This window comes from Bos taurus, chromosome 11 (assembly GCF_002263795.3).
Source record: "Bos taurus isolate L1 Dominette 01449 registration number 42190680 breed Hereford chromosome 11, ARS-UCD2.0, whole genome shotgun sequence".
Taxonomy (NCBI): domain Eukaryota; kingdom Metazoa; phylum Chordata; class Mammalia; order Artiodactyla; family Bovidae; genus Bos; species Bos taurus.
The window spans coordinates 13,557,397-13,845,754 of NC_037338.1; the positions used below are offsets into that span (position 1 = coordinate 13,557,397).

At 44.9% G+C, this 288,358-nt stretch overlaps 4 protein-coding genes and 1 long non-coding RNA gene across 8 annotated transcripts; all 5 read left to right on the forward strand.

The window, feature by feature from the left end:
- The first annotated feature begins 2,206 nt into the window (after positions 1–2,206).
- Positions 2,207–8,212, forward strand: CD207 (CD207 molecule). Its single transcript, XM_015473414.3, has 6 exons — positions 2,207–2,344; positions 2,442–2,558; positions 3,930–4,304; positions 4,860–5,011; positions 5,639–5,757; positions 6,200–8,212. Exons 1-6 carry the CDS (start codon positions 2,269–2,271, stop codon positions 6,348–6,350), a joined length of 990 nt encoding a protein of 329 aa, XP_015328900.2. The 5' UTR covers positions 2,207–2,268; the 3' UTR covers positions 6,351–8,212.
- Positions 8,213–15,017: 6,805 nt separating this feature from the next.
- CLEC4F (C-type lectin domain family 4 member F) lies at positions 15,018–27,060 on the forward strand. Of its 2 annotated transcripts, XM_002691231.6 has the most exons (7): positions 15,021–15,177; positions 15,994–16,110; positions 16,414–16,509; positions 18,283–19,401; positions 24,481–24,632; positions 25,924–26,042; positions 26,651–27,060. In XM_002691231.6, the coding sequence occupies exons 1-7, from the start codon at positions 15,102–15,104 to the stop codon at positions 26,793–26,795; spliced, it is 1,824 nt and encodes a 607-aa protein (XP_002691277.2). In that variant the 5' UTR covers positions 15,021–15,101; the 3' UTR covers positions 26,796–27,060. The 2 variants fall into 2 exon arrangements, with proteins under 2 accessions (XP_005212595.1, XP_002691277.2); XM_005212538.5 differs by lacking the exon at positions 16,414–16,509 and having other exon boundaries at positions 15,018–15,177.
- A 15,767-nt stretch (positions 27,061–42,827) lies between these two features.
- Positions 42,828–57,929, forward strand: FIGLA (folliculogenesis specific bHLH transcription factor). Of its 2 annotated transcripts, NM_001281920.1 has the most exons (5): positions 43,049–43,324; positions 47,336–47,488; positions 49,080–49,230; positions 57,590–57,618; positions 57,852–57,929. In NM_001281920.1, the coding sequence occupies exons 1-4, from the start codon at positions 43,049–43,051 to the stop codon at positions 57,592–57,594; spliced, it is 585 nt and encodes a 194-aa protein (NP_001268849.1). In that variant the 3' UTR covers positions 57,595–57,618; positions 57,852–57,929. The 2 variants fall into 2 exon arrangements, with proteins under 2 accessions (XP_010808184.1, NP_001268849.1); XM_010809882.3 differs by lacking the exon at positions 57,590–57,618 and having other exon boundaries at positions 42,828–43,324.
- An 8,265-nt stretch (positions 57,930–66,194) lies between these two features.
- Positions 66,195–191,912, forward strand: ADD2 (adducin 2). 2 transcript variants are annotated; one of them, XM_005212528.5, is made up of 16 exons: positions 66,195–66,598; positions 129,831–129,948; positions 136,058–136,274; positions 137,998–138,136; positions 147,658–147,809; positions 148,243–148,323; positions 151,520–151,669; positions 152,825–152,968; positions 154,835–154,933; positions 161,377–161,553; positions 169,993–170,250; positions 171,154–171,273; positions 172,321–172,410; positions 174,319–174,466; positions 176,404–176,529; positions 185,460–191,912. In XM_005212528.5, exons 3-16 carry the CDS (start codon positions 136,092–136,094, stop codon positions 185,765–185,767), a joined length of 2,175 nt encoding a protein of 724 aa, XP_005212585.1. In that variant the 5' UTR covers positions 66,195–66,598; positions 129,831–129,948; positions 136,058–136,091; the 3' UTR covers positions 185,768–191,912.
- A 37,347-nt stretch (positions 191,913–229,259) lies between these two features.
- LOC112448755 (uncharacterized) lies at positions 229,260–236,466 on the forward strand. Its single transcript, XR_003037114.2, has 3 exons — positions 229,260–229,359; positions 235,276–235,413; positions 236,259–236,466. It is a non-coding gene; the product is annotated as an uncharacterized lncRNA (long non-coding RNA).
- Positions 236,467–288,358: the final 51,892 nt, after the last annotated feature.

The following is a 288,358-nucleotide window of genomic DNA, read 5'->3' on the forward strand; positions in this document are numbered from 1 at the left end:
GCTCAGAGTCAGCGGGGCCAGGTCAGCTTTCTAGTCCTGTGGCTGGAGTTGTTAGGCATATTTGGATAAGATTTAAAATCACTCTTGACTCATGCTTTTACAATTGGAGGCTGTAGAAAAATGTAGTGGCTCCCAAGAGACAGATTCCAGTCCACAGGCTGGAATTTCAGAGTTGAGTCATGATTAGCCATCACCATTTCCATTCATTTCTCTTTCATGCATCCATCCATCTTCTACCCATCCATCCACCCATCCACCCATCCTTTCATACACCCATTTTCTATCCATCCATCCAACCATCCATCCATCCAATTATCTGAACTCCCTTCCTTTTCTCTTTCCCTTCCTCGCTTCCCTCCTCTCTTTTCTATCTTCCAGGAAATATTTGTTTAGAATATGTTTTATACCAGGTTCCTCAGATTTGGCAGACCTCTTCAAAGCATGAGAGGCTTCCCAGAAGAAAACTTAATCCCTCGGAGAGGGACACCAAATCAGCTGCTCTCTGCCCTGAGCATCTCCCATGAATGAAAGAACAGCTCCTGGTCTGATGTTGCTGATCCTCCCCACTTTGTCTGAGGCCCTCACGAGTGCAGGAAGCAGAGAGGAGAACCCAACTCTTACATGTACATTTGAATCTCAAGCCCCATTTTATAAAGGGATACTGGCTTCCCAGGTGGAGCTAGTGGTAAAGAACCTGCCCGCCAACGCAGGAGGCTTAAGAGAGGCTGGTTCAGTCCCTAGATCAAGAAGATCCCCTGGAGGAGGACATAGCAACCCACTCCAGTATTCTTGCCTGGAGAATCCTATGGACAAAGGAGCCCGGCAGGCTATAGTCCATAGGGTTGCACAGAGTTGGACATGACTGAAGCGACTTGACACGTATCACCTAAGATGCCTTAACAACAGAAAGTTGAACATTTTATTGCAGTGGTCTCCTTACTGGTCTCCCTGCTTCCAGACCCCCCACACCCTGGTCTCTGCTTCTAACCGTGATAAGAGTGATCTTTCTTCAATGTTCCTGTCCTTGTCTCTCTACTGCCTAAAGTCCTTCACTGGCTCCACATCACCCAGAAGCCAGAGTTAAAGCTCCTTAACATGACCCAAAAGGGTCTTTATGATCTGACTCCAAGTGCTCCCTTAGCGCATGCCCTCCCCACTCTAGTCATATACTTTACACTCTAACAGTGCCAAACCACTTACAACTCACCAGGCACACCATACTTCCGAATATGCTAATCTCTCTACTTGGAACTTCTTACCATGACTCCAGTCTCTGTACTCCCTTTGACTTGTGCACATTCTTCTATCATTAAATTAATCACCCTGTGTGTGCATGCATGTTCATTTGTGTCCGACTCTTTGTGATGCAATGGACCACAGCCCTCCAGGCTCCTCTGTCCATGGGATTCTCCAGGCAAGAACATTGGAGTGAGTTGCCACGCCCTCCTCCTGGGGATCTCCCTGACCCAGTGATCAACCCACATCCCTGGTGTCTCTTGCATTGCAGGCAGATTCTTTACCACTGAGCTCAGGGGACGTATTGTCATTTATTTGCTCAGGTCTTTCTTTTCTGGCTTCCCTGGTGGCAGAGACAGTAAAGAATCTGCCTGCAGTGCAGGAGACCGGGGTTTGATCTCTGCATCAGGAAGATCCCTGGAGCAGGGAATGGCAATCCACTCCAGTGTTCTTGCCTGGAGAATTCCGTGGACAGAGGAGCCCGGCAGCCTACAGTCCGTGGGGTCCCAAAGAGTTGGACGTGACTGAGTAACTGACACTTTCACTTTTTTTTCTACTAGGCAGAATCAGAGGGAAACAGAACTCAGAGGGGAAGGAGGAAAATGACACAGGATGAAGATGGGTGAACTGTTTGAGTGTAAGGGCCATGAGTTATTCAGCTCCGTGGCTCAGTCCTGGTACAGTGCCTGATACACCGAAGGCACTCAACATGTATTTATGAGGTGAAAGGTGGCTGGATGGATGATGGATGAGGGCCGTCTTATAAGAGAGAAAGCTTAGCCTGAGGACAAGATGGTTAAAATGTCCATGTAACAGATTCCCAGAGAAAATGATGGTCTCTTCTTGAAAAGTCAGACTTCTGAGGAGCGGACCAAGCTGCAGCCTAGGACAGGCAAGGCACCTAAGCCAGGAATGGGGAACTTTGGGATGACACAATGAACTCCGGGGGTCATTTCCCTTTTCGTCTAGATAAAAGGTCTTTGGAGAGACAGCTGGCTGGGAGCACCTGTGCCACCAGGGTGAGCCCGCAGGATGAAGACTGCCGACAGCGAGGTCCTCGATGCGCACTTCACGGTGGACAAGCAGAACGTCTCCCTCTGGCCCCCAGGCAAGTGTCAGCCTCTGCTCAGAGCCTGCTTAGGGCTCTGTGGCCAAGCTTGCAGTTGGCTGCTCCTTCACCAAACGCTCTCCTCTGCTTCCTGCAGACCCTCCTCCCAAGACATGTCCGTCCCAGGTTCTGGGGAGACTCCTCACGGTCCGCGCTGTGGTCATCTTCCTGATGCTGGTCACGATCACCTCTGTCCTGCTGCAGGCCATTCTCTGTAAGTCCCCAGCTTTGATCTGGGCTCGGTCTTTCCCCAAGGCCAGGGATCCTTCCCTTCTCTGGTGGGCTCTCCTCCCTCTGGCTTTTCCATGTGTCTTGCCTTCCCCCTCTTTCCATGTGCAGTCAGAGAGTCCGCAGTAAGACCAGCTGCTTCTCCTTCCTTTCCAGTTCTGGGGAGATGTTCCTGACTGGGGTCAGCATGCCTGTGCTCAAGGGTGTGCTCTTTCCTCCCAGGAAGTGCTCATCCCATCTTCATCCTGGGTCAGTTTTCTCCTTCCTCTCCGAGCTCTGTGTCCCTTTGATTCAGAGCCTTGTGGGGAACCCCCAACAGTGAGTATAATGATTGCTGACCCCATGAGGGGTGGGGTCCAAACTGTACCTTCATCCCCAACTGACTAGGCCAGTTTAGGGTTAGGGAACAGCTCCCCCCACCTCACAGGGCCCTTTCATGCTCTCTTCACTCTCCCGCTCCCACAAAGATCATGCCAAGGGAGATGCCCTACTTCTTCACTGGATGTGTGATTTATCTCTCTTCTTCTTCCTGCTTTGCCAAGCCCGATTGGCCTCTGCTGCTGGTAGAAGCTTCTTCCTCTCATTAGGTCTCCAGATAGCAGACAGAGGGAACATCTGTCTTCTCCTTTCAAGGCCCCAGGACACATTTGGACTTGGACTCAGAGGCTCTGAGTAGAATGCCCCCTGCTTTGAGTCCACTGGTATACATTTGGTGTCTTCTGTGGCCTGAGCCTGTAGCCTGAGCAGACAGTGACAGCGCGTAGGACAAGGGAAGGGGAGAAGTGGTTTCATAATTCTCCCTTCTCGTTTTCTCTGGAGAAGAAATCACTTCCAGACAAGAAGTCTGCATGGCTGGCCCCTCTGATGGCCATGAGGGACCTATGGGCAGTCATGGCGGGGACGGTGCTTCTCTAGCGGATGGGCACTGTGGGGGTCTCTGGAAAGAGAGGGCTGGGAGTCAAGTGATGGGGCCCAGAGTGATGTGAGAAGGATGACAAGGGGGTGACTGAAGGCATCTCTTTACCAAATGTGCCCTGAACATGCAAAGGAAATATAGGACTGGATTCTAATCCCCTCTTCTGCTTACCTATGAAAGCCTCAAACAGAGATCCCATGATTTACCAATCTTTGCATGATCTGCATCTATCAGAGTCCCTGGCACATGGAAGGTGTCCATTCTATGTTTGTTGAATAAATACATTATGACCGAATAGAGGGTAGGTAACTGCTCCTTGGGCTGGGTCCTTCGGAAGCTTGAGCCCATACCTTGCCTCCCCTTCCTTTCATCACCCTGGCAACACCCCACTCTAGTCTCTGAGGGTCCCTGCAGCTGACCTCTTGACTTCCTCAAATTCAGATCCCTGGTTTATGGGCACAATATCAGATGTCAAGACCAACGCCCAGTTGCTGAAAGGTCGTGTGGACAACATCAGCTCCCTGAGTTCTGAGATCAAGAGGAACAGAGGTGGCCTGGTGGCAGTTGGCATTCAGGTCCGGATGGTGAACGCCAGCTTGGATCGCATAAGTTCTCAGATCCGGAGGTTGGAAACAGGCTTGAAGGAAGCCAGTGCACAGCTGCAGGTGCTAACAAGTAGTTGGAAAGCAGTTGATGAGTTAAATGCCCAAATCCCAGAGCTAAAACAAGATTTGGATAAAGCCAGTGCTTTAAATGCAAAGGTCCGGGAACTCCAGAGTGGTTTGGAGAGTATCAGCAAATTGCTTCAACAGCAAAGTAAGTGACTCAGAAAAGAGTGTTGCAAGTTGGTCAGTGGCCTGTGGGACCTTATTAGCCTCAGGCATGATGCCATTGGGCTGGTGTGTGTGGAGGAAAGCATGGGCATGGCTGGAAAGTTAAGAAGAGAGGGCTCAGCACTGGAGTTGGGGAGGACTTGGGGGCTGTTCAGGAGAGACGGGACCAGGGACCAGCCAGGGCTCCCACACCAAGCCACAGAATATGAAGACATTAGGGAGTTTCTCTGGGTCCAAACCTCACCACTTTCCAGCAGTTCCTGCTTAGAGCTCAGGGGCTCAGATACTTGTGATGGTCAATGGAGAGACAGTTTCTTGATTCATCCTCTCTCACTCTCCCCTCTCTGAGCCCAGAGACTCTACCAATCTCAGACTTTCAGGATCTGAGGGAGTGTCCCCAAGCTCCTACCCAAGGACCAAAGGACCCCAGAGCCCAGCCCCATTCACTCTGTTTCTGGGATCCTGCTCATATACTCCCACCCAGCCAGCACCAGAGAAAGCAGGAACACCAGCATTCACATTTCACCCTTGTTCCCAGAGGACATTCTCCAGGTGGTTTCCCAAGGCTGGAAGTACTTCGGGGGGCACTTCTATTACTTTTCTAAAATCTCGAAGACCTGGTACAGTGCCCAGCAGATCTGTATATCGAGGGACTCCCACCTGACCTCAGTGACCTCAGAGCGTGAACAGGTGAGTGCTCTCCCGCGGGCACTAGGAAGGGGGTGTATTGGTAGCTGTATCAGGCAGGATGGGCAATATGATGCTTCAGTGACAAATATTCCCAAAATCAGTAATTCTTCATGATTACCTCTCACTTACACACTACATGTCCAACAAGGGCCAGCAAGGAGTTTTGCTCATTGTGGCTACTTAAGGGCTTAGGCCAGAGGAGATTTCATATCAACATACGTTTCCACAATTGCTGAGGTAAGAAAAGGGAACGTGGTACATTGTATGTTGGCTCTTAAAGCCTGGAAACGACACATTTCGTTGGCCAAACAAAGGATGCAGTATTTGTAGCTTCAAAGAGGGCAGGATAGTGCCACCTTTCCATGTGCCCAGAAAAATAGAAATATTTGTGAATAGCGTTAATGACACCATCTAACCCAAGAAGTCCTCTTCCTGAATATTAAAGAGACAGAATATTAAACAAGCTCCTTTCATCTTAAGTGGGCCAGCAGAGCGGGTCAGAGTCAGAGTCAGGATGGAGTCCCAACCCTGTGTCTGTGGGTTCAGGGGCTGTGGCTGAGGATGGGTGAAGATGCCCAGAGAGACAGATGCTCTGACGCCTCATCTCTGCCTACTGTCTTCCTGTAGGAGTTCCTCTACAGGACAGCAGGCGGACTTCCCTACTGGATCGGCCTGACCAAAGCAGGGAGCGAGGGGGACTGGCACTGGGTGGATGGCACTCCGTACAACAAGGTCCAGAGTGAGAAGTAAGTCCTGAGAACCCGCTGTCCCAGGCTGCTTTCTTGGGCTGGGTCCAGGGCACGAAGAGTCGGGGGAGAGTCCCACTGACCGCAAAGTTTGCCATCCTTCCTGTCCTTGATCAGCAGGAACATTGACCAGAGATCTAGCTGATCTCTGCCACGGATTGGCTGGGGTTTGGCAGCATGGCCATCCACTCAGCTTTGGCAGGGACCTCATTCTAAATCTAGGTCTTTGCACCGTGGGTTCCTATAGGGCCTTGAGAGTGGGTGGGCTGGGTGTGGCCCTAAGTTGGGGGGAGATTATAGGCTCAGAGGTTGACGGATAACCAGTCCCTTTCCTCTCAGGCATGGAAAAATTTGCAACCCTACCACCCCAGACCGAAACTGGGGTTGAAGTCTCTCATTCACTCACTGGCAATGCATTTTGCTTTGTTTTTCCCTTCGGTAGGTTCTGGATTCCAGGAGAACCCAACAACGTTGGGAACAACGAACACTGTGTCACCCTAAAGACGTCCTTACTGCGGTCATGGAACGATGCCTCCTGTGACAATACATTTCTTTTTATCTGTAAGCGGTCCTATAAACCATCAGAACCATGACCGGACTGGCCCCTATGCCAGCACTTTAAGCTCCAAAGCTCATTGAATTCAAGGAAATGCTCCTCTCTCCTTTGTCCTCCAAGGTGATTTTGAACCTTAATTTTTCATACTTTAAAGTTGTCCTGAAGGCATCCCAGAGTCCATCTACCTTGGCTGGGAATTCTCTGGCCCCAGAGTGGATATCCTTTCCACTTCAGCTTCAAAGGCAGATGAAGTGGAAAGGATATCTTGGGTTGAAATGCAGAGGTGAGGGTGGAGAGAATAAGTTTGCACTGCTCCAGTGAGATGGACTAGGATACAGCATCTGGGGCAGCACCCTGGAGGGGTCCGTCCCTTTGGAGAAGCCTTAGCTTTACTGTGTGAAATTTGTGTACGACCACCCCAGAGATTCTCCGGAGACCGAGACTCAGGGTGTTTCCAGTTGATACCCCAGAATTCCCAGTTGCCTTCCTAAGTGTTCTCAGTGGGAGAGCTCTGCTTTTGGTAGGCCCTATTCATGCCATCTACCCATGGTCCCCTTCATCCTTATCCTCTGAGACCTGAGCCCCTTCTTCCCTGGGATAGGCTTGACTGGTTCAGGTCAGAGGCTGGATGGAAACGTGTCTCTGCAGACCTAGACCAGTATCCACGTGCTTCTCCCTACCCATCACTTGCTGGGTGCTCCTCCCCAGGTCCCAGTCTGTTTGCCCAGCTCCTCTGCCTTGTTTCCTGGGCCTCCTCTTCTGCGTCTCCTCTCTTCCCAGGGGTCAGGGGAAGCGGCCTTCAGTAGAGAGGGCACCCCAGCTTCATTAGAATAAAATGCTGCCTGGGAACAGGCCACTCTCATTTTCTTCCTGGGGGTACAGGTGGATGTGTGGGGTGGAGGGAACATCTGCTCCACTGGATATGAAATTCCTGGGGTGTCCTCAGGAAACAGGGGTTCAAATAACAGAAAGTCCCAGCCCTGGAAATGCCATAAAATATGAGCAGTACTTATCTTTGATTTTTACTGAAATGCAGCCGAATAGGACTGCAGGGTCTGGCGTGTCACCACCTTCTGGGTGGTCTTCTTAGACATTCGTGGACCAGCTTCTGTTCTCTGGCTTTGCCCTGGATGGGGAGATGCGTCAGGTCTCCCATTCTTCACAGAGACCCTGATCACAGCCATCAGGTCCAAATCTGCCATCCAGGGGCTGAAGCAGGAATCCAGGCTGCACAGACAGAGTGGAGCCGAGAGGAAGCAGAAAGGGGTGCTCTGTGAACGCATGGCAGGCTCAGCAGAGCGGCCCTCCCCTCCTCGGGGTCCTTGTTAGGTGCCCTCTTTAGGGTCCTGGGGGAGGATGTTTTTCTTCAATGACTGTGACCAGCAGAGTGGTGTTCTGGTTGTGAAGAGGTTGAACTGGAGGGATATTAGGAGGAAGCTTGAAGGAACACGGGGCAAATGGCCTTTTTAAAAATATGGTGATGATGAGGAATGAACAGTCAGTGATGGGGTTCATGTGAGAGCATTTGCCCAAAGCTCCAGGGGCATCTGAAGTCTGGGGGTGGGGGCACATCAGGGGAGTGCAGACCGGCGAGCACGCAGGGTAGGCTGTGTGGGCACGGAAGGCATCTGCATCTTCTCCAAGAAATACTTGGCTGTTCTTACTCTTCATAATTTGAAGTAGCAAATTACGGGAGAATATTATTTCTTCCCAGTGTCAACTACCTGCTCAGAGCACGAGCTGATGGAGACATGAAATACAAGTTGTAGGATCAGAGCTGCCTCTAGGGAACTTTCCCATTGCGCTCCCAAACCTGACTCTGCTTTCCATTGTACTGTCGTGCCTGGCCTGTTAGTCACCGCGTCTGGGCTGCAGTGTGTTCTTTTTAATTAAAAAAATTTAAAAAAATTTCCTGGATGATTACATTTTATTCACTTTTTGATGTGGTTTTATTCCATTTTTTAATTAATTTATTTTAATTGGAGGGTAATTACTTTACAACATTGTGATGGCTTTGGCCATACATCGACATGAGTCAGCCATGGGTACACATGTGTCCCCCATCCTGAACGCCCCTCCCACACCTCGCCCCACCCCATCCCTCTTGGTTGTCCCAGAGTGCTAGTTTTGAGTGCCTTGCTACATGCATCGAACCTGCGCTGGTCATCTATTTTACAAACGGTAATACACCATTAAATAAATGTTTAATTTATTTCTTTGCTTTTGGCAGTGCTGGGTCTTTGTTGCTGCACACAGGCTTTCTCTAGTTGAGCGGGGCCTACCCTCTAGCTGTGGCGAGTGGGCTTCTCATTCAGCGGCTTCTCTTTTTGCGGAGCATGGGTTCTAGGCACACTGTGCTGAGCTGTGCTTAGTCGCTCAGTCATAGACTGTGTGACCCCATGGACTGTGTAACCTGCCAGGCTCCTCTGTCCATGGGGATTCTCCAGGCAAGAACACTGGGGTGGGTTGCCATGCCCTCCTCCAGGGGATCTTCCCAACCCAGGGATCGAACCCAGGTCTTCTGCATTGCAGTCAGATTCTACCATCTGAGCCACCAGGGAAACCCAAGAATACTAGAGTGGGTAGTCTATCCCTTCTCCAGGGGATCTTCCCAACCCAGGAATTGAACTGGGGTCTCCTGCACTGCAGGCGGATTCTTTACAGCTGAGCTACCAGGGAAGCCCTCCGCTTCAGTATTTGCGGAGTACAGGCTTAGTTGCTCTGCAGCATGTGGAATCTTCCCAGACCAGGGATCCGACCCGTGTCCCCTGTGTTGGCAGACAGATTCTCAAGCACTGGATGGCCAAGAAGTTCCTGTGCTGCTGTGCTGAGCAGCATGTGACCCCGCCCCACACTCCAGCTTCCTCCCCGAGGTAGGCACTTGTCACTAGGGCAGCGGATTCAAAGGCTTGCATTGTAAGACCTAAAATTTCACTTATTGCCGGGACAATTTTTGGGTCTTACAGGGCCCCCAAAGCCTAACTATGGGTTCCCCCACGCTCACCAGATATATTCCCTGACCTGGCCCGTTCCCCTTGACTGGATCAGCTGACCTCCACCCATTTTCAACCTACTGGGTTCCTCTAACCTGCCAGTACAGAAACTTCAAACCAGTCAGTCAGATCCTCTTGCAGGAACTGGGGGCACTGTATCCTCTTGTTGCTGCAAAGCCTGTCTCCCACAGCCCTTGCTGGTTCCCTCTGGTTTCAGGTGTAACCCCCATGTGGCCTGGCATGGTATCTGGTGTCCTCCTCCAGACTATGACTATGTGTGACTAATAAGATGCTGTGGGTCTTATCTGTCCAGTGTAAGATGCCATGCATTTGGCCATCTTGTACTATCTGGAACAAGAAATGCCTCCCTCACTGCTATGGGCTGATTGAACCCACCCCCTCATAATTCTTATGTTAAAATCCTAATCCCAATGGGATAATGTTAGGCGATGGAGCCTTTTGGAAGTAATTAAGTTACCAGAGTGAAGTCCTCACGATGTGATTAGTGCCCTTATAAGAAGAGACTGATGATGCATAGAACAGTCTTATGGACTCTGTGGGAGAGGGAGAGGGTGGGAAGATTTGGGAGAATGGCATTGAAGCATGTATAATATCATGTATGAAATGAGTCGCCAGTCCAGATTTGATGCACGATACTGGATGCTTGGGGCTGGTGCACTGGGATGACCCAGAGGGATGGTATGGGGAGGGAGGAGGGAGGAGGGTTCAGGATGGGGAACACATGTATACCTGTGGCGGATTCATTTCGATATTTGGCAAAACTAACACAATATTGTAAAGTTTAAAAATAAAATAAAATTAAAAAAAAATAAAATGTAAAAAAAAAAATAAATAAAGCCAAACAAGCAGTCAAAAAAAAAAAAAAAAGGAGACTGAGAGCTTGCTTCTCTCTGCTTTCTGCGTTTACAACAAGAAGGCTCTCTACAAAACAGAAAAGAGAGCCTCCCCAGGAACTGAGTCCACAGCATCCTGACCTTGGATTTCCCAGCCTCCAGAACTGGGAGAAAGAAATTTCTCTTGTGTGAGCCTCTTAGTTCATGATGTTTTTGTTATAGCAGCCTGAATTTACTGAGACCCTCACCACTGCGGTAAATAAGAAGCAATCAGAACAAGGCTGGAGAAGGCAATGGCAACCCACTCCAGTACTCTTGCCTGGGAAATCCCATGGATGGAGGAGCCTGGTAGGCTGCAGTCCATGGGGTCGTGAAGAGTCAGACGTGACTGAGCGACTTCACTTTCACTTTTCACTTTCAGGCACTGGAGGAGGAAATGGCAATCCACTCCAGTGTTCTTGCCTGGAGAATCCCAGGGACGGCAGAGCCTGGTGGGCTGCCGTCTGTGGGGTCACACAGAGTCGGACACGACTGAAGCGACTTAGCAGCAGCAGCAGCAGAACAAGGCTGGCGAGGAATCTCTGGTTAGTTCTGATGTGAAGGGAGGTTTGGGACTATCTGACCACTTTTCTAGGAAAGAATTTGAACCTGGAAACACCTGGGGACTGAAGCAGTTAACAGAGAGAAGTCAAGCTGGAAGGCCTTGAGTTAGAGAAAGGCTGGCGGGGTCACCATGGGGCACCTGCAGAAACTTGAAATATGCAGCAGCTGTGAGGCAGAGAGGCGGAGCACACAAGGAATACATCTTGCAGAGAAAAGAGAATGGTGCAGAGGTGAGGGTAGGCGAGACACAGACAGTTGAGCAGCAGAGTGAAGGCCCAAGAGCCTGGCTGCTGAGGTTCCTGGTGCCACCTTAGCTGCAGCCAGCCCTCCTGACACTTCTAGGAGGGGCCCGCCAATCCCAGCTGATGACCCTGTGCTGTCAGGGGTTGATATGGAGGACCGAAAGCTTCTGGGGCGTCTGAAGCTAAGGAACTGCATCTCTAGGAAGACAGCCCTGTACCATTCGGCAGAGACAGGGAAAACCAGTGTGAGAGGTCCCCGCCGATGAGTGGCTCTGGTGTTAAGGTATCAGATATCCATTTGACTTTTTCTGGCCAGAAAGAGAGAAATACTCAGCAAGGATGTAGTAACTTCTTGGTGTTTCTTTCCTGCTGGCAGATGATGCTCTTGTAGGAGAAATGAAAGCTGGGAGCCTGGAGTGGGAAGGGCTTGGGCGCAGGGGAGGGGGTCAGAGGAGGAGTCCTGCTGACCAGGCCTGGAGGACTATGACCCTTCCCCACCCCAGTCTCCATCCTTACAGCTGAGCAAGGGTTCTCTAAAGTTCTGCTTTGAAAGCTCTGTCAGCTTCTCAGTCCCAGGAAACAGGTCCTGAGTTAGCTGATATGGGCCCTTCCTGTATGTGGGGAAACAGAAACCAAGGCAGGTCCTCTCTTTCTGCTGCCACCCTGGACGCCTGACAAGCCTCTTGAGGGTTCCTCTAGCAGCCCCCCACCCACGTGGACACTCCTGGGGTCTCAGGCAGAGCTGTTGACTGACTACATTTTCCTGTGTCTTCTCCTCTCTCCTCAGCTTTCAATTGCCAGGAGGTAGCAGGCTGGTCGGAGAAGGCAATGGCACCCCACTCCAGTACTCTTGCTTGGAAAATCCCATGGATGGAGGAGCCTGGTGGGCTGCAGTCCATGGGGTTGCTGAGGGTCAGACACGACTGAATGACTTCACTTTCACTTTTCACTTTCATGCATTGGAGAAGGAAATGGCAACCCACTCCAATGTTCTTGCCTGGAGAATCCCAGGGACGGGCGAGCCGGGTCGGCTGCCGTCTAGGCGGTCTCACAGAATCGGACACGACTGAAGTGACTTAGCAGCAGGCTGGTGGATGGTGGATCTGCATTCTTCACTCACACATACACCACCCAAAAACATACACGCATATACATACATATGCACACACTGCACACATATACACACATATACACACACATCACATACACATATTCACATGCAATATACACATGTGCTCCGTCACTTCAGTCACGTCTGACTATTTGTGACCCCATGAGTATCCTGCCAGGCTCCTCGGTCCATGGGATTATCCTGGCAAGACTACTGGCGTGGGTTCCCATGGCCTACTCCAGGGGATCTTCCTGACCCAGGAGTGGAACCTGGGTCTCCAGTGGCTCCTGCACTGGCAGGTGGATTCTTTACAATGAAGTCACTTGAGAAGTCCATATGCACATAGACACACAGCGGTATGGACACATACACACATCCATATAAACACACAAATATACACATACACATATATTGCACACAACACACATATCATACACACACACACACACACATCCCCACATTACTGTGGCATCATGAGCTGGGCATAGGCAAGCCCTCCTCTCCTCACCCTGCAGACGAGCTGTGCCCCTGGCTGGCGGGGGCTGTGTTGACACTGGCCATTCATGACCCAGGCGGGACCCAAGTTGCTCTCCTGGCCTGGCCACAGGAAGAGGCACATTCGGCCTGGCTTCTCTACAATGGAAGCTGGGCAGTGGGCTTCTTGGATGGTGCTTGGGGCCCTGTGGGAGGCTGACTCCAGCATTTGGGAAAATGCTGTGGGAATAGGATGTAAGGGCTGAAGGTGAAAATGGGAAAAAGCAACACAATTTGGATGGAACAATCCATTTACAAGGTAACTGACATCTCGTAAATGGCCCACTGGTGAGATAGGAGACAAACACATAATTAGTTTTTTATGTATTAAAGAAAGTGTGATCCATTTCAGTAAGACGGTAACCCTTTGAAGTGATGGGGGAGCGAGCAGTGAGAATCTACTGTCCTCCTCAGAGCTGACTTCAGGAGGACTGTCTTGACCAGCCAGGGTGGGTATTGATTCTGCCTAATTGGTCACCCCACGAGGGTAGGGACTTGGGGCTGCACGGCTCCCCTGGGACACCTCACTCCTAGGTCTTGGCCCACAAGCACAGGAACCCCCTGACACAGTGTTTGTTTCTCCTGGGAGTTACAGGTCTCATGGTAAAGCGGCACATTGGTTTATACAGTAGTTTTGGCGGAGTCAGTCCTGAACCTGATCAGCTCAGGGAGCACAAATCCAATCACCTAGGGGTGAGATCTTGGATCAAGCTGGGTCCTATTTGGTATTTTCTGACATAACTTTTGACACCAGATGTGTGGTGTTTTCTGCTGCTGCTGCTAAGTTGCTTCAGTTGTGTCCAACTCTGTGCGACCCCATAGATGGCAGCCCACCAGGCTCCTCCATCCCTGGGATTCTCCAGGCACAAACACTGGAGTGGGTTGCCATTTCCTTCTCCAATGCATGAAAGTGAAAAGTGAAAGTGAAGTCACTCAGTTGTGTCTGACTCTTCGCAACCCCATGGACTGCAGCCCACCAGGCTCCTCCATTCAAGGGATTTCCCAGGCAAGAGTACTGGAGTGAGGTGCCATTGCCTTCTCCAGGTGTTTTCTGAGACCAACCAGTTCTCTGACATCAGCTGAGTGTCTACAATTCAATTCAATCCTGACACTCAACCATGGAGTGAGTTAGAGGCTCAGTCCCACAAGACAGCCCAGCTTCAGATACCTTGTGCAAGCAGGGTCTCCAAGCGACCACACTTCTGCCCAGCAGACTGCAAATCCGGGGGACCCCATGACCCTTCCCAGCTTGATAATTCACTAGAATGACTCACAGAACTCATGAAAACACTATACTTACCATCACAGGTTATGATGGAGGATAAAAACAAAGAGCCAGATGAAGAGGAACAGAGGGCAAGGTGCAGAAGGACCCGGAGCCGGGCGGGTCTCTGTCCCCATAGAGTATGGGTGCAATACCCTTTTGGGTAGGTGGGTTTGTTCACCAGCCAGGAAACTTCTTGAAGCTCTCTTGTCGTTTATGAGCTCTTATAACCCAATGAGAGAGGTGAGGGATTAGTCTTTCTAAGACTGTCTCCATCTAGAAGCTATCTGGAGAGGGCAATGGCACCCCACTCCAGTACTCTTGCCTGGCAAATCCCATGGATGGAGGAGCCTGGTGGGCTGCAGTCCATGGGGTCTCGAAGAGTCGGACACGACTGAGTGACTTCACTTTCACTTTTCACTTTCATGCATTGGAGAAGGAAATGGCAACCCACTCCAGTGTTCTTGCCTGGAGAATCCCAGGGACGGGGGAGCCTGGTGGGCTGCCATCTCTGGGGTCGCACAGAGTTGGACACGACTGAAGTGACTTAGCAGCAGCAGCAGCAGCAGAAGCTATCTAGTGGTCTGAGTCCCCTCATCAGCATGAATGCAAATGTGGTTTAAAAAGGTTAGTTTTGGATAACAAAAGACACACTTGTCACTCAGAAAACTCCAAGTGTTTTATTCTGCTATAATCCTTTTCCCATCACGGCCACTGTGAGGTCCTGAGTGGGCAGAGAGTCACCTCAGCCCTTCCCGTGACCTGCAAGCACCTGCTGCGCTGAGCCAGCCTCCTCCTGACTAGCCTCCTGTTACTTAGGAGAGTCTGAGGCTGGAATTAAGACTCAGCCATGGTCACGAGGATGTTTTTCTATGCAAAGTTGAGAAGGAATCCCTAACTCCCTTCTAAGTGGCTGGTGAAAGGTGTCTGTGACTTTGGGGCCAAGGCTAGTGTTTGAGGCTACCGTGGATCGCAGGGGTGGGAGGTTGGGGCTGAGGGAAGGAGGATGGGGGTGCCGACTGGCACTTGGGAGCTTTGAGGGGAAGGGCCCAGATGGGGCACTTCTGCAGAGTCAGCAGCGGGGGAAGGCAGAGTTTGTAAGGACTGACTCGGGAGCATATAAACCCGTATTGCAGCTCCACTTCCCCACTGCTGGTTCACAGCGTGGCAGGGAGCTGTTCTGGAGAATGAAGGAAGCAGAGACGAGAGCTGACCAGGTCCACTTCTGCACAGAAAACCAGAATGTCTCCCTGTCCTCCCAAGGTGAGAAAACTGAGGCCCCAGCCTGTGTTCAGCATGGAGGGTCCAGCCTGCTGGGCCCTGGCCCCCCACCATCTTCCTCAGCCCTTGCCTGGCAGGCTCAGCACTGGCTCGGCTTCCAGAATAAACAGGTGGGGCTGAAGGTGGGTCAGGCAAGGGCAGAGTGCCTGTGGCCTGCACTGAGGCTTTGCGTGAAATCTCCCCTGACCCTTTTCCCTGGGGGGTGGCAACCTGGCAAGAGAAGGAGAGTGAACAATGAATTCAGGGGGACCTGGTTTGAAACCCCATCTCTGCACTCTGGGCTGGCCCCATGAGGCCTCAGGGACTCCAGGCTGTGGTCTCTCCGTTCTCTGTATATTCAGCCAGCAGACTCCCAGGAACAGCCCTTCTTAGGACACCGATGTCAGCCTGTGGCAGCAGCAGCCCCGAGGGCTGTGAGTGTCGCTGCGGTCATGATTCACGCAGCAAAGCTGGCCCTGAGCCGCTGAGGTCGGGTTCCTGCTGTGTGCCTCCCTCCCCAACTCCCTCCCTCCTTTCTGCTTTCATTCAAACAGTACCTTTGTTGTCTTCCACTGTGCCAGGTCTGTGCCCTGTGCGCGCCCTCCAGGCTCAGGCTGGTGGTCTTTTCTGAGCCTTCTGTTGCTACCACAGCTTCCACGAGCCCTGGTGCACATTCCCAAGCGCCCATTGCCTTTCTCCAGGGTGAGCGGGACAAGCATTCTCAGTCCCATGGGACAGGCCAGGAGAGTAAGCCTGAGGGGCTGCAACTGTCCAGCCCACACGGCAGTCTCCTCCTGGATCCTGGCTTCTTCCCTGCAGGACTGGACCCCGTGGCAGTGGTTCCTGCAGCCCCCAGGATGCCCCGGCGTTTGCAGGCCACCCTGGCCTCTTTGGGTGTGTTTTTGGTCTCCTGTCTGGTGGTTCTCTTCATTGTGGGTAAGCTCCTAGGTGACCTGAGCCCCACTGACTTTCTCTCCTTCCTGCACACAGGCCCTAAAGAGCCCTAGACACCTCCCTTCTACTCCCAGGGGGGTCACTCCACTTCCAGTCCCAGGCCCAAACCAGGGCTTTCCTGGGACCCAACCAAGGTCGTTGTCCAAAGGGAGGTTCCCAAGAGATGAGGCGGGTGAGGAGAACTCTGAGGGGGTCATGGTGCCATCTCCTCCACCTCCTTCTGGAACCTTGACTGAGGGTGGGGCAGCCTGGGGATTGTGCTGAGGTGGGAATGGGGTGTCTCAGCTCTGCAGCACCCAAGACCTGCACTGGACACATCTGCTTACTTCCAAGAGTTCCTGGGAGACAACCATACTGGGCAGTTTCTCAAGGAACGCGACTGTGAGTAGCTGCAGCGGGGGAGGGGAGGGGGCCGGGGCCTTGGATGCTCAGACCCCAGGACACATTTCTTCCTCCTCAATGTCCTCAGGCCCCTAAATGGTTTCTATTCTCCTCACAGAAAGCCAGTATCTTTCTTTTAAATGGCTTTATTTTTTGAGGTACAATTGACGCATAATAAAGTATACATATTTAAAGCATACAACCTAAGTTTTGCCAAATACAGAGATGCATGAAACATCACAACCAAGATAATGGACATACTCAGCCTTCTGCCCCCAAAGTTCACTCCTGCCCTTGGCCATCCTGCCTCTCTCCTCTTCCCTTTGTTCCCAGGCAACCACTGATCTACTTGCTGGGATACGGATGGCTTGACTTTTTCTAGAGTTTTATACAAAGGGATCTAGAGTATGTCCTCTTTTTTTGACCTTTATCAGTCATGTGATTTACCAACATTTTTTTTAGTCTATGGCTTCTCTCTCCATTCTCTTAACAAGATTTAAGTTTTGGTAAAGTCTGATTTATCCATCTTATCTCGTTTATGGATTGTCCTTTTGGTCTGGTATCTAAGAAATCTGCCTGTACCAAGATCACAAAGACATGCCTTCAAATTTGCTTCTGGAAATTTTATAATTTGGGGGTTTTACATTTAGGTCTATGATTAATTTTGAGTTAATGTTTTGAATAATGAATAATGCAAGATATGGACTGAAGTTCATTTTTTCTTTTTGCAAATGGGTGTACAGTTGTTCCAGCACCATCAGTCGAAAAAGTTATCCTTTCTCCTTTGTATCTTTGTTGGAAACCAATTGTCCGTATTTGTGTACATTCTGTCTTCTGTCCCATTGATTTAAGGCCCTCCTGGTCTTACCTCAGCACAGTGGCTCAGGTCTCACATACCTACCTAGGCAGAGCTTTAGAAGCAGGGCAGGAATCCTCCAGAAAGGGTCTCTGCTTATTCGGGTCCTTCTCCCTGTTTCTGAAAGGAGGCTGGAATGGGCGCCTCACGCTGTGAATGTCTGAACTCACATTCTAGCTCATGGGTGCACAGAGGGTGCAACTGCAGGGGGGTTGGTGGGATGCTGCAGAGTTTCCTTGAATGACGCAGGGACCACAGCCTCTCACTAGGGTCTCCCATGTCCTCAAATGGTTCGCCAGGGACCCTTGCACTACGTGGCCCTGGAGGTGCCATTGCAGTTCAGGGTTCAGTGTCGGAGGACTTCCACATAGCCCTGTACATTGAGAAGAAAATTTCCTCCATGGGTACCTATTTTATTTTGTTTCTGTTTTCTTCCCCCCACGAATTTGTGATCAGAAAAGGCCTATGTTTGTGGCCTACATAGTTTTTAGGAAGTCATAATTGTGAATCAAGAGGTTTCATGCTTGGTGTACAAATATAGCGTAGGAATAAACATGGGTTTGACTCATACCTGTTGTCTTTCCATAATGACCCATTAATATCTAATGGTGAAACTTCAGCTGAATTAAATATCAACAGCTCTCAGTGATTTAATCAGTTATTTTCAAGTTCAATTACGATGGCAGAATAATCCAGTAGGCAAGTATTTCAATCCTTCTGCTTCCTGGTTCACTAAACAGACCTTTATTTTGTTTTTGGCTTTACATTCTCAGGTGGTCCATCCCCAGGGCCTGGGTGGTTATAGGCTGCTTGAGGAGAGCTCAGGGTTGTGCTGCAGACATTTACCTTGGAGATTTTAAGAATGCTTTCCTACATGATGGGCCTGTTTGGCTGCTTTCTCCATTTCCTCCCTCCAGATCCCTACCACTCGGTCAGGGTGGCGGAGTTCCAAGAGGCTGTCCAGTTGTTTAAAGGACATATGGAGAACTCCAGTACCTGGAGCGTGGAGATCCAGCTATTGACGTGCAGAGTGGACAATGTCAGTTCTCAGATCCAGATGCTCGGCGGTGATCTGGAAAGTGCCAGTGCTGACATCCAGATGCTAAAAGGCCTCCTGAAGGACGCCAGTGCCTTGAGTTTCCAGACCCAGCTGTTAAGGAGTTCCTTGGAGGAGACCACTTCTAAGATTCAGAAGCTACAGGGAGATCTAGAAGAGGCAAATGGTTCAAATTCCCAGATCCAGGGTTCCTTTAAAAGCAGTTTAGAAAACACTAGCATCGAGCTCCTTGTGTTAAGCAGAGGCTTAGAAAATGCCAACACGGAGATCCAGGTGTTGAAGGCAGGGTTAGAAACGGCAAACGCTGAGGTCCGATTGGCAAACAGTAGCTTAAAGAATGTTAATGCCCAGATCCATGTTTTAAGAGGTGATCTGGATAGTGTTAGTGATTTAAGGGCCCACCATCAGGTTTTAAGGAGTAGTTTGGAAAGCACCACTGCTGAGATGCAGAGGTTAAAGGGAAGTCTGCAAAATGCAAATGCGTTAAACTCTCAGACCCAGACCTTTGTAAGAGGCAGTTTAGACAACACCAGTGCTCAGATCCAGGTGTTAAGAAGTCATTTGGAAAGGGCTGGAGGTGAGATTCACTTGTTAAAAAGAGATTTGGAAAATGTCACTGCCCAGACCCAAACAGCAAGCAGTCACCTGGAGCAGACAGATGCTGAGATGAGAGTATTAAAAACAGAGCTGGAAAGTGCCATTGCCTTAAGTTCCAAGATTCAGGTGTTAAATGGTCTTTTGAGAAATGCCAGCCAAGAGATACAGACCTTAAAACAAGGAATGAAGGATGCCGCAGCCTTACAGTCCCAGACCCAAATGTTAGAGAGAAGTCTGCAGGAGGCCAGAACTGAGATCCAGACATTAAGAAAGGATTTGGGGAACACCAAAACACTGAGGACAACAATCCAGGAGCAGCAGAGAAGCCTGGAGTCCTTCCGCACAGCCTTGGCTTCACAGGAGCAGCTCCAGAGGAACCACAGTAAGTACAGGGAGGGGGCTGGGGAGGGCAGAGTCTTCTGTCCCTTCGGCCTTTTGCTTATTTCAACATGCATCCCCGGGGAAGGAGTGTGGGTGCTCGAGAGGTGCTAGATCCAACCAAAGATGATGTAATCCCTGCTTACTCTCTGACCAGAGTGACAAAACCTACATCTGGGAAACAAACGCGGTCTGTCCCTATGGTGTATAATAGGGACAGAGTGTGCTAGCAGGGCCAGCCAGCCTTATTTCCAACTTTTGACTAGCCCAGATGCTGTGGTTTTTCTCAAGTTGTTCACCTTCTCTGAGCTTCCCTTTTCTCACCTGCAAAGTGGGGAAAATAATACTTGCTCCCCAGTGAGGATCAAATGACTTAACACACATAAAGCATTTAACAAAGTACAGCATTCCTGTATACATCTGACAAAAATTTCCTGAGGCCCTAGGATGTGTCAGGATCATAAAGATTAAGAAAATGTGATGCCTGCCCTTGGAGAAGGCAATGGCACCCCACTCCAGTACTTTTGCCTGGAAAATCCCATGGACAGAGGAGCCTGGTAGGCTGCAGTCCATGGGGTCACTAGAGTCGGACACGACTGAGTGACTTCACTTTCACTTTTCACTTTCCTCCATTGGAGAAGGAAATGGCAACCCACTCCAGTGTTCTTGCCTGGAGAATCCCAGGGACGGGGAAGCCTGGTGGGCTGCTGTCTATGGGGTCGCACAGAGTTGGACATGACTGAAGCGACTTAGCAGCAGCAGCAGCCCTTGAAGCTTATAGGCGGGTGGAGCAGCCTTGCACAAAAGGCCTGAGAGGTGCAATGTTGGGAGTAGGTCTAGAAACTGGGGGGTGGGGAGGAACAAAAGAAAGGACAAGAAGGTGTCTTCTCAGGGCTGATGTCCTCTGGTGCAGACAAGGATCTTCCAAGGAGGGAGGCAATTTTCTGGAGGATAAAAGATCAAAGATGCTTCAGTGGGAATTTGGCTTTTGAACTGAGGCCTGAGAGATGAGTAGGTGTTTTCCAAGCAGATAAGATAAGGGAACAGCAGGTCACAGGCATGGAGATGTGAACCATGAGGTTTAAGAAACTTCTGGTAGTTCTATCTGACTGGACCATGGCCAAGAGGGCAGTTGAGGAGACACAGGCCGAAAAGACAGTAGGTAAGGGTCAGAGCAGTGGCTTTCAAACATGTAATCACAGCATAAAATTCATTTTACATCATGTTGTTTGTTGTTCAGTTGCTCAGTCATGTCCGACTCTTTACGATCCCATGGACTGCAGCATGCTAGGCTTCCCTGTCCCTAACCATCTCCCAGAGTTTGCTCAGACTCATATCCATTGAGTCAATGATGCCATCCAACCATCTCTAGTTATAATTATGTGTCTCTCTCACACACATACACATTTCAAAAAGCAAAGCTTTTACCACATGAATGCACTCATATTTTATTGTCTAGTCTCCAAACTCCTTCTCCCCGCAATAACTTCAACAAAATCCACCAGTGGGTTGATGACGGCAGTTGAAAAAACACTGTGAGAGAAAGGGAGGCAGCTCTGCAGAGACACCAGCTAGATGCGGAATGGCTCTGAGTTTGGGTTTCATCCTTTTGGAAATGAGTATTTGTCAAAGAATTTCAAGGAGGCTGACTGGATGGGTCTATAGACTGAGACAGGGAATAAAAGGAGAAGACAAGCTGTGAGGTTTGAGCGTGTTGAATCTGAGATACCATGGGGGTATTCACGCGGCCATCACCTGTGGGCTGTCGGGGGGGTAGGAAAGCAGTCCTGCTGCAGAAAGAGATGCGGGAGCCCTGGGTACGCTGGTTCTGGTTGTGGCAGTGGGAATGCAGGAGTTTGCATGAGATGAGATGCTTCGTGAGAAGGAAGCTGAGGGTGGAAACAGGAAGTCAACTTTTAGGTGGCAAGAAGGGAAAGAAGTGTTTTTGAAGGAGACTGGAGAGGGCAGTCTCAGAGGCAGGAGGAGAATTAGGAAGTGTGCAGTTGGGGAAGTCAAGGAAGGAGAGCATCTCATGAACAGCGTGGCTGGTTCTGGCAAATGTCTAAGAGCCCCAGGTAAAGAAGCCAATAAGCACCCACTAACTCCGGGCAGTTCGCAGGTCATTGGAATAAAGTTTCAGTGGAGAGTTGTATGTGGCCTGGAGACCAGACCACAGTCAGTAGCAAGTGAGTGAGAGACGAAGGTGCCCCAGTCCTTCAAGGGCCTTGGCTGAGAACAGAAGATGAGGCTGAGGTGAGGGATATGGGAGGGTAGAAGCAGGGGTTATAAAACCAGCTGTGCCATCCATACTTATACCTCAAAACCTACATAATTAATTGTAGACGTGGCAAATATTGAAAAAGAGAAAGATGAGAATATGATAACTTGTGTTTCTGTAAAAATGTCTCTTGAAAAAATAACCACTGCTAATATTTTGGTGAAATTCCTTGAGAGGGCTGGTCTAGATTAGGCTAGGCTTGATCTGAGGGTGAGACAAAGGCACCAGCAAACAGGGAGAAGATTGAAGGAGAGAGAAAAAGAGAGTGGGGGAGGAGTTGGGGAGACAATGTTGGAACCTGGGAGACAGAGAGAGAGGAGAGAATGAGAAGCAGAGTGGAGTGATTGGCCATGAAGGAGCAGAGGAGCTGTGGGAGCAGATGTTCACCCAGTTTGCAGATGCAGGTACAAGACAATGAGGGAGCAGATACTTAGTGATGTCTTTGTAGAGTAAGAGGTCCCTGGTCCAAGGCGACAGAAGAGGGAGAGATCTGTAAGGGATGGGGCCATTTGGAGCAACTGCTGGAATATGCGGCTGACAAATGAGGGGCTTGGGAGACAGCACTGAGCGCCTGCTCTGCTGTTTTGCTCTGTCCCTGTCTGTCTGTTGGAAGCCTGGAAGTCTTCCCTTCTTGACATGGCTCCCACACCCCCCTGCTGTCCTCCCCACTCCCTCTGCCTTGCTCCTGCTTTGGTAGGGACGAATGTTTCTCCACCTTGGGGACACGCTGGAATCACCCGATGAGTTTTTATAAAACTGAAGCCTGGACCCACCTCCAGAACTCTAACTTTTCTTTGGGAGGGCAGGCGCTTGTTCTGCGATGCAGCCTAGCATCAGAATTTTCTTTTAAAAATTCCCTAGGTGGTTCTAATGGTCAGTCAGGGCTAAGAACCATTAGTTTAATTTTTTTTCTTAAAGGGCCAAACAGTTGATGTTTTGAGCTTCTGGCTAAACAGTCTCTGTTGCAACATCTCTGCTGTTGTAATGATTAAGCATCTGAAGACCATCTGTCAACTGAAGGGCATGGCTGTGTTCCATAGGTATACAAATTCTATAAAGTAACTATCCTTCAATTAAAAAATAAATAAATTTAAAATTAAAAAAAAAAAGACTTCATTTGCAAAAAGAAGCTGCTGGCAGGCTGTAGTCTGCCAATTCTTGGTTTGGACTGCTGTTTCTCAGACTTTGGAGTGTATCAGAATCACCTGGAGAGTTTGTTAAATGCAGATTGTCAAAAAACAATTCTGAATTCAGCTAGGCTGGGGTGAGTCTGAGAACTGGCATTTCTACCAAGCCCCAGGTACTAATGCTGGGCACCTAGGACCACACTTTGAAAAACCCTGGTTTACACACTCACCATCTATCATTCAAACATTTGTAATTGCACTGTAACTGGTGTCTCTCCCATTAAGATTGCCTTCTTCCTGTTCAGCAACCGCACCATCTCGAGGCAAATCTGAGCATGTTACAATCTTTCTTCAAACCCTCCAGGGTTTCCCACTGTTGCCAGGAAAAAAACCCAAACTCCTTCACACAGGACGTATGATTTAGCACTGGTGACCCTGTCCACGTTCATCTCCCATCCTTTGTGCTTTGACTGTGTCTGCGTGTGTGCTCAGCTGCTTCACGTGTGTTCAAGTCTCTGTGACCCTACGGGCTGTAACCCTTCAGGCTCCTCTGTCCATGGGATTCTTCAGGCAAGAATACTGGAGTGGATTGCCATGCCCTCCTCAGGGGATCTTCCCGACCCAGGGACTGAACGTGCATCTCCTACGTCTCCTGCTTTGGCAGACAAGTGCCTTATCACTAGTGCCATCTGGGAAGCCTGTGCGTTGGCCATAAAGTCCTTGAACAGATCAGGCTGCACCGTGCTGTTTCACACCTTTGTGCTTTTGCAGTGACTCTCTCCCCCGCCTGGGATTCTCTCCTTGCCCATCTGGCAAACTCTTCCTCGGTCTTTGAAGACTCAGCTCAAGTGAATCCTCACCTAGGGTCCTTCCTAAGCTCTGTTTCCAGCTCAGCTGAAGGACACCACACCCTCTTTAATGCCTCTAACATGCCATGGTTTCCAATCAATGCATCTTCAATACCGGTTTTGTGTCTGTCTCATTTGCTGGACAGTAATTCCCTTGAGGGCATGAATCATGTCTAATTGATCTTTGTATAAAGGCTCCTGATTCATAGAAGTTAAGGTATATTGAATAAAAGAATACATGAATGAATGAGTCTGTTTTGGCACCATTTCAAGGAGCTGTGATTAGGAGGCTGTTAACAGAGTGTCAGGACAGAAGGGAATGAAATAGCTGAGGGAATCGGGGCTTGTGCTGATAGGATGAGCCATTAGGGTCTGAAATTGTGAGGTCAGGCAGGCGATGACAAGGTCCCAAGTGTGGTTCTTGGTGTGGACAGCTGAAGTAGATGGAGATGAAGTCAAGGGAATGAGTGAAGATACAGGATGGCTGTGAACGCTCGCAGGGAAATGAAGGGGACCAAGATGCAGGGGATAAGCAGGTGGTAGCAATGAGTTGGGAAAGTGAGTAGTATAGCTAGAAAACAAGAGCCTTGAAAGAAAATGGCCAGGTAGCAGAGCTGTCTGAATACCCCTGGAGTGATGGAGCCAGATGTCCTGAGCTGCTCCTCTGCTCTGTCAGGTCGTGGGCTGGGGGTGCAGCCTCCCAGACTGTGGCCCTGTAGCCAAGGGCATCAAGCGTTGCAGGGGCTTGTGACCCTCAGTGGTTAGTCTCTGGAGGGAGCAGGATCTGCAGCCAGCTCCCTGTTCTCTCTCCTTCCCCACCTTTGCTCCAGATCAACTTTTCCAGCTGTTCCTGCAAGGCTGGAAGTTCTACAGTGGGAGCTTGTATTACTTTTCTTCTGCCAAGAAGACGTGGCAGGAGGCCGAGCAGTTCTGTGTGTCCCATGGAGCCCACCTGGCCTCGGTGACCTCGGAGGAGGAGAAGGTCAGAGCTGTGAGCTTGGGGTGCTGCTTCTGGGAGTGATGTGGGGTCAGGGGCTTTGTGCTTTGGCCTTCCCCTCTTGGAGTTGGCATGGCAGTCCTTCACGTCTCTGTCAGTCAGGGAGCAAATATTTATTGAATTCTGATGAACATCTTGCACCAGAGGTATAAGCACTGACAGCAAACCCAATGTCCTCAGTGAACGAGGGAGACCCCAGAGGGGTCAGCAGAAAGGAAGGGCAGAGGGAGGGGCACCAGGTAGCTGCCCTCAATGTGCTGGGTGCCTCCTTGCCTCCCCATCCCCTCGTCTTCCTCTCAGGCTTCTTCTCTAGTTGTCAATCTTGATTTTAATGTCAGTTCATCTCATGGCTATGGAAGGCCCATGAGCAGACAATCCAGGCTTCTTGGGAAGGCCAGACAAATGTATGAGTTTGAGGCCATAAAGACAGCTGAGCACTGAAGAATTGATGCTTTCAAATTGTGGTGCTGGAGAAGACTCTTGGGAGTCCTTCAGAATGCAAGGAGATCAAACCAGTCAATCCTAAAGGAAATCAACCCTGAACATTCATTGGAAGGACTGTTGTGGAAGCTGAAGTTCCAATACTTTGGCCACCTGATGCAAAGAGCCAACTCATTGGAAAAGACCCTGATGCTGGAAAAGATAGAAGGCAAAGGGGACCTCAGAGGATGAGATGGTTGGATGGCATCACTGACTCAACAGACATGAATCTGAGCAAACTCTGGGAGATAGTGCAGGACAAGGAGGCCTGGTGTGCTGCAGTCCACAGGGTTGCAAAGAGTCAGACACAATTTAGCGACCAAACAAGAACAACAAAGCCAACAGAGCACCAGAGTGGCCCGTACGCCAGATGTTCTTATCCGAATTTACTGAGGTTATTGACAAGTACCCACAGTGCGTTTGGCCAAATTTAACTTACAGACGTACCCATCCCTTGGGGTTTTCCTGAGACTGTTCTTGTCTGTCTGTCAAATGACATGCTATTTTGTAAAACGCATCTTAGAAAACCACGGCCAGGTCTGTCTTTGTCCCAGGAAAGCCACACTCCTCATCAGGTAACCATGGAAGAAGCTGAACTTCCCCAAGGTGACCTGTCTGCTGCCCTAGCTCTGGAAAACCAGGGAACCGGTGGCAGGGGGTGGGGGTGCAGCTCCTGAAGAGTGGGCTTAATGCCGCTGGGACTGGGGAGAGCGCGGCATGGATTCCTCTTCCACGTGGCCTGGTGAGCAAGCTCCTCGCACGAGCTCACTGCCACGACACTGCCTTTTCTCCACAGACATTTCTGATACAGTTCACGAGTTCTGTTTACCACTGGATTGGCCTCACTGACCACGGTACGGAGGGCCACTGGCGCTGGACAGATGGCACAGCATTCGATCGTGCCAGGAGCCGTGCGTGAGTCCTGCCTCTGTCTGGTGCCGTCTCAGGCGCTGTCTGGGACAGGTCTGCCTAGAGAGACTCTGTCCTGCGTGTGTATCCCCGTCCAAGAAGTGTTAGCACTGTGTGTGATCTATGTGTATGATGTGCGTGTGTGATGTGTGTATATGGTGTGTGTATATTTGACTGTGTGGTGATGTGTGTGGTGTGTGTGTGATGTGTGTGTACACCAGCATAGCTGTGATCCTTGTCTGGACCCCTTCACAGGGGCGTCAGGATAAGACAGGCCCTGGGGCTGGCAGGCACCCTGCAACTGGGTCTTGCTGTTTGGATTTTTTTTTTTTTTTTTTTGCCTATCCTATACCCTACCATGTAGGCCTGGGCCCAAGGGGCCTTGCCCCCATCTGAAGGCTCTAAATATGAATTCTGGTGGGGGGGACTTGTAGCTTTAGACACACTTCCCATCCCTCCATTCTCAGTAATGGAGGACAACCTCAGCAAAGCCACCCTCAGGGCACCTGGGGCCACCAGGGGTTTAGGGACCCATGTCACTTCAGTTCCTCATGCCACAGCAGGGGGAAGGGATTCTTCTTTCATCAAGCAGAATGAAGCCCTCTTTTTGCCAGGTTTTGGGCTGAGAATCAGCCAGATAACTGGCAACACGGTATTGGGCAATCGGAAGACTGTGTCCAGATGCAGCAGAAGTGGAATGACATATCCTGCTCCACTCTCTGCCGCTGGATCTGCAAGAAGCCTATGGTCCAGCTGTAGCCCGGGGGCAGGGGGGCTGAGACCCTTCTCCACGACGCCTTGGAAGCCACTCAATCAACTGGTTCGCTGGGGCCTTCCATTCAGCTTTTGCTTTTCCTGACCTGTCCTTTTGAAATAAATCTTTCGAACATGTTCACATCACGTGACCCAGCATGACCAGCAGTTTCTCAAGGAAGAAAAAGAGACTTGTTTCTGTATGTCCCCTCGGCAACCAGCGCAGGCCTGTCAGATGGCAGCTCCTCAATAAATACTCTGATGAACCAAAGTTTGGACTTGTCTCTGCGACAGCCACCAGGCTCACTTCTCCCTGCTTTGGTTCTCCTTCCCTCAGGGTCCCTTCTGTTCTGAGATAAGGACGTCTTTAAGGGCTTTATAGCTAGGCCCTTTCAGTTGATGTGTTGCAAAAAGCAGAGGTTTACCACAAACTACGATGACTGGGCAGCAGCATATGCTCCCAGAAGTCACAGCCGCCCAGGTGTTCCTGGCACTTTCTTTGCTGGAGACGGGGCTGGAGCTGGAATTTTCCAAGCCCTTTAAAGTCACTCCCCAAACTCATTTCTCCCGGGTGGCTGACTTTACTTGTGTTCAGACTGTTAATTCTCAGGGATGTTTCTCTGACTTTTCTTGCCCTCATTCACCCTTCCAGGGACTCAGCTTTCTGCCAGCTCAACTTAGAATGAGAATTTCTAGAGCAAATATTTTGCCTCAAATACTGGGGTCCTATCCTTGACATGGCCAGGGAATCTGAGACACATTTCTAGAGTTCTTTCTCTGCATTACTCTGCATTACTTTATACTCTGGCCTTTTTGGGTGTCTTCATGGTCTCCCGTCTTGTGGCTCTCTTCTTTGTGGGTAAGCTCCTGGGCGACCTGAGCCCCACTGACTTTCTCTCCTTCCTGCACACAGGCCCCAAAGAGCCCCAGACACACTCCTTCTATTCCCAGGGGGGTCACTCCACCTCCAGTCCCAGGCCCAAACCAGGGCTTTCCTGGAGCCTGCCAGGACACTTCATAGAGTTCTTTCTCTGCATTACTTTATGCTCTGCTCCCAAATGCTAGAATGTCAGTTCAGTCTCCCCAAACTTACATCTTTCTTCCTCAGACTAGTGCGACTGCCACACCCTGTGTGGACCCTCCGCCTCTGCCCAGGGGTCTGGAAATATCCTCCAGGAAGAAACCCAGGAGGGTCGTGGGCTCAGTCAATCAGATGCCAGTTTCGCTCTGCCTGTTATCCAATGTCTGAAAACAATAGTGTTCATGCGTTTTGTCCAGTTTTCTGGTTGCTTACAGCAGAATGGCTAGTCCAGTAACTACATCATGCCCAGAACTGGAAATCTGTTCTATCTTTTATGATATCTTTGGTTGAACTGGACTTTAACCTATTTGTGTTCACTTTTTTCCTTTTGGCTTTTCCTTTGGCCTTTTTCTTTTGTGGCTCCCAATTTTTTTTTTTTTAATTAATCTTGGACCCTCCTCCTCTATCGAGGGATTGAAATAACATTTTGCTACATTTCTTTGGTACTTTCATAATTTTATTTTTACATTTATATTACTGAGCCACCTGGAATTTATTTTTGAGAATATCATGAGGTTGGCATCTACTTTACCTTGAATATCATTAAATCATAGCCCCTCTTTTTCACTTGTTTGAAAAGTCAACTTTTTACAACAGAAATTTAATGCAACATTGCAAATCAACTATATGTCAGTAAAATTTTTTAAAAAACCCTAACTTTCTCAAATACTAAATTTCACTTTTTTTAAATTGATGAAATCCATCAATCACCAAGAACCTCCCACAAACAGATCTAAAAATTTTTGAAAAAAGTTAAAGGGGGCACTTGCCCTACTGGATAACAAAATGTATTACAAAACTACAATAATTAAAGCAATGCAGCTCTCATTAAGGAAAAAGAGAGCTCATGGGAATGCAATCAAGAAACTTGTAATTACTCATCAACAGATGATTGACATAAGAAGATGTGGTATATACATATATAAATGGGCTATTACTCAGCCATAAAAAAAGGATGAAATATTGCCATCTGCAGCAACATGGATGGACGTAAAGAATATTATACTTAGTGAAGTAAGTCAAAGACAAATGTCACATGATATCAGTTATATGTGGAATCTAAAAAAAATTATACAAATGAAGTTATTTACAACGCAGAAACAGACTCACAGACATAGAAAACAAACTTACGGTTACCAAAGGGGAAAGGTATGGGGAAGAGATAGATTAGGAATTTGGGATTAACGAGTGTTTCTACTGTATATAATATATAGTGGTATATATATTTATCTACTGTATATAATATATAGTGGTATATATATTTATCTACTGTATATAATATATAGTAGTATATATATTTATCTACTCTATATAATATATAGTAGTATATATATTTATCTACTCTCTCTCTCTCTCTATATATATATATATTGGGGCTTCCCAGGTGGTGCGATACTTTGGCCACCTGATGTGAAAGAGCCGAGTCATTAGAAAAGACCCTGATGCTGGGAAAGATTGAAGGCAGGAGGAGAAGGGGATGACAGAGGATAAGATGGTTGGATGGCATCACTGACTCAATGAACATGAGTTTGAGCAAGCTCTGGGAGATGGTGAAGGACAGGGAAGCCTGGCGTGCTGCAGCCCATGGGGTCGCGAAGAGTCAGACACGACTGAGTGACTGAACAACAGCAGGTGGTACAGTGGTAAAGAATCTGCCTGCCAAGCAGGAGACTCAAGAAACACGTGTTTGATCCTTGGGTCAGGAAGATCCCTTGGAATAGGAAATGGCAACCCACTCCAGTATTCTTGCCTGGAAAATTCCATGGACGGAGGAGCCTGGTGGGCTACAGCCCACGAGGTCACAAAGAGTTGGACATGATTGACTGACTGAGCACACACGCATATATAAAATAGACAAGCAACAAGGATTTACTGTATAATAGAGGGAACTCTACTCAATGTTCTGTAATAACCTATATAAGAAAAGAGTCTGAAAAAGAATACACACACACACACACATAACTGAATCACTTTGCTGTACACCTGAAACCAACATGACATTATAAATCAACTAACCTTCAATATGGAAGGAAAGTTATGACCAACCTAGATAGCATAATAAAAAGCAGAGACATTACTTTGCCAACAAAGGTCTGACTAGTCAAGGCTATGGTTTTTCCAGTGGTCATGTATGGATGTGAGAGTTGGACTGTGAAGAAAGCTGAGTGCTGAAGAATTGATGCTTTTGAACTGTGGTGTTGGAGAAGACTCTTGAGAGTCCCTTGGACTGCAAGGAGATCCAACCAGCCCATCCTAAAGGAGATCAGTCCTGGGTGTTCATTGGAAGGACTGATGCTAAAGCTGAAACTCCAATACTTGGGCCACCTCATGAGAAGAGTTGACTCATTGGAAAAGACCCTGATGATGGGAGGGATTGGGGGCAGAAGGAGAAGGGGATGACAGAGGATGAGATGGCTGGATGGCATCAATGTCTTGATGAACATGAGTTTGGGTAAACTCTGGAAGTTGGTGATGGACAGGGAGGCCTGGCATGCCGCAATTCATGGGGTCACAAAGAGTCAGACACAACTGAGTGGCTGAACTGAACTGAACTGAACCTTCAATATAAATAAACATTAAATGAAAAAGAGAAAAGTTTAACTGGTTCTCCAATTTTTCAGTCTGCTCTGCACCCCTGCATTTAGAGGTACTCAGTACCTTCAGATTGTGAAGTTACCAGGGTTGTCCTGATATTTATTCACTTCCCCCACTTCTGCCAGTTACAGTTCCATTTTCTCAGTAGCTCAGATGGTAAAGAAGCTGCCTGCAATATGGGAGACCTGCAATATGAGGTTGGAATCTACTTTGTCTCTACTACTACTACTACTAAGTTGCTTCAGTCGTGTCCGACTCTGTGTGACCCCATAGATGGAAGCCCACCAAGCTCCCCGGTCCCTGGGATTCCCCAGGCAAGAATACTGGAGTGGGCTGCCATTTCCTTCTCCATGCATGAAAGTGAAAAGTGAAAGTGAAGTCACTCAGTCGTGTCCGACCCTCAGCGACCCCATGGACTTCAGCCTTCCAGGCTCCTTCATCCATGGGATTTTCCAGGCATGAGTACTGGAGTGGGGTGCCATTGGATATCTTTAAATCATAGCCCCTCTTTTTCACTTGTTTGAAAAATCAGCTTTTTACAACAAATTGAATACATCATTGTAAATCAACTATATGTCAATAAAATAAAATAAAACCCAACTTTCTCAAATACTAAATTCACTTTTTTTAAATTGATGAAATCCACCAATCACCAAGTCCCTCCCACAAGCAACAAGGATCAAAGATCCCCTGGAGAAGGGAATGGCTACCCTCTCCAGTTTTCTTGCCAGGGGAATCCCATGGACACAGGAGCCTGGTGGGCTACATACAGTCCATGGGGTCATGAAGAGAGACACGACTGAGTGATTAATACACACACACACACACACACATACACATACACACACAAGTCATTTACCACTCATCCATCTATTACCAGCTTCCAAGTTTTGTTGAAATTTCTTGCCTGCTGTTGATTTTTCTTTCATTCTCCCTATCACTATGGGTTTTTCTTATTTTTATTTCTTTACTGTCATTATAGCAGATTTTCAGAGCAAATAGACATGAATGTGCGCATTGAATCTACCACTTTCAACTGGAAACTCATATTCTCTAATAAGATACTATGGTATTAAGGAAAGCTATTAGCTTTGCATGTTTATCATATATAAAATGTGTTACTGAATACACAGATAAGAACTCTGGTTCTTATTTTTTTCCCCTAGTAAGTTGCATTGGGTTTTATGGATAAACAACGTTACTTGCAAGTAATGATAATTGTAACTGTACTTTTCTGGAATTTATACCATATTTCTTTTCCTTTTTTATTGTACTGGTAAGACCTCCAGAATAATGCTATACAGTAGGAGTGATAGCTGGCATGCTTGCCTTGTTCCTGACGTTAATAGGACTATTTCCAGTTTCACAGTAAGTTGCTTGTCATTGATTTCTGGTAATTACCTTTCATAAAGTGAAGGAAATTTCCTTTAATTCCAAATAACCAGAGATAATCTAAATTAAGAATGGATACAGGCTTTTGTCAAATGGGTTTTCAGAATACACCAAAATATTAATAAAAATCTTATCCTTTTACTGTTAGCATAATAAATTACATTAATAATTTCCTAATTGTCAGTTATTTTTGCAGATTTTGAATAGAAACCGATTTGGTTATGGTATTATTTTATTATATTGCTAGATTTGATTTCCTGTTAATTGATTCCTAGGAATTTTATAGTAATGGCAATATATATATATGTGTATGTGTGTATATATATATATATAGACAGAGAGATGGGCTTATTGTTTTCTTTGCATGTATTTCTATTATTTGTTTTAGGGTTTTCCTAGCTTACACAAAGTAAAGTAGAAGCCAGTATTAAATATGTCCCCCTTTCTTGGAATTTACTGAGATTTTCTTTGTGACCTAGTGTATGCTCACACTATAAATGTTCCATAGGCACATTTATTAGCTTAGGCTTGCAATTTTTATTATTCAGATATTCTATGTCCTCTTTTATGTTTTGTCTACTCAACCTATCACTTTTTCTAAGAGGATTTTAAATCTCTTACGTTTAACATTTCTCTATGATTACTATTTTTTATTAGATTTCTAATAACTTTTGATTTATGTATTTCAATGTTACTTTATTTTTTTTTTTATTTTTATTTTTCAAAATAAGATGACATATTTATTTATTTTTCTTTTTTTTTGTGTGTGTGTGTGTCTATAATTTTATTTTATTTTTAAACTTTACATAATTGTATTAGTTTTGCCAAATATCAAAATGAATGTTACTTTAATGTCTAAAGATTCATAACCATTAAATCTACTTGAAGAATTTTACTTTTTATTAATATTCATTCAATCAAGGATTATTTATTGTGCTTATGTTATTCATAGTGCTTCTACCAAGCACATGTTTAGGTTTTGGGGATTCAACAGGGAACCAAACGGATAAAAATTCTGGTCCTTTTAGAGCCGTCATTCTAGTAGGGAAGGGAGCCGTGGTGGTTAGGACATCTGCTCCCTTCTCAGAGCCAGAGGAAGGAGTCCTGTGATGCCTGAAACCTGGATTTGGGGACCTTCTGGGGCAGCAAGCAGGTGAGCATCCAGACCACCCATGGTCTGTTGTCTAGAGCTAACAGGACAGGAACAGGCAAGCGTGAAGGACTCTCTCCGGCTCCCTCTCCAGGGTCAATTCTCAGGTCCAGGCTAGCCCTTTCTCTCCTCTAGAGGAGGTTCTGAAGGCTGGAATTTCCCCAAGAAAGAAAAAGGCAGAGGAATTAAGTTCTCTCTAGACGGAACGGAGCCATCTGGGGAGGCAGAGTGAATCTGCAGATGACCTGGGGGAAGTGGTCAGCTTGTCACCCCGGGGTGCCTGTCCCACTCTGCCTCCACTGTGGGAACCCTGTGCAGCTGCCATTCGGATTGCATAGATGGCAACAGCGGGCTGTGACCGACAATTGCCGCCACCTGGGGTGTGCCCACAGCCTTGTTCCCAGAGCCACGGTTTCCAGTCCTTCTCTGCATGAGGGCCCAACCCGAGGAGGCTGGGGTCTACATATTGTCATTTAGGGGAGAGCCAGACTCTGGCATGGGAGGAGAAGGCCTAGACTTCTCGGTTGTGACGAAATGAACCTTGAGGCCTGGTTTTCTAGAATAATTTCTCAGTCAAGAGAGAGAATGCATCCTGAAGGAAGATGCATTACAGTTCCAACTCATTACAGTTGGAAACTCCAAGTGTCCTCTACCAGCTGACATCTCAGCCCTCCATGCTCCAAAATTCTTATAACACTTGCCCCACACGCCCAGATTCGGGCCTGGGCCTTGCTCCGACACCCCTGTATGCCTACACCATGCCTCCTGGGGAGAAACTTGCCCTTTCTACCGCTTTCACTTATAATGATGAGGTATAAATGGCTCCACCTGGATCTGCTACTATTAATAGCAACCTCTGCCACTCCCAGTCAAACAACCCCAGGCGCTGTCAATGAAAGCCCCAGGCTTCACGAGAGTCACAGAAGAGTGAGGAACTCTGGGCTGCTTTTCAGGGTGGTGGTGGTGGTGGTGATTTAGGACAGAACAAGGGGCTGCCACCTGGGCCTAATTAGACTTCCTCTTGCAGGATAAGCCCCACACAGCAGAGTATTCCCAGCACAATTGTGCCTCTCAGCTCCCCTTACTGCTGCTGCTGCTAAGTCGCTTCAGTCGTGTCCAACTCTGTGTGACCCCATAGATGGAAGCCCACCAGGCTCCCCTGTCCCTGGGACTCTCCAGGCAAGAACACTGGAGTGGGTTGCCATCTCCTTCTCCAATGCATGAAAGTGAAAAGTGAAAGTGAAGTCGCTCAGTCATGTCCGACTCTTAGCGACCCCATGGACTGTAGCCTTCCAGGCTCCTCCATCCATGGGATTTTCCAGGCAAGAGTACTGGAGTGGGGTGCCATTGCCTTCTCCGCAGCTGCCCTTACACTCCCTCAAAGCAGCCTGCACCCCACTTCCTCTTGCGCTTCCCAGAGCCCAACTTGTGTTGCAATCTTACCCTTCTTAGAGCTGACAAGCACTTCCCACTCCCAGCTGTACAGATGTCAGACCAGCAATCTACGCCCTTGTCGAGGTGGCCCCACACAGCTTCTCATGGCATCTCCGCTGCAGGGTCTCTGGACCTCAGGACCCTTCAGCCAGCTCTGCTCTCAGTTTCTGCACTACTCGGACATTGTTCTCCCTCTGCCACTGAGGATTTGTCTGTATAACAGCCGAGTTTCCAGAAGTTCATTCACTCAGGTTCGTGAATCATCACTGCTGTTCTTGTAATCACTTCCAATGGGGGTGGGGGTCACCTGAGGCAGGAGAGGTTTGTGGTTACAGATCCAGACTCTGGGGCTTCCCAGGTGGCGCTAGTGGTAAAGAACCCGCCTAACAATGCAGGAGACATAAAAGATGCAGGTTCAATCCCTGGTTCAGGAAGATTCCCTGGAAGAGGACATGGCAATCCACTCTAGTATTCTTGCCTGGTGAAGCCCATGTACAGAGGAGCCTGGCAAGCTACAGTCCATTGGGTCGCAAAGAGCTGGACACAACTGAAGCGACTTAGCATGCATGCAGCTTTGCCTCTTTCTAGCTGGAAAAGCTGGTTACCTGATTTTGTGTCTCAATTTCTTCTCCAGTGAATAGAGTCCCTCCCTCTTAAGGCTTTTGTGTGAATTTAGAAAGTTACTGCATATGAGGAACTTAGAATAGTGCATGGGACCTGGATCCCACTGTATAAGCCTTAGCTGTAATTTTTATACCCATGGCCTGATGGAATCCTCACTACAACTCTGAGGAAGCTTCTATTAAAATCTCTGCTTTATAGGTGGTGAGGTGAAGCCTAGAGTTTTGATGACTTGCTCAAAAATCCTAGGAACCCCTGTGCTGCAGAAGCTCTTCTCCTCTGACCGTAACAAACCCTCAGGCCCTGCTTAAGTCTCAGCTCTTCCATGTGGCCCCACAGGCCCTCGGCTTCCATCTACCCCATTAGCGACACTGCCAGGCATCTTTCTGCATCAAGTCAGAGCTCCAGGCTCCTGGCTGTGGCCGAAGCAGGGAAGCACAAATGAGAAAGGCATGAACTGAGAGTCCCAGTGGGGAAATGACCGTGAAGCAGCTTCCTGGGGATAGAGCCTGTTGGGCCTGTTCCTCTTCTCTGCTGTTGGTAGAAAAGCACTTCTGACCCACTGTTACCTCTGCTGAGGATGTGGCCAAGATATTAACCTCAGCTCATGCCCAGGGAGTGAAGGTGAGCTGTGGGGCACAGGGAGCAGGACTTCAAGAGAGGAGCAAGATCTGGGTGCTGGTGGACCAGGTTAATTGGAGGCACTGGGCTGGACCAGAGAACTTGGGATGGAGGTAGCCAAGACCTTGAGGAAAAAAGACTGCCATGTAGACAGCAAACCTAAGTTGTAGGCTCATACCTGCCACTGACCAGCTAGTATGACCTTAGCTAGTTACTCAGCTTCTCTGGCATTAATTTTCCCATTTATAAGTTCAGTTCAGTTCAGCCACTCAGCTGTGTCCAACTCTGCGACCCCATGGACTGCAGCACGCCAGGCCTCCCTGTCCATCACCAACTCCCGGAGTTTACTCAAACTCATGTCCACTGAGTCGGTGATGCCATCCAACCATCTCATCCACTGTTTTGCCTTCTCCTCCCGCCTTCAATCTTTCCCAGCATCAGGGTCTTTTCAAATGAGTCAGTTCTTTGCATCAGATGGCCAAAATATTGGAGTTTCAGCTTCAGCATCAGTCCTTCCAATGAATATTCAGGACTGATTTCCTTTAGGATGGGCTGGTTGGACCTCCTTGCAGTCCAAGGGACTCTCAAGAGTCTTCTCCAACACCACAGTTCAAAAGCATCAATTCTTTGGTGCTCAGCTTTCTTTATAGTCCAACTCTCACATCCATACATGACCACTGGAAAAACCATAGCTTTGACTAGACAGACCTTTGTTGGCAAAGTAATGTCTCTGCTTTTTAATACGCTATCTAGGTTGGTCATAACCTTTCTTCCAAGGAGCAAGCGTCTTTTAATTTCATGGCTGCAGTCACCATCTGCAGTGATTTTGGAGCCCCCCAAAATAAAGTCTGTCACTGTTTCCATTGCTTCTCCATCTATTTGCCATGAAGTGATGGCACCAGATGCCATGATCTTTGTTTCCTGAATATTGAGCTTTAAGCCAACTTTTTCACTCTCTTCTTTCACTTAAATCAAGAGGCTCTTTAGTTCCTCTTCGCTTTCTGCCATAAGGGTGGTGTCATCTGCATATCCGAGGTTACTGATGTTTCTCCTGGCAATCTTGATTCCAGCTTGTGCTTCTTCCAGCCCAGCGTTTCTCATGATGTACTCTGCATATAAGTTAAATAAGCAGGGTGACAATATACAGCCTCGACATACTCCTTTCCTGATTTGGAACAACTCTGTTGTTCCATGTCCAGTTCTAACTGTTGCTTCTTGACCTACATACAGATTTCTCAGGAGGCAGGTCAGGTGGTCTGGTATTCCCATCTCTTTCAGAATTTTCCACAGTTTGTTTGATCCACACAGTCAAAGGCATTGGCATAGTTCATAAAGCAGAAGTATATGTTTTTCTGGAACTCTCTTGCTTTTTCCATGATCCAGTGAATGTTGACAATTTGATCTCTGGTTCCTCTTCCTTTTTTAAATCCAGTTTGAACATCTGGAAGTTCATGGTTCACGTATGGTTGAAGCCTGGCTCAGAGAATTTGGAGCATTACTTTACTAGTGTGTGAGATGATTGCAATTGTGTGGTAGTTTGAGCATTCTTTGGCATTGCCTTTCTTTGGGACTGAAATGAAAACTAACCTTTTCCAGTTCTGTGGCCACTGCTGAGTTTTCCAAATTTGCTGGCATATTGAGTGCAGCACTTTCACAGCATCATCTTTTAGGATTTGAAATAGCTCAACTGGAATTCTATCACCTCCACTAGCTTTGTTCATAGTGATGCTTCCTAAGGCCCACTTGACTTCACATTCCAGGATGTCTGGCTCTAGGTGAGTGATCCCACCATCATGATTATCTGGGTCATGAAGATCTTTTTTGTATAGTTCTTCTGTGTATTCTTGCCACCTCTTCTTAATATCTTCTGCTTCTGTTAGGTCCATATCATTTCTGTCTTTTATTGTGCCCATTTTTGCATGAAATGTTCCCTTGTTATCTCTAATTTTCTTGAAGAGATCTCTAGTCTTTCCTATTCTATTGTTTTCCTCTATTTCTTTACATTGATCACCGAGGAAGGCTTTCTTATCTCTCCTTGCTGTTCTTTGGAACTCTGCATTCAAATGGGTATATCTTTCCTTTTCTCCTTTGCCTTTCACTTCTCTTCCTTTCACAGCTATTTATAAGGCCTCTTCAGACAACCATTTTGCCTTTTTGCATTTCTTTTTCTTGGGGATGGTCTTGATCACTTCCTCCTGTACAACGTCATGAACCTCCGTGACAATAGAACTCTAATAAAGTTCTAATAGACATAGAACTCTGTCTATCAGATCTAATCCCTTGAATCTATTTATCACTTCCACTGTATAATTGTAAGGGATTTGGTTTAGGTCATACCTTAATGGTCTAGTGGTTTTCCCTACTATCTTCAATTGAATTCCGAACATGGGAGTAAAGTTTAATTCCCAGAAATATGGTGAGATAAAATAATACATACTATGTAATGAATAATATGTAATAATATTAATACACATTTATGTGAAAGTGAATAATTCTATGAAATTGCCAAATTGATTTGGATAGCAATTCTAGGAAAAGTGAAAGTCGCTCAGTCATGTCCCACTCTTTGTGATCCCATGGACTGTAGCCTGTCAGGCTCCTCTGTCCATGGGGCTTCTCCAGGTATAGAATCTTGAGTGGGTTGCCATGCCCTCCTCTGGAGGATCTTCCCAACCCAGGGATTGAACCCAGGTCTCCCACTTTGCAGGTGGATTCTTTATCCTCTGAGCCACCAGGGAAGCCCAAGAATGCTGGAGTGGGTGGTCTATCCCTTCTCCAGGGGATCTGAGTGACTCAGGAATCAAACCGGGGTCTCTTGCATTGCAGGTGGATTCTTAACCTGCTGAGCAACATGACTGTATATAGTCTTTGATCCCTTTTAAAATATCATCCTTTGCTTTCCCTTACTAAAGCTGTTGCTCACTGCTATCTCATGTCTTGGCTGAGCTAAGGAGATTAACAGGAACTGTGTTGGAGCTGTGATCTAATTGGTGTGCTGGGGGCTTTGAGGGTAATAGACCGGAGAAGGCAATGGCACCCCATTCCAGTACTCTTGCCTGGAAAATCCCATGGATGGAGGAGCCTGGTAGGCTGCAGTCTGTGGGGTCGCTAAGAGTCGGACACGACTGAGCGACTTCACTTTCACTTTTCACTTTCCTGCATTGGAGAAGGAAATGGCAATCCACTCCAGTGTTCTTGCCTGGAGAATCCCAGGGATGGTGGAACCTGATGGGCTGCCGTCTCTGGGGTCACACAGAGTCGGACACGACTGAAATGACTTAGCAGCAGCAGCAGCAGGGTAATAGACAAAGACTGATGAGGTGACCCTGCTGGGGCAATTTCTCTGTGTCTGGGGTGGAAGGTAATGTGGCCTTCCTTGCTCCCTCCCCCAGGTGCCTTTCTGCTTTGCAGAGTCAGGGAGACCCCAAGTTCCATTTCCCAGAACGTCTTGTACTCATAGTTCTGGTCCCCAGTTACTACGATTAGCTAGAAACAGGTGTGTGAGACTGGCAGCAGGGAATTGAGGCAGAGTGCCTGTCCTTCCATCTGTGTCCATGGACAAGCCAGGGGAAGGGGACTTGGGGTTTCTTGGCAACAGTGTCCTGGGCCCCTCCCCTGCCTTTGGAGGGTTGAGTGGCAGCTGCAGGGGCGGGGGCTTCCCACTGCCTGCCTGTGGCTTTGGTGGTCTGTCCTTGAACTCAGAGTTCCTCCTGCTTCTCCAGGATTGTGTAAGCACCTAAGTCCCTGAATTAAGCCCCTTGGCATCTACGTGGAATACCCCGAAGAGATTCTGCCATTAGAAGAGTTTTCTGAACCTTGACTGGGTGCATGGCCTGAGGACTTTGCTACTGTGAGGTTGACCCCTGCTGGGCAGCAGTGATGGCAGAAGCCTCAAACGGGACAGCTTCATTTTGGGAAATGACACTAAAAGGCGAGAATGGAGGAGCAATGATTTGGAAGGAACCTAAGTCCTTGAGTGATCATGAGGAGCAGAGATGCCCTGCTTACCTCCACCTTTCACAGAGGCAAGAGAAAGAAACTTTCTTGTTCATTTGGCTGTTACATGATTGGGTGACGGAAAGGTGTCAGCCTCTCAGCTCAAACTAGTTTGTGATTGCTCTTCTTCAGAACAGATGACTCAGCTGAGGAATCAAACAGCCAAGGGGCAGAAAATTACAGTTGGTGTTGGTGGAGGGAAGCAGGTCTGAAGGAATGAAGTCTGGGTTTCTTACCCTGGGTTCCTGGTCATACCAGCTTGCCTGCCTAAGGGTTTGGCAATAAAATAGAAAAATATCAGTAATATCCTTTTTGATGTTAAGAAAAGATACATAGGTAAACCAACTCCATTTTAAGCTTCATCCCCACACACCTGGCTCTTGCTGCCTTCTCCCTGTCTCCCAGCAGACAATACCAAATGAACCTAGAACACACAAAATTATTTTCCTTCTTCAAAGAATATATTTTAAAAATTACAAAGGTAATTTCATGCTAGTATGGAAACACAAGCAATATAGAAGATGGGATGCACAGATTGAACTCTCGGTTCCCAGGCCCACTGCTCAGGGGAACTGCGGTTAAGCGTTTCGTGTGTCCACTTCTTTCCCTCCTTGCCCTGCCCTTGCAGGCAGTTGCCATGGAGACGGGGCTGAGGAGGTGGTTGATGTGACTAGGAAATTAGTTATATGTGGGAATTGAGCAAATAAGTAACCAGAGTCAAGTTTCTCACTGGTGGAGAAGGGAATTACAAATATGAAAAGGGGAAAACTAGAGAGAAACCTCTTGGATTGGAATTAGAGGTATTATTGTGAACTCATACTTTCAAAAGCTATCTACCCATCTGCATACAGAGATAGACACAGATAGCTGTATGTTTGTGTATGCTTGTGTTTGCTTGTGTGCATGCTTACATCTATACCTTGTCTCCAGAAAGAGCCTAGAAGCAATTACATCCCCAAAGCAATGAACATCCAAACTTGATTTCTAAACCCCATTTTCCACTAAAAGGAGAATTGACCAATTTCTGGTCAGGGCATGGAAAATTTGAGATGAGTCTGGAATGTGTTGTCTTTTTGGCACAAGTAAGCAAGTGCTGAAGCAGAGACATTACTTTGCCAACAAAGGTTCGTCTAGTCAAGGCTATGGTTTTTCCTGTGGTCATGTATGGATGTGAGAGTTGGACTGTGAAGAAGGCTGAGTGCCGAAGAATTGATGCTTTTGAACTGTGGTGTTGGAGAAGACTCTTGAGAGTCCCTTGGACTGCAAGGAGATCCAACCAGTCCATTCTGAAGGAGATCAGCCCTGGGATTTCTTTGGAAGGAATGATGCTAAAGCTGAAACTCCAGTACTTTGGCCACCTCATGAGAAGAGTTGACTCATTGGAAAAGACTCTGATGCTGGGAGGGATTGGGGGCAGGAGGAGAAGGGGACGACAGAGGATGAGATGGCTGGATGGCATCACTGACTCGATGGACGTGAGTCTGGGTGAACTCCGGGAGTTGGTGATGGATAGGGAGGCCTGGCGTGCTGCGATTCATGGGGTTGCAAAGAGTTGGACACAACTGAGCGACTGAACTGAACTGAACTGAAGCAAGTGCTGAAAGAATGGTGGAGTCATGCTAAAAGGACAGAGGAGCCAGCTTGAAGGGGCTCCCACAGGCCAAATCTGGGACAATATGAACATTCAAATAAATAATAATATGAATGAATTACATCTTACTGAATAAAATAGAAATTTATGAGCTCCTGCTGACATAACAAAATGAATTAGAAACTGGGGAGAAGGGAAAGCTCTTCTCGACAGGATGGTAATCATTTGGCAATTATCAGGGTGGTGGTTAATTCAGGCAGGAGTCAGTATTGAATGCTAAGGGTATCTCCTCACAAAATATTTATCAACTAAAAGGAAAAAATGTCAATTAATGTGAAGAAGCCTGGCAGACACCACCTTGACTGGGTGACCAAAGTTAACGTCACCAGTGTCAGGACAGGTCAACACCGCACGTCCCCTGATATGAAGCGCTGAGGAAAGTCCAGCGTCTTCTCTGTGGAATCCCTGCCATAATAGGTCAGGACCTGGGCCTGGACATGAGGAAACATTGGACAGACCCCAGTTGAGGGACATCCTACAGACTGAAAGTCTTCTACTCTCTGAAACTGTCAAAGCCATGACGACAGGACAAGACAAAGAAAACGCTTTAGAAAAAGAATAATGAAGCCATTAAAAAGAATACATTTGAATCAGTTCTAATGAGGTGGATGAAACTGGAGCCTATGATACAGAGTGAAGTAAGCCAGAAAGAAAAACACCAATACAGTATATTAACGCATATATATGGAATTTAGAAAGATGGTAATGATAACCCTGTATGTGAGACAGCAAAAGAGACACAGATGTACAGAACAGTCTTTTGGACTCTGTGGGAGAGGGTGAGGGTGGGATGATTTGGGAGAATGGCATTGAAATATGTATAATATCATATAAGAAATGAATCATCATCATCGATGCATGATACTGGATGCTTGGGGCTGGTGCACTGAGACGACCCAGAGGGATGGTACCGGGAGGGAGGAGAGAGGGGGGTTCGGGATGGGGAACACGTGTACACCTGTGGCGGATTCATGTTGATGTATGGCAAAACCAATACAATATTGTAAAGTAATTAACCTCCAATGAAAATAAATAAATTTATATTAAAAAAAAGAAAATGGGACAATTCATAGGAGGGGAGAGATGGAGCAAATGTGAAAATAGTTAACAAGTGGAGATCTAGGTGAAGGGGATACAGAACCTTTGTGTTACTGCTCTTGCAACTCATATATTTCAAAATGAATTTTTAAAAATGTTGTGCATCCATCAAATTTTTTTTCCTGGTAAATGTATATGTGTTCATGTTTATTTGCCTACACATGTATACATATATGGCTTTGCAGATGGTGCTGGTGGTATAAAGAACCCGTCTGCCAGTGCAGGAGACTTAAAGAGTTCGATCCCTGGGTCGGAAAGATTCCCTGGAGGAGGGCATGACAACCCACTCCATTCTTGCCTGGAGAATCCTAGGGACAGAGGAGCCTGGCGGGCTACAGTCCATAGTGTCGCATAGAGTCAGAGACGACTAAAGCGACTCAGCATGCACGCATACATGTATCCAGTAGCTCAGGCCCCGACTCAGATTGGTTAAATTAGAAGGTGAGGGACTGGTACCCTAGCAGGGGTTTTTAAAAACTTCCCAGGTGACTCCGATATGCAGCAGATTTGCGAGCCAGCACTGCAATCCAGGCGTCAGGGGAATCACGTGTGGAGTTAGTTAAATTGAGGGTCTCGGAGCCGCTTCCCCGGAGTAGGCAGGTACGCAGGTGCGCAGGGGGATGTCGGCAGGAGCCCGGGGCCCCGCCCCCGAGGGGCCCAGGCGCCCCCGGGGAAGGCCCAGCTGCCCGCCGCCCCCGCGCGCAGCCATGGACGCCGCGCCGGAGCTCCTGAGGGTACCGCCTGCCGAGCTCCTGGACGACGTGCTGCGGGAGCAGTTCGGGCCGCTGCCCCAGCAGGCCACCATCTGCCGGCTCAAGCGGCTGCCTTCGTCCACCCAGGACGTGCAGTTGGTGCTGGAGCGGCGGCGCGTGGCCAACGCCAAAGAGCGCGAGCGGGTGAGTTCAGGCCGGCCCCGCTGGGTCCCCGCGCCGGAACCCGGCCGCCTTCCTCCAGGCTCCCCCCGAGACCCGCCAGCCACTTCAGACACCTAGGGGGCCCGGGAAGTCCACCTCCCCCTTGGGGGCCCGGAGCGGTTGGGACCTCCCAAGGGCCACCCGGCTCCCTTCCACCCGCGCGGGGTGGCGCCTCACCTGTGACCCACCTGGAGCCGAGCAGGAAGCCGGTCTGGGGAGGCCGAGGGGAACCCCCGACCGCTTCAGAAACACCTCCCGCTGGCAGGTGCTTTAAGCCCTCGGAGGCGGCAGGGCGCTTCCATCTCCCTACCTCCTGCGCTGAGTGGGTGCTTGGGGCCCCCTTTACCCTGCGCCGAAGCCCAAATGGGGCGTGGGACAGATGACCTAATGGAAGTTACTCTTTTCCTTACTTTCAACGAAGAATTTAAACAACGTCTCGGTGTGCACCCAGACTCCCACTCAACTCCCAGGCGGGAGACTGAAAGTGGCTGTTTCCGTCTGGCGGGTACGCGGCAAATCACCCACCCGGCTGGTCCGGCGGGCGGAGTCGGAGCGCCATCTACCGGCATTTCAGTATTTCTCACTAAACTCCGATCCGAAACTTGTCAAATTCGGTCTCCTTTCAGTCCGTTGCTGTCTTTGGGTTGCCCGGCTGCAGAGAGGATCCGAGAGAGGGAAGGGTGAGCGGTGGAAGAGGGAGGGCACACATTCTGACCTGGGACCCGAGGAGGATGCTCTTCGATGCCTTGCTGGGGGTGTTCATGCACACTTCTGGACCCTTTAGCAACGTAGCTCCAGTCAATCAACTCGGAGCTCTGTTTGGGCTCAGGTGTGAGGAGAAAGAACCCAGTGAGTGTAAAAGACTTCAGGGAAAGTTGGGAGCCCTTTATGATAACCCTGTGATCTGATGTGTTGGTGTGGTTCTCGAATAAGGTTCTGTTCCTGTATTTGGCATTTTAAGTTGGGCTTTCCCCACCAGGAAGGAATTGCTTTCTGCAGAGAATCAGTCCTGGTGTTATCCACTAGTTTAAAACTAATGACCTCATTCTTCTTTATAATGATGAGATTAGTACACCTGGAAGATAGAGAATAAAGTACACCTACTGGTGAGAATTAGTACACCTGGAAGATAGAGCTAAACAGGGAACGGAAACACTCACAGTAACTGTCATTCTTGTTAAATCTTCCTGGTCTTTTTCCTACTTAAATTTGTGATATGTATGTGTGTGCTAAGTTGCTTCAGTCATGTCCAACTCTTTGTGACCCCATGTACTGCAGCCCGTCAGGCTCCCCCGTCCATGGAATTCTCCAGGCAAGAGTACTGGAGTGGGTTGCATGCCCTTTTCCAGGGGATCTTCCTGACCCATGTATCAGACCTGGGCCTCTTACATCTCCTGCATTGGGAGGCAGGTTCTTTACCACTATTGCCACCTAGGAAGCATATATATATATAATTTTATAAAATTGTGATCACTTAGTATCAAGATCGGAGAAGGCAATGGCACCCCACTCCAGTACTCTTGCCTGGAAAATCCCATGGATGGAGGAGCCTGGAAGGCTACAGTCCATGGGGTCACTGAGGGTCAGACACGACTGAGCGACTTCACTTTCACTTTTCACTTTCCTGCATTGGAGAAGGAAATGGCAACCCACTCCAATGTTCTTGCCTGGAGAATCCCAGGGACGGGAGAGCCTGGTGGGCTGCCGTCTATAGGGTCGCACAGAGTCGGACACGACTGAAGCGACTTAGCAGCAGCAGCAGTATCAAGATTGCTGGGAGAAATATCAATAACCTCAGATATGCAGATGACACCACCCTTATGGCAGAAAGTGAAGAGGAACTAAAAAAGCCTCTTGATGAAAGTGAAAGAGGAGAGTGAAAAAGTTGGCTTAAAGCTCAACATTCAGAAAACTAAGATCACGGCGTCTGGTTCCATCACTTCATTGCAGATAGATGGGGAAACAGTGGAAACAGTGTCAGACTTTATTTTTTGGGGCTCCAGAATCACTGCAGATGGTGATGGCAGCCATGAAATTAAAAGACACTTGCTCCTTGGAAGGAAAGTTATGACCATCCTAGACAGCATATTGAAAAGCAGAGATATTATTTTGCCAACAAAGGTCCATCTAGTCAAGGCTATGGTTTTTCCAGTGGTCATGTATAGATGTGAGAGTTGGACTGTGAAGAAAGCTGAGCGCCGAAGAATTGATGCTTTTGAACTGTGGTGTTGGAGGAGACTCTTGAGAGTCCCTTGGACTGCAAGGAGATCCAACCAGTCCATCCTAAAGGAGATCAGTCCTGGGTGTTCATTGGAAGGACTGAGGCTGAAGCTGAAACTCCAATACTTTGGCCACCTCATGCGAAGAGTTGGGAGGGATTGGGGGCAGGAGGAGAAGCGGATGACAGAGGACGAGATGCCTGGATGGCATCACCGACTTGATGGACATGAGTTTGAGTGAACTCCGGGAGTTGGTGATGGACAGGGAGGCCTGGCGTGCTGTGATCATGGGGTCGCAAAGAGTTGGACACGACTGAGTGACTGAACTGAGTATATATTTTTATGCTTTTATTCACTTAACATTATCAAAAACATTTCCTCATATTTCTAAGCAGAACAGCTTTCGACTTTATAGTCCAACATACAAATAGACTGCTTATCCAGCCTCCTAGTGTTGGGCATATATGCTTTTTTGCACCTTTTTAGTGGTACAAAGATCTACCTCCATGTCTGATAATTGCTTTCCAACAAAACATTAGACATGGAATTACTGGGACATAAGCAGTCTCGTGACTTTTGATACAGGTTGCCCAGTTGCTTTCTAGAAAAGTTCATTAATTAATGTGTATCCCCTTTTACAGGCTATTGGACGGTTTCCTTTTTCCATCCCAATGCTGGGCATGATAATCAAAATAAAAATGTTGCCAGCTTGGTACACAAAAAATGGTATCCAATTTCTGCTTTATTTTTTGTATTTTTAAATGGAAGATAATTGCTTTACAATGTTTGTGTTGGTTTCTGCTGTAAATCAATATGAATCAGCTATAAGTATACATATATCCCCTCCCTTTTGAGCCTTCCTCCCACCCATAATTTCTATTTTAGTCTGCAGTTCTTTGATTAAAGTTTGATATTTCATAAATTCATTGGTTATCATATTCTGCTGTGAATGGCCTCTGTTCATTGTCCAATTTGATGTAGGGTAGGAGGGAGCTCTCAATATAACTGAGTGGTTTCCTGTGTAGAGCCAGTTCTTCAAGGGCCTGTTTCCCCCTCACAGGGGGGTGGGCAGTGTGATAATGAGCATTCCAGGCCTCCAGAGCCAAGGATTTAGACCCTGAAGATTAAGAAAAAAAGGTACTTCATTCTACCTTTCAAGTCTCACCAATATGCAGACTCTCTGGACTCTAATACTTGACTATATCCTCAACTCAGTTTGGAATGAGGTTGAAGAATGGTTGGCACAGTACTTGAATAGACAAGTGTTTGTACATTTTACTCAGTATCATCAATGCAACTTATTGAGGACTTTCTATGTGCAGGGGGAAATATTTGATGTGAAATTATGTTCCTTAATCAGCAGCTACACCACTACAAGGTGAGGATTTTCCACTTTGCAAATAAACCAAGGCTGGGTAATATGAAGTGTCCTACACACTTCTGTAAAGCCAAGTGGCAGAGTTGGATTTGAATCCTTGAGTGCTGACTCAGAGCTTTTAGCCACTGGTAGCGGCTCTGCCTCTGTTTTGCAATGGGGATGCTCTCAGAGGAAGAGGCCAGCGTGGACCTCGACACCCTTTGCAGTCCACCCACGCCTCGTGCCAGGCTCGTGCCGTTCCCGCTCCCCTTGCCAGGGACTGCACTGCCAGTGGAGCGGCAGTGCTTGGGCACGAGCCTGCTCGGCCTCACGACCCCCCACCACCACCTTCTGTAGTCTGGGGAGATGCCTTACAGACTGGCTTCCTGTGTGTCACTGTGCCTTCTTCCTTTCCAGATAAAAAATCTCAACCATGGTTTGGCCAAACTGAAGGCACTGGTGCCATTTCTTCCCCAAAACAGGAAGCCTAGCAAAGTTGATATCCTCAGAGGTGCAACTGAATACATACAAGTTCTCAGTGATATTTTGGAAGAAGCCAAAGACTCCGAGGTAAAGGTTTTAAGAAGTTAGAACAATGACACTCGCCGTTATTGAGCTCTTTCTAGGTGCAGGCCAACTTCTGCGTCTGTGCTAGTTATACAGTCCTCTGACCTAGTACAGATGCTGCTTTTACCGAGGAAGAAACCAAATACAGGCAAAGGTCCCACAGCTAAGCAGTGTCAGGACTGGAGTCTGAATCTAGGCCTGTGTGAGCTTTGGAGTCAAGTTCTGACCATCTGTATCCTTCCTGTCACTGTCCAGAGCCTCTAGTGCTGAATTGCTTAGCCTATGATGGGACTTTGATAGCAGGGACATGAGAGGAGGGTCCCCAAAGCCACTCTTTGGCAGTGCTGTTCTTCAGCAGAACACACATCATATAGGAAGCACAGAAAGGAAGAGGGGTGTCCCTTGGGAGAAGCCCTCCCTGGGGGTCAACCCTGCTGGAGAGCTCATTGATCTCCTCTGATGCTAATCTCATGGGATTTTGTGACCATTCAGTGGGACTACATAGGTGAACCTGCTTTGTAAACTGTGAAGCCCTGTAATGTCACCACTATTATTGGGACACGTAGCTCAGGGGTCTTCATCAGTGGAAGGTGTGAGCTGGATTCATGAGCTCATTCCATGGAGAGGCAAATTCGGAAGGCTTGAAAATGTGTTCGTCATCAGAGGAGGTAAGATATGAAGAGAGAAAAGGCCTTAGAGATGCACCCTAAGGAACAGGAGAAGGAGGGGCTATCAGAGAGGGGCAGATGGAGAAGCAAGATGGGACCCTACAATCAGGGAGGGGAAATCTTGGGGATCCAAGTGTGGGAAATTGTGCGAGAAGCTATAGGTGAGGCCAGGAAGACAACCAGGCACAGAACGTGAAGGACAGGAGTGGGCTGGAGGCCAGCCTTTGGTGGGTTGATGGTATGTTATTGGTAAATATCTGAAATCTAACAGAGGGAAGTGGCAAGCTTCAAGTCTATTCAATCTGAAAGTCTGAGACTGAAAAGAGGCTCGAAAGGATGGAAGAACGATGACAATTGTTGGATCAATGAAGGTCTTTTCTAATTAGCAATGCGATCCTGTTTAGGGACTGAAGAGGATAGATAGCAGAGAGAAGGGAAATATACTCAGGAACAGAAATAGACAAATGCTTAGTGGTACATTTTAGATTCTTCCTCTTGTCCACTAGTCCTACTTATGTGACGACTGGGAGGATACATTCTGCACTGGTAGGGGGGGATGGATTGTCCTGATGGACAAACTGGATGGCTGGGTTGTAGAGTGGTTGCAATATTTGCACAGATGCAGACGGCTGCATTAGTTTTTCCTTACATGTGAATCGCCTAATATAAGTGCTTTGGTGCTACATAAAATACAGAATCTGTTTCATGCTATAATCTTTTTAATGTAGTTTCCAATCACACAACATTTTAAGGTTACAGCAGAACAGAAGCCAGTCTGCTGAGCAATGATTTTTCTTTCCATAATAACTTAAACATTGCTCTCATCACTTAAATAAAATTTCGTAGGTTAAAACTTTGAAATATATTGGCTTAAATAGTCAAAATCTGTCCCATTATACTGTTTGACAACTACATATGGTTTCTAGAAACGAGACCCCGATCATCAGAGCTATAGCAGCAATACTTCTGAGCTACATACATCCTCAGCTAGAGAGCTATCGAGAATTATACAACGTGCCGGCTGTGCTATGGGCTTGAAGAATGAGAAGGAAGGGTCCTGGGCAGATGGTGGCAGTGGTGAGTTGGCACATACTTGTCGCCAGAGGGCGGTGTCTACGATGGGATGGTGTCTACGATGGGAATTCTCTCCCCAGCGAGGAGTCTGGAAAAGTGTTTGTTCTTGAATAGTTATGTTGATATCCAAAAACTCATAAGACATCCCTTGGGCATAAGGTATTTTCCATGTTAAACCATGATTGAAGCAAGATCACTGTGTGAAAACACCTAGGTGGGCAGGTGAGTTTGCTAGTTTGAAAGATCTATTATTATGTTCCGAGTTCATTGGAAAGCAGTTCAAGGGGAAGGCAGCTCCTCCAGAATCACCCTGTACAGACCTAAGCTTAATTTTTTATGACCCTGATTAATACGTCAAAAGGTTTTCTGGATACTGAGGTCTCCAGAAAAATAAGTAGCTTGCCCTTCATAAAGCTGCATGGTGATCCCATGTACACACGTGCACACTCAGAGGCACATTTGTTTTTAAGTTGACCTTTGTTGCAAAGTCAGAGCAACAAGTTTTCTATAATAACAAAGGAGTTTATTGAAATATTATTGCTTATTACTTTGCCAAACTAAAGAAACTGTTGGAAGGAGCAGCCTGCTTTTCTCCAAGTCTAGGAAGTAGAGGTATTGCTCTTGTGTCTCTGTGTTACATAGATAAGATCCCCTGTTCCATTATTGCTACTGAAACAAGAAAGGCTTGCAGAAATCTGGAACTAAGCAAGTTGCTTAGTGTGGTATAAGGAACAGTGGGGGCTATGGAGTAACAAATGATGGTTGGTCTTGGGAGCTGGTTTAGGAGAGCTGCTGAGTGGTGGCTCTGGAGACAGAATGCTGAGGTTCAAACCCTGATTTTACCACTTGTTGGTGTGACCTTGAATGAGGTGCTGAAGTTTTCCAACCCTCAATTTCCCCATCTGTAGGTTGGGAATGGTAATTGTACCTATGTAAGGTACCTGTGAGGTTCAAATGACATCATGTCAGTGGAGCGTCTAGCATAGTACCTGGCATGTCAGCGTTCGCTCAGCCTTTATAAAGTTGGCTAGCCTCACCGTGAGCCATCTGTATTGACCGGTGAGCAGTCAACAGTGGGCCCCAGGCGTCGCCGCTCTGTGGCTGTCACCAGCACTTCACTCTGGTTTGAGGTCTGACAGACTTTCTGCTGATTGGCTGGCCTCATTTCTGATCTGATTACTGATTTCTAAGGATTCTACTTGTGCACATGCTCAGTCTAGATATTCCAGTTTGGGCCACTTGAGATTTAAAACTTCCCCTCTCCCATCAACTTTTAGGAGACAGAATTCCTCTTGCTACTACATGAGCTGATAGGGAACGATTAAGAACAAAGAGTGAACTGAAGCTTGAACCCGACTGCCTAAGTGAATAACAGTAACACTTCCACAAATGTGGTTTTCATGTGTTAGGTGTTAAGGCAAGAATCTTGCTTGCATTTAATCTTCACTGGTCCTCGTCAGATAGGCATCACCAAGTCATTCTCATGGTGAGATACCCGACTGGCTGGTCCTTCGTGCTAGTCCCCTTGGGCCTGGTACAGAGCAGGCCTATGTGCCCTGCATTGCAAGGTGGATTCTTAACTCTGGACTACCAGGGAAATCCCATCACCATCATCCTTTGATCACTTCCTTTCTGGCAAAAGATGGTCCAAGCTCAAGCATCTTATGCTTTTCCAGCCCCAGCCTTGGAATCAACCTTTTATCAAGGACATCCAGTGGGTAGTTCGCCTCCCACCTCGTCCCATCTCGATGTCATCTCCTCCCTCTGTGGCTCTTCTCCTTGGGTTTTAGCACCTGAAGTTGGTTTGCTAGAGCTGCAAAGCACACAGATCAAGTGACTTAAAGAGCACACATTTGTTTCTTACAGTTCTGGAGGCTGGAAGTCTTACAGTTGAGGTGTTGGCGAGCGTGTTTTCTTCTGGCCTCTCTCCTTGGCTTGAGGTGGCCTTGCCTCAGTGTGGGCTTGCCCCTGGTGTCTATGTGCCCAAATTTCCTCCTCTTATAAGGACACCAGTCAGATTGGATTAGGGACCACCCTCAATGGCCTCTTTTTAACTTAATCACCTCTTTAAAGGTCCTAAGTCCAAATACAGTCCCAGGTACTGGGGGCTGGGACTGCCACATGCGTTTTGGGGGCCATGCTTCAGCCCATAACAACACCCGTGACAGGCTGCCCCTCCACAGAACCCTCTCCAGGAGGGATAGAGATAAAGGGGCCAAGGAAACAACACTCAGGTTGGCCTTCATTTCCCAAAGTATTCTGCTTTACCTGAAAGGGCAACTGCTAATACATAGGGTTTCAGGATCCAGTCAGATACCCTACCTGGAGACATGGGGACAACCAGTGTGGCTCACTGGATTGAAATGTCCATGTGGGGCTCAGGAACTGGGAGGCGGATCTCCTCCAACTTCAGTCTGCAGAAGCAGCACCCATTTTTCCACTCTAGGAGAGGATCTCAGGAGCGGAATCTGGTGCAGGCAGAGATCGGCACCTGGGGAGACTTGGGGCTGGGGTTGGAAGAAGCTGTGCCAGATGAACAACATTGTTGAGGCCAGAGCCCTGGTGAAGCACACAAGAATCTGCTGATGGCAGGGAGGGAGGAGGGGAACTGCTCGGGCCAGAGCAGGTTCACCTGGGACCGAATCAGCAAGTGCTTGTGTGTGTGGATGGAGGGGACATGGCCATGTGAAGCCACAGCGTCTGGCCTCGGGAGGGAGAGGGATTAATGTCAAGGTTCAGGGGAGGCTTGTTTAAACTGGGCTTTCAAGGTATAAGATTTTACTGTTTGGGGATTAGGCTGGGTGGCATGATGTTCACTAACCCACCACTCTTTACTTCTTCTATTTGTCACTGATGGCTGTGGCTTAGGCATTTCACACCAGGCAAAACTCTGAATGTTGCTCCGAGTTTCCTGTAATCCTGTAGAGACTGTGTCCCTGGACAAAGTCCACCCTCAGTGCGGAAGTGAGATACCAATTGTGCTGGGATCTCAGGGGCTCTGGAAAGGATATATGTGTGAACATAAACGTCTGTTGTGGGATCTGGGTGTGCCGCCATCCTGCACATCTCAATTTTGGTCTGTCATAGGAGCAGTCCTTGGAAAGAGTTTCTGAGAGAAAGAAGCCTGGTGGGTGGCAGATCTCCTCAACGCCCCCCTGCCCCCCACCCTGCAGGTTGTGATAATGTGTGTGTGAAATTAAACCCTGGGGACATTTCTTCTAATAGCAATTTAAGCTCTGAAATCAGATGGTCTGGCTAGTTGGGATGAATTTATTAGCACCCTGGGAAGGCATTGAAGTGTCTGTTGTTTTATTTTCTATCTCATGTTTTCCCCAGGTAGTGGCCACGTGTGATAGCAAAGATCCCATATAGCAGCACAGCAGTGGGGTAGTGGGGAGGACGGTCTAGACTTTTCCTTGGGAAGCACGTTTATCTTCCCCAGTGTTCACTGGTGGCCTAGTGGGCATATGCAGATGAGTTTAGTCACAGAATATTTTAAAAAGTTGAACGTCCCTTTTGAGGGGGTGGGTGCTCTTTGGTTTGTCAGCCCCCAGCCACTCTTACTGCATCTCCATGTAGGCGTTTAATTTTTGCAGATCAGGGTCACTGAGCTCATAAGGAAAGCTGCACAAGTGGTTGCCTTTGGCTCTGGGGTGCTATTGTTTTCTCAGCTTTGGAGGTTTAGGGGTTGGTAGTAGTAAAGAACCTGCCTGCCAATGCAGGAAATAGAAGAGACATGGGTTTGATCCCTGGGATGGGAGGAGACCCTGGAGGAAGGCATGGCAACCCACTCCAGTATTCTTGCCTGGAGAATCCCTTGTACAGAGGGGCCTGGTGTGCTATGGTCCATAGGGTTGCAAAGAGTCAGACACGACTGAAGTGACTTAGCACGCACACACGCTCAAATGATGTGAATGCTAGTCATTCTCTCTGGAACTTTGGTAAGGTAAGATGTGGCATGTAGGATGGCATCCATCTAACTTTGGAGTCATGCCACCTCTGTTGGAGTGGTCCCCAGGCTGCAGCTACTGAGGAGGAGATCCAACCAGAACCTGGGAAGACTCTTATTTTTAAATTACTTTTTATTGGAGTATAGTTGCTTTACAATTTTGTGTTAGATTTTACTGTATAGACTCAGCCATACATATCCATATATGCCCTTTTGGACTTCCTTCCCATTCAGGTCACCACAGTGGATTAAGTTGAGTTCCCTGTGCTACACAGTGTCTTGTTTCCAAGGAAGATTCTTTTTAAATAATTAAAAAAAAAATTAATTGGAGGATAACTACTTTGTGGTTTTTGCCATGCACTGACACGAATCAGCCATGGGTGCACATGTGTCCCCCCGTCCTGAACCCCCCTCCCACCTCCCTCCCCACCCCATCCCTCTGGCTTGTCCCAGAGCACCAGCTTTGAGTGCCCTGCTTCATGCATTGAACTTGCACTGGTCATCTGTTTTACGTATGGTGATATACATGTTTCAGTGCTGTTCTCTCAAATCATCCCACCCTTGCCTTCTCCCACAGAGTCCAAAAGTCTGTTCTTTACGTCTGTGTCTCCTTTGCTGCCCTGCATGTAGGATTGTCAGTACCGTCTTTCTAAATTCTATATATATATATATATATATATATATATGCATTAATATGCTGTATTTTTGGTGTTTTTCTTTCTGGCTTACTTCACTCTGTATAATAGGCTCCAGTTTCATCCACCTCATTAGAACTGACTCAAATACATTCTTTTTTATAGCTGAATAATACTCCATTGTGTATATGTATCACAACTTCCTTATCCATCCGTCTGCTGATGGACACCTAGGTTGCTTCCATGCCCTAGCTACTATTGTACGCAGTGCTACAATGAACATTGGGGTACATGTGTCTCTTTCAATTCTGGTTTCCCAGGAAGACTTTTAAGGCCCAGTCTGATCAGGTAAGAAGAAAATGTTACAGGGAAGACATAGTCTCAATTCTTCATGAAAATAAGAGAAGGAGATGTCTTTTGTTGGAACTCAGATTCTTCCGTGGGGATAAAAGATTGAATCAGTCGGGGAAGCAGGTTTTGTCTGTGTGTGTGGAGGTGAGCATGTGGACATGAAGCCTGGTGTGTTTGAGGAGATCTCTAGCTGCTACGTGCCCCTGAGTCTGTCAGTGAGCTTAGCATCTTCTGAGAAAGCCAGTAATTTCTGTTTCATGGGCATGGTGGTTAAATTAAGGTAATTTCTTATCTATTCTTATGAACTTCTTGAGGGATGATTTATATGAGTTTTTTCTAGTATTTTTTGGGCTGCACTGGGTCTTAGTTGCAGCACGTGGGATCTTTTGTTCACTGTGGCATGTGAACTTCTTAGTTGCGGCCTATGGGATCTAGTTCCCTGACCAGGGACCGAACCCGGCTCACTGCATTGGGAGTGTGGAATCTTAGCCACTGGAATGCCAGGGAAATCTCATTTATATGAGTTCTATGAAAGGTCCATCTCATTGGTCCCACATGAATGTGGGAGACAATGGCAAGAATTGGATGGAAGGGACTCTCAAAGACCCTTTGCTGAGAGGGTCCTGAGAGGCAGAGCGTCTCTGACCTGCTGTGGGACCTCCCTGGGTCAGCTCTGGATCAGCAGAAAACCACCAAATGCTCAGGCCACGTGAGCCAGCCCCTGAGGGAGGTCAGTGGATCCTCCCAGCCGCCACCTTGCCCCTGTTCTAACCCTGGGTTCTGCAGAGCACATCAGGGATAAAACGGACTCCAGAGACACGGTGTTCCTGGCAGATCTGTCAGCAGGAGGGTAAAGGGATTAGAAATACAACACAATTATTTTTCGGAACTCTTCAGTCCTCTTTGGCTCATTCTCTTCCTTTCTGGATGAGTTTTCCCTCCAGGAGTTGTCCCTGCGGCAGCTCTTGTGTAGAAGACAGGCCTGGATGCCGGCCTCACTGGGGTGCTTGGAGGTGAGAGGAACCGTGGGGCAGAGTCCCCCAAACATCATGCTGTTTGGGCCAGGTCCCCAAGGGAGGAGACATGGGGCTTAGTGGCCAGAGCCCTGCTTACTCTAAAGAGCTTCGTTTACTGGAAGAATCATCTGTATGGTTCTCCCTCAGACATGAGACAGCGAGGCTGTCTTCTGAACAAGACTGGATTCTGATCTTGGGGTCCTGGTTGGACTTTCACTCACTGAAGTAGTATAAGCGGTTAGAGCACAGTTTAGATGGGCAGAAAGGCCATTTTACTTCCTACACTGTTCTCCACTTGTTCTTGAGAACCCATTAAGACCCTTATCACTCAAGTGGTTGGAAAACTCTTTATCTTGCTCTATGGAGGTCTATCCTGTTTAAGTAAATACTGAATCAGTTCAGTGTTGAGAATGTTCCCTTTGGGGACTCCTGTGCCTCTTAAGCCTTCTCCCTCCTCCCTGTCCTCCTCGGGTACAGTGAGGAGCGTGTACAGCATGGAGGTTGCAGTGGGAGCACTCCTGTGTGTCTCTCTACCTCTGACCCATCTAATCCTCTGGCCCTGGTCTTGAATGTGGTTGGGCTGACATTGGCTGAGGGTGTCTATGGCCCCCCGTGGCTTCTTTTCTCTAAGTGGCGCCGTCCAGAACCCAGGCCTCTTCATCCTCCTGGCTTCCTACTCCCAGAAGGGCTAGTGTGGCTGCCCTCAGGTCTTGAAGATGCCCCTCAGCCAGTGCTCACCCACTCCTCTGAGAGGCTGTATCCTGAGACGTGGGTACAGATTCTTGCTTTCTTCAGACTCTACTTTGCCTCTGGAACTGTACCCTGTCCCTGGGTCAAAGCCCAGGATGGCATAGTACAGGGGCCCTTCCCGGGGATCAGGCAGCTTCCACATGCTGACCCATCACCCCTGAATAGGTGCTTCCTCCTGTTTCAATTTCATCTCCATTTTCAGTTGTAGGAAGTCTTCCCACATCATGTCTTGCCTCCTCTCTGCTCTGTGACTACTGGGTGAGCAGCCATCTGAGCTCTGCCCACCAGAGCTGTCCCTTTCAGCAAAGTTGGCCCCTTCCCAACAAGAGCCCTGCTTTTCAGATTATTGTGAAGCTTGGAACTGAAGAAGCTCAGTGAGTGAGGACTTCTGGTCTGGTGCCTATCTGCTTCTCCCCTCCCCGTCACCCCACCCACCAGCCTTGACTCAGCGGGGGAAGGAAAAGTAGATCAGATAATGTGTCAGATTATAGAGCTACACAACCAACAGCAGGAGCACACCTGCCTTATTAAAGTTGCTGAACCGCAGGCTGGGTTTTATTCCTCAGACCACCCTCTTCTTGGACCTTCCAACTCCTTAACTCAGATGAGGCCAGCATTTTTAAGTGAACTGTAACCATAAACATCAATAAATTTCAAGTTTTTGTATTCCAATACTTAAATATTACACTCCTGGAATTTTCCAGCCAACTGAAAGAAACTAAGACAATAATCTATAATGCACTGAACTGTAGGCTGGTAAAATGAAATTATCCTTTAACCCTCTAGGTGAACACAGTAATCCATGAATTTGTCTTCTAGGTTTAGAACATTCTGGTTGTGTAAAAAGTTAAAAGTTTTTAAAATAAAACTTCTAAAGCTAAATTTGAACTCAAAAAAAGAAAGTTGATGACATGTATCTTGGAAAGACTTGCTCAAGATCAGAAAAAATTGATACTTATTTTGTGCCAGGTACTATTCCTGGCAGTTTATACCTAATAATCTATTTAATTTTCATAACCACCCTGTGAGGTACAAACAACTGTGTCCATTTTACATGTCATGAAGCTAAGAAGTGAAGTGAAGTCACCCTACATCCAGTGAGTGGACGCAGGGTTTGGGTTGGGAGATGTGGGAAATAGTCTTAGACCTTCTAATGGCCTTTCATTCTAACAAAGATCACTCTTTAATTGTAAATAAGTGGGCTAGGAAGTAAATAAATGCTTTTTTAAAGCTAAATTAAAGCCTTTGATCACAGTATTTCATACTAATGTGCATTTGGGTTTCAGTTTCTGAAGTGTCTGACCACAATTTGGGTGTCTTTATTTTTTTAACTCATGGATGTAAGTTGAGACTTCAGAAAATTGGGAAGACCAAGGTTATCTTACTATCTTAAAAAAGCCACAGATAGAAATATACTATTGATACTATGCTTACAAAATTTTTCCTGTGAATTAATAAATTATCATAAGATGTATAACATTGTATATTTTTTTATGCTATCATTGACATGTTAGAGGTTACCATATAGTCTTTATAACAAGTTTTAATGGTCCATTAAATTATCCATGGGATAATTTTCTAATTGTTTTGGACATTTGTTTTCAGTTTTTTGTTCTCAACCTGATGTATTTAGTTCTCTTTGTATTTTATTTTGTTTTTAGGATAGATTCCCCATAGAACTGAGTCACAGGTAGGTATAATCTATGACTTACTGTGTAGTGCCAACTTATAATACCACCAGCTTACAAAATGCCGAGTCTGTAATATCCTTGCCAACAATGAGATTGATTAAAATGATAGTTTTAATGAGCAAAAAATGGTATCTTTAAACATCTTTGATTACTAGTTAATTCATAACTTCTTGTTTGTTTTTGAACTGTTTCTATCTTTTGGCCATTTACAATGAGCTCTCTTCTGTTTCAGGTTCTCTCAAGTACGAAAAGTGAAAAGGCTGGCCCAGGGCTACCTTCTACAGACAAATAAATGCAGTCGTAAAAGTTTTAGAGTCTCTTTTTTCTTAAAATATTGTCATAATTCAAAGAGTAACAATTACCTTTAAATGTCCTTGACTGTCACAAAGCTACTTGACTCTCCTTTCTCAATTCCACTCCCCCAGCTAAGGCCATATGGCCCCTCTGTGCAGGTTAGACACACAAGCGCCTGGAGCACAGAGGCAGACTTCATAGCGACTGCTCACAGAGACCTAGCACATAAACGGGCCTCTTCTCCACACTTGTCTTATGATAACTTGTTCTCATAATGATTCTGCAGGAGAGGCACAATGACCCCTGCTTTACAGATGGAGAAACTGAGGCACAAAAAGTGGATAGTCCACGTAAGCTGCCATAACACAGACCACAGACTGGGTGGCTTAGTGGAAATTTATTTCTCACACTTCTGGAAGCTGGGAAGACCAAGATCAAAGCCTAAAGGATTTAGTTTGCTTTCCCTGGCTTGCTGACAGTTGCTTTCTCTCTGTGTCCTCACAAGGTGGAGCGAGCACTCGAGCTCTGGTCTCTTTTCCTCTTATAAGAATACCAATCCTATCAGATTAAGGCCCCAACCTTTTTTACAAAATTTATTTTTAATTGGAGGATAGTTTCTTTGCAATGAAGGCCCCACCCTTACAACCTCATTTAACCTTAGTGATCTAAAAGCCTTGTCTCTGAGTGCAGTCACAGTGAAGAGCAGGGCTTCAATGTATGAATTTTGGTCATTGTTCCATGACGTGCTTTCTGGAGTGAAGAACACTCCCAGAGGAAAGAAGTGTTAGGGAGTGTTGTCTTAGAGGAGTAAACATCAGGTGTAGCTAGATGGCAATCATTTTCAGAGTGCAATTAAGCAAGAAAGAAAGGGAGAACAAACATCTGTAGGTTGAATGGGTGGAGAGAATAAGGGTTGGATAAGGACTTCCCTGGTCGCTCAGCAGTCTTGAAAATTTTAGAAAAGAATCTGCTGGCAATGAGGGAGACCTGGGTTCGATCCCTGGGTTGGGAAGATCCCCTGGAGAAGGGAAAGGCTACCCATTCCAGTATTCTGGCCTGGAGAATTCCATGGACTGTATAGTTCACTTTCAAGGGCTAACATAATGAGGTGCCTCAGTTAGTTTCTGCTACATAATCCCGTCTCTTTTCTTGGCCTCTGCTGAGATGGTTAAGTCTATGAGTTGCATCCATGAGCTCTTAAACAATCATTCACCTACACCCTTAGGGCTCTCTTCAGAGCAAGCTTTCTCAGTTTTTACAGTATAGAGAGGCTGAGGATTGTCTAAGTTTCTAAAGTCTGATTCCTTTTTGTTTAACAATTCTTCCTTTAATTCATCTCTCACCTCTTGCGTTTACTATAAGCAGTAAGGAGGACCCAGGTTGCACCTTCAATGCTTTGCCTAAAAGTCTCCTCTGCTAAGTATCTGAGGTCATTATTTGCAAGTTCTACCTTTGACACAAACACTAGAATAAAATTTAGCCAAGTTGCTTGCACTTTATAGTAAGAATTGCCTTTCCTCTGGAGTCTGGGGCCTCGCCACACCAATCATATATGGTTCCACTTCCCTCTGTGTGGTTTTCCCCTCGTGTGGATGGGGTTATGGTTGCTGGTGGCCTTGTTTTAATCTGTAATAATGAAACTGAGCAGGACCCTGTGGACCACCTGGGCATGGTAGCCTTTCTGTGTCCCCTGTTTCTTGTGGGGAACAACTCCAGCCTCCTGGACCTTCCCTGACTTCCTAGGGCGTATTCAAACAGTTGGTAACCAGGGAAGGGAGGGGATGCAGGGACAGAGGAGGAGCAGTCAAGAAACTATATACTGCAGCCTTGGGGCAGGGTCCTGGTTCCACCTCAAGGGATACACACAGCAGTATCTTTAAGCTCTTTATAGAACTAAAACCCAACAAATGGAAGATGTTAGCATTCTTCGTTCATTCCCAAAGGCAATGCCAAAGAATTTTCAAACTATTGCACATATGTGCTGATTTCACATGCTAGCGAGGCCATACTCAAAATCCTTCAGGCTAGGCTTCCATAGTGTATGAACCAAGAACTTCCAGGTATTTAAGCTGGATTTAGAAAAGGCAGAGGATCCAGAGAGCAAACTGGCAACATCTGCTGGATCATCAAAAAAGCAAGGGAATTCCAGAAAAACATCTGCTTCATTGACTACTCAAAAGTCTTTGTGTGGATCACAACAAACTGTGGAAAATTCTTCAAGAGATGGGAATACCAGACCACCTTACCTGCCTCCTGAGAAACCTGTATGCAGGTCAAGAAGCAACAGCTAGAACCAGACATGGAAAAATGGACTGATTCCAAATTGGGAAAGGCGTACATCAAGATTGTCTATTGTCATCTTGCTTATCTAACTTATGTGCAGAGTACATCATACAAAGTGCCGAACTGGAAGAATCACAAGCTGAAATTAAGACTGCCAAGAGAAATATCAACAACCTCAGATATGCAGATACCACTCTAATGGCAGACAGCAAAGAGAAACTAAAGAGCCTAGTGATGAGGGTGAAAGAGGAGAGTGAAAAAGCTGGCCTAAAACTCAACATTCAAAAAACGAAGATCGTGGCATCACTTCATGGCAAATAGATGGGGAAAAAGTGGAAACAGTGACAGATTTTATTTTCCTGTGCTCCAAAATCATTGTGGATGGTTACTGCAGCCACAAAATTAAAAGATGCTTGCTCCTTGGAAGAAAAGATATGATAAATCTAGACAGTGTGTTAAAAAGCAGAGACATCATTTTGCCAGCAAAGGTCAGTCTAGTCAAAGCTGTGGTTTTTCCAATAGTCACGTATGGATGGGCCTCCCCGGTGACACTAGTGGTAAAAAAGCCACCTGCCGATGCAGGAGACACAAGAGACGTGGGTTCAATCCGTGGGTTGGGAAGATCCCCTGGAAAAGGGCATGACAACCCACGCCAGTATTCTTCCCTGGAGAATCCCATGGATAAAGGAGCCTGGCGGGCTACAGCCCATAGTGTCACAAAGAGTCAGACACAACTGAAAAGACAGCACACATGCATTGCACGCATGTACAGATGTGAGAGTTGGACCACAAAGAAGGCTGAGTACCGAAGAATTGATGCTTTCGAATTACAGTGCTGAAGAAGACTCTTGAGGGTCCCTTGGCTAGCAAGGAGGTCAAACCAGTCAATCCTAAAGAAAATCAACCCTGAATATTCTGTGGAAGGACTGATGCTGAAGCTCCAATAATTTGGCCACCTGATGTAAAGAGCCAACTCACTGGAGAAGACCCTGATGCTGGGAAAGACTGAAGGCATGAGGAGAAGGCAATGACAGAGGATCAGATGGTTGGGTGGCATCACCTACTCAATGGACACGAGTTTGAGCAAACTCCAGGAGATAGTGATGGACAGGAAAGCCTGGCGTGCTGCAGTCCATGGAGCCACAAAGAGTTGGGCATGACTTAGCAACTGAACAACACAGCATTCTTCATACCAGAGAAGACCACCTGAGGCCAGATTGAAGGAACTAGAGAAATTCATCAAGATTACCTGAAATTAGAGAAGAGCAGGCCCTGCACACAATCTTGTCAGCAACCATACCTGTGAACTATTGCTGTAAAACTCCTCACTAAATCCTCCTGGTTTGGGACACATTATTTTGGAGGAGCAGGAGCTGACTGTGTCACCCTTTGGCTGGCAAAACAATAAAGCTGTTATTTTCTGCTTCAAGCAAAACTCTGTCTCCAAGATTTGATTTGACACTGGTGCATAGAGGCAAAGGTTTCCAACCCAGGAATCGAACCCGGGTCTCCTGTGCTGCAGGCAAAGTCTTTACCAAGTGAGCTATAAGGGAAGCCAATAAGTACTTTAACTTGTCCCATTTGGTCTCCATGACAACCCTGGGTGGTTGAGGACTTGTTTCTGGGGCTGCTGGACAAAGTAGTGCAGACTGGGGGCTTGAACCACAGAAATTCATCTGAGATCAAGAGATGGAGGTGTCGGCAGAGTTGTTTTCTTGATGCCTCTCTCCTTGGCTGTAGATGACTGTCTTCTCCCTGTGTTAGTCTGTATGCACATCTCCTCTTCTTAAAAAGGCAGCACCCTATTGGATTAAGACCCACTCCTGTGGCTCAGCTGGTAAAGACTCTGTCTGCAATGCAGGAGACCTGGGTTTGATCCCTGGATTGGGAAGATCCCCTGGAGATGGGAAAGGCTACCCACTCCAATATTCTAGCCTGGAGAATTTCATGGATTGTATAGTCCATGGGGTTGCAAAGATTCAGACACAACTGAGTGACTTTCACTTTCATACAACCTAGTTTTATATCTTAATTATTTCATTAATTTATCTCATTGTCTCTTTGAAGACCCTAACACCCAAAACAGTCACATTCTGAGGTACTAAGGCTTGGCATTTTAACACAGGAATTTGGGGGCACAAGTCAGCCCATACAAGAGGGCAGTGCTGTTACTGTCAGTTTATAGCTTGGCTCTAAGGTCAGAGTCTTACCTGAAGTCACACAGTCCATGGGACCAAGATTGGCATCCCATGCCCTGCACCCCCAGGCTCATTCTCTTTACACAGCAGGCTTCAGCCACAGGGTTGGCTGAACTTACTCTTGTTGGTAGAGTGCTGTCTTCAAGAGATCTAGACTTAGAATTTACCATTGATCTTGCTTTGAAAGCACCATCTTCCCTGCTCTCTTCTATCATAAATTCAATTTCTCTAAAAGTAGGCCATAATTTATAGTTTATTTGGGAGGCAACTCCAGGAAACACCAGTTGAGGAGTGGGAAAATTATATAGAGAAGAAAAGCCAGACTATAAAAGCTGCATCCTGAGCGGTGATACTGTGGGCATGACTGAGTGAGGGGCTCAGTCATGCTGGGAGACAGTGCACAGCGTGCCTCAGAGGGGTCCTCCCCACACTTACGGAGCAGGGAGTCGGCCTCTCTGTCCACTAAATCCTGATGGCCACTTGTTGAGAGCTGATTCTCTGGGGTGTCAATTCCTCCAGCACCCACCGCATGCTCTGGAGAAGGCCATTGACAGAATGCCTAAAGTGTTAAAGAGAGTGCTGAAGTCCTGGATTAGTTATCTATTGCTGAGCAACAAAGTACCCGAAACTTTGCAACTTAAAATAACACATTTATTATAACAGTTTCTGTGGGTCAGAAGTTGTGCTTGGGCATGACTTAGCTGGGTCCTCTGCTTCACGGTTTCTCTCAGGCAGAAATAAAGGTGTCAATCTGGGCTGGGGTCTCAGCTGAAGGCTTGGCTGGGGAAGGGCCTGTTTTCAAGGTGATGGGATTATCAACAGAATTCATTTCCTCCAGGATGTTTGGGCTTATGGCCTCAGTTTCTAGCTTTTTTTTTTTTTTTGCCAGATATCACCCTTGGTTCCTTGCCATGTAGGTCTGTTAGACACAGCAGGTGTCTGTTACACTGCCATCCACTCTTTACAAGTTACTGCTGCCTAGAAACATTTTCATCAAAAGACTTGAAGATTATAAATAATTTTATTACATATCAGTTAGTCTAATTTTATCAGGCTACTGGAGGCTATCCAAATATAATTTTCTGGGTCTGTCATGGAGTCTCCTATACTTTTCTGCTCCTTGTTAAGAGCCAGGCATCTTGAGCTTTCTGCAAGTGAGAACTTGGAATTCTGATGATACTTGATGGAGCCAAGTAGTTCTGGTTCCCTTTGTTGGATTTCAAAGTGAATTTGGAATTAAGTGAGAACTTCCAGGACTTCAACTCAAATTTCCATATAGGCTATTAATATGGAAATTAATACAATGAAGTCTTGTTTGAAGTCTGACATTTGAACTAGCACTCATCATATTCAGATGCCATCTGGGAGAAACTGGAGGTTTTTTTTTTTTTTTTTAGATTCTATGATGGCTAGAAGAGCAGAATCAAAGCAGAATCAATTTTTTTTTTTTTTTTTTTGGTGGGTGGAAGGAGAGTGAATCAGCCTTGTGGATTTTATCAGTATCTTATACTAGTTCTGCTTTTTAAAGTCAATTTTTTGCCCCCTCTGAGAGTACATGTGCAAGATACAAGTTAGGACTCAGCTCTAGAGCCATGTTGCTGAGTTCGCATCCTGCCTTGGCCATTCCGCTAGCTGTGCAACCTTGAGAGAGTTACCTAACCTCTCTGGGCTTCAATTTCTTGATCTACTATAGAGGATAGTACCATTTCCACCCTTGCAGGATTCGTGTGGGGATTAAACGAGTCAAAAATGCATGTAAAGCTCTCAGAACAATGGCAAGAGCCAAAAAGAGTTCGCTATTATTAGTTTGAGAAAGCTTACTAACACACCAGGAAGAGAAATTTTTGAGTGATGCGATGATCAAGGGAATTTATGAAACCTGCTACTTCTGGACTAAACAAAAATTCTCTATTCCCTTTTTGGGCTCTGTTTCAGAAAAGGGCCTACCTTACCTGTGATTCCAGGGCTCCAGAGAAGGCATTTTCAACTTCCCAGATATTATTGCTTGGCACCAATAGTGCACAGTTGCCTGAAGTGTCTCAATAAACATTGTTTCCTGGATCTGGCCAGAAAGACCTCAGGTCCTGGTGGCTGAGCTGCTTGTAATTCTAGCAGGTTTTGATGGGAGAATAGAATAGGAAGAGAGCTTGTGATTCAGTGATTCTGAAGATGAAGTGGGAATAGATGAGAAGCTCTGAGTGGGGAAGAAGAAGCAGAGACCAGGGGTTGGAGGGGCTGGATGAGCTGAGCAGAAAGACAAAATTTACTCTGTTATCTGAAATGCAATGCCTGCCAGGTGTCCTTGGGTTGTTATGTGGGCATTTTCTCCTTTTCTATCTACGTCAGTAGCAGCTATTCACATACAGTGACATTTCTTATATGTTAGTGTTCAAAGAATCACTAGGAATAGACTCCATGCTCCCTTGGGCTTCCCTGGCAGCTCAGCTGGTAAAGAATCTGCTGGTCCCTGGGTTAGGAAGATCTCCTGAAAAAGGGAAAGGCTATCCACTCCAATATTCTGGCCTGGAGAATTCCATGGACTGTATAGCCCATGGCGTCGCAAAGAGTCAGACATGACTGAGTGACTTTCACTTTTACTTTCCCAGTGCAGAGTTCCATCTCTGATTGGGGAACAAAGATCCATGCTGCATGGTGCAGCCTATACATACACGCGCACGCACACGCGTGTGCACACACAAATACACACACAGGATGGGGAGAAAACATTGCAGATTAGCTGGGTGCATTTATCAAGCAGATCCCCCAAAGAAAACCCAACCAACAAAGCAACCCCCCAACAATCAGCAGTGGAGGACCAGAGATGGAGAAGATGCCTTGCAGGAGGTGAGCTCACACCTCTGGGTTCCTGGGCCCAAATCCAGAGATGCTGACTCTGCAGCAACACTGTGTTAGGGTATGGTAATTTTCATGGGGCTGTGGTACCCCAGAATCTTGAGGGAACCAAGGGGCCTTGATCTGGTTGGCAGTGAGCAGAGGCTTTTCTGGAAGCTGTACTTGCCCTGTCATCACATTTTTACAAATACCTAGTGTGAATGGTGATTTATGGGAGCTTTGGGGAATTGATGGAGATTATGGGGGTCTAAGTCCCAAACTAGGTCTTGACATCTCTACTCTCTGAAGGCTCTGCATTGAGAAACACTGTCAGAAAGGAGCAGTGGGAGGTGTCTTAGCTATACACTATCATCTTACAGAGTAAGACCCAGAAAGGCCCAGAAAGATTGAGTGCCTTCACCAAGGTCACACAGCTAGTCAGTCAATGGCACGTCTGAGACTGTAACCAGGTATTCTTGTTCTCCATCCCGTTGCCCAATCACCAAACACCTGTTCCCCCTAGGGTGGGAGACTAGGGAGGGGAGTGAGAGGAAGAAGTAGTGAGAATTGGAGAGAGGTGCGCCTGTAATCCGAGAGGGTCTGGCAAGAACAAACACTTTGCCCTTGTGGGAAATGGAGTCAGCATTACAATAGGATAATTATGGCTTTGAATTCAAACAATCAATCGCTTGCTATTAAAATCACGAATATAATTAATCTTCTAAAGCAAAACGTCCTTCTTAGACAAAAAAAATATTACAAGACTGTTTTCTTTTTAATCCCAAGGGAATGCAACCTCTATCGGAGCTCTTGTTTCAGATTTCCTTCCTAGGAACAGCATCTTCACGTTGGCTTGGCTGTTCCGGGCAGCTCGTGGTGCAGGAGTGGCCGTGGGCAGGGGGCCTGGGCGGCGGGACTGCGGCAGCGCGGGCGAGCGGGCGGGGGCACTGCAGCACCGCGGCCCTCGGGCGGCCGGGCAGCGGCCCGCTAGAGGGGGCGCTGTGGGCACCGCCGAGCTTCCTTTTGTCAGCGCACTCGGCCGGGAGAGCTCTCATTTCCTCTCAGCCTCGTGCGGGAAATGGATTTGATTCTGACAGCAGAGCTGTAAGGGACGAGCGCGAACGAAAGCCTTTTGTCAAGGAGTGGCAGCCTCTGTTGTCTGTGATTACCACTGACGCGGAGAAGCTGCGCTGCTGGTGGAATTCCAGGCAGCTCTGGCCAGTGCGCGGCTGCAGGATGGGTAGAAAACACTGCTCTGCAGATTAGCTGGGTGCATTTATCAAGCAGCTCTCCCAAAGAAAGCCAGCCAACAAAACAAGACCCCAACCACCCGCAGCCGAGGACCAGAGATGGAGAAGATGCCTTGCAGGAGGTAAGCCCGTCTTGGGAGTGGACGCCGCGGGCTGGGCTTGGTTTTGCTTATTTTAATCGAATTTACGACCCTTACAGCATCCTTCCACCGAGCGGGAGCAGGTTGGTCTATCAGATGGGTGAGCGTCTGTCAATGAGTGTGTCTGCGAGGCAGCTCTTCCCCGCGGCTGTGCTATGCCTAAAGGTTTCTGTTGCTGATGTAACATCGGACGTTCTTTGGGAAGCGGGGTGCCCACCGCTGGCCTCTGCTTGGGGACCAGCGGACCCACGCGCCCCGAGCGCAGCGCCTGCCAGGTGGGGCTTTCTTCTCAGTCCCGCCGGGCTGGCGGGCTGCAAGCCTCGCTTTATGGGGCCGCGCCTCCCTTCACGCTCCTCTGAGCCACCGCCCTCCGCGGAACCGCCCAGCGCCTTCGGCCGGGTTGGGCGCGCTCCCCAAGGCCTCGCCATCGCCTTGGCGCCGCGGTAGCTGAGGGGTCGGCAGGTGCGGCGTCGGCAGCTGCCGGCGTTGGGAGCAGGAGCGCTAGAACGTGAGCCGACCCCAATGGGTTTGAATTTTTACGCGACCGCACCACTTTGGAGGGAAAAAAGGCCACTGTCCCCGAGAAGATCGGGCCAGCCAGACCATCTATCACAGTTTGTCTTCCTTCCCATCTCCTCCCCCACCTCCTGTCCCTTCCTGCACCCAGTAGGAGGCCACGCTCCACCTGGAGGCGGGGGCCAGCGGCTGCTTGTTTTGAAGTCGCGATCACAGCCAGCCTACCTGGTGTTGGGAGGAAGGGAGGGGCAGATTGCTTTAGGATGCTGATCAGGCGCTCGGGTCTAGCCTATTGTCTTGCCTTTTCTCCCCCTTTCTTTTCTTCTCTTATCTCCACCCCCAGACAAAAAAAAAAAAAAAAAAAGGAACAAAAAGAGGGTAGGATGGGGAGAGAGAGACCGAGAGGACTGAGAGAGAGAGACAGGAAAAGAAGGAGGGGAAAAAAAAGCCCCAAGCCCACACCCTATCAAATTCTTCTGAAAATTGTCATTTATCTTTGACACATGATTATTACCCATCTGTTTCTTCACGCCCACTCTTCCCTCCTCTTGCAGTTTGTTGGCTAAGATTCAACGGACTCAAATGAGCCTTATAAATACTAGAAATCAAATCAGTTTCCTAAAGGGACGTTTTGTGCTTTCTGATTAACCTGGAATGAGGGATTTCCAGCGTCCTGGCAGGAACAAATGATGGGAAAGGTGGACACCCTCCTTTCATATCTAGGGTGTGGATCTAGTGGAGGTACAGGAGACGTTGAACTTGTGCAATGAGGGACATCTTCATAAATGGCATTTGAAAATGATGTTTCATTTTAAGGGGAAAATAGTTGCTAACACTTGAAGTGAAAGCCCTTTAAATTATAAATGAGTAGGACCACGGAAAATAGCTGTGAAGTTTCCAGATTTGCCAGTCACCCCTCCTACCGACATAGGAAGAATATATGTTGGAGATTTTAAAAAGGGGTTAAGCCATTTAATATTTCTCCTTTATAATGTTCTACCTTCATTCTGCCTGTGGACCAACATCTTGCCCAGACACCCCAATTTACTTTCACTCCCCATCTCCCCATCCTAAAAGCGTACAGCAAAAGAAAGCTTTTCATTATTAGTATGATGTCAATACATTTTGGAGAACCACTAGAGATAAATCACCCTTTGATCCGCAATCCATACCATTTCTGTAGCGAGCCTGATGTTCTTTCTTGTCCACCCAGTTATCTCACCTGATTAGAAATGTGCTTGTCACATACAAAATATACAAGACTGCCCGAAATGACATATTGTATGTGTTTTCTAAGCTTGAGTTGAATTTACTTTAAATATCAACATGGTGCTGGAATTAGTAAAACTCAGCTTTTCTTAAGAGTTTGCAGATGATCTAATGTGTTTGTTGGCAGAGGGTTTAGGGTTAAGATTTTGAATACTTATGAAAAAACTCCGATAAATATATTTATCACCTACCTTGTTCTACACGGAATTTAAGACAGTTTACAGAGATTCATAAAATACAGCAAGACAGACTTAGAAGTAGATGGGAAAGAAAAAGGAAACTAAAGGTAGAGACATAAAATTGTGTTAAGAATGAGGCTAATGTGAAAATACAAACATTTGAGAGTAAAAAGAGAAAAGTGTCAGTTGCTCAGTTGTTTCTGACTCATTGTGATCTCATGGACTGTAGCCCGCCAGCCTCCTCTGTCCGTGGAATTCTCCAGGCAAGAATACTGGAGTAGGTAGCTATTCCCTTCTCCAGGGGATCTTCCTGACCCAGGGATTGAACCTGGGCCTCCTGCATTGCAGGCAGATTCTTTACCGTCTGAGCCACCAGGCAAACATGTGAGGAGCAAACAAATCCAACTCTGAACTTTCTAGCAACTCATACTAAAAGGGAAGTTGACAAGCCCATGGTTCATGGGCTTTGTTTATTCATGGAGTCATTCACTCAACAAATATTCACTGAGGACCTACTACGCACAGGCTCTGTGAGACGCTGGAAAGAAAGGAATGAAGCAGGCAGATGTGGTCTCTGCCCTGACAACACTTACAGCCAAATGCAAGAGATGGAGTTTCATGAAGACATCTCTCAAACAAATATCTGGTTACAAGATGTGAGAAGAGCTGTGCAGGAAAAGCATGAAATGCAAAACATCACACGTCCAGACATAAAAACACAGAATAAAAACTTCTGCAGAGATGCATAACCATTTTTGATTTTAAGAGCAAGAAGGAACATTTTTCAGGTATGAAGCAGTGTTTGAAATAATGTCCTTGTCAGATAGGTTTTACTTTGCCATTTTTAGAGTGTCCCTTAGTGTGAGGGATCCTGATATCACCCCCACAGATCTCTTGAACCCCTGAGGTTCTGAGAATATTGTATTTTGAGGGACTTGTGTATTCTCTAAACTGTAGTGGCTTTATTTCAGTGATGATCTTACATAATGAATATTAAAACTGTGTTCTATATGATCTTCATGGCAACCCCCAGAACAATGCTGGGGCCTTTGTTTGCCTCTGTGTCTTCCCAGGTGGGCCAGGGGCAGGCCTGGGGGCTGGGCCACAGCACGGGTGAGGGGGAGGGGAGTTTAAACTAAGATGGGTGTGTGTGCATGTGTGTGTGAGTCCACTCAGGGCACAGGTTTGCTAGATTCAAAAGAACAGCTCCCGGCGACCACTGCTATTCTGGCCAGGAATGAAGCTCTCCTGCCAGTTCCACCTTGGCATGGACTGAGTTGCAGCAATTTATTAGCAGCAGGTGTTGCAGTAAAAATGCAAGGAAAAAGTTACTGTTGCTGGTTTTAGAATAATTGGATTAGATCTTGATTTAATGCAGATTTAGTTATTTCTCAATAAGTACCTTATGTCCAAAGCAATGAGACCAGCAATTTGGTGTAATGGTTAAGAGGAGCCAGACAGCCTGACTTCAAATCCATTTTTCCACTTCTTAGCTGTGAGACTTTGGACAAGTTACTCAACCTCTCTGTGCCTATGATACTATGTGGATAAATATGCAGCATTGATTTCACAGTAAGATTGTGAGGATTGGAGGTATTACATGTGAAAAACTATGTTCACTGAATGTTAGCATTCATACTGTTTTATTAATGAAGTGGCACTTCATTTATGTAAGTGTGCCAGGATGGTTTGGTGTCAGAATTTTTTAAATTTAATTTTTGTTTTATATTAGAATATAGTTGATTTACAATGTCGTGTTAATTTCAGGTATACAGCAAAGTGATTCAGTTATACATAAACATAAATCCATCCTTTAAAAAATATTTATTATTTGCTATAAAGGGCTGCACTGGGTCTTCATTGCTGCATCTGGGCTTTCTGTCGTTGCGGTGAGCAGGGTGTGCTGTGGTGCGCCGGCTTCTCACGGTGGTTGGCTTCTCTTATTGCAGCTCAGGGGCTCTAGAGTGTGGGTTCAGTGGTTGTGGGCTCAGTTGCCCCAAGACATGTACAGGCAACCCGTGTCCTCTACATTGGCAGGTGGTTTCCTAACCACTGGGCCCCTGAAGTCTTATCCATTCTTTTTTGATACCAGAATTTTAAATTATGATACCTGATTATCTTCAAGTAGGAAACACATTTTTGAGGTTATTAATATTGTTTTGCATCGTTTATGTATTGTCTGCATTAGTACATTGAAGTAAATATTTAGGTAGTGGTAATGACATGACTGAGCGACTTCACTTTTACTTTTCACTTGCATGCATTGGAGAAGGAAATGGCAACCCACTCCAGTGTTCTTGCCTGGAGAATCCCAGGGACGGGGGAGCCTGGTGGGCTGCCGTCTATGGGGTCGCACAGAGTCGGACACAACTGAAGCGACTTAGCAGCAGCAGCAACATGTAGTAGGACTTCCCTGGTGTTCCAGTGGTTAAGATTAATGGTAAAGAACCCGCCTGCCAATGCTGGAGACATAAGAGACGTGGGTTTGAGCCCTGGGTTGGGAAGATCCCCTGGAGGAGGGCACGGCAACCTACTCTAGTAGTCTTGCCTGGAGAATCCCATGGACAGAGGAGCTTGGTGGACTACAGTCCATAGGGTCACAAAGAGCCAGACACGACTGAAGCAACTGAGCATGAACATGTAGTAACTAGACCTGAAGCTGCACCTTTCTATTGTTAAACCCAAATGGTATTTTAGTTTCATCAAAACAATATTATCTGTTTCAGTAAATAAATTTTATTAATTTGACATTTTAAAGTTGGATAGTTGTGTTTATTTCCACATTCATTTTTGCATTCTGCTTATATAAAAGTTATAAAGTTCAAGTATTTAGAACTGGTCTTTTTGAATGTACATATTTAAGTTATATTTTAATAAAGTGATTTAGGTCAACCTTTGGTTCATAAGATTTTTTTTCAAAAAGGATTTCTATAAAATTCAAGCATTTTGAATTGGGTTCAAGGACAGACTCAAGATTCTTCGGATAGAATTTTGAGTTTCTAGAAGAGAGATTGTGGCCCCAAATTTGACCCCATATACCTTGACTGACATAGTTTTAGCTTGAAAGAATTTTAAGGCAGTAACACCAAAGCTTGCCTCTGTCTTTAACAACAGCATCAAAATCCTCTGAACTCAAAGAGCATCTATGGAATGGTAAGCTTCCAGCAAAAATTCATCTTGGTCTATTTTCTAGAATAAACTACAAATGAAAGGTTTGTCAATATTATTGAGTGAGGTGAAAAGAAAGTCTGTTCTCTGTGGAGTACAATGTTTGTTTGGATTAAAACAAGTTTACTGGTTATATTCAAATCTATTCTAAAATTTTCTTCATACCTATGATCTGTCAAAGATTATAAGAAATATGTTAGTCTCCCACTATAATCATATTTTTGATAGCTTTCCTGTTGATATGCACATATCAAAGACATATGCATTTATACACACACACACACAGAATTATATTTGATGGTGTGTTACTTAGAATCCTGATTGCCTAGGACTCCTGGGATGGAGCACTTTCAGTGCAAACACTGGGATAGTGCCAGGCAAAGGAAGACAGATCTATTTTAGTTTTAGAGAACAGGGAGAGAACAGACCAGAGGCCCAGATTCTTTAAGGACTCTCCAGAAGAGATGGTGCAGATGGTGCCAGCCAGCAGTATCCATCCCATGATTCAATAAGGCATCCTCCTGGGAAGAGGCAGTCATGTTCTCCCAGTTACCTCCTAGAATAGTCCCCAGGCTCAATGCACCGGGCCTGGAGGGGTTATGGTGTTGCTAGGGTGAGATTGGGGTATAAATCAGAAGGCTCTAGGAATGCTGTCAGCACTTTCTACCTTGAGTGTCAGGGCATCCAGTCTTGACATGTGCCAAGGGAGCCCCCAGTAAAGCTTCAAACCAGGTTGGTTTGCATCAACCGCACACTTGCAGCTAAAAATTAAGATACATAAATACATAGATAAATGCCACTTGGTCCAGCAGTAAATACCCTAACTTAGTTGATTGCCCCAGGGCCTCAACTCTCAAACAACCCAGGCAGGACCTGGAGGCCAGAGAATTTAGGATGTGGTTGCCGGAAAAAAAATTTCAGTGCTGATCCCCTGGGGAAGGAAATGGCAACCCACTCCAGTATTTTTGCCTAGGGAATCCCATGGACAGAGGAACCTGGAAAGTTACAGTCCATGGGGCTGCAGAGAGTCAGACATGACTGAGTGACTGAGCACTATATCATATTTGGAATAGTTTTCCCTGGGCCCAGCCTGGAAGTGTCTGGAAAAAACTTATCAAGCCAAGTACAAATTCCTTGGGTTTCAGTGACTAGAAGCACTAAGGACCATCTGACCCCCTGCGCTGCATCCTCCCACACAGAGAGCTGATTGGACCAGGTATGGACCGGTGAGGACCTGGAACCTTAGGGCTGGTAGCCATATGAGGCCAAAGAGGGGACGGTGTCAGGGTGAGGAGAGACCACAGGTCATCCCCTACACCCCTCACCAGTTTATAGAAGGAGCCACTTGGCTGTCTTGAGGTGGCCACAGCGATTCCAGTTCTGTAACTTCCATGAAGCCCAGCTAGACTTTGGTCCCTGCGTTGATATGGCTGCCCTCCATCCTGCTGGTCTAATTTGCCTGGGCTTCTGTTTCAGTCAGCCATACTGTCGGCTAGAAATCCGGTTTTCTCCAGAGCTTCCTGCTTCTCTTCCCCACATACAGCCTGACCTCCCTCCTTCCATCTTTCCAAAGCAAAAATCCAATCTTGTCAATCCTTTAGGATGAACCCCAAACTCCTTACCTACCTGGACAGCTTTACTTCTCCTTCTTTGGAGATGCAGGCTGGACCACCTTTCTGGACATTCCCCTTCTCCATCCACCCCCCACAGGCTCTTCCTTCCACCTTACGTGCCCTCCTCCTACTTTTTATCTGGCAAGTTGGCTCTTTTAAAAAGCCAACCAAATAGACAACTTCTAGCAAGCCTAATTAAAAGAAAATAATTAACAATACTAGAAAGGATATATGGAAGGAAAAAGAGATTTGAAATCATAAAAACACTATGCATTATTGTATCCTAACATATGTGAAAATCTTGATGAAATAGACAGTTTTCAAACAGAATATGAACTACTAATATTTACTCCAGAAATCAAACGCCATGTTCCTGGTTGGGAAGAATCAAGTTACAAAGATGTCAGTTCCTCACAGATTCTGTTGCGTGGATGGCAGTCTTCCTGGTAACCAAAAGTGATGCAAATTTGTTCCTATTTTTATTTTTCTTTGGAATCTTGAAAGGTGTAGTTAACTGGATATGCTCAATTGTGAATCATTTTATTGAAGGGAAAGCCAATCCTTGTGCATTTAAATGTCATTTATAAATTGTTTTTCTCAAAGAACAGATGAAGTTATTAAACTTTGAAATGCATGGGGACTTTATGAAGACAGAATTTTATTTAACAGACATGGTTTTCTTCTATATTATTTTATCGAGTATAATACCATTGTGTTTGCTTTCTTTACCTGCATGGCACCCATATACAAATCTGTTGGCTTTACTTTTAAACATCTATGGTGAAAGACATCAGAAAAATAGGGGCAGCTTCAGTCCCTTCCCTCTTTACTTGTGCCAGGTGGCGGAACATCTATGTTGGTTATCTCAGCATTCCTTTATTTAGAATTTATTCTCCTTCCCTCTCCACACTACCCTTCTCTTAGATCATTTGTACCCTAAATTAGCTACATCTGTTACCATAGTTATGCAGCATCCAGCTTAACCCATTCCATGCTTGTTCTGACTGCATATTATATTGTGTGAAACTTCCTTTCTTGTATTTCGTAAAACATACCATTATTTTCCCTTTGTCACCTGTCCCCCAATTTTTATTGTTTCTAAGGCAATGCATATGTACAGTTAAGAAATCAAATAGAACTGAAGGGCTTCTAACAGAGAGCAACAATCCCTGCCCTTCCCCAAATCCTTTATCCACAGGCAAACCAATTTTAGCTGTGCTTTCTGTTCTGTTATAGTTACTTCTGTATCTCAAAATAATATGCATATACTGCTGTTTCTGAATTTATCAGCTTTGATCATCATGTAGTGAATTCCTGCCATGAAAGTCAAGGATGTAGTTTAGGCCACACCTACATCTCCTCTCTAGCTTTCTTCTCATCATACCTGTCACACCAGACAATGCATTTATTAAAACCAGGTTTCTCATTCCGTGGACTGGTAGTTGGGTCACTTGACTCTCTACTCTAAGATAAGGATATCACTACTCGCTCTCTTTGCCCACTTCTTCCTTCCCTCTAGTCATGCATTTGCTTGCATTATCAAAATCAAGAAATTATTCATTCCAGTCCCATCACTTCATGGCAAATAGATGGGGAAACAATGGAAACAGTGACAGACTTTATTTTCTGGGCTCCAAAATCACTGCAGATGGTGACTGCAGCCATGAAATTAAAGATGCTTGCTCCTTGGAAGGAAAGCTATGACCAACCTAGTGAAAGTGCAAGTCCCTCAGTCGTGTCCAGCTCTTTTGTGACCCCGTGGACTATGCAGTCCATGGAATTCTCCAGGCCAGAATATCGGAGTGGGTAGCCTTTCCCTTCTCCAGGGGATCTTCCCAACCCAGGAATTGAACCCAGGTCTCCCACATGCATGTGGATTCTTTACCAACTAAGCCACAAGGGAAGCCCCCAAATACTGGAGTGGTTAGCCTATCCCTTCTCCAGTGGATCTTCCTGACCCAGGAATCAAACAGGGGTCTCCTGCACTGCAGGCAGATTCTTTACCAACTGAGCTATCAGGGAAGCCCTGACCAACCTAGACAACGTATTAAAAAGCAGAGACATTACTTTGCCAACAAAGGTCTGTCTAGTCAAAGCTATGATTTTTCTAGTAGTCATGTATGGATGTGAGAGTTTGAAAGAAACTGAGCGCTGAAGAAGTGGTGCTTTTGAACTGTGGTGTTGGAGAAGACTCTTGAGAGTCCCTTGGACTGCCAGGAGATCAAACCAGTCAATCCTATAGGAAATCAACCCTGAATATTCATTGGAAGGACTGATGCTGAAGCTGAAGTGCCAATACTTTGGCCACCTGATGCAAAGAACTATCTCATTTGAAAAGACTCTGATGCTGGGAAAGATTGAAGGCGAGAGAAGGGGATGACAGAGGATGAGATGATTGGATAGCATCACCGACTCCATGGACATGAGTTTGAGCAAACTCTGGAAGATGGTGGTGGACGGGGAGGCCTGGTGTGCTGCAGTCCATGGGGTCGCAAAGACTGAGCCACTGAACTGACTGTTCCATCATCATAGCTGGTCTCTATGATTTGTCTATAAGGTAATTCTAAAAGATGAAAACTGTTCAAGTGTTCATTATCTAACTGGGTTGATATTGCTCACTGCGTGATAAATAACATGCTAGGATTTCATCTCTTTCTCACTGGCTCCAATATCTCAACCCTTGGACCACTAAGTGGAAAATGCTTCCAGGGGGAAGTTCAAATGGATTCTGTTATCCTGAGAGCACCGGTACCATCAGAGCTGCTCTAGTTCTCCTCCTGCAGTGCAGACAGTTTCCTAAGAAGACTAACCCAGAGGTCAAGTTGATAAATTCAGAAGCGAAAGTATGTGTATACTGTTCTGACATACAGAGGTAACTACAGCTGGGTGCCTGGCTGTGAACCACTGTGTGTTGGGGGTGGGAGAGGGGATGGGCAGGGTCTGCTCCTCCATGTAGAGACTGCATTTGTGCCCTTGTGTCTAGTCTCTTTTTTAATTCCCCCCGTCCATAACACCTGCCATCTCAGAATCCAGAACACTTTTAGGGCTCTGCCAGACAGATCATCTGCCTCCTTGGCTCCAATATCCTGTGCCTGAAATCTAGGCTTCTTCTGCTTTCAACCATTAGTCACCAGTTCTCCATCTGCTTTTTGTTCTCCAGAAACCTGTTGAAATCTCTTCTCTGTTAATCATATACTTTTACTTTGTCATTGTAGGTTTTATGTATTTTTATTCTGTTATGATCAATTTAAGGAGTCCAAGAAGAGAGAGAAACATGGTGGGATTAGGCTTGCCATCTTGAATTAGAAGCCAAGGACATTAATTTTCAATCAAGTCATGCATAGTAAACTATTGGCATGGCCGTGATTTAAATTCAAACCCTGGTGAGATTTGCTTTTCCTCGTTATAAAAATGTTTCCAAATCTGTACCGTACTTATCAACTCAATTCCAATATTTTCTGCTATCTAGAACAGTCCAGAAACATTGATGCATTCTTCTATTCAAAGATGATTAGCATTTAGTTTATACACAATTCTTATGAGTGCAGTTTGTTTCTCTTTAGCCACTCCAGAAAAGTGGAAATGGCAAATTAGAAAGAAGAGCTTGGCTAATAGTCTAAAAGAGATTGGGATAAAAATGAAGAGAAGATGAAAAGTTCTTCTAGGAACCTGTATCACAGTTGTTGCCCAAGTGCTACGGAAGACCATTTGTCAGAGTTGACAGTACATTTGATATAGACCCAGAAAGTAAAGAAGTCACAGAGAAAGTAAGTGAACTTTCTTTCAGTGAAAGTAATGGGTTATAGTCTCACAGGGGAAGGGCTGTTGGCCTTTTTTTTACCTGGTTGAGAAGGAAGGACTTGCCAACAGTTCTTTGTTCAGAAAGTAAATCTGGAGTTATAAGGCATAAGAAATTCCAGTTGTCTCTCTGTGTTCATTTAATTTGGAAATTGTTGCTTCATTTTTCAGCCTTAGCAATGAACATCAAGACTGAAAACAGTTTTGGGAATCTTACTTAACTGTCTTAACATCTATCTTAACTCTGTTAAAGTTACAGGCTGTAAAACTGTCACCAGCTTTGAAGCCACTATTTGTTATATTTAATTCTGGAGTGAAGCTATATTAAGTTAAGGCTGTCAAAGAATTAAAATCTCATTTTCAAAGCCTATCATGTTTGTGGGGGAAGTAATACTATGTCTAGGGTTTGTCTCAACAGAATCTTTTTTTCGTGGTGGATGGTGGGGTTGGAGGTGAACTAAAGTAGTGCATGAGTTGACCACTGTTGGGGTTGAGTGTAAATGATCACCTAAACTGGCACTTTTTAGAGCTAAAGGAGGTGCTATCAATAATTACAAGGGAACAAGAGGCATATCGAGGTCTCTCCTGGGCAAACCACAATCTACTCTGAAGCTAGGTGATAGGTACTTAGGGTTCATTATGGTGTGCTCTCTAACTTTGTATATTTTCAACATTTTCCATAATTAAAGAACATCTACTGTTTTGTACTGTTTGCTCTTTTATTAAAATTGGAAACTTTCATCTTAATCATGATGTTAAACATTAGTCAACTTCAAACACAAAATGAAAATGGCTAGAGAACACTGTTAAATGACAAATCTATTAGTTGACTTATAATAGTGGGACACAAATCCATAAATTCTGCAACTGGGAACATGCAGAAGGCAATCCTTAATCAGGCTGACAGTGTTATAAAGCAGATCTCTAGCTTTAGTTATGCAAGGGAGCCTTGCTTTTATTACTGTGAATTGGGCTCATCGAGATTTTATGGATGGGTGACTGCAGCCACAAGAAAGGTCAAGTCCACTGGGAAATGAGGAGCTGGGCCAGGAAAGCGGGGCTTTGATTTGCAGAGCAAGTCCACAATCCGATCTGTACCTGGCTTGGTGTCTCTCCTATTTGAGGTTCTCCATTACCTGTTAAAATAATCATTCAGAATTACTCCAGTTTTGAGAAGGTCTCCCTTCCTGCTCTGTAATCCCCATGGTACACGGCACAGAGTTTAGTCACCTGTCTACTGCTGTACTTGGGAGGTGGTGTAGGGCAGGCACGGGCGCGAGGCAGCAGGGTGGGCTCTGCCTTCCAGGATGTCTGTCATTTTGATTCTGCCAATCAGAGGGCCCAGGTGGCTATGGATCAGGAGGTCTTTTGTGCCCTTTTCAAAGAGGGGCTGAAATGGATGCTTGCCTGGCTCCTAGGTGGCACCTTGAAAGGAACCTAGAAATGCCAGGCAAAGCACTGCATCATACTCAGGTTCTTTCAAGGCTGGAAGGCTGTACTGTAGGATTGGAAACCAGTTCTTTAAAAATGGCTTGCTCTGTTGCTGTTATTATTTCCTATTGTGTCTCCCAGTAATATACAGATGGTCACATTTTACTTTACTTGTGCTTTTTTAAAAAAAAGGCAAGCTTTCTAAGATATTATATATGTTATATATAATATAATATATGTATAGTAAAATTCACTTCCTTAGATGTATACTTCTATGAATTTTGATAAATGCATACAGTCATGTAGCTACCACCACAGTCAAAATATAAAAACATTCCCTCATGCCCTTTGAAGTGAATCTTCTCCTCTCACCTATAACCCCTGACAGCCATCATCTGTTTTTGGTTTTGCCTTTTCCAGAATGTCATATAAATGAGATCATACAGTGTAGCCTTTTGTGTCTGACTTCTTTCACTTTGTGTAATATTTTTGAGGTTCATCCATGTTATTACAAATGTTCGTAGTCCATTCTTTTGATTGCTGAGTAATATTTGTTTGGATGGCTGTACCACAATTTGTTTAACCCTTCACCCATTAAAGGACATTTGGATATTTCCAGTTTTTGATGTTTGTGAATAAAGCCACTGTATATATTGGCCTATTGGTCTTCGTATAAACATAAAATTTCAACTCTCTTGGTTAAATACCTAGGAGTGGGATTGCAGTATACCAGTCCATTCTAAAGGAGATCAGTCCTGGGTGTTCATTGGAAGGACTGATGCTAAAGCTGAAACTCCAATACTTTGGCCACCTCATGCGAAGAGTTGACTCATTGGAAAAGACCCTGATGCTCGGAGGGATTGGGGGCAGGAGGAGAAGGGGACAACAGAGGTTGAGATGGCTGGATGGCATCACTGACTCGATAGGCATGAGTTTGAGTGAACTCTGGGAGTTGATGTTGGACAGGGAGGCCTGGCGTTCTGCAATTCATGGGGTCGCAAAGAGTCGGACATGACTGAGCGACTGAACTGAACTGAACTGAAAGTGTATGCTTAACTTTATAAAAAAAATTGTCAAGTGGTTTACAAAACGACAGTACCGTTTTGTATCCCCACCAGCAATGTATGAGAGTTCTAGTTGCTCTGCACCTGGTATTGTTAGTTTTTTAAAAAAAAATGTTATCTATCATGATAGGTGTAATATCTCATTGTGTGTTTGATTTGCATTTCCCTGATGATCAATGCTGCTAAACATCTTTTCATTTGCTTAGATGCCACAGTAGCTCTGTTTTGTTTCTTCTTGTCTTTTAAATATCAGCAGTGCTCTGCCATTCAAAGGTAAGCAGGGAAAGGGTGTTTCCTTAGTCTCAAAGGGGAAGCAGAAGCTTAACAGGGGAAGTGAATGGGGCATGGGGGGAGAGTTGCCAAGAGAAAGGTGATGCCAGGGAGTGATTCAGCTGGGGTACCTGATCCTTCCACCACAGGCTGCTTCTGGAACTCTTATCTGGAGGATGATGTGGTCTGTACTATGAGGGGCTGCTCCCTAGAGGGGAGAGAGGAAGGGAGGAAGACGGTTATAATAAGCCATCATATTGATTCCATTTAAAAAATTTGCTTACTTCAAGTTCTTGCCTTTATACTTTTAGTCACTAAATAAATACCTCTTTAAAATAGAGACTTTTAGCCCAGATGGCAGCCCTACTGTTAACTGGGGGAAGGGGGGAGAGTTAAATAAAAGGTATTCAAGGAAATGGATATTTAAATTTTATTGACATAAGGACCTGAAAAGATTCTGACACACTCATGTTTCTAGCAACATTAGTCACATGAACTAAAACATGGAAGCAACCCACGTGTCTGTCTATGGATGAAGGGACAAGGAAAATGTGGTATATACATACAGTGGAATAATGTCCCGTCATAGAAAGAAATTCTGACATGTACTACAACATGGATGAACCTTGAGGACATGTCAATCGCAGAAAGACAAATACTCTATGATTCCATTTATATGAAGTGCTGAGAGCAGTCAAAATCAGAGACAGAAAGTAGAACAGTGTTGGCCAGGGGCTGGGGTAGGGGAAATGGATGGTTATTGTTCAATGGCTGCAGAGTTCCAGTTTTACAAGATGAAAAGATTTATGGAGTATATGGTGGTGATGGCTGCACAACATTATAAATGTATTTAATATCACTGAAATTTACTCTTAAGAACTGTCAGTTAAGATAGTAAATTTTATGTTATGGGCATCTTACAGTGGTACACTTTTTTTTTTTTTATTTTAACTATGATTGAGGTAAACTAGCAACAATGAGTAATTTATCACAGTTGTAGGTAGGTTTGTGTGGTTTAACTATGAATATCAGTCAGTCGAGAAGGGTTTACTGAACACCCTCACTGCTCAGCTAGTGTTCCAGGTGTTGGGAATGCTGGGGCAAACTAGAAGATCATCCTCTAGGAAGGTGAAAAAGATTCTAAACCTGCTAACAAAACAAATGAACGGTGCCAGGCACTGATATTGTTATGCACAAGATAAATTCAGGTAACCAGAGAGAGAGTGACCAGAGGAGGCTGCTTAGCCAGAGTGGCCAGGGAAGGCCTCTCTGGGGAGGAGGTATTGAGCTGACTCACGGGGGTTAGTGGGACTGGGTTGGACAATGAGGAAATGCTGGCTGATTGCAAGCATTTCATTATGCTGTTTGAGATGACACCATGGGCTGAGAGTGGGGGTGAGGTGGACGTGGGGGAGAAGTGAGGAGAGATGAAAAGGTGGGAAATGATCCCCTTGAAGAGTCTATACAGGGGAAGGGCAGGTTGCCTGGCAAAGTTAAGAAGTCATTTCAAAGGTGTGGAGGGAATTTTGAAATGAGTCCCATCGGCGTGGTTGTGTGCGAGAGTCAACTGCCCAGATGCACACTGGAAGCAAGGTGGTGTAGGGTTTGACCAAAGGGAAGGCTCTGTGACGTGAGAATAGTGGAGGACAGAGGGGCAGAGGCATTTTGCAAAGGTGTGGTCACCCAGCTGGAGTAGCTCATTAAAGCAAGATAAGAAGGAATGTGAAGGGCGGAGTTTGGGAGTAGATAGAGAGAAAGTGAGTGGGAGGTCTTGGAGACACTGAATTCCTGGTGGAGGGGTATCTGAGTAGTTGGACAGGAAGGGAGTGGTCAGGGAGTAAGGTGTGAACTCCAGATGTTGGAGGTGGAGTTCTTGCTGGTGACAGCAAGATCTAAAGTATGTGCCCATGGGAATGGGTGACTGAGGCTGGGGTGAAAGGAGAAATAATTGACATAAGAGGTTGAGAAAACATGAGGTGGGGTGTTGGGTGGATCACTGCATGGCTGTGGAGACTGGAGTGGAATGAGTAATGAGTAAGGATAGCATTGGAGGGGAAGACACTCAGGAGGAAGGAGCTGAAGTGGTCGGTGAACCAGGGGAGTGACCGGGAGAGTGGTGGAGGGTAGCCAAAGGGAGGAGCGATGGGAAGTCTAGCAGGAGGGCGTTTTCTCCCAAGGCAGTGGGGTGTTTGAAGCCGCGGAAATAGATGGAGGCGGCTGTCAGGCACGAGGAGGCTGTCTATACTGTGCACAGACACGGTGTGTGTGAGGTGTGTGCTGTGAGAGCTGTGTGGTCAGGGGAGAGGCAGGTTTTAGATTTGGGATTTGGGGATCACAGAAAGGGAGGTATATGAAGCTGAATTATGGAGTGCTGCAAAGAATCATGCAGTGTTCAGTGAGATTCGTTTCCAAGCAGGAAGGGCGGTAACCATGGAGGCATTATTGACTTGGGGCTTGTTCAAAACTCAATTAAAGGCAATTAATACTAGCTGGTGTTGTTTACCAATGTCCTCGTCTCGTGAGGGATCTCCTAGCTCTTCTTGTGAATTGTGAGATGAGGAGGAAAAACTTTCTCTCTTGCGACATCTTGTTTGTTCATGTCACTGATTCCTGTGTCACCCCCAGCCATAAATCTCACGGAGGGGATAGAAGGCATCTGTCCTTTTGTATCACTGTCTTGCTGCAGCTCTGCAATGATTCCTGTCTAGCCTTGCTCTGCTGACGGTGACCTTTAACGTAATAAAATGCTCATGGGAATAATGAGGATGGATGGAGAAGATGCACCTTCTCGTAATTGATGGCTCATGTATTAGGGCAGGAAGTTTTCTGGAGGAATGAAGCATGTTATGGGAAAGTGTGAGGTTTTTTTAAATGCTTAGCCAAGCGTCTCAAAAAAGCACCCTGACTACCTGGCAGTCCTGAGTCGCTTACTTTCTCACTCTCCAAAATGACTAATTCGCTCCTCCTTTCTTTAAATCGCCTTCCCTTCCCACCCCATCCACCTTGCTGGGTGCCTCTGACTTTGTGGAGAAACAAGCTGAGCGGCCCTGCTTCTATCAGAGGCTTCCATGTTCTGCGCCCCTTCCCTCTCACCTCAAAATACCTCCCTAGCAATTGGTCTTTCCTTTTTCTGAATCAACACCTTTCCTCTCTGTCTCTCTCCCTCTCTCAATTACAACATTCCCCTTGGCATTCAGGCATGTTCCAGTGTCTCCTACCTACGCACCTCAGCTACTACCCCTTTGCTCTATGTTCTCAGCAAATTCGCAAGAGTTGCTTTTGCTCCCTGTCTGGCTTCCTCTTCTGCACTCTCTGCACTCAGGTTCCTGTCCTCTCTATACCACTGAGATGGCTCTTGTCAAGGTCACTGATGACCTCCATGTTGCAGTATCTAAATACCTCTCCAGGCAAGAATACTGGAATGGGTAGCCATTCCCTTCTCCAGGGGATCTTCCCAACCTAGGGATCAAACCTGAGTCTCCTGCATTGCAGGCAGGAGACTTTACTGTCTGAGCCACCAGGGAAGCCCCTAAACACCTCTACCCTGTTCATATCTTACCTGACTCATCAGCAGCATTCAACACAGTTGACCACTTCTTGAAACATTCTATTTTCTGGCCTTCAGGAACCCTTTCTCCCCTGGTTTTCCTTTAGTCTCACTGACTGTTCCTTTTCTTCCTCTGTGTGGTTCCCCTCACCCCTCTATCAGACCTCTAAATGTGAAGACCCCCATAGCTCTACCATGGGGCCACCTAGCCGTCTTATAAACTCTCCATAGGAGAGTTCATCCAGGTCTTAGCTTCAGACTCCATTTAAATGCTAATGACTCCGAAGCCTCTCTATCTCCAGAGCTCTAGCTTCAGTTCAGTTCAGTCGCTCAGTCATGTCCGACTCTTTGCAACCCCATGAATTGCAGCACGCCTGGCCTCCCTGTCCATCACCAACTCCCAGAGTTCACTCAGACTCACGGCCATTGAGTCAGTGATGCCATCCAGCCATCTCATCCTCTGTCGTCCCCTTCTCCTCCTGCCCCCAATCCCTCCCAGCATCAGAGTCTTTTCCAATGAGTCAACTCTTCGCATGAAGTGGCCAAAGTACTGGACTTTCAGCTTTAGCATCATTCCTTCCAAAGAACACCCAGGGCTGATCTCCTTCAGAATGGACTGGTTGGATCTCCTTGCAGTCCAAGGGACTCTCAAGAGTCTTCTCCAACACCACAGTTCAAAAGCATCAATTCTTTGGCGCTCAGCTTTCTTCACAGTCTCTCACATCCATACATGACCACTGGAAAAACCATAGCCTTGATTAGACGAACCTTTGTTGGCAAAGTAATGTCTCTGCTTTTGAATATGCTATCTAGGTTGGTCATAACTTTCCTTCCAAGGAGTAAGCGTCTTTTAATTTCATGGCTGCAGTCACCATCTGCAGTGATTTTGGAGCCCCCAAAAATAAAGTCTGACACTGTTTCCACTGTTTCCCCATCTATTTCCCATGAAGTGGTGGGACTGGATGCCATGATCTTCATTTTCTGAATGCTGAGGTTTAAGCCAACTTTTTCACTTTCTTCTTTCACTTTCATCAAGAAGGTTTTTAGTTCCTCTTCACTTTCTGCCATAAGGGTGGTGTCATCTGCATATCTGAGGTTATTGATATTTCTCCTGGCAATCTTGATTCCAGCTTGTGCTTCTTCCAGTCCAGCGTTTCTCCTGACGTACTCTGCATATAAGTTAAATAAGCAGGGTGACAGTATACAGCCTTGATGTAGCTTAGTGCTTCTCAAACTTTAGTGCACATACTGATCACCTGGGGAGTTTGTTAAAATGCAGATTCTGATTGTATTAGTCTGGGGCCTAGTGAAAAAAGTGAAAATGAAAGTCACTTAGTCATGTCCAACTCTTTGTGACCCCATGGACTGTAACCCCGTGGACTGTAACAGGCTCTCCTGTCCATGGAATTCTCCAGGCAAGAATCCTGGAATGGGTAGCTGTTCCCTTTTCCAGGGGATACCCCCAACCCAGGGATCAAACCCAGGTCTCCTACATTGCAGGTAGATTCTTTACCATCTTAGCCACCAGGGAAGCCCAAGAATACTGGAGTGGCTAGCCTATCCCTTCTCCAGGGGATCTTCCCAACTCAGGAATCGAACCAGGGTCTCCTGCATTGCAGGCAGATTCTTTACCAGCTGAGCTACCAGGGAAGCCCTAAGATTCTGCATTTTCAACAAGCTCCCGAGTGATGCTGACCCTGCTGGTCTTTTGAGCGGTATTGAGTGGTGAGGCTTCAGACTTGTAATCCCACTGGCTCCTTGACATTTCCACGTGGATGTCCTAGAGGCATCTCAGACCAAACCTCACATAACCCTGTTAGAGTTCTTGAGTTCTTTCCTCAAACCCACTTTTTTCTGCATTATATCATCCTCCCAGTTGCTCATGCCAAAAATCTTGGAATTGTCCTTGGTTTCTATCTTTCCTTCACTTGCTTATCCAATCCATCAGAAAATGCCATTGGCTCAGTCCTCTAAAACGTATCCCAGATCTTTACACTTGGCTCCATGATGTTAGTGGTAGCTGGCATTTACTGAGTATATTCTACATGTTGGACTTTGTTAATAACTGCTATGGAAGGAATGTTTCTGTCACCCCAGTGTTCATATGCGCATGTATGTACAGGTGCTCTCAGTTGGGTCTGACTCTGCAACCCCATGATCTGTGGCCCACCAAGCTCCTCTCTCCATGGAATTTCCACTCAAGAATATAGGAGTGGATTGCATTTCCTGCTCCAGGGGATCGTCCAACCCAGGGATTGAACCTGCATCTCTTATGTCTCTTCCTTTGGCAGGCAGATTCTTTACCACTGATGACACCCAGGAAGCCTCATGTTGAAACCCAATCCCTTATGTGGTGATGTTGGGGCAGGGGTCACCTTTAGGAGGTGATTAAGTCAAATGGGCAGAGCCCTTGTGCATACAGATTAGTGCTGTTATAAAAGAGACCTCAGAGAGACTTCAGAGAGTTCCTTTGCCTCTTCTTTCGTATGAGGACACAGCGAGAAGACAGCTGTCTATGAACCAGGAAATGGGCTTTCACCAGACACCGAATGTGCTGGTGCTGTGATCTTGAACTTCCTAGTTTTTAGAACTGCGAGGAAAAAAATTCTGCTGTTTCTAAGCCACCCAGTCTAAGCAGCCCAAGTGAACTAAGACAATGCCATACATTTATAGCCTACAATGCAGGAGACCTGGGTTCGATTCCTGGGTCAGGAAGATCCCCTGGAGAAGGAAATGGCAACCCACTCCAGTATTCTTGCCTGGAGAATCCCATGGATAAAGGAGCCTGGCTGGCTACAGTCCATGGGATCCCAAGAGTCAGATACTACTTAGCAACTAAACCACCACCACCATTCTAGTTATGACCACCCTATACAGTTGATGGGATTATTAATTGCATGTTTTTGGATGAGAAAAATGTAAAACTAGGTAACCCTACATAGACCTGCCGTTTATTACTTTAAAAAACCTAATTCATTATTTTAGTTCATTTTTCTCCTTTGTTGTCAACATGATAGCCAACAGTGCTATTGATATACTTAGGTACTTAGGAGAGAGGGTCTTGTTTTAAGGTGTCTGTGTCCTTGGTAAAGCACAAATCTTATTGCAAATGTGCACAGGCAAATGTATGTGCAAAGGGTGTGCATGTTACAGAATTTATAGTCTCTTTGGCTTCCTCAGACCATTTCTGACAAGGCCTATTTGCATTTAAAACATTTTGAAATATTTTTGTCTGATAATTACAGTATCATGGTGCACCTTACGCAGACACTGTGTCTTCTGTGTCCTTGTGTTATTTCATTTCTCATGACATCACTGAATTTTCTGTAACCTGTGGGATACATTGAGAGAATGACCTTCACGCTCCAAGGTGTAAACTTTTCCTAGGTTTCCTGTGCCTTGTTCAATTTAGACAGTATCATTCTCAGTGTTGGTTATCACACTTTCAAAGTATGATGAAAAGCGGCTGGGATTCAGGAAGCAACAGCGCACATAGTCAGGTAGATGGAAGGCAGTTCAGGTGGAGACAGTCTGAGGATCTTGGGTTGTTTAGGGTGGAAAATAGCAGGTTAAATTACAATTTTGCTCTGTTGTTTGTCTTAAAGGAAATCTTTAATAAACTTGTTTTCAAAATAACAACACATTCTGTAATGTTTTGAGTAATTCTTTTTTCAAGTATGAGTTTCTTTTAAGGGTGAGAAAGGAAGACACACATTCATTACCTAGCCATTCCTATCACACCTTTCTCTAAAGAATCCGTATGCCAAGACAAACATTACCCCACCATACGATTGCATTCCTTTCTCTAGTTCAGTTAAAAGAAATACCCTAGGAATTAAGATTCTTATATATAAATGAACTCAGCTGTCTTTTATGTTTCCAAGTAACATGTGTCAGATGTCACATACATGAAACATTGAGGCTGGAATTCCAGCCTATCAAGGTGGAAGGGCCATAGAGGTCTACCAGTGCACTCTCCCGGCCTCATACCCCCACCCCCTGATCCCCACTCCCCGCCACCCCCCCAAGTCACTGGTTCAGGCAGATGGAGTTGAGAGAAGCCAAGGCACTCACCCAAGGGCATAGCTATAATTACTGCAAATCCAGGTTCCTGACAAGCTGCTCTTTAGGGCATTTTTTTCTAAATGTCAGCTTCTCCCTCTTTTTTTTTTTTCAGTGGCAGAGTTTTCAGAGGCTAGTTGATTCAAGGAAAAGAGACAAGAAGAATATAAATCCATCTCAAGAATCTTTAAAATATAGTAGAGGAAATGGGCGGGGCTGAGGCCGGCTCTCTAGATGGCCAGGCCGCCATCTTGATCCTTAATTTTCAGCCCTGGGGGTGGATACAGGGGAAAATTATGACAATTTAAACTTTGTTATAATATTGCAAAGTTGATTAGTTTCCTGCTTTAACAAAGTACTAGGAACTGGATGCCTTGAAACAACAGAGATTTATTCTCTCATAGTAGTGGGGGGTGATGTCTGAGCTCAAGGTACCTGCAGCTCCCTCTGAAGCCTTGAGTGGAAGGCGCCTTGCTCGCCTCTTCCCGCCTCCTGCTGGGGCCCACAGTCCTGGGAGCGCCTTGGCTTGCAGCCGCATCTATCCCAGCTCTGCCGCCACCATCACATAGCCTTCTCCTCTGTGTCTGTGTGCCCTTCGTGCCTGTACATGTCCAAGTCTCCTCTTCCTTCTCAACAATCCCACCACTGAATTTAGTGGATTGAGTCTAATCCATTATGACTTTGTGTTAACTTTCTGCAAAGGCCCTATTTCTAAATAAGGTCACAGTCATAGAATTTTGGGGAGATACTCACTATTCAACTCAGCATGCAAAGTTCAGTTCAGTTCAGTCGCTCAGTCGTGTCTGACTCTTTGCGACCCCATGAATCGCAGCACGCCAGGCCTCCCTGTCCATCACCAACTCCCAGAGTTCACTCAGACTCACGTCCATCCAGTCAGTGATGCCATCCAGCCATCTCATCCTCTGTCATCCCCTTCTCCTCCTGTCCCCAATCCCTCCCAGCATCAGGGTCTTTTCCAATGAGTCAACTCTTCTCATGAGGTGGCCAAAAGTACTGGAGTTTCAGTTTTAGCATCATTCCTTCCAAAGAAATCCCAGGGCTGATCTCCTTCAGAATGGACTGGTTGGATCTCCTTGCTGTTCAAGGGACTCTCAAGAGTCTTCTCCAACACCACAGTTCAAAAGCATCAATTCTTCGGCGCTCAGCCTTCTTCACAGTCCAACTCTCACATCCATACATGACCACTGGAAAAACCATAGCCTTGACTAGATGGCATGCAAAGTTAAATGATCTTATATCTTAACTTTTGCTAAGAATTTATACTTGGATGCCCCACAAAGACATGTTGTTTCCTTAGCCCAGGAGGGAGGGAGGGGGTAAGAAGTGGGGGGGAAGAAGGTCCTTGATCACTCTTTGCCAAAATATACCTGGTAGAGCACTATTCTCAGGGAATGTTACGTGGAACAAAAGTTTCCATGGTCAGGAGAGTTTGGAGGACCCTATATTTTATCCTCCTCTCAAAGCATGACACATCTAGGATACACATTGTTGGGAAATTTTCTGTAACAAGGACATGGGTTTACCCTTCCAATCCCAAATTTGATTGGACAGGGAGTTCTTTGTTTTAATACACTGTGTTGATGGAATATTGCCTCTATCCTCATGGTACAGGACACCAACTGCAGTTGCTTAGTCCAATAGGGGTTTATATCCCTCACTGAGGAAGGTCAGAGTTCGGCAGCCCAGGGTGGCTCAGTGGCTCGTGATGGCACCAATGTACCAGCCTCCTCTGTCTCTCTGCTCTGTCATGGTGGTATTCTTTTTCTTGAAAGTTTACAAACCAGCTACTCCATTTCTAATATCTCAACTGCCTTCTAGACAGAGAGAAGGAGGAGGAAGTGGTGGAGGGAAAGGGATAGTATTTCTATCAGGAAATTACACTTGCCCAGAAATTCCCAGCAGATTTTTGCTTACACATTATTGACTAGGATTGTATCAAATAATTGCTTCTAGCTTCAGGGAAAGCTGAGAAATGCAGGTTTGGAGGGCACATTGTATCTTGGGGTCTTCCCGGTGGCTCAGCAGTAAAGAATCCACCTGCAATACAGAAGCCTCAGGAGATGCAGGTTTGATCCCTGGGTCAGGAAGGTCCCTTGGATAAGGGCATGGCAAACCACTCCAGTATTCCTGCCTGGAGGATCCCATGGATAGAGGAGCCTGGTGGGCTACAGTCCATAGGGTCATAAAGAATCAGACAGGACTGAAGTGACTTAGCACACGTGCACATTGTATCTTGGATAACACTGAAGTTCTGTTAGGAAGAAAGAAGGGGTGAGCATTGCATGGGCAGCTGGCAGTGACTGCCACACACACAGTTCCCCATGGTATTAGTGACCAGGAGATCACCCTTGTTAAAAATTTGTCCCTACTGTCTTTCACAAGAAAACGCTTTCTGTGGAATTTCAGGTTTTTAGAATGAGCCTCCCGGAGAAGGCAATGGCAACCCACTCCAGTGTTCTTGCCTGGAGAATCCCAGGGACGGGGAGCCTGGGGGCTGCCGTCTATGGGGTCGCACAGAATCGGACACGACTGAAGTGACTTAGCAGCAGCAGCAGCAGCATGAGCCTCCATGTTTAATCCTGCCAAACATTTTCACTTAGGACAACTCAAGCAGTTTAAGAACTCCTGTAATTGTATGGCGCCATGCTATACTTTTAAATTATTAAATGGCTTGATGTATGTTTGTACTCCTAAGCTAATTTCATTTTCTTCTATGTGCTCTAATAGATTTTGGAACTTCCGCTTCTAATAAGCCCAAATCCCTTAAATATATAGCTGTCATGTTTAAAGTAATATACTCTGAACACACTGTAGAAGCATCGCCAGTTCTTCTGGCCAACATTTAAATCAGTGAACAGACAGAGGCGTCTGTCTTCTCAGAGACAATAGATGCTGCCTTGTGGCTCAAGAAACCTCATCAGTGGCAGAGTCCCCATTGTGGCCACACATTCTAATCATCAGGGGAGCATGCCTTCTTTTGCAGGTCGGATCTGCAATGAGGAGCCTCCTCCTCTGCTTGGTGTGGTCAGGCAGAGCCCACAGGCAGGGAAGGAGGCGAGTTACTGCAGCATAACCTAACATAGCCTGATGAGTACAGCAAACAGTAATGTCAAAGATAAAGACACAGAGACAAACAACAGATTCCAAAAGAGGTTTCCTTTTGATCTCTGCTTGAATTTGTGACATTTCTAATCTTACCTCTGCAGATGGGTGAGGAGGAGGAATGTTCTTCACAAGTGAGGGCCTAGTGGCCTGAGGGGAATACAGTCAGAGATTATGCAATTCCCCATTTTCTGCCATGATTACAAGCTCTCTCCATTCTGAGGGAAAGTAACCAATCCAGGATGTCAAACATCTGTTTTTCCTATCAGCAAAAGCATGTCACAATTTTTTTTTTAACTCATAAAAATTTTATGCCATTATGAATTTCTAAGAAAGCACAGGTCACAGTGGCTTCATAGCCAGCGTGATACAAAGGCAGTGGCTGAAAGGAGCAAATGCCCTTGTCCCAGTTTTTCAGTTGATTTACTGTACAAATAAAAATGAATTTCAAATTGTAATCCCCTTTAGTACAAAGGAAATAATTTGATTAATGTTTGAGTAATGTTTTAGAAGGGTCAATCTGAAACTGTAAGTGGCTCAAAGCCACCAACCCATAAAGAGATTCTGCCCTTGGAACATGAAATGTGTGTAGAAGGTATAAAGAGAGGGGTAATGTAGCAGAAGATAGGATGAGTTTCTTTTGCTTGAGTGACATGGCCTGATGGGAAAGCACATGGCCTGATGGGAGAACACAAGGTAAGATAGGAGAACGCAAGGCATGATGGGAAAACTCGAGGCATGATGAGAGATCATGAGGCATCTTTCGAGAACACTGAGTTATGATAGGAGAAGAGGGGCGTGATAGGAGAGCACATGCCATAGATTTCCACATTGTAATCTTGAGGCTTGGCTTCCTTGTTTGCATCTACTGCTGAATTCTTCATTCCTGGGGTGCAAAGACCGCTGGCTATATCTTGGCTACCTCTTAGCACTTAGCCCAGTGTCTCATTTAGTCTTTAAAAGCTATGAGTAAAGTCATCACTCAGTGATGCCCAAGTAAATTGATCCAAAAACATTTGTCTCATCAAAAACATTTGGCTCCAATGCTAAACCAGAGGCCTCAGGCTGTGCTCACTGTGGGAAGCCCTGCTGGGGTTGGGGGCAGTTGTGCTGCTGAGACCTGGAACTTGGATTGCAGGGACATTCCAGAGGCCAGCAGGGCTAAGTGGGTATCCTAGGGCAACACAGCTAGTAAACTACCAAACAAAGACCTGGCCCCAGGTATTTTGACTCTCAGACCAGCGACTTCCCATCTCAGTCTGGGAGGTGACAGAGTAAGAATGGCTGAATTAGAATCCTACTTGTCCCTACTTACTAGCAGCATGAACCTGGACACACCTTCACTTTTCTTGCTCAGTTTCCTCATTTTGGTGGCACCTACATCATTCAGGATGTTATGAGGATTAAAGGAATGATTGCGTGGATTTAGTGTCTGGCCCCATGAACTGTCTGTAGGTGTTAGCAGCTCGCAGCTTGGTTACTACTAAGTCTTTTCATTTTACATCATCTTTAAGGCTCTGGAATGGAAGGAGGCAGGCTGAACAGTATGTTAGGTACTGAAGAGCATCATCAGAGAGACTTACCATGATAAATAATTCCACTCCCCACTGATGATGCTGGAACGTCTTAGAGGAGAGGCCTGTTCATTCTGTTTGAGACATCAGAGGAAACTTCACAAGGGGTTGACATTTGAACTGGGCCTCAAAACACAAGTAGAATACTCCTGCTTGATTGGATTTCTTCTTGAAAGAGTCCTTTTAAGCACAAAAGCTATTTTTTTTTTATTTATTGGATGCTATTTTATGAGTGACAATCACAGGTGTAGGCTCCGCAGCTCATTATTATTTGAGTTCTGTCAAGGGGATATTTATTATTTACAACTCTCCCCCACCATTTCCAAAGCCTATAAGTTTTAAAAATAGATTTTTTTTTGATAGAGAACTTAGGTTAAAATAGTTCTTGCTTTGTCCATAGTCTACATGGAGAGATATTTGTGTAATGTACCTGGTTAATCTCTCTCTCCAACTATCAGCTACAGGGTTGGACTTACTTCATCTCTTGTCTGCAGGGTTTTTTGTTGTCCTTGGATACCCACCAGACATATGTCCCTGAGTGTATGCAACTGATTAATCATAAAAATGATGATGTTCCTTGGAGTAATTGAATATTATCGAAAAGCATCTGTTCTTTTTCCCGAGAGGGAGAGGCCGGCGATCTCCTAGTGGGCGCAGATAGCTGCTCTCCCTGGACAGAAGTGTTTGGAGGTGGTGGTCTGGCTGTGGAGGGGGGATCTCATCTCCAGCACATGGCATTTCCCTGCTTTTGGGCTGGGATGTTAGAAATGCCATGCTAACCTCGGAGATGGGGCCTCTGGAGAGACCAACACCCTCGCATCTAAGTAAAATTTTCATACTCCTGAGGGCTCCTTCCATAGCAGTAAAAATCTGTCCTGTCTCTGGTCTGTGCTTGGGGGCCCTGTCTGGAAAAGGGGTGTGAGAATAATAAAGAAAGCAAAAGCAAACCTATAGCAAGGATGGCATAGGGGCACTTTGTAATTTGCTTGAAATCTTGGTTCAGTTCCTTTCAGATCCAAAGTTTGAAAGACGAGAACCAGAGCATACATCCAGATCACCACCATGTCCTGTTTAATTTGTTAGTCTCCTAAACAATGCCAAAGGCATGTACTTTTCTCCATCGCTTCCCTTTTTTACATTTTTTCCCTGGGGTTCCCTGGTGGCTCAGCTGATAAAGAATCCACCTGCAATGCAGGAGACCTGGGTTCAATCCCTGGGTTGGGAAGATCCCTTGGAGAAAGGAAAGGCTACCCACTCCAGTATTCTGGCCTGGAGAATTCCATGGACTGTATAGTCCATGGGGTCGCAAAGGGTCAGACATGACTGAGCGACTTTCAGTTCACTTTCTCCATTGCCCCCATGCTCTGAGTCCAATCCCCATCGTCCCCATCAACCCCACGTGCACATATGCCCCAGTTTCCAACTGGTGTCTCCTCACCCACTTGTGCCCCACCCCCTGCTCTGTGTTTCACATTAAATCCAATGTGGGCTCTCAATATGCAAATTGGGCCTTGCTATCCTGGCAACCCACTCCAGTACTCTTGCCTGGAAAATCCCATGGACGGAGGAGCCTGGAGGGCTGCAGTCCATGGGGTCGCTGAGGGTTGGACACAACTGAGCGACTTCACTTTCACTTTCACATCCTCTTGTTTAAAGCACATTAGTGCTTCCTGTTATTCTTAGGAAAAAAGGTGAAACTCCTGTCTGCTCCCATCTCATAGCACTTGCTCCCTTTCCCACTTAGCGGCAGCCACACCAGACTTCTTTCTGCCCCTTACGCTCAGCAAGCGCCTTCCAGCATCACGGCCTTGCACTAGCTGTGCCCTCTGCCCAGACTGCCCTTTCACAGGGTTTTTCTTGGCTAGTTCCTTCTTGTCATTTATACCTCAGTCCAAGTATTGCCTCTTCAGAAGACATCTATCTCTCAATATATATGTATTTACGTATATAATATACAGGTATATATTTATATCTGTACACACACATAATTTTTTAAACTATTTGAGAGTCAAGTGCAAACATAATTCATCTATTTCTAGACACTTCCGTGTGTGTTTCTTAAAAACAAAGACATTCTCTTATACAACCAAATGCAATTATTAAAACCGGAAAATTAACATTGGTATAATCCTATTATTGAATCTACAAATTCTATTAAAATTCTGTCATTGTTCCACTAATATTCTCTTGTGCAAAATAAAACAGTTTTTCTCCTGGTCCAGTATTCCCTGCAGGATCATGGCTCTTTGGGCTTCTTCAGCCTGGAATAGTTCCACAGTCTTCATTTATCTTTTGTAACCTTGACTTTTTCTGAGGATCCAGGCCAGTTCTTTGGCTGTGCGTTTTTCCGTTTGGATCTGTCAGCTGTGTTCTCATGGTTAGGTTCGGGCTGTGCGTTCTTGGCAGGTCTAGGTGCTGTGTTATCCACGCATCCTCCCAGCTGGTTCACACTGCAGTGTTTTCTGCCAGTCTTCTCTACTGTAGCGTTACTATCCACTCCTTGTAATTATCAATTACCTTGTGGGGAAGTGCTCTGAGACTGTGTAAACATCCTGTGTGTCATCATCTTTTTGCCCTGTAGATTTAGCTTCAGTGATGTTTCTTACTTGAAACAATTATTACCATGTTAGTTTCCAAAAAAAATCAACCTCTTTTTTGTTTGTTTGTTTAGAGCCTACTTTCTATTTTTTTCAAAAATTTTATTGTGATAAAATATAGATAACATCCCGTCTTAATCCTTTTTAGGTGTACAATTCAGTGATTGCCCTCTTTGAGCTCTTACCCCTCTTGATTTTTTAAAAATTTATTTTACTGAGGTATAATTATTTACAATGTTGTGATAATTACTGCTGTATAGTTATACAGTTATACAATTGCTGTGCTTCAGTTATAGATATATATTTTTTTCATATTCTTTTCCATTATGGTTTATTACAGGATATTGAATTTAATTGTTCTCTGTGCTATACAATAGGACTTGTTATTTACCTATTCTATATACAATAGTCTGCCTATTCTGTATACAATAATCCCAAACTCCCAATCCATCCTTCCTCTACCCCTCTCTGAGTCTTAAGTAGGTAGTTACTTATTATCTATCTAGGGTGTAAACTCCTTGAAAGGAGGATTTTTACTTGTCCTTTAGCACATCTCCTCTTCTAGTGCCTAGAACACTGTCTGACACCTAGAAGGCTCTCAGTAAATATTGACTGATGAACGTTGTTGTTATTCAGTCACTCAGTCATGTCCAGCTCTTTGTAACCCCATGGGCTGCAGCACTCCAGGCTTCCCTGTCCTTCACCATCTCCTGGAGCTTGCTCAAACTCATGTCCATTGAGTCGGTGACACCATCCAACCATCTCATCCTCTGTCATCCTCTTCTCCTCCCACCTTCGATCTTTCCCAGCATTGGGGTTTTTTCAAATGAGTCAGTTCTTTGCATCAGGTGGCCAAAATATTGGCGCTTCAGCTTTAGCATCAGTCCTTCCAGTGAATATTCAGGGTCGATTTCCTTTAGAATTGCCTGGTTTGATCTTGCAGTCCAAGGAACTCTCAAGAGTCTTCTCCAACACCACATTTCAAAAGCATCGATTCTTTGATGCTCAGCCTTCTTTGTGGTCCAACTCTCACATCCGAACATAGCTACTGGAAAAACCATAGCTTTGACTATATGGACCTTTGTTGGCAAAGTAATGTCTCTGTTTTTTAACATGCTGTCTAGATTGGTCATAGCTTTTCTTCCAAGGAGCAAGCATCTTTTAATTTCATGGCTGTAGTCACCATCTGCAGTGATTTTAGAGCCCAAGAAAGTAAAGTCTGTCACTGTTTCCATTGTTTCCCCATTTATTTGCCGTGAAGTGATGGGACCAGCTGCCATGATTTTAGTGTTTTGAATGTTGAGTTTTAAGCTAGCTTTTTCACCGAGAATTTCCAGATGGTCAAGCTAGATTTAGGAAAGGCCACGGAACCTGAGATCAAATTGCCATCATCCACTGGATCATAAAAAGAAAGAGAATTCCAGAAAAACATCTACCTCTGCTTTGTTGACTATGCTAAAGCCTTTGACTGTGTGGATCACAACAAACTGGAAAATTCTTTAAGAGATGGGAATACCAGACCACCTTACCTGCCTCCTGAGAAACCTGTATGCAGGTCAAGAAGCAATAGTTAGAACTGGACATGGAACAATGGACTGGTTCCAAATTGAGAAAGAAGTACATCAAGGCTATATATTGTCATCCTGCTTATTTAACTTATATGCAGAATACATCATGTAAAATGCCAGGCTGGATGAAACACAAGCAGGAATCAAGATTGCTGCGAGAAATATCAATAACCTCAGATATGCAGATGACACCACCCTTATGGCAGAAAGCGAAGAGAAACTAAAGAGCCCCTTTACTGATGAATGAGTGAATGTAAATGACTGAATGGAGGAATAGGACTGAGCAGCATGTGGCTCCCCCCATGTCATCCCCTCTGGCCTCTCCAGGTTCCTCCACTCTGCTCTGACCACATTAATGTTCCTTTGATTCCTCGTAGTACTTCAAGGCTGTATATTGTCACCCTGCTTATTTAACTTATACACAAAGTGCATCATGCAAAATGCTGGCCTGGATGAAGCACAAGCTGGAATCAAGATTGCCGGGAGAAATATCAACAACTTCAGATATGCATATGATACCACTCTAATGGTAGAAAGTGAAGAGGAACTAAAGAGCCTCTTGATGAAGGTGAAAGAAAAGAGTGAAAAAGCTGGCTTAAAACTCGACATAGAAAAAACAAATGTCATTGCATCTTAATCCTATCACTTCATGACAAATAGATGGGGAAAATGTGGAAACAGTGTCAGATTTCATTTTCTTGGGCTCCAAAATCAATGTGAACTGTTACTGCAGCCACAAAATTAAAAAATGCTCCTTGGAAGAATACCTATGACAAACCTAGACAGTGTATTAAAAAGCAGAGATACCACTTTGCCGACAAAGGTCCCTACAGTCAAAGCTATGGTTTTTCCAGTAGTCATATGTGGATGTGAGAGTTGGACCATAAAGAAGGCTGAGCACTGAAGAGTTGATGCTTTCAAACTGTGGTGCTGGAGAAGACTCTTGAGAATCCCTTGGATAGCAAGGAGATCAAATCAGTCAATCCTAAAGGAAATCAACCCTGAATATTCATTGGAAGGACTGATGCTGAAGCGCCAATACTTTGGCCATCTGATGCAAAGAGATGACTCATTGGAAAAGACTCTGATGCTGGGAAAGATTGAGGGCAGGAGGAGAAGGGGGTGACAGTGGATGAGATGGTTAGGTGGCATCACTGACTCAATGGACATGAGTTTGAGCAAGCTCTAGGAGATAGTGAAGGACAGGGAAGCCTGGCGTGCTGCAGTCCATGGGGTTGTAAAGAGTCAAACATGACTTAGTGACTGATCAACAGCAATAGCCATGCTCTGGTCCACCACAGGGCCTTTGCACGTGCTAATACCCTAGCCTGGAATACTTTCTCCTCCCTGTTTCATTATTGATTCTTATTCTTCCCTACACTGTCAGCACAGATGTCTTCAGAAACTGAGCTGTCTCTGACCTGCTTTACTAGGAGGCCAGATTACCTAGTGATAGGGATTCCCAGCCCAGTGTCTCTCCTGCATGGCCACTGGCACAGGTACAGATTCAACTGTTTCTGTGGCTACTAGTCAGTGCCTGTTTCCTACACCAACTTCCATCTTGCACGCTTGCCGGGATGTTGCCGGGATTTATTCTCCCAGCTACCTTTTACATAGTGTTTGCTGAATGTAATTTCCTCAGTTGAATTACCCAGCATCTAACAATAGCGTTTGTCCCTTTTCTGCAAGAGTTTTCAATTTGTGTGGGGATAATTGAATGAGCAGCTCAGCCAATTTAAATCTTCAGTGTTGGGCAGAAAATTTTTGTCAGTGTGCTTTTAATATTATGAAATGTTTGACAATGCTATTAAATTTTTCTTTAGCCTTTACTACTGCAGATACTTACTCAGACTTTTAAAGTAGTCAAATGCATTTTGTTTGGAAGGTTTAGTCCACATGCTTTCCGTTTCAATGATAAATGACTTGTAAGCATGTTATATTGTGACTCTAAATTGCCAAATGAAGCTCATTAAATTTATTAAAAATACCAACAAGATCTGTAAGCTTGGGAAGTCCTGTTATGTTTCAGGGGAATCTAGCTAAGTTTCTTATCAAAAAAAATAAACTTAGAATACTTTCTTGCTTCATTTGAAATATTTAAACCAGTGCTTTGCCTTAAACTTCATTATGAAAAACCAATATTCTGGAGTTCACTCCCCAAGGTATTATGAGTAATTCTGGGAAGGGAGTATTTAAAGACAACGTCTTCATTTTCTTGGCACATTAAAATCTTTATTTGAAAGGCACTGCAACCTTTCTAATAACTTGAGCTTGTCTTTTCTGTACACAGAGATGACTTTAAATAAGCTACAGTCACGGCTTCCAGGAGGCCTTACTTCTGTGTATTTTAAACCAAGTTCTTAAAAAAATAAACCTTGCAAATCTTTCTGAATTTTACAGGCCTATTTGCAATTTTACACACTTACTGAGAAGAAAAAACCCTTCCTCCTCCTCTTGGATCAATGTTCAGTTTTGAAGTGGTCATCCTCTCTTATAAATTACCTCAGTCCAGTCGCTCAGTTGTATGCGACTCTTTGTGACCCCATGGACTGCAGCATGCCAGGCTTCCCTGTCCATCACCAACTCCCGGAGCTTGCTGAAACTCACGTGCATTGAGCTGGTGATTACCTCGATGATTGTAATGTAAGCAGCAGCATAAAGAGAACCAAAATACCGCCATCAATGAAACTGAACATTTTCTGTAGAGCAGAGATGCCTCATGCTCACATGTATCTCATGGTAATCTGACTCCCAGAGAGACAGGGTAAAAATACAACCAGATTCTACTTTTCCCATACCTGTTTATGAATCGTACATAGAATATACATATTATACAATTGCACGTACATGCTACTGTGTCAGGCAATACATACAAAACCCTGCACTATTCTTCATGGCCATCAAGACCTTCGAGGATAATTTTGACTAACCAATTTTGACCTGACTGGTAGACTTTGGAAACTGTTTATAACGTGTGAGTTTGAGGTGATAATTTTTTTTTTTTTTTTGGGTCTGTACAATATGGCACGTGGGATCTTAGTTCCCTGACCAGGGATTGAACGTGTGCTCCACTGCAGTGGAAGTGTGGATTCTTTTTTTTTTCCCTTTTATGGCTCATAGTTGTTTTTTAAAAGATTAATTAATTTTTATTTTTGGCTGTATTGGAGCTTCATTGCTGCGTGTGGACTTTCTCTCTTGCGGAGCTAGGCCTTCTCGTTGCGGTGGCTTCTCTTGCTGCGGGACACAGCATCTAGGCAAACAGGCTTCCGTAGTTGTAGCACATGGGCTCAGCAGCTGTGGAGCACAAGCTTAGGTGTACCTGAGCGTGTGGGATCCTCCTAGACTAGGGATCGAACCTGTATCTGCACTGACAAGCGGATTCTTAACCACTGGACCACCAGGGAAGTCCTTGAGGTGACAATTTTGACCTACTGAACTAATTCCTTAAGTACACAGTTCTGGATTCTCAGGTGAACTGCTATCTGACGCAGTACTAGTAATTTTATAGCAGATTTCTCATTTTAACACGTGTATAATAAGATCCATGGGCTTCCCTGGTGGCTCAGTTGTAAAGAACCCACCTGTCAATTCATGAGACTCGGGTTCAATCCCTGGTTCAGGAAGACCCCCTGGAGAAGGAAATGGCAACTCATTCCAGTATTTTTGCCTGGGAAATCCCATGGACAGAGGAGCCTGGAGGGCTATAGTCTGTGGGGCTGCAAAGAGCTGGACACGACTGAGCAGCGGAGCATGCCCGCACACGCATAGCATCTGCTTATCAACATGCCCAATCAGCATGGTGCATCTGTGACAGTCGATGAACATGATGAAGTGACTCATCTTTGTCACTCAAAGCCTATAGTATACATCAGAACTCAGTCCCGTTAAGTAAGGGTTCAGCTTGGAGGAGGGGCTTCACCCAGCCCTGGAAAGAGAGGTAGGGCCTTGACTGTCATGACTCACAAAGGTGTTGCTGAAAGCTAAAAGTGTTAGTCGTTCAGTCGTGTCCAGCTCTTTGCGACCCCATGGACTGTAGCCCGCCAGGCTCCTCTGTCTGTGGAATTCTCCAGACAAGAATACTGGAGTGGGCTGCCATTCCCTTCTTCAGGGGATCTTGCCGACCCAGGGATTGAATCCAGGTCTCCTGCCTTGCAGGCAGATTCTTTACCGGCTGAGCTACCAGCTACCCCTGCCACTCTCCCACAAAGATGTGGCACATCCCTTTTGTATCATATCTTGGGGGCAGGTTGGTCCCCTGGTGGGTCATGGCTCGTTCCCACCTCTCCAGTAAATAGTGGCACTTTGTACGCCAGTCCTAGTGTGACTGTCCTGAGCCAGGTGATGTATGAACCAGTCAGAAAACGGATCTGCTTCTTCCCTCCTGGGGAAGCTAGAACTGGATTGCTTTCTATGATGAGAATTGTGCTTCTTGTAGATGACTAGTTATCCCTGGGGCTTGTTGGAACTATGACTCTCCCTAGAAGCTGCCAGATTAAATACTAACATCCACTGCAAATAAGCAGCCATTTTCTAAAATGGACCATTGTTTAGTAGCAGCACATATTCTTCCCTTCCTCATATTACCCCTCCACCCATGCCCTCCCCCTGCCCCATCCTCCACTGGCTGGATTGACTGACATCTCTCTCTTGCTCCTGGTACATGTCCATTGAATTTTGGTGGGGGGACCTGTCCCATGTCTTCCTCTCTCAGAGACTTGAGCTGATGGAGTTATCACCATCTGGAAATGGCTAGTGGCTGCAGCAGGAGAAAGGGTTCTAAAATATTTATTTCTAGATGAACTCCTGTCCATATTTTATTAACCACAGAAAGACGTGGCAAAGCAAACTGGAAGAGAGTGGAAATTATCATCCTCTCCCATACCGACAGGTAGAGAGGAAACGGATACTGGGGAACATCACACTGGAGAGCCCACCTCCCAGAGGAGCTGCCCTCTTTGTTAATAATTTGCCCTCACTAAACACTGTCCTGTCTCCCTTTATTGCCCCAAAGCACCACTAAACACAAGGCTTTTCTGCACGTCAGACTTTTAATCATAGGATGAGGTAGACAGAAGGCATTTATAGTACAGGGCTGGAAACAAGTTTTACGTTCAACGTCAGACATCAACGATTGTCAAAATTTATTTGTCATTCTCCACCACAGGGAATTTGTCGCTATCCACTTCCTTCTCTAGGCCTCTGTTCTTTGCCATGCCCCTCTCTGTCCCTGCATCTCCCATCTTTCTGCGTTCGCTTTTTACGCACTACTTACTTCCTCTGCCGGGTAGTTTATTCCTTTGTTTCACCATCTTTTTCCACCACATTGCTGGTAAGGATTGATCAATAAATGAAAAACACTTGTTTCCTTTGCTAACAATGTTCGGACACTAAATGCCTGACTTTTTCTTTCCCTAGCTGGCCAATGCTCTAACACTTGCTGGGTGCCTTGTAATTCAATTCAATTCTGGCTCTGTTTATCTGAAGTAAGCATCAGATTCTACACGTTAAGGGCTCAGTCCCACAGGGTTGGCCCCACTTTAGATACCAATCGCAAGTCTTGGTCTTTGCATCTTATGATTGACGAGCTGTAAATCAGTGGTTCCCACAGCCCCCTTCTTGGGCTCAACGATTTGTTAGACTAGCTCATGGAATGTGAGGAATCACTTACTTAGTCCTTCAGTTTATTATATAATAAAGGGTAAAATGAACACCCAGATGAAGAGGTACTTAGCGAGGTCTGTAAAGGTCTCAAGACCAGAGTTTCTGTCTGTAGAGTTGGGTACACCACCCTCCCAGCACATGGATACGTTCATGCTCTCCCAACCCTGTACTTTAGGGATGTTTGTGGAGGTTTCCTTACATAGGCATGATCGACTGATCATTCACTCAACCTCCAGCTCCTCTCCCCACCTCAGAGGATAAAGAGTGGGGTTGAAAGTTCCAAGATTCTAATCACAGCTTGGTCTTTCTGGCATTCAGCCCCCATACAGGAGCCCACCAGCAGTCATCTTATTAGGACAAAAGATGCTCACATAACCTAGGAAATTCCAAGGGATTTAGGAACCCTGTGTAAGATGTTTCTCCCACCATTATCGCTTAGGAAATTATAGAGTTTTAGGAGATCTGTGTCAGGAACTGGGGGTGCTGACTACTATATGTATTTTTTATTATTTCACAGTAAGGGAGACAGGAGCTCACTTTTCACATTTTAAGGATCCCATCAAAAAATTTCCTGGGCTCAAAAGCCAAAAAATAAAACAAAACAACCCACTGTCTTCACTATCTTGCTGAATAAATGATGCTTCTCTTAGAATAAAGAAGAGTTTGGTGGAAATGTTTGTTTTAACTGGCATTTTACCCTGCTCTATCTGCCTGCAGTGAAATTGTTTTTTTTAATGTTAATATACAATATACATTTTGCCACCTAAATCTATTGGGTTCCTGAGTTTGTATTGTGAGAATGTGGATAGTGAGGGATTCTTTTACGTTTGATTAACCAACCTATTCGGGTTCTTTACTTCCTCATCCATTTTTTTAGCCTGTTTAACTTGTCACGATTGAGAAACATATTAATGCCATCCATTATTACTGGGATCCCGTTATTATCTCAACAATTCCCAATAGTTTTTGCTTTATATCTACAGTCCAATACTATGTTATGTGATGCCTAATAGTTCAGTATGATATTTTCTTTGTGGGATTTACTCTTTTCAAATATAAAGCAATCATCCCGAGTTCTTTTTACCTTGAATTTTATTGTTTTTGATACACTTATTTTTCCCTGGTACATATTTATTCAGCTAATTATTAATACTTTTAGTCATGTGGCATGACTTCATCAAATGCATATCTTTTTCTGACTAGCCTAGAGGTAGATTTTGTTTGACTTTCTCACACCTATCCTGCCATAAACACTTTATACTTGTGTCTTCAAATCTTTGGCTGTAACATAGCATGGGAATTGCATGTCTATCCGGACCACACTGCGTGACCGGCACTGCAAACTGAGTACAGATACAGCATGAGAGAGGCTCATAGGGTGATATGTGTGTGAGATGGCTCTGGCCACTCAAGGAGCAACTTCCACATCATAGTGGGAAGTTTGCTAAATTTTCTGGAGGGTATAGTCCTTGAGGGGAAGGCATTTAGTTGGGGAAGAATAAGGCCTCACCTTCCAGCTAATACGTTTTCTGTCCTTGAAGTGACAAAGACAAGTGCCTGTATCAGTCACCATTTGCACCTCTCCTTCAGTCTCATAAGTCTTATGGCAAGTAAATGTTTATCCATTGCTTTGGCTCTAGTCTAATTGTCAGTCATCATTTTTGGAGTTCTTATAAGTTATGGCCTGACTTTGTATGTGACATTGGTTTTTAGTGAAAAGTTGGGGGAGGGTGAGTTATAGATCACTAATCAGATACCATCCTAAATTGGAATTTCTTAAATTATTTGTAATCATTTTTAAAAATCCTAGTCTTCCCTTACTGGATCTTTGTTTTCATTTATGAATAAGTGTCATGAATAAAATTAACTTAAAAAATAAATAAGTTAACAAGCTGTAGAAACAATTGGAGGCCTTGTAGTACCCTGGACTCTGGTATCCTATGAATGCAGGGCCAGTGTTCAGTTCTGCCACTAATTAGCTGTGTGTTCCTGGGCAAGTGACTTAAACTCTCTGGACCTCAGTTTGCTTTTCTGTAAAATGGGGATAATAATATTCACGCTAGAAAGTGGTAGTGAAAATCAGATGCAGTCTGTGGTATGTTTATCAGAACTTGCTCTCTTTTGGCCTCACATGGATTTGAGAAGCTGAATCACAATCAGAAGAACTATTAGGGAGATGGAGTCAGAACAGGGAACTTGGATGAATTCAACATTTCACAAAAGTACCAAGTCTAGAGTAGTCCTGTTTACAGCTGGGATGGTCTCTCTCCTGAGTTGTACCTTTATGAGCATCCTGGGTGGAGAAATGATTCTGCCTCCTTCCAAGCTGACATCATTTAAGTATTCATTTAATTGTTTTAAAAAGGAAGAGTGAAGAGAATTTAATTCTCTTCATGTCCAAAATATGGAAAACACTAAGATTTTCTGAACTGGACAGCTTCTCTGAAGGCATATGAAAATTTCTTGAAGTTATATAATAAGCTAAATAACTTATCTCTGTACAGAGCACTCTATCACATCTTCTTTAATTTAGAAATGTCAACTGAATGCGGTGACAGACTTCAGGGGACTGTCATGCTTCTACCATGAGACCTGGAGGGGCATTTTAGAAAACTACTTAAAAATTGTGGGTCAGCACAGCTGAGGAGCTGTCATAAGTCTTCTGTCTGCTCCAGGGGAGCAGAATCAGTTTACATTTCACCATAATGTGAGGAGTCATGTGCAGAAGCCTGAGTTAACTGGTGATGTTTCTATGAAGATCTGGTTAAAACTGGCACTGTATCTCTGCCTACATGACAACAGTGATATTGCAGTGCTGGCTGATGACAAGTGCCCAGGCATCTGCCCAGCTGGCCCTCCTTCACTCCAGCTACTGCCCTGGGACACTCTCCTTGTCGCCTTCGTGCCTCTCTGATGCTCCTTCCTCCTGATGTAGTCTTTCTTGGGTGAGGGGACAAAAATCGTCACCATCTGACTGTCCTCAATCTTTCTGCTCTCCTGGCAGCTGAAGAAGACTCCGTAGTTCTGTGTACATGGCTCCTTCCCTTGCCATCTTGTACCTTCCTGAGGGGGAAGGCGTGACTGCCCAGGTAGACATGTTTGAATAAACTAGCTGCTTTTGTAAGCCACCGTGCAAGGGCTGGCTTTGTTAGTTCTGCCGCCGTCCTGTTCTTCTGGCTTCTGTGATGAAGAGTGGGGGATGAAGGCAGTGTAGCTACCCCATGCTGACAAGAATCTGTACCACCATCATCATTATTCATAACTATAAAATAATCACAATCATTGGGACAGCCAGATAAAGCACTGCTAGAAAAGAAAACCCAACTAATACTCTGAACTCTTAAGATAGAAGTCAAAAAATTATGTACTATAATCACCTCAGAACTGTGAACACTTTGTGTAGGTAATTTCACAGGATCTGGAGGAAGAATTCATTCATTCACGAAAACTCAGCCAACCCTCATCAGTCCTAGTTTGTGCAAACTGTCCTTTTAGGGGTGTGGAGGATGGAGAGATGTGTCAGAAATAGATCCCTCACCTCAGGGATTTTGGTATGAAAGGACAGATAAACCAGGTATCCAGAAGGTATAGTTCAAGGTAGACGCTGTTCACTTCCTTTTTTAAAAAATTGAAGTATAGTTGATTGATAATGTTATGTTAGTTTCTGGAAAATTGATTCAGAAATATATATATGTATATGTATATTCTTTTTCGTATTCTTTTCCCTTATGCTTTATGGGATGTTGAATGTAGTTCCCTTTGCTATATAATAGGATCTTGTTGTAGTCCATCCTATGCATAATAGTTTGCATCTGCTAATCCCAAACTCCCAGTCCAACCTCCCCCACCAAGTCTATTCCCTGTGTCTGTGAGTCTGTTTCAGAGATAGGTTCATATGTGGCACAATTTAGATTACACATGTAAGTGATATATATGGTAGCTGCCTTTCTGTCTCTAACTTACTTCACTTAGTATGATAATCTCTGGGTCCATCCATGTAGCTGCAAGTAACATTATTGCATTCTTTTATGGTTGAGTAATAGTCCACTCTGTGTGTGTATATATATATTATCCATTCATCTGTCAATGGCATTTAACTTGCTTCCATGTCCTGGTTATTGTAAATAGTGCTGCATGAACATTGGGCTGCATGTGTCTTTTTGAATTATAGTTTTGTCTGGGTATATGCCTAGGAGTCTGGGCTTTCCCATGGCTCAGTGGTAAAGAATCTGCTTGCAATGCAGGAGCTGCAGGTTTGATCCCTGGGTCGGGAAGATCCTTGGAGGAGGGTATGGCAATCCAGTCTGGTATTCTTGCCTGGAGAATCCCATGGACAGAGCCTTGGGGCTCCAGTCCATAGGATTGCCAAGAGTCAGACATGACTGAAGCAGCTTAACATGCATGCCTAGGAGTGGGATTGCTGGATAACATGGTAGCTCTATTTTTAGTTTTTTGAGGAATCTCCGTACTGTTTTCCATGGTTGCTGCACCAGTTTACATTCCCATGACAGTATAGGAGGAAAATCTTTTCTCTATACTCTCCAGCATTTGTTATTTGTAGACTTTTTAATGATGGCCATTCTGACTGGTGTGAGGTAATACCTCATTGTAGTTTTGACTTGCATTTCTCTATAATAAGCTATGATGAGCATCTTTTCATATGCCTAGTGGCCATCTGTATATCTTCTTTGGAGAAATGTCTATTTAGGTCTTCTGAGGTGCTCACTTCTGAAAGGGCGTACTGACACAGCATTGGCTCAGAGAGTTCAGAAGATCAAGCCAATGGGTTGTTTCGGGGACAAGATTGTCCCTGACAGATGTGACCTTAGGGCCCTTTAATTTATCTCCCATGCTTGGTGCTTACAGGGAACATCCCTAAAGTTGCTGGTAGGTCTCTTCCCTATCTTGCTGGCCGTCAGTTCTCTCCTGTCCTTCCCTGTTTCCTTTGCATCTCAGCAGCCCCTCCCCTGGTGGCAGCAATATTGAGCTTCTCCACCCTCCTCCCAGACCCTTGTCCTGCCTCTGACTCTCCAAATGCCCCCATCCACCCAGGAGTATTTTACCCAGTCCCCTTACCCCAGATGGCTTCCCTAGGCCCCCACCCTGCTTCGGGTAGAGCACTAAGTTTGAACCATTGGTGGACACCAGTGGGGTGACCCTTCTGTTTGTAGAAACGTGGGGGTAGATGTCTCAGAGGGAGAAGCACTGGGCTGGCTTTGGATGATTGATCCTGCTTCATGAAGCTATTCTGGTAGCATGGTCAATCACTTGGCACTTGTCCCAGGCCCTTGTCAATTGCCCTCTCCCTTTCCATGTGGATAAACTCATTTTTCTCCATGGATTTGTTCATGTGGCCTGCACATCACCAGTTGACTGGTTTGGACAGTTGATGGAGCCCCAGCTCTACCGTCCAATGCTAGTGATTTTGTGAAAGGGTGTCCTGAGTGGGGAAGAGATGGCAGGCCCACCAGAAGAAGTAGGCAGAAGGCACTGCTGAGACCAGACCCAGACTTTCTAAATCTAGAGCTCAGAACAGACTGGTTTCCTTGACAACAGGGATGAAGTCTGCTCATCTGTTCCTGAGGGTGGGCTCTGTGTGTGTGTGAAAAGCACAGGGACTTGGGGACAAGAAAGGGGATCCTTTCTTTATAAGTGTAGCAGCCCATTGCTGAGAGCTCGCCAACTCTTCCTGTATTATTAACAATATTAAAACCTTCCTAGGTGGCACAGTAATACCAGTTATGTAATCTGCACACTGGGACTCCAGATACAGAATCTTCCTTTCCTTTCCACTGCATTGCCTCTGATCCTTATTTTACCAGACTTGCAACACCTTTTTGATAACATTTTGGGATGTCAGTTGAACATGGACTCACCCCTAGCACTCTTGAAGGCTAAATGAAAAGCATTTCTTGTTTCTCCAGCTAGCGATGCTTTGTGTGGCCAGGCTGCTGGGAGGGAATGAAAATCAGCTCCTGACAAGCTGATGTTGGCTCAGACCTACACTTGTCAAATGGCATCCTCATAAAGGCTTTGGGATCTAAACCCTCATTCTTGATGCAAACCAGAGGACTCAGGCTAAAAGCGGGTCCATTTGTTTTCCCCACCAGGCCTGATTTCATGCAGCATGTCCTGTCTTGATGGAGGCTTGGTGTTTAATTCATGCACCGCCCCTCCCTGCCTATGCATTATTAAAGCCTCTTTAAAAAGCAGTCTATGGATTGCAGGGGAGAAGCCTGCCAACAGTGATTTCACATCTCCTGCAAGAAGTGACATCTGCTGCTAAAGAAAACTCAGAGAAAAGATTTTGCAAAATAGCTGATGGCAGATCTAATAAAGATGGCCCTCAGACCCTGAGTTTATAAAAGCTGCTAATTTGTTCAAATATGTCTTATTTTTTGTGTGTGTCTATGTCAGAGAATGGAGTTCGTGAATGCTTGGTGGTATAGATGGGAAATTGTGAGTGGGGACTTATGGGCCAAGAGTGACTGTGACAAGATGGAATTAATTAACAGGGGAAGGTGGATTCAGCTGAATGTATGAACAGACAGATGGAGGCCGGAAACTGGTGCCTTTCTATGAGGGACTCTTTCCTCATGAGTTTCGCAGTTCTGTGTCTCAGATTTAGCTCCTGCCTGTCCCTCTCCCCCAGGAGCCAGGGGATGAGCTGTGTCTTTCTAAAGCCCTTCTCAAATTCCTTTGTTTCCTTGTCTTTCTGAGAGGAAAGACACTGCCTCCCCCGCGCAATCTGTGGGCTCTTCCTAGGCTGAGTTCTTTGTTTGGAGACTCCCTGGCCCCTGGGACCATGTCCGCTCTGACTCTAGATGGCACAGGATCCTCCTCTCCGGCCCCCCTCCCACATCCCTGTGGGCCATCTAAGGATGGCTGGGGAGACCAGGGGCTGTGTTTCCTGCCTCAGCCCTTCCCCCATACGGACCAAGCGAATCACATGCTTGTGTTCAAACCACAGACTCAGAAGAGCCCCTCAGAACTGGTAGGAACTCTGAGCTCTATTTTACTGCTGGGGAAATAGAAGCCCAGAGAGTTTCCGTGGCTTGCTGTCCATCACAGAGTGAGTTAGTTCCAGGACCAGAGCTCTGATCTCTTGAGTCTGTCCATTGCTCCTTCCCCAGCCCCTGGAATGTCCACTAGCGCCCTGGGTCCTCAGCATGTTATACACGTCAGGTGTATGCCCAGTGATCAGGCAAGATTTTGGTTTCATACATACATATGTGATTGCGATGGAGCCAGATATACATTGCATTCAGAAGTTTCTAAATTGCACAAAAATTAATTGAGAACTTACTGTGAGCCTCGCATTGAACAAGATTCTTCTTTGTGGATCCTGGATTTTTATAGACGAGCCTTAGGTAGGAATGTCCCTGGCTAGAATCCAGTGCCGTTTTTGATTGACTGACAATAGAGTTTTGCAAATTGTAAAGACCCATAGGCTTCGTACTATATATTTTTGTACTGCTTCATGGCTTGTTTACAAAACATTAACTTTGTCCTACCTTCCTCCAGAATCGTGGCCACGTCCTCCCCTGTTACCTGTGCCACTTAATCCTCTGAACCCAGTGAAGGGAAGGGAAGGTTGAAAATATAGCTGTAACACCACTTTGGGGCACTGGGTCCAACAGAATATCAACAGTGTTATGATGCCTGTGGTGCCTTAAAGATGAAGTGTGGAAACTATCCCCAAGAATTTCCCTTCAGTCTGTGTGGGTGCAGAGCCTGCTGCCTGTTGAACCACAGGTCTGGTTCAGGGAAATGGAAGATTGGTTGACGCAGCATCTACCTCCTGTTGTAGGTGTCAGCAGGAAGAAGCCTGGGCTGCTGGATGTGACAGGCGGGCTGGCCATTTAGCAGATTCTGCCTAATGAATGCAGCAACCTAGGGGGACATCAGAAAGCTCAGCATACATCTCTGTATGGGTCTGTGGAGGAGCTTCCTCTTCCCCAGAGGCCCATCCATAACTCTAGCAAGAGATGGCCCAGCCACGGATGGTTGGGGGGCCTTCAGATCTGGGACTGGAAGTCCTGGAGGAACTGTTTGTCCCACCACCATGTAACCACATAACCAGTTCCTAAAGGTCACCTCCCATCTCTCAGACACTGTCCTTGGTGCTGGGATACAGTGAGGAGAAAAATCAGAGCCCAGAGTGCTCACTATTATACTATGGAACCCCTTCAACAAGGAGCAAAATCAGAGGGCATCCTTCCGTCTGAGAACTTCCAGCCTCGTGACGGGTGGAAGCCTGTTCTAGTTCTTTATTTTTAGATTTTTCAAGAAAGACATTTCCACATGAGCTTTTCTTCTATCACACGCAGTCTTTTCTGTTATTTTTATCCCCTGCTTCAGTTTCAAACTTTTGCTCATGTCTTTTCCTTTCCCCTCAAAGCCACAGCATCCTGAGGCTGTGGTAGGCGTGGTGGGTGAGAGCCTGTCCTGGGAAGAGCCCTGGGTAAGCAGAAGTGCCCTCCTTCCTCCCTTTTAGGTGCCCCAGAAAACTGTAGGTCGCCCTTTTCTCCACTCACAGGTGCCCATGATCCCTGTTGCAATAAGTTAAGGCAGCCTGTATCTCCCTAAGTGCGCTGTGTTCTCCTTGGGTTCCTTGAGCCTCGGATGTCTGCAAACTCCAGGTAGAAAGCCATCTCCTTAGGTCACAGTGATGAAGACAGAATTAACAAATAACCGACTGGCTTTCCCAGGAAAGCTGACTTTTAAAGGGAGGAGACATATTAGGCAAATAAACCTCTAAATAATGGGCTTCAGGCACGGAGGAGTGGGGTGAGGATATTGAGGCAGCCTCGTGAGATTTGGGGGCAGAGTGCCCCTCTCCCCCACTCTAAACCTGTGGCTTAGTTGGCCCCACACAGAGGACTCATTTTGCTCCATGACTGGCTTTTTCATACAAGCACTGTGTGTGCATCTACCTAAATGTGTCCATGTTTATTTCTTCTTCTTAGGTCACTGCTTTTGTTTTTGTATTTCTTTTTGGCCATACCACGAGGCATGTGGGATCTTAGTTCCCTGACCAGGGATCAAATCTGTGCCCCCTGCAGTGGAAGCATGGAGTCCTAACCACTGGATGACCAGGGAAGTCCCCATGGTCACTGTTTAATTTAGGTGCATCTGTGTAACTAACAGGGCTTCCCAGGTGGCGCTAATGGTACAGAACCTGCCTACCAATGCAGGAGACATTAAGAGACTTGGGTTTGATCCCTAGGTTGGGAAGATCCCCTGGAAGAGGGCATGGCAACCCACTCCAATATTCTTGCCTGAGAATTCCATGGACAGAGGAGCCTGGCAGGCTCCAGTCCATAGGGTCGCAAAGAGTTGAACATTACTGAATTGATTTAGCATGAGTAATTAACACTGGCCCGTTGACCCTTTTGAAGTACATCAGTGTTCAAAGCACCTTAGGTGATGCCTGGCTCACATGTCCCCATCATCCAACCCCAGGGGATCACACTCATTTTTTCCCACTCCATTCACACAAGGTAGAAGAGATGAGATGCTGCACATGGAGTATTCCAGGGCTGCAATTTGGAAAGGAAATAGGGTTCATTTTCTTGACACTGTCTTTCACTGGTTAAGAATGGTGACAATTGCCTGTGGGACTCTGGAGAAATTATAAAGTGTTAATTAGCAGAAGCTCTGTGTATTTAAAATATACGGGCATATTTAAAAAACTATTAAGTTAAACCTACTTTACAGAGTTGAGAAACCACGTGGTCCAAAAATCTAAGGAGGTGAATTTTGCTGCATGTATTAAGAGAGATGTTTAAATGGAAACGGTCATTCTGTGTTTCTCTTGATTCCTGAGACGTGGAAGCTGAGGCACAGGAAGCAGGTGGTGGCCTGGCTGCGCTCACCTCCTGTGTGTGCGCTCAGTTGTGTCTGACTCTCTGTGGCCCCATGGACTGTAGCCCGCCCGGCTCCTCTGCCCAGGGAATTTCCCAGGCAATAATACTGGAGTGTGTTGCCATTTCCTATTCCAGGAGATCTTCCCGATCCAGGGATTGGACTCACGTTTCTTGCATCTCCTGCGTTGGCAGACAGATGCTTTACCACTAGCACCACCTGGGACACCCTCCTGGGCTATTCTAATTGACGTGCCTCCATCTCCCAGAGTGAAGGTCTGAATTGTTCCTAATTTCCAGAAGGCGTTGAGAATGTGAATGAACTACAACTGTGGTTGTTCCTTAGACGTTTCATATTTCACACTTGATTCCAGTGACTTGTGATTCTTTGGGCTTGAAAGTGAAAAGCAAGCACCCCCTGCCATATTCTGCAGAGATGAGGAGGATAGAGCCTGGAACCCAGTCCAGTCACTGACAACTAAGCATTACTGTGTCTTTCTTTGGACACATCTCACCCTCTTGGCCTCAGTTTTCTCATTGGTATAATGAAGTGGGAGAGTAGGGTTGGGCTGTATATCAGTCGGAGTCTAACAAGGAAAATAGGAAATTCTTCAAGCATCTCAACAAAGGGAATTCAATGCAGGTCATTTATACAAGTAATGGAGGAGGTAAAACAGAAAGGGCAAAGGGGAGGGAGTGAAGGGGAGGTAGCCCCAAGGTTAGCCCCAGCAGGACAACTCTTCTTCCTGGAGGCTGGAGGGAGAAGGTGAGCAGGTGATGTCACCCCAGCCCAGGGGGGCATGGAGGGAACGCCACTTGATGCAGAGAGCCAGGGAAGAAATGCTTTGGCACCCCCACTCCCTCCATCCCCCTTCACCCTCCCCCTGCACCCCCACTGATCTTGGGTCAGTGTCTCCAATTGTCCCCAACCCAGCAGGAAGCTGCCAGGGTCAGCAGAGAAGGCTGTGGAATGGTCAGGCTAGGAGTATCCCTGTAACTGACATTCGGTGAGAGTGAAAAGTTCCACGTGTCCTCGAGGGCGTGCTGATGGGAAAATCAGGCCAATAAGGTCACACTAGTCTCTTTTTTAAAAAATTCAGTTATAAAAATTTTTATTGGAGTGATATATTCTAGATACTGCAAATAGATTCTATGATACTTCTATCACTTGGAAGTAGCCAATTTTATTTTTTCTGTAATTCTACCCTTCAAGATATGTTGGGACACAATAAATAAAACATTAGACACAAATGACTTGTATTATGAATATAACTTTCTATGTGAAGGTCATACTGGTCTTTATTGAGACTCCCCATCCCATCATCAGAAACAAATGTCCCCAGGGTGAACCTGCCCTGTTCTGCACTGGATTTGCCTTTATGGAGAGAAGACAAAGCAAGACCTCAGGGAAGGTGTTTTGGATGTGAGGAGGAAGGGTAGGTCCAAGAGGGTAAAGATGAGAAAGAGGAGACAGAAAAGGGTTCATACCTGTGAGTAGAGAGCTGAACCCAAAGGGAAAGGGGTCAAAGGGCCTCACCCATGACCAGTGATGGTCGCTGTCTATGCAAAAGTGTGCTTCCAGTCATAAAATAACTCACACAGGGCATGGCAGGCTTTTCTGGAGTGTTTAACTGGTTTTCATACAAGGCACCTTTTTCATGGAGTGACTTTAATCAGGATCCGTCAGACTGGACTGACTGGACATCCCCTCACTTGAGGTGTTCTCTTCCCATAGAAGGGAAGTGATGTCAGCTCTGTCCTCTCGGAGGTGTCCGCCACAGTGGAGTCTAAGGTGCCGACAGGCCCCCAGCCCTTTGCCTATGAAGTGAGGGGTCGGTGTGTGCTTTCGGGGCCCCCAGCTCTGCTCTCTGGGATCCACCCCAGGCCCTGGCAGACGGGGGCAGGCGGGAAGAGGACACCCATACAATCACGTCCCAGGAGGTCTAAACTGAGGGCGAGAGCACGGCTGTGGCTCTAGAGGGGACTAAGTAACCCGAAACCCTTTGTAAAACTCCAGATCTCTCGTTTCCTGACCGCGAGGCCGGGAGCATGTGGAGCATGGCAACTTTTCCCACTGATCTGTGCTTTTCTGCCTGCTGCCCTCAGGCCTCACACACTCTCCTCGCCCAACACGAGACCTTCAAACCCACTGACGATGTTCAAGGGCTTACCTCTCATTCTCTCCCCACCTCTCCTGCTTTACAAAGCCCAGAGAACCAAGGAGGCAGGCTCTGACGCTCAGGGAGGGGAGGCCCGTGGGGAGGGAAGAGCTGGGGACACTCACGCATTAGTCATTTTTGTCCTGACTCGTATTCAGAGATGAGCAATAGCTGGAAAAGACAAATGAGAGGTCCTGGAGCTGAGAAGAGGGCGAGAATAGAAAGGCCTTAGCTAGGGGAAGAGGAGAGGCCGGCCTGAGTCAGGCTGCAGAGGCAGCAGCACGTGTGCCGGGCTGGGGCGGGAGGGCAGGCCTGTCTGTCAGGCTGGGCTGGGCCTTTCATACGGGAGGAGCAGGGAGGTGATTCCTTGGTGCCAGACTGAGGAGCTTGAAAGCCAAGATGACCTTCTGCTGCTGTCCAGAAAGAAATGGCATAGAGTCACACTGCTGTCCCCAGCCTACGGCAGACGTCGGAAACCAGTCCTCATGTTCTTTCTGACTGAAGGCAGAAGGGGATTCAAGCTCTACAAGCAGCGTCACTGATCCATCACTGTTGGTATGTGACATAGAGCCTGGGGACTGTCTGGCTGTGGACAGGAGACATGGATGGTTCCTGTGAAGCATTTTAGACATGCAACCATGGGTGTGGGCTGGATGGAAGGAGTGAGCACTGAAAAGAGAGCTAAGTGGGGAGATGAATATGTTGAGATTTCTGGCCAAAGGACATCTGTGTCTTCTGCCCATTCCTACATTGGCCTTGGTGGGCCAGCGTTTTTTGTTTTCACTTGTAAACCTAGGCTTTTTTAATGGGGTAAAGCTCCTCCACTCCCACCCTTATCCTGGGCACCCATGCAACGGCCTCTCCTCTCTGTCTCTATCAAACTGAACTTCTAGTTACCCAGTCACATAAGAGCTCAGACTAGGTTCCAGGTACATTCTCATCTTTTTTGGACCAAGTGTTTTTCACTCTATAAAAACATTAGGGCAAAAGTACTGAAGCAGAAGTCTCCATCGAGCTCATTGAAATTAGAAAACTGGGATTCTGTCGTCATAGTTTCCATTCTCCCAGGAATTGTTTTGGGCTCTTTGTATGACAGGGCTAAGGAAACCTTTCTTCTTCTTTTTCATCCAAAAGAATGAGACCACTTCTTGGTTGATGCTGTTAGAGAGTGATGGACTGGAACAGTCAGAAGCCATTAGCATTGGCCTGGTGAGCTGTTGTTCCATTTAGAAGCATCGACTGAGCCCAGGGAGACATCCCACCAGAGTTCAATGACTTGCATCCACTCTTTATCCTGCAGCTGAAAGCTAGGCTCCTCCACTCCCACAATGGTCCTGCATGGTGACTGATTGCATCTATAAATTCCAAACTTTTGTTCTGGGGGTCCCCCTTGCCAACATGGTGCTGTTGATGACAATACACTCTTGTACCCTTGTTTCTCAAAGTAGGGTAGCATCAGCCTCACCTGAGAGCTTCTGAGAAATACACAATCTGGAGGCTTCACTCCATACCTACTGACTGAATCAGAATCTGCAGGTTAGCAAGACCCTCGGGCAATGTGTATGCACATTAGGGTGGGGGAAGCCTGAAACAGCTCAGGGAGGTTGGAAATGTGAGCTCAAGGGGTCAGCAGGGCTGCACTCCCCCCAGAGCTCTAAAGGAGAATCTTCTCTGTCCTCTTTCAGCTTCTGGTGGCTTCTGGCATTCCTTGCCTCATGGCTGCCTCACTCTGATCTCTGCTTCCTGTCAACACATGGCTTGTGAAGACAGTTGTGATGGGGCTCAGGGCCCACCAGGATAACTCAGGATGATTTCATCTTAAGATTCTCAGTTTAAGTACATCAGTAAAGATCCATCTTCCAAATAAGATCTTATTTGCAGGTTCTGGGTATTAGGGCATGAACATATTTTTTGAGGGGAGGGGGCCACTCTTCAACCCACGACAGACCCCCTTAGAACAGTCCCAGGCATCAAGCTTCCAGCCCCTTGCCGTAGCTCACCCTCTGCTGCTGGTCCAGCCTGGTGTTCTGATTTACCTATACTGCTGAACACTGCCAAACAGTACCAGCATTATTGATGCCTTTCCTACGACAGACCTTGCCCTACATATTTTACATGGATGAATCCATTTGACTGCAACAACCCCTCAGGGCTGCAACTATAATTACCACCCCTATTTTATAGATGAGGAAACTGAGGCACAGAGTAGTTCAGGAACTCACCTAAGCTCTCACAGCTGGAAGAGTTGAACTTGGGCTACAAACCCAGCAGTCTGTCCCAGAATCTGTGCTCATCACAACATACTTCACCATTCAGAAGCATTATTTAGTGCTTCTGAAACTATGGAAAGTTCAAGAGGTGGCGGAGAGAGATGGCACCAGGTCCCACGTTTCAGGGAGGCAGAGCACAAAGAAGGCCAAGATACAGTGTGAGCTTTCCTGCTCCCACCCCACAGTGCCTGGAGGTTGGGGCCCCCCAGTTGTTGGTGCCTGGAGGATGGGGAGCACATTTTACTGTTCAGTGAGTGACTGAAACAGTGCGTCCCATCTGTGTCAAAGGAGCACTGCATAGCCATGGCCAGGGACATTGCTTGGGGCAGGGACTGGCAGGGACTCTATCCATGGACCTGCCAAGGAGGGATGCTCAGATCTCTAGAGGGGACAGAATTGAACGCTGCAACTCTGAGATGGAGCTCCAAGTCCAGAAGACCTGAAGCAAAGTCAAAGAGCCCAGCGGGGAGAACCACAAGGGAGATGTCACTAGGCCGCCTCCTGGTGTGCTCAGGGGAGCATCCCAGGCAGCACACAGCCCGACTTGAGCTCCAGAAGGCCCATGTGCACGGAGTATGTTTGTGGGAGGCAGGGTGCACAGAGGCATATGTGCCTGGACAGGTGCATGGTTTCACTAGGATGCTGGCAGCTGAGCCACGCTCCGAATACCTTGTGAAAAGGCCCCCCAGAATGCAGGTGAGATATTTCTCGTGAGATAAGTACTGCTATGGCCACCACTTAGAGATGAGGCATACAATGCCCAGGGTCTCATGGCTGCTCTGTCCCTCACCCCTCAGCATAGTATGGGCTCTGGAATGGCAGGCTCATGGTAGGGCAGTGCTGACTACAGTGCTTGAACATAGCAGTCACTTAAATATATCAAACCAGTCAATCCTAAAGGAAATAAGCCCTGAACATTCATTGGAAGGACTGATGCTGAAGCTTCAATAGTTTGGCCACCTGATGTGAAGAGCTGACACATTGGAAAAGACCCTGATGCTGGGAAAGACTGAAGGAGGAGGAGAGGGGGCCACAGAGGACGAGATGGGGCATCACCAACTCAATGGACATGTGTTGAGCAAACTCCGGGAGATAGTGAAGGACAGGGAAGCCTAGCATGCTGCAGTCCATGGGGTCACAAACAGCTGGACACGCTTCCACAAACCAATAGTGGAAGCTCCAGATGAGCAGCTCAGAGGGAAAAGTGGAGCCCATCATTTACAAATGCACCAGCCCCAAATCCACTTGTTTCCTTAGTATAGAAATTCAGCATCAGACATAACCTGCCTAATTTTATTAAGCTCAGTCTCACAGATTCCTTGGCGTTCAAAAGCAGAGACATTACTTTGCCAACAAAGGTCCATCTAGTCAAGGCTATGGTTTTTCCTGTGGTCATGTATGGATGTGAGAGTTGGACTGTGAAGAAGGCTGAGCGCCGAAGAATTGATGCTTTTGAACTGTGGTGTTGCAGAAGACTCTTGAGAGTCCCTTGGACTGCAAGGAGATCCAACCAGTCCATTCTGAAGGAGATCAGCCCTGGGATTTCTTTGGAAGGAATGATGCTAAAGCTGAAACTCCAGTACTTTGGCCACCTCATGTGAAGAGTTGACTCATTGGAATAGACTCTGATGCTGGGAGGGATTGGGGGCAGGAGGAGAAGGGGATGACAGAGGATGAGATGGCTGGATGGCATCACTGACTTGATGGATGTGAGTCTGAGTGAACTCCGGGAGTTGGTGATGGACAGGGAGGCCTGGCGTGTGCGATTCATGGGGTCGCAAAGAGTCAGACACGACTGAGCGACTGAACTGAACTGAACTGAGAACATCTGATGGGGCAGTCAGCCCAGATGTACACTTGCTGGAAGATGGAATCCAGACTGTGATTTAAAGACGCAGTTGTTACACTGTCATGGACCACAAGAGGACTCACTGACTAGCAAGCATGTAACATTTATTGAGTGACCACTTATTATCTACCACGCCCTGTGCAAAGCCTATGCTTACATATATTGTCTCATATGCTCCTCCTCCGAGGTACTCTTCCTCTCTCCATCTTACAGATGAAGAAACTGAGGTTGAGAGAAACTAGTAACAGCTGGAGAGATGCAGAGCTTGAATTCGATTTTGGTCCCTTAATGCTCTCCAGAGCCTGGATCTTCAGCCACAATGCTGCACGGTGGAGCCAATTTCCTGGGCTTTTCATGTATTAAGATGGCTTTAGGCGGCGCTAGTGGTAAAGAACCCACCTGCCAATGCAGGAGATGTAGATTCGATCCCTGGGTGAGAAAGATACCCTGGAGGAGGAAATGGCAGCCCACTCTAGTATTCTTGCCTGGAGAATCCCATGGACAGAGAAGTCTGGAGAGCTATAGTCCATGGGGTCGCAGAGAGTCAGACACGACTGAAGCGACTTAGCACAGCCCAGCACGAACTCCATTTGAGTTAAGTTCCCATCTCACCCTATCCCCACTCCCCTTAATAGTTCTTCATTTTCTCTCTGCTTACCTTAACCCTCTCTACTGCCAACATTGAGAAGGAGGCCAGGCAGACCCCAAGGCCGATCTGGGGGGGTTCTTAGAGTGAGGATACGGGGCCGGTCAAGCACACGCTGTGTGCTAGTTCCTCTGGAGAGCACTTCCAGCCATGGCGGTTTTCACTGGCTCAGTGAGTCAGAAATTCAAGTGGATCTATTTCCATTCTGTTTCATCTTGATGTCTTTTATGTTTGGCCTTCTCATTCTAGTCTGGCCCTGCCTTATGATAATATGGTCCTGTTCCACAGAGGAGGAAGATGCCTCCTCAGCAGATCATGGGTGTGCGCTGATTGGGAGCCTGGCATGTCAATCTGCCTCGCTCCATAGATCCTGGTCAGTAGTGTACCTGCCAGAAGCTGACAACCTCGTCTGCTGATAAGCCTTGATTCAAAGTGTCAAGGGGCTCTCCCAAAGCCCCATGGCCTGTTTCTCTTGCCTCATCCCTTGGCTTCCTGATTTGGTGGACAACCTGTCACCCCCATGTGAAGGGCAATCTCAAAGTTGGTGACACTGACTTCTAAGATGGGTTCTCATACTTCATCAATTCTAATGCACACATTTTCTCCCCACATTTCAACATCTCATATTGGGATATGTGCTCCGATTAATGATGGCAAAATTATAACTAGCAGTGGTTTTCTTGGTAATATTTAAAATAAGCATGTGTCAATTAACAATGATATCCTAGATCTGGAGAAATGCAGCGTTACCAATGTTTATTTTTACCTCTCAGTATAAAATCGATACCTGCACTTCTGTCTCTCTGCCTTCACTTCTGAGGCCTGTATCAAAAGTCTTCCTTGGGCTTGCTGTGTGACTAGCCTCTCATGTCATTTCTTTAAGCAGGAGACGTCCTGGAAGTAGGCTGGCTTGAGTTGCTGGAATCTGATAGCCCTCAAATTGTTGTCCTGAAGTTTACCTTTCATTTCCTCCTTCCTAAATCTTATCAAGAGTTTTACAAACTCTCAGGAAGTTATTAAGTGGAGGGTCATGTTTTAAGAAGTGTAGGTTCACTTGTTTGTTTCTTCGAGTCTGATGTTAAGAGACTAGGATCATCTGCCTAGAAATGAGCTTGATTGAACTTCATTAAATTTTCTGTAAAAAGAGCACCCATTTTATAACTGGATGTGAGATTGAGCTGGTTTTCTTGATAATCGTCCTTGTATATCTCTGATCTTAAGTGGACTGATTAGGGAGGTAGCTTTTATGGCCAGCTCAGTGCAGAAGTTGCCTGAAGGTAATATAAGTCACTGTTAATTATGTGTGCACCATATTTGATTTCCAGAAATCTGGCTTCCTGATAACCTTTTGCTAAAAGCTGGTTCCACTGTAGGTTGGATCTTAGGAGACTTGATTTCACCTTATTTAAGAATAAAGGAAAAGAAAAACCATTAAATGTATTTTGAGAAAAGACACTGCAGAGAAGATAAATGATCTGGAAGACTCAAAAGAAGTACTTATCTCATAATAATCTGCTGTAGGAACCAGAAGAAAAGTGACAGAAAACTATTTAGTAGCCCTGTATGTATGTATGTGTTAGTTGCTCAGTCATGTCCAACTCTGCAATCCCACAGATGGTAGCCTGCCAGACTCCTCTGTCCGTGGAATTCTCCACGAAAGAATACTGGAGTGGGTAGCCATTCCCTTCTCCAGGGGATCTTCCCAACCCTAGTAGCCTTAAAATAGTTAAAAAAGGCATGGCTTCCAAGAAACAGGAGGGGGCAGTCATAGGAGAAGATAGACTAAGATGAGAAGGTCAGAGGTGAAATGGAGATACAGTAAGAAAAGTGTGCAAAAGATAAAATGTTCAATGTGGGAATTAGAATTCACACTATTTTGCTGAATTAAAATTAGTAAAATTGGAGATGATGATAATAATGACAAACATTCAGAATGGCAGGAAAATAGCAGTAAGGAAATTAGTGAGAAAAAAAATATGAGAAAAAAATTAGAGAGCAAAAATTCAACGTATGGGTAACTGCTGATCTCAAAGGAGACACTCAAGTGAAATGGAAGAAACAACCATAGAGCTAATAGAAGACAGTCAACCCTGTGCTAAAGAAAACATGTTTTTCAGGGTGGGCTACCTGCTACTGTAACCACTACCTCAGCCTCCCTGATCCAGTGCTCAGTGGGCTGCCTTCAGTGACACCCCACCGCCTTCCGTCTGGTGGCTGCATCACCCTCAAAGGTCCCAGAGCTTCCACCGGATCCTCCGCCTCCAGCAGGGCGGCAAGGAAGGAGAGAGTGTGGAGAGGGCAGTTCTGCTCTTAACTGTCTGGGCAACAGGTGACGCAAGTCACTTCTGCTTAATCTCATTGGCTGACATCTCATTGGCCCTATTCAGAGGGAAGGCAGGTAGGAAAGGTGGGTCCCAGGAAGAAAAGGAAGTGAGTTTGGTGAGTACATGGCATTGTTCCTGACACATGGATATGCAGACACACATACAAATATGTACAGAGGTTTAAACAGCTCTTTCCTTAATTGTGATAAAATCCATACCATACAGGATCATAGGGAGGATCATAGACAGAAGTGGAAAGTCAAACCAACATGCCTGCTATTTTTTTCTGTCTTGTTTCCGACACACTGTGACACTGTGAGCCTGACTGCTCAGGCTTTGGGCTGTCTTTGATGCATGTTCCAGGGGCGGTGGGTTCCCCACATGAGCCTTTGGACCCTGTCACGATTTGGCATGTTCCTTCCAGTTCCCGCCATCCCCTCTTTCTGGGCCTATTGACTCTCTCCCTCCCAAACCAGGAAGTCCCATGTCCCTTTGAATCTGTGAATTTCTATAGCTTCCTCAGTCTGGAGAGGGGAGGGATGGTGTCAGATCCCCCTTTAGTCCTAGATGCAAGGTGTTCTTATCATTTCCTTTTGTGCTCACTAAGTGAAAAAAATAAAACCAACAAAACCAATTTTTAAAGCCCAACATAACAATCTTGACCTTAATATGCTAAAGGAGTATTTATTTCTACATCTGTGGCCAAGAAAATAGCTTATTAGACTAGAAGGACACAGCATCCAATATCTGTTCCCTGGACTTCTTGGCTGGAGGTGGAGTTGGGGCTAAGGGTATTCTTGCCACATGAAGGATAAATACTCTCAGATTAGGTCCCAAAGCAGAACCAACCGTTTTATGTTCAAACTTGACCAAGGTGAAACCTTTCAAAATATAGCTCTGTTGGTTTTTAGGTACAGTCTGGCCTGAAGGCAAAAGGTAGAAAACATGACCACTTCAAAGTTCCCTGTGACTGGATTCCAGGACAACCTGAGGTGTGAAACAGTGAATCAGAGGACGTGTCAGTCAGTTCAATTAGACAGGCTTTTATCCACATAATATACAAGTTTGGCACCTCCTCACCGAAGGAAGGAACTGCGTATTTGAAGGCTGAGCACAGCCATCCTGCTAGTTCAGGACTGTCTCTGCATCACTGGGGTTTCCTGAACCCCCTTTCTTCCCCTTCAGTGAAGGCATGAAGCCCACATGGTTTTGTGATGGTGGCAGAAGTATCTGGCAAGTGGGTTAAAGTTCATGCCGGAGCCTTGAGACTGGGGCCTCCCTGGAACCCCACAGTTCACTAGCTTGTGTTGGAGCACTGCCCTCACCCCCACACACAGTGTTGAAATGCTCTCTCTGTGCATGTCTCAGGAACGCCATGATCCCGGGTAGCTCTGTGACTGATCAAGTCACTCCATTTCCTGAGCCTCAGTTTCCTCACCTGAAAAGCAGGATGAGGGGCCCTTCACCATGGCACTGATGAGAAGGGCTGGGCACAGCCCCAATACCTATCTGGGTTTAACAGCTCCAATTTTTTGGATCAAATAATGTCTTCCTTCTGAGGGTGCAGCAGTCAGGGGTTAAAGGATTCCTGCGGCCAAGGGGGTTTCTGGAGATGGACAGAGGGAGACGCTTCCTCTTTTCTCCTTTGATACTCTTTTCATCCTAAATGGTTAATCCCTTACCTAGAACTGTGGAAAATTCAGAAGTAGGTGAAGAAGCTGATGATAAGCCTCAGCCATAATCCCATCACCCAGGGGCATGAGCTTTCTCTTTATCTGAACCGACCAGGCAGGGTGTGGTCCCATCTCTCACTCAACTGTCTCCATTTACTGTGCAAAGTAACAGCAGCAAAGCCTTGACCAGCTCCTCCCTCACTTCTGGAAGCTTCATTCAGGGATCGGTGAGTTTGGGCTCTGACTTCACGTCTCAGGCTTGAAGTAAATGCCCTGCTGTCCTTGTCTGGAGCTGACTCATGGGGCTGGGAGCCTGGGGCTTTAGAGGCACCCCCACCCAGGGGGTGGCCATGCCTGTGGCAGACTTTGAAGCAGATGGGAAAGGACCACTTGTCGTGTCTTTCCGCTGTGGGCTCGGGGTGCGGGTGATACCGACTGTCTGCTCCTGTCTGGAGACAGGAGACAGGTACCCACCTCCCTTTGTGCGCACAGGGCTTAAACAGATATGAACAGAAAGTCAGACAACTTGAGCATTCTCTTCTAGACCTTCTGTTCCTTTTATAGCTACAAGGAACAACCCACAGAAATGTGATTTCATACTCCAGTGGTTACATTTACCTGATCTTCAGTGGGACAGAGACAAAAATGACCTGTGACAGGGAGTGCCTTTCAGAACTGTGATCCCTGGCTGCTCTCCGAGGAGGGCGAATCCCAGCAGAGTCTTTGCTGAGTAGGCTCCAGAGTGTGAGGGTGCAAACTGAAGATGCCCAGAGGGAGCTCCAGGGCTGCCCTGAGAGGGGAACTGAGGGGGTCCTGGGGTGGGGGTGGGGCAGGGGTGGAGCTACTGAAGGGAAGGGGTGGGGGGCCAAGGGGGGGCTGCTGAGCTGAGGGTGTCTATTCCCTTCTCCTCTGTCTCCCCACAATCCGTGTTATATTGCAGAGTTGGCTTTGTTAGAGCTGCAACCAACTGCTGGAATTCTGTCAAAATAGGCAGGAAGAATGGCTGTCAGAGAGGTCTAGCCATTTGGATTACATAACAAGAGAATATGTTATTTTAGAGGAGACAGCTTAGTTGCTAGGGTGCCTGCCACACATGCCCCATTATCACTCAGCACCATACTCTGAAATGGGCTGCTCAGGGGTTGGTCTCCCCACAGTGTTCCGAGCTCCCCTGGGCCCTTACTTACCTCTGGGACCCCAGGGCTTGGGCAGTGTTAACGCCTAATTCACTGCTAGTGGAGTTTCAGTTCAACTAATATCTATTAAGCATCTACCTGACACCAGCCCTACAGCAACACAAAGAGTAGAGACATGTCAAAGACACAGGCCCTGCCTGCTAGGAGGTCCTGGTAATAGACTGTTGCTGTCGGATTGTAAGTGGAATGAATGAGGAGCATAATGGTGATGGGAGTGTAAGGGACAGGGGTGTGGAGGGAAGGCTTCCGGGAAGAGCAGACAATCTGAGCTGAAAGGAAATGGCAAAGAAGAAAGAGTGCTCCAGGCAGAGACCAGCAAGGACAAAGGTGGGGACTGGCTGAGTGCCTTCCGGGTCCTGGGAACAGTCGCTGGAGCGTGAGCGATAGTCTGGGAGGGAGGGGGCAGGCACTGGGAGGCCCAGGGGGCTTTGTGAAGGAGCTAAGAGGGACCTCGTTCTGTGGGGGGCAGTCCTCAAAGAAGGGAGTGGCCAGAGACAGAAAGGCCTGATCCTTGGTCTCCTGGTGGGGAATGGGTGGGTTTCAGTTTCCAACATGAAGAATGCATTTGGTTTGAAAAAGCAAATTCAGAATTAAATTTTTTTGTTTGATAAATATAAAAAGGAGAGCTGTCATTTTTGGAATACAATCTAAATTTGACTAAATTTTGGCTAGAGGAGCAGAAATTAGGGGAAAAAAAAGTTGCAAGAACACTGCATCGATGGCGGGGAGCCATGGATGGGCTGGGGGTGGGGAGGGGGATGCAGGGCAGTGGGTCAGATTTGCATTTTTAGAACAGCGACTCTCGCTACTGATTGGATGGGGTGTATGAGAAAGGAAAGACGAGGCCTAGATCATGAATGCGATCCTTTGCAGCCAAAGATGTAGAAGGTCTATCCAGTCAGCAAAAACAAAACCAGGAGCCAACTGACTCAGATCATGAACTCCTTATTGCCAAGTTTAGACATAAATTGAAAAAAGTAGGGAAAACCACTAGACCATTCAGGTATGACCTAAATTAAATCCCTTACGATTATACAGTGGAAGTGAGAAATAGATTCAAGGGATTAGATCTGATAGACAAAGAGCCTGAAGAACTATGGTCGGAGGTTTGTGACATTGTACAGAAGGCAGTGATCAAGACCATCCCAAGAAAAATACATGCAAAAAGGCAAAATGGTTGTCTGAAGAAGCCTTACAAATAGCTGTGAAAACAAGAGAAGCAAAAGGCAAAGGAGAAAAGGAAAGACATACCCATCTGAATGCAGAGTTCCAAAGAATAGCAAGGAGAGATAAGAAAGCCTTTCTCAGTGATCAATGCAAAGAAATAGAGGAAAACAACAGAATGGGAAAGACTAGAGATCTCTTCAAGAAAATTAGAGATACCAAGGGAACACTTCATGCAAAGATGGGCACAATAAAGGACAGAAATGGTATGGACCTAACAGAAGCAGAAGATACTAAGAAAAGGTGGCAAGAATACACAGAAGAACTATACAAAAAAGATCTTCATGACCCAGATAATCACGATGGTGTGATCACTGACCTAGAGCCAGACATCCTGGAATGTGAAGTCAAAAGGGCCTTAGGAAGCATCACTACAAACAAAGCTAGTGGAGGTAATGGAATTCCAATTGAGCTCTTTCAAATCCTAAAAGATGATGCTGTGAAAGTGCTGCACTCAATATGCCAGCAAATTTGGAAAATGCATCAGTGACCAAAGGACTGGAAAAGGTCAGTTTTCATTCCAGTCCCAAAGAAAGGCAATGCCAAAGAATGCTCAAACTTTCACACAATTGCACTCATCTCACATGCTAGCAAAGTAATGCTCAAAATCATCCAAGCCAGGCTTCAACAGTATGTGAACTGAGAACTTCCAGATGTTCAAGCTGGATTTAGAAAAGGCAAGGGAACCAGAGATCAAATTGCCAACATGTGTTGGATCATTGAAAAAGCAAGAGCGTTGCAGAAAAACATCTATTTCTGCATTATTGACTATGCCAAAGCCTTTGACTGTGTGGATGACAACAAACTGTGGAAAATTCTGAAAGAGATGGGAATACCAGACCACCTGACCTGCCTCCTGAGAAATCTGTATGCAGGTCAAGAAGCAACAGTTAGAAGTGGACATGGAACAACAGACTGGTTCCAAATCGGGAAAGCAGTATGAAAAGGCTGCATATTATCACCCTGCTTATTTAACTTATATACAGAGTACATCATGAGAGATGCCAGTCTGGATGAAGCACAAGCTGGAATCAACATTGCCAGGAGAAATATCAATAGCCTCAGATATGCAGATGACACCACCCTTATGGCAGAAAGTGAAGAAGAACTAAAGAGCCTCTTGATGAAAGTGAAAGAGGAGAGTGAAAAAGTTGGCTTAAAACTCAACATTCAGAAAATTAAGATCATGGCATCAGGTCCCATCACTTCACAGCAAATAGATGGGGAAACAATGGAAACAGTGAGAGACTTTATTTTTTGGGGCTCCAAAATCACTGCAGATGGTGACTGCAGCCATGAAATTAAAAGATGCTTGCTCCTTGGAAGCAACCTAGACAGCATATTCAAAAGCAGAGACATTACTTTGCCAACAAAAGTCCATCTAGTCAAAGCTATGGTTTTTCCAGTAGTCATGTATGTGTGAGTTGGACTATAAAGAAAGCTGTGCGATGAAGAATTGATGCTTTTGAACTGTGGTGTTGGAGAAGACTCTTGAGAGTCCCTTGAACAGCAAGGAGATCCAACCAGTCCATCCTAAAGGAAATCAGTCCTGAATATTCACTGGAAGGACTGATGCTGAAGCTGAAGCTCCACTCTTTTGGCCACCTGATGCAAAGAACTGACTCATTTGTAAAGATCCTAATGCTAGGAAAGATTAAAGGCAGGAGGAGAAGGGGACAACAGAGCATGAGATGGTTGGATGGCATCACCGGCTCGATGGACATGAGTTGGAATAAGCTCCAAGAGTTGGTGATGGACAGGGAAGCCTGGTGTGCTGCAGTTCATGGGGTCACAAAGAATCGGACATGACTGAGTGACTGAACTGAACTGAATTGCTGAATGCAATGGGGATGACACTGGCTTGATTCAAGGTGTGGTGCTCTGGGTGGGAAAATATTTAGGACATAAAACCAGAGAATCTGGTGACAGTAGGGAAACAGGGCATGAAAAGGGAGGAGTCAAAGCTGCCTTCTGGGGCCCTTGGTGGGTGGCCAGCTGGGTAAGGGGCAGGGAGGGGATGCTGGCTGGAGGAGGGAGGCTCTGGTGCAGGGCTGGCTAGAGTATTGGTCCATTTAGACAGGTCATTTTCAAGGTGGCTGTGGGACGTCTGGGGGTGGGGTGGACAGTCTAGTGAGCAGCCAGCTAGGGCTGAAATCCAGTGTCCTAACTTGTTCTGCCTCCCAGCTGGCTTGGCTACACCCTGAGAGTAGGGAGCAGGTGACCCTGGGGTGGGGGTGGGGGCTGGGGTGGGGGCGGCCTCCCAGGAGGTGTCAGGCCTTCTCACTACATGGGATACTCCTTGCTTAGCTCTTCCCACGGGGCCTGGGTGAGCTTGGCCTTTGAAGCACATGCTGGGGAAGCCAAAGGCTGACTGGAGTGGATTGTGTCCCTCTCTCTGAGCTGTGACAGCAGGCACAGCTCAGAGCGTTCTGTCTGCGAGACCAGGGTCCCCTGAGGCCCAGCTCTGCCTCAGGAGTTGGACTCTCCTGAGTGGCCCTGGCATCAGACCTCTTCCTCTTCCTTTTCCCTCACTGAGACTTGCTGATCAGGTACCTGTGCTGGCCCCACCCAGCCTGACTCTGCAAGCAGAGATCTGACAGGTTTCTTAACACAGGAGAATGTTTAAAATAATGCATTTGCCTATAATACCTCTCAGGGCTATTTTCATTGTATTTCATTTCAAGGGTTAATACTATACCCTCAGGAATGGAGCTCTAATAGTGGAATATCAACACTGATGGAGATAGGATGGGTATTAGTCAGTGTTCAGTGTATACTTATCTGTGGGACAGATGTCTGTCTTCTTACATGAATGGAGCAGGTCCCTTTGGGTGACATTAATTCTCTCTGTGAACACAAGTAATAGCTCAGACTCTGAAAATCCACGCCTTAGCAGGGATGGGCAACCTCATCTCTGTGCCAGGGGCTGCTGGTGGAGGGGAGGAAGCTGGCACGTCACGTAAGACAAGCTGGCCGCAGGATTGGTCTTAAGGCAGGTCAGTGGCCGCCCACAGGAAGGAGCACGTTCAGAGGTATATCAGCAAACCCCAGTAGGCAGGGCTCCCACAGTGTTAGGCCATGCATGGAAGTGGCGTTAAGTTCTGGCAGTGACCCTGTTTTCTAGCTAAAAATAAGACCCATGGTTAGGAGACCTGCAGCTGGCAGCTGGACATGCAGAGCATAGAGAAGAGCTTTTGGAAACAACTGTCAAGACCCTAACTAGAGGGGTAAGCATCAGGACTGGACCCATCAGGGGCCTTCTCAGCACTGGAACGCTAAGCACTGGGGTGCTCAGACAGACTGAGCGAGCAGTGGTGCCTCAGGGGTCACTCAGCAGCCCGGACTCCCTCGGGCACATCAGACCTCCCAAGATGAATTCTCCTTGCCCCCTCTTTGGTGAGAGTAGTCTTTCCAAATGCTCCTTTCCTGGCTGATGAGACAGGACCGGCAGGCCATCACAGGTCCTCAGACCCATGGGTGGAAGTGGGTCTGGGGGTGGGGATTACGCCCACTCTGGGTGAGGTAACCACCTCTGGGTCCAAACAACAGACACCCAAGTTAAAAAAAAAATAACTATCACTTAAAAAAAAAGTATATTGATGATTAACCCTTTGAGGACCTCGATCTTCAGGATTTTTGGATTAGTAACTAGGATTTTTGGATCAGTAACTTGCCATTGTTTATAAGACATTAACTATTTTACATTCCTCCTTCAGTAGTTACTTCATGACCTGTTACTTAGATATTAGCTGGGGCCTTTCTTCCCCTTGAACTCTAGGTGACATTGGCTTAAATCCACCAATTCATGGTCTGTGCAACTTCAAAACCCTCCCACTTTCCCAGGGTGTGATATTATTCAAACCTCTTCTGCCTCTTCGGGCTGCATCCCAAAATCAGTCACACCAGCACGTGTGGGTTTAGAAGCTGTTAGTGAAGTATCTGGGGGAGTGGGTTGTCAGGAAGGGGTTGATCCCTTCCAGCCCAGCTGTGTGTGCACTTCTGGGCTTGCTTGGAGTTCCGCCTTCAACTCCCTCCACCATGCAGAGCAGCCACTCTCCCCTGCGTCCCCTTGGTGGTAGTAGGTACTTGTGTGCTTAGTCATGTCTGACTCTTTGCGGCCCCATGGGCTATAGCCTCCCAGGCTCCTCTATGCATGGGATTTCCCAGGCAAGAATACTGAAGGGGGTTGCCATTTCCTTCTCCAGGGGATCCTCCCAACCCAGGGATTGAATCTGCATCTCTGGAGTCTTCTACATTGGCAGGCAGATTCTTTACCAGCTAAGCCTCTGGGAAAGCCTGGGGTCCCTTGGCCAACATTCAGCAAAGGGATTTTTCCAACAACTCTCTTTGAAAGGAATTTTGATCCCAATTGTAAAGACAATGAAGCTTTCTTTACCTTTGTGTAGACAGAATTTGCTTTTAAAATAAAAATTCACCTTCAGTTCATTTTCAAGAATTCCCCAACAGTTCTTAAAATAAACCAGCTCCTAATGGTGCTGCAAAAACAGGGCAAAGAGTTGTGGTGGAACAGAAAATACCCTGAAATCTGTTGTGTTTTTTTTTCCAGTTTCTACCCAGATGTTTGAGATCCTATAGATGTGGTCATCGAGCCGGGCTGTGGAGCGGAGCGTGCAGACTGAGTGCTGAGAAGAGGCAGCCTTGGCCAAGGCTGCTCCGGCCTCCTGGTAATCAGTTGGTGGTGATGGGGAGGCGGAAGGGGTGAGACGCAGTTTTTGGTTGGGTCCATCTCACCAGGATGAGCTTCCAGACACTCGGGTCATTGCCATGAACTCCCCTGATCCCACTGACTCGAGAGCGACCATGTGCAACTAGAGATTATCATAGTAAGTAAAGGAAGTCAGAAAAAGGCAAATACCATATGATATCACTTATACGTGGAATCTAAAATATGGCACATATGAACCTGTCTACAAAACAGAAACAGGCCCACAGACACAGAGATCAGGCGTGTGGTTGCTAAGGAAGTGAGGGTTGGGGGAGAAGGGTGGACTGGGAATTTGGGGTTGGTAGATGCAAGCTATTATGTATAGGCTCGGTAAACGACAAGGTCCTACTGTATAGCAAAGGGAACTCTATCCAGTCTCCTGGGATAAACCATAATGGAAACGAATATTGAGAAAATCATGCAAATATGTCTAAAACTGAGTCACTTTGCTGTACAGTGCAGATTGGCACAGCAATTGTCAACGATACTTCAACAACAAAAAAAGAGCCATCATGGCATCAGAAGGACCTCGGAGGTCACTGGTCCCACCCCAACAGGGCAGAAGCCCCTCTACAACATCCTGTGGTTACCCTGGCTCCAAGGAGAGACCTCACCACCTAACGAGGAAGCCTGTCCGGTCTTCTCCTTACTGAGAATCTCCTGCTGGTGGAAATTTCACCCTCGCACCCTTAGCTAGAATCTGCCTGCCTGCAATAACCACTTGGTTTCCTGGTTCTGGCCCCCCGAGGTTCTCAGGAATCACCTTGATCCCTCTTCCACATGGCAGTCCAGCAGATATTTGGAGAGGAGGAACGCAGAATCTGGGGCCAGAGACAGGCCTGGTTGAAATCCCGACTCCACTGTGTGATCTTTAGCAAGTTAGTTAACCTCTCTGATTCAGTCTTTTTATCTGTAAAGCAGGGACAATGTCTATCTCATAGAGTTGTCCTGGAAATGAAAATAATTCACAAATCAAGGTTGCTTGTTTCATCACCAATTCTCTGACACCAACAGGATGTCCTACGATTCAACTCAATTCTGACACTACCCTGAGTTAAAAGGGAAATAAGAAAAAGCAAGGTCATGGACAAGACTCTGCCCACTTCAGAGGCGAGCTGCAGGTGTGGTCCTCTGACCACCTGCACTTCTGACCGACTTGACTATAAATTTGAGGGTTCTCACAACCTCCCTCTCGGTTTCTATGATTCCCTAGAATAGTTCACTGAAGTCGCTGAAAGTTCTTGCAACCGCAACTGCAGTTTTATTATAGAAGATCTAACTCAGGAATAGCTAAAAGAAAGAGCACAGAGTCTGGGGGATGAGGACATGGTGAAGAGCTTCCACGTCTGCTCCTTGTGGGATCTGTCAGCACCCAGCCCAGAAATGTGCTCACCAGCCAGGAAGCTCCCCCAGACCTCGCTGTCCAGGGTTCTTTAATGGAGGTGTGCATTACTGGTAGGCAAAAATTGATTTAGTCATTTGCCACTTGATTGAAAGCAATCTCCAGTGCCTTTCCTCTCTTCCTCCTGTGGTTGGGATGGGGCTGAGTTCCAATCCCTTAATTATATGCACGGTCTTTCTCAGTGGCCAGTCCCTCCCTTGAAAGGTCTAATTGCCCAGCATGTCACCTCATTTGCATTTTTATGCTCAGGCTTGGTGAGAGGGGCTCATTATGACCAACAAAACACTCCTAATGCCTTTTGGACATTTTAGAAATCCCACGTGCCAGGAACTGGAGCCAGAGGCCCTATATACTCTTTACGATGCCACTCCTGGCTCTGTACGCGCCAGCCTTCTGTGATCTTCAGCACCCTGCTTACATTCTTTTATTGTGCTCTCCAGGTTTACACGTTCCCACTATCTGGTCAGAGTAAAAAGCGTTCTCATCAGTCTTTTTCTGGTTTTTCTTTTTGTTAATGTAACTTGAGATTGAATTAGTTTGGGGACTAAAACATATAATTACAATTATTTCACATGCACCTGTTTACAATTGAATCATAAGCCTCTCATTACTCACATTCTTCATGCTATGATGATTCTAGCCCCTAAAGGACACATAATAAGCGCTAATAGCACTTACTCGGCACCAGGCACTGTTTGAACTACTTCATATGCATTAACTCACCCAGTCTGCACGACAACCTAAGGAGGAGTTAAATAGTTGCAATCTCTGTTTAACAGATGGGGAACTGAGGCACAGAGAGGTAGGTAACTTGCCCAAGATCACACAGCTAAAAAAGGGCATAGCTGAGATTTGAATGCATGGTCTGGTTCCAGAGTCCTGCTTTTAACCACTAAGTTCTGCTGCCCACAGCTTTGATCACCTCCCAACATTCTGGGAAGGAAGGAGCACAGAAGGATGCCTCTGGCTCCTGCTGTCATGGTAAGGGAGTCAGGGTTTCATTTCCTCCCCTGCCCACTGGAGCAGCCCTATGGGACTGGGCTGTAACAAGTGAAGGCCGGCCTAGGGGCTCCTGTCCATCGGGCCCTGAATGTTTTGATTCCTCATGCTTTGTGGGAGACAGCTACTTCAGAGACTTCACAGATCAATTCCCGGAAAATCCAGATACTCCAAAAGGAAGGGAGAGGACCAGCCTTTTCCTGCCTGGATGAAAAGGATTTAGGCCAGGAAGGTTCAGTACCAGGTGGTACCAGTCCCAGAGAAGCTGACAGTTCAGACACATCGGAGCTGGAGTGACTTGGTGTTACAAGGAACACAAGGATCTCCATGCCCACATCCAGTGTACCCATTGAGGGATTGTCTGCTGCTATTTTAAAAATAACATCAAGGGACTTCCCTGGTGGTCCAGTGGCTAAGACTCTGTGCTTCCAATGCAGGAAGCCCAGGTTCAATCCCTGGACAGGGAACTAGATTCCACTTGCCTCAACTAAGAGTTCACTTGCTGCAACTAAGATCCACAGTAACCAAAATAATAAATAAATAATAAAAAAAATAAAAATAACATCAAAGATTTGGGGCTGTGAAGGTGCCAAAGAGAATGAAAATGGAGAGGCGTGTGTATGTGGGGCAATGCCTCTGTAAGAACTTTGGTCTGCTGCAGAGTTTGCCCAGGAGAATCTGGGTGGTGACCCCAAGTCTGCATGGCTCTGATGCATTCCCATGATGTTTGACCTTGTGCTCTCTTCTTACTCCCCAAGTTCCAGAGATGAGGCTTGCTGGGAGCACGAAGCGGGTGAAGTATTCTTAACTGAACCCATGTGTATGGGATTGACTTGAAACCAAAGGCAGTCATCAGTAGGTCATGTGTGTTCTTTGCAGATGTTTCTCTTTTGGCATTTGGCTTGAGGAAGAGGCACTGGGGAGATGTGGGTAGAAGGTCTTGCTCCAGGAAACCTAGATCCTCCATCCTTCTGCCTTTTTCTACATTAGTCTGTTTCTCTCCATAAAGTGTTAGAGCTGGATGGGGCCCCAAGGTCCATTCTGTTCGTTCCCCCATTTAAGGATGGACAAAATGAGATCCAAAGAGGGAAATTACTTACCTGAGTCCATGAACAAGGGAATGTCATAACTTGGGCAGCACTGCAGGCTTCTAGTCTGGAGCTAATTCAGCCCGAAACATCCCTGACAGACTTCATCACTCTACTGAGAAGAAGAATCTGGCTTTAAATGTCACTGAGTACAACCTCAAACATTCTCACAACCTGCCAAATATGTTTCAAAATGTCTCTTTAGAGAATGTTTGTTTTGGGCTGCCACTCCCAGGCCACTCGTTCCTCCCGCCTCCATCTCATCGACATGGCTGGTAAGGATGGTGCTAACTGGGGGAGATCTGTTGAGGGCTTTCACAAGGAGCTGACTAGTGACAGTTAAGACCAGAGGTCATGGCTTTGTAGACTTGCAAAAGTGCGTTATGGTGGCATTTGGACCACTCTTGCTGCCCAGGTCAAGAGTATGGTGGTAGATGATAGAGTGGCAGGAAGGGGCCTGGACAGCCATAGGAAGTGGTGCATAACACTAGCGTTAGAGGCTTTGTGCCATCTTGGCATGCTTGCTAGAAATGGTAAGCTCCTGGAATGAATTTTTTTTTAAAGTCTCTCAGTTGTGTCTGACTCTGCAACCCAAGGACTATACAGTCCATGGAATTCTCCAGGCCAGAATACTGGAGTGGGTGTTTCCTACTGGAGATTCCTTCTCCAGGGAATCTTCCTAACCCAGGGATCGAACTCAGGTCTCCCACATTGCAGGCGGATTCTTTGCAAGCTGAGCCACCAGGGAAGCCCTGGAATGAATGCCTTCTGTTATACGCCACAACCACAAACATTTATCTGTGGTATTTCAACCATGGCTGCCCATTAGAATCACCCAGAGAACTTAAAAAAAAAATCCTGAAATCCAGGTCATACCCAAGATCAATAATATTAAAATCTCTGATATCAGTATTTTTCAAAGTTCTCCAGGAGATTCCAATGTGCACCCAAGCTTGAGAACCCCAAGGGTTCGGAGCTTCAGCTGACCCTTGAAGGACCTTGTCCATGTGTCTTCCCTTGGACTTGCTATATGCCTTCCCCAAAGAACAAGGATGCAAATAACAATAATATCAGTCAATCACCTGAGTGTTCTGGGCTGACGGGATGGGCTCCCACTTACTTGTCTTGCCTAGTGTGGCCCTGCCTGTCCTACTTGGAAGAACTGTAAGGTAGAGGGTAAAGTGCTGACAGAAGATGGAAGAAGTCGCAGACTTCTCATAGACAACAAGAATATGCTATCTGGTTGTCAACAAGGCCTGTTCCATAATGAGCTGCTGACTGGAATGAAGGCTAAGGCTTTGTCTAACAGGATGAGCCTCGAGGGCAGAGCAGATCTGGTCTGGGGAGGCCAGGAGCTGCTTTGAGAGAACAATGGCAGTTCCACCTCCTTCTGGAAGGGAGTCCCCAGAGGCAAAGGGAAGGAGGGGCAGATTAAGGATGAAAGCCAAGTACCTTGAGCTCAGATAAAGCACTTTCGTTGGTATCTTCCTATTTGCCTTCAAAAACTAGTCACTGTTCAGTCAAGGCACTTGCCTTCTTTTGCTGAGAAGGGGCTCAGCCACCTGGGAGAAGGCTGAGGCTCTGTAAGCCCCCACACCCTCCGGATGTTGAAGGAGCATGATAACCCAGACTTGAGGGCCTAGCAGCACTGACACAAAGGGAGACTGGTGGCCACAGTCCCACAGCTGGGAAGCCAAGGCTGAGCAGCAGCCTGCTTCTTCAGCAGGACTCCAATATGGCCATAAGGACATTCATTCACTCACCATTCAGGCATTTTTAAAAGCCTGCTTGAATGGAAAAAATAAGTGACTCGTTCGCAGCCCAACCTTCCAAGGACGGCCCTAGTTCTCGCTCCAGGTCTAGATACTCAGGCCTCTGGGCAGCCGGGCATATGGTGCCATTCAATCAGTGTTCACTGTTTCACTATTTCTCAATATTCATTTACTGGGGTTTAGAGAAACTCATTTTCCACTAACAAAAAACTGCACACCTCTTTTCAATTCATGATAAGAAATGATTCTCCAGTGAGACACGTTTTACAGAAACAGATTCACAATAAATCTTTTCCCGAGGCGGGAGCAAAGTCGAAGTTGGGGGTGCGGGGGGTGGGAAGCAGCGCTCAGCCTGTTAGAAGCTACCCGTTCTCTTTTCAGTTTCGTGGATTTCCCACCGCATGTTTTTTAGGAGGCTTCTTAGAGGGCTTACATTTTAGATCAAGTACGAACTTGCAGTGAATAGCTTTACACTGTGTGGATAAGCAGCACAAAATGCCCCCAAAGCTTTGCAGGTCGAGGTCGCACTGGGGGACCAGTCTACCTGAACCAAGCCCCGTGGGTCAGGCAGGGAAGGGCTGGCGAGCCGGAGCCAGTGACAGACAGACCTTCACTTAGTCGGACGATGCATCAGCGCCCCCTACAGGCCGGCAGCCGCGGCGCCCTGCCTGCCAACCCGCCTCCCGGCTCACGCTCTCCTGGAAATAGCCTCATTCCCACTACCCGCCGCCCCCCACCCCCCTTCCAAGCCCTCCGGCCTAGGAAGCGTGCACCCCGACTGGGAGCACCCTCCTTTCTTCTCGGCAGGGGTCCAGGAGAGGACTGCAAACCCACGAGGACGATGAGTGAAGAGACCGTCCCCGAGGCCGCCTCCCCGCCGCCCGCGCAGGGGCAGCAGTACTTCGACCGCTTCTCTGAGGACGACCCCGAGTACCTGCGCCTTCGCAGCCGCGCGGCCGACCTGCGGCAGGACTTCAACCTGATGGAGCAGAAGAAGCGCGTCACCATGATCCTGCAGAGCCCGGTGAGTGGGGGTCTGACCCCCGCGGGCGGGGGAGGAGGAAGGAGGCCAGAGGAGGGCGGGGAAGGGGTGCGGAGGACGCTGATGCACCCGGTGAACCCGAAAGAGAAATTGCTCCTCTTCCGCTTGCTCAGAGACGGAGCAGTTTTCAGCTCTGAGCAAGATGCTCTGGCTGTGTGGGTGTTTGAGTATCTCCCTAGTCGCTGGCGGATGGCAAATCCTGGCTTATGTGCAGCTTATGGCTTGTGTTTGACTCCCTGGTGGGGAAGGTGGATCTGAGAAGCAGGAGCCCTACTTCAGTTCCTCGTGCCCCTTCTGAGCCTCACTTTCCAGTCTTCCTGTCCCTCTTCACCGAAAATTCTTAACAATTCGGGTAAACCAGGGCCCAGCGAGAGGTGCCACGTGGGAGGTCTGGGGCTCCTTTTTCTGCACACCGCCAAGAACTCTGTCCTGGCAAATAAGGCTTTGACATACCAAGGCAGGAGTGAAGTGCGCCTGAAAGCCCCAGGAGGCGGGGAATAGAGAGCAGAGGGGCAAGTCAGGGTCACCCAGCCCTGGCCAGAGTCTTGAGGTCAGTTGGCACCTGCCTGGCATGGATACAGTGCTCTTTCTCAGATGGTGTGTTGAGAAGGATGGAGGGTGGGTCTACTGGACCAGGGAAGCAGGACCATGATGCAGGCCCTCCTAGGGAGGAAGAGCAGTGGGAACAGAGGCAATAGGTCTCTCAGGGAGTAGAGCTGGGTGGGCCTCAGGAAACAGTACGTGATCCTAAGTGTTGGTAAGCCCAGGGTGGAGTGGCATCTCCAGGTACTGGCCAGGATGGGCTCTGCCCCAGTCCCTACCTAGGTATTGGAGAGCCAGGGCATGCAGTGGGCTGTGTGTAACCCGGCTGAGAGCACGCAGTGAATGCTAAGGAGGATGCACCCCAGGTCTTGGTGACAGGTGACAGTGAGCTGGGGGGTCTGGAGGATAATGCATTGGGATGACAGAATCCCTGTGTGAGACCAGAAGGGGTGGCTGTTGTGTGGTAGGAGCGGAGGCAGAGTTAGCACCAACCCAAGCTTGGGAACCTGAAGGATGGGACTATTCTCAGGCAGGAGACGGGGCCAAGAGGCAGTCATGCTGCTTCTGTCCTTTTTTGTAGATTCCTCAACACCTAAGTGGCTCCCTATTTCCTCCTGAGTGTCACCTGATGGGCTGGCATGCCCTATCCATGGCCTGATGGTCTGCAAAGCCAGGCTCAGAGTAGCAGGATATCAAAAGTGACCTCTGAAGTCATCAACTCCTTCTGTATAGGCCCCACCATCCCCACTCCTCATAAGGAAACTGAGGCCCAGAAGAGCCATCAGCCTGACTAATGACAGGGAAGATGGCATACTTTTTCATTCAATTCTGCTTTTTAAAATGTCTTTTAATTACTAAAGTGAAGTCCTGCTATGTCTGATGGGGGTGGGGAGGGGTCTAGGCTATCACTAAGACATCAGAAAGACCTGGATTCTGGAGTATATATTGCCTGGAGTTTCCCCCCAGGGCAAAGGGAATAGGATCCATTCCCAGCATCTCCTTGTTGCTCCCCACACAGCAGTTTTGGGAGGCTCCTGAGGTCCCAGATATGTGGCTCTGATCTAGCTGACCCAGGGGCCACAGGTGGGCACTTGGAAGAGGGGCCATCAGTATCCCTCGTGCTTGAGACACACTGGGAGGACGCCTCGGGGGCCTGCTTCAGTCTTTCAGGGAGGAGCTGGAAGGCCTCATCCAAGAGCAGATGAAGAAGGGGAACAACTCCTCCAACATCTGGGCCCTGCGGCAGATCGCGGACTTCATGGCCAGCACCTCCCACGCAGTCTTCCCAACATCTTCCATGAGTATGTGGGGAACTGGGGAGCTGCCAGGAGCAGAGGTGGAGGAAGTGGGGGGGTGGTGGGGGGAAGGCACAGTAATAAGCAGCTCGGTTGCCAGGCTACGAAGTGAGTGGTACAGCTGCCTTAGCAGACCTGGGGGATCTGGGCAGCAGGGAAAGAAGTACCTGGCTCTGCTTCTAATGCTGCTGTGATGTAAAGGCCCACGGAGAATGATCCCTGATGCCAGAACTAGGAGGGCAGGGGGTGGTCTGCTGGGGGAGGGGGTAGTATAACCCAGTGTCACTGCAGAGAGGCAGGGCAGCCTAGGTATGACCCCACCACCCTCACCCCTCATAAGGGGATTAGCATAAAGGGAAGAGCTTTGCAACCCAAGAATCTTACGTGGCCTCTGCCTGAGGCCTGGGAGTGGACAGTGGAGAGTGAGAATTCGGCTCCCTGTCGCTCTGGCGTTGGGTACAGAACCTAAGAAAATCCTTGTGTCCTCCTAGCATCCGGCTCTCAGGTGGCTCTTTCCTCAGTCCCCTGGAGTCACTCCTTTGGAGATGGAGTTGGGAGGGGACGCAAGGAGGCCTTTGGAGCTGGTGTCTCCATGCGCCACTGGACAGGTCAACCTGACTCCATAGACAAGGGCCAAGAGCAGCCAAGGCTAGGTACAAACCCATCTTCCTTGGCTCTGAAGCTCTGCCCACAATCTTTAAGAAACAAACATTGGAAAATACTTCCTTCAATAAAATAAATACAGGATTATGGTTGAAAATTAGGAAAATAATCAAGAAAGGGAATTAAAAATCACTGAACTGAGTCCTTACAACGGAGAAATTCTTATTATCAATGTTTTGGTGTGTGTCCTTCCAGCCTTTTTTTCTTAATACATGGAGACTATGCAAAAAATGCAATCACATTATACATGCACATTTATATCCTTATTGTATCTTGACTAATTTTTCATATAAGAAATATGGTTATATAACATACTTTTTGGTAGATGTATGCTATTCTATGCATGGTTGAATATGCCATAGTTTATTTTAATCAGTTTCCGATTTTTGGACTTTTAGGTCATTCCCAACTTTTTACTATTGTGAATGACAATTCAAGAAACATCCTTGTCAATAAATCTGTGATTAAATCCATGACTATTTTCTTAAGAAAAATTGCTAGAAGTTGAATTGTTAGATTGAATTCTATGCATCTTTTAAAGATTGTCATGCATAATGCCAAATTACCCTGGAGAAAGATGGAACAATTACATGCTCAGAATGCAAGATCACGCTGATTGTAGTCTGTACTTTTCATCTGATATATGATAAGTGATAAATGGTACTTTGTGTTTTGGTGTGCTTTTATTTGATATACATATTGGGCATGACAAAAAGAAAACCCAATATGCCCAATATGCATACGAAAATATTCAATCTTATTAGTAATCAAATAAAAGCACACCAAAACACAAAGTACCATTTATGACCTATCGTATCATCAGAGTGAAATGTGGTAACAGGCTACGGATCAGTAGTAAATTGCCTGTCGTACCCTTTGCCAGTTTTTTACTTGCAATTCTTTTCTTGGGCTTTTCTGGTGACTCAGCAGTAAAGAATCTGCCTGCAATACAGGAGACACAGCGGATGAGGGTTCGATCCCTGGATTGGGAAGATCCTCTGGAGGAGGAAATGGCAACCCACTCCAGTATTCTTGCCTGGACTATCCTGTGGACAGAGGAGCCTAATGGACTATAGTTCGTGGGGTGGCAAAGAGTCAGACACAACTGAGCATGCATATTCTTTTTTTTACAGATTTAAAAATCTTCATAAAGTAAGGCTATTTCTCTACTCCCAATCAAAAACACTGCAGATTTTTTCCAGTGTCTCCTTTGCTTTTTAATTTTTTCATGATATTTTTGTGTTGTAGAATAATTTCCATGGAGTTGAATCTGTTACTATTTTCTTTTGTGTTGTCTGCTTTTGATTGTTGCTTAGAAACAGCTTCCCTATATTTTATCATTCAATAAAATACTTTTAATTATTCATTTGCAATTTTTCTCAGCCATCATACAAGTCGATTCTTTAAAATAACTTTAGAAGTATTTTGTCAAGTCTCTTTATTCACCTCAAAAAAATTCCTTCTGGGATTTTGAATGGGGTTGCATTAAATGAATAGATTAATTTGGTGGAGACTTTATAAATGTTCAAATTTATATTAGAATGTAAGCTCCATTGGGGAAAGGATATTTGTTGTTTCGTTCACTGTTAGAGTAGTATCCTGAACTTACAAAAGTAGCTGGCATGTAACAGGTGCTTACAAAATACCTGCATAAATGAATTTTAAATCTTTTCGGAAATGATATGTCTTCGATTATTTAATTCTTTAATGTCCATCAGAAAAGATAGTAGCTATTTTTATGTTCAGTTCAGTTCAGTTGTTCAGTTGTGTCCAACTCTTTGCGACCCCATGGACTGAAGCATACCAGGATTCCCTGTCCATCACCAACTCTCGGAGCTTACTTGAACTCATGTCCATCGAGCCGGTGATGCCATCCAACCATCTCATGCTCTGTTGTCTCCTTCTCCTCCCGCTTTTAATCTTTCCTAGCATCAGGATCTTTTCAAATGAGTCAGTTCTTCGCATCAGGTGGCCAAAAGAGTGGAGCTTCAGCTTCAGCATTAGTCCTTCCAGTGAATATTCAGGACTGATTGCCTTTAGGATGGACTGGTTGGATCTCCTTGCAGTCCAAGGGACTCTCAAGAGTCTCCTCCAACACCACAGTTCAAAAGCATCAATTCTTCGGCGCTCAGCTTTCTTTATAGTCCAACTTTCACATCCATACATGACCACTGGAAAAATCATAGCTTTGACTAGACGGACCTTTGTTGGCAAAGTAATGTCTCTGCTTTTGAATATGCTGTCTAGGTTGGTCATAGGTTTTCTTCCAAGGAGCAAGCATCTTTTAATTTCATGGCTGCAGTCACCATCTGCAGTGATTTTGGAGCCCCCCAAAAATAGTCTCTCACTGTTTCCATTGTTTCCCCATCTATTTGCCCATGAAGTGATGAGACTGGATGCCATGATCTTAGTTTTCTGAATGTTGAGCTTTAAGCCAACTTTTTCACTCTCCACTTGCACTTTCATCAAGAGGTTCTTTAGTTCTTCTTTACTTTCTGCCATAAGGGTGGTGTCATCTGCATATCTGAGGTTATTGACATTTCTCCGGGCAATCTTGATTCCAGCTTGTGCTTCATCCAGTCCAGAATTTCTCATGATGTACTCTGCATATGAGGTAAATAAGCAGGGTGACAATATACAGCCTTGACATAGTCCTTTCCTGATTTTATGTAGTGCTTGCTAATTTCTTTTTTAAAAAATTTATTTATTTTAATAGGAGGATAATTATAATATTGTGGTGGTTTTTGACATACATTGACACTTAATAATTTCTTGTTAAGTTTATTCTGGAAATTTTATGTAATTTGTCATTTTCAGTGATTCTCCATTCAGATCTTTTCCTGGTTATAGCTGTCACCTAGGGAACTCACTGGAATTATATATATAAATGTGTGTGTATTTATGTATATTATGTTTATATACATTATATACATTTATATATATATCATTGGAATTATATATATATATTATATATCATTGGAGTTTTATATATATATATATATATATACTAACCCCTTATTGAGCTCTTAAATTCTATATCTTCTCAATGAATTCTTTTGGGTTTTGTATATAGAAAGAAATCACATAGTCATTTTGCATTCTTCAACATTTTACCCTTTGGTTTATTTTTCCAGTTTTCTCATTGCATCCATTAGAACTCTCAGAACAATGTTTAATAATAGATCAGAGAGTAATCATCTTTGCCTTGTTTCTGACTTTAATGGTAATTCTTTTACCACAAGAGTTTGAGATAATTATTCTTTATCATGTTGAGGAAATATCTTTGTATTCTAGTTCAATATGGGTTTTTCTCAGAAATGGATATTGAATTTTATAAAATGCATTTTTGGTATGTATTGATGTTTCTTTCCTTGATGTAGGTGAATTATATTAACAGACTTCTGAATATTGAACTCTTTTCATTCCTGAAATAAATAATTTGTGATTTTGATGCAGTCTTTAAAAAATACTCTTCTAGATTTGATTTGCTGGAATTTTATTAATTTTTACATCCATAGTTACGCATGATGAAAAGCAGTTAACTTTTGGGGCAGCCTTTGTTTAGTACTGGTATTAAGGCTATAATTTCCTAAGATGAATCAGGGTGATCCCCACCCTCTTCTTTGCCCTGCTGCTGCTCAATCACTCAGTCATGTCTGACTCTTTGTGATCCCATGGACTGTAGCCCGCCAGGCTCCCCTGTCCATGGGATTCTCCAGGAAAGAATACTGGAGTGGGTTGCCATTTCCTTCTCTACTTCTTTGCCCTAATGGAGCAAAAAAAATTAGGTAGGAAGTCTCTGCTCTTTGAAGACTTATTATTCACTTGTGAAGCTATCCAGATCTGAAATATTTGGATAACATCTTTTTTTCTGTTTCATCTAAAGTTCTTTAAAACTTTGTTTTGCTGCTTCTTGAGTAAATTTTGGTCATATTTATATAAAATAATTCATTTCACATGGCTTTAAAAATTGCTAGTGTGATTTACAATATTATTTTTATCATTTAAACTTTCTGCTGTGGATATGACATCCCATTCTCATTCCTGGTGCTATGTATTCCTGCTTCCTCCTTACTGGCAAATCCAGAGACTAGTTTATTCATAGATCTTCTCACATAAGCCAGTTCTTGGATTTACATATTGGTTCTCCTAATTTCCTTGTATTCTGATTCATTGATTTTGTTTTTATACTCATCAATTCTTTTCCATAACTTTTCTTTGGTTTATTTTAGTCTTTATATTTTTCTACAATAGAATAAAATGGATTTGATTTATTTTCATATTTAATACAATAATAAAGATATGTAAGGCTATGAAGTTTTTTCTCTGAGTATAAATTTGATCCTGTCTCATAAATTTTGACATGTAGAATTTTCTTGTTAATTTCTAGGTAGCTTGCAGTTGCTGTTTTGGCTTTATTTTTATTCTAAAATAAAATAAGCACCCTCTGGGAGTGTGCTTTCTCATTTGTTAGTGGTAGAATTTGTATTCTTTAAAGGTTTATTGATAATGTCTAGTTTTATTGCATTATGTTTAGAAAATGTAGCCTACTTATTGTCTGTGTTGGGGATTTATAAGATTTTTTTTGTGGCCTAATAATATCATATTTAAATGATACATGGATATAGACTCTATCCCTGGGGCATAGTATTTCATTTATGTCTTCATTTACCATTTTTTATTTTATAAAATATTAATGTTGTGTTGTCTCCCACTGTATTTGATTTCTGTTCATTTCTCTGTATTTATGACAGCTTTTGCTTTGTATACCTTGATAAAATGCTTTTCAATGCATAAATGTTTTTATAGCTATATGGATTTTATAGCTATTATGGATTATGCTTTTACTCCATATAAAATGACCTACAAAATGGCTGTTTTTGTCCAAAAGAGCATTATTTTCCTTGGCTTCTACTTTGATCATATTATGACCTCAGTTTATTTTTTGTTTATAGTTGGCTGGGCTACTTTTGATGGTCTATTTTTACCTGCTTTGTGTCACTTTATTTTAGTGTTTGTTTTTGTAAATCTCCTATAGTATTGTCTTTTGGCATCTGTTGCTATAACAGAGAAATCTAAAACAGTCTATTATTGGATCCTTGTTGGTAACCTTTTTTTTTTTTTCAAATGCTTGTGGAATTTCCCCCTTACCCTCACATTTCAGAAATGTTGTCAGAAAGCATTTAATTGTGGGTTATTTTCTTTTAATGGAATGCAGTAAGTCCTTATAGTTTATACACACACACACACACACACACACATCTTTTTTTGAACTCAAAATTTTTTCTTCTATTATGTCAGTTCAGCCCAGTTCAGTTCAGTCACTCAGTTGTGTCCGACTCTTTGCGACCCCATGAATTGCAGCACGCCAGGCCTCCCTGTCCATCACCAACTCCCGGAGTTCATTCAAACTCATGTCCAACGAGTTGGTGAAGCCATCCAGCCATCTCATCCTCTGTCGTCCCCTTCTCCTCCTGCCCCAACTCCCTCCCAGCATCAGGGTCTTTTCCAATGAGTCAACTCTTCGCATGAGGTGGCCAAAGTATTGGAGTTTCAGCTTTAGCATCAGTTCTTCCAAAGAACATCCAGGACAGATCTCCTTTAGAATGGACTGGTTGGATCTCCTTGCAGTCCAAGGGACTCTCAAGAGTCTTCTCCAACACCACAGTTCAAAAGATCAATTCTTCGGTGCTCAGCTTTCTTCACAGTCCAACTCTCACATCCATACATGACTACTGAGAAAACCATAGCTTTGACTAGACGGACCTTTGTTGGCAAAGTAATGTCTCTGCTTTTGAATATGCTATCTAGGTTGGTCATAACCTTCCTTCCAAGGAGTAAGCTTCTTTTAATTTCATGGCTGCAATCACGATCTGCAGTGATTTTGGAGCCCAGAAAAATAAAGTCTGACACTGTTTCTACTGTTTCCCCATCTATTTCCCATGAAGTAATGAGACCAGATGCCATGATCTTCGTTTTCTGAATGTTGAGCTTTAAACCAACATTTTCACTCTCCTCTTTCACTTTCATCAAGAGGCTTTTTAGTTCCTCTTCACTTTCTGCCATAAGGGTGGTGTCATCTGCATATCTGAGGTTATTGATATTTCTCCTGGCAATCTTGATTCCAGCTTGTGCTTCTTCCAGCCCAGCATTTCTCATGATGTACTCTGCATATAAGTTAAATAAGCAGGGTGACAATATACAGCCTTGACATACTCCTTTTCCTATTTGGAACCAGTCTGTTGTTCCATGTCCAGTTCTAACTGTTGCTTCCTGACCTGCATACAGGTTTCTCAAGAGGCAGGTCAGGTGGTCTGGTATTCTCATCTCTTTCAGAATTTTCCACAGTTTATTGTGATCCACACAGTCAAAGGCTTTGGCATAGTCAATACAGCATAAATAGATGTTTTTCTGGATCTCTCTTGCTTTTTCAATGATCCAGCGGATGTTGGCAATTTGATCTCTGGTTCCTCTGCCTTTTCTAAAACCAGCTTGAACATCAGGAAGTTCACGGTTCACGTATTGTTAAAGCCTGGCTTGGAGAATTTTGAGCATTACTTTACTAGCATGTGAGATGAGTGCAATTGTGTGGTAGTTTGAGCATTCTTTGGCATTGCCTTTCTTTGGGATTGGAATGAAAACTGACCTTTTCCAGTCCTATGGCCACTGCTGAGTTTTCCCAATTTGCTGGCATATTGAGTGCAGCACTTTCCCAGCATCATCTTTCAGGATTTGAAATAGCTCAACTGGAGTTCCATCACCTCCATTAGCTTTGTTCGTAGTGATGCTTTCTAAGGCGCACTTGACTTCACATTCCAGGATGTCTGGCTCTAGTTGAGTGATCTACTTATATGCTTAGATGCCAGGGCTTCTGCTCTTTGTCCCATGTCTATCAAATTCTTACTCATCATTTTTATGTCACTGATCTTACACTCTTCCTCTTTAAAGAGAAATAGGGCTTTCCATTGCTTTACTGATCAGCATCTGCCAGGAAAACAGTTGGATGTCTGGAAATCTGGTTGGTGCATGCCAGGGTAACTGAGTCAGCGAATGTGGAGAAGGAAAATTCCAGGTGTCGTGAGTCCAAGCCCAGAGAGGTTGTTCTTTGTCCAGCTCCATTCACCTTAGGATTTTGTTTGTTTCCTTGAGTTTTTTTTTTTCTCCTGTAGAGTATGTAGGTAGCTTTCTGGGAGTTTGGTGGATTTTCATCTGTGTTTTCTTAGGTACTTTGAAATAATGGCCCAGTTAGATCTTCACTTGGTGAGGCTGATCAGAATAAGCATCCTTTCCAAGAAGACCCTGAGGACAGAGGACCAGGGACTCCTGTGGAGCCCTGTGGTCTCTTCTGGGCCTGTAGGTGGACAGTCCTCATGGGAAGCTCTACAGGGTTGGGGAGGGGGACTCTTAGGGGATACAGGACACAGAGGACATGATAGCTGGTGTTTTCAGACCTCTTCTGGCCTCCTGATCGTCTCTGGGGGCTCCACAGTCATTTCTAAAAGAAGGGTTCAAAGACCTCTCCCAACAACAGCCTCCCCCATCTCCAGCTTTGCTTGGGGGCCTTATGCTTCTGATGTGCCTCCCTTCTTGCTGCCAGGGGCAAATACTTGTCTGGGGAACTAGAAAGGAGGCAAGGATCCTCCACTAGTCAGCTTGAAATAGAAATCCTTAATTTTGAGATTTTGTTGCTGTTTTTCTTGCCAGTTCAGCCAGGTCTTTGGACCACATGTATCCCTGTCAACTTCCTGTACTGGACCCATGCCCTAGAGGCATACCACCGCTGGTGGGCACAAGCCCTTTGGGGGCATCTTCCTGACATGGAGTGTTTGAGGCTTGCTCTGCTTGCTTTATGCTCCCAGTCCACCTTCATATTCACAGACCTTATCATTTCAGCTAACGGCAAACCTGATACAGTACATACATCATGTGGTGTGGCAGTGAGGTTTGCAGTGATGGTGGAAACTTCCGAAGAGCATTTTCATCCATTAAAGTTTGTAGTGGGAAGCTGAGGAAGGCAGCATCAGGAGGCTCCCACCCAGACATCATTTTAAGCCAGAACCCTTTCCTATTGATTCTTTTATTGTTTCCTAGACACTGATTAATTGGAGGGCTGGGGCTCAGATGCCCTCTTCTGGCTTCCTGAGGCATGCAGGCAGTGGTCAGCATGGTTCATGGGCCTGACTAGACCTTTTGGGTGCCCTGAGTAGAAGACTATCAAACTCTCTAGGTTCATTTCTATATTACCAAATTCCCAGAAAGAGCCATAAATAACCAAGCAACTGCATGTCCAGAGGGGGTCAGAAGTGGTCTACCCTCAGCCTCCGGCCCTTCAGCCCACCACAGCCACACTGACTTCTGGAGGTTTATGACTTGTCAGAAAAAGTTGAGGAATTTACCTCCTGGTTGACTTGGCTTTCTGTTTGCCCTTTTCCAAATCAGAGAAAAAGTTAGTTAAAACAGTAGGATAATGCTTAGTAACTTCTTCATTAAAAGTAACTGATAAAACGTACCCATATTTCCACTCAGAAATTTATTTTTGCTTTTATTCAATGTCCATCTCTAGGGTTTATAGTCAGCTTGAGCTGAGATCCTTTCATTTGTGGCCTTGAATCTGGCCATGGGTTTTGATCCAAAGCAATGCCTTTCTTCCCTAAAGGAGCCAGAGAACTTAATTGGGCACAACTATCCATTCTGTGGAGGGTTTTCTCTTCTGGAGTCAGGGTCAAAGGATGTTGAATTCCCTGCCCACAGGAGTCTCGTGTATGGATGTAGCTAGCGCCCAGGAGAATTTGGAGAGGGTGGGGGCAAGGCAGGAGAGTGCAGACGCGAGCTCCTGACCTGAAAGCTGCCCTCTGTCCCTTCAGACTTCTCCATGATGACGCCCATCAATGACCTCCACACAGCCGACTCCCTGAATCTGGCGAAGGGGGAGAGGCTCATGCGGTGCAAGATCAGCAGTGTCTACCGCCTCCTGGACCTGTATGGCTGGGCCCAGCTGAGCGACACCTACGTGACGGTGAGGACAGCGTCCGGGGCTGGGTGGGGCTCTGCCTGTGGCCCCCACCAAACCCAGAGGGAGACTTCCTGAGCCTTGGTGTGCCTGTGACACTGCTGGCCATGAGCTCTTCCAAGGTTTCTAGCCACTGTGGCTACCTGAAATAGACAACCTGCCTAGCGGGCACTTCTCTGGATGAGAAGCCAGGAATTCCTGGAGCCTATTTCTAGGGCCACCCTTGACCATTGGGAGATTCCTCTTATAGCTCCATTTCCCTGGCTCCAAATAAAGGCTGAGTCTTCTTTATCTCTCATGGGTCAGGAGGAAGTAAGCGTCTTGGGGTGGGGGGAGATTTGTATGCAGTGGATTCAGGGGTAAAGGTGATTCAAGCACAGTATCATTGGAAATGGCCCCTCTCCCTCCTCACCACGGGGAACACATGTCTTTCCTCCAGCTGAGAGTCAGCAAGGAGCAGGACCACTTCCTGATCAGCCCTAAGGGAGTCTCTTGCAGCGAAGTCACAGCATCCAGCCTGGTAAGTACAGTGTGACATCTCACTACTGATTTCTTGTTGAAATGACAGCACCATCTTTGCTCCACGCTAGCCACTGCCATCTTGTCCTTCATGCAGTTTGCAATCTGGTGGGAGAGAGAAGTCATGTGGACACCAAAACAAACTCTGCACAGAGCATGATGTGACCAAGAGACCAAATGGGAGGTGAAGGCAGCAAACTCATTAGGAGGGAGAGGGAAGGAAAGATGAGCCTAGAGACCTCTGTGCCCAGGATTGGACTTCAAAGGCTGGGAGTCAGGAAGCCTTCCTGGCTCAGGTGTACATTAGAACAACAGCCAGTGCTTTGTCCCAACGCAATGCAAGGCTCTTCTAGTGCTAGGAGAGAGAGTTTCTGGGTCCCCTTTCAGGGCTGAGTTTTCAAATTTGCGCAATGGCAGTACCTACACACCCTATGGCCCTGCAGCTGTCCTCAAGAGGGGGGACTGTTTTCTCACTGGACAAAGGCACTGCATGGGACAGTAACTGTCCTATTACGCTGTAGAGATTCTTGCGTGACCACAGGTCACATATCCAAGGCTGAGATAAGGAACACCTGAGAGCAGAGAGAGCTCATCCCAGAGAGGGAAGTCTGAGTGGGCCCCCCAGCCGAGGAGGTTGGGGAGCTGGGCTGAATGGAAACCAGGGTCTGCATCCGAGCCTTGCAGGTTTAAGTTCCTGAGATGGCAGGGTGGCTGCCACTTTCACGGGTCAGGCCACTTGAAAGTCATGTTCATCCTGTAAAATTCACTTAAAGTAGAATTTTGTAAGAGAGGGTTGTTGACCATCGTATGCTTCTGCTGGAACTGGTGTTGTCAGTAGCGTGTTCCTTGCTCTGGTACCACTTGTCCGCCTGGGCCTCTGGGCTGCGTGTGGTGGGTGTGTTGTGGAACTGCCCTGTGTGCTGCATTCAGGGGCCTGTCCCTGCGCTGTAGTTTTAAGAGCCAAAGCTGACATGATTTTTAGAAAGGAAAAATCTAGCCTGCTAATGTCCAGCAAACACTTCTAGTCAATAAGTTAGGCTAAATTAACTACCTACCAGCTTCTGGGAGACTGCTCATGGAGCAGGAGGTGTTTTCAGCCTAAGGGTGTCTGGAAGGGCCTGTTTCAGGATTAGGGTTGTGTTGAGTGATTTGGAACCTAAGAAGGAGGTGATGGGGACTTCCTTATAGCTCAAGTGGTAAAGAGTCTGCCTGCAATGCAGGAACCTATGGTTCAATCCCTGGGTTGGGAAGATCCTGTGGAGAAGGGACTGTTAATCCATTCCAGTATTCTTGCCTGGAGAATCCCATGGACAGAGAAGCCTGGTGGGCTAGTTTATGGGGTCACAAAGAGTCAGACGTGACTGAGTCACTAACACACACAAGGAGGTGTTGTAAGGCGCAGTGTCTGCCCAGGGGCAGTCCTGGGGTGGGGGGGGCACAGGATGAGGCCAAAGCTGCTATTGGTGCGGTTAGGATGAATGTCTCCTGTCAACTGGGAGGAAATGTTGGTCATCTATTGAGATGATCATATGGTTTTTATTCTTCACTTTGTTAATGTGTTGTATCATACTGATTAATTTGCATATATTGAACCATCCTTGTATTCCTGGGATAAATCCCACTTGATCATGGTGTGTTGTTGTTCAGTCACCAAGTCATATCCAACTCTTTGCAACCCCCTGGACTACAGCACACCAGACTTGCCTGTCCCTCACTATCTCCCAGAGTTTGCCCAAATTCATGTCCATTTCACTGGTGATACCTCCAACCATCTCATCCTCTGTCTGTATAGTCCTTTTAATGTGTTGTTGGACTCAGTTTGCTAGTATTTTGTTGAGGATTCTTCCATCTATATTCATATTCATTTGTGATATTAATCTGTGATTTTCTTTTTTTGTGAGATATTTTTCTGGTTTTGGTATCATGATGATGGTGGCCTCATAGAATGAATCTGGCAGTGTTTGTTCCTCTGCGGTTATTTTGGAAGAGTTTCAGAAAGATAGGTATTAACTCTTCTCTAAATGTTTGATACAATTCACACCTGAAGCTACCTGTTCTTGGACTTTAGTTTGTTGGAAGTCTTTAATCATAGTTTCAGTTTCAGTACTTGTGATTGACCTGTTCATATTCCTGTTTCTTCCTGGTACAGTCTTAGAAGGGTGTTCATCTCAATGAATTTGTCCATTTCTCCCAGGTTGTCCATTTTATTGGCATATATTAATAGTTGCTTGTAGTAGTCTCTTATGATCCTTGTGTTGGTCATTTTTGCATTTGTACAAACTTGTTTTTGCCTTTGCTTAGACATGATTAAGGAGTGGCTTTTGTTTTCTGTGTCACAGTCAAAAGTGGTCTTCTCTGATGATGATCTTCTGTGAGGTTGTTTATGTTAAGCAGGAAGTACTATGGCTTAGCTGTGTGCCAGGCCAGCAACAGCCACCAGAAGCTGTGTGTGTGTGTGTGTGTGTGTGTGTACACACATGCATGGGCATGCGTGTGTGTTCACTGTAACACCCACAACCCCTTGGAGTCAAAAGCAGATTATAAGACCAGGGACTGCTCTCTCATTTGTCTGTTAAGCCCTAGCTTTTGGGTGACTGGTAAATGGATGTTCATTATACTATCCTCTTTACCTTTGCGTGTGATTAAATTTTTTCAAAATAATAAGCTGGAAAAAAAGAAAAAGGCTCAGTTTAGATGCTGCTTCCTCTGGGAAGGCTTCTCTGCTCTCCTATTTCCACTGGGATTAAAGACATCCTATCTGCTCCTAGAGAATTCTGTGAATGACTCTCTCCTTATACCTTGATACTCAAACTGTGGTCCATGGACCAGCAGCAGGGGTATCATTGGCTTCTTTTTGGAAATGCAGACTCCCAGGCTGAGTTCTGGCTACCAAATTCGAATCTGCATTTTGATAGGATCTCCAGGTGATCCTCATGCACAGTGAAGTTTGCGAAACTCTCACATTTTTTGTGCTGAATTAAAATTGCCTTTGTTTCCCAGCAGCCTGTGTGCTCACCCTGTGGGCAGGAACTCTTCCCCCACCCCGCCACCAAGCACATCCATTGCCCGTGGTGTGGTGGAGAGTGAATGCTGGTGGGTGGGCATATGCCTGGCCCACCTGCAGGGAGGGGAGTGAGGGGCCTCTGCCTTCCGGTGGTCAGAAGTCTGTCTTCCTCCTCACCCCCACCCTGGCCCAGATCAAGGTGAACATCCTGGGAGAGGTGGTGGAGAAGGGCAGTAGCTGCTTCCCCGTGGACACCACGGGCTTCTGCCTGCACTCGGCCATCTACGCTGCCAGACCCGACGTGCGTTGCATCATCCACCTGCACACTCCGGCCACGGCAGCGGTGAGTGTCAGCTCTGCAGCCAGCATTTCAGCCCCCATGGCAGCAGACCCATGGCACCTTTCTCTTTGAGAGTCTCCCCACGGGGAGACATAAGCCCCCCAAGCTAGGAGAAAACTCACCATTTAATGCAGTTCTGGAAAGATTCCCTGGAACTCAGGCCAAGGTGAGAAGGGACACCCGATGTGGGAATCTCCTCCTTTCATTTTTCTGACTGTGGAAGTCTCAGTGAGGGGAGATAAGGTGAAGGTGTGTACTGTCGGCCCCCCCTCTGTCCCCCAACTGCTGCATACGCAAACCGGCCCCACTTGTCCGGGTGATGCCACCTTCTGAGCCTCTGCTTAGGTCAGCCGGGCACCTGCCCCCTAGCCCAGGCTCTGGCATGGACAGATCTTGCTATGAGATCAGATGGTGGGAACCCGTACTGTGTCCACTTTTCACAATGTGGGGGTGGGGGCTGGGAGCTGGGGCAGGAGCAAAGAGAACTGGGAGAGAACAGAGGGAAGACCTTCAAGGAGCAGGCTGTCCCCTGAGGTCTCTGGACACTTCTCTGTGTCTACCTGAGGTGCTGCAGTGCACCTGGAAAGACAGCAGACACCCAGTCCCCAACTACCAATCCCCTGGCCACACACCTACAGGGGCAGAGCAGACCTGCCACTGACTTCTGATTTTTCTCTGCAACATCACACTGGTTTACAAGCACTCAGACCTTCCAAAAGTTAGACTAAGGCTACGTGATGTATTTGTGCCAAGTATGCATTTCTGCAGAGCTGGGGCTGGCGTGAGGGGCAAGACGACTGAAGGAAGGTGAGAGGCTCTCCCAATCTCTCCGTGTTCCTTGCTTTTAATAAAGGCCAAGAGTTGGCACATGGTGGTTACAGCCTGGATTTTAATCATCTCCCCTGGCACTTGCATTGTCCCATTGCTAGAAAAATGGGAGCTTCTCAATGGGCCTCCCTGTCAGCGAAGAGTCGTGGCTGTTTCTGCAGCCAAGGCTGAAGGTCTCTACCAACCCACCCCCTGGACCCTGGACCCTGCTTCACTGCTGCCTGTCCCCAGACAGAGCTTGACTGGGCCATCTGAGGAGAGGGCGACTGTGACAGAGGGGCAGGGGGTGGGGAGGGTGGGGGTAGCTAACCATTTCTCATCTCACTGAAGGTGTCAGCCATGAAGTGGGGCCTCCTGCCTGTGTCCCACGATGCCCTGCTGGTGGGGGACATGGCGTATTATGACTTCAATGGTGAGATGGAGCAGGAAGCTGATCGGATCAACCTGCAGAAGTGCCTTGGACCCACCTGCAAGGTTCGGCTCAGCTGTTCTAGGAAAATGCTCTGGGAGGGGTTGTCAAAAACCCACATCACAAAAGGGATAAATATCATTGGAAAATGTTTATAAGTTGCAGATAAACAAGAGCAACAAAAGAAAGGAAATAATCTTTCACCCTACCCTTCGATTTTGATGCACACTCCCGTATCTATTCACGTAGACTTAGAAAACTAGGATTGTAAAACTCTTCTTTCCCCTTAGCAATATACAGTCAACTCCTCTGTAAGTTATTAAAATACTTTCTAATCACTATTTTAAATTATATGTCACCGTATGAATGGCTGTGCCGTCATTTACCTGAACAGTCCTCTATGGTTGGACATTGAAAAGATTTTTCTCCTCGAATTTTCTTTTAATGTAAACAATTCCATGATGAAAATTCCTTCTGCTACATCTTTGTGTTTGATTTCTAAAGGATGCATAGTTTAACTTATTACTCTGCATAGTAACAAACTGCCCTCTCCTCTGGATGAGGCTAGTATGTATAAGAATGCCATTTTTCTATAGTCTCCTCAAACTTGAGTGTTATCCCTTATTTATTTATTTATTTATTTATTTGCTAACTTGACAGAACAGAATCTCATTATTATTGCTTGATTTAAGTCTGAAGACCTATTTTATAACAGCACATAATCAGGGCTGGTGAGCTTAGAAGGGGAAGTTTCAGAGCTAAGCCTGGCTTGATGGGTGCTTTGCCCCTTCCTTGCTGCTGCTGAAGTCATCTCCCATTTGAGAGTCCCTGTCTTCCCATCTCTAACATGGAGCAGAAATCCATGCTACCCTTTCCTGCCATCCTCTGAAACCTCATGAGCAGAGCCAGGAGAGGGGTGATGTTCACAACCCTGAAGTGCTACAAAAAGACAAGGGCGTTCGCTATCTGTAAAATCTTTTGTGAGCGAGAGTCATAGTCTCTTCCCATCTCTGTGGCTCTTAAGAGGAAAAAAACTCCAGCTGTTTTCAGCAAGAACAGATATGAGGACTAGGCCACTGGGCCTCAGCCCAGGTACTGGAAGGATGGATCTGATGCTTGGGTCTGCATCCCAGCGCCCAGGTGGTTGTCACCTGGGTTTTACTCAGAACATCCTTAAGGATGAAACCAATCAAGAAGGGAGGGTGCACCTGGACCTTGGTGTAAATTGTTTTCTGTTTTTCCCCCTTTTAGATCTGCCTGCCCCCGGCTGAGTCAAAAACACTGCACCATCAGGGACGGCCTGGGTTCCAACTCTGCCCCTGATTAGCTGGGAGACTTTCAATTTCTTTAGGCTTTTATTTCCTCTAGTAAGATAGAATAAAAGGTTGCTATGGCCTCTTTCACAGAACTGTAGGATCTTAGAGCTGCCAGGCCCCACAGAGTTCATGGGGAGGAAGCCTGAGGGGCAGAGAGGTGACCCAACTCACCTGTGTATGCAGGATCATCTCTCGCGGATCATTCCCTTGGATTTGACTCACAAGTCAACCCAGTCACAGGGGACAAGTCGGACCCTTGTATTTAATGGCAAATACATTTATTCACTTTGACATACCATTCATTTTTCAGACTTCTAAGCTCTCAGGGCCTAAAAACCCAAGCCTTGCCCAAAGCAAGCCACCAAGCTATTCAGTCTCAGTTTTAAAAAGCATCTTCCATTTCTTTGGGTATATGCCTTAAGCATTCTTGTGGGTGGATATTAAAACTCATGGGGGTTGCATTGGGTTTTTGCATAGGGAGAGTGAGTGAGGAACTAGGGGGCAGGTGTTCCGGGATGGGATATGGAAATTGATCTGAATAAAATGAAAAATCTCTCCCTCTTAACTGAAGTTTAGAAGGCTGAAAGTGTCAATTGGCTGTTTGCTCCTGTACAGATCCTGGTGCTAAGAAACCATGGAGTGGTTGCTCTGGGTGATACCGTGGAGGAGGCGTTTTATAAGATCTTCCACCTACAGGCTGCGTGTGAGATACAGGTAAGCATGTTCCCCTGGACAGCGGGCCCAGGAGGGGCTCTGGTAGGGCCCAGGGGTAATGGTGGTGGCCCCCTGCGCTGTGATTTAAGGAGACCTTTAGGTGGAGCCTCACTCTGCTTCTCTGCCTTATCCTTCTAAAGTTTCACACTTAGTTTTGCAGCTTTAAATTTTTTTATCACCCTTGTCCAACAACCAGCACCCAACTCTTGGGGGTCAGTGTTGAGGGCAGGAAGATGCCTGGGCTCACCAGTAGGACAGTGGGAGGACTGTCCCATGCTCCTGTGTTACCTGGGGTGTCCCCTCACAAACACCACCCAGGTAGGTCTGCTTTTCTTTGCTTGGCAGAGGGTAGCTTGCAATGACTCTGAATGTGGTCAAGTCCAGAAAGAGAAATGGAGAGATGGCCCAGGTGGAGTGTTGGCATGGCAGGCCTGGCACCAGGGAAGCCCCAGGGTGAAGTCCAGGGAGCCTGTGGTGTGGTCCTCCTAACTGGTAAAGGATGAGATAGAGGGTGGGTGGACAAGCAATAGGAAAACACACATCCTGCAGTTTTATCAAATAACAAGGTGGATAAGCCAACCATGTGCTCCTTCAGTGCAGCAAGCCGTCAGGGGTGAGTAGGAGGGTCTTGCACAACTGACGGGGCTCCATCCTTCCCAGCCCTGGGATCTGTGCCCTTGGGTCAGGGACTTGCCCCCTGCAAGCCTCCATTTCCTGTTTCCTCAGCTGTAGAACTGGGTCTACAGAGACCTTGTGAGGATGGCCTTTCAGACAAGGAGAGGTGTTGCTGATGGTATTGTCAGGACTCGGTTGACAGGGGAGGCCAGCTGCTCCAGGGTGAGTCAGCGCTTTGCATCCCTTGTGGGGCCCTGTCTGCCCTCTCCTGGCAGAGCAGTATCCCAAGGAAGACTGCTCACCCTTGTCTTGGTCGCTATGCAGGAAGAATGGGAGTAATCCCAAAAGCATCACTAGTGAAGGCTGTACAAGTGGGACCTTTCTCAGTGGTTTTTAAAGGATAAGTTGAGAGGACAGTGATGAAGAGGTGACCCCTCCCCTCATCCAATGATCCTGGCCCTGAACTCTGACCCCTGGATGATGTTAGAACCTGGCAGAGCTTCTGATAAGCCCATTTTCTCTTCTCCATATCTGAACTCTGAAGAGTTTCCCATTTTTATGCAGAAGGAGGCTTCTATGAGAAAACGATAAAGCCTTATCTCCTTGCAAAGATCTCATAGACGGAGGCTTCTATGAGAAAATGATAAAGCCTTATCTCCTTGCAAAGATAGCCCAGCCCTAAAAATGAATGGATAGAGTATGCCTCCATAGGCTATGCTGCTGCTAAGTCACGTCAGTCGTGTCCAACTCTGTGCAACCCCATAGACGGCAGCCCACCAGGCTCCCCCGTCCCTGGGATTCTCCAGGCAAGAACACTGGAGTGAGTTGCCATTTCCTTCTCCAATGCATGAAAGTGAAAAGTGAAAGTGAAGTCACTCAGTCGTGTCCGACTCCTAGCGACCCCATGGACTGCAGCCTACCAGGCTCCTCCGTCCATGGCAGTTTCCAGGCAAGAGTACTAGAGTGGGTTGCCAGTGCCTTCTCTGCCATAGGCTCTAGATCCCCAGAAAGGGCCCTTGTGCTATTTAACCAAAGGGAGGAAGTCCATCTAGCTGGGCCTTCGGCTAGATGAAGGGCTGAGCAGCCCTCCACTCTCCTGGACAGCCCTGCTGCTCCTCTTGGCCCTGCCTGCTGTCACATTCTTTTCAGTTGGGACTGGTTCGATGCGACTTTTATAAAGTACATCAGGCAATGGGGGCAGATAACCCCAAGAAAGGCTCCAGTGTCTTTTTTTCAGTGAGTGGAGCAGGAAGGCTTCTAGAGGGAGAAATGAACTGGAAGGAGTAGAAGAAAAACAGGAGAGATCGATGAAGGGTGTGGGTGGAGTAAGGCTCAGAAGAGAACAGGTGCCAGCAGCCTGCAGAGCTGTTGGGACTGCAGCCCCTGAGAGGGACGTTTCCAGATGGATGACCTGCACTGGAGTTCTGCTTGCATTATGGGACTAATTTTCTTTCTCAGTGATCTTGGCAAATAAGCAAATGTGTCTGTGGTCATTTCAGTGGTTCAAGGCTAAGAGCCTGTTCCTCTCTCCTGGGGACAGCATTCTCTTTGCTTTCCATCCATTTGGGGTTCCAGGAAACTGGGTCATCCTCTGCTCAGAGAGGTGGCTACCTGCTCTGCTTACAGGCAGATGAGAAGCAGCTCAGGCAACTCTTCATGTGCTACCCATCGCCATGGAAACGCAGAGGGGAAGAGGGAGATGGGAGGAGGCAGCTCTTGCAAGGAAGTGGGCAGTTCTCTCCTCCTCCACAAATGACCAGTCCCCGGGGCACTGCCTCTCAGCGTTCCATGGTAAAGCCTCAGAATTTGTTTTTCCTAAGTGTTTCTATGCCACTCTTTATGTACCAGGTGCTGTTCTAAGAGCTTTAGGAATACCTTAAATAAATCTCATGAGGTCAATATACTATTTTCATTTTACAGGGAGGGTAAATAGCTGCTCAGAGTTACACAGCAAGTAGGTGGTGGAGCCAGGATCCAAACTCAGGCAGCCTGGTACCCAAGTTCTATGTCTTAAATACTACATCGCACTGCCTCTCAGGGCAGTAAAGGCTGGCGGGAAAGGTCAGCTGACAGGCTGGGGCCTCTCCCCAGGGAGCTGGCACTTCAGGTCAAGGTTTCAGGGTCCTAGGGCTAAAGCCTGCCTTGACCAGGTAGGAGTCCAGGATGAATGTGGTAATTGATCAACCAGCTAGGATTTGCTATCTTCGAGAGTGTATTCCCACATGCTCAGCCTCAGTGCCGGGTGTGAGGGACTTCAGAATTAGAGAACAGGGCAGCAGAGGGCAGAGCTGGGACCAGTGAATGAACATGATAAAAAGGTAGATTTCAGCTCAATGTAATCTCTACCATCTCATTGTAACCCTTCTAACATTTGGATAATAATACTTTAGGCTGCCTCTTCAAGCATGGAGCTGACACCTTCTAGGAATATTAGATAAGGACTCTTATTTTTTGTAAGAGTATGGAATAAATGGCCTCTAGTTATATATATTTGCAGGGTGTGGAGTCATCTTTTTAAGCTAAAAATGGAGGCTTCTATGGGACACATGCCTTGGATGAAGAGGGTGTGGAAAATGCTTGTTCCTACTTCTTCCTCTTCACAGAGTGTTGGGGGGTCACTGAGAAGGTTGCCTGGCTGACCTCCAGGAAGTCTCATGGGGCTGTATGTTACACTGGTGACTCATACTCTCTGGAGCATGTCCAGGATCCTCAGGGCTTCATCGGCCTGGGTTTCTCATCAGGCTACATCGATTTCTTTCATCTTCAATAAAACAATAACTGACATAAAAACTGGAACACTGGAAGTTTAACTAATCAGAGCTGTTCCCCCATGACAAGCAGGTTTACAGGGAGTAATAAATATTAATCAGAACACTAGGGTCTTGATGCTGTGCTTAGTTGCTCAGTCGTGTCTGACTCTGCGACGCTAGCCTCTGAGGCTCCTCTATCCATGGGGATTCTCCAAACAAGAATACTGGAGAGAGTTTCCATGCCCTCCTCCAGGGCTTTTCCCAACCCAGGACTCAAACCCAGGTCTCCTGCATTGCAGGCGGATTCTTTACCATCTGAGCCACCAGGGAAGCCCAAGAATACTAGCGTGGGTATCCTGTCCCTTCTCCAGGGGATCTTCCTGACCCAGGAATCAAACTGGAGTCTCCTGCATTGCAGGCGGATTCTTTACCAGCTGAGCTACTGGGGAAGGGTCTTGATGTGCAGTACAAAACTTCAGCTTCAATACTTACAATACTTGGAATCCACCATTTCTCTCTCTGTGTCTGGACTTACCCAAGAAGCCACATCATAGCCAATTGTATCTGGGTGGCAGATACGGGGTGTAAATAAAATGTACTTTCAGATGAGCGTGGAATTAGAAATAAGATTAGTTGGATTCATAAATGTTTTTAGGATCATTCTAAAACTGCCTGTTTTATATACATACCTCTTGTGCTAAAACCCAAAGTCCATGGCTTCTGGTTACCTGTATGGTTGCCTCCCCATTGGAGCCTTGACAGTGGAGCAAACACTCTAAGTCTGTTGGTGAAAGTTTTCTGAGCCCTATACAGAGCCTGGCTGTGCCTGTCTGCTGTTCATCTGTCTCCTTTTTCTGGGGTTCCTTGACTGACTAAGCCCATTATGGAGGATGTTCTTCCTTTAGACCTGTTAATTCATCCCAACAGGCCACACTCATATTTTGTTGGCCTAGAAGCCAGCTTATTTCTTTCAAGTGACTTGTTTTTTAAGGGGAGATATTTCAGAAACAGAAAAATACAGAGAATAATACAATACTCACTCTCCACTCACTGGATTTAACAAATATCAACAGCCTTTTCTTCTTGGAGAAGTAAAATATTATAGACAAGAATTGAAGTCTCTTTTTCTCAAATTCCCTTGTTCCCTGGAAATAATCACAGCTTGAAGTTGGCCTCTGTGCCAGGTAACTTTTCAGTCCTCTGTGCTGTTTTATTCTCAAGATTTAACATTTCCTGCTGCTGCTGCTATTGCTAAGTCACTTCAGTCGTGTCTTGCCGGGGTCCAGCCCCGGCTGATCCAGGGTATTCGAAGGAGAGACGGCCTAGGCGACTATTTATATGTTAATTAGAGATATAAGAGTAATAGAATGAGGATAGTTCAGTAGGAAAATTCAGTGGAGAAAAGAGGCTGAGTAGCTTGGCTTACGCGGAAAATCAATATAACCCGTGACACCAGGTTAGCTCTGACCACGGAGGCCGCAGGCGCCCTCTCAAATAGCGGAAGGTGCCCCACCTTAGACACCTTCTCGAGTGGGTCTTAGAAGCCCAGGCAAATAAATGGTCACAGAGGATATCCGCGGTCCAGATGGAGACTTCAGCCAAAATGTGAAAAGAATGACATGGGGAGACCAAGCTCTGGTGAGCAAGGCCCGTAGCTTTATTTTTAATAGGGGCTTATATACCCTAAGTTACACCTAGAGGATAATAGGGGATGCAAAGTCAGCAGTCTTTGACCCTTATCAAAAACCAGGGTTTCTTTCCTGCAAATTTATCGTATACAAATGGTTTAGGTGATTTACATCGTCTTCTGGCCAGAAGGCCTATTAACATTTTATGACTCTTGACAAGGACTTATCAACAAAGACTTATTTTCTCTAAGAGTAATTATTTTAAGGTTTGGCGCCATCTTCCGAAGATAAAATTGCATTCCTATAGGGCGGATGTGTAATGGGTTTACAACAAAGGAAAGAATTTATTACCTTAAGGGTCTAAAGTTACTAACACCAAGGCCACTACTTATTTTTTCTACATACCAACTATTAATTAATACATATTCAAGGATACAATTCAGGGGATGTGAAAACTTGGCAACAAGCATTGGTTCATCAATGAAATCCTTTACTAGTTTATTCTGACAGTTTTTAACTCTCTGAGAGGCTCTCAGCTATTTGAATATCTTAAGCTTCCCATGCCTCTCGAGGCTGGGAGACTGTAAACAATCGTATGCATAGCTGTAGGAGTCCGGGTAAACTTGTCAGGCGAGTTAGAGAGCCATCTGAGGGGTTTGGATTTAAACACTCCTAATTGCCCAGGAACTTTATTAATTGGAGCTGTAAGTTAACTCTTTGACAGAGAGAGTGAGATGGTGATGGGGGACAGCCCCCAGTAAAGTCAGTGGTGAGAGCACAAAGCAATAAAGTAGGCAGACTCTGGTTTTTTTGGGGTAGATGCTCGAGAATATCCGGGGGGACTCCTGAGGCTCGATCCCGCCTTTGCGTATGCCGAGCCTCCTTCCTCATGACCTTTGTCACGAGTGGAATGTCTCTCGCCGGCTCCCGGCAGTGTCTGACTCTGTGCGACCCCATAGACGGCAGCCCACCAGGCTCCCCCGTCCCTAGGATTCTCCAGGCAAGAACACTGGAGTGGGTTGCCATTTCCTTCTTCAATGCATGAAAGTGAAAAGTGAAAGTGAAGTCGCTCAGTCGTGTCCGACTCTTAGCGACCTCATGGACTACAGCCCACCAGGCTCCTCTGTCCATGGGATTTTCCAGGCAAGAGTACTGGAGTGGGGTGCCATTGCTTTCTCCTAACACTTGTTATGTCTCCCTAAAAACTGACATTGGGACAGAAATACTAATACCTTTTTCCTTGGGAATGGGCACATGCCCTACAGGTTTGGAGCAGCTTTCCTCTAGGAGGAAAAAGCCAAATACAACTCAGTTTTCCGGAGATTTCTGTTTCTAACCTTCCCTGATCCCCATTCTCTATTACGCACAGGAGCACAGAATGTGTACAGGGCTGTGGGTGTACACACACACGCACGTGTGTGAGCTGACGGCTTTCTGCTCGTTGCCACAGGTGTCTGCTCTGTCCAGCGCGGGGGGTGTGGAGAACCTCATCCTGCTGGAACAGGAGAAGCAGCGGCCTCATGAGGTGGGCTCTGTGCAGTGGGCAGGGGGTACCTTCGGGCCCATGCGGAAGAGCCGGCTGGGGGAGCACGAGTTCGAGGCCCTCATGAGGATGCTGGACAATCTGGTGAGTCTCCTGCCATTGTCCTTCCAGACCAGTCCTTTGTGGGTTAGCCCCCCAAAACCAGTCAGTATGAAGCACTCAGTAGATACGAGAACTGCCAGCATCACAATTCAGTTGTTAAAGCCCTTTGACTGGCAACTTGACTAAGAGTTTGTGGTCACACTAATAGTACTTGAATCTTCTCAAACGATGGCCTTTGCCACTCCCTTTCCAAGGGCTGTGGATGCTGCACCTGCTGGGTGCCCTTTGGAGAAGGGGTAGGAAACTACTGGTTGGCGTGTGAGGTGGTAATCCAGCAAAAAGCAGGACCACAGAGCCTCTCTCATATTGTGGCTTGGTTTACTCCTCTTTTGCAGTTAGCTCTGTGTTTCCTTCTAATCTCATGATTTTAATGCAGAAAACATAATAGCTTTGATTTCCCTATTCCCGATAAACAGCATTACAACACTATTCCTATTGTGATGAATCAAGCAAACAATCAGGTAAAAAATTAACTGATATATGACTAGACTGGGCTTTAAAGGATCCAAAAGCATTATAAGACACCCTTCCTTCTGGAACTAACAGTTTAATTGATGACATATGACATAAACAGGAAACAATTCAAGAATAAGCGAAAAGCATACACAGTGAGGAACTAACTGCAAGAAGAGGCTATGACTTCCCAGATTGCTCAGAAGAGTGAAGATGAGCCCTATTTTTGTAGCATTCCTGTATTATTTCCCCTCCTCCTCACTGCTATTAATTTGGACCCTTTCGTTATTGTGTCTGGGTCATTTGCAATAATTAATCCTTTCCGTTTTGCTTCCAGTTCCTCCAAATCATCACCAGTTTATTACAGGGCTGAGGGTAACTTTATGGTAACTTTATAGTACTAAAAGGTACAATCCACAATGAAAATACAACTCCTATTAACATTTGTGTGTTGAGTAATCTGTGGCTGAATAAAGCACCAGGACCAAATGGTTTCATGCAGAAATTCCCTCAAACTTTTAAGAAACAGACTATTCCTATGCTGTTTAAATGTGGCAGAGAAGAGTGAGAGAAGGAAACCAAGCCATAACAATTATAAGACATTCAGACAAATCTCACTTTGAGCTGATGAAAAATGCTGCATGAAAACTAGTAAATAGTATCTGGCATAATATTAGAATAATAATACATGATAACCAAGTGAGGGTTCATTCCTTGTGTTGAAGGATGGTTTAATATTATAAATCTAAATATATTTCATGATATCAATGAGTCAAAGGATAAAAACCTATGGATCACTTTGAGATCAAAAGGTATTTGATAAAAATGTAATCTCAATTTATAAAAATAATAGGTGTTAAGTAGGATAAGAAGTCATTTATTTAATATGATTAAAATTACCTTTTTTTTTTTTTGTCAAAACGAACACCAGTATTGTGGTGAAACACTAGAAGAATTTCCATTAAATTTTGAAACTAAACAATGATTCTGTTCTCAGCACTATTATTTAATGTTGTTCAAGAATAATACTGGAAATCAATTTAAGGCAGTGAGATCTAAAAATAAGAGGTGTACATGTTGTATAGAAAACAAAATTACTCTTCTTTATAGTCAGTACATCTACCTACCTCTAAGGTTCAAAAGAATCAACTGAGAAAAATTAGAAATAATGAGTGCATATCAAGAAAAAAGAGGGACAAGACTCAAATCAACAAAATTAGAAATGAAAAAGGAGAGGTTACAACAGACAATGCAGAAATACAAAGGATAATAAGAGACCTACTATGAGCAATATATGCCAATAAAATGGACAACCTGGAAGAAATGGACAAATTCTTAGAAAAGTTAAACCATCCAAGACTGAACAGGAAGAAATAGAAATTATGAACAGATAAATTACAAGCACTGTAGTAGAAATGGTGTTAAAAAATCTCCCAAAAAACAAAAGCCCAGGGCCAGATGGCTTCACAGGTTAATTCTATCAAATATTTAGAGAAGAGCTAATGTCTAGCCTTTTCAAACTTTTCCAAGAAATGGCAGAGGAAGGAACACTTCCAAACTCATTCTGTGAAACCACCATCACCCTGATACCAAAATCAGACTTCACACACAAAAAGAAAATTACTAAAAAAGAAAATTACATAGATGCAAAAATCCTCAACAAAATTCTAGCAAACAGAATCCAACAACACATTGAAAGGATCCTATACCATGATCAAATCAACTTTATCCCAGGGATGCAAGGATTCTTCAGTGTACACCAATCCATCAATGTGATACACCACATTAATAAATTTAAAGATAAAAATCATTTGATAATCTCAATGGATACAGAAAAAGCTTTCAACATAATTCAGCATCCACTTATGACAAAAACTCTTCAGAACATGGGCATGGAAGGAACCTGCTTCAACTTAACAAGGGCCATTTATGATAGACCCACAGCAAATATTATTTTCAATGGTGGAAAACGGAAAGCATTTTCTCTAACATCAGGAACAAGACAAGGATGCCCACTCTCATCACTTTTATTCAGCATAGTTTTGGAAGTCCTAGCCATGGCAATCAGAGAAGATAAAGAAATAAAAAGAATCCAGATTGGAAAAGAAGAAGTAAAACTCACTGTTTGTAGATGGCATGATACTATACATAGAAAACCCTATAAGATACTATCAGAAAGCTACTACAGCTAATCAATGAATTTACTAGAGTCACAGGGTAGAAAATCAATACACAGAAGTACCTTGCATTCCTACATGTGAACAATGAAAAATCAGAAAGAAAAATTAAGGAATCAATCACATTCACCATTGCAAAAACAAAAAGAGAAAGAGAGAGAATAAAACACCTAAGAATAAACCTACCTAAGGAGACAAAAGACCTGTATACCAAAAACTATAAGACACTCATGAAAGAAATCAAAGATAACACAAACAGATAGAGAGATATATTATGTTCTTGGATTAGAAGATTCAATATTGTGAAAATGACTATACTATCCAAAGCCATCTACAGATTCAGTGCAATTCCTATCAAATTTCCATGGCATTTTTCAAAGAACTGGAACAGAAAATTTCACAATTTGTATGGAAACACAAAAGACCCCGAATAGCTAAAGCAATCTTGAGAAAGAAAAATGGAGCTGGAGGAATCAACCTTCCTGACTTCAGACTATACTACAAAGCTATAGTCATCAAGACAGTATGGTACTGGCACAAAACAGAAATATAGACTAATGGAGCAAGATAGAAAGCCCAGAAATCCACGCACCTGTGGGTACTTTATTTTTGACAAAGGAGGCAAAAATATGCAATGGAGAAAAGATAGTCTCTTCAATAACTGGTGCTAGGAAAACTGACAGCTCCATGTGAAAGAATGAAATTAGAACTTGTCCTAACACCATAATACAAATAAACTCAAAATGGATTAAAGACCTGAATGTAAGACCAGAAACTATAAAACTCTTAGAGTAAAAAACATAGGCAGAACATTTTTGGACATAAATTGCAAGCAAGATCCTCTATGGCCCACCTCCTAAAGTAATGGAAATAAAGATGAAAACAAACAAATGAGACCTAATTAAAATTAAAAGCTTTTGCACAGCAAAAGAAACCAAAAACAAGATGAAAAGACAACCTTTAGAATGGGAGAAAATAATTGCAAATGAAGCAACTGATAAAGGATTAACCTCCAAAATATACAAGCAGCTCATTCAGCTCAATATTAGAAAAACAAACAAAAAACAATCAAAAGATGGGCAGAAGACCTAAAAAGACATTCCTCTAAAGAAGACATGTGAATGGCCAATAAAACATGAAAAATTGCTCAAAATAGCTCATTAGTAGAGAAATGCAAATAAAAACTACAATGAGGAATCACCTCACACCAGTCAGAATAGCCATCACCAAAAAATCTACAAATAATAAATGCTGGAGAGGACGTGGAGAAAAGGAGACATTCTTGCACAGTTGATGGGAATGTAAATTGATATGGCCACTATGGAGAACAGTACGGAGATTTCTTAAAAAAAAAAACTAGGAATAAAACTACCATATGACCCGGCAATCCCACTACTGGGCATATACCCTGAGAAAATCATAATTGAAAAAGACAGATGTACCCCAATGTTCATTGCAGCACTGTTTACAACAGCTAGGACATGAAAGCAGCCTAGATGTCCATCAACAGATATAAACAAGAGTATAAGCAAGATATAAGCAAGAATACTGGAGTGGGTTGCCGTGTCCTCCTCCAGGGGATCTTCCCGACCCAGGGATCCAACCCGCATCTCTGTATTGGCAAGCGGGTTCTTTACCACTAGCTCCGCCGGTAAAGCCCTGTACATACACACAAGGGAATATTACTCAGCTGTAAAAAGGAACAAATTTGAGTCAGTTCTAGTGAGGTGAATGAACCTAGAGCCTGTTATATAAAGGAAAGTAAGTCAGAAAGTCAGTCAGTAAGTCAGAAAATATCATATATTAATGCATACATATGGAATCTAGAAAAATGGCACTGATGTACCTATTTGCAGGACAGAAATAGAGACACAGAGAATAGACTTATGGACACAGTAGGGGAAGAAGAGTGGGACGAATTGAGTGAGTGCACTGAAGCATATACTGTACCGCATGTGAAATAGATAGCTAATGGGAAACTGCCGTATAACACAGGGAGCTCAACCCCATGCTCTGGGACAGCCTAGTGGGGTGGGATGGGGTGGGGGCTAGGAGGGAGGTTCAGGAGGTAGGGGACATATATATATACACTTATAGATTCATGTTGCTGTACGGTAAAAACCAACACAGCATTGTAAAGCAATTATCCTCCAATTAAAAAAAAATAAGTGCACTTAAAGTGGTCAATTATGAAAATATGTGTAAAAATTAGTAGCTTTTTTGTATTTTAACATATAATAATGTATGTGAAAATATGAGAGGAAATAATCCTATTTGTAAATGCAACAACATCATAAAGTTTTAAGCAGACGCCCTTTAAAGACAGCTGTAAAATTTTACCAATAGACATCAGAGAAAACCTTAAATCAGTGAAGAGCTATAATTTATTCTTGGTTAAAAGCTTCAGTAGGGTAAAGAGGCTTGCAAGTTAATCAATAAACTCAATGTAATTTCCTCAAAAGTGGAGCAAGATATAAGGACTTAGCAAAATGTTCTTTCAGTTGAAATTCAGAATGACTTGGAAAATCCTATAGTGATTACCACCACATGGTAAAGTGTGATAAGGCTTTAGTCACTGAAGGGAGGGGCATTAGTCCAGAAGGGACAGGCCAATCAGAGCTACAGCTTAAAGAGTCCAGAAATAGACCCCAAATACATGAAAATTTAACAGGAGAAACAGCCATCTTATAAATCTGTGGGGAAAGATAGACTCCTAGCCCTGTGGGAAATGAACCTAGGGTGGCTTGCTGCTTTTTCCTTTCAACAAGATAGATCCCTCCTTTGCCAAAAATTTATACATGAAAAGGAAATTAATATAGAGATTTAAAAACATAGATTAATATCCTTGATGCTTCTATGTTGGGAAAGACCTTGTCAAGCATGGCAGGAAAGTCTGAAATCATGATGACAAATATTGACAGTTATGATTACATTAAAATTCAAATTTTACATTTTTAAAAAACTACCTCACCCGCCATAAACAAAACTAAAGACAGTATGGGGAAAATATTTGCAACATCTGTGACAGTCAAAAGATCGATATCTTTACTGTAAAAGGAATAAATCAATATGAAAAGATAAACATCACAATAGGAAAATGAACTAAGGACACAGTTTACAAGGGAAGATATTCGAGGCCATTAAATGTAATTAAATATCCAATCTTACTAGTAATCTAAAAAAGAACAAAACAAAAGTAGAAGGTTTTACTTTTAACCTGTCTGACTGCCAATGAATTTTTTAAAAACCTCAACAATATTCATGGTGGGGAAAGGAGATGAGAACTGGGAACTCCAGCACAATTGGCAGAAGTGCAAACTGGCTCAGTGTCCTGGGAAGATGGACATGATGAATATATAAAAACCTTTAAAATAAATATGTAAAAACTGTGCACCCTTTGACTCAGTCGTTTTCATTACTAGGCATTTATGTTAACTGCCTAAAGAAAAATGTGTAAAATTGCTCATTTCAGGGTTGTTTATAATATTTTGAAATTAACAAAAGTGTCTTCCAGTGTTGGTTAGAAAAATTGTGATATGTACATTCACTGGCATATTATGCAGTTGTTTAAGGTCGCTGTGTATTTATGTTCAGTAACATGAAGAAATCTCCAAGACGAATTGATGAACTAGAGAAGCAACTTTTAAAGCTGATTATGTAGTAATACTTACAATTGCCAAGATATGGAAGCAACCTAAGTATCCACTGATGGAAGAATGGATAAAGAAAAAGTGGTGCATATATATATATATATGGTAGAACATTATTTAGCTATGAAAAGAAAGAACTCTAACCATTTGAAACAATGTGGATGGAACTTGAGGGGATTATGCTAAATGAAATGAGTCATACAGAGAAAGACAAATACTGTATGATCTCATTTCTATATGGAATTGAAAAAAAAAAAACCAAAACCAGAAAGTTCAAACTCGTAGATGCAGGGAACAGATTGGTAGCTTCCATGTGTGGGGCAGAGAGAAATGGGTAAAGGATCAAAGGTAAAAGCTTCCATATATAAAATAAGTAATCCTGGGGGTGTAATGTACAGCATGGTGACTGTAGTTATTAATACTGTGTTATATATTTGAAAGTTGCTAAAAGAGTAAGTAGATCTTAAAAGTTCTCATCACGAGAAAAACTATTATAACTATGTAAGGTGCCAGATGTCAACTAGATTCATGGTGATCATTTCGCAATACATACAATTTCTTTTTAACTGAAGTATAGTAGCCATTCCCATATTCTTGCCTAGGAAATCCCATGGACAAAGGAGCCTGGCAGGAGTCCATGGGGTCACAAAAGACCTGGACACAATTTAACGACTAAAACGGGACACAGTTGATTTACAATGCTGTGTTAGTTTCAGGTGTATAGCAAAGTGATTCAGTTATGCATAGAATACATACAAATATCGAATCACTGTGTTGTAGATCTGAAACTAATGTAATGTTACATGTCAATTATATCGGTATTTTAGAAGACTGCTTATATGGATCTTCCCTGGTGGCTCAGACAGTAAAGCGTCTGCCTACAATGCCTACCATGTGGGAGATCTGGGTTCAATCCCTGGGTCAGGAAGATCTCCTGGAGAAGGAAATGGCAACCCACTCCAGTATTCTTGCCAGAAAATCCCATGGATGGTGGAACCTGGTAGGCTACAGTCCATGGGGTTGCAAAGAGTCAGACACGACTGAGCGATTTCACTTCACTTATATGGTACAGCCCCATTTATATAGTGTTTTATATATTATATATATATTATATTAATTATATAGTCTGTATATTTACATATGTGCATATGTATATGTATGCTTAAAGAGATGACTGAAAGGATTTTTAGTGGTTGTCTCTCAGGATGAGATTTTGCATAAAACCCATATTTTCCTTATGTTTTTTTTATATTGCTTAATTTTTCTACATGGCTATGTATTTTTTTGTAATCCACATAATTGTTAATGCCACTTTAACTTAAAGAAAGATGACTGGTAGAGCTGAGAATTATCCCAGCAGCTGCTGAGATTCCTGAATGTTCATTCTAAGTAACATTCTAAGTAACTCCAGCCCACCTTTGAGGGATATATGGTCCTTCTTAGGAGATAGGGATGTTCTCGAGTCAAATTCAGGGTTCCCAAGAGAGAAATAGTCAAGAAACTTCAGAGTTGAGGAAGGGAGGGCTACTGCTCGAATCAGCTGGGAAGCTTTTTGAAGTCCTGTAGCCCAGATTGTACCAGTGTCCAGTGAAATGGGCAACGCTGGGGTGAGCCCGGATAGCCATATTTTCAAAGCTCCTTTGTGATCCAGTGTGTTGACAACTACTGGGCCAGACCCAAAGCTGGAGCTCTGTCTGGTCCACAAGATTTTGGTGACTTTCTCACCCCTGATCAAAGGGCTTGCTGGAGTGAAGGAAAGGAAGAGTTGGGGGACCACGACAGGGAACAAGTAGAGAATCTGCCTGTAATGCGGGAGACCTGGGTTCAGTCCCTGGGTGGGGAAGATCCCCTGCAGAAAGAAATAGCAACCCACTCCAGTATTCTTGCCTGCAGAATCCTGTGGACTGAGGAACCTGGTGGGCTGCAGTCCATGGGGGTCACACAGAGTCAGACACGACCAAGCAACTAACAATTTCACTTTCTTCCAGAGGTGTGGCAAGGCCTGGGTTGTATTTTATTATGGAGACTTTGGGTTAAACTGAGTCCTTTAGATGGAAGGGGGTGAAGTGTGTGGGCTGGCCAGCTGGCATGTTATTGACCATTTTCCCTACCTTAAGTTGTTCTATTTTTGTTCTTTTCAGGGTTACAGAACAGGCTACACCTACCGCTATCCCTTCGTTCAAGAGAAAACCAAACACAAAAGTGAGGTGGAGATTCCAGCCACGGTCACTGCCTTCGTGTTTGAGGAGGACGGCGCCCCGGTGCCTGCCCTGCGGCAGTACGCCCAGAAGCAGCAGAAGGAGAAGACCCGCTGGCTCAACACGCCCAACACCTACCTGCGGGTCAACGTGGCCGACGAGGTCCAGAGGAGCATGGGCAGCCCTCGGCCCAAGACCACAGTAAGGAGGGCAGAAGGGGCTCCCCTGGGGAGACTGGGGTCAGAGGAGAGTGCCCGGCCTCTGTGCAGGCTAAACCACTTTAAAAGAGGAACAGAGCAGACCTCCCCCAGGCCTGAGCTAGTCCTGTCTCCCCTTAGGGCTTCCTACTGGGAGTCTGGGAGCAGCTGCTCATGCCCACAGAGCAGATCGCCTGTTTCTTGTACCTCTGTGCTGAGTTTCTGGGTCCAGAGCGTGGCTCAACAGGTCACTCTCAGCTGCATGAAAGCGTTTTGCTCCCACATCCAGAAGGGGCTTCCTGGAAGTTTGGGGGATGGGTATCCAACATTTGAACTGACCATCTGATGCAAAACCAGGAGGGAGGTGGGTACTTGCTTCTATTACATTGTCCTCTCCCATTATACCCTTTTCTGTGGACTTGCTTTAGGCATTAATGTGTTGAAGAGACCTGCCCAGAGGTTGAATTTTTACAAAGTTTATGCTCTTTCCCTCTCTCTCCCTCACACAAACACCTCTGACCCTTAATTTGATTTTCACTATTTACTTTATAAGTAGCTGGCAGCCAAATAGAATAGCTCTTCATTAAAAATTGAAACTATCCACAAGTCCTCTTAAAACGCGAGTGGCCGGCTGTCTGTCGAAACTGGTCACTGAGGCTCCGTCCCTCCTCTTAAGTGTTATTTATGGCTGTTGATCAGGGGCCTTAGTTTGGTTGCTGGGTCATCTGCTGCCCATCTCTGCTCTGGGAGACAGACATCCAAGTGCCCCAAGAGTAGGGAATGTGTTTGTCTAGGCTTGCTGACCTTCCATGCAGGCTGGTCAGCTCAGCTCTCCTGGGGTGGACCACTGGGGTGGACGGTGAGCTGTGTGCCTTTGTCTTACTCACTGGGGCTTGTGTGTGTTCAGTGGATGAAGGCTGACGAGGTGGAGAAATCCAGCAGTGGCATGCCCATACGGATCGAAAACCCAAACCAATTTGTGCCTCTCTATACTGACCCCCAAGAAGTGCTGGACATGCGCAACAAGGTGAGGTGTAGCTAACTGCCTCCCACTCTTCTCCCGCAAGGGTGTAAGGAGGGGGCGTCCGCAAGGGTGTAAGGGGGGGGTGTCCGCAGGATGTGCACAACTTTCCCCAGGTGCCTCTTATGGGAAAGAAGAAAAGAAAGCATTAGTCGCTCAGGTCATGTCCAATTCTTTGTGACCCCATGGACTCTGGCCCACCAGCTTCCTCTATTCATGGAATTCTCCAGGTAAGAATCCTGGAGTGGATTGCCATTCCCTTCTCCAAGGGATCTTCCTGACCCAGGGATTGAACCCAGGTCTCCTGCATTGCAGGCAGATTCTTTACCATCTGAGCCACCAGAGAAGCCCACATGGGAAAGAAGGTATCATTTATTGGCCATGTTCCAGGCACAGTGCTAAGTGCTGTGGTTTTTTCATCGTGTGTAAACATCTAAGAGAGGGCTGCTAGCTTCAGACAGTAGATGTGTCTAAGAGGCCCCCAAATTGAATTTTTACAAATTTTATGCTGTTTCCCTTTGGCTCATTTTCAAAATTGCAAAATCCTTTATATTTATTTCTCTACCTTGGCTTTACAGTTCCCTCACTTATTTTCTTCATGTTACTTTAAATACCTAAATTGTAACAGAACCACCTCCAGTAGGTTAGGCATGCTCTCAGAGCAGTGTTTCAATGTGTGCGCCTCTGAAATGCAGATTTCTGGCTTACCCCCAACCCTCCTCCCACGGGTTTGAGATTTAACATATATGAGGTGTCCCCCTCCCCCAGAAATCTGTAGTTTAAACCAATTCCTCAGGGATTTTATAGGAATATTGAAAATTGAGAATCCCCCTCAAGGATCTACCATGCCTCTTCATCTCTTACAATGACCTTCTTAGAGTTCATGAGAATCTGGTGTTTTACATCAACTACTCATTCCCTGGAACAGCCATGGAGACTGTCTCAGAGTGGACGTGATGTGTTACTGTGTTATGTTCACACCACACTGGGCGGCCTATTAAGTACGCCCTGCTTCTGGACTGCTAGCTCACTCTCCCCTCCCTTTCCACACAGATTCGAGAACAAAACCGACAGGATGTGAAGTCGGCAGGGCCCCAGTCCCAGCTGCTGGCAAGCGTCATCGCAGAGAAGAGCCGAAGCCCGGTACAGGAGATGCTGCCCCCGCCTGCAGGGGGAACGAGTTTGCCTTCTGGGTCTGCAGTGCCTGGGGCTGGGCGGCAGGACCCCTGAGCTCACATATGCCCACCTTTCCCTGTGCTCTTGGGCGCTGGTGCTTTTGCTGCAAAATGGATGCTGTGAGGACTGAGGACAGTGTCTTATCGCCCGCTGTGGGCCCCAGGAAGGCCGGGAGAGGGGTGGGGGAGCAGCCCAATCCGCCCACCCGCCTGAGTGATACGGCTTCCCTGGTTCCTCTGTGGAACTCCCGTCTGCCCTCTGCCGGTGCTCCGCAGGGTGGGCTCGCAGGAGCGTGGCTGGCCGCTCTCAGCGGCTCTACAGCTGCCTGCTCCAAATGGTTCTGTCCTCTGTGCTTGAATATGGCATCATCAGGCCATACCTCTGAGAGGATGCCCACGTGCTCTCAGAGGGCAGACGTGTATATAAGGACGGGTGCTCTGCGGGAGGGGGAGGGCCAGTGAGTTGCCTACAAAACCCACATGGAGTTAGAAAATACAAAGTTGTTTCCATGCTTGAGATAGAACAGTGTTTGTGTAGTGCTTAGTGAAAGGGGTAAAGGTCAGAGTTCTGGCTTGTGTTGGAAATCATTGCTGCTCATTGCAAAGTCACAGTGGCATCTTCCTTAGCAGTAAGGGCCGGGCCGGGTGTGTGGAGGATTCAGGGACCATTCCTCTCTGCAGAGCAAACTAATGTCATGATTGCACATGGGGCTGCAACTCACAAGATGGGTGCCCATTGGCAAGGGAAGTGTGAAGGTCATGCCATCCCCTCCGCCCCACCCCAGCTCAGCCAAGAGGAGGGACATCAAATGTGCTACAGCATCAAGGATAGTCATACCTGCCCCATGATATTGGGGGGAGATGAGAGTTCAATACAATGAGCAAAATTATTAAAAACTCTGCTGTTTATACCGAGTGCTCTCCTTGGAGTCCCTCTTCTTGGGATCTTGTTGGACTCTCTTGTGAACCCCATAATTGATGGGCCCAGTGCTGCCCTTCTTTTGAGAGAAGCCCAGGGCCCATCATCAGAATACCTGATGGGCCAGAAACAGATGGCCCGGAGTGCGTGATGTGGGCCAGCTGCTCTGGCTCACCTTCCTTGGGCTTCACTTTCTTTGGCTCCTCAGCTCCAGAGCACTGTATCCCCAAAGGCCAAGAGGAGGATGCTGAGTTAGGATAAAGGGATAAAGGGCTGTGGGGTCTGAATATTAGTCCCTGTCCTGGGCGAGAGGGGTCAAAGGATTCCTGGAGCTCACACAAGGCCCAGCGGTGAGCTCTCCAGAGCCAGGGGCTCCCCAGAGGTGGTGAAACACAGTGATTTTGCCAATGTCCCTGCGGGGACCTGCAGAGCAGGCAGGTTGAAGATCCAAGATTCAAGACCTTAACTTCCTTGAATTTATGACTGTGTGCACAACAGAAATAACAGTTTGGACTGAGAATGCTGGAGTCATTGTGTGTTTTGCATATGACTTACTGCTGTGTGCTATGTGGCTTGTCCTGCTGCTGGGAGAGGAGGGGTGGTGGGTGGGGAGTGGCTGGCTTGAAGTTGGTTGAGCCAACGCTTTGCTTGCTGGGTTTTGGCTGGCTGACTGTGGGCCACTGACTGTATTTGCATAGTGACAGCTTGCAAGTGTCCACAGGAGAGATTGCAATAAAGGTGCATCTTCCTTCTCCTTGGGAGCAGCCTTTGATTTTATTTCCGGGGCAGAGGGAGGTACCCCTGCATTCATCCAAGGCCCTGAGCTATTGCTAAGGAGCTGCTTGTCACGCTGTCCCTAGCAAGACCAGGGGCAGCCACATGAGTCTGAAAGGAAGCTGAGGCCTGGGCCCCGAGCGCGGCGTTCAGAGGGCAACACGCTCTGTGATTAACTTTCAGTCCACAGACAGCCAGCTGATGTCCCAGGGCCAGGCGGATGCCAAAGACGAATCCGAGGAGATGGCACCCAACCCCTTCAGCCAACTCACGGACCAGGAGCTGGAGGAGTACAAGAAGGAGGTGGAGAGGAAGAAGCTGGAACTGGAGGGTAAATAACCCTGGTGGGGGGTCAGTGCTTCAGGACCTGCGGGAGGGAGGGGAGAGCGTGGGGCACTGGGAAGGCAGCAGAGCAACTGAGGCCGTCACTACCCCCTGCCGCGCCCCCCAAGCAGCAGGACCCACTCCTTCCTGCCCACCAGAGCCCCCAGGGCTCCATCCAGGCTTCTTTGCTTTGTTTTCAATCTTCATTTGCTTCTCTGTGTCTCTTCTCTCTCATGTCTTCAATTTGGCCTTCCTGCCTCATCACCAAACAATATTCTTATGAGCATAATACTGTTATCCCCAATAATGCCCCTCATGGCTCGTGCCTGGCAGTGGTTACATGGTGCTGCCATGACCCCACTGATGCTCTCACCTGGGAAGAAGAAGTTAATCTGTGTGGTGCTTACTTAGAGTAGCACCATATAAATATGGCCTAGGTCAGTAAGCACCAGACAAATGTTAGTTATAATAATATGATCATTATTATAGTGATCACTGTTGTTAATGGATCTGGTTTGGTATAAACCTGGAAATCAGAACTGTCAGCAGCCAAGGCCTTTATGTCAGAATTTCAGTCAAGCCCATCTCTCCATGCTGACTCTTGAGAGCTTGTTCATGCCTTTGTCCCTTCCTGGCAGAGTTTCCCTTCTTGGCTACCTTATTCAATATTGTCTACACTTCAGGCTCCATGGCAAACTTCTCTCCATCTAGGAAGCCTTCTCTGTTTCCCTCATGATCTGTCCCTTCTCTTTGCTCTAGATGCACTTGGGGTCTGAGACACAGGACTTAGCTCTTGATTTTGTCCACCAGACAAGATGATGCTGAAAGCTCAGCTTCTCTCTGCACCAGTGCAGAATCAAATCTCAGAGACAGAGTTTTGGGTGAAGTAGATAGGAATAGCTTTACTGTTTGGCCAGGCCAAGGGGGCAGCAGTGGGCTAATGCGGTCACAACCGTGTGTTCCAACTTGGGGAAGATAGTGAGAAATTTTGTATTAATTGTCCAAAGAGGGCATGATCAGCTCATGGACATTCTTTGGATGGGTTGGTGGTGTGGTAAGTTGGAGTCAGCATCGTTAGTCTTCGGTTCCAACTGATCTGGGATCTGCATGCTTGTGGGCAGCATATCATTATTAATCATTACCTTCTTCCACTTGGAGGGCATTTCACTATCTGCAAAATAGCTCAAAGATATGGTTGTGTGTATCCTCTGATGGGCCTTGCCCCAAGGCTGCTCTTGCTGTTTGTTTCTCCCTTGGGAGAAAGGGACCTCCTGTCCCTTTGATAATTAACAACAGCTTGAATCTCCCCATTGGAACTCAGGGAAGATCATGGAGGTTGAATGAAGGTAGCTTCCTATAGTCAAAGAAATGGGGGACAGAGAGGCCTTGTGCCCAGGAGTCCCACAGGCCCCTGCATGGTATCAAAGGCTTTTATTCCCTCAGGGAAGGACCTTCTTCCACGTCCCCCTCCCCACCCAAAGTCAGCCATCTTCCTGGGCACAAAGGCACTGGAAGAACCCTTGCCAGCTTGCTTGGAGTTCTCACGTGCCAGTCGAGGAAGTAGATGGAAAAATATAGTGCTTTTTGTCTCTAGAGGTTGTTTGGACTGAACACGTAAGTTATATAAATAGTATATGAGCTGCATACACATAGTGGGCGGGAATTCCCCTGCAGTCTTGCATCCACATCAGGGGTAATATAATCCATCCGAGGATGTGATTTGATGGAGGAAACAGAACCGGACTCTGACTCCTCCCATTTGCCTCGCTCAGAGTGTAGCAGACGTTTTAAAAAGTGTGTGTGGGGGTGGGGGGATGGGGAAGCAGGTGATTCCAGTTAGGAGAAATAAGGACCAAGTAGAAGAAAGCATTGCCTTAAAGCACTTTATCTGCCCATATCTCCTCTGCCTGACCTCTGTCCTGAGTTGGTTTTCTGTGTTTTCAGGAGAGAAGGAGCCGGTCCCAGAGGAACCCGGCTCCCCTGTGAAGTCTGCACCTGCTTCTCCAGCTCAGAGCCCAGCCAAGTCCGAGCCAAAGAGCCCTGTGGGCTCTCCCTCCAAATCTGTGGATGGTGAGTTGAGCTGAAGCGCTCGCTGGCAGGGAGGAGGCACCTCCACAGACCGAGAAAGGGGTCTACATGGAGTTGTGCACTGCAGCGCCTCTACCTTTTGACACATGCTGCCCTCCTACCAGAAACTCCTTCCCCTCTGCTATTTCTAGGGATCCTGAAATAGAGGTTGCCAGTTTTAAGCCTGTTCCATTCACAGGCTGTGACAATACACCTTATGGGTATAGCCCGGTCTAAGCAATGCTGAGTACATTAATGATTGGCCCATAGCCTCCTCGTCTTCAACTCAGGCCAGACTGGCTGGTGGGCCTTTCTAGATGCAATAGCCCAGTGCTTAGATTCTACTGTGCACAGGGATCACTTAGGCATCTGGTTAAAGTGAAGATTAAAATGTTAAAATTAAGATGCAGTAAGTCTGGGGTGGGACCTGAGACCCTGCATATCCAGCAAGCTCCCAGGTAAGGCTGATGATGTCGCTGTCGACTGTGACTGTGCATTGGAATCACCTGGGGAGCTTTACAGTTCCTGACACCTGCCAGGGTCCTACCCCAGTGATTCTGAGTTCAGTGGTCTAGGAGTGGGGGCAGAGGAGTGCAGCCTAAAGTGATAAGATCTCTTTCCAGATGAGTCTAATACATAGCCCAGGTTGAAAACAGGAGATCCGCCCTGGGTGTTCTTTGGAAGGAATGATGCTAAAGCTGAAACTCCAGTACTTTGGCCACCTCATGCGAAGAGTTGACTCATTGGAGAAGACTCTGATGCTGGGAGGGATTGGGGGCAGGAGGAAGAGGGGACGACAGAGGATGAGATGGCTGGATGGCATCACCGACTCGATGGACGTGAGTTTGAGTGAACTCTGGGAGATGGTGATGGACAGGGAGGCCTGGCATGCTGCGATTCATGGGGTCGCAAAGAGTCGGACACTACTGAGTGACTGAACTGAACTGAACTGAACCCTAAGATTAACCCTAAAAACCCAAAGGAGAAAAGGAAAGATATACCCATTTGAATGCAGAGTTCCAAAGAATAGCAAGGAGAGATAAGAAAGCCTTCCTCAGTGATCAATGCAAAGAAATAGAGGAAAACAACAGAATGGGAAAGACTAGAGATCTCTTCAAGAAAATTAGAGATACCAAGGGAACATTTCATGCAAAGATTGGCTCAATAAAGGACAGAAATGGTAGGGACCTAACAGAAGCAGAAGATATTAAGAAGAGGTGGCAAGAATACACAGAAGAACTGTACAAAAAAGATCTTCACAACCCGGATAATCACGATGGTGTGATCACTGACCTAGAGCCAGACATCCTGGAATGTGAAGTCAAATGGGCCTTAGGAAGCATCACTATGAACAAAGCTAGTGGAGGTGATGGGATTCCAGTTGAGCTATTTCAAATCTGGAAAGATGATGCTGTGAAAGTGCTGCACTCAATATGCCAGCAAATTGGGAAAACTCAGCAGTGGCCACAGGACTGGAAAAGGTCAGTTTTCATTCCAATCCCAAAGAAAGGCAATGCCAAAGAATGCTCAAACTACCACACAATTGCACTCATCTCACATGCTAGTAAAGTAATGATCAAAATTCTCCAAGCCAGGCTTCAGCAATACGTGAACTGTGAACTTCCAGATGTTCAAGGTGGTTTTAGAAAAGGCAGAGGAACTAGAAATCAAATTTCCAACATTCCCTGAATCATGGAAAAAGCAAGAGAGTTCCAGAAAAACATCTATTTCTGCTGTATTGACTATGCCAAAGCCTTTGACTGTGTGGATCACAATAAACTGTGGAAAATTCTTCAAGAGATGGGCATACCAGACCACCTGACCTGCCTCTTGAGAAACCTATATGCAGATCAGGAATCAACAGTTAGAACTGGACATGGGACAACAGACTGGTTCCAAATAGGAAAAGGAGTACGTCAAGGCTGTATATTGTCACCCTGCTTATTTAACTTATATGTAGAGTACATCATGAGAAACGCTGGGCTGGAGGAAGCACAGGCTGGAATCAAGAATGCCGGGAGATATGTCAATAACCTCAGATATGCAGATGACACCACCCTTATGGCAGAAAGTGAAGAGGAACTAAAAAGCCTCTTGATGAAGATGAAAGAGGAGAGTGAAAAAGTTGGCTTAAAGCTCAACATTCAGAAAACGAAGATCATGGCATCTGGTCTCATTACTTCATGGCGAATAGATGGGGAAACAGTGGAAACAGTGGCTGACTTTATTTTTCTGGGCTCCAAAATCACTGCAGATAGTGATTGCAGCCATGAAGTTAAAAGACACTTACTCCTTGGAAGGAAAGTTATGACCAACCTAGATAGCATATTGAAAAGCAGAGACATTACTTTGCCAACAAAGGTCCGTCTAGTCAAGGCTATGGTTTTCCCAGTGGTCATGTGTGGATGTGAGAGTTGGACTATAAAGAAAGTTGAGCCCTGAAGAATTGATGCTTTTGAACTGTGGTGTTGGAGAAGACTCTTGAGAGTCCCTTGGACTGCAAGGAGATCCAACCAGTCCATCCTAAAGGAAATCAGTCCTGAATTTTCATTGGAAGGACTGATGCTGAAGCTGAAACTCCTATACTTTGGCCAACTGATGCGAAGAGCTGATTCATTTGAAAAGACCCTGATGCTGGGAAAGATTGAGGGCAGGAGGAGAAGGGGACGACAGAGGATGAGATGGTTGGATGACATCACCGATTCAATGGACTTGGGTTTGGGTGAACTCCAGGAGTTGGTGATGGATAGGGAAGTCTGGCGTGCTGTGGTTCATGGGGTCGCAAAGAGTCGGACACGACTGAGTGAGTGAACTGAGCTGAATAATACCGTCCACACCTCCCAGATCATGAAAGTGTCTTTAATGAGCTTCTGGAATCACTGTGGGGAATGAATGCTCCTCCCCTGGGTCCCCCGGGGCCCTCACCAGGGAGGCCTGGAGCCCATGCAGATGGTACCAGCTGGGTGGCCTGATGGAACCTTCCCCTTCCTGGGTAGAATGGCCAGACATGTGGATGCTGCTTGCATACCGCAGTCCTGAGCTCCTTCTTTGAGTTGCTGCCTTGACCACAGGCCTAGCGCTGCCAGAGGAAACCCATCTGCTTGAGGCCAGAGCCTGAGTGGATGTCCCATGACTGTGTCCATCTGTCTCATCATGGTGCTGTCAGCCTGTATGCAGTGTTTTCCTTCCTCTTCCCATTTGTGCCTTCATCAAAGGAGTTTCCTCTGATTCTGAATACCTGTCTCTGTCAGAAGTATAGGGATGCTGTTTACTAACTTACTCCAACACTCGCAATGTGGGGAGGGAGGAGTATTGCAAAGGAAATAGATTTCTCCTCAATTTTTAATTTGCAGTTCACAACCTTGCCTTTGGGAGGTTTCCTGACTATAAATGCCATGACCAATTCCACATGTGCTGTACATGGACTAGGCTCCATCTAAGATAGATGTACTCATGCACAAACACTCTTGTATTCACACAGGGCACACCACCCACAAGCAACAAGCCCCCACAGTGAATGAACTGTGGGACCAGCTGCTGGGTACTCCCCTCTGGCAGTTCCTGTGGCTTCAGGAGCACATGTGCAGCCCATTCCTAATGCATGGGCCCATCTAAGGAGCCCATGATGTCTTCTAGGGCTGGAGGCCAGAGCCTGAATGACCTTGGGGCACAACCGCCAGATCTGGATGCATAGAGCACCCAGCCTGACTGCTGTCTGCAGCATCCTTGCAGCCAACTGCAGGAAGGCAATGCCACTGAGAGGAGGCTTCCATTTCAGCTCTTGGGAGCCCCTTAGAGCAATTTCTGCTGTCCAGTGGGACAGAGGACAGGAGGAGGAGGATGTAAGGGGTGGGATCACTGCTTTCCCACTGGCTGAATTCCTGCTTTTCTTTGACCCAAATCTGTGCTCCATGGAGAGGCACACCCCAGTTGAGTTGTTAGAAGAGACTTCCTGAAATAGAGTTGGGGAATGTGGACCTCTTTGGAGCCGACCTCATGTGATGAGGCCCAGTTGGAGCTGTCTAGGGTGACTGTTGTGAGGTGGGGCTGGGTGGCTTGGCCATGCTGCCCGATGGCTGGCCCAGCTTCTCAGGGTGACAGGGCAAACACTCCAAGCAGCATCTGCACTTTCACGTGTAGCTCAGCTACTGGGTCAGGAATGGCTTTTTCTCCATCTGTCTCCATACTCTCAAATCCTCTTGTGCTAAATCACCTCACCATCACTCTTCCTCTGTCTCCTTGACTCCTACCACTCAGCGTCTCTGAAAGAGGCTTTCAAGTCCTCCTTCCTCACCTCTGCCATCTCTGTCATCACCTTCTCTTTGACCAGCTCCTGACTGTCCCTGCCCTGCAAACTCCATCCCCCCAGGAGCACTGGCTATCCCCGCAAAGAAATAGCCATCCATTTGACATTAGAAGATCAGCCCTGTCACTGACTAATTTAGCCATCTCAAATAAGTTACTTAAAAACACTAAAGAATGGGGAACTAACATGAATCCTTGCCTTTCCTAATTCACAGCATCGTTATCAGGATAAAAGGAGCTCCTAAATATAATGGGATCCGGTCCTGTGTTTTCATAAATGAGCTCTCACTGTGTACTGTGTTCCCAGGGTGGTGAGAGATACTATAGTGCTTGCTGTTTTAAGTCACTAAGTTTTGGGGTGGTTTGTTATGTAGCAGTAGATAATTATTAAATCATAGCACTTAATGAGAACCGGTTTATGGAAATTAGTTCTTCTGTGGGTTGACTAGGCTCAGCGGGATGGTTCTTCTGCTCCACTATTGTCAGCTGGGGCTGCAGTCATCCGGGTGCCTGACTGAACTAGAATTTCCAAGATAATGCACTCATATGTCAGGTGCCTTGGCTGGAGTGGCTGGAAGGCTGGGCTCAGCTGGGACAGTGGAATGGCTGGGCCTCTTTGTCTGCCTGTCTCTGTCTCTCTCCATGTGATTGTAGGTACTCTTCATGTGGCCTCTCCATCTACCTTCCCATCAAGGTCGTTGGACTTTATACATGGTGCCTCAGGGCTCCCCAAACAGAAGCTAACAGAAGCTGCTAGGCCTTCTTAATTCTTCAGCCTGAGGCTGGTTAGTGGCACTTCCTTTAATGGCATTTCCTCTAGTGGCACTTCCTCTGCATTCTGTTGCTTCCTCCAAGTCACAGGGCCATCCCCTACTCAGTGTGGGAGGGGGCCACACTCAAGTATAAAATTAATATATTGGTAGTAGGTTTAGAAAAGAGCAAGATCATTGTCAAATGTCAAGGGAGGCTTGAACCAGACCATGGGGAGATATATGCTTGGACTGGCAGACAAGAGTAGAGTGAGCTTTCCAGGGAGTGGGCATTTCCGGGAGGGGACACTGGAGGACTGAGAGACAAGTGTTTGGATGTTGAGGGAAAGTGAGAAATCCACTCTGAGAGGTAAGTACCCAAACAAGCTTGGCATCCCCCTCCCAAAGCACCTTTCTTCCTCCTCCAGCCTCTGCAGGCCTTTCAGCTCTTTCCAGCCCATGAGGGTGTAGATATTATCCCTGCCTGCCAAGCCCAGTCTTTCTCTGAAAGAGAAAGAGCACTCTCCCTACTCCCTTTCCTCTTCCTCCTGCTTCCTGACCACCATCCTTGGATAGACAACCCCCTTTTCCAGCCTCTACTTCATTCCACCCACTCCCACATCTGTCTCCTACTCCCAGAGCTCCAAGTGCCCCATCTAGGAGAGAAAGCCAGTGATTCTCCTTAGGGGATGTGAGAAGGTGAGTTTCTATCTGCTTCTAGTTGCTGGGGCTCTTCCCAGCCTGGTCTTCAAATAGCTGAAGACTCATCAAGTTCTGATCTTACCTGTTTTGGGCTTTTAGCAGAGGAGGGATCTGGACTCTCAGAGCTGGTCCTTGATGCTTTTATTACTGGGGCCCAATAAGTATTTCTAGAGCCCTGTTCTGCCTCCCCTTCTCTTGGCCAGCCACACCCTTCAGTGTTTTTGGTTTCCTCCAGTTGAGGGAGTGATGACCTTAATTTGGAACCTGACTTCTCCAAGGCCTTTTGCCTCCCGACCCACTTTGTGATTCTGCTGCTCCCCGAGAAATTCATCATGAGAAAGCTCTGTATACTGCCAGCATGAGAAATTCTGGCAGTATACTCAGCATGGTCTCATTTTCTGGATGGGGAAGAAGTACCTGGGTGTGTGCTCCTAAAGCAAGACACAGCAGAGCCTGTGGCTGTGGATGAGGCTGCTGGGGTGGGCAGGGATGAATGGTGCTGTTGGAGTGAGGCTGCCTGTTACCACCAGGGCAAGAAGTAGCACATGGACAGAAATGGAGAGCCCTCTAATCCACAGTTGTGTTCATGGAGCTAGAAAGCAAGTAACAAAGTCATCTGAGAGGGTGAGACTTGAGAAACATGACCTCATGGGTCACCTCAGTGAGGGGCCATGAAAGGAACAGAAGTCCAGGGGATTGAGAGTGGGGACAGAGGAAGAGGTTCAAGAGGTAAAGGCCAGCACACAGCCTGCTCTTTGTTTACATGGTTGGCTCAGGCTGTGACAAGTAAGAAAGATGACAATGTGTGGTGTTGGCTTGGTTGGAATAAAACCATTCACATGTTCATTTGTTTGCTGATGCATTCAACCATTCATGGATTCCACAATCACTTTTTGAATACCTCCTATGAGCTAGTTACATAGATAATTAAACACAGTCTTGTCTAATTTATTTCAGTTTTGAGGGAAGGGATAGACATTAAAAAGAAGTGATTGTTGTATATTTCTGTGATGGAAATTTGTACAATAGGGGCCAAAAGGAGTGACACATTCTACCTGGAAGGAGGGACGGGATCAGGAAAGAGTTTAAGGGGAGGGTAAGACTCAAGCTGATTCATTGTGTGGGTGAAGGTTGGGGACATGGAGAAGATAGAGAAGGGCAGTCCAGGCAGAGGGAAACAGGCTGTGAAGGCAGAGAGAGGTCCAGGGACAGAGGGTTGATGAGGCCAAAAGCAGGTGAGGAGAGGAGAGCCGTCAGGGGGAAGGTTGTGTCTGGACTGCTTTCCTGTGTTCAAGAGAATGGCCAGTGATGACCATGGGAATGCATGGGGGGAGAGCAGACCATAAGGGCCATAAGAGTCAAGGGCTTTAGAGGGCTTGGTAGGTGGGTGATGGCAGGATGCGAGCCACACAGTAGGAAGATGGGAGCCAGGGCCAAGGCCCTCAGTACTAAGAGAAGACAGTCCTCAGGAGTTGTTGGAGAAGACATTGGTTTGCCCAGAGAGTTAAATTAGCCCATTCTAACTGTTCCCAAATTTACCCTGCTCTTCCATGTAACCAGAAATTTCTTCAGTCTTTACCCTGAAAAGAACCCTAGCCCTTTCCCAAGATTTCTGTTTTGTCCCACTCTGTAAATGACCAGCCCCACCTTCCCTAGCTATCCCTCCCAGTTACACACATGCACACTCACATGCGCATTCACACACATACACTCATACACATGAACATGTACACATGTGTTCAACACATGCACACTCACACATGCATACCATGTGCACACTCACACACTTAGATACACATGCTCACACATATGTGCATACTCACACACATGCACTTTCACATGTATACATGCACACTCATGCACACACAAGCACTCGTGTGCACTCAGGTATAGACATGTGCACACACATGCATAATGCATATACACATGCACTCTCACGCACACACACTTGCACACTCACAGAAGTGCAGACACATGCATACTAACACCCAGTCACAATCACAAATGTGCACTCATGCACACACACACACATATAGGTGTGCACTTACACGCATACATGTGCACACTGACACAGATACACATATTCACTCATATGTGCACACTCACACATGTGTATACTCGTACATGCACACATGTGCACATTTCACACATGCACACATGCACACACAAGCACTCATGCACTCACATACAGACACATGTGCACACATGCATAATGCACATGCACACATGTGCACTCTCACACACACTTGCACACTTACTGAAGTGTACACTCACACACATGCACACACATGCACATTAACATCCAGTCACCATCACACATGTGCACACATACACAGGTGTGCACTCACACACATGCACTCTCACACACAGGTACACTCACACGTCTCAGTTTCACACAGTATAAAGGCACTAAGCTGGGACAGCAGGAGGCTGCAGTCTGTCCCCTTTTAGTACTTTACTCAATTTTCCCATCGGTAAAATGGGGAGGAGCGAGATGATCTTCACATTCCCTTCTACTTTTCCAAGTCTGTAGTTATAGAGTCTTCCTTCCTCCCTCCCCGCCCATGCACTTCAGAACTTGCGTGGGAAGCAGGGTGGGGTGAGAGTGGGAAGGAGGAGGAGGGGCTGTTGGAGGGTTCTGTTTCTGGCCTTGAACGAGTGGCAGTCTGTAGGGTCTGGGCCACTCAGGGAATCCCATCCTCGCTCTGCCTGCCCTGCTCGGCCTACTGGGAAGATACTGTCCATTTTTAAAGTTCCTCACTGGTGTGGGAAATGAAGTGGGTATGAAAAATGTCATTTTCCTATTTTTACTGGTGAAACTGAACCAGTGACAGTTCTTGGACACCTCCCCTGAGCTGTCCAGCCTCTCTGTTGCCCGGGTCTGTTTCCTCATTCTGTCCATACCAAGGAAAGCTCCCACCTGGGCCCTTGCTGGGTTGCTGCCATGTTTGGACATCATGACCCATTTACATTTGTAGACAAGAGCCCAGAGTCCCTAGCCCACCAAGGGCCTGTTCTCTACTGTCTGGGAGAGAGCCCTCCCCTGACAACATCAGCCTGACACTCTTGGCTCTAGATTTCCTATATAGAATTGCCTGGAAATGGTTCTGTTAGCCCCAGACAGAAGCTCTTGACTGAATGAAATCTAATGGGTCATGTGTTTGGATCTTTTTCTAGAAGAGGCTAAACTGACGGAAACGAGCGAAGTCACCACAGAGCCGGACGTGACGCAGCCGGAAGGAGTGGTGGTCAACGGGAGAGAGGACGAGCAGACGGTGGAGGACACCCTCAGCAAAGGCCTCAGCCAGATGACCACCAGTGCTGACACGGATGTGGACACCTCCAAGGACAAGACCGAGTCTGTCACCAGCGGCCCCATGTCCCCAGAGGGCTCGCCTTCCAAGTCTCCCTCAAAGAAGAAGAAGAAATTCCGTACCCCATCCTTCCTGAAGAAGAGCAAAAAGAAGGAGAAAGTGGAGTCCTGATTCGCAGTCCCCTGGGGCTCCCATTTGTGTCTCCCCTACCCCTGTCCCGCCTTCTCCCATCTCTGACCCCGGAAGCGTGGGGCCGAGGAGGGGTCGAGTAGGCCCTGGATCACACTCTGATGGGAAACTTAGAGATTGTCCCCCCCAGCCCCTCATTGTTCCTCTGCCCCACAGAAGTCAGGTGACTTTCCCAAGGTCACTCAGCTAGGTCAAGGCAGAGCTCGCACTAGAATTCACGTCTCCTGGCTCCTTCCAGACACAACACTGCCTAGTTGTGGGCCACGCTCACAAGGATGCTGCCCCTGATCTGAGCCCAGGGCAAGGGGCCAAAGCTGGCTGCCAGCTCTCACCAACTAGGCCCCATTCAGACAGGCTGAGGCTTCCTTGAGCAAGGTCCTTGTCCTTGCGGGAACCCAGTCTCTTGCTGATGGAGCTATCACTATATTTAGAAATCTCTCTTCTCTTTCCTGTAGGGTAATGGCCCTGCTGCTCACAGTACCCAGACAAATGGACCTGTCCCCTCAACCAGAAGTTAATCCCTGTTCCCAAGGGCTGATGGCTTAGCTTGTGCTTCCCCAACCACTAACCTTGAGCTTTCTTCATGGAACCTCTGGAATGATGGCTGGAACAGTTTTAAGAGTGGGCAGGCATGAGGGCAGCCAGGTCAGCCACAAAGCGGGGGATGGTTTGATCAATATAAGAAGCCAGGGACTTAACACATTTGAATTGTGCATCTCAGGCGCTTGAAAACGAAAACCAAATTTAGCTTAGAAAAAAATTCGTCTCATGCTCAGGGCTGAAATTTGGGGAAATTTTGATCCTCTGTTAGCTTTGGGTTGTACAAGGAGGATCAGGGCAGTGTGGATGTGTCACGCCTTTGCAGCATTCCTGACATTTGAGCAACACTACTTGTCTGGTCTGCCTCCGGTCCAACATTAGGGGTCCCCTGACTTTCCTTCAAACCTAGAAACCCTGGCTCATAGCCTGGAACTGGCATCTTACCCTTGGCCCCTTGACCTTGGCTCCTCTGGATTATGGGTCCAGCAGAGGAGAATGAGATGAGCTCTTCAGAATTAATCCTCTTGGATCAGCTTTCAGAGAAAGGCTTGGGTGCCCCTCGCCTTGTTACTGTCTGTCCATCCATCCTAGGGCCTGTAAGAGCCACAGCTGTTTTTTAAATGCCATCACTATCCTTTCATACCTTTCTGCGGGACATTGATCTATGAGCATTGTTGGCTCCTGAAAAATAGACAATCCATTCTCTTTTAAGCACAGTGTCTTCAAAGAATATTTTCCCTTTCTGTCCTGAATATTGTCAAAGTATTTTTGAAAGTTCTTAATCATAGTTTTCTGCTTTTGAGCACTTCCTATATACACACACTCACACACACTTCCTATACACACACACTATGCAGGCTTCACATACACTATATCCTTTAACTCTTGAGACAGTACTGTGATGTGGGTCAGATTATTCCCATTTTATGGGTATGAAAACTGAGCCCCCCAAAAGCTAATTGACTTGTTCCAGTGACTTGGCTAGAAAAAGCCAGAGCCTGGATTGAATCCAGGTCTGTCAGAGTCAGAACCTTTGCACTTAGCAGCTGTGATGATCAGAAAACTTTTAGTCCAGGACTGTTTTGTTTCTGCAACTGGTTGTCCACTGCATAAGTGAAGGTGGGAGTCCACCCACCTTTTCCCCCCTCAGTGCACAGTAAGTTCCTGGTGACTGTGGGCTGTGGCTGGGCCAGTGTGGACTTCTGACAAAGGAGAGGCCAGAGCCTTCTGGTTGGGGCCAGGAGTACCATCCATAGTTGGTAAGGATGGGGCGAAGAAATGAAACTGACACATTACTAAAGAAAGCCCCATACTGGGTGTCCCTAGAACAGATTCCTAACTGCTGCCCAGATTCCTCTCTCTGTTTTGCTTCTGAGTCAAGTCTTGTGATGGACGACCCAGGTCAGAAAAGTCTGTGATGTGGGAAATGCCTTTCAAAGCCAATCCTTTGATGCCTTTTAAAGAAAACTATTTCACATCCATCCATTCATCCTGATATTTGTTAAGGATCCACTCAGCGGTAGGCATTCTGCTGACATTAAAAGAAAACAATCGTTGTGACTAGAACAGTCAGGGGCAGGTGGTGTTAAGAGCAAGGTAGGATGGACACAGCCACTGGTGCAGCTTTTTGTGTTTGAGTGACTGTAGCTCAGAAATAATCTCGACTGACTCTTTGCTTTCAACAAATTCTGTTCTCTTTACAACAGGAAGGCCTCATTTAGATGAACGTGCCTTGCAGGAGTTTATGCCATGGGGCCACCTCATATCCATCCATCTGTTCTTTCTTCATGTGTTCAAAAATGATGCATGAGCTTGGGTCACAGGCCAGGCCTGAGGACTGTCCCTGCCCATAGGAGGTCTCCAAGTCTAGGAGGCATGTTACAGAATAGGCAAGGATGTAGAGATGGCATTAAGGAGGCATCAATTTACTATCTTTCAGGCCAGAGAAACCTTCCTGCAAGGAGTGATGCTTGAGTTAGGTTTTCAGAACAAAGAGAAATTTTCCAGGAGGACAAGAGGATGAGCAGGACATTGGTGATCATTGAAGTGTGTGTGTGCAAAGGCCTGGAAGTTTGGAGCGCCAGGTGCGTCCATGGAATGATTCAGCGTTGCTGGGACGGACAGTGTGAGGTGGTGGTGGGCTTCACTTCACGGTTTGGCAGGGTGGATTGTAAGGAAACAGGTAGTAGGTGTGGGGGAGCTAGACTTCCTCATGTACAGCATCTGGAGCCGCTGAGGGCTGTGGTCAGGGGAGATCAAGAGCAGGCTGCGTTTTAGAAAAATTCCTTTGGTGGCTGAGTGGAGAACGGAGTGGAGGGGAGGGGACAGTGCTGGAGGAATGGGAGGGCTCCATGAGGAGGCCTTTCTGAAACATCAGCACTGAAACAGGTGTGGTGAGCTACCTTACACTGCCTCTACCTTTATAGCAAATAGTGAGCGTGCAGTGCAGAATTCATTCCCATGAAATTCTCTGGAGAAGGCATCTGATGAGAGCTTTACAGTGAGGAGAAGGGATCGTCAAAGAGCTAATGCTCACTGCAGTTTGGGGTTCTGTTTTGTCTCAGGCTAGAGTTGCTAGGAGAGCCGTTGAGTCCCCCAGTCCTTTTCTCCTCCCCCTGCTCAGAGGCCGTGCTCTGAGTGCTACAGAAGTAGGCGTGGGGTCCAAACAAGACCACAGGCTCTTAGGGTGAGAAGAAGGGACGTGTTCTTTGGCTCTGAATAAAAGTTTGGCTGAATACTTTGACCAGTTATCTGTCTGGAGAAAATGTACACATGGGAAGCTCAGAAATGTTAGGCCATAGGATAGCTTCCAGGAAAGTGTAGATATACTGTGGAAAAGGATGAGAAAGTGTAGACAAATGAGCTGCGGTCTGGATGCTGAACTGGGGAGTGGAGCGGTTTCTGAGCCTGTTTCCTTGGGAAGACAGGCAGGTGTGGAGTGAGGAGGCAGAGAGAGAGATGCTTATAGAGACGCAAGCTTGGCGCCAGTGGCTCTCTGTGCATGGGATGGTACCCAGCAGTGATGTGTGAGAGCATGCGCAAACTTTCCTGAAACTTTGCAAAAAGCGCTGCGGAGAGACCAGCCCAGATCTGTGCTCCATAAGAGCCTTGAGACCTGACCCAAGTCACTGTCTGACTTTGGCCAGGTTATACAGATAAAAGTAACCTCCTTCAACACTCCTGTAAAGAAGACGGGGTTCTTCTTCTGTAGACAGACGAATTCCTTTTAAAGGACTTGGTGAGAGGGAGCTGGATAAGAAGCCTGGTCCAGTAAGAATCCCACTGGAGAGCATCACCCTTATACCACTGAATGTCCATGGAGCCCAGCCTCTGCCTCCTGCCCAGTGGGTGCGTCAGTCACTCCTGAATGGGCCAAGGCAGTCATGCATGTTGCTCAGGGCTGTCATCACAGAGGGCTTCTACCGTCAACACGGGGAGAAGTGCCATGAGGCCACTTCTCCAGTCGCTGTGGGTTGGAGAGAACCATTCACCCAACAGCACAGTTCACTTCTGAAAGCCTAGAAGATGGAAAGGAAGGGTGGATTTTTCCACGGAGGTAGGCAGAGGGTCAGATAGACACATAGCCTACCCTCAGCCTCTGTGCCATCTTTTGCATTAGTATAAATTTTATGCTGTAGCTCCAGGCAGGAGTATGTAGTTTTTGTCTATTGAACAAATGAAGAAAGTTACTGCCTTTCCCCAGGATACTCGTGTGGGTCAGTGGCAACCCTCGAGGTGGCTGTACTTTGCAGCTGTCTCTCTGAACGCAGAGGGAGCAGGTCCTTTTATGTCTTCTCTACCACATGAGCCCAAGCCTAAGATGATAACATTCAAAGAGCCTGAAGGAATGAAGGAGGGGACAAATCTGTGCTCTCCACCTCCTCAGAAAGGACACGGATCCTCACAGTTCAAAACCCGAAGGGACGTTATGTCACCACAGCCCCACATCTGTTCTGGGAGGGGCGCTTTAGAGTGTCAGGGGCCTGAACTGACTAATGAAATGTGCTCGTTGGTGCTCACTGGCGCCACAATAGGAACAAATGTGCACAGCACACATAGAGTGACGAGCTCCAGATGTCCTGTCTAAGCACGGACGTGACCTCCTTTTTACCAGAACTGAGTGCACAGGTAGAGACCTGTCACCCACGCACACCGATCCCCCTTCACCTCCCGCAGTGAGAAGCCACCTTACCCAGGACTCGGCATGAGGGTTTCAGGCGGGGTGTCCCTCTCGACCTGAGAAAGCACCTTGCATTATTTTCATATAGACAGGAAAGGATGTCTATGATGAGGAAGAATCTCCTCCTTTCAGGAATGATGAGGAAGAATCTTCAGTTAGGGTTTTCTTAGAAGTGTAGAAGTTGTGGTTCGTGTTGGTTTGTACTTAGGTGGTATGAAGTTTTGCCAAATTGATATTTGGTGACCTTTGCCTTCAAGATTGCCCCCAAAGTTGAGTCATCACTATGAGACATTGGGGTCTGAAGACAGAGGAGGAGTGGTCACCATTACTGCCATGAGGAGGGACTTGGGCACAGCTGGCATGAAGCACCAGTGGCTGCCCCCAGATAGTCAGCCCCCGACATTTCTCACCCACTGTTCCCAAGCAGCAGTGATGGGTAAACCCCCTCTCTCTTAGCAGTGTGAAGAAAATGTTTTGAGGCCTTCAGGGGGTTGGCAGGAGAATAGCAAGAAAAGCCCTAATCTCTTTCCCCCAGAATCTTGTATAATTCTGAGAATGCAAAGGCCAGACCTTCTCTTTGATAGTGAACCAGAAGGAGGAAGATAAGTGGACCAAGGCCGGGGCTGCATTAAGTACATCAAAGCCTTCCTAAAATGGGAATATATGTGGGGGACCCCAACCCCTACATTTCAACTCTACCCCATGCCTATCAGTCCTGCTTTGTGGGTGATTGATCTCCACAGGCTGCTCCACCTTTAAACTTCTGTAAACTACACTACACCACTGAGTCCCAGCCCTCTCCCGGTGCGGGGAGAAGGGGAGCAGGACTAGTCCTGAGCCTGGCTGGCCTGGCAGGGTGACGGGGCCCTGGTGGAGCGCAGTATTCCCTAAAGCTGTGGGTGGTTTCGGTGATACGTCTGTCTGACAATCGTCCTCCCCTTGTACATGCCTGGTCTGTGTTTAGCTTTTCCTAGTATTGTGAGGTTTCAAATAGGGGTTCCATGTAAATATTCTTTCTGCTACTGAAATGCCAGCCCCCGGATTGTGCATCCTCCCCACGAAGGGTTTTGCCTTTACGCTAACACTTTTTGAGCCACTGGTGTGCAGATTGACTAGTTTCTTGGGCTTTTATTTTGCAATTTTATATATATACACACACACATATATATAATATAATATATATATATATATTTATGGGTTGGTTTTGTACAGTTTTCTGTTTGAATCTCTGAGCACCAAAGCTGCCCTTGGATTTTCAAGAGAACTTTCCAAAGCCACTTGCTGAGCCCCCGCTGCTTTGGTGTTTGTAGTGCCAGGCGATATCTCTGCCCATGGATTTCTGTATGTATGTGCTGTTTTCTCACCTGCAGATATTACCCTAGTAAATCTACCATGCTTGGCTTCCCAGTGTGTGACCCCTCTCTGTTGGCTACCCAGTTTTTCCGGCTCCGTGGGGCTCAGAAGCCAGAGCGGTGCTCCCTACACGGGGACTTTTATCCTGGAGACCTCTTGCGTGGAAAGCTGGATGTATGAATCACTGAGTTCTGACTGGGGAGGGAGGTGATAAAATGCTATAATCTTTTGAGAAGGGAAAGGCCGTGTGGATTTGTGAACGGCTCCGTGGAGGACAGTCCATTCAGATGGATTGGATGGGAGGGAGTTGCAGAAACAAACATGTGGGTGGGCCCCAGAGGGAAGCAGGGGACAAATCCACAGGCTGGAACAGTAAAGAGTTTCCAGAATCAGAGGACAGTGGGGGTGGGGGGAAGCTAAGATGTTACCTTGAAGGGTGAAAGGGGAACAGAGATACTAGGGGAGAAAGAAGAGGAGGGAAGAACTGCTTTGCCCCTCCCAGCTCATCTTTACTCAAATAAGGGGACTGGTGTTTGTTCAAGGTCCACATACATCAGTCAGGCTCAGTTTAAGCAACTTATAGCACCTCATGTAATCCCCATAAACTAAGAGCACAATCCGATTAATATTACCCATTACACAGTTGAGGAAACAGCCTCAGAAATAAGGAAATTGTCTTGGGCCATGGGTAAATATGTAAAGCTCAAATGCAAACCAAGTTCTTCTAGGTAACCAAGTTCTTCCCCCCTGCCCACCACCCAGTGTCCTGAGCAAAGAGACCTCCACAGAGACAGACTCAATCACCACTCCCAGGCCCACTGTTCCCACAACGCAGCCTCTTTTTGTATCCAGGTGCCCCCAAAGTCCCCACGGGCTTCCCCCAGGAGCTGAGGCTCTCCCCTGGCCCAAAGCCATGAGCGCTCCTCCTAAATTTCCACTGTGGTGACTAAACACCTGAACAAGGGGGCAGAGTGCCCTCCACCCGCTAGAAACACTGAGGATTTTCTTCAAATATCAACAACCTCAACCTCAGATATGCAGATGATGCCACTCTAATGGTAGAAAGATAAGAGGAACTAATGAAGAGGGTGAAAAAGGAGAGTGAAAATGCTGACTTAAAACTCAACATTCAAAAAATTAAGATCCGGCATCCGGGCCCATCACTTCATGGCAAATAGGGAAAAAGTGAAAGCAGTGACAGATTTTATTTTCCTGGGCTCCAAAATCACTGCGGATGGTGACTTCAACCATGAAATGAAAACACACTTGCTCCTTGGAAGGAAAGCTGTAACAAACCTAGACAGCATATCAAAAAGCAGAGACATCACTTTGCCAACAAAGACCCATACAGTCAAAGCTATAGTTTTTCCAGTAGTCATGTATGGATGAGACAGTTGGACCATAAAGAAGGCTGAGGGTCAAAGAATCGATGCTTTCAAATTGTGGTACTGCAGAAGACTCTTGAGAGTCCCTTGGACTGCAAGGAGATCGAATCAGTCAATCCTAAAGGAAATCAACCCTGAATATTCACTGGAAGGACTGATGCAGAAGTTCCAAGACTCTGGCCACTTGATGCTAAAAGCCAACTCACTGGAAAAGACCCTGATGCTGGGAAAGATTGAGGGCAAAAGGAGAAAAGGGCGGCAGAGGATGAGATGGTTGGATGGCATCACCGACTCAATCGACATGAATTTCAGTGGATTCTGGGAGATAGTGGAAAACAGAGGAGCCTGTCATGCTGCAGTCCATGCGACTGGAAATAGACACGATTTAGCGACTGAACAAGAAATAAAGTGCAAGAAGGAAGATTTAAGGTTAACCAACCATGTGTGAAAGGTGAGCCAGCCTGCTGAGGAGAGGGAAGAAACCCGCAGTGGAAGCCAGATAACTGATAGCAGTGAGGGATGCCCAGGACACAGGAAGAGGAGATGTGGCCAGGGGCGGGGGAGGGGGGAAGGGGGATCTGGCCTCAAGGCAGACAGCCAGGTCCAGGGTTCACACGGCTGGAACCCTGTTTGCAAGGTCTCAGTAACAAGGGGAAGAAGAGATGCCTCACACCAGGATCCTGACAACGGTCAGAGTGCTGGGACCCCAGCTAGTGCCGGCCACCCTAATAAATATGAAAAAGGAAGTTTTCAGTCAAGTTATTGCATGGTCCACTGTGCCACGCAGATAACTAGACCACTAATCTGACAAAATGTAACCTTTAGATGCAAAAATCTTTCCTTTTCTCTTCCTCTGGACCTTTGGACAGAGAGCCATGCACCTCTGATGGGACTGTCTTTAATCAGATAAAGATCTCACTCTTCCAGGAATAAACAGGGAGAATAATAGTGTGGTAGTTATTTAGCAGTTCAAATGTAGGAACCAGTCTGAGAAATGGGAAGATGTACTCCTCAGTGAAGCTGAATTACTACAAAAAGCAGGAAGAGGTTAAGAAAAATCTTTATTAATATCCACTTATTAGAAAAGACCAGCCAGTCATGAAAAGAAAGCACTTTAAGTCAAGAAAAATAAATTTTGATGATGAAAAACAATGCCATATTCTAAAACGAGGCATGGGCAGTCAACAAAGGTTGAATATCATCGATGAATGAGGAGGGCATAGTGTTCAGACAGGCAAGGATCCCCAGTCCAGCATTAGAAAAAATTAGCCAATCATGTATCCAGTACTGACTGGGAAATCAGTACAAGTAAATAATTCAAGAATGGAAGGACATGGGATTAAAAAATGGTCGTGAGCAATTAAATAAGTTTATACCTAAGTCTAATATTTCATTGTCAATTTAACAAACTGGAAGCAATTGTTTAAAAAGTAGTTATTGGAATACACACACACACACACTTAGAACAGCAGAGAAGTCCAATATGCTAAATTAATCATTAGTGATGAAAGGGATCTAATAGGTTATTTCATTTTTAAGACCGTTATGGAAATAACTAGTTCAATTACATATAAGGTTATGAACTTAGAGATGATTTATAAAAGTTTAGAAATAGTTTTCATTAAAAGGCCATATAAGCTTACAAATTATTGAATAGAAAAATAACAATAGAAAGTGAATCATTAGGAATCCAGCTAAGATGGAGTAACAGAGACAATTATCTTTCCTAAAAAAAAAAACCAAAAGAAATGAATAAAACATGTGAAACAGGTCAGGATGGGGAACACATGTATACCTGTGGCGGATTCATTTTGATATTTGGCAAAACTAATATAATTATGTAAAGTTAAAAAAAAAAAAGACGCTTGAAAATGATCATTCACTAAAACAAGGACTCTTCCTTGTCTTTCCTCCTGCCCCATACCTGCAGTCTGCTGGGTCGCCTACTTCCACTACCAAAGATGTCCACTAGTTGGCGACATTTCCTTTCTCGGCTTCCCATGAAGAAACGGCTCCAAGCAGCACGGTTCCATGTTTTGCCAGGCAGCCTCCAGCAGTGCTGTCATGGGCTTTAGTACCCTTTAGTCAACAGCAAAGGATCAGTGATGAGCAGTGAGCCTCCTTGCTCATCCAAGACCTAAGATATTGATTTCTGAGCAGCCCTTAACACTTCAGTTCAGTTGCTCAGTCGTGTCCAACTCTGCGACCTCATGAATCGCAGCACGCCAGGCCTCCCTGTCCATCAAAAACTCCTGGAGTTCACTCAGACTTACGTCCATCGAGTCGGTGATGCCATCCAGTCATCTCATCCTCTGTCATCCCCTTCTCCTCCTGCCCCCAATCCCTCCCAGCATCAGAGTCTTTTTCCAATGAGTCAACTCTTTGCATGAGGTGGCCAAAGTACTGGAGTTTCAGCTTTAGCATCATTCCTTCCAAAGAAATCCCAGGGCTGATCTCCTTCAGAATGGACTGGTTGGATCTCCTTGCAGTCCAAGGGACCCTCAAGAGTCTTCTCCAACACCACAGTTCAAAAGCATCAATTCTTCGGCACTCAGCTTTCTTCACAGTCCAACTCTCACATCCATACATGACCACTGGAAAAACCATAGTCTTAACACTTACCTAATATCTAGTACTCACTGACTGGTTTCCAGAGTCCACACCTTTGGGCAGCCTGCGCGTTGGTCTAACTCATCAGAACCTGTTCTCCTGGCCAGGAGGCCACACACAGTAGTGAGCAGGATCCCAGAGCTCTGGATCCACACTGCTTGGACTGAATCCTGGCCCTGGCCTCGTGAGCTCTGTGCCCTTGGGCAAGTCACTCATCTCTAAGCTACAGTTTCTTCATCTGTAAAATGAAAAAATTTGGGGGGACTAATTTGGGGTGATTTGTGATTTTGAATCATACAGTGAGGGACACCATAAAATTTTCACTACCTCAGACTTCCAAAGGACAGTTTCTACTATTCTTAAAACGAATGCATGGAGACACACTCACAAACACACACAGAAATACACTCAACCCCACATAACCCTTCACACATAAAGCAACCACACACACACACACACACACACACACACACACACATATCATACTCACATACCCCTGGGATCATGCTAAATAAACTTGATGTTATCAGTTTCCATTGTTTTATCCATTCAGAAGATCCTAAATTCAGAGAATGAAGCAGAAGCCCCTCCCCTCTAGAAGTGGTCTGCCTCCTACAATCTCTGCAGAGCCAACAAGGGGCCTCCCTGACCACCGTAACTGCTCTGGACCTTTGAGGGTACAAGGCCAGAGTATATTGGAAGCTCACATCCTAGATAGGTAAACATTTTAAGTTAAATGGATTCTAAATTCCAGCTTTTATAAATATACGTTCATAATAGGATGGAAGGCCAAGTTCAAATTTAGAATTCTTAGACACACTGGAGTCCCCAGTGGGACACACACAAACATGACACTGGCGGGGGGCGGAGAGGGCGGACTGATTCCGTCTCTAACCACTAGTCTGAGCCTTTTCTTCTCAATGTGGGGTCCTGCTCATGCCACAAATGCCATTGTGTGCACACGTAGGGACACCTAGACCTCACGCCCAGGCTCTGTACACACCCTCTGGGCAAACAGCTGCCTTCTGGCCGTGCTCTAAGTCCTTGGGAAGATGAGCTCTGGGAAGAAACTGTGCGGACACCAAAAGTGGGTCAGTGGCTGTTGGGGCCGGAAATTCAGAGTCCTGGGTTTCCAGAGCATGGGGTAGCACTAATGGGCGTGTCCCCTTGGTCATGCTGACTCCACCCCCATGGGGGGCGTGGCCAGAGAAAGTGTCAATGCAGGACACAGGGCAGTGGCCCGCTTGTTGGGGTTTAAGGGCAGAAATCCTAAGGAGGGAGGAGGAAGCCGTGCTACCCTCTGAGAAGTTCCTGAGAAGGCTAAACAGGCTCCATTAATTAACAAAACAAAAGCTCACCACGGGCTTGATGGGAAGTGTTCTGCTATAACAGGGAAGGCAGACACTTGCCAAGGTCTGCTCTAAGGAGGCTGTTGGATTCGCCAGGTTTTATAGGGACCAAGGGCAGAGAAGGCAATGGCACCCCACTCCAGGACTCTTGCCTGGAAAATCCCATGGATGGAGGAGGCTACAGTCCATGGGGTCGCGAAGAGTCGAACATGACTGAGCGACTTCACTTTCACTTTTCACTTTCATGCATTGGAGAAGGAAATGGCAACCTACTCCAGTGTTCTTGCCTGGAGAATCCCAGGGACGGGGGAGCCTGGTGGGCTGCTGTCTCTGGGGTCTCACAGAGTCGGACACGACTGAAGTGACTTAGCAGCAGCAGCATAGGGACCAAGGGACGTTTGCTTTCCCTGGGGTCTAAACACTGCCTGGGTTTCTGTGGGTGACACTGAAGCCTCTCAGCGTTGAAATCTTAATAGTGAGCATTTCATTTCTGTCTCTTTCATTCGTGGCTACCGAGGCATGATAAATACAGGCAGGTAACCATACTGGCCTGGGGGTTGGTTCACTGCCCATCTGGCGCTCCCCTTCGTGTGGTCAGGACACAGCCTTTGTCAGATCATCCAGGGGTGATCCGGCCCAGGACTATAGCTTATTTTCCACAGGTGGCATTTTCAGATGGCTCCTTCCTGGTGACACTTAGGGAGGCACCTTTATCTTATCCTTTCACCATCTCCCCAATACCCAGGCTCCTTCTGGGAGGAGACCAGAGGCCTCTAATCCCAGCCTCCGCACGAGGCAGCTTGTCAGCACCACCACTGACGTTTGCTCCCTGGCCTCTAGTTCTGGGCCGCAACTCGCTGGATTGTCTATAAATGTCACCCAAGATTCATAACTAACTCAGGGTACAGATGTGACCATGTCTCTCACTTTCTTCCCATTGGTGGTTCTGTCTACATACACTCGTTTGGGCAGACAGGCCAGTATTGCCCCCTTGAGGCCATCCCCAGCCACCTCTCTCTAGAGTTTCTAGCATCCAGGTGGGGTTGGGTCTGAAGTCTGGCCCTCACACCAGAGGAAGACCACTGGGGAGACATGAACCCACTTCTGCCGCTGTGACTTTTGCTGAAGCTTGACATGGCTGTGAAAATGGGTCCCTTGAGCTCTGTCAGCTGACCTCACCTGCAGTGATACTCCCGCACTGGCCCAATTCCCACCATCCCACACAGAGCCTTTCTGCTTGTTCCCCAAGGCACCACCCCAGGCTGGGGAGATGGGTCCTGTGGAGCATCCAGCCTCAGCCCCCTCCAGTCCCTGGGATACCAGCCACACCCTCCTGCTAGTATCCACACACCCTGCTAGTCGTTTTTGGCCAGCAGACCTAGGTCAAAGGCACTTTAATCCACCACGCAACGGTGCTTTCCTCGCTTCGAGAGGCCGGGAGAACTGGTCTGTGTCGGCTTCTTTGCTCTCCCAGTGCCCTGGCTCTTGATGCCAACAGCCCCTGGCTCTCGCCTGAGTTCTGCACATTGTGGGCCACACCTGCCGATCACTGTGTGTGTGCTGTGTTCTCTTCCCAGGGCAAGAGGTGCACCCTGCCACCCATGTATGCAGTTGTAAGGACTGCTGGCAAGGGAGTTTCCCCTAAATAACAAAAGTCGGCCCCACTGTGACTTAAGAAGGTGGCGAAGCCGCACCATGCTCCTCCTTATCCCAGTTGGGCTGTTATGTGGTAAACAGACTGGAGTGGGAGAGAGTGACTGTGGTTACCAAAGGTGGCCGGTACAGGGGTCTTGGTGACAGATGACAGTGCACCAGGGTGGAGAGGAGGGTGGTCAAGGGCTGGGCGGGAGCCTGATGGGCAGTGGCTGCGCTGGGTGGGAGAGAGCCACAGTGCTCAGTACTCTCCTTAGCAGCCAGTGACCAGAACCTAACCCAAACTAGCTTGAGCCAAAAGGGGGATTCACTAGGTGGATACGTAGGCGCTCAACAAACCAAGGAGAGCAGTGCAGAAAGGCAGCTAGGGGCCTGGGGGACTGGAATCAACTCATAGCCCCAGGCCGCTCAACTTTGGGCTTTCTGCTGTTCCCCAAGGTTCTATCTCCACTGGACTCACCATTTTCTTTGCTGAAGACAGGTTTTCTCTAGGACCCTCTATCTCTTACCCCTGTGTCTTTCACAGCCCAGGACTTAACAGACTTCTCGCTCAGTTGTGTCCACCTCACTGTGACCCATGGACTGTAGCCCACCAGGCTCCTCCATCCGTGGAATTTTCTAGGCAAGAGTACTGGAGTGGTTTGCCATTTCCTTCTCCAGGGGATCTTCCCGATCCAGGGATCGAACCCAGGTCTCCTGCATTGCGGGCAGATGCTTTACTGTCTGAGCCACCGGGGAATCCCTTCACAACCCAAGAGGTCAGGAATTTTCTCCATTAGTTCCATTTAGAAAAACCTTGGGGGAAGTCTCGGATGGTCCTGGCTGAGAACCAAGCCCATTCCAGGGCCACTTACCAGATCTGAGGGGGCAACTGGGACAGACCCAGCAGGGTCATTAACCCATCCAGAGATGGGAAGCCCTGGAGGAGGATCGACTGAGAGAATGTCAGAAGTTTAGCTTAGAGGTGCTGACATCCAAGCAGAGCAGCCAGGGGGATGAATCTAGAGCTCCAAGGAGAAATCAGGCTGGAGCTGCCACCAGTAACCAATGACCCAGCTTAGGGAACAGATGAGGCCAAAGAAATGGATGAAGAAAACAAGAAGAGAACCTTAGATGGGATTTCAAGGAAACCCCAGGCCATGGCAGAGGAGACGGTCTGGTAAAGGAGGCTGAGGAAAAAAAACGGCCTGAGAAGTCTGGGGAACAAAATGGTGTGGCCCGTGGAGACCAGGGGAGGAGGCCAAGAAAGAGGGCGTCTCAGCAGTAGCAGAGCTGAGCGAGTTGAGACCTGAGACTGCCCAGTGAACTGAACGACCTGGAGGTGACTGGTGACCTCTGGAGGGATTTAATGGGGCAGAAGCCAGGATGGGATGGGAGGAGGACGAATGTTCAAGATAAGGAAATGAAGATGGGGAGGATGGACAACACTGGGAAGAACTTCGACTGTGAAAGTGAAGAGAAAAGAACAGTGGCAGCTGGAGCACTGTGAGGGTTAAAGAGTGTTGGTGTTTTTACTTAATTTTATTAATTATCATTATATATGTGCTAAGTCACTTCAGTGGTATCTGACTCTTTGCAATGCTATAGACTGTGGCTCTCTGTCCATGGGATTTTCCAGGCAAGAATACTGGAGTGGGTTGCCATGCCTTCCCCCAACGGATATATAATAATATATTTTATCAAAGATTATGTATTATATATAAAGTAACATACTAAGCCATTTATTAAATAATAGATAATAATAGTATATATTAACATGCTCTTTTTACTTATTAGTATCTAGTATATAATACATATTATTAATATATATGTATACACATAATGAGCTTCCCAGGTGGTGCTAGCGGTAGAGAACCCTCCTACCAATGCAGGAGACATAAGCGAAGCAGGTTCGATCCCTCGGTTGGGAAGATTCCCTGGAGAAGGGAATGGCTACCCACTGTAGTATTCTTACCTGGAGAATCCCATGGACAGAGGAGCCTGGCAAGCTACAGTCCATGGGATCTCAAAGAGGTGGACATGACTGAAATGACTTAGCATGCATGCATACATATACATAATATATAATACACATACCTACATAATGTATAATATATAATGTATATCACATATAGCACATAACATATATAAGGATTATAATTAATATATTTTATAACAGCATTATGTAACAATAATTATGCAGTTTTTTTTCTTGGCTATGTGGCATGAGCAGGATCTTAGTGTTCCAGCCAGGAGCCAAACCCATGCCCTCTGCACTGAGTGCAGAGTCTTAACCACTGAATGGCTAAGGAAGTCCCTATGCAATGTTATTAATCATATGTCTTAGTTCATGACACAGTCTCATCTTAGATGCATGTCAGAGATGTTTATTTATTGCGTGTCCCTGGTGGCTCACGTAGTGAAGGATCTGCCTGCAATGTGGGAGACCTGGGTTTGATACCTGGGTTGGGAAGATCCCCTGGAGGAGGGCAGGCAACCCACTCCAGTATCCTTGCCTAAAATGAATATTATAAGAAACACCTAAGATAAGAACAGGACTACTGACAATAACTTACTATGTACTCCTTCCCTCCATTGCCCTTGGCTTCTGCCATTGAAGGTACCAGCAACCCGAATCCCAGTTTATCACTCTCTTGTGGTATTTTCACACAGGGAACACTTAAGGACAGTTAAAACAAATGAACTACAGACATATGCAACAATATAGATAAATCATACACTGTTTATTAAATGAAAAAATTAAGCCCCAGAGGTAGCCTATAGTATGCTATCCTTTATTTATATATATATATATATATAAACTTTATATATATCCTATATATATATTATATATATAAATATATATATAAACTTTTATATATATCCTTTATATATATATATATTTAAAGTTAATTCATCAAGTTAAGAGCAACTGCAGCTAGAGCCCAGGTCAGGGAGGGATGAATGAAAGGTGAGGTGGGCGAGCGGGGTTGCTGCAGAAGATGAGTGAGTTCCCATCTGGTAACTTGCTGTTCCCTCTGAATCAGGAGGCAAGGCCATCTGCTGGGAGTCAGGGAAGAGAGAAAATGAACATGAGAGATGAGGAGAGAACAAAGAATGCTGACACCACTGAGCCATGAGTGGGGAAATGTGCTCACTGGAGAAACCCTGGAGGATTGCCTGGCAGTGGCAGCACAATGGACATTAATTTGTAGGCTTTGACATCTGTGCTGAGAGCGCTGTTGCTGCCAACTCTCAGCTGCTGCCTGCAGGCCCAGAACAAGCGGAGCTGGGTGAAGCGTGATGAAAGTTTGCCTGGTAGGGAACTGAAAAGATGGACGGTCAAGGGAGTGTGGTTTGTTATGAAGAGAATTGACATGAGAGACTGTGGACAGAGTTGGAACACGGGGAAGTGAAGGTGAGAGGAATGTGGACAGGGAAGAAAGCAGAGGGGTCAGTGACTGATGGCCCTGGTGACAGTGAAGGAGGGCCGGCGGAGGCCTGTGGACAAGCAGCTGGATGGCTAGAGGTGGGCATGTGAAGGACAGAGGCTGGACCCGGGGTGGTGACAAGCCTGGGCATGAGCCTGGGGGGAGGGACTGACTCAGGCTGGTGGACGAGGAGACCCTGACATGACCAATCTGGAGGAACAGCTAACATTGATGTCCTGAGAGCAGGACGTGAGGCAGTGCATAGTGTGGGGGGGTGCCCCTGACTGATGGGGACACGGAGGCCCAGAGCTGACGCCAGCAGAGGGGTCAGGATAGCAGGAACCGCTAAGAGAGGACTTCGGTTTTCCAGGCATTCACAAGGCAGGAAGGGCAATTGTCTGAAGGTGGAAATTGGGCCCAAGGAGGTCAACCCAGGCTCCTGGCCTTGAGGAACATCAAGGGGGAGTGGGCTAAGCATCAACTCCAGAGAGGGCTGCCCAAGAAGCAGGGACCTCGGGGGAGGTGAAGGGACACTCACAGAAGAGGTGGGGGAGAGGATGAGCTTGCTGGGTGTAGAAAGGAAGAGAGGCCCTAGGGTAAAGGAGGCACAGGGTAAAGGAGGCCCTAGGGTAAAGGAGGCCAAGAGGCACAGTGACGGGGCTGGGCTGGCTGGATGGTGACACCTGCTGAGATGGCTGGATCAGGTCCTAAGGGCTTAAATAGGGGGCTACTGGCCTCATGAGAAGGGCTTCACTCAGCAGCCTGGCCAGAGGTCTCCAGCTCTTACAGGCTCTATGGTCACCATTGTTCAAGAGGGACTCTGCCTCCCAATCGTCTCCCATCAGACTTTCCTCTCGCAGCCCCCAACTGCCAGTGAGGGAGACCAGACTTCATGGCTGTTTCCCCATGGAGGAACACAAGTTTTTTGGAGGAACGGCCGATCTGCCTTTTCTCTGAAGCTCAGGGCCTCGCAAAGTACCTGGCCCATGCGTGGGCCATGCAGATGCTCAGATATTTATTAAACTAACTCAGAGCAGTAGAACATCACAGCAAGGAAGTGATCACTGAGATCACACAATGTACTGCCCCTCCTTCATTCTGCAGATGAAGAAATGGAGGCATAGAGGTGACGAGCTTGCCCAGGTTCATGTTGGTGCTAAATGCTGGCCTGTGTTGGGTGTGGCAAGTGACGAGATGCAGGTAAGGGCCCCAGAGGGGGTTCTGGTCCAGAATGCTTGGATTCGAGTCCCAGCTCTACCATTTACCAGCTGTGTGATTACTTCATGCAGCCACCTGTAAACTGAGGAGCATAATAGTGCTGCCTCCATGGCTGTTGTAAACACTGAGCAAGTTGATCTGTTGAAAGCTCCTAGAACACAGCGGGACATGTCATAGGGCGTGTGTGTTCACTGTTGTAGCCGTATCACCAAGTGAACCCTTAAATGAAGAAAAAAGTCAGCAAAAAAAAATTTTTTTAGAGAAAAAGATTGTAAAATCTCATGATAAATGTTTGATTTTATCTATTTAAGTTTGCATTCGATTCTTATAACGATCACACAAACAATTATTTTTGAGGAAATCTTGCTTCATATCTTAAATTATCACTAACTACATAGAATATTCAACGGGCAGCAGTTTCTCTTGCAGGAAAGTTAAAAATAACATGTGCCTCACCGTCCCCCAGTGACTTGGTTGTGACCTGTCACTCAGATTTGGGCAAGAAACGGCCTTCCTGGGCTCGCTGCACTTCCCCGAGGCCTCCAGGGGGCGCCCTCCCCCACACGAATACACTCCCTTGTGAAGCGAGGTTCAAGTGCTTGCTTCAGATCCTTCAAGGACTGCCCAGGCCTCATGGCCCTCAGGGCGCAGGCAGCCCCACCAGCTGGACTCCGGGACACCATCCTGGGTCCCAACTACGCTGCGTTCCTATGCCTGCCTCCTACCCTTCACCTTGTCTTTCCTCGCCATGCAGCAGGGGTCTTCCCACCCTCCACCTCTGGTAACACCTGCATCCAGCCTGGTGTCCGGGAACCCTGGGCGGAGGTGCAGAGACTCAAACAACGGGCGCTTGAATGGGCTGCCTTTCTCACCGCGGTGGGTGTGACGGGCCCAGGAGAGTTTTCTCCTGGCTGGTTATTTACAACCACTGAGGCTGTGGAATCCTGATGTGCACCACCATTAATTACAAGATCGATCATCTTTTCAGCAGCAAAAGGAGAAAAGACACGGCTCAGCCCACCCTCAGTTTTCTCTTTCTCTCCTTCAGATGTTTCTCATGCCCTGGGCATTGGTAGAAAGCAACACACAGAATATTATTTTTCACTTATCTTTGAGGAGTGCTTTCTCAGAACTGATTAAGGGTAGACTGGTTTGGCTTTCCTAGACTGAAGGATTCAGAAGCATGTGGGGGTTTTGAAAGGAACAAAATAACATTTTAATCTAGGACATTCTATACTGTTTCTCCCACACAATCAAGCCACTGGAGATCTGACTAAATCTTGCACAAGCACCAGCACCGGGGAAGTTGGACCAGAGGGAGAAGAGCCCGCAGCCTGGAGTGGAAGGAAGACGGTGGCTCAGCTGGAACCTGCTCGGAAGCTCTCTCTTACTCCTGTGTAACACGGAACTTTCCCAAGAATCCACATACCGTGCCTTGCTAAATTTTCTTATCAGCCTATCAGCCTTGGTTTTCCAGAAGACTTGCATTCACATACCAGCATCTCTACTTCAGTCAGTCAGTTCAGTCGCTCAGTCACGTCCGACTCTTCGTGACCCCATGGACTGCAGCACGCCAGGCCACTCTGTCCATCACCAACTCCTGGAGTTTACTCAAACTCATGTCCATTGATTTGGTGATGCCATCCAACCATCTCATCCTCTGTCGTCCCCTTCTCCTCCTGCCTTCAATCTTTCCCAGCATCAGGGTCTTTTCCAATGAGTCAGTTCTTTGCATCAAGTGGCCAAAGTATTGGAGCTTCAGCTTCAGCATCAGTCCTTCCAATGAGTATTCAGGACTGATTTCCTTTAGGATGGACTGGTTGGATCTCCTTGCTGTCCAAGGGACTCTCAAGAGTCTTCTCCAACATCACAGTTCAAAAGCATCGATTCTTCGGTGCTCAGCTTTCTTTATAGTCCAACTCTCACATCCATACGTGACCACTGGAAAAATCATAGCTTTGTAAGTAGCATCTCTACTTATCAGCAGTCAATCATTTGCTCCAGGACTTAGTTTTCTCATCTACAAAACGGACTCCCTTTTGTACCCGCCCCCTGAGGTATCATGCTAGCTTCCTGAGATAAAGCAGATGTAGCCCTCAATATCTGACACCCGCAAGTACTTCACAAGGTCTACAATTTCATTATAATTATTTCTCCCATTTTTAACATAAGAAAACCAAGACTCCGGTTAAGGCATTTGCCCAAGAACCGCTGTATAGGCAAGAGCTGAAGCTGGCACCCCATTGCCGGTTCTGGTCCAGTGCTCTTTCCCAGAGAGCTGAGATGTCCTGCCATGGTGACAACCACACGGGTCCTCCTCCGTGCAAAGGGAGGAAGGCGTAATTAATGCTTTCAAGAGATTCCAGATGCCTAGATGAAAAGAAGCACAGGCATGTCATTACCCAGTGTTTTTGTCTTATCGCTTGCTGTCTTTGAAGTTTGTTTTGGAGGAAGAACCTGATGTTTTCCCTGGGTATGGTCGTTATGGCTAGTCCCCTGAGGCCCTGGACTCACCATCACGCTTGCCAGCCCCTGGGCCTCCCCTTCCAGATCTGCAGTTGGCAGTTATGGCTCCTAACGTGAAAGCCCACTGTCCACATCAGCTCTGGGCAGAGTTAGTGGTTCAGAGTTAGTGGCTGGTTGGAAGTCCTCCCCCGCACCCGCAAATGGCCTTCTTCACATAAAAGGCTTTGTCCTCTCATGGACTCTCACTGCTTTGCTCTCGAACAGTGTGAAGCCTCCCGGGGGATGGTTGGGGGGAGGTGGGGGGTGATGTCACTCAACACAAAGGCCCTGTAACTCCTGGCGACTAACGGGAGAAGGGGAGGGAGGAGGGGGAAGTGGAGGCCTCAGGACAAACCTCCTCCTTCACCATTATGGGGAAGGCTGAATCATGAAAGACATGAATCAGATTTATTCTCATGGCTTTTAAAATAAACACCACAGGGCCAGCGTGACCTGACAGCTTGTTCTTGTCCTCAGAGCCTGCGGTCTCAATGAAAAAAAGAGAAGACAGCATGTCCCAGCCCCAAAGATTGTGTCATCCTGAAAGGGTAAAACCGTCGTTCTTGCTCTTCCTCGGCGAGAAGGAAACCCGTGAACCTGCGCTCCTGTTTCTGTGTCACTGTGGGCCCTGTTGGGTCATTGTGGTGACTGGAGGGGGTGGGCATTGGGTGCAGGCAGCCCCCCAGCGCAGGACGAAGTCCAGCCTTCTGGGAGTGTTGTGGCCACCTGCTTTCTCTAACCTCTCAGCCGAAGCTCATACCCTGGACACAGGGGATGCAGAGGTGTGGGAAGCAGAAGGAATGTCCATCCTCTCGGATGCGGATGAGGGTTTCTATCCCCTGAAGGCCCACCTTCACCTCTAAACTTTGAGTGGAGGGTGGAAATTCAGGAAGTGTGATGGGGGATTCCAGGAAGGACACGTTCTCAAATATCTCCTCTACGGTCTTTCACTGAATTTGAAGTTCTGTCTCTGTTTTTACTGATGCCATTTATTTATCTGCCAAAAGAATCTTTGATTTTTAAGAGCCTCTTTTACAATGCAAACTCACCTGTAAGTGGTGATATTAAAATATTCCTATCAGCGAGCTGGATGAGCTGACTTTATGGGGAAGGGGGCTGGGTGGAGTAAGGCTGTCCAGCCCTGATAGAGGGGCAGCCTTATGACCTAGCGATAAGTCTGCTAGGCCAGGGATAGTATATCTGTTTTCTGTGCTGTTATATATTGAACATACCCTGCAGAGGTGTGTTCAAATTGTAACCCTGGCTACCTTGGAATATTTAGAAATAGGTTCATTGCAGATGAAGCTATACTCCATATTGGAGTTGGGTGGTCCTTTAATCAAATAGGATTGGTGTCCTTTTAAAAAGAAGATGTGAAGATAAAAAGGGGAGAATGCCATATGAGGACATGAAGACCCCCCAGACACAGAGAGAAGATAGCCATGTGAAGGCAGAGGCAGAGATTGGAGTCAAGCTGAGAAACTGCTGGGGCTACCAGCAGAAGCTGGAAGGGGTAAGGAAGGATTTTCCCTAAAGCCTTTGGAGGGAATGTGGTCACGACCACACTTTCATTATTGTACTTCTAGGCTCTAGAAATATGAGAGAATAAATGCACGTTGTTTAATGTTACCTGGTTCTTGGAACTTAGTTACAGTAGCCCTAAGAAACTAATACACACACCTGCTTCAGTATCTGACTCACCAAGTGACCTAACAAATGTTGGCTCCTTTAAGAGATTCTGCAAAATCAGGTAGTTGGACTAGATAAACTAGGATCCCTCCAGCTCAATAGTGTTTAGGGGTTGTTCTGAGGTTAGGAAGACGGTTCATTTGTTCAGCTAATTATCTTTGAGTATATTCTGTGTCAAGCATGGGGTAGCAAGCAGGTCATTGCTCTCAGGGATGTATGTCCTTGTCTCTCAAAGGAAGGATGAGACTGTAAGAAAGGACTGGACATGGGCTAAAGCCAGGAGCCTGGACCCCTTGAAGTCCCCAGAGCAGGTCCCCAGGAGCTGGGAGGCTACACTTAGACTTCTGAGCAGGAAATGCAAAGGGAGAGGGAAATTCAAGATTTCCTGAGAGGTCAAAAAGGAAATAAACTTCATTACTTCCAAGTAGATTTTTAAAAACTATGCAAACAAGTTCATCAGCCCCTGAATGGCTATTCATCTTTGACCTTCTGACTACATGTTTTATCTACTGGATATTTAGTTTGACTGTATAGTTTGTTTGGCTTCGGTATGTGTATTTTTTGTGACGTATTCACATGGTTAAGTTAAAATAAAACCAAGGGATAGCTTTTAAAAAAAAGGAAATCAGCTACATGATAAGTTAACATGGCTGATGTTTAGGAAGGTGTTAACTTGCATTTCAGTGTTGTCTGCAAATATTTAAAATTATAGTTATGTGTTTCTTGCTTGTGACCACTTTTTTATTCTCCCAGTTTGTTCTTTGAGATAACAGCTCACTTTAAGAAACATACACCTATAGAAAAATAAGAGGTGGTTTTGGAGGGTAGGGGAGGTGGGATTGTAGTTATTTTCTAAGCCTTACCTTTGGGTCAAAGAAGTCAAAAAAGGAACCACAGCATACAGAGGCAGCCAGCTACAAGATTGGCAGGCAAAGGTGCTAGGAGAAATTAATCCATTTTTAAAACTAATTTTTGTTTTAACAGTGCACATAGTTTCAAACATCAACTTGAACTAAACTATTTGTAAGAAGATATGACTCTCTGTTCCATGTTTTCCCCATCTTCCCCTCCCCAGAGGCCACAGCTGTCAACTGCTCTTTTCCATGTTTCTCAATAACAGGTATATGCTATTATCTTTTACTTTATCCATTTGTAGGTGCTATCTACTGACTTCCTATTATGGTAGATGAGGATCTAATTCTCTTACACCACCCTGCTCATTCCTCTGTTTCCTGTTTCCTCTCCTCCCCGTGTAGTTAGATTACAGTTCTTAGATCAGTGGTGACTGTTTACATAATATGCTTAGACAGATATTATTCACAGCTGAGCACTGTAGTGCACTACGATTATGTTTCCTTTTTTAGTTTTTATCTGTAGTTAATAATTGCCTTGGCCCTTTGTTTACTTAGGGTTTTTTTTTTTTTTTTGTACTTAATTGCTAACTCACCCCACAATTTCCAAAAGCGTCTCAGAATATTTTTCTACAAGGCCATCAACATCAGCCAATCTAATTCTTTCTTTCCTTTCTTTTCCCTTTTTTTCTGTTGAAGCCATCCGTCATGAAGACCTGCTTTCTCCTATCTGGACATTTGCTCTCTAGCTCCACTGGATAACTATCTTTCTGGGACTGGCTTTTCTCTGCTGTCATCCTTAGAACTATTTGGCTCTCATTTGGTGTTGCATCTTCTGTTTCTTTGATGTCTTCCTCTTTTTAGTTTAATACCTTATTTGGATGGAGTAGATGCTCCAGGTGTCTCACCAGGTTAACAAGTTGGTCCCGCAGTGGAGGGCACAGTGAGGGCCATCCTCATCGTGTCTGTCCCTTGAGTAACACTTCTCCAGTCTGGACAATTACCTTATATATCCATTCCCCAGACATCCTTCTGGAACCTTCTTTCATCATATTCCTGGTGATTCTTTTCATTTCTTTCTAACTTGAAATTCATTTTTTAATCCCATGGCCTTATCTTTCTTGCTTTATTTCCAGTAGCTTCCAATGGCTTCCTAAGAAACGGTATATGGTAGGTAGAGTTTGTAGAACTTACATGGCCACAAATGCCTTTATTGTGTCTGTCCTCATATGTCATTGATTGTTGACTGATTATAGAATTCTAGGTTAGAAATATTAATTTTTCTAGATTGGAAAAATTTTAACTTATGTTTTAAAAATTTGGGGGTCATCACTCCACTTCCTTCTCATTTGAGTGTTGCTATTGAGAAACCCCAAGCCATTCAGGTTCCTCATCCCTATAATGTGATCTAGTTTTTCCCTCTGGAAGCTTGTAGGATCTTCTCTTGGACCTCAGAGTTCTGAAATGCACAGTGATGCTGTTGTTTTCCTCGGTTTCACAGGGCACTCTGAACCTGGAAAGTTCTTCTGTCCTTTAGTTCTGGGACATCTTCTTAATCTATTGTTGATGATCTGTTCCTCTCAGCCTTCCCTGTCCTCCTTTGAAATTCCATTTGGTCAGATTTTGGGTCTCCTGTATTTACCCTCTAATGTTCTTATGTTGTCTCTCCTAATTTCCATTTCTTTGTCTTTTTGCTCCATTTTCCAGGAGATTTATGCCCATTTAGCTCCAGTTCTTCTATTGAGTTCCTAATTTCTGCCAACATACTAATTTTCAAAAGCTTTTTTGTAATTACTCTTTTTGAATTTCAAAATGACACACTCCTCATCTTCCTGAGTTATTTCTGTATTATTTTTTACAATTGCATAGGAGTCTACGATTATCTCAAAGTTAAAAGTTAATTAAAAAAAAAAATGACACACTGCTCTTACTTCATTGATAACTTAAAAAAATAGTTTTCTTCTAATTTGCAATTACCCTGTTTTCTTTAGATTGTTTTTCACTATTTATTTGTTTGGGCCTCTTTAGAGAATTCCTCAGTGTCAGACAAGTGTTGGCTGTCTGCTCTTGATTTGCATTTGGGTCCGTACATGAAGGTCTTGATAAGCTTAAGCTTCCCCAACCTAGATGTCCATCAGCAGATGAATGAATAAGAAAGCGGTGGTACATATACACAATGGAGTATTACTCAGCCATTAAAAAGAATACATTTGAATCAGTTCTAATGAGGTGGATGAAACTGGAGCCTATTATACAGAGTGAAGTAAGCCAGAAAGAAAAACACCAATACAGTATAATAATGCATATATATGGAATTTAGAAAGATGGTAATGATAACTGTGTATGCGAGACAGCAAAAGAGACACAGATGTATAGAACAGTCTTTTGGACTCTGTGGGAGAGGGAGGGAGGGATGATATGGGAGAATGGCATTGAAACATGTATAATATCATATAAGAAATGAATCGCCAGTCCAGGTTCGATGCAGGATACAGGATGCTTGGGGCTGGTGCACTGGGATGACCCAGAGGGGTGGTATGGGGAGGGAGGTGGGAGGGGGGTTCAGGATTGGGAACACGTGTACACCCGTGGCAGATTCATGTTGATGTATGGAAAAACCAACACAATATTGTAAAGTAATTAGCCTCCAATTAAAAAAAAAAAAAACTTAAGCTTCCCCCTTGGTAATCTGAAGGGCAGTGTATTTGGAACTTCCAACTCAGACCTTTTTCTCTTAGGTTGGTCAGATTCCCCAAGAAAAGTCTCCTCTCCCCACTGAAAGGGAGGGTTCTGAACGCTGGTGCTTTTGGAGATGAGTGGCCTGGCGTTCCCAGCATGCAGCTGTATGTGCCCCCTTTACATCCCGTTCTCTGTGCAATACTCGAGGCTTGTTTTCCCTCTTTTCTTTGGGAGAAAAGTGTCCCACCTTGTGCCATGGTGGGAAAAGGACAGCCACTCGAGTGTGGAATAAAGAAGGAATCACATCACTCTCAACAGATTTCACCCCTTGTTATTATGCAGGTCCCCTCTTCTCCCCTAGTCTGGAGCGGTCCAATGCTGCTGGTTTCTGGGAACTTTGAGGATTCTGTGGAATAGATCAAGTTGGTTTTTAGTGTTCTCTACAGATTACTTAAGATTCGGCTTTATCAGCTCTGCTAACTCAGTTGCCACTCACCAGCTTCAAAAATTTTGTGGCTGTTGCCTCCTGTTTCCCCTGTCATTGTAAGTTCATGTTTACGTTTTGTTTACAAATTTCCCTACTGGGGAGAAAACGTAGACATGTTCTATATTCAGTCGCACGGCTTAACCCAGAAGCACTTAGAGGTAATTTCCCAAGCCCAGTGATGACAACGTGCGTGCTTGTGTGCATGCGAAGTTGCTTCAGTCGTGTCTGACTCCCGCTTACCCTATGGACTGTAGCCTGCCGGGCTCCTCTGTCGATGGTGTGATCCTAGCAATCATCTAATACGTATGTTAACTCATTTAATCCTTGTACCGACCCTAAGAAATAAGTACTATCATTATCAAATGGGGAAACTGAGGCAAAGAGAAGTTGCCTCCCAATCAGACAGTGGTAGAGCTGGGGCTCAAGCCCAGAAATTCGGCTCCACATCTGAACACTGTCTTACCTAAGGGATGTTAATATTTTTCTCTCTTACTCCAAACCCTGGTTACCAAAAGACAAAGAGGGATCTGGTTGGGATTCCCTTCAATAGCTCTTTTCTGGTTAAATGACATCTTGGTTCACTCTGCCTATTATGTGTCAGGCACTGTTCATAATTCTCATTTCATTCTTATAGCATTATAATGTGCAAGTTATTAATGGGGACTTTTTACAGATGAGAACACTGGGGCACAGGTCTTCAGTGACTTTCTGAAGTCCCTTGTCATAACTGAAAGAGCCAAGATTCAAATTCAAGTCCATATGGCTTAAAAGCCTGGGAGGGCTCTGGGATGTGCTCAGAATTTTTTAAGGTGTCTGTCAAAAATGAGAGACCAGAGTATATGCCATCACTCCCTTCCCACATGCACAAACAGTTAACTAAATATTTATTGTTCATTATTTTGGTTTTCTTCTTCAAGGATGCCAATTACATGCATGTTGGATCTCGTTTATCTGCATCTCGTATCTCCAATTTCTTCTCTAATTTCTCCTCTTTTTAACTTTTTAATATCTTATTTAATGTTACTTGATTTTCTCATTTTCATCTTTCATGTCTCTCTTATTTGTTTCCTTATTTCTTTCATTTCAATAGTGGTTTCATCGGTTTCTTTCCCTTCTTTCTTGAGTTCTGTCAGTTCACTTCTCATCTCCTTTTATTGTTTCATCGTCTTTCCCCACTCTCTTGCATCTCATTTTTGTTCTCTCACTGTCTGGAGATTATTGCCTCATTGCATTTGTTTGAAATTCATTGGTGAAATGTTTATATCAAAATTTTCATCTGTTCTGTGATGTCATTTTTAGACTCTTCATCTGTCATTGGCTTTTCCTATTTCCTTCTTCTTTTCTTCTAGCATTTTTGTAAAGAGTCTATGCTGCTTAATTTTAAATTACTCATCATTGGAGGAGGTAAGTTTTTCCTGGATAAGCTACTGAATGACATCATGCGTTAGTGGGGCCAGGGTCATGTCCCACAATAACTGGAATCTGTGTATGTATACTTGTTTAGCTTTTATTTCTTCCCAGTTAATAAAGAAGGGTGACTGTGCGATATTTTTTGTTTGTTTTAATGTAAAGCCTCTTTTTTCCCCCTCATTGCCAAAGAGGTAGACCACTTTCTGTAATTGTGGTTTACCAATGTGATTTCTCATTCCATCTTCTTCACATTTTGGAATAAAACTAGATTCAAGGAAATTACTCTTGACAGCTAGAGTACTCCTTAAACATGTTTAGAAAAAATAGACTTGGGTTTTGCCTGTCAATGGTGCCTCCCATTTTTAAGAAGGGTGATATTGCTGCTTTTGCTGAGAGTTGTGGCCATGGCACCTTCTTCCTGAAGCATCATTTCTCTGTATACTCCCTCCTCCACCCAAAAAACTGTTTATAACTGTCCTTTTCCCTGTGTATGGACTGGTGCTTTAGCTGCCTCTAAGTTTCTCTTAAAATGTCATTTGCATTTTTACTTCTCATTTTCCTTATTATTTGTGGATACATTCCAGGGAGTCGGGGGCGGGGGTGGGGTGGGGAAGGTGACTTTGGACAACCATCTTCAAACCAGGCTTCCCCTCTAATTGTTTTCTCAGGCCTGTTGCACAATTTCATATTGACCTAGCTGTGGTTAGGTCTGCCAGTTATGTCCAATGTCCTGCTCATCCTAATTTTTTCTCTTCCTTTTTACCCATGTTGTTGCTGTCTTTTCCTCAAGAAGTGTACATAGGAGGTGTATACTCCTTTGGGGTCCAAACTTTCTGGGTCCACTGAGAAGTAGAGTCCAAGATGGGAATAAATGTGCTTGCATGAGGAAATTAGAGAAGCATTTGGGTGAGTTCTGAGACCACAATGCAGGCTGGACCCTAGTGATGGAGAGAGGGAGGGGAGGTAGGGCAGAAGTGTCCTAGACTGCCGTCTAGTCAGAGGAAAGATTTGGCAGAGACATTGAGGAGCCTCCTGTCTCCCGGAAACGGCCTCAGCATCTCTGTTACATTCACTCATTGGCTGACAAGTATGTCCATGGATTTGAGACACAAAAGTGGGGCCCACATCAACTGTGCTCCCCATAATCAGAGATCTACAGGGTTTACAGCCACACTTCATATGCTGCCACAACATACGTCGGCCTGATGGATATTTCAGCAGTATATAGAATTCTACCTCAAATAATCTAGAATTGTAAGTTCCCTTGGAACTTTGAAGGAATTAGATCCACCATCCTCTAGAATCCAGGTGTTGATAAGAAGTCTGATGTCAATCCGACTTTTGATTTTTAAAGAACATCTCTTTGTCTCCATCTTGTGCGTTTTCTCCCTCCACCTCCCCACCCGCTTCTCTTCCTCTTTCCCTCTCTCTGCTTTAAGATATACCTTTATTCCCCAGTATTTGGAAATGTGTTAAAGATGTGTGGCTGTCAATACTATGTGAACTTTTAAAATCTGAAAACTATGTTTCTTTGGAGCCCTGAACAAGTTTTTTTATATTATTTGTTTGATCCACTGTCTCTGTTTTTTGTTTTTTGTTTTTTTTTTCTCTGTAACTTGTATCAGTTAGGTAATTGACCTTTAAATTTAATTGACCTAAAAAGATGGATACTTTAAATTATTTTTTTTCTCAGGTTGCCAGCCTCATGTTCTGGGAAATTCCTTTGACTTTATCTTCCAATTATTCTATTAATTTTTTTCTAATTAATTTTCTGATTGTCCTTTTTTAATAGCATCCTGCTCTTGTTTTTATCCATAGCCATACGACACGTCACAATCTCTGGGGATATTAATTAGAGGGTTCTTTGTTTTTTGGTTTTCTCCTCTTCACTGAATTTCCTGTTGCTTTTGGAGTGATTTGTTCTGTTTGTATATCTTTATCATTGAATGCTCAGGTGTTTGTCTTCTATCTGATTATCGTCAATTCCTGTTTAATAATGGGGAACGATGTTGATTTTTCTCCAGAGCTGCCATGGCTCTCCTTGCTGATGTAGGCGTGCAGCTGTTTTTCTCCCTAGGTCTCTCCCAGGAATGGGTAGGCTGGCTGGCAGCTCCGCAGTGTTGACCAGGCTCAGCTGCAGGCATGCCGCTCTTTCAGATTAGCATGTAGATGGTCAGACCCAAGCTGGGCCCCCCAGATGATAGGTGGGGCACTGAACTAGCTGGTGCTGGGACTAGCTGGTTTGGCTCCAGGAAGTAAGTCCAATATCTTTACAGAAGAGCCTATAGTTTGGTGCCTGAAGTAAAATGCTGGGCTTCCTACAATCTCTCTCTTAGCAGTCAAGCTGAAAAGGGAAGTGAGAGGGGCCCGCTTTGAATTAACCTCTTCATTTTGAGGCTTTCCTTCTCACCCCTGCCCTCCGTCACGCCAACTGTGGCCTGTTCCTAACCCTCCGGGGTTTCTTGGGGCTATTGGCTTTGTCCTTTGCTGTTGTTTCCTCCCACATATTCTGGGATATTTGCTTCACCTGTTTATTCAGCAAGTGTCTGATGGTCTGCCTCTTTTTATCTACAATAAATTTGTGAAATCTTGCACCTGTCAACGATCCCTTTTCTATTTTCTTCTATTATTAATGTATGAGTTTACTCCTTCACCATCATTTCACTGGGGTTTCAGGTAGAAAAGAAACAAATTGCATGTTCAGACTGCTAATTTGAACTTTAAAATCTCCCCGGGTCTGCAGTAAGGAAAGAATTCGAATGCCTCCTAATTCACTTTATGAATGTTCATGCTCTCCTAAGGACTCTGCCTTCTCTGCCCCTTTCTCAGGGAAGGCAGTTTTCTCTCACCTCCTCACCAGTGAGTCTGGCAGGGCAGCAGGTGGTCTCCTTGCTCCTCATTTCTGCTACTAGACTGACCTTCCCTAGCCTTAATAACATGTCATTAGATTATATCACCCACTGCTCCGGGGGTTGATGATGGACAGGGAGGCCTGGTGTGCTTTGGTTCATGGGGTCGCAAAGAGTCGGACACCACTGAGCGACTGAACTGAACTGAAGCCCCTTGTGGCAGTCATACCTGCTATCATTTCCCTTTATCCCTTGAAGGTTTTAGCTCCTGGCTCACCATAACTCTCTATAGCACTACTCCTTTCCTAATGTTTTAATAGCCACACAGATGGCATTTTCAATATCTCAGGGAGCATGTCCTCCAGTGTGCCTCAGTTACTCGCCCGACCTCGTCATTACCCACAATGTCAGTTTCAACAGCCGCTCTTTGACCACCATCTAAATATCCAGTTGACTTCTTGCAACACTCAAATTCCAATGATGCTCACCAGATCTTCCAGTCCATTGATCCTGTTACGTTTTCACTACTCCCTGTGTTCTTGTGTCTTACCTGATATCAACACCATGATCCAATGCTGTAATCCCTTTCTTAAAACTCCCTCACCATCTGTCTCTTCACACACATCCCCTTTATCTGCAGTTTCACTTTCCATGATTTTGGTTATTACAGTCAGTTGCAGTCTAAAGATGTCAAGTAGAAAGCCCCAGAATAAATAATTCATGTTTTAAATCATTTGCAGTTCTGAGGAGCATGATGGACTCTTGCCCTGTACCTCTCTGCCCCACCCACTATCCCCAGCCATCGACACTGTCCACTCCTCATCCTCATATCTCGGTGATCCAGCTCACCTGAAGCAGTTGATCCTCCCTCTAATACATCACATCAGCTCATTTGCTGCCTAACACCCTGTCACAGTGCCTACATCATTCCCCTCACTTCATCTCGTCCCACAGGCATGTTATCACCTCATATCATCACGAGAAGGGTGAGTGCGGTACAATGAGATATTTTCAGAGAGAGACCACACTCACGTAACTTTTATTACAGTATACTATTATAACTGTTATATTATTATTGTTGTTAATCTCTTGCTATGCCTTATAAGTTAAACTATCATGGGTATTTACATATATGAGAGAAAACTTAGTAATATATAGGATTCAGTACTACCCATGGTTTCAGGCATTCACCGGGGGTCTTGAAACAATTTCCACGGATTGGGGGCAAGAGGAGAAGGGGACGACAGAGGATGAGGTGGCTGGATGGCATCACCGACTCGATGGACGTGAGTCTGAGTGAACTCCGGGAGTTGGTGATGGACAGGGAGGCCTGGCGTGCTGCGATTCATGGGGTCGCAAAGTCGGACACGACTGAGCGACTGATCTGATCTGATCTGATCTGATTCTTGGAAAAATCCCAAACATAGTTAAATCCAATTCTCTGATTACTTTACCTAAACCCACATAAATGACCTAGGCTGATTATGAACATAGAACCATGTTGACTGGTTGCTCTTTACAAGTTGTATTCTTTTATCTTTGTTGGGTTTGTAGCCCAGAATATGATGCGTATGATGTATCCTGACAAATGATCCCTGTGATTCAAAACAGAAGTGTGCACTGTGCTGTTGTGAGTGCAGTGTCCTAGCAGGGACGAGTGGGCCAAGCTGGTTGTGTTGGTCAGGTTTTTAGACTGGTCATGATTTTTTGCTTCCTTTTCCTGTTGATTTCTGAGAGCAGAGTGTTGCGGTATCCGCCTGTAACCCTGCGTTTGTTCATCTCTCCTTCCAGTTCTAGGAGTTTTCGTATCATTTCCTTTGAAATTCTGTCATTAGGTGCATACGTATTGAGGATGATATGTCTTCGTGGTGAATCGACCCTTTATCATTCTGCAGTGTCTCTCTTATCCTTACTAATAACCTTTGTTCTGAAGTCTTTTATTTTAATACTGTCACCTCAGCTTCCTTTGATTAGTATTTGCATAGTACTAATGTATTTTTTCACCCTTTTTCTTTTTTAAAAAAGACTTTATTGTTTTTGTCTCTGGCTGTGATGAGCCTTCATCGCTGCACGTGGGCTGTCTCTGTTGCAGCAAGCGGGGCTACTCTTCATCGTGGTGTGTGGGCTTCTCACTGGGGTGGCTTTTGTTGTGGAGCGTGGGTTCTAGGTGTGTGGGCTTCAGTAGCTGCAGTTCCTGAGCTCGAGTGCTGGCTCAGTAGTCGTGGTGCATGGGCTTAGTTGCTCCACGGAATATGGAATTCTCCCAGACCAGGGATCGAACCAGTTGGTGTCCCTGGCTTTGCAAAGCAGATTCTTAAACACTGGACCACCAGAGAAGTCCATCCTTTTTCTTTTATCCCATCTACATGTTTACATTAAAAAGGGGTTTCTTGTTGACAGTATATGGTTGTCTTTTTTTCTTAATATGAAATCTGACGTCTAAGACTATTTACATCTAATCTAGTTATTAGTATGGCTGCATTTCCCTCTACCATCTTGTCAGTTGCTTTCTTGTTCCATCTGTTCTTTGTTCTTGTTTCAATCTTTTTCTGTCTGCTTCGGGATTATTTTTAATGACTTAATTTTATCTCCACTATTGGTTCATCGGTTACGTTCCCTTTAAAAATGTTTAATGGTTGCCCTAGAGTTTACAATGTATGTCTTTAATTATAGTCAGTCCCTTCTGAATGGTGTAAGACCTTACAACAGTATACTGCCAATTTCTTCCTCTGATTCCTTGTACTATTTTTGTCTCATATTTTACTCTTACATAGTTTGTAAACCCCACATTTTTTTTTATATTTGCTTTAGACCAGAGGGTAACAAACTATGACTGTCAGATCAGTCACATGTTTCTGTAAATAAAGTTTTATTGGAATACAGCCACGCCCATTGTTTACAGCTACTTTCACGCCACAGCTGTAGAGTTGAGTAATTGCAACAGAGACCACATGGCCTGTGACACTAAACCCTTCACTATCCAGCTCTGTATGTAACAAAATGTTGGCTGACCCTTGCTTTAGGGAGTTATTTTTAGAGCAATTAAGAAGTGTTAACTTAGCCTCCTATGGAGCATCTCTGGAGCTCTTTATTTCTTTGTGTGGATCTGATATTGTTTGGTACCCTCTTCTTTCTGCCTGAAGAATTTCCTTTAACATTTCTGCAGGTCTGTTGTCACTGACTTCTCTCAGCTGTTATCTTTCTGGGAAAGTGTTTATTTGCCTTCACCTTTGAAGGACATTTTCACGAGGTGTAGAATTCTGGATCAATGGCTCTTTCAGTATTTTAAAGATGCTGCTCCATTGTTTTCTGCTTGTATAGTTCCTGATGAGAGCCTATTATAATTTTCTCTTTGTTCTTTGAATATTATGTGCCTTTCTTCTCCCTCTGGGCCTCCCCTTCACCCAACCCCAGCTCCACAGATTGCCTTTAAGCTTCTCTCTGTAACACTGGTTTCCACCTCATAGTCAATTAAATTAAGAGGTGTCTAGGTGACACTGGTTTTGTTTGGTATTTATCCTTCTTGGTTCTCTGGGTGTTTTGGATCTATGGTTTGATGTATTTCATTTCTCTATGCAATGCTTTACCTCTCTTCTTCTCTATCTAAATATTTCTTCTGCACTATTCGCTGACTCTTATCCTCTTGTTCAGAAGAGCAGTGTGGGGACCTGTCCCCATACAGCCATTGGTGGTGCTCCGTGTGCCTGCAGCACGCAGAGGCGCTCTGTGCCGTCTCCTGCCTGTCTTCCATCTCTCTCAGGAGCACCCACTGGAGGCCTATGGGGAAAGTTCGTGAGTGACAGCAAACTCTCCCTACGTCTGCAGCACCCAGCTGTTTTGAACAGACATTGTCACCCACGCTCAGCCGCTAGTTAAAACTTAAGCTCACTTCTTCTTCCCCACTGGTACCTGCTGGCCACCTCCTCCCGTGGCCTACCCTCAGGTAACACCGAGAGTGAGAGCCATCTCTCCTCAAAAGGCCTTTTATCCCCCTTGCAGTCCCTGTGGTTTGCTTCCTTGTGACCTCAGATTTCTGATGGTTTAAAAAAAATTGTGATCGTGCAGCAGATTAGGGTAGGTGACATTTGTAATTTTCTGCACCATAAGTGGAAGTGGCCTCTCTACTGAGTGCCCCTTAAACTCCTGGCAGCACCCTCTTCACCACTGCTGAGCAGGCCGGAATCATTCTCTCACTTTCCTGGATGACTGCTTCAAACGTTTCCCCCTCTCCTCCAACAAACTCACTCTCCATTGACGAATTTGCTTCCCATTTCAGTGATAAAATCAAAAGACCCCTCCCACCAACTTCCACTGTAATACTTACTCACCTACCTGTTTGCAGTCTGCCCTCCCTCCTTTAGTGTGAAAATAGTGTGAAAATTCATGACCCCAGCAGAGACCCATGCCCCTAATTATCCATCAGATCCCACCCTCTCTCATCTACTCAAGGGAATCACTCCAGTATTTCCCCCACCCCGACTCCTTTATCATCAACTTACCCTCTCTGCCTCAAATAGCAGCCTCTGCTTCCTTCTAAACTTTTCCAGGTATGCTATATAACAGAGGCCTGTATTTGTGTAGTAATTTTCCTTTCTTATAATGGTTATGCTGGACTTTATTGTGATTTATAAAAATGGAAGTGGGGCTAATAAGCTTCCTTTGCGTGCATGCTAAGTCACTTCAGTCGTTGCCAACTACTTTGCAACCCCATGGACTATAGCCCGCCAGGCTCCTCTGTCCATGGGATTTCTCAGGCAAGAATACTGGAGTGGGTTTCCTTCTCCAGGGGATCTTCCTGACCCAGGGATGAAACCCACATCTCTTGCGTCTCCTGCATTGGCAGGAGGGTTCTTTATCACTAGTGACACCTGGGAAGCCCAAGCTTCCTTTAAATTTTACTAATTCTCTCAAATTCTATTTCTGTAGGCTCTTACATGTTGGCCTAGAGAATCCCGTGGACAGAGGAGCCTGGCAGACTACAGTCCATAGGGTCGCAAAGAGTCGGACATGACTAAAGCAACGTACATAGCACACCTTCATGTTGGCAGACAAATCATGGAAAATACTCCTTACTGCCAGCAGAGGGCACTCTCATTGTGCCCACACTCTTCACAGGAAGTGTGTTCTGGAGTCCAGGTGAGTTTCAGTGCAGGAAACATTTGCCTGGGGTTTCTGGTTATAATATTTCCCCAACAGGCACCTGTTTAACTGGCATTTCCTGGCATGCACACATCTTCGCATATTTCTTTGTTGGTTGAGTTTGGCTTGAAGGGGAAGTTTCAGTAAATCATTGCTTCACATCATCAGGTAAGTTCAGATTTCCTTAGCTTGGAAACCAACCTAAGCAGAGAGATAAAAATAAACATGATCTTGAGTAACTCTTCCTGGACTTCACTGTTATACTAATAGGGTGTTAATTAGTAAAGAGTGCTTAACTTTTTTACTGCCAAAATAAACAAGCTGGCTTTGTTTTTGGCTGTGGGCCCTACAACTGCATCTCAAGGTGATTTGCAAACATTAATTAAATACTTCAGTGCACACCCAAGTAGGAGGTATCATTAAGCCCTTCTCCAAGATGTGGAAAATAGATGCCCTAAGCCACTCTATGACTTATTGACGGTTAGCATCAAGCTGGGACTGGATTTAGAATTCTGCAAACACTTCCAAGACTCCGTATCCATTTCCCCAGACCTCTCCAGCAAGTCATGACCTTTCAGCAGATGTGGATCCCTCTTCCTTCACCAGCAGCTACAATATCAAAACGTACCAGGATGGTTCTGTGTCTTGTGCCTGCTTGTCCCATTGATACCTTTTAAACTGTCAGCTCCCTGTATCCTAATACTTGTTTGAGAAAATGTGATCTTCAAGATGTTCATTGATGCACAGACTTAGCCTGATCATTTAGAGTACCTATGATGCTGTAAGTATAATCCCCATCATCATTTAATGTCCTCTCCGAAGAGGGAGGCTTTGTGTTTCCATCATGGGCGGACCCAGGTTCTGGCCCATGGAACTTGGTAGGCTCAAGCATGGGAAATACTCACTCTCTGTAAGGAGTAAAGGGCTCCTTTCCTTAGTCTTCTATTTTCAAAAACGGAATAGCACAAGGTGGCCTTAGCAAGGAGCACCCCCTCAACCTTATCCCACCCCACCCCGCCCCTCGCCGCCAGACATTCCAGGACCCTGTGCCCAAGACAAACTATTTAAGTTCTGCCCGGCCTGGGGGCCATGGCTTACATGCACACTGGGCCAGTTTCACAGACAAGGAGGTGAACCATCTCCCAGGCCCAGAGGCCAGTCTGGCTGTTGGGAGAGAGCCCTGCAGAGTATCGGGTTCAGCACTTGAGGTCTGTCTACCCTGAGACACATACTGTAATTGCAAACCTGGAGCACCTGCAAAACTCCCTGGGCTTTACTGTCTGCTTCCAGGTGTGACGTCAGGCTGACCTGGCCAGATGGACCTGGCTGCCGAGCGCAAGGTTAATGAGTCCATTCCGCTGAATTACTAGAATATTCTCAAAGGGGTTTCATACCAGATGAGCGGGGCTTCCCAGGCAGCGCTAGTGGTAAAGCACCTGCCAAAGCGGGAGACGTAAGAGACACAGTTTCGATCCCTGGCTTGGGAAGATTCCCTGGAGGAGGGCATGGCAACCCACTCCAGTATTCTTGCCTGGAGAATCCCATGGACAGAGGAGCCTGATGGGCTACAGTCCATAGAGTCCCACAGAGTTGGACATGACTGAAGCGGCTTAGCATGCACGCATACTCCAGATGAGTAGCTTGAACTCAGGATGTAGCAAGCCAGGTACAGCTCACACCTGGCTCCTCCCCCAAGAAAGAACTCCGTGAGGATCCCTCCAACTTTAATTAATGAACTAAGTGGGACTCTCCGGGGAATACTGACCCCCACTGGATACTCAGCTGCTGCTGCTGTCGGTAAGTCGCTTCAGTTGTGTCCGACTCTGTGCGACCCCATAGATGACAGCCCACCAGGCTCCCCCGTCCCTGGGATTCTCCAGGCAAGAACACTGGAGTGGGTTGCCATTTCCTTCTCCAATGCATGAAAGTGAAAAGTCAAAGTGAAGTCGCTCAGTCGTGTCCGACTCTTGGCGAGCCCATGGACTGCAGCCCATCAGGCTCTTCGGTCCATGGGATTTTCCAGGCCAGAGTACTGGAGTAGGGTGCCATTGCCTTCTCCGGGATACTCAGCAAGGGCTGCCAAACTGGGATAAGAGATGTCACCTGTAGCTGTTAGCTTCCTTTCACCTGTTTCATTGCCTTCCTTACTCTCCTGAGGCAGAGCAGAACCCCATATTAATGAACCCATCACAAGCTGAGTCACGAGGCTTCGGTTAATACAGAATTAGAGCCTTTAGCTGAAGCAGCTGATCTGCAAATATGTTAAGGGTTTCCAGAGCCTTTGGCAATAGGTCCTATAGGTTTCCTGAATCACCAGCAGAATATGGAGGTAGCTTAAAGATTCTCAGCGGCTCTGCAACATCTGGATGCCCAAATCTTGCCAGAGTTGTGAGGTGGTTGGCCCACACTGTGCGTGTCTCCATGGACAGGACTGAAGCTGACTGAAATGACTGAGGGGACTCACTTGTGAAGATCATGCAACTCCAGCTTAATGGCCAGACAGCTTCCTTCTGCACAAATTAGGAGCACATTTTGGTGACACTGTGCCATTTAATTGGCCCTTATAATTACTTCTGGAGTAAAGAGTTGTATGAGTGTTACACAGAGGATTGGAATGTGTCCTATTCATTCTGATAATGTGTGTTGAGCCAAAAGGAGGAGGGAGGGAAGATAAAGAGGAGACTCCTAGAATCTGGTTAAAGCAGAAAGTGGAGACCCTAGGTTGCCAGCCTCATGCAGGCATAAGGCTGCAGAGATAAGGACAGACCTAGAGGCATCCCCAGGGTCCACCAGCTGTATGGACAGTGTGTACTGATGTACAGTCGAACCTCCTGCACAACACAATGCACAGTACAAATCACTCAGCTATTAAAAAACCAAAAGAATGAAATAATGTCGTTTGCAGCAACATGGATGGAGCTGGAGGTTACTGTACTGAGCAAAGTAAGTCAGAAAGAGAAAGACAAGTACCACACAATACGACTTATATGTGGGATCTAAAATATGGCACAAATGAATGAAACAGAGACTCACAGAGAACAAAATTCTGGCTGCTGAACCAAAATGAGAAGAGTAAGTGTGCAGCTCTGGTGGAAATTGATGGTATTAATATTTGGCCAGAAGATCCAAAGAAAGCCTGAATCCCATCTCACCAATCCCTTCTCCCGCTGTGAGCCTCCTGAGAGTGCATCCAAACGCCGAGAAGAGCAAAAGGACACTCGTGTCATTTGATAGCTGGACCAGAGTCTGAAGCCCTCCTGTGCAGACCTTTCTAACCACAGCCCAGTTGGAGCAGGCAGTTTAGATGCTCCCTCAGCCTGAGGCTCAGTCTTGAGGTCTTGTCCCCTTCTGGTGAGTTCCGCGGCATAGGAAGTCATGAACAGCTTGCTCAGGCCAGTCCTCAATGCGGGGCAGGGCAGAGTGCAGCCTGATTCTAGTGCATTAAGTGAGAGACAGAGCATGGCTGCCTGTATCTTTAAAAGGCAGAGACGGGTGCACTCTCAGTTTCCTGGAATCTGGCCAAATTAGCACCTTCTCCTTTCTGAAGGAATTTGAAGGGAGTAGGTAGACAGCCGAGCACAGAAGTGGGTGGGGTTACAGATAACAATTATAATCAGTTAACCTGGAGCTAGATGCTCTAAAACAATGCCATAAACATGAACCAGACATGGAGCATGGATATTTGAATGGAGAAGAGAAAATTATTATTCCTATCTGTGGCTAATATATACAAGAGAATGGGCTAAAAAGCTATGTCCATATTTCAGTTGTTTTCTTAAAGTACCTTTCAGAGTTGGAGTGGGTTTATTACAGAAACAAAGTTGCTGACTCAAGGTGTGGGCGCAAGGCTTTCCAGAGGGCTTGGGCTCATGATACCTGTGGCTGCCCCTTTCATGGTTACTGTTTTAAAATTTTTACTAAATTAGCTAAAAAAATTAGCATTTTGTTGGGTTTGCTTTTTTTTTTTTTTAATAAAAAATCCAGGCTTCCTCTGGATCTTCTGGCCAATTCTATCAATTTTCATCAGAACCACACACTTAATTCTTCTCATTTTGGTTCGGGCCCGCAGGATTTCACTTTCCTCCCATGCGGCGGGATCAGAGCAGAGTGAGCACCCGCTTCTGGACGCTGTGGTCCCTCCTCATTCTCTCTTCTTTGGCGGGCACGCGTGGCAAGGGGCTGGAACTTCTGGAGCGCCAGCCCCCTCACCCCCCAGCCCACATCCTCTCCCGGCTTCTCTCACTGTCAGTCCTGAGCTGTCGCCAAGGCGTGGGCTTCATAGCTTCGGTGGCGCCAGGCACTAGGGGCAAGCCAGATCTCGGCGCCTCCCACCTCACCCCCACCCCTCCTCTGTTTTTTTCCTGTTCTGGCAGGAATGGGCCGACTTTCCCTCCCTCAGTTTCATGAGGGAGAAGGAGGCAGCTCCAGATTAAGTGACGAAGAATCAATAAACCGATCCCTCTATCTGTTCCATGGTTTGCAGTCGATGAGGATGGTAGCTGCCTTCTGCGCACACGCTGGGGAGAGGAGCCGGAGCCGAGTTCTTGTTGGACTTCCGGGGCTGTCCCTTAGGGGCGTGGCCATAGAGGGCTCTGGGCAGTGATCTGGGAGCATCTTCCAGCCTTTAGAGGTGGTTATGGATGTCCATCCTGAGTGTCTCCTTCACCCCACCAGACCTCAAAGGAGACCGGGAGACGGGGATGCAAAGCTAGAGGAAAAACTAAAACTTACGGCGAAATCCTCACAAGCTATTTGGACAGTTTCATGCAGCATGAATCATTATAAGCTTGTCTTTCATAGAAAAAAGGTGTTGGGGAATCGTAATGGCTCTGATACCTGCAGGAAGGGGCAGTACCATGGCCATCCAACAGCAAGCAGCTTGGAAGAAGCCAAGGCAAGTAAAACTTCCAAAATTCGGTATTCGATCACAATGCAAATTAATTTGGGGTAAGTTTGATCTGCTCTGGAAAGTAGCTAAAGCCTCTAAAAGACTTTAACAGAAAAACACCTTGTTTTGTCCTGATTTTAACAGAGGTGTCTCGTAAGTTTTCCTGTTGATATGGTAGCTGTTGGTTTTACATTTCTATTATTTTTACCATGTTAAGTAAGTGTTCTTCTGTATCTACATTTTAAAGCATTTTAATCTGTATTTTGATTTTTAACAGTATTTATAGTTAAAGTTTTATTTCTCCAAATCTATTAAAGGAAATTACTCTAGCATAACATTACTGGTTTTTCCCTCCTACTCTCAGAGCTTTGCAAATGAGTCTCTTGGGAGAAGAGTAGGCATTTTGCAATTCACACACTACTTGCTTGCTATGTAAATGACAGGATCCAAGAGAAAATGGTTCTATTTCTGATGTTTTTGGTATGTTTGTCAGAGACAGGAAATCCTAATAGAGAAAGCAAAAATTTGGTGGCGGTGGTGGTGGGGCGTTTAGATTTAGATCTTAATTAGCCTTGATTTTACAAAGGCACGTTTTAAATTTACTAATTTCTGTTACCTAAGGAACATGAAAGATAATGCTGTTCATATCTGGAAGCTGTCTAGATAGTAGATTATCACTCAGACAAGTAACTAATTGAAATTCACCATGAAGGGAAATTAAAATTAATGGCAGTTGTTCCTTTCAGCAGATTACGACATAGAGTTCACAGATCCATTTTAACTGCTCATAGCAATAAAAACAAACCAAAATTGCCTAGAAGGTCTAGAAGAAAGAACTTTTCAATATTTTTCAATCTCCCTTTTTTCTTCTAATGTTTCCTAATTAGAAAATACTTTGAAATTCCTTTGTTCTCTATGATAGATTATATCCTCTTTCCCCAGCGTGTGGTTGTGTGCCATCATCGTGTGCTGCAGCCTTGAAAATGATGACGACTACACCCTCCACTCTTTTCCTGTCTTTCATTCCTAAGCACCACACAGTGCCCACTGCCAAGAGGACCTTCCCTTCTTCTATGATTGCCCAATAGAAACCCCTGGGAATGCTGGAGACTTTGAACCAGGATTAGATATTACAGAGTAGCATTAAAATAAGTGGGCACTTACCATGGAGCCCTAATAATCCACCATTCTGTTTTATTTCTTTAGGGTAAGTTTTGTTGTCTTCTCTTGGTCTTCTTTTTAACTGTGTTCAACAGTTCTATGTACAACATATTATGTTTTGAGGCTTAGTGTGACTTCCAAAGTTCAACCTGGTGTAACTCGGATCTGTTTCCTCTGTGTGCTATTGTCTAAGGTTTGCTAGGATTCCAGGAATCTCAGTCCTTTCAAGGCTTTGATCAGGAGGTTCCTGTCCATCTTGCCTGAAAGTTAAGCTGTCAGTCCATCTGCTAGCCCTCATGCTACTCTACCCTTGCGCTGATCAGTAGACTCTCTTCCCTTTCTGTGTGCACAGTTCTAGTTACACTTGGCAATGGAATTCATCATTGCAATAAGTCTTGCTTGTTTGAAAAGAATTTATGATTTTGGAGTTGAAAACAAAGAATCTGGTTCAAGAAAATAAACTAGCATTTAGAGACTACCTAATATATCTCAGATATGCAGATGATACCACACTTACAGCAGAAAGTGAAGAAGAACTAAAGACCCTCTTGATGAAAGTGAAGCAGCAGAGTGAAAAAGTTGGCTTAAAACTCAACATTAAGAAAATTAAGATCATGGCATCTGGTCACATCATTTCATGGCAAATAGATGGGGAAGCAATGGAAACAGTGACAGACTTTATTTTCTTGGGCTCCAAAATCACTGCAGATGGTGACTGCAGCCATGAACTTAAAAGACGTTTGCTCCTTGGAAGAAAAGTTATGACCAACCTAGACAGCATATTAAAAAGCAGAGACATTACTTTGCCTACAAAAGTCCGTCTAGTCAAAACTTTGGTTTTTCCAGTAGTCATGTATGGATGTGAGAGTTGGACCATAAAGAAAGCTGAGTGCCAAAGAATTGATGCTTTTGAATTGTGGTGTTGGAGAAGACTCTTGAGAGTCCCTTGGACTGCAAAGAGATCCAACCAGTCCATCCTAAAGGAAATCAGTCCTGAATATTCATTGGAAGGACTGACGCTAAAGCTGAAACTCCAATACTTTGGCCACCTGATGCAAAGAACTGACTCATTTGAAAAGACCCTGATGCTGGGAATGATTGAAGGCGGGAAGAGAAGGAGACAACAGAAGATGAGATGGTTGGATGGCATCACTGACTCAATGGACATGAGTTTGAGTAGGCTCTGGGAGTTTGTGATGGACAGGTAAGCCTGGTGTGCTGCAGTCCATGGGGTCGCAAAGAGTTGGACATGACTGAGTGACTGAACTGAACTGAATATATCTCACACACAGATTATAAAACCTTTGATCAACTCATCTCATTTAATTTAACCTGGAAAACAAATGTACAAGGTGTTTGATTTTTATGGAAGTATAAAATAATCTTCTAGGTCACTTGTATAATTAGGAACAATGATTTGGGTTTCAAAGCCCATGCCCTTTCTCTCACCAAGCTGGAAAAGGTTAGGCATATGTAAACACGGCAAAAGTGGATAAAATAACATGGGATCAAGCAGACTGCCTTGAGGTAAAGCCTAAAGAACCACTGAGAGTTATAAAAATGTGAATCATTACAAGTATTAATAATAATTGAAAAAATAATGGAAAAGTTACGATGTGTCAGGCACTGGAATTATAATCTCCTTACCACTAGGCAGGTACCAGGCGTCACCAAGGACTGGTGAGGTTAGGAGCCTCACTCAGGTTCTCTAATCTGGGCCTGTCTTCCCACCTGCAGGGTCAGATGCTCCCCACCTCTCTGTCCACTGGTGTGTGGTGTGTCAAGACACTGCTGGGAACACAGTGTGGTGTTCATGTCTGCAGCCATGCCTGTAGCTATGCTGATTCTCAGGTGGGATTAAGTGGGGGGAGTAAAATTGTCAGGGCTGGAACTCAAAAGTTCATCTCTTAGTTGTGTCTGACTTTTTGTGACCCCATGGACTGAAGCCCACCAGGCTCCTCTGTCCATGTGATTCTCCAGGCAAGAATACTGGAGTGGGTAGCCATTCCCTTCTCCAGGGGATCTTCCTGACCTATGGATTAAATCCAGGTTTCCTGCATGGCAGGCAGATTCTTTACTGTCTAAGCCACCAGGGAAGACCTAAGAACTCTCCATTGTTTCATCACTCTAGGTCTTTCTTCCAATTCCACATCATCTCTAAGCCCACTTTATTGTCAAAGGGTGAGAGCTTCTGGAAAACAAGAGTTATTAAACCCAGGTATGTTTTCAGTTAAAAAAGCAAACAGGACTTCCAATTTGAGAAAGAGCAAATTTGTGTAATTCAGACCAAACCTCCCATTGAAGACAAGGAGAAAAGCTGAGTCAAGCTGTAAATCATGAGTTCATTTGATGATACTTAACCCAAACAAAGCTAAACTTCATTGTTCCTTTTTGGAAGATACTAGAAAATTAACTTATCACTATAAAATCCAGTAAATGAAAGGGGAAAAATCAAGCATTCTTCTTTGATTTTCCTTTACAAGGTAATCAATAGTTGATAAAAAGAAGTTTCTCTTTATAGTATTCTTAATAGTCCAGATAATAAGCTAAGAGGCATGAAGGAATTAGAATATCACCATTTCATAGTCCCCATTGAATAAATGGGTCTGGGTGTTAATTATAAATGACTGCTAACATCACAAAAAGACAGACAATCAGGGTAAGTTTAGATACTACAAAACTTACTCTTCTTACTGAGATTCAGTCAGTTTTTCTTGCATAAATTTACCCAGAGTTCCCAAAAGCCCTTAGTTAATTTCCAGAGTTTCAAAAGTATTTATTCTAATACTTTTTGCACTTTTGATTGTTCCTTTGTGAAGGAGTGAATTTCCCAAGGTCCTTACTCCACTTTCAGTAATGACACTCAGATTTTGTTTATTTTTAAAATATATTTGTCCAGACATTTCACAGTAAAGGAAACACAAAGTGCTCTCAAATATATGAAAAGATGCTCAACCCCAATTATGAAACGATGTCAAAAGCTTTCTGTAAGCATTTACGATGAAACAGTGATTGTATTAATGTATTGTCTGAGCCTGATATAATATCTGAAAAGAATGAAATAAATATTCAGACACAGTTTCAAAAAAAAAGAATAAAGAAAAACTGATCATGTCTCTTCAGGCTAAAGATAATTGCAATGAACATATTAGTGGGTTCCCTGTCAATACTGTTCTTATGCAAGTAGACAGACGGGCTGATGACTGACTATGGCAGAGTATTTGAAGAGATAATGGGTGAAAACTTCCTAAATTTAATGAAAAACATTGATCTACACATTTGAGAAGCTCAGTGAATACAAGTATAGGAAATTCGTAGAGATCTATATGTAGGCATAAAATTGAACTGTCAAAGCCAAAGACAAAAAGAAAATTGTTGAGATTAGAATTCATGTAGTGTCCTTACTACAATAAAATTTTTTATATTTAAATTTTTAATATTTTAAAAATTTAATGTTTCTAATATTTAACTTTTAATTTAGAATTTTTAAAAACAAAGAAGGAGAAATTAAGACATTTCAAGATAAACAAGAATGATGAATTTGTCACTAACATTCTTGCCCTAAAGGAAATACAAAAGGAAGTTCTTCAGGCACTAAAGGACTCTAGGTAGTAACTTAAATCAACAAGAAGAAATAAAGATCATTAGTAAAAGTAACTACATAAGTAAATATAAAAGACAGTAAATGTATTTTTTCCTTTGTAACTCTTTTTTCCCTTATTTAAAAGACATCTGCATAAAACAATACTTATAAATCTATATTGATAGACACAATATGTATAAAGATATAATTTGCAACAATAACAATACAAAAGAGATGTGGGATTGGATCTATATAAGAGTAAAGATTTTAGATACTATTGAAATTAAATTGGTATTAATCTGAACTCAGTTCAGTACGGTTCAGTCGCTCAGTCGTGTCCAACTCTTTGCAACCCCATGAATGGCAGCACGCCAGGCCTCCCTGTCCATCACCAACTCCTGGAGTTCACCCAGACTCATGTGCATTGAGTCGGTGATGCCATCCAGCCATCTCATCCCCTGTTGTCCCCTTCTTCTCCTGCCCCCAATCCCTCCCAGCATCAGGGTCTTTTCCAATGAGTCAACTCTTCGCATGAGGTGGCCAAATATTGGAGTTTCAACCACAGCATCAGTCCTTCCAATGAACACCCAGGACTGGTCTCCTTTAGGATGGACTGGTTGGATCTCCTTGCAGTCCAAGGGACTCTCAAGAGTCTTCTCCAACACCACAGTTCAAAAGCATCAATTCTTTGGCGCTTAGCTATCTTTCACAGTCCAACTCTTATATCCATACATGACCACTGGAAAAACCATAGCCTTGACTAGATGGACCCTTGTTGGCAAAGTAATATCTCTGCTTTTTAATGTGCTATCTAGGTCGGTCATAACTTTCCTTCCAAGGAGTAAGTGTCTTTTAATTTCATGGCTGCAATCACCATCTGCAGTAGACTGTTATAAATTAAGATGTTAATTGTTTAACACAAAAGAAGGCAGTAATAGAGGAATAGAAGGACAAAAATGACATATGTAGAAAAGAAATAATAAAATGAGAACCATAAATTGTACCTTATCAGTAGTTACATTAAATGCTAATGGATTAAATTCTTCAGCTAAAAGATGGGAATGCAACTATATGCTGCCTAGATTCAAAGAGACAAATAGGTTGAAAATACAAAGGTGGAAAAAGGTATATCATTCAAATAGCAACCAAAAGAGAGCCCAAGTGGCTATATCAGAAAAAATAGACTTTAAGACAAAAATTGTTGTTGAAGACAAAGAAGAACATTTTATAGTAATAAAAGGGACAATCCATAAAACATTTATATGTGATCCTAACAGCAGAGCCCCAAAACACATGAAGTAAAAATTGACAGATTTGAAGGGAGAAGTAGACAATTGTGAAGTACTTGGAGACTTCAGTACCCCATTTTCAATAATGGTGTGGTACAGTAAGAAATAGATTTGCTCCTTTTCCTCAGTTCTTGGTACAAAGCCGGTAAAACCTTTGGAATTTCCTGATAGGAGTGTCTTTTGTTATTTACAAGGAGCCTCATTTGAGAACACCCAAGTTTATGCTAATTAAGGTAACTTAGGTGCAGTTCCTACATCCTGCAGCCTCAGGATGGAGTTGGTTGCCAGGAAGACTAAGTGATTAGGGTTGGGACTTTCAGCCCGACTCATTGATCCCAGGGAAGGGGCTGGTGCTAGAGATTAAAGTTCTATAAAAACTCTGGGTCAACAAGATTTGATGAGCTTCTGGATTGGTGAGTAAATCCACAAGGTGGGAGAGTGGCAACCTCAGTTCCATGAGAATGAAGCTAATGTACGTGGAGTACTTCCAAACTCTGCCCTAGGTACTTCTTCATCTGGCGGTTCCTCTACATCCTTTATAATAAACTGGTCAGTGTAAGTAAATGTGTCTCTAAATTCTGTGAGCCAGTCTAGCAAATTAAACAAACTCAAGGAGAGGTTTGTGGGAACCTCTGACTTATAACTGGTCAATCAAAGGCAGAAGTAACAACCTGGACTTGTGATCGGTGGAAGCAGTCTTGTGAAGACTGAGCCCTTAACTTGTGGAATCTGACACTATCTCCAGGTTGATAGTGTCAGAACTGAGTTAAATTTGCGGGACACCCAGTCAGCATCCACTGAGAACTGGAGAATTGCTTTGTGGTATTGTAAAACACTCCACAAATGGATAGAACAACTAGGCAGGAGATCATCAAGAAAACAGAAGGCTTGAATAATGCTACTAACCAACTAGGCCTAACAGACATCTGTAGAACACACCGCTCAACAACAGCAGAACTCACATTCTTCTCAGAGCACATGGAACGCTCTCTAGGGTGGACCATATGTCAGGCCATAAAACAAAGCCCAATAACATAAAAGGATTGGAATCAAACAAGGTATGTCCTCTGTCCAGAGTGGAACTAAATTGGAAATTACTAGCAGAAGGAAATTTGGGACATTCACACTGTGTGGAAATTAAGTAATAACTCAGTGGGTCAAAGAAAAAATCATAAGAGAAATTAGAAAACACCTTGAAATGAATGAAAATGAAAATACAATATACATTAAATACAATATACATTATGGGATGTTGTGAAAGCTAAGCTGTGCTTGGAAAGCTACTTATAGCTGAAAATGCCTGCACTACAAAAGAAGGATCTCAAATACAAATCCTAATATTGTACCTTAAGATATCAGAAAAAAGACCAAACCGAACCCAGAGTAAGCAAAGGGAAGGAGATAAAAATCAGGACAGAAATAAACAAAGTAGAGAATTGAAAAACAATACAGAAAATAAATGAAATCAAAAGTTGATTCTTTGAAAAGATCAACAAAATCGACAGACCTTTAGCTAGACTAACCAAGTTAAAAGAGAGATGATTCAAATTGCTAAAATCAGGAAAGAAAGAGGGGATATTATTACTCACCTTGTAGGAACAAAAATAATTATAGGAGACTATTATAAACAATTGTATGCCAATGAAGTAGAAAGCCTAGGTGAACTGGATAAATTCCTACAAAGATACAAACTACCAAAAATTACTCAACAATAAATAGAAAATCCGCATAGACCTCTAACAAGAAAAAGATTGAATCAGCAATCAAAACATTCCTGCAAAGGAAATCCCAGGACCAGATGGCTTCACCAGTGAGTTCTACCAGATTTTCAAAGATGAATTAACACCAATTTATCACAATCTCTTCCCAAAAAGTAAAAGAGGAGAGAATACTTCCTAACTCATTCTATGAGGTCAGTATTACCTTGATACCAAAACCAGACAAAGATATCCTAAGGAAAGAAAACTAGAGACCAATATCTCTTATGAATATAGAAGCAAATATCTTCAACCAGATACTAACAAACCAAATCCAGCAGCATATAAAAAGGATTTATTCCAGGAATGATATTTCATTCAATATAGGGAAATGAGTCAATGTAATACACCAGGTTAACAGACTAAAGCAGGAAAAATCCATATGATCATCTCAATAGATGCAGACAAAGCATTTGACAAAATCTAATACCCTTTATATCAATAACCTCAGATATGCAGATGACACCACCCTTATGGCAGAAAGTGAAGAGGAACTTAAAAGCCTCTTGATGAAAGTGAAAGAGGAGAGTGAAAAAGTTGGCTTAAAGCTCAACATTCAGAAAACTAAGATCATGGCATCCGGTCCCATCACTTCATGGGAAATAGATGGGGAAACAGTGGAAACAGTGTCAGACTTTATTTTTGGGGGGCTCCAAATCACTGCAGATGGTGACTGCAGCCATGAAATTAAAAGACACTTACTCCTTGGAAGGAAAGTTATGACCAACCTAGATAGCATATTCAAAAGCAGAGACATTACTTAGCCAACAAAGGTCCATCTAGTCAAGGCTATGGTTTTTCCAGTGGTCATGTATGGATGTGAGAGTTGGACTGTGAAGAAAGCTGAACATCGAAGAATTGATGCTTTTGAACTGTGGTGTTGGAGAAGACTCTTGAGAGTCCCTTGGACTGCAATGAGATCCAACCAGTCCATTCTAAAGGAGATCAGCCCTGGGTGTTCTTTGGAAGGAATGATGCTAAAGCTGAAATACCAGTACTTTGGCCACCTCATGCAAAGAGTTGACTCATTGGAAAAGACTCTGATGCTGGGAGGGATTGGGGGCAGGAGGAGAAGGGGATGACAGAGGATGAGATGGCTGGATGGCAACACTGACTTGATGGACGTGAGTCTGAGTGAACTCTGGGAGTTGGTGATGGACAGGGAGGCCTGGCGTGCTGCAATTCACGGGGTCGAAAAGAGTTGGACGTGACTAAGTGACTGAACTGAACAGAATACCCTTTATGAAAATGTTCAGTACACTAGGAAGAGAAAGAAACTTCCTCAGACTGATAAAGGGCACCTGTGAAAATTCCACAGCTTGCAACATACTTAAATGGGGAAAGACTGAAAGTTCTCCTGCAAAATTAGGAATAAGACAAGGATGTCAGCTCTCTCCATTTCTATTCAACATTGTCCTAGAAACTCTAGGAAGGGCCATTAGATGAGGAAAAAAATAAAAGACATTCAGATTGGCAAGGAGGAACTAAAACTATCTCTATTGCAGGTGACATGATCGTGACCTTGAAAGACAGGTGCTGGAATGGTTCCTGGCCATCTTCTAGCCTCATTAGCTTCTGTTGAGGACCAGTTTAGCCATGAAGTCTTGACAACCTCCTGCTCCCCAGCAGTACCTGCTACTGAGGTGAGGCTGCCAGTTGTCAGGTTCACACTACCTTTCTCCTCCTGTCCCAAGGTTAGGGCCTCTTTGGGTTGGCTGACCCTCTTGCCCGTCCTGCTCCACCACATGGGGGACACAGTCCTCTGGGAAGCTTCCTTAGGTCCACCCACCAAGATGCCTCACTCGGCCATGGATACAGCACATCCCAGGTGCCACTTTGGAGGTAGATTTTCTAACTTCCCCGGCTACCCCTGGTGGTGCTAGACCCCAGCTTTCCCAGAAAGAGAAAGAGTGAGCAAGTTTTTTGAGTCAGGACATGGAAAGAAGGTCATGTGAAGATGTGAAGAGCCTGAAGACATGGGGATGGGGACACTAGTTTATAATGGATCAATATTCCAAGGGATAATTCCCATCCCATTATTGGAAAAGGTTGGGAAGGGCAGCATTGGTGGAGGAAAGAATCAGAGAAGAAATCACAGCATGGTGTGGGTGGGGCAGATGTGAAAGGTTTCATTGGCAGAGGGAACTGAACAGACCATGGCAGGGAGAAGGCTGGTGCAGGAGCATCCCAGCTGTGAGGGGCCCGAGTAGCAGCGGCCCAAAGAGGCACACAGGTTGTGGGCCTGGTCAGCGGCATGAATTCTTTGCTCAGGGTTATAGACGGATTAGTGCCCAAAGAGAGAGAGCTGGAGACCAGGCACCCACGGGACTAGCACCAACCCTGGGGTTTGGAGAAAGAGGTTTAGTAGCTTCCAAGAAGTTCACTTTATGAAAGAAAGGGCAACGTTTCTGTTTAAAAAATTCCAACGTGTCATTCACTTACTGTTCTTCATAGAAATCATTTTCCTTCCTCCATCTTTCACCTGCAGCAGGAGCAGGAAGTCGATTGGAAGAGCCGGCAAGGGCATTCCCAGTGCCAGGCAGTTGTGCAGTTCAATTCAAATCAGTTCTACTCAACACAGATATCTTGGCTGCTCCCTCATTCTCAGCATGATGCTATCACTGTAGATTCAACCAGGATCTCATAATTGTGAACCTTTCCATCAAAACCATTGATTAAATGTGCAAATAAGTGGGTTTACTTGTTATTTCTTTTCTTCATATATATTTATAAATCAGAAAAAGGTCTTGGTCAGATCATGTGTCCTGACTTTGGACTCAGAAAAAAGACCAATACATCAACTCTCTGTTTATATAAATAATGTAGCTGACTGAGGTCCAGTCTGCCAGGTCTCACCAGAGTCAGGGCAGGAACAAGTGTAAAAATGGGTGTTATTGGCAGTGAGCACTGTAAGTTCAAAGACCGAGCTGTGCCTGGTTCAAAAGCTATAAAAGTGAAAACTGTACTTCCCACCCCCAAGGCCACTGGGCAAATACCCACTTGCCCTCTGAGGTCATTCAGTCTAGAGCTGCAAATTTTTATGATGTCTAAATAGGCACTCTGAGCAGAAAGAAACACCAAGTACATCACTTGATGGATTTCTTTGGATATAGTGGGAAGAGTATGTATAGGTTTCGAGGTCACACAGCTTAGGTTTTAATAATCCCAGCCCCACCACTGAGACTGCAGTGGTCATAGGAAGCTCCTCAAGCTGCTTGACTGCACATTCCCTTCTGTGAAAGAGGTTGCTCAGATCTCCTTCACAGGTTGTTGGGAAGATTAGGGAAGGTCTATTCAAGAATGTGTCCACTTGCATGCGTGTGTGCTCCACTGCTTCAGTTGTGTCCAACTCTTGGTGACCCCATGGCTCCTCTGTCCATGGGATTCTCCAGGCAATCCAGGCAAGAATATTGGAGTGGGTTGCCATGCCCTCCTCCAAAAGATCCTCCCGATCCAGGGATTGAACCCGAGTCTCCTGCATCTCCTGTATTGTAGTCCGATTCTTTACCACTGAGCCACGAGGGAAGCCCATGTCCACAGCAGGTGTTAAATAAATGTCTGTTCTTGTTCCTTCCTACAGTGGAAGGAAGAGATGATCCGAGATAATTTGGGACTAATAGAGGATTTTGCACTGGATGGGGACAAATGGATCACCCCAGACTTCCCTTACTCTTGGATTTATTCGGGTGTGCAGGCTCAAGATTCTGTCTAAAGGGAATTTGGCTGCACAATGGAGCCGTCAGCTTGAAAATATATAATTTGTTTCCCCTCTCCCTCTGCCATCACATCCTTCCTCGGCAACCTCCTGAACAATGCATGAACTCCTCAGAAGACTTATCTTCACTGCTCCTGCAGCTCAGCCATGCTACAGCAGAGGGAAGCCATACATCTTGTCTCCATAGAAACTGTCATGTCCTGGAACACAGCGTGCCTTCTCTGAGTCTGGGCCCTTCACCTCCCAGGCTGACGTCAGTCTTGCCCTCCTTGAGGCTATGCATGAACTGAATAGGGGTTCTGCAGTGAGTCCCCACCGTGGGATTTTCAATGGCCATCACGTGGGGAGCAAGGCAGTGGATGGGTCCATGGCACTAGCCATCTCTGATGATGTGACCTGAGAACCCTCAGTTCACCAAGCCAAGTGCTGAGTTGGCGGGAGTTCCTACAATCACAGCATCCAGGCCTCCACGTGGCATAAAGAGGAGCATTGTCTCAGCAGAATAAGAGATGATTAGATGAATAAGGCTAGGAGCAAGACTGCTTATTATTACCTGACCTCAGTTGATTCTGTGCCCAAACACTGAAATATAGGCAATTCATGGAATTCTTTTCTTTCTTTCACAGTAATTACACAACACAAGCTATACAAGCCTGCTGCCAGTGGTATTTGCAAATGAATATCTTACAGACCAAACTCCACATTAACATTTTTCTCTATGTTGAAAGATCATCACTAAAATGTCTTCTTTCTTTCTTTTGCCAAGAGTTTATATCTGCCTTGGCCCACTGTCACAAATTACCATATGGCTGAGACTGACCTGTTAGTTCAGCTGGAAAACCACGTTGGTTCTTAATAGTAGGCTGCCATTACCAGTTCCATGTATCCAACATGAGCTGAGTCCTGACGTCCAACTCATGACCCCTTACCTCATCATGGTCAAGCACCTCTTTTTCCAAGTCCTCAGCACCCTCTCCAAGCTCCCTATTCAACCAACCTCCTAGCTAATACACCAGCAGAAGACCTACCACCCACACTATCAAGATAATCTGGGTGGTGCCTGCCAACTGTGTATTTCCTTTCTTGTTTCCCATCTGCGTTCACTTTTCCCTCATCCTTACCTCCATGTCTCCAGACTCAGAAGACCAGGTGTCTGGACTTTGTTTCAGAGCCAACACTCCCCTCCGGGGCAAGCAAAAAGAAAGAAAGAAAGAAGCTTGAAAACAGAAAAACAATAAAATTAATGAAACAAAGAGCTGGTTCTTTGAAAAGATCAATAATATTGACAAACTTCTAGCAAGACTGACAAAAGAGAGAAGACACAAACTACCAATATCAGGTGTGAAACGGAAATATCACTACAGACTCTGCAGACATAAAAAATAAGGATATACTACAAATAACTCTACATGCACAAATCTGACAAGTTAGGTAAAATGGACCATCCCTTGAAAAACATGAACTATCACAACTTACCAATAAAAAGATAGATTTGAAGAGTCCTATAACCATTAAGAAAATTGAATCTTTACTTTTTAAACTCCCCCCAAAAAGGTCTCCAAGTTCAGATGATTTCACTAGAGAATTTTACCATTTAAGATTTAATACCATTTTACATAATGTCTTCCAGAAAACAAAAAAGAAGGAAACATTTCCCAATTCATCTTATGAAGCTAATATTACTCTGATACCAAAACCAAAGACAGTATAAAACAAGAAAAATACAGACCAGTATCCCTCAAAAATGTAGGTGCAAAAGTTCTTAACACAATTAAATTCAGCAATCCCTGTAAAGAATTATGACCAAGTGGAATGTATTCCAGGGTTGCAAGTAAGACTCATTGAGATCTTAAATCAGTTGATATAATCCATCAAATTACTAAAGCTAAAGAAGAAAAATCACAGGATTATATCAGTTGGTACAGGAAACACTTTTGACAAAATTCAGTACCCATTCTTGATAAAAATTCTCAGAAAAATAGGAGTAGAGGAGGAATGGAGAAGAACAGGAATGTGACAAAGAGCATCTACAAAATCCTCCAGCAAACATTACTTAATGCTGCTACTGCTGCTGCTGCTAAGTCGCTTCAGTCGTGTCCGACTCTGTGCGACCCCATAGACGGAAGCCCACCAGGCTCCCCTGTCCCTGGGATTCTCCAGGCAAGAATACTGGAGCGGGTTGCCATTTCCTTTTCCAATGCGTGAAAGTGAAAAGTGAAAGGGAAGTTACTCAGTCGTGTCCAACTCTTAGAGACCTCATGGACTGCAGTCTACCCAGCTCTGCTGTCCATGGGATTTTCCAGGCAAGAGTACTGGAGTGGGGTGCCATCGCCTTCTCCGGCATTACTTAATGGGGAAAGGCCTAATGCTTTCTCCTAAGATTGGGAACAGGGCAAGAATGTCTCCTCCACTTTTGTTTAAGAGGTACTCAAAGTTCAAGATAGAATTAGAATTGATGAAGGAATAGACACATAAATCAATGGAACAGAGAACACAGAAATAGATCCTTACAAATTTGCCCAGTTCATTTTTGACAAAGATGCAAAAGCAATTTAATAGAAGAAAGATAGCCATTTTAACAAATGCTGGAACAATTGGATATAAAAAGCAAAGCGAAAAAAAAGAAAAAATCCATACCTAAGTTTCACATGTTATACAAAAATTAACGCAAAACTGGATTATGGACTTACACATAAAATGCAAAACTGTAAAACTTAGGAAAGGAAAACACTGAAGAAAATCTTTGAGATCTAGAACCGAAGGAAAGAGTTCTTAGACTTGGCCTCAAAAGCACAATTGATAAAAGGAAAAATTGATAAATCTGACATTGAATTTGTTTTCGTAGAGCAAAGTTAAATGGATGAAAAATAAGCTACAGGGAAGGAGGAAATATTTTAAAATCAGTTATATGACAAAAGCCTTGTATCTAGACTAGATAAAGAACTCTTAAACTTAAGAGTAAAAAAAATTAAGCAATCCAATTAGAAATGAACAAAAGACATGGAGAAATGTTCCACTGAAGGAGATTTACAGATGATAAATAAGCACATGAAAAGTTGTTCAATGTCATTAGCCCTCAGGAAATTCAAATTAAATTAAATTCAAATTTAAATTAAAGCAAAAAAATAATGACACCATAAAATGTGGTGAGGATGTAGAGAAAATGGATATATTGCTGATGGGAATAGAAAATGGTCCAGCCACTCTGGAAAAATGTTTGGCTTTTTTCTTTAAAAATTAACCTTCAAATACTGTATGCTCCAGGAATTGCACTCCTGGGTATTTATCCCAGAGAAATATGATTTAAGTTCACACAAAATCTTGGCCTCAAATATTTATAGCAGTTTTATTCTAATAGGCAAAAACTGGAATTAACCCAGATGTCTTTCAAGGGGTGAATGGTTAAATAAACTGTGATAAATCCTTTCCATGGAACACTAGTACTGTGATCTAAATGTCTGTGCCATGCTCCACAATTTCACGTGTTGAAATCGTAACCCCTAAAGTTGATGGTAGTACTAAAGGTGGAGTCTGGGCCCTTCTCTGAGTGTCCTGTTCCACAATTCATGTGTTGAAATCTTAACCCCTAAGACGATGGTACTACTAAAGGTGGAGCCTTTGGGAGGTGTGTGTGTCATGAGGATAGAACCCTTATGAGTGAGACTAGTGCCTTGTAAAGGAGGCTCCAGAGGGACCCCTAGCCCCTTTCATCATGTGAGGACACAGCAAGAAGGTACTGGCTAGGAACCAGAAGGTGGGCCCTTGTGAGAGCATGGCCATGCTGGCAACTTGACCTTGGACTTCCCATTTCCAGAGAAATAAATTTCTGTTTTTTACAGTCTATGGTATTTTTTTTTTTTTAAGTCTATGGTATTTTGTTATAACAGCTCAAGTGGGCAAAAATAAGTATTCAACAATAAAAGGGAATTATTAATACAGACACATGTAGCAACATAGATGAATCTCTGAAGAATTTTGCTAAGTGAGAAAAACCAATCCCCCAGAGTTACAAACTATATGATTCCATTTACACAACAGCCTTGAAATGTCACAGTGACAAAAATGATCAGATTAGTGGCTGCCAGGAGCTAATGAGAGGACTGGGGAGGAAGTAGGTGTGGTTATGAGAGGGGAACACGAGGGCTCCTTGTGGTGATGGAAATGTTCTGTATCCTGACTCTATCAATGACAATATCACAATTGTGGAATTGTGCTGCACGGTTTAGAAAGAGTAACCACTGAAGAAACTGGGTAAAGGTACAGGGCATCTTTCTGCATTATTTCTTACAACTGCAGGTGTATCTACATTTATCTCAAAATAAAAAATTGAATTGAAAAATAACTGCAGAAGAAAATGTATCCCTTGTGCTCCTTGTGAGGAGTCTCAGGGAAGATGATTTGGCTTTGTTGACCAGACCAGCTGGATGTGATGAAATGCTAAGGAGGTGTAATCATACAGATCAGAGGGAGAGATAAAGAGAAAAGCAGAGAGAACCAAAGGGATAGAGAGGCAGAGAAAGGAGGAAAAACAGGAGACATCTAGATTTAGAGCACTTCCCATAAGAAAGGATGAGAAATCATAGTTTGGGCATAAGAAAAATTGTTTAGGGATTTTAGGAGATACTTTTGTCCTGTGTAACCCTATCCTCTGGGTTTAGAAGAATACTTCAGCAAAGACCTGCATTCCTTGTCAATTTTTTTAAAGGTGGGATCTGTATTTACTTGGATGTGATACCATGGCAATGATCTGCAAGGAAGCCTGGAACATTTCAGTCATATTAGATGGTTTGTGTGGGTTTTGGACTTTTAGGTAAATTACTTCTCTAGAACTGTGCCGAGAATGAGCTTTCACAATGATCATCCAGTTGTTATGCTCATGGTACCAGGGAGCAGAGATTGGTCTGATAGGAGCAGCACCATCCTTAGAAAGTCTCCTTCAAAAAGAAGGAAATGGGGGCTATTCTACCATCAGAATTAGGGCATGGGGGCATGGACTTTTAGGACCCAGATCTGTGAAATGGAGAACCACACTTCTGTGACTTTATGGCAGCAAGGTTGAGAGTCAAAGTCTCTCAGCAAGTACTGGCTAGGAATTAGCATTTGTTCAGTATTGTATATAAATGCACAGATATAAGACTCTTTCATGGATGAAGAGGTCAGTGGCAGACATGACTGGACATGTTCAGAACCCGGGTCTGGCCGCTGGAGAGCAGAAGGTCACGGAGGGACCAGCCATCCAGCAGACCCCCTACTGTACCTCACACCACCATGCGGTGGCTAGACAAGCCTCCAAACGCCGCAGGGGTGGTGGACCCCCGAGACTGGAAGTCAAAGAGGTTAAGAGGGTGTGTGGGGCCATGCCCTAATAATTACCTGTGGGCACAAAGCCACAGAGACGGGCTCTGGCCGAATGCCTGCCGCCCTAGAAAGGCTCTACAGCAGAGCGGAGACGTGCTGGAATTCAGAGTTCACCGCTGTGTGTCAAAGGGAAGAGGGACGGGAGCAGGGTCTGCGGTCAGGACCTCTGGGCCCCTGCAGCAGTTCATTCCAGGGCACGGCCCAGCGCTGTTTGCAAAGGCAGGAACAGCGGGCTCAGATAACCGAGCGACAATTAATGGTCACGTTCCCCAGCAAACTCCAGTTTTCCCCAGGAAGCCGGATTACTTGTTGTTGGGGAATCTAATTCAGAAGGCGGAAGAGAAAGCGGCTCCCCTCAGGGAACCTGACTGGAGCTCACCGCGGGGCCGGAAGCGGGATGAGGGCCTGGCGTCAGCCCAGCGCTGATGCAGGTGTGACTCAGCCGGCGGAGGTCAGGTCCCCACAAGACAGGTTTGGTGGGTGGGGACGAGCCGATGGCACAGGTAGATTGGTTTGCATGAGAAAACACAGGGAGGAAAAAGATTTAGAGGGTGGAGAAAGAGGATGGGGAGTTTTCAGCAGCCGCTGCGAGGGAAAAGAGATTCTTGGGAGACTTTTAGGAAACACTGCCTGTGCCAGGTGGTTCAACGGTAAAGAATCCATTTGCAGGAAATGAACGTTCGATCCCTGCGTTAGGAAGATTTGTGGAAAAGGAAATGGCAACCCACTCCAATTTCTTGCCCGGATAGTCCCATGGACAGAAGAGCCCGGTGGGCTGCAGTCCGTGGGGTCACACTGGGTCAGACACTACTGAGCGACTGAGCGACTGAGCATGCATACAAGGTCCATGCTGAGTAACTAGCTCTCTCAGCACTTCATTAGCCACCAGCAACCGCAGACCAAACACGTTTATTGAGAAGTCTCAGCTCACCCGGGTACAGGCATAGAGTGTTTTTATTTTTTTTCAGCAACTGCTCTCCAACTGTGTACTCTGTCATACTTCCCCACTGGCTAGCAGCTCCCCTGTCGACAGCTTGTCAAAACTCCAGAACTCTTTTTTATTACTTTTCATGACTGAAACAGTCTCACTCCAGTATCAAAAACTCCAGGACAGACTACAGTTGTGGGTACAGCAACTTGGAGATGAGGGTAGGCTTGGGTGGGGGGTGGGTATTGAACTGCCCTCCACAGGCCTACAAGTCCTATGCTCGCCCAGCTTTAAGACAGAAGAAAGAGCCCAGAGTCAGCAACAGAGTCACCGATGGTTTAATGGATGGGGGAGCTTGTGTATTTGAAGTCAGGTCCTAGAGTGACATCCTGTGTGTGCAGGATGCAGGACATGGGGGCAGTCTTTGCTCCCAGAGGGACAGGAAGATTGCCAGATATATGAGGATGTCAGTTATATGATGTCAGGTTGGCTCATGGGTTATCAGGGAAACTGAAAGAGGGGCATGCCCTTCACCACCTCTTTGATAAGAACTATCACTAGCTCGGCCTGGGGCAAGTGTGCAGAAAGGTCATTCCTGTGAGTAGGGTGTAGGTGAAGCAGGCACTGGTAGAGTAGGGGATGTAAGAGAGCAAGAAAACAGCCATCTTGAGTGGCCTGACCACTCAAGGGGAGAGGTCTCTCTTGTGGCCCCTCTGTGGATATTGCTACTAGAAAAGTAGCAACTGATGGGCTTCTGGTAGCCTCTGTGGGTCAGACATCCAAATGCTGTCCTCTCTGGGGCCTATAAGTCCTCCCCCATGCAAATTCCCTGAATCAGGTGGTCCCCCTCTCAGAAAATATTACTGGAGTCCCCTCACCTGAAAGATGCCCAAACCTAGGCACCCTCCCTGGGGTCTGCTGAACTGTGGGAAACCCTCACAATTTTGCAGAAGTGCAGTGTCCTGTGCGCGCCCTTCCAGCAGCTCTGCTATGCCCTGGCCACCACTTTCTCCAGGCTCCAGCTGGGTTAGAAGCTCTGTCATAGTTTTGAACTGTCATGCTATGTCATACTTTGAACATACAGTTCAAAGACTTATCATATCTCAGAGACAGAGAGTTACTAGGCCCCAGTGTGGAGGAGGTGGCATGTTCCCTTGGGTCTCCCTCCCCTGGCGCAAGGTGCTCCGTCCACCTCTCCTGCCTTGGATACCCTAGACCCACCCTGCATTTCACACCTGGCCACAGCAGAGTGTGTCTATTTTCGGTGCACCGTGGGGCCCTATGTTTCTGGATTCCATGTCTTTCTGCCCCGTGGGAAACCTGGAAATGCTCCTCTTTTGAAATCAGTTAGTCCTCTCCCACTCGGACTGGATTAAGCATCCTTTTCTTCCACTGCATTCCTATTCTGTGAACATACATGTTCTTACTCGTCTCTCATGACATTAAAACATACCTTTAAGCATCTAACTCTCCCATGCTAGATGATATATTCCTTGAAGACATAAATCGGTTTCTTGATTTCCATATGTTGTGCCTACAATAGCTTCTGATCAGATGGAAGAGACAAAAGAGAAGAAAGAAGGGAAACAGACTACATCTCTCATATTTCACAATTATGGGTGTGTGCAGTCATTTTGGGGAGTGCTGGCGCACACCCAAAGGGGCGCACACCTTCCTAGGTTCAAAGGCCAGCCTTTCTCCACTGATGTTACAAAAGCCAAGTACTCTTCTTCGAATGCCCAGGTGGGTGGCCTAAAATCGGCTCACAGGAAGCCCTGCCCAGGATTTAACCTAGAGGAGGAGTCAGGAGGCCTGTGCCCTGGGGCTGTGGGGACAGCAGCAGGATGCTAAACAGATTGGGTATGGCCTGGCTCTAGGTTCTTAGCCTCCTGCCCATTTGTCCAGCCTTACTGTCCAGGCCTCCCACCAGTTCTATAATCTACCAAATAGCCTTCCACTAAAATCTTAAAACTTAGTAGAAGGTTTCTCTTATCTGCCAACAAAGTCCCTGACTAGAACGCTTATCAGTAGATACTAATTTATGATTAATCTTGCAATCTATATCTATATATATACTGTGCTTAGTCACTCAGTCATGTCTGACTCTTTGCAATCCCATGGGCTGCAGCCCGCCAGGCTCCTCTGTCTGTGGGGATTCTCCAGGCAAGAATACTGGAATGAGTTGCCATGCTCTCCTCCAGGGGATCTTCCCCACCCAGGGATTGAACCCAGGTCTCCCACATTGCAGGTGGATTCTTTATCATCTGAGCCACCCGGGAAGCCCAAGAATCCTGGAGTGGGTAGCCTATCCCTTCTCCAAGGGATCTTCCCGACCCAGAAATTGAACTGGGGTCTCCTGCATTGCAGACGGATTCTTTACCAGCTGAAATACCAGGAAAGCCCCATATATATGTGTGTGTGTATGAATATATAAACACATATTTAACCTAAATATATGTAGATGAACGAAACATGTTCCTTTATGTATTAATATTTTTAATCTGAAGATAATCAGTAGTAGAATGAAGTGGAATATAAATTACTATTTAGTAAAAAAAGCAAATAAAAGTTGATCCATATGTTCAAAAGTATGAAAAGAAGAAGAGTAGAAATGCAAGTCAGCCTAAGAGTAAAGAAGTTAGATCGGTAGTATCTGTTAGAATAAATGTGACTGAGGTACTACACCCCCTCATCTGAGACAGAAGGTCTCTCATAATTCCAAAGGATAAATCCAGCATTCTGTTACTGTATGGCAGATTTTTAGACTGGCTTTCCTAACTTCCATTCCATTCTCTTTCCATTTGGAGAGGTTGTAAATCTAAAAATTACCTTTTTTGAAGACCATCAAAATGAGGGCACTGGTCATAAGTCAGTTGGGCCAATAAGATGCCCTTGAAATAGCTGTGCTGCTTTGGTAGGTGAGGTGAGGTGGAGGCCATGTTCCTGCTGTCAGGTAATGGGAAACAGCTTTCAGCTGGTGGAAGCCATGTTCCAGCATCTGCTCACTAACTCGGAGGGGCGAGAGACAGTTGTCCTAACAGCAGCAGCAATAGCTTCCTGATCTCCTTGCAGTGACTTGGAATCAGTAGTCCACTGGAGGCCCCCAGTCTCCACTCCTCCAGACACCCCGAAGGCCTCCAAAGCACAGAATAGCCTGTATTAAGTCCTTTCCCACTTGAAACACATAAGGTGGTTTCTATTTTCTCCACAGAAATCTGAGTAATACATGTTGTTGACAAAAGGCAAGTCTAAAATTAAGTGACCCATAAAGTTCTTCTTTTAAAAGATGACAAAGACATAGTACCTTAATGTTGTGAATTACTTTATTCACAACAACATTAATTCTCAACATTGATGAAAACAAAGCCAAAACTAAAATATAGATGGCAATATTAATAACAAAGAAGAGTTAAAGAAAAAAGTTATGTAGACTATTATACCAATACAAGATGTAAATCACAAAATGATATAAAACTCATGAATGTTTATGTTCTACATAAAATAGTGTCTAACTATTAAAAATTAGAAATCAAGAAGAAATTGTTAGGACTATCATTTCTTTATTCACTTTGATGAATCAAGTGGACACATAAATAAAGGAATCAAATAATATAATCAGTAAGCTTTTTGGCATTTATAGTCCACAAACACCCGGTTCATATACCTTGAAAATAGCCACTGGATATGAGGTCATATATTAGGTCATAAAAGAAATTTCCATAAATTCTTAGATTTAAACTCTCTTTGACCATAATCCAGCAAAACAAAAAATTAGTAAGGAAAATATCAAACACCAGGAAGTTAAGCAATATTCTTGTAAATAACTCTTGGGTAACAAAGGAAATAAAACATATAATTAAATAGTTTTGAAAATAACAGTAATAATAATACCAGGTTTCAAAACTTCTGGCATGTGACAAAGCTATACTCAGAAAAGAAACCGTATTCTAAAATGCTGTTGCTGTCATATTATTTTTAAAAGGAATAATGAAACTACGTGAGTTAAGTATTTATTTCAAGAAGAAAAGTTTTTGCTGCTGTTTTTTTTCTTAACCTTGTATTTTAAGGTGTTCATCTCTTTATTTGCTGGTCTCTATCCAACAAGCCTTCATTGTCTGTATATTCCTTTCCCCCCCCCAGCTTTATTGAAGTATAATTAACAAATAGTAATTATACATATTTAAGGTGTACAACTTGATATTTTGATACACACTGTGAAATGATTGCCACAATCGAGCTAGTTAACATATCTATCACCTCACATAGTTCCCATTTTTCCTTTTCCTTTTGTTTGTATGTGTGTTGAGAATATCTATGATCTACCTTTTTAGCAAAAATCAAGTATACAATACAGTATTATTAACTATAGTCACCATGCTGTATGTTGGATCTCCAGAACTTAATCATCTTACATAACTAACACTCTCACTCTTTGACCACATCTCCCCATTTCCCTCTTCCCCCATCCAGCCCTCATTATATTTTGTTTTTGTAAGTGACATATTTTAGACTAAGAAGGAAAATTTTTTTAATGTAAAATAAATGTAAAGTAAACCTGTTAAAAGGTACTAATATAATGAAAACAGAAATTAATTCACTGAAAAACAGAAAGGTATAATTAATAATTCAATCCAAGCCTGTTTCTGTAATATAAAACCATAAACAACATATTATACACCCTCCTAAAAGTATACTTAAAAAGAGAGAGAGAAAAAACTATTCTAGCCTAGGGGACTTCTCTTCCAGTGCAGTGGTTAAGACTCTGTACTTCTATTGCAGGGGGCACCTGTTCAATCCCTGGTTGAGGATGAGATCCCACATGTCGTGTGGCCAAAAAGAATCAAAAACAAACAAACAAAAAAACTATGGTGCCTATTTGAGGAACTTGATGAAATGGGATGATTTTCAAAGAAACATGTAAGTTACCAAAATGGACTAAATGGGAGGTATAAATCTGATGACTAATCCTTAAAGAAAAATTTAAAGTTGTAGAAGAAAACTTCCAGTCCCAATGTTTGGATGGTCTATTGGACACCTCTTGGGAATTACTTGGGATTCTCTTGGCCCCAGCTCTTTCCTCAGTTTAGGGTACCAGTGGGACCCTGCCTGCTCAACATGGGTAAGAAGCACTTAATGCCATTTGGAACAACCCTCAGCCAAAGGTGGGGGGAGTTAATGGATAAATGCTCCCCTATTTTTTCCCAAAGATCTTAGCTGCCTATCATAAAGCATCTTAGATCATCCATTGTGATGGAACACCCTGTAGCAGCTAGTCAACTTGATAACACATTCTTGTTTTTTTTAATTAATTTTTATTGGAGTATAGTTGAATTACAATGTGTTAGTTTCTGCTGTACAGCAAAATCAGTTATACATATACATATATCTACTCTTCACATCCTTGTTTTGACTCTTCCTCTTTGCCTATTTCTTTTCCCTATTCTTTCCTCATTTCCATTCCAAGCCCTAGCGCTATTAATACATTCCCTAACAATTATACCTAAGCCTTAGTCTCAGGCTTTGCTTTTTTACCCCCAGGTGACTTCTGATTTAATTTTCAGTCTGAATATCTCTGTTTTTACATTGGAGTATTTAATTCATTTATATTCAATGGAATCACTATTATATTTGGATTTGTATCAACTTAATATTTGTACCACTTGATTTGGTGGGTATTCCCCATATACTCCCTGCTCCAGCACATGCATAGCCTCCCCAATTATTAACATCACTCACCAGAGTGGAACATTGGTTATAATTGCTTAACCTGTATTGGCCCATCATAATCATTCAAAGCCCATAGTTCACCTTAGGTTCATCTTGGTATTGTACATTCAGTGAATTCATTATAATGAATTCATCATACAGAGAATTTTTTGTACTGAAAATATTTCTGAGCTCTGCCTATTCTTCCTTCCCCTCAACCCCCAGCCCTGACAACCACTGATCTTTTTACTGTCTCCATAGTTTTGCCTTTCCCAGAATGTCATATATTTGGAATCATAGAGATTCCAAATGGATCCAGTTGGCTTCTTTCACTTAGTAATATGCATTTAACTTTCTTCCATGTCTTTTCAAGGCTTGGTAGCTCATTTATTTTTAGAGTTGAATAATATTTAATCATCTAGATGTATCACAGTTTACCCATTCGCTGACTGAAAGCCATTTTGGTTGCTTCCAAGCTTTGGCAATTATGAATGTAGCTGACATACACAGGTTATTTTGTGGACATAAAATTTCAACTTCTTTAGGTAAACACCAAGGAGTGAAATTGCTGGATCATATGGTAAGAATATTTTTTTTTGTAAGAAACTGCCAGACCATCTTCCAAAGTGGCTGTTTATTTCTTCGTTCCTACCAGCAGTGAATGAGAGTTCCTATTGCTCCACATCCTTGCCAGCATTCAGTAGTGTCAGTGTTCCACCCTGTAGCCATTCTAAACGTGTGTGGTGACATCTCATTGTTGTTTTAATTTGCATTTCTCTGGTAACATATGACATGGAGCATCTTTCATATGCTTATTTGCCATCTGTATATATCTTCTTTGGTGAGGTGTTTGTTAAGATCTTTAGCTCATTTTTTAATTGGGTCCTTTGTTTCCTCATTGTTGAGTGTTAAGAATTCTTATACTTCAGATAGCAGTCCCGTATCAGGTGGATCTTTGCAAATATTTTCTCAGTCTGTGGCTCATCTTCTCAGTTTCTTGACATTGTATTTTGCTGAGCAGAAACTTAATTTTAATGAAATCCAGCTTATTACGAATTTATTTCATGGATTATAGCTTTAGTGTTGTATCCAAAAATTCATCACCAAACCCAATGTCATCCAGGTTTTCGCCTATGTTATCTTCTAGGAGTTTCAAACTTTGCATTTTGCATTTAGGTCTGTGGTCCATTTTGAGTTAACATTTGTGAAAGATGTAAGTTCTGGGTGCAGGATTGTTTTTTCTTACATGAGTGTCCAGTTGTTCCCAGCACTGTTGTTGAAAGACTGTCTTTGTATTGCCTTTGCTCCTTTGTCAAAGATCAGTGGGCTTATTTCTGGACTCTCTATTCTGTTTGATTGATATATTTGCCTTTTTTTTTTTTTTTTGCCAATAACACCTGTCTTGTTTACTATGGCTTTATAGTAATTCTTAATGTCAGATGGTGTTTGTCCTCAACTTTGTTCTTTTTTAATACTGTGTGGATCACAATAAACTGTGGAAAATTCTGAAAGAAATAGGAATACCAGACCACCTGACCTGCCTCTTGAGAAACCTATATGCAGGTCAGGAAGCAACAGTTAGAACTGGACATGGAACAACAGACTGGTTCCAAATAGGAAAAGGAGTACATTAAGGCTGTATATTGTCACCCTGCTTATTTAACTTATATGCAGAGTACATCATGAGAAACGCTGGGCTGGAAGAAGCACAAACTGGAATCAAGATTGCCGGGAGAAATACCAATAACCTCAGATATGCAGATGACGCCACCCTTATGGAAGAAAGTGAAGAGGAACTAAAAAGCTTCTTGATGAAAGTGAAAGAGGAGAGTGAAAAAGTTGGCTTAAAGCTCAACATTCAGAAAATGAAGATCATGGCATCTGGTTCCATCACTTGATGGCAAAAAGACAGGGAAACAGTGGAAACAGTGACAGACTTTATTTTTTGGGCTCCAAAATCACTGCAGATGGTGAATGCAGCCATGAAATTAAAAGATGCTTACTCCTTGGAAGGAAAATTATGACCAACCTAGATGGCATATTGGAAAGCAGAGACATTACTTTGCCAACAAAGGTCCGTCTAGTCAAGGCTATGGTTTTTCCAGTGGTCATGTATGGATGTGAGAGTTGGACTGTGAAGAAAGCTGAACGCCGAAGAATTGATGCTTTTGAACTGTGGTGTTGGAGAATATTCTTGAGAGTCCACTGGACTGCAAGGAGATCCAACCAGTCCATTCTAAAGGACATCAGTCCTGGATGTTCTTTGGAAGGACTGATGCTAAAGCTGAAACTCCAATACTTTGGCCACCTCATGTGAAGAGTTGACTCATTGGAAAAGACTCTGATGCTGGGAGGGATTGGGGGCAGGAGGAGAAGGGGACAACAGAGGATGAGATGGCTGGATGGCGTCAACGACTTGATGGACGTGAGTTTGAGTGAACTCTGGGAGTTGGTGATGGACAGGGAGTCCTGGTGTGTTGCAATTTATGGGGTCGCAGAGAGTTGGACACGACTGAGCGACTGAACTGAACTGAACTGAATATTGTACTGGCTATTCTGGGTCTTTTGACTCTCCACATAAATTTTAGAATCAGTTTGTATAAAATGACTTGCTGGGATTTTGATTGGGACTGCATTGAATCTCTAGACAAAGCTGGGAAGAACTGACATCTTAATAATATTGAGTCTTCCTATCCATGAACATGCAATATCTATTTATTTAATTCTTCAATTTTATTCATTAAAGCTTTATAGTTTTCCTCATATAGACTATGTACTTATTTTCTCAGATTTATACCTAGATATTCCATTTGAGGGTCCTAATGTTAAGTGGTATTGTGCTCTTTGTTTCAAATTGCACATATTTATTTCTGGTATATAGGAAAGTGATTGACTTTTGCATACTTTGGGTTCCATAACCTTGATATAATCACTTGTTAGTTCCAGGAGAGGTGGGTTTTTTGTTGTTGTTTTTGTTGGGGGAGGTTGGTTCTTTTTGTTGTTGTTAATTATTTGTCTAACTTTTGTTAATTACACTGAAAGTCTTAAAAAGGAAAATGATGAAATCAGGAAAGACAACTCTCAATACACAAAGCATACAGTGTAAGGCAGGTCATTTCTAAAGAAGCAGTTATTGAGACACCTCATTTCCAGCCCATATTGCAGGCAGATTCTTTTTTAACTGAGTCAACAGGAAAGCCCAAGAATACTGGAGTGGGTAGCCTATCCTTTCTCCAGAGGATCTTCCTGACCCAGGAATCAAACCAGGGTCTCCTGCATTGCAGGTAGATTCTTTACCAGCTGAGCTACCAGGGAAACCAGCTATAGCGCAGACCATGTCAAAAATGAGGTCCGGATCTAATTATAAAGGTAGCAAAATAGAGAAAGAGACAACTTATAACCACAATAGATGCCCCATGTTAGAGTCAGGACCCTGGTACAAAAACGGTAAATCTATGAGAACTGGGATGGGGACATTTGTATGTATGACCCTAAAAATCTTGAATCCCTAGTTTCCACTGAATTGTCTATAGCAGGAGAAGGGTTGTCTCTCCATTAGCAGGGAGAGCAGTCTCTGCTTGCCTGAAAACCCTGCAAAGACTTCACTTGAGGCAGGTACCTCATAATATCAACCCTCATCCCTGTCTCAGACCAGCCTGCAAATAGGAATTTTCTTTTTGCTCCCAGAAGAACTGCAGGATCTGACTCCTAGGGAGCACATTTGGGAGTGAGCCCTGAAGATATTAGATGTGAAATATAAGGATGGATAGAGATGTTTCATTGATGAGGGACATTTGCCAGTGACTTGAGATGTACATTCTGAATGGACAATTCAAACAATGTACTGGAGAGTTATTTCAGGCCTTTCAGAAAAAAAAATTTTTGAAGTTTTAAAAAAAATTACCACAGAAAATACAAAACAGTAAACAGAGTTCTGATTTATCAATAAAACTCAATTTATAAAAAAAACCTAAAATATCCCTGTAGGCAAAAATGACAATAAAAATTACAGACTTATTTTATCACACAAGGGGAAATTTTCTAAATAAAATATGAGTGAATTTTCAAACCATATGTATTTTTAAATATACCACACAGTGTTCAGATAAGGGTTTATTCCAGACTCCAGTGGGACAATCAGAAAGAGAATATGTCCAGAGGGGAAATCTGTCCCGATGTGGTGGAATCACACCAAACTCTGTCTTCAGGATTGATCTGTCATCTTTTGGAATAAATTATTTTTCTGCTTTCTATGAGTTTGAGCAAACTCCAGGAGATAGTGAAGGACAGAGAAGCCTGGCATGCTGTAGTTCATGGGGCTGCAAAGAGTTGGACATGACTTAGAGACTGAACTACCAACAACAACGTGAAAGAATATTGGAACTGTAAGAGGGTAGTTAGCTGTGATGTCCTAAAACATTTATTAAAAATCAAGGGTTTTACCATAGATCAGCAATAACTACTTCAAAACATCTCATGGAAGAAGGTTCCCAATGACTGTAGTTACAGAAATCGTAAAATATCCAAGTATAAACTTCAAATGAAATACGCAGCAATTTCCCCAACACACAATCCAGGACTTCCCTGATAGCTCAGTTGGTAAAGAATCCGCCTGCAATGCAAGAGTCTCTGGTTCAATTCCTGGGTTGGGAAGATCCTCTGGAGAAGGGATAGGCTACCTACTCCAGTATTCTTGGGCTTCCCTTGTGGCTCAGCTGATAAAGAATTTGCCCGCAACGCGGGAGACCTGGGTTTGATTCCTGGGTTGGGAAGATCCCCTAGAGAAGGGAAAGGTTACCCTCTTCAGTATTCTTGCCTGGAGAATTCCATGGACTGTATAGTCCATGGGGCGGCAAAGAGTTGGACATGACTGAGTGACTTTCACTTTCACTTAATACAATATACAACAAAGCAATATATACTACAAAAAATAACACCAGTTGAGATAAAAAATAACCCCACTTGGGGTCAACAACAGCTAAGACTGATAGATTGATAAAAAAAAAATCACAAAGTCCAGGAGCAGATAAAAATATACATAAAATTTTAACATATGATATAGGTAACACTTCAAACCAGTTAAATGGAAGATAAAAATCTTCAATAATTGGCCAAATGACTAAAAATTTGGGGAAAAAATAAAGTTTCTATTTCACACAATAAATTAACATCACTACCAGATAAAGATGTGAGTGTAAAAAGAGAAATTATAAAAACCCTCAAGGAAAAGAGTTATGTATATACATACATATATATATGTTTTTTTTTTGATGGAGAAGTGCTTTCTAAGAATGATACCAAAGACACAAATCATAAAGGAACTGACAATATTTTTAAAATCTGTATATCAAAAAGGATCTTTAAAAAGATTAACAGGCAAACAACAATGGGGGGTGGAATATTTCCAACTTGTAAGGAAAGTGAAGGCTTGATATCTATGGCACAGATTATGCTTTTGTAGCTCAATAAGATAAAGATGAATGGTCCTGCAGAAAAATGAACAGAGGAAATAAGCAGGCAATTCACAAAAGAAGAAATACAAACAAATGCTATTGTTGATGGCCACAGTCAATAATGACCAGGAAAATGCAAATTTTAAAGGATGAGATACCATTGTATAACTACCTATTTGGCAAATATTTACTAGTGATAATAATACTTAGAATTAAAGAATATATGGGGAAATGAGTTCTTATACTCTGCTGGTTTGAGTACGTGTGCATGCTCGAGTCGCATCTGACTCTTTGCAGCCCTATGTACTGCAGCCCCCTAGGCTTCTCTGTCAATGGGATTTTCTAGGCAAGAATACTGAAGTGGATTGCATGCCCTCCTCCAGAGGATCTTCCCCACCCAGGGATCGAATCTGTGGCTCCTCCCTTGCAGGCAGATTCTATACCACTGAGCTATCTGGGAAATCCGGGTTCAAGTATAACCAGACACAAATTCTTTGAAGGATAATTTGAAAATAAATATAAAAAACCTGGATTATGTTCACTTATTTTTGAACCAGAAATTCTACAGATAGTGTCCATGTCCAGAGCATTTATTAAAAATAAGCACTTTGGCCTCAAAAAAAAGGCTTTGACCTAAAAAATTCCTTGTCAATAACAAAAGTAATTAGAAATAATCTAAATCTACAATAGAGAATGGATTAAATATATTAATATATATTTGTATTTAAATATATTAATATTTAATATATTGTATTTGTATAATACAATCCTATGGAACTATTAAAAATAATGGTTTTAAATTGATTAAATTTATTTTATTTAGTGACTTGGAAAGACTGAAAAAAATACTGTTAAATTAGAAATCAGCTGCCGTCTATGGAGTCACACAGAGTCGGACACGACTGAAGTGACTTAGCAGCAAACACATACCACATTTTTATTTTTGTAAAATGATAGATAAAATGATATGTGTAGTAGTGGTGATCACTGGCTTGTTGGATTCTCATTTAATTTACTTACTGCCTTTTCTCAATTTTTTATAGGCAACATAGTATTTTTGTAACTTAAAAAACCAATAAATGCTAAAACATTTGACAAATATGAAAATACTACTGTATGGTCACACCCCAAAAGTGGCTCAAGTTCTTTCTGTTGGGTTTCTGAGCTGCCCAAGACAAAAGTGGCGATAGGAAATTGAAAATGAAATTATCAATCTTGCAGTAATTACTATTATTGTGGAGGCACAATTGCAGTCTGTGGGTTGCCGAGTTCCTGTTATTTAGGTCTTCTGGGAGTCTTTGTGCTCCTCTGGCCGCTTTCATCAGCAAATCTCAGGGCAACACACAAACATCCCCTTCCAGGTGAATTAGAAATGCCTCAAAGACCATCTGGCTTCTGGATAAACAATCACAGCCTCAGCTGGTAAAAGGGATCTCCCCACCGCAACAGTGGAATCCCTGAACTTCACCCTGAGCTGGAAATAATCACCAGGCACACAGCAGAGTCCCTGGTTCAGCCCTGTGCTTGAAGCCAGGACCAGAGAGTGCCTGCAGATAGAGCATTCTTTTTACTTTGGGGGCCTCTGTAATGGTCAAAATCCCTTTCCTGATATCAAGGCAGGACCTGTTTTATACAGGGGGCTACAGCTAAGGTGAGTCTCTTGACCATTTCTGAGGCTACCATTGCCCCCATACCTTTTTTTTTTAATGTTTAAAACACTATTCTCTGTTCCTTTGGGCCCAGTTTTAAAGAATCCAGGCTAACCCAGGTTTAGAGGCTGCAGAGGGCTGAAGGTCAAAGAGATTAACACACCCTTGTTGGACTGGGTGCTTGTGCGCTTGGCCAGTCTCCACCAACACACTTGCAAACATCTTTTAATTTTTTTTATCATGTATTTTATCATAAATTGTGCCACTTATATATTCATATATATATATATATATATAAACAGAGAGAGAGACTAAAATAGTCTTTGTGTCTAGACATTGTTCTCTTTCTTTCCTCTTTTTGTGCCCCAATCTTGAGTCTCTGTGCTGCCGATTCTCTCGTCAAATGTTTTTTTAAACGTTTAATTGGGAGATAATTGCTTTACAATGTTGTGTTAGTTTCTGCTGCACAACGTGAATCAGCTGTAAGTACACATATATCCCCTCCTCCTTGAGACTCCCTCCCACTGCCCCCCATCCCACCCCTCTAGGTCATCACAGAGCACAGAGCTGAGTTCCCTGTGTTATACAGCAGCTTCCTAGTTAGCTATTTTATACACGTGTACATGTCAATGCTTTCAATTCTCCCCACCCTCTCCTTCCCTGGCTGTGTGCAGAAGTCCATTCTCTACCTCTGTGTTTCGATTCCTGCCCTGCAGATATGTTCATCAGTACCATTTTTCTAGATTCCATATATTTTGCAAGCATCTTTTGAGTAAGCTAGCCAATGTGCTCTTGAATGAGCATTTGATGTGACTAATGGCACCCCACTCCAGTACTCTCGCCTGGAAAATCCCATGGACGGAGGAGCCTGGTAGGCTGCAGTCCATGGGGTCGCTAGGAGTCGGACTCGACTGAGCGACTTCACTTTCACTTTTCACTTTCATGCATTGGAGAAAGAAATGGCAACCTGCTCCAGTGTTCTTGCCTTGAGAATCCCAGGGATGGGGGAGCCTGGTGGGCTGCCGTCTATGGGGTCGCACAGAGTCAGACTTGACTAAAGCGACTTAGCAGCAGCAGCAGTTCAGTCTATTGGGGTCTTCCTAGGTGGTGCTAGTGGTAAAGAGCCCATCTGCCAACACAGGAGACATAAGAGATGCAAGTTTGATCCCTGGATGGGGAAGATCCTGTGAAGAAGGGCATGGAAACCCACTCCAGTATTTTTGCCTGAAGAATCCCATGGACAGAGGAACTTGGCGGGCTATAGTCCATAGGGTCACAAGGAGTTGGACCTGACTGAAGCAACTTTGTGTGCGCACACGCAAGTTCAGTCTACCAGGGATCATCCATGCCTAGGAGAGGAGGGAATCTATGATCCACCTTTGAACATTGTAGATAGATTGTTTTTAAATTTTTTTTTTAAAAGAGGCCCCTCCTCTTGCTCACCTCATTGTGATAAGTGAGGATGATCAAGAATAATGTCAGCCCCAGATTGCACTGAATTGTAACAGACGCTGGGTATCTTAGGCAAAAGCCCCTTCTGCAGTGATTGGAGGCCAGTGAAAGCCTTCCCAAATCAATGTCCAGGGCGTGGTGGGATGCAGTGGAAGCAAGAGAGTTGTATAAGATGCAACCACCTGTGTGGGTCCTGAAATGGAGATGTGTGGCATGGCCAGTGTTCACGTTCCCCCCACAATTTTCAGGGGAGGATACTTGCATCTTGTTTGCTGAATGCACAACAAACATGGAGCATCAGAAGGAATGACTACATCCTGAGGAATTATTTTCATGTTGACCCTAACCAGGACCAGAAGTCTCAAACTGCGAAAATACATCTGTAGTACACTACACTGGCCATATGTTTTAAATTAATTCCATCATTTCCCCTACTCCACTACCAACTTCCATATTAATATCATCAAGCTAATCCTGTAATCAGCCACTCACTTTAGCCCACCTCCACACATGTCTTTTGGTTATGTTTTTAAATCCTTCTTCCATAAATAAGCCTGCAGCCATTACATTTAAACTAAATCAAGACATGTAAGGTCTCTTACCCTCCTTACTTGTTGAAAGATTTACCAAAAACTACCATTAACCAATCTATTTCTCAGAAAGTGCTTCAGTCCCTCCCCTAGTTTGAGATGACTATTTCTGGGGGTGTAGTGGAGGTAAGTGTTGAGAAAATCTTCCAGAAAATGAAAATAAAGCTCAAGAAAAGGTTTGAAATTCCTCTAGGGTTTCCATCTGAATCTAAAGTTTCACCAGCCTCTAACCACCTTACCTTCCTGTCTCTCAGCTGTTCGAGGAATTTTTTTTTTTTTTTTTTACAAAAATAAAGAGACTTCTAAAAGACTTGAAAAATAGGAAATGAAGGATCCTAAACTCTCAGGAAATGCGGGACACCAAATATGAAGCTGACTTCCAAACCAAGTGTAAACAGTATCCCACCCTCTTCTGCACAAGTTCCTCCCATGTATACCCTTCAGAGCCATCCCTCTTTCCTAAAGACCTGCCTTGTAATAAATGTGAAAAGAAGTTCTTTAGAGAGAAGGAAGATATTGTAGGTCAGAAACTCAGATCTACATAAAGAAAGGAAGAGCATCAGAGGAGGAGTAAGTGAAGGTAAAAAGAGTGAAACACAAAAAAAGTTTTGAGGAATACAAGTAGATGTTCTGTGGTTTGCAGAAGACACATTCAGTGAGGTTCTGCTACTGAGAGGGGTCAACTGATGGGAAACCAGTTAACCTCAGAATTCAATGTTCGGAAGATATGAGTGGTGAAGAGGAAGAAGGAAGAGAGGAAAGGTGGCCTTCTGCTTGGGGCACCTTACTATAATTTATAGACTTGCCACATCCTCTCTGTGACTACACAGCCCACTTTGAAAGACCAATCCCCCTATGACATCCTAGGGTTTCCAACATCAGGCTTATGACAAAAGATACCTAGAGATGTACACAAACCTAGGAAGCTTTTAAGAAGCTCTAGCTCTGTCTCCTGATGTGAAGTTTTCAGATTCTCCTCTTTAGCAAGAGCTCTACATCCAGCATTGCTGGGTCAGCCTTGATCACAGGAAGTGGAAATTATGAGTTTTATGGGGTCGCTAAAAGCTGGACACAACCGAGCAATTGAACTGAACTGAACTGATGCTTCTCATTTGACTACAATGCTCAGGTGATGTTTGGAGATAAAACTATCCTCCGATTTTTAAACAATGGCTTAAAGTTTACCAGGAAACATATTTTTATTATTCTATAAGCTGGTTAAAGGGGAATTTATGTTTATAAAAAAATATTTAGCATATATCAACATATTCTATTTTTATGTATGTGTGCATGCTAAGTTGCTTCAGTCATGTCCAACTCTGTGTGACCCTATGGATTGTAGCTCCCCAGGCTCCTCTGTCCATGGGGATTCTCCAGGCAAGAATACTGGAGTGGATTGCTATGCCCTCCTCCAAAGGGATCTTCTCGACCCAGGAATCAAACTCACATCTCTCTCTCTCTTGTTTTTTTTTTTTGGTAAAAATTTGTTTATTTTAATTGGAGGCTAATTACTTTACAATATTATATTGGTTTTGCCATACATCAACATGAATCCACCACGGGTGTACACGTGTTCCCCATCCTGAACCCCCCGCTCACCTCCCTCCCCATACCATCCCTCTGGGTCATCCCAGTGCACAAGTCCCAAGCATCCTGTATCATGCATCGAACCTGGACTGGCGATTCGTTTCACAAATGATAATATACATGTTTCAATGCCATTCTCCCAAATCATCCCACCCTTGCCCTCTCCCACAGAGTCCAAAAGACTGTTCTATACATCTGTGTCTCTTTTGCTGTCTCGCAGACAGGGTTATCGTTACCATCTTTCTAAATTTCATATGTATGCATTAGTATACTGCATTGGTGTTTTTCTTTCTGGCTTACTTCACTCTGTATAATAGGCTCCAGTTTCATCCACCTCATTAGAACTGAGTCAAATGTATTCTTTTTGATGGCTGAGTAATACTCCATTGTGTATATGTACCACAGCTTTCTTATCCATTCATCTGCTGATGGACACCTAGGTTGCTTCCATGTCCTGGCTATTATAAACAGTGCTGCGATGAACATTGGGGTACACGCGTCTCTTTCAATTCTGGCTTCCTTGGTGTGTATGCCCAGCAGAAACTCACATCTCTTATGTCATCTGCATTGGCACGTGAGTTCTTTACCACTAGCACACCTGGGAAGCCCATTCTATATCTATATGTTTATGTATGTTGGGCTCCCCAGGTGGCTCAGTGGTAAAGAATCCACCTGCCAATGCAGGAGAAACACAAGACACAGATTCAATCCCTGGGTGGGGAAGATCCCCTAGATGGCAACCCACTCCAGTGTTCTTGCCTGGAAAATCCCATGGACACACGAACCTGGTGGGCTACAGTCCATGAGGCCACAGAGTCAGACACGACTAAGCAACTGAGCATACACACATTTATGTATTTTTATATATTATGGATTATGTATTTACATATAATTTGTATATATTTATATATATTTACAAGCATAATTCTGTAAGCATATATATATGTGTGTGTGTATATACACACATTCACACACACACACACACACACACTTGGGGTTTCCCTGGTGGCTCAGTGGTAGAGAATCCATCTGGGTTCAATTCCTGAGTCAAGAAGATCCCCTGAAGAAGGAAATGGCAGCCTGGGAAATCTCCTGGACAGAGGAGCCCGGCAGGTTACAGTCCACGGGGTTGCAAAGAGTCAGACACAACTGAAGTGACCTTAGCACGCATGCATGCATGGGAGCAACAGGCAACAGAATGAGGGGATATTGGGATAGACTTCATCATGGGACTCACTGGCTTGGGGAGTTTGCCTGGATGCCTTAATGTCCTATCAGGACATCTCTAAGCATCAGCTCTCAAGCTGAAAAACAGCTTCATAAATTTAGATTGTTAGTCAACTCTTTTTCTCTCTTAGCACCAGGTACTCAGATTGACAGTTTAATGAAGAACTCTTCTCAGAGATTTAAAACTCCACCCTTTCTGAGGTGGTGACCCAAGCTGGATTTCTCTATTGTTCAATTTCTTCCTTGCATGCTATCAGCAAGCTATCAATACATCCCAGAGAGCTTTATAGAGAAAGCTACATGTATCCATTAATTCTTTTACGGCACTACCTAAACTATGGCTTCAGGGTACCTTGGTTGAAAGTGACAAGATCAGATCAGATCAGATCAGTCGCTCAGTTGTGTCCGACTCTTTGCGACCCCACGAATCGCAGCATGCCAGGCCTCCCTGTCCATCACCAACTCCCGGAGTTCACTGAGACTCACGTTCATCGAGTCAGTGATGCCATCCAGCCATCTCATCCTCTGTCGTCCCCTTCTCCTCTTGCCCCCAATCCCTCCCAGCATCAGAGTCCTTTCCAATGAGTCAACTCTTCGCATGAGGTGGCCAAAATATAAAGAGGTAAAAAGAAGAGCTAATGAGTATACTGAGAAAATTATCAACTACACCAGTACACAAAGAAATACATATTAAAAGTTGGCAAAGGTGAAAAAAGATAGTGAAAAAGTAGTTTGCAGAGTGCTGCTAGGAATGTGAAAAATGATTATTCGTAGGTTTCAGGCGGCAGCACAGCCTCCATGACTGCCAAAATTGTCATTGTCTTAATTACAAGCTACAATTGTGTTCAGGAAACCCTAGTATTGCCCTTGGTACCCAAACCAGGCTTTAGCAGGCAGAGACAGTTGGGCTGAGACTGCAGACACCTGCATGCATATGCATCAGAACCACTGAAGATTGCTGGAAAGCTTCTGACCTTGACTTTGACCTTCATGGGTTTTTCTCCTTTAAAAGGAAAAAGTCTGGAAAAGGCACAGAAATAGTTTTAAAATAGATGGATAATATTCAATTTTTTTCAGTTTGCTTATTTGATGAACCCAGGTCCTATAACAGAGGCCTATAACATTTATGGGTGACTTTTCATTGATCCTGAGGATATTTTTTAGCTTCAGCTGCATCACTTTGACTTAACTTACTTGATACCACGTTAGTTAAAAACTGGACATGTGACTCTGGATCACATTTCACTGTTCTGTAGAACAATTCCTGTGAATGTTGCATGCGTGCTAAGTCACTTCAGTCGTGACCGCATGGACTGTTGCCTGCCAGGCTCCTTTGTCCCTGGGATTCTCCAGGCGAGAATACTAGAGTGGGTTGCCATGCCCTTCTCCAGGGGATCTCCCTGACCCAGGGGTCGAACCCTCATCTCTTATGTCTCCTGCATTGCCAGGCAGATTCTTTACCAATAGTGCCACCTGAGAAGGCCTGTGAATGTTAAGGTTAACACAATTGTGATCTGAAGCGCGGGTGGAGCCCCAGATGGAGGCAATCTGTTATTTACAGCTGCGTGATTGGAATTAAACTACTTAATCCTGAAAGCTTTAATTACAGAGATGATAATTTGTGTTTTCCTGCTTGTTTTTAGTACAAGTAGGACAAAATCCCAGCTAATGAAGCAGACCCTCTTCCTGAAGTTCTAAGAATTCCTACCTCCAGCCTAGACTGGTATATTTAGCTGTCTACTTGATAACTTTGCATAGACATCTACTTTTAAACTTAGCTTGTTCAAAATTGACCTTCCCCACAGAAAACTTGTTTTAGTTCCTGGGCAAATGAAACAATGCCTGTACAAACTATCGTCCTTCCTATGTCAGGAAATGGCATTTCTAGTCTCCCTTTTGCTCAGGCCAAAAATCTTTCTCTCCCTCATCTGTAGCTAATCCAGCAGGATAAATTTACCCCCAGATCCCCCCATTTCACACCAACTCCACAGGTATCACCCTGGTCCGAGCACCCGCTTTCTTCCACGTGCCTTCTTTTTTTAAAAAATGTATGTGGTTGTTCTAGGTCTTTGTTGCTGCATATGGGCTTTCTCTGGTTGCAGGGGAGGCAGCTACTCTTGGTTGCTGTGTGTGGGCTTCTCTTGCAGTGGCTTCTCGTATTGCAGAGCACAGACTCTAGCTGCACGGGCTCAATAGTTGTGGTTTGTGGGCTTAGTTCCTCCATGGCATGTGGAATCTTCTGGACCAGGGATCGAACCCATGTCCCCTGCATTGGCAGGCAGATTCCTATCCACTGTGCCACCAGGAAAGTCCCACGCCTGCATTCTTGCAAGAGTCTTCTGCCTGCTGTCCCTGTGTGTGCTCTTGTATAATGTACTCCTGCATCCCTGCTCTCATCACGGCAACCAATGGTCCTTTTAAAATACAAATCAGACCACGTCACTCCTCTGCTTGAAACCTTCGGTGCCTTGAATTATCTCAGATAAAAGGCAAAGTACTTAACAATGATCCTTAGGGTCTTGCACAATCTCCCCCAACCGCCCATCTCTACTACTACCACTGCTTCTCTTTGCTCACCTACTGTCCCCATAGAGGAAGGCATGCTCTTGCTTCAGGAGCTTTGCATTTACATACTTTTAGCAGGGGCTCCTCTTGCCCACATATTTGTATGACCTATGCCCTCATTTCCCACTCAAATATCATCGTTTAGTGAAAATCACCCTTTTAACGATAACTACTCACCCCTCATCCCCTCTCCCCTTCTCTGTTTTATTTTTCTCCATAGTACTTATTACCAACATATACATGTATTTCATTTATCATCTATTTCATCACTAGAAATGTAAGCTACATGAGGGCAAGAAATTTTCTCTGCTGCCTTGCTCATTGCTGTGTGCTGAGCAACTAGAACAGCGTCTGGTCCATCAGTGCTCAAAGTTGATGAACAAATGAATGAATGAATGGACTTTGATATTTTCCCAACAGTACTACATCAAATCGAGTGCTCTGGCTCCCTCTGAGTGCATGTTTTCCAACAATCAGAGAGGACAGGAACATTTTGCTCTGGGAGTCAACAAATGGCTGGAAGGTTCCTATGCTTTAACCTCACAAAAGTCAAGGTGTCGCCCAGGAAAAGGTGTTCTGAGTGCTAGTGGATGTGATTACTGTCTCTCCATTCAAGAGTAAACTCAGAACTGCTGCGTATATTTTCCCATCACTATGGATCACCAACAAATTGAAAGAACTATGACCCGCTCTTCTGCTGTTTCTTCCGTGACTGGACTTTTTATTTCTGATAACGTACATCAGCCTGGGAGCAAGAAAATGTATAAATACATTTCTGAGTCATACTTAGACATGGCTTGTCCTAAGAAACCTACTCTATACATTTTCCAGATCATGATAATCCTTCATGTTTCTGGACGCTGTTGAATCAGATCCTATAGACAAATGTTTATGGCTTTGATAGTGCCCCAAACCTTACCTGTATGTTGGCTTGCTCAGGACCCATTTCCAGCCCTTCTCCCTTGCCACTTCCTGCACTAGAGGCTATAACATGAATTCCAGGTTCCCTAGCTGCTTGCATGGTCAGGGGTGCCCACGGGACAGTCTAGCCAACGAGATAGGGGAAGAAGTCTGCCACATCCGTACATCCTTCTCTCCTCCCCCACTTTCTGCAGTGGAATGAAAATGATGTCTGGAGGTATGGCAGACATTCTAGCAATCATGAAATCAATAGAAAAAAATGTGAAGCACAGTGAACTAGAAAGGCAGGAGGGACCTAGGGCATTAATGACATTGTGGGGTAGCTACAGTAACTGGTCTGTCCACCTCTATCTGCCTGTTATGTGAGAATGTGGAATTCATTTAATCACCTGCTTTGATTAAATGGTTTTGGGAGGGTTTCCTATTAGCTAGCAACCAAAAGCATTTCTAAATTTTATAAATATATATATGGGACAGGTGAACTAACCCTATACCTAGTGTGACAATCCACCCAGATGTACCTGGACTCTCTTGGTGTCAGCACTGAAATCCTGCATCCCCAGTGCCCTCAGATGCAGGCAGATTTGGACGACTGGTCACTCTATATTTGTGCAACATGTACATTTAAAAAATCCCCCTTTCCCCTCTGGTAACCATAAATTCATTCTCCAAATCTGTGAGTCTGTCTTGTAACAGAAGGGGTGGGATAGATTGGGAGTTTGGCATGGGCACATACACATTGCTATATTTAAAATAGAAAACCAGCAAGGATCTCCTGTATAGCCCAGGGAACTCTACTCCATATTCTGTAATAACCTAAATAGGAAAAGAATTTGAAAAAGAATAGATACATGTATATGTATAACTGAACCATTTTGCTATAACCTGAAACTAACCCAACATTTTTACTCAACTATATTCCAATATAAAATTTAAAAAAAGTTTTTAAAAAGAAAACATATGGGGGATGTTCAAGGATGTAGGCTGCCTTTAACATGTATCTGTGTGTGTGTTAGTTGCTCAGTTGTGTCCGATTCTGTGACCCCATGGACATAGCCTGCCAGGCTCCCCTGTTCATGGATTTCTCAAGGCAAGAATACTGGAGTGGGTTGCCATTTCTTTCTTCAAACATGTATTTATCCATTCAGAAATGCATCTATGCTATATTGAAAATTTGTCTTGTGTTACCCATTAGTCAAATTATGATGGTAGAGGCTGATGTATGAGACATTTATCACTTGGGAAAATGACCCGGACATTATGTCACCTTGCAGAGGCTGGATGCACAGAGGATTAAGGCTTACACATCTGCTGTGTTTGACCCATGAAGACTGCTCCCAATAAAGTTGGTTATAAGATTTCCTGGAAGCAAGAGCTATTTTCTACGTACAAAAAGGACAATCAAGGATCTGAATTCTGTGAAACCTATGCCAGCTTTAAAGTATTAGAGCTCTGTGTAGATAATCAAGACTGTGAAAGAATCAATGTAACGGGCTTGATCCTCTCTCAGAGAGAGAAGAGTTATTAGTGTAATACCCTCAAAATAGTGGCAATGGTGTATCTAGAATATTTGATACCTGGAGCAGGCTGGGACTTTTATTCCCTCCCTTGTATACTATTAAGTTATTTTGAATAATAATCATGAAATGAAACAAATTATAATAATGACAGAGGGCACAATAAAATTTTTCCTTTTTGAACCTTTTATAAATGATCATGTCAGTAAAAAAATTACTTTTGCTTAGTCATGTCTGACTCTTTGCAACCCCATGGACTGTAGCCCACCAGGCTCCTTTGTCCATGGGATTTTCCAATGATTTGAAAGAACAGCACTGAAACATGTATATTACCATATGTGCAACAGATTGCCAGCCCAGGTTCTATGCATGAGACAGGGAGTTCAGGGCCGGTGTACTGGGATGACCCTGAGGGATGGGATGGGGAGGGAGGTGAGAGGGGGGTTCAGGATGGGGGACACATGTACACCCATGGCCGATTCATGTCAATGTATGGCAAAACCCACTACAATATTATAAAGTAATTAGCCTCCAATTAAAATAAATAAATTAAAAAAAAAAAGAATACTGGAGTGGGTTGCATGTCCTTCTCCAGGGGATCTTCCTGATCCAGAGATCGAACCTGTGTCTCCTGCGTTGGCAGGCAGATTCTTTACCACTGTGCCACCTGGGAGACCCTAAAATAAAATATTATTGTACCAGAAAAGTAATAGATAAATACATCTTAATTATATTAATGTGTTCTTTGGAAAGAAAACATATACCTACCAATCAGTCTGGCATAGGAATGAATGATGAAATAATATAAAATAATTACAGTTTATGGTTTTGAGCTTTTACTTCTACAAGTTTGTCACTGCCCTCATCAAAATTAATGTTTGCATATTCATGTTCATTGGGCAATATGGCTAGATTTATAGTTGATTAAAGTTATTAATTTTAATTTCAAAAGTTTCTGTCACATAGAGCACCAGATACACAAATAGCTAGCAAAAGTCTAAATGACAAGGGTAGATTTGGTAGAAATTACAATTCCAGAAGCTGCAATACTGTAACTAAAATATCATCACCAGGAAATTCATCATACATTTCTGTTTACATTTTAGAAAAACTTCTAACGTTTTTCTTTTTCTGTAAAAAATTCGTAGAAAAAGGTGAATGATGGCAAACATTGCCAGGATTTGAGCCATTGCTTTAGAATCACGTTCCAGTCTTGGTGAAAATGATACAGGCAGTCAAACCTTCCCTTTTGAGTTCTTCTGGCAATGATTACATGGCCAAATGGAAGAAGTCAAGTCCTGTTTCTATATTCTTAGAGCGATTGTGCCATTACTGTTTGTTGTGAATCTACTCTTTCAATTAAGTAGTACCACAGAATGGAAGATTCATAATTCTCCTAAAGCAAGATCAAATGATTCTAAATCGTTATAAACTTCCTCTCCAAACGATCTGTAAGTAAATCCATGTGGGTAGGACTGACTGTTTAATTGGAAGGTCTCTGAATTAATTTCCACATAGGATACAAAGTTTATTAAAGATTAAGTAATGAAAATCTGCTAGTTTGAAGCATATTTATATGTATGTGTGTATATATACTTACTATATATGACATAATACACACATATAATTATATATGTATTTATATATAAATATACACACTCAAAAATAACTGCCACAACTGTTTAGAACTTAGCAAAATATTTTCTTCACAGAAGATTATTTTATCACTGATATTGTTTAGAGTTTCCAGTGTAAAGAGGTAGTAAAAAGAGACAGGCTTTAAGTCAATTTATTATTCCTTTAAAATTCTAAATAGGCAATATACCCTCTTATTGCCTGTACACAGGGAGGGATCTCACCCCATCAATCTAATACTTTTCCAGGTAGAAAACTTGCGTTTATATTAAAAATGCTCATCTTTTCTCTCCCTTTCTAAGTCATATTTCTTATTTTTTGAAAAATTGAATTCATTCATTACAGCTTCCAGAAAAATGGTAAAAGTAAGTAATAGAGTGAGCATTGTCCTTTTACTGGTTTTAATGGAATACCTGTAGTGTTCATCATTAAAAATAATATTGGCAGTTGGTTGATTTTACTTAAACATTCAGTTCAGTTCAGTTCAGTCGCTCAGTCGTGTCCGACTCTTTGCGACCCCATGAATCGCAGCACGCCAGGCCTCCCTATCCATCACCAACTCCCGGAGTTCACCCAAACTCACGTCCATCGAGTCAGTGATGCCATCCAGCCATCTCATCCTCTGTCGTCCCCTTTTCCTCCCCCCAGTCCCTCCCAGCGTCAGAGTCTTTTCCAATGAGCCAACTCTTTGCATGAGGTGGACAAAGTACTGGAGTTTCAGCTTTAGCATCATTCCTTCCAAAGAAATCCCAGGGCTGATCTCCTTAGAATGGACTGGTTGGATCTCCTTGCAGTCCAAGGGACTCTCAGGAGTCTTCTCCAACACCACAGTTCAAAAGCATCAATTCTTCGGCGCTCAGCCTTCTTCACAGTCCAACTCTCACATCCATACATGACCACTGGAAAAACCATAGCCTTGACTAGATGGACCTTTGTTGGCAAAGTAATGTCTCTGCTTTTCAATATGCTATCTAGGTTGGCCATAACTTTTCTTCCAAGGAGTAGGCATCTTTTAATTTCATGGCTGCCGTCACCATCTGCAGTGATTTTGGAGCCCAAAAAATAAAGTCTGACACTGTTTCCACTGTTTCCCCATCTATTTCCCAAAACATTTCATCATATTAAAAAAGAATTTCTTATTCTCAATTAACTAAAGGATTAATCAAAAATAGATAAATGACTTTTATCAAATTATTTTTAATATCTATTAGTATCACTGCTTTCTTCTCTCTGACCTAAGAACATGATAAATCAAGCTTTTATCCTTCATAATTATATCATTCTTATAATATTTAACAAGGTCTACTTGGTCAACTTACAGCAGGTTTCAATTTGTTAGTATTTTATTCATGATTTTTAAAAAACTCTGTATTCAGAGGTGGGACAAATTTGAGGTACTAATTTTGTTCGTTTGCTCTTGCACAGTCTGTCGGGTTTGGTGTCAGGGTTATACCAGCTTTGAGAAACGCACTGGGAAACCCTTGTCTTGTCCTGTTCTCTGGGTGTGTGCATGTGTGTATGAGTAAAATGATTCCCTCCTGATTGAATTATTAACATACCCATCATCTCACTTATTTCTCTTCTCCATCTTCTTCTTTGGTGAGGACATTTAAGTTCTACTCTTCTTAGCAAATTTTAATTACTATACAATACAATATTATCAACTATAGTCACTGTGTTTTACATGAGATCCTCAGACCTTATTTATCTTATTACTGAAAGTTTAGCTTTCTAATAGTTGCTTCCTATTTCACTCCCCAGTCCCTGACAACCACTTTCTACTCTCTGTTTCTATGAGATTGACATTATTTTTTATTCCATATTTAAGTGATACCATGCAGTATTTGTCTTTGTCTGACTTATTTCACTTAGCATTAGTGAATGAGCCCTCCAGATTCATTTATGTTGTTGCAAATGACAGAATTCCCTTATTTCTTATTGCTGAATAATCTTCTCTTTCTAGGTCTAGCTAAAGCTTCATGTATTTTGTTGTTGTTTTTTAAAACCAGCTCAGTTTCATTGTTCTTGTCTATTGCCTATATAGTCTCTATTCAGTAATTTCTACTCTGATCTCTGCTATCTCCTTCCTTTTACTAACTTTGGGTTTTCTTTTCTCTTTTTTAGTTGCTATAAAGTTAGGTTGTTTATTGAATATCTTTCTTTTTTCTTAATGTGGGCATATATTACTATGAACTTTCCGCTTAGAACTGCTTTTGCTGCATACCATAAGTTTTGGTATGTTGTATTTCCATTTTTATTTGCCTCAAGATACATTTTCATTTTGTTTTTTATTTCTTCTTTGATCCATTGGTTTTTCAGGACCACATTGTTTGATCTACTCACATTTGTGAATTTTCCAGTTTCCTTCTTATAACTGATTTCTGGTTTCATACAATTATGGTTGGAAAAGATGCTAGATATGATTCTAATCTTATTAACTTTATTAAGACTTATTTTGTGGCCTAACTTATGATCTATCCTGGAGAGTGTTCTATGTGCACTTGAGAAGAATGTGTGTTCAGCTGCTTTGGGATGGAATGTTCTGTAACTACCTGTTAAGTCCATCCAGTCTAACATGGTCGAATATGGCACCAGAGCCAAACAATCAAGGGTTGCTTTCCCTGGGTTGCAGCCACAAAATAGGGGCATCAGTTGTATGCACAAACTCTTTCCAGGGAGATACTAGTGGTTTGGAATGTGATTGAGGGAGAATTCAGAGGTGATTCTTGCTGGCTTCCCTGGTCTCAGGGGAGGCTTGCAATCAGCCTATAGTTGTGTGCTAAACTAGAAGTCTGAGTCTTAAGTAGTAGCCTGTAATGTATGCATGTAGGTCTCTTCCAGGAAAAGGTTGGGAGATGGGCTTTACTATCTGGTCCTTCTGTGCTGAGCCTTGGGGTGATAGCTGGTTAAAAACTGTTTCTTTGTTTGCTACAGTCCTGTGGGACTCACAAATGAAGCCAAATTGGCCACTGGAACAGTGTAATCAAGGAGGATGTCATCTGGGCAGCAGCTACAAAAGCAAATGCGGCAGATATTTGCACTATCTTCTTCCCGTAGGACTCCAATGACCTGGAGCAGGCCAGAGGGAGAATGTGGGAACCAAACCCGCCAGCCTCCTTGTCTCTAGGTAGAACCACAAATGTATGCTAAATTAGAATCCTGGATGTCTGCATCAGCTTTTGCAAATATGCCTCTTTTGAGAAAGACTAGGAGGTGGACACTTCTGTTTGCTACCTCTGTGATGACCCCTAGAGGGGAGAGCCGCAGTGAGTTCTCTTGAGCCTATTAAGAACTGTTTCTTGTTTGCTATCATCAAGTGGGTTTTGTGGACACAAGCCCCAGTGGCTTTTAAAATAGGTGTTTGGGGGGCCCACCCTTCAGGTGGAAGTTTTAAAAGTTGTGGTGCTAGATTCCAAGTCAAAACCTTTTGCTCCTCCGGGTTTCCCTCCTAATTGTATGCTGATGTGATAAAGATAAGGTTTATGGCAAGAGGACTCAGTCTTTTCTACCTGTTTTGATGTATTTTCTTATTTGCTCAACATGTAGAAATCATTCAGCTGGTTTCTAGATTTTTTTTCAGAAGGAAATGATCCACGTGCAGATATAGATTTGGTGTGTCCATGGGAGGAAATGAGTTCAAGAGCTCCCTATGTCACCATCTTGGACTGGAACATTCAAGAAGAGTTCCTTGACATATGTCTTGTGTGGACAAAAAAGAATTGCCTACCATATCAGTAAACAAATGATGTTGGGACCAACAAGTCTTCAGTCACTGCAGCCACCTCCAGTAATGCACACTGAGAGGATTCAAGATGGAGAAAAACAGAATACTGGACCCAGATAGTTAAGGCACATGTGAAAAGAATGATTTCAATGAGCCCAGACGTTCATCTTCCCATACATAGAACAGTACTAAGTTCATTAACTCGAGACATCTGTTCTTTCTTTAATTAGCGATAATCTTTTGATGTTCAACTACCTGTTCCTTTCTTTCTTTTCTTCTTCTTCTTTTTTTTTTTTTTTTACAAAAAGTCCTATATATCCTAGCTCCTTCCTTACCTCTTCGGAACAGCCCTTCAGAACTATCTGAGAGATGATATCCCAGACTTAAGTCCTCAGTAATAGCCCAAATAAAACATAATTCTCAACTTTTAGATTGTACATTATTTTTCAGTTGACAATTTGCAACAACTTTTTTTCTTTTGGATACGACATCAGATGCACAAGAAACAAAAGCAAAAGTAAACAAGTGGGATTACATGAAACTAAAATGCTACTGCAGAGCAAAGGAAGCCATCAACAAAATGAAAAGGCAACACACACAATGGAAGAAAATATATGCCAATCATGTATCATTCAAAATGTATAACAAACTTCTGCAACTCCTTAACAAAACACCAGATTTTAAAATGGGCTAGGGACCTCAACAGACATTTCTAGAGAAGATCTACAAATGACCAACAAGTATATACAAAGGTGCTCAACATACCTAATCATCAGAGAAATGCAAATTAGGGCTATCATGAGATATCACCTCACTCCACTATGATGGCTTTAATTATTTTTTTTTAAAAGCTAAATGTTGTTCAGGATATGGAGAAAGGGAATCCTTATACACTGAGGGCAGGACTGCAAATTGCTATAGACATTATGGAAAACATTTGGAGGTTCCTGAAAAAATTAAAAGCAGAGCTACCATATGACCTAGCAATCCCAGTTCTGAGTATTTATCCAAAGGAATTGGAATAAAAATCTTGCAGAGATATCTGTACTCTCATGTTCATTGCAGCATTATTTACAATCATCAGGATATGGAAACAACCTAAAGGTCCATTGAAAGATGAATAGTAAAGGAAAGTGATATATGCATATTGCTATAGATCGAATGTTTGTGCCCCACCTCCACTCATATGTGGAAACTGTAACTCCCAAGGTGATGGTATTAGGAAATATAGTCTTTGGGAGGTAATTAGGTTATGAGGGCTGAGTCCTCATAGATGAGTTTAGTGTCCTTATAAAAGAGACCCAAGAAATCTCCCTTTCCCCTTCTTCCATGTGAGGACCCAGTGAAAATGCACCAACTACACCAAAAAGTGGATCTTAACGAGACACTGGATCTGCGAGCATCTTGATCATAGACTTCCCAGCCTCCATAATCTGAGAAATAAATCTCTGGTGTTTATATGATACCCACTCTCTGATATTTTGTTATCGTGGGCCAAACAGACTAATACACATACAGAGGAGTATAATTCAGCTTTGTTTTTTAAAAAAGGGAAATCTTGCATTCGTGACAACAAAAGTGGCCCTGGAGGACATTATGCTAAGTGAAATAAGCCAGACATAGAAAGACAGATACTGAATGATCTCACTTATATGTGGCATGATCAATCTCATAGAAGAAGAAAGTAGGATGGTGGTTTCCAGAGGCTAGGGGTGGAGGAAATGAGGAAGTGAGGGTCAAGGGGGACAAAACTTTAAAAGATGCTGCTGCTAAAGTGCTGTACTCAATATACCAGCAAATTTGGAAAACACAGCAGTGGCCACAGGACTGGAAAAGGTCAGTTTTCATTCCAATAGCAAAGGGCAAAGAATGTTCAAACTACCACACAATTGCACTCATTTCACATGCTAGCAAGGTCATGCTCAAAATCCTTCAAGCTAGGCTTCGACAGTGTGTTAACTAAGGACTTCCAGATGTACAAGCTGGATTTAGAAAAGGCAGAGGAACCAGAGATCAAATTGCCAACATTTGTTGGATCACAGAAAAAACAAGGGACAAAGAATATCACCTGTATTTCAGTAAATAAACGGTGTTGTGGCCATCAAGCCTTCAGCCACAGCAGCCACTCACAATGGTGCACCCTGAGGGAAACTCAGGATGGAGGTAAACTGGCCCTAGATATCCGAGGTACATATCAAAGGAATAATTTCAATAAACCCAGAATCTTGCACCTTCCCATACACTAAGAAAAAGCAGTAAATTCATTAACTTTAGATGTCTGGGCTTTTTTTCCCCCCTTTAATTAGCAGCAATATTTTCATGTTCGATTACCTGGTTCATTATTTATTTATTTATTTTTTGCAAAAACTCTAGGATACTGGCTCCTCCCATATCTCTTTGGAACAGTCCCTCAGAGCTACTTGAGAGGCTGTATCATGAACTAAAGTCCTCAGTAATGCCTCAAATAAAAAAATGATGCTTGGGAATTCCCCTATACTCCAGTGGTTAGGACTCTACACTCTCACTGCTGAGGGCCTGGATTCAATTCCTCATCAGGAAACTAAAACCACATAAGCCATTGGCACGATCAAACAAACAAAAAATCTCAACTTTTACAATGAGCATTTTATTTCAGTCAACAGATAAATAAGTTCTAGAGATTTACTACACAGCATGTGCCTATTACTAACAATATTGTATTGTATACTTAAAATTTGCTAAAAGAATAGATGTTATGTTAAGTGTTCTTACCACATGCACACACACAAGATAAACGGAGGAAACTTTAGGAGGTAATGAACATGTCAATGGCCTTGATGGTACGGTGCTTTCACAGCTGTATACTAATCCTCAAACTTGAGTTGTGTATATTAAATTATGTATAGCATTCTATAAGTCAGTAATACCTCAATAAAAAATTAAAAACAATGTAGTGACTTAGAATAACAACAATAATTTCATTATCTCCCTTGGTTCCTGTGGGTTAGAAAAGCAGAGAGGGCTTAACCCAGTTTCTGGGGTCTCATTCAATTGTAATTGGATGATGGCTGGAGCTGGAACATCAGGGAACTAAGGTAGCTGGGGCTAGCCTGGCATCCATATAGTTATATCTTCATACAGATTTGGGGTCTGTCTATGTGATCTCTCCACATAGGCCAGTTTGGGCTTCCTCACAGCATGACTTCCTGTGGCAACTAAAGTCTAGAAGACTCATTATTCCAGTAAATACTGGAAATGCAATGCAAATATTGACGTTGCATTGTCATTTACCCCTGCCTAGGAAGTCATATGATTACACAGTGGAAGTGAGAAATAGATTTAAGGGACTAGAGCTGATAGACAGAGTGCCTGATGAACTATGGACGGAGGTTTGTGACATTGTACAGGAGACAGGGATCAAGACCATTCCCATGGAAAAGAAATGCAAAAAAGCAAAACGGCTATCTGGGGAGGTCTCACAAATAGCTGTGAAAAGTGAAGCGAAAAGCAAAGGAGAAAAGGAAAGATATAAGCATCTGAATGCAGAGTTCCAAAGAATAGCAAGGAGAGATAAGAAAGCCTTCCTCAGTGATCAATGCAAAGAAATAGAAGACAACAACAGAATGGGAAAGACTAGAGATCTCTTCAAGAAAATTAGAGATACCAAGGGAACATTTCATGCAAAGATGGGTTTGATAAAGGACAGAAATGGCATGGACCTAACAGAAGCAGAAGATATTAAGAAGACATGGCAAGAATACACAGAAGAACTGTACAAAAAAGATCTTCATGACCCGGATAATCACGATGGTGTGATCACTCACCTAGAGCTAGACATCCTGGAATGTGAAGTCAAGTGGGCCTTAGAAAGCATCACACAAACAAAGCTAGTGGAGGTGATGGAATTCCAATTGAGCTATTTCAAATCCTAAAAGATGATGCTGTGAAAGGGCTGCACTCAATGCCAGCAAATTTGGAAAACTCAGCAGTGGCAACAGGACTGGAAAAGGTCAGTTTTCACTCCAGTCCCAAAGAAAGGCAATGCCAAAGAATGCTCAAACTACCGCACAATTGCACTCATCTCACAGGCTAGTAAAGTAATGCTCAAAATTCTCCAAGCCAGGCTTCAGCAATATGTGAACCGTGAACTTCCAGATGTTCAAGCCGGTTTTAGGAAAGGCAGAGGAACCAGAAATCAAATTGCCAACATCCGCTGGATCATCGAAAAAGCAAGAGAGTTCCAGAAAAACATCTATTTCTGCTTTATTGACTATGCCAAAGCCTTTTGAATGTGTGGATCACAATAAACTTTGGAAAATTCTGAAAGAGATGGGAATACCAGGCCACCTCACCTGCCTCTTGAGAAACCTATATGCAGGTCAGGAAGCAACAGTTAGAACTGGACGTGGAACAACAGACTGGTTCCAAATAGGAAAAGGAGTACATCAAGGCTGTATGTCGTCACCCTGCTTATTTAACTTCTATGCAGAGTACATCATGAGAAACGCTGGGCTGGAAGAAGCACAAGCTGGAATCAAGATTTCTGGGAGAAATATCAATAACCTCAGATATGCAGATGATACCACCCTTATGGCAGAAAGTGAAGAGGAACTCAAAAGCCTCTTGATGAAAGTGAAAGTGGAGAGTGAAAAAGTTGGCTTAAAGCTCAACATTCAGAAAATGAAGATGATGGCATCTGGTCCCATCATTTCATGGCAAATAGATGGGGAAACAGTGGAAACAGTGTCAGACTTTATCTTTTTGGGCTCCAAAATCACTGCAGATGGTGATTGCAGCCATGAAATTAAAAGACACTTACTCCTTGGAAGGAAAGTTATGACCAAGCTAGATAGCATATTCAAAACCAGAGACGTTACTTTGCCAACAAAGGTCCATTTAGTCAAGGCTATGGTTTTTCCAGTGGTCATGTATGGATATGAAAGTTGGACTGTGAAGAAAGCTGAGTGCTGAAGAATTGATGCTTTTGAACTGTCGTGTTGGAGAAGACTCTTGAGAGTCCCTTGGACTGCAAGGAGATCCAACCAGTCCATTCTAAAGGAGATCAGTCCTGGATGTTCTTTGGAAGAACTGATGCTAAAGCTGAAACTCCAATACTTTGGCCACCTCATGTGAAGAGTTGACTCATTGGAAAAGACTCTGATGCTGGGAGGGATTGGGGGTAGGAGGAGAAGGGGACGACAGAGGATGAGATGGCTGGATGGCATCACCGACTCAATGGACATGAGTTTGGGTGAACTCTGGGAGTTGGTGATGGACAGGGAGGCCTGGCGTGCTGCAATTCATGGGGTTGCAAAGACTCGGACACAATTGAGCAACTAAACTAAACTGAACTGAGGAAGTCATACAGCCAATCTAATTTCAAAGAAAAGAGAATTAGACTCCATGTATTGATAGGGAAGTGGCAAAGTCACATTGTAGAAGAGCATGTGAGATTTGGATTGGGAACACCACTCAATTTGGAGAGAATTGATATCTAAACAATGTTATGTGTTTTGACCCATGAATATGGTATGTTTCTCCATTTAATTTGGTCTTCAGATATTATTGTTCAATATTTTATAGTTTTCAATAGCTTGAATATCTTGTTATATTTATTTCTATGTATTTGATGATTTTGATTCACTTTTTGCTTCATTTAAAATTGTTTATTGCCAGTACATAGAAATTAACTGATTTTTATATTTCCCTTGCTAAAGTCACTTATTAATTCTAGTTGTTTATACACTTTATTGAATTTTATATGTATACAATCGTGTCATCTACAAATAATGGAAGTTTTACTCCAAGCTTTAAACGCCAACCCTCCTCCTGAGACTTTCAGTGCTATGCTGAATAGAAATGGTAACAGTGGCCATCATGGCCTTGTTCTCAATGTCAGAGGGAAAACATTCATTATTTCATCAGTTTTATAAGCTGTAGGTTTTCTGAAATACACTTTAATTCGATTAATGAAGTTCCCTTCTATTTCTAAGAGAAATTTCTATTTCTGAGAGATTTACCATGAATCTATGTTCAATTTTATCAAATTATTTTTCTTCATTTATTGAAATGTATTTTTTCTCTATTCTGTTAACAGTACATGAAACACGTCGACATTTGCAATGTTAAAACAAACTTACATCCTTGGACTAAATCCCATTTGTTCAGGATGTATTATCTTTTAAAATACCCTCTCTGGGTTCTGTTTGCAAATTTTTATTTAGAATTTTTTATTTTATGAGAAATATTGGCTCATAACTGGGATAATTATTAATAGTGCTTCCTTTCACTCTGAATAAGTCAAATTAAATGATCACCCTAGGAAATAGTATATCTTCTTTCATTTTATTATGTATATGATTTTATTTTATTATTTACATTTTATTATTAAATTGTAACCTTCCTGAGTTTTTCTTCTGGTTCTATAACAGGTTATTTTGAACAGTCTTCTGAATTATATTCCCTTTTCTTTGTTCTGTAGGATTTTTCACACAAGCCTAGTTTCGAGGTATAAACAGTAGGATTTGGTTTTGTTCTCACCTCCAACTAAGATGAAGTCTTTCCAGACTAGATGTTGGTTATCAGTGAGTGTAACTGTGGTACCTTAGGCCACACTGCCAATCTACTGCATGATGAGCATCTTTCTTTCAGACCTGGAGTACAATTTGACATGCAGAATGTCCAGAGCAATTTTCTGTTTCTAGCAGGCATCACCTACCACGGTTTCATTCTACTGAGATAGCACATTCCTCCACCCGTTTCTCTGTTCCCCTGACCCACTGCTCACCTGCAACACTGCAATTGATACTGTGTACTGCTATTAGAGATCTTCCTGTCTCCACCCTTGCCTCTAGTGTTTGCCTTGTAAATATTGCACCTCCCAGGATATAGTACAAAATTGCTGGTTCTCCTGCCTCCTGCCCTCCCCCACATACACATACACTTCCTGCCCAGTTATTTCCTAGGAGGTGCTGGCAGCAAATAGACAGCAGCGTTAGCATCCTCAAAAAGCAGCACTTCCATGGCACATGGTACCTACTTTGTGTTGTAGTTGGTTCAGACCTTGGATCTCTGGGCCTGAAACCAAACATAGGGGCAGCTGACTTCCTATTGAGCTCAATTATGTGAGCCGTAACCTGGATCCGTTACGTGTGTGTAAAGTCTGAGTAGGACACATAAGGTCTGTGTCTGTCATCTGACGTCACCTGCTGCCTCTGGTGGGTCCTATCAGACCACCCTTTTCTTTCTGACGTCACCTGCTGCCTCTGGGGGGTCCTATCAGACCACCCTTTTCTTTCCACTGTGTCCCACTTTATGATTAGTGAAAATGCCTCCCAGAATCCGGTCAAGCCATTGACTGGGTTGAAGTTTCTAGTGTTCTTTTAAGTTCTTGTCTTTTTCTTTGTTTTCATAAATAACATAAGGAAAGTTGGGAGAGGCTGGCTCATACACTTCTAGCCAAATGGCATTAAAGCCATAAGTTATTTCTTTGTGGTTACCTTATTTTTTAGCTATGTATTTAGATCTGTCACTAGGGAGAGGGGAGAGGGGTCAGCAATCCTTGAAATAGGACTGTCTGGCTTGGGTTGGGCATAAATGGTGTAAAGAAATAGAATCCAGGCCTCAGAAAGTGCTATCTTGTGACCTGTAGTGAGCTGTTTACACAAGACCTGTTTTTCTGCACACACATTAGATGTCACTGCATTGATTTCAGCACAAAGAGATCCTCTTCCCCGTCTCTCCTTTCCTGGTTCCCTCTCAACAAGTCACATTTCCTAACCATTGGGCCACCGTCTTTCCCATCAGTTGAAATGTCCACTCAATAAGTTCTCTGCAAAGTGAAAACTCCAGTCTTGGCTGCTTGTTTCTCAAGTCTTCTTCCTGGGTTTATTCTTTCAAAACATTTGATCAGGTAATTAAGGCTGGAGAAATGCAAGAGAGAAGGGTGGTCTGGTAGGACCCATCAGAAGCAGAAGGTGATGAGTTAATTAAGGTTTTGTACCTCATCAACAGAAGCTTGAGGTCCACCCCTGGTGAAAGTTATTCTTACTTTTGTTGTTGCTCTTTCGTTGTTAAGTTGTGTCCGACTCTTGTGTGACCCCATGAACTGTAGCCCACTAGGCACCTCTGTCCATGGGATTTTCCAGGCAAGAATACTAGAGTGGGTTGCCATTTCCTTCTCCAGGGCATCTTCCCATCCCAGGGATTACAAACCCACTCATCCTGCATTGGCAAGCAGGTTCTTTACCACTGAGCCATCAGGGAAGCCCATTCTTACTTTTATTCTTATCTTAAAAAAAAACTTGTTTTTCAAAACCTGTGATTTCAAACTTGCAGGGCTAACATAAAGATCTCAAAAACAAATTGTGTGGTGATAGTTTTACAATTTCATTTTGGTAAAATTTTCCAAAAAGGGATTTGGGGATTATTGAAAGATTTAAGAATTTTTCAAAGATTAATTCACTCATTCATTAAATGAATATTTATTGATAATCAACTATGTTTGAGACTGAACTAGGTACATAAACTTCTACTGGGGAAAGAGACATAAACCCAACAATTTTGGAAGTCCTTGTATGTTGTAATTGTGGTATGGGTATAATATTTATTGTTAGGAATTTAGATGAAGGAAGAGATCTTTTACTTCTCCTAAATCAAATTAAATCCTACTGGAGAGATTGCCCAGGTTGATGAAGTTCAGCCTGATGACCCCTGATAACAAGCAGAGCAGGAAAATAGCACAGGGCCCATTCCTCAGGCTCAGTGGCTCCCACTTTGACTGACATTGTCCTGCAACAGTGATGCGTCCTTCTGGAGAATCCATTCTTTCTACGCAAGCTTGACCCATGAGAGCTTCCTCCAAGGGTTCAGGTGTGCAAACTCAGTGCCTGGATTACATAGCACCTTAGCAATGGTCTCCTGGAGGTCTTAGCCCTCCAGAGAAGATGGTGTTATGTGGTCAGGCTCACAGAATCAGCAACCTTCTCCTCTAGCCCGGATACCCCCAGAGCAACAGGTATTGGTTTTTACTTTCCAGGGAATTTGCATATGTTTCCCAAATTTTAGGTTGTGTAGAATGATCTACACATGAAACATGTTCCAGAATCTCCTTTGTTCTGACTATGATTTCTTTCAAATCACTCAGCACCACCACACATGTGACAACACGCTTAGTGCTGATTTCTGTGGGTGGAAATCTACACAGGTAGAACCCCTCCCAAAGGGAGGCATACTCATCATTCCTCATCCTCTTAGTCACTGGGTTCTCTATCTAGTGCCTTTATAGCTTCTTTTGATTGCAGTGTTCTCAAACAATTTTTAAAAATCATTCTTTCTCTCTTCTTTTCACAAGTTTTAAAAAATAAAAAGGGGCAAAGTCAGATTTCTTTTCAGAATCAAAATGCAGAACAAATGGAAAAATAATGGAATTTAACCTTCCCAAGCTTGAATATACAAAAATAATACAACCAGCTCTTATATTTTCAACAGCTCTCGACATACAATCCATCTTCTTTGACTTGGTTCAAGTTCTATTCTCATTTCCAATTATGCCAATTCTCCTGTTACTCAAAAAGAAAAAGCCTTCTTGGTTATTTTCAGAAACTGCTATGTAGCCTACCCACACCAACACCCAGCAAACTACAGAAGGACAGAGTGGAATGTGGGCGAGACAGAGGCGGAGGCGATTCACCGGGATCTCTTAGTCCTTCCGTAAATCTGATTGTTAACATTTCTATTATATCATGACAGTAACTACTGACTGTTTTTTTCTGAGAGAAATGGGGGAATTCCTTTCTTTTTCATGCAGCTAGTGCATAAAACAGTGGTGTCATCAGCTGAGCTGGAAGAGAGACTCCAAAGAGGCCAAGAGAGCTCTGAGATCTGAATAGTTATTTTTATAGCAGGACGGTGTCTTCAATGCCCCTTTGCCAAGGGTCCTGGTGGTGGTAAGGTTCTATGATATTGTGGTTGGATCACACTGAATAAGATAACCAGCCATTTCAGGCACAGGAAAAGGCTAGGCTGTGGGCAGGAACCAGATTATGGTGAACTATTTATTGCTAAATTTGCAAACATGCACTCTTTCTTGGAGAGATGGCCCTGCCAGAGAGAAGCAATGACCTTTGTTTAGCTTGTGGCGGGTATAATGAGAGGGCCGAATGTTTACTGAGTCAACTCTGTGCCAGGCCCTGGATTTGAAGTTCATTGGCCAGAGTTCAAATTCTTGCTCTGACCCTATACAAATCACTTAATTTATCTGGTCTCAGTTTATACATCTGTAAAAAGATGCGAAGAGTTGACTCTTTGGAAAAGACTCTGATGCTGGGAGGCATTGGGGGCCGGAGGAGAAGGGGACGACAGAGGATGAAATGGCTGGATGGCATCACCTACTCGATGGGTGTGAGTTTGAGTGAACTCCGGGAGTTGGTGATGGACAGGGAGGCCTGGTGTGCTGCGACTCATGGGGTCACAAAGAGTCGGACACGACTGAGCGACTGAACTGAACTGAAAACGGGGATGCATTGGTAGCTTCATTACACAAGGCTGATGGAAGGATCAAATGAGATAATGATTCAGAAGCACCTTGTAAGTGGTACCAATGAGAAGGAATGGCTGGTTATCTCATTCAGTGTGATCCAACCACAGCATCATAGAACCTGCTCCACCTGGAGGTCCTGTCTGGGGGAATTCAAAGGTCTCGCCCAACTGGAGAAGCAGGTCACTTGGCAGATCCCTGTCTGGTATTTGGAGACCCATGATAGCTGGCAAGCCAGATCTCTAGTGATACGTAAGTAAAGGACTGGGGAAGAGACACCGTGGGCAGGCATGGCTGCTTTTAGAGCTGGGGTGCCATTTCAGGCACAAGAGAAGGCTGGGCTGTGGGCAGGAACCAGACTATGATGAGCTACTTCTTACTATATTTGCAAACATGAGCTCGAACGTTTATACATATCCTCACAGGAAAAAAAAAATAATAAAAAGTTTCAGAGAGTAAGATCCAGAGATCCAGACGGTAAGAAATAGAATGATAGGATCTTTCAGACCAGGCTAGAAGGCAAAGGATTTTTGTTGCTGTTGTTAATTTAGAATGACATTCAGACTAAAAGGGCAAAAGATGTGAATCATGCGAATCACTGAATAAAGCCCAACTAAATTTAGATCTTTCAAATTAGAAAAGATAAAAGATCAACATACGCTCTTTCATTAAAATTAAATAAAAAATCATTTGACACCCATATGATATCACTTACATGTGGAACTGAATATATGACACAAGTGAGCTTATCCACGAAACACATACAGACTCAGACACAGAGAACAGACTTGTGGTTAAGTGCGAGGCGGAAGAGGGATGGAATGGGACTTCAGAATCAGCAGATACAAACTATTACACATAGAATGGAAGAATAACAAGCTTCTGCTATATAGTGGAGGGAACTATATTCAATATCCTGGGATAAACCATAATGGAAAAGAATATGAAAAAGACTACATATCGTATGTATAACTGAATCACTTTTCTATACAGTAGAAATTGACACAACATTATATATCAACTATATTTCAATAAAATACATTTTTAAAAAATAATTTGAATGCTCAGTTTCTTTTACTGCCAGTAAAGAAAAGGAGAAATGGACAGTGAGAGATGGGCAGAATAAGGAAAAGAACAGGAAAAGCTGGCTGGGAAGGGAGGCAGGGTAAGGGGCACGCAAGGGGAGCAAGGAGGGTAAGCGGAAATAGAGCCATAGAAATTGCTCTTGTTACTTGAAACATGGACCTCCAAATAAGTTATTACTGACTTTGGTTTTCTGATTATTTTTCAGAGTCTAGAAATGGCTCATCTATCTGTATTAGGGAGAAATGTTTGTTTCCACTGGAACTCTTGAAAACTGTGATACGAGAAGCAATGGCTCAACTTTTAGGTATTTTCTTTGGGTGATGGTAGTTGTAGCTTCAGGCTTCTCTGGTAGCTCAGCTGGTAAAGAATCCTCCTGCAATGCAGGAGAGCCCAGTTTGATTCCTGGGTTCGAAGATCCCCTGGAGAAGGGATAGGCTATCCACTACAGTATTCTTGGGCTTTCCGGATGGCTCAGATGGTAAAGAATCTGCCTGCAATGTGGGAGACCTGGGTTTGATCCCTTTGTTGGAAGATCCCCTGGAAGAGTGCATGGCAGCCCACTTCAGTATTCTTGCCTGGAGAATCCCATGGACAGAGGCGCCTGGTGCGCTACAGTCCATCGGGTCACAAAGAGTCAGACAGGACTGAGTGACTAAGCACAGCACAACACAGCTGTAACTTCGAATCTGTTGCCTTACTTTTTTTCTATGTTCCTGTTGATGGCCAATAAAAACTCATCAGAGAGAAAGAAGTGGGCATGTCCTGCCCTACTGGACAGCTATTCCATGGTTTTGTGTCAAATCTTCAGAGATTCAGCTCAGAGTAGCATCCCTAGAAGAGCTGACTAAGGAATCCTTAGGATCTGAAATGTGACAAGTACATGTCAGTTCAGATGTTTACCCCTGGTGATGTTTGTAACGGATTTGACAGGTCAGAGGAGGACAACATGGATGTAATGGTACACGTGCATGACTCACCTTTCCCTTTTCCATACCATTTATCTGCATACCACTCCCCTGCTGGGGACATCTCTCATCATGGGTGGCTATTCTCAATCTGTTCTTACTGCTAGAAGAGCAAGTCCAACTCAGAGCAGATCAGATATGAATGTAAAAGCCCATCCCCAAGGGGATTTTTTTTCTATATTCACCTCCTTTACTGATATCATTGGTAGTTACTCGAGAACAAGCCAGCATCGAACAGAAAGTCACTGTGACTGCAAATGGTACTTTGCTAGTCCTGTACATGTACCATTTTAACCTCATCTTCCAAAATCGGGCAGACACTGCACCTTTCTATCCCATACGAGGTGATAACAGTTGTCAGTCATAGCAGTGACATCCACCACGCACTGAGCGGTTTCCATGCAACTGGCTCTGATTACACCTTTAACACAGGTCATCTCATTTAATCTTCCTTAATGACTCTATGTGCTGAGTGTTAGGATCATCCCCATATTATAGGTAAGAAACCTGCCAATTGGAATGTTCAGAAAGTCGTCCTTGGGACATTAGTGCTGGAGCTAGGATTTGAACTCAGAAACTATGAAAGTCTATACGATTCCCACCATACCTCTGCGGCCTTCGAGAGCCCATGCCATACAGTCCCAGCCACAGTCTTTCAATATAGAGCCACCCTGACTTTTATGATTTAAAGACTCCTTTGATAAAATTTCTATCCCTCCATAGGTCTAATCTTCTAAGAGGTGGGGGTTTGAATGAGTATCTGAAAGGAAAGAGGATTTCACTGTGTAAGGGGTTGGGCGGAAGGAAAGGAGGAGGAGGCATGGCCATGAATATGTGGGCGCTTCCAGCCTAGAATGAGCTTATTGCAAAAGGTCAAAGGCCACCTGTTCCAGCTGACTGAGGCACTGGGAATGCCCCATTTCCTGGGAAATGAATGGACAATTCAGGGGCCTCGTCAGTCACTGCTACTTCCCAGCCTTTAAGCCATAAATCTAAAACAAATAATAAACAAGGGAAGCTCTTTAAGACTCCCTCAGCAATCTAGTCTGATTGATTTTTATTCAGAGAAGATGCCAAAAAATCCCCGACTCACTACAATTTGTTTTTTTGTAAGAAACTGAAAAGAGGGAAAACTCAAATGTTTTTGCTGTCTCTCATTTGAACGTTTCTAATCCAAAGTAAACAGGGGACCTCTGTCCTTTGTGTTGGACGGTGGCAGACACAGGGCCCTTGTTCAGGAGTGCGGTATCTGCCCATCACAAGCCCCAGTGCACACTGAGGGCCCTGTGTCTGGGCCCGCGGGATAGGCCCTCCATTCCACCACATGCTACAGCAGTGCAAACAGTTGATGCTCAAACTTCATCTCTCCCCGACCCCCGTAATCATCTCCCCTCAAGAAAAAAGAGAGACACCCTCTTATCACTCACTCTAGGCCGCTCTGAAACCCGTCAAACTGTGCTCACTGCCTTTCTTTCTAAGAGAAATCAGTTTGTTTTCTTATTACAAAAGTGAAATAAATTCGCTGTGGAATGTTTAAGTCAGGAGAAGACAGAGGAATAGACAAAAAAAAAAAAATCACTCAATTTAAACACCCAGACATAAGTGTGAAACATTTAGTATATCTATAGCCATTATCCGTTTCTCTATGCATGTATAGTAATATGTTTATGGGGAAGGGGCAACATTTGGACCACACCTTACATTGCTTACAGATGTATTGTAAATTTTTACCAAAAAAATGTCAACTGGATTAAAGAATTAAATGTAAAAGGTGGTAGAGTAAATATAGATGAATATTTGTTTCAATTCTTAACCTGGATTGCATGCATAAGCTTCATTATGCACAATTTGGTATACAAATAGAGATACAGATAAGGACATGTTGTTGTTCAGTCGCTCAGTCATGTTCAACTCTTTGCAACCCCATGGACTGCAGCATGTCAGGCTTTCCTGTCCTTCACCATCTCCCAGAGCTTGCTCAAACTCATATCCATTGAGTCTGTGATGCCACCTAACTGTCTTGTCCTCTGTCATCCCCTTCTCCTCCTGCCCAGTATCAGGGTCTTTTCCAATGAGTCAGCTCTTCGCAACAGGTAGCCAAAGTATTGGAACTTCAGCTTCAGTATCGGTCCTTCCAATGAATATTCAGGACTGATTTCCTTTAGGATCAAATTTAGGTTTGATCTCCTTGCAGTCCAAGGGACCCTCAAGAGTCTTCTCCAACACCACAGCTCAAAAGCATCAATTATTCAGTGCTCAGTTTTCTTTATGGTCCAACTCTCACATCCATACATGACTACTGGAAAAAACATAGATTTGACTAGACAGACCTTTGTTGGCAAAGTAAAGTCTCTGCTTTAATATGTTGTCTAAGTTGGTCATAGCTTTTCTTTCAAGGAGCAAGTGTTTTTTAATTTCATGGCTGCAGTCACCAACTGCAATAATTTTGGAGTCCAAGAAAATAGTCTTTCGTTGTTTCTATTGTTTCCCCATCTATTTGCTGTGAAGTAATGGGACCGGATGCCATGATCTTCATTTTTTGAATGTTGAGTTTTAAGCCAGTTTTTTCACTCTCTTCTTTCACCTTCATCAAAAGGCTTTTTAGTTCCTATTTGCTTTCTGCCATAAGGATGGTATCATCTGCATATCTGAGGCTACTGATATTTCTCCCTGCAATCTTGATTCCAGCTTCTGCTTCATCCAGCCTGGCATTTCGCATGATGTACTCTGCATAGAAGTTAAATAAGCAGGGTGACAATATATAGCCTTGATGTACTCCTTTCCCAATTTTAAACCAGTCTGTTGTTCCATGTGCGGTTCTAACTGTTGCTTCTTGACCTCCATACAGATTTCTCAGGAGGCAGGTAAGGTGGTCTGGTATTCCCATCTCTTGAAGAATTTTCCATGGTTTGTTGTGATCTACACAGTCAAAGGCTTTAGCGTAGTCAGTGAAGCAGAAATAGATGTTTTTCTGGAATTTTCTTGCTTTTTCTATGACCCAACAGATGTTGGCAATTTGATCTCTGGTTCTTCTGCCTTTTCTAAATCCAGCTTGTACATCTGGAAGTTCTTGGTTCACGTACTGTTGAAGCCTAGCTTGGAGGATTTTGAGCATGACCTTGCTAGCATGTGAAATGAGTGCAATTGTGTGGTAATTTGAACTTTTTTTGGCATTGCCCTTCTTTGGCATTGGAATGAAAACTGACCTTGTCCAGATAAAGACATAGATAAAGACATAGTTATGGAGGGGAGCAGGGGTGATGATTCATAGTTTTCATCAGATTCTGCAAGATATATGGGCTCCAAAAATCAATAATTTATGTTAACTTAGCTTGGGGAAAAATTCCATGTAGGAAACCATCTACCACAGCTGGTAGAAACATGAATTGGTTAGATGCTTCTGTAGGGCAATTTGGGTAATCCTGTGTATGTGTGTTTGTGTGTGTGTGTGTGTGTGTGATTTAAAATATCCATAAAAACATAATAAGTTAAAATAATGCAAAGAGTATAAATTGAAGAGCCTGCCAGTCTCCTCTGTCCATGGAATTCTCCAGGCTAGAATACTGGAGTGGGTAGCCATTCCCTTCTCCAGGGGATTTTCCAGACTCAGGGATTAAACCCAGCTCTCCCGCATTGCAGGCAGATTCTTTATCTTCTGAGTCACCATGGAAGCCCAACTTGAAGAGCAGAGATAGAAAATTATTAATGCAGAATATAAAACCTGGGGTGGCTGGAGTCAGGAATATTACAAATTAGTGGTATGATAAATGTATTATTTCAATAGGGAAAGGATGGATAAAGTTAATAAGCATCAAAAACCTTAAGATTCCTTATCAGATCAAATTATGTGGAGAATGTTACAGAATAGCAGTTAGTTTAGGATCCTTGTTTGATTCCTGCCTCTAATGTTTTCATATGAAGAATTTTACTCATGCTGATTTGACATAGATACTCTTTATGTTAATGAGGTTGCCTATATCTAAGATTTTTCCTG

Excerpts from the sequence above, each read along its gene's own strand:
- CD207 (XM_015473414.3), top strand. The coding sequence starts at position 2,269 with ATGAAGACTGCCGACAGCGAGGTCCTCGATGCGCACTTCACGGTGGAC. Across the intron at positions 2,559-3,929 it reads CCTGCTGCAGGCCATTCTCT|ATCCCTGGTTTATGGGCACA; the intron begins GTAAGTCCCCAG and ends CCTCAAATTCAG. Across the intron at positions 5,758-6,199 it reads AACAAGGTCCAGAGTGAGAA|GTTCTGGATTCCAGGAGAAC; the intron begins GTAAGTCCTGAG and ends TCCCTTCGGTAG.
- FIGLA (XM_010809882.3), top strand. The coding sequence starts at position 43,049 with ATGTCGGCAGGAGCCCGGGGCCCCGCCCCCGAGGGGCCCAGGCGCCCC. Across the intron at positions 47,489-49,079 it reads AAGAAGCCAAAGACTCCGAG|AAACGAGACCCCGATCATCA; the intron begins GTAAAGGTTTTA and ends TATGGTTTCTAG. Across the intron at positions 49,231-57,851 it reads CTGGGCAGATGGTGGCAGTG|GTTCTCTCAAGTACGAAAAG; the intron begins GTGAGTTGGCAC and ends CTTCTGTTTCAG.
- CLEC4F (XM_002691231.6), top strand. The coding sequence starts at position 15,102 with ATGAAGGAAGCAGAGACGAGAGCTGACCAGGTCCACTTCTGCACAGAA. Across the intron at positions 15,178-15,993 it reads TGTCTCCCTGTCCTCCCAAG|GACTGGACCCCGTGGCAGTG; the intron begins GTGAGAAAACTG and ends TCTTCCCTGCAG. Across the intron at positions 26,043-26,650 it reads GATCGTGCCAGGAGCCGTGC|GTTTTGGGCTGAGAATCAGC; the intron begins GTGAGTCCTGCC and ends TCTTTTTGCCAG.
- ADD2 (XM_005212528.5), top strand. The coding sequence starts at position 136,092 with ATGAGTGAAGAGACCGTCCCCGAGGCCGCCTCCCCGCCGCCCGCGCAG. Across the intron at positions 151,670-152,824 it reads ACACTCCGGCCACGGCAGCG|GTGTCAGCCATGAAGTGGGG; the intron begins GTGAGTGTCAGC and ends ATCTCACTGAAG. Across the intron at positions 152,969-154,834 it reads GCCTTGGACCCACCTGCAAG|ATCCTGGTGCTAAGAAACCA; the intron begins GTTCGGCTCAGC and ends GCTCCTGTACAG.